The sequence below is a fragment of the Choloepus didactylus genome, chromosome 20 (assembly GCF_015220235.1).
Source record: "Choloepus didactylus isolate mChoDid1 chromosome 20, mChoDid1.pri, whole genome shotgun sequence".
Lineage (NCBI taxonomy): Eukaryota > Metazoa > Chordata > Mammalia > Pilosa > Megalonychidae > Choloepus > Choloepus didactylus.
In genome coordinates, this window is record NC_051326.1 from 25,819,824 (window position 1) to 26,108,181 (window position 288,358).

The 288,358-nt window shown below is 42.2% G+C and overlaps 1 pseudogene; it reads left to right on the plus strand.

Moving 5' to 3' along the window:
• The first annotated feature begins 11,794 nt into the window (after positions 1 to 11,794).
• On the plus strand, positions 11,795 to 193,770 carry LOC119516437 (annotated as a pseudogene).
• The last annotated feature ends 94,588 nt before the right edge of the window (positions 193,771 to 288,358 follow it).

A 288,358-nucleotide genomic window follows, 5' to 3' on the forward strand; every position in this document is an offset into this window, starting at 1 on the left:
TCAGTAGACAGGCACACCACACTCAAAGCAAGGCAAAGATGTTCTAGAAAAGGAGAGGCTCCAATCCACTTTTCTAGAACTCAGGTGAGGGGGCAAGTGCCACACAGATAGTATCATTTGAGAGGGCCGACCTGTTTCAAACATCTTTATACACATTTATTAAGTGCCTACTTGGGTACCAGGCAGGGTGAATCATATTGTGGAAAAAAGAACAGGGAGGCCCCTGCTTTTAAATTGCTTACAAACCCCTTCACCTGGCCCGAATCCCTTTAAGTCAGAAAAAAGAATGCATTACTGTGTTAGTTTCCTAGTGCTTCTATAACAACTTACCACAAATTACATGGCTTAAAACAACAAATTTATTCTCACAGGGTTCTGGAGGCCAGAAGTCTGAAATCAAGGTATCAGCAGGGTCATGCTCTCTCTGATGATTCTAGCAAAGGATCCTTCCTAGCCTCTTCCTGGTTTCTGGTGGTTCCAGCAATCCTTGGAGTTCCTTCATACTACGTAATATTCTAGGAACTGGAAACACAGAAGCAAACAAAACAGACAAAAATTCCTGCCCTCATGGCACATACTAGTGGGTGGTGATAGACAATGAAACATAAACAAGTAAAAGATTTATACTACGTCAGTGATTAAGTGCAAAAGAGAAATATATAATGAAGTAAATGGATAGAGTGGAAGGTGCAAAAAAATTAAATAGAATCCTCAGGGCAGGCTTTACCAATATCATGATCTTTAAGCATAGACCTTAAGAGGAAAAGGAGCCAGCTACAGACTGTCTAGAGGAATGAGCATTCCAAGCAGAGAGAACAGCAACATAAATAAATTCCCTGAGACACGATCCTATATGTAAAGGACTTGTGTTGAAAACAAGTCACTCTTCAGGTCAAGAGCCTATAATGGCTTCCTATTCTCTTTAAAGACAACAAATCTAAATTATTGAACTCAACCTCCCTCTTCTCCCAGAACTATTCAGCCTCACTCCCTGAGCTCCCTGCCACAGTTCCGCTGACCCAACTGACCAGGCTTTCTAATAGCTCCTATACAAAGCTCATTTCTTCTCTTGGTCACTATGAGGTCCAACCCAATGCCAGTCATAAAGCACAATCATATAAATATAGACTTGGGCTCAGATGTAAAGAGTGAAGTCTGGGTCATCAAGAAAGCCTCCTATAAGAGGAATCTTATCTCAAAAATTGATGTGGGGTCCAGTTTCTCTCTCATTTACTCCATCTACTCTCCTAGACCATTCACCACATGCCAATGCTGCCTCTTGCTCTCTGACTTCAAGCTGGGCTTACCTGGTTCTACAGCCACCCACCATTAGCACATTGGTTCTTTGGCTGGGATCGATCTGGCTCTCCATTTCTCCCCCTCAGTGATAATACATTTTCTCCAGTGCCTCCTTCTAATCCTAGCTCACTTGGACTGTATTTCCATTCCTATGGCCTATTTCAATCTCTCTTGCTTTTTACAATTAATTCTACCTGTGTAAACTTGGGCAGGCCACTTCCTGTCTCTGGACCCCACATTCTTTATTGATTAGAATGAGAGATTGGACTTGAAAATGTTCAAGGTCTCTTTTAATTCTGGTATTCTGAAATTCCATGTTGAATTCCTACCCTCACAGCTTTGATCGTACTGCTCGTTGACAATGATTCCTCAATCCATCTTTATGAAGCTCCTACTCTGCACCAGGAGCCATGTCAGGTCCTAGAGATCTAAAGATGAACAAGACGCAGTCCTTGCTCTAAGACAGCTCATCAAGTCAATCAACCACCAACACAACACAGTGTAATAAGCCTTATTAAAGGGGTCGGGACCCTGGTCATGGAAAGGAAGGAGCAGGGAGCATCTAGAAAACATTCTCTGGTGATGCATGAGCTGCCTGTTGAAGACTATGTAGGAGAAAACTAAGTAAGGGATTGTAGAGTAGAAGTTGCAGTCTGTGCAGGCAAGCATGAGAGAACATGGACTATTTAAGGACTCTTCAGTAGAAGAGAGAGGTTGAGACCTGAGGTAGATACAGGTGGCCAGCTAGATGCAAACTTCGAGAGGTACAGAAGGGCTAGATAATAAAAGTCCTTGAATGTCACTTTAAAGAATTTAGTTATTAACTTAAATGGAATGGGAGTCTTTAAGGGATTTTAAATATGGGAATGACACAAACACATTTACTTTCCAGAAAGACTACTTCAACAGCAGCAGGGAGATGAAGGAATCTAAGGAGAGTAAGGAGGGAAGCAAAGAGAGGAGATGATTTTTGCAATTATCCAGGTAAAAGTGACAAAAGCTTGAACAGAGACAGGGGCTGGGGAATCAGACAGCAGTATCCACTTCTAGAGATGTTTGACAGAAAGACTCAATAGGACATGGTGATAAGTAGCTTTGGGGTGAGGTAGGAGAAATAAGGTTTCCAGCTTGAGTGACTAAATAAATGGTAACTGCTCTTAGCAGAGACAGGGATTATTACAGAACAATGAGAAAGTTTGAGTGGAAGGGGTTGAGTTCAGATTTGCCCATGGTAAATGTCAGGTATATTTCTCTGCCTGTAAGTCCTATCTTTTTCTTCTTCTCTCCTCCACTTTTTTTTTTTTTTTCCAGCATTTCACTTGTTTTCAGTTCCATATGTAACCTTCTTGCATCTTGTTGGAGAGCTCACCATCTGGTTAAGCCCCAAACCCCCCACATCCCAGTATCCTTCGATGCCCAGCACAGTGCTCAGCTCTATGCAAATACTTTACAAGTCCCTGCCTTGTTGTCAAGGCCCCAGGAAGGACTGGTGTCAGAAGCCTCAGGAGATAATGTAGGCCAGAGAGAAAAGACTCCCCTCTCTCTCCTGCACTTCAACATGTCCCCAAGCATGGAGGGCAGAGTTGAGTTGCACGTTTCATGTTCACTCTTTTATGTTGCCATTTTGAAATGTGATGTTCAAAAGCTCACAGGCAGTAGTAGGCAATCAATCCAAAAGGAAATGTGTGAGGGTCGATGGAGCAAGGAGAACATGTGTCTGAAGGGCTGGGTGCCCCCCCCCCTTATGATTTTTCTTGTACCACACAGAAAAATCTTTCTAATAACAAAGAAAAACCTCATGAAGATAAATGGGATAATGAACTCCAATCTCTTTCCTTTACAAATGGGAGTGGAACTGTGTGAATGTGGCGGTCTGGGCCAGAGCTTGTGAATATGCCTGGACCACCTGTGATTTAACAGAGAAAATAGACTGATGCAATTTACCTCTCCAGAACTTACAAGGTGGAGGAAAGGGAGAAAGAAGGAGGTCACAGACTTGAGGGAAAGGGAGGGGCACAAAGAAAAGTTTAAGAGAAAGAAGAAGACACCTGGGCAAAGAGGAAAAGTAGAAAAGTGTTTTGATCTACCAGATACCCTCCCAGCAGTATAACATTTATTGAATACCTATTATGTGCCAAGACCACCTGAGTAGTTTCGCTTAATCCTTTCAACTACTCTGAGGTAGTTTTTTAAAAAATGATCTTTATTATCATTATTATTCTAAAGGCATCCTTAACCATTTTCTCCCTCTAAGAGTGTCCAGCTGGTTTAATTGCCTCACCCAACTTGAAGCCCGTAGCCCCACTGACCTTGGCCTTGGGCTTAATAATAATGCGCTTAGAGCACAGTGGGAGGTATGGGGGAGATGTCCACATGGGGTAACCCATCTGAGAACTGAGAAGTCTCAGGCTAAGTTCAGACTAGAATCACTCACACTGAAAAGCTATTAGTGGAGGCTCCAGCTGCCAAGAAAGGACCATCCACCCAGCACCCTAAGGGAAAGGACAGCCAGCCACTGGGTGCAGATAACAGGCTCCTGGGAGGCTCTGGGAGGCTCATAGAGGTCCCCGGCTGTCCAAGTCCTGCTGGGAACTTGAAGATTGAATCTTCTAAGCTGCCTCAGCCTGGTGATGGCCACTCAGCCCTTTGACTCTAGGGACTTACTACTTCCCTTTTTCCTCTCCTCTTTACTCTCAAAAGCCTGGGAAAGTCTAGAAGGAAGGCTTACTCTCCCCACCACTTCTCCAAGACATTGGTCTGTACTCACTAATCCCATCTCTGTTACCTCCTCTACAAAACCCTCCTTTTTGCTTCTTGTTTGCTCTCAACTGGGCTTTGCTATTTGTCTTTGCTTTGGAATGTTTCAAAGGTGAGAATGATTGAGCCAAGGCATCAATAGATAGAGGCTAGAATACCAGAATTCCTCTCACAGGCCTAAAGTCTACATATTACAAACCAGGAAGGGCTTCTCAGGGCTGATATTGGATCATAAACTGTTTATTCCCACAAAGTCATACTGCTGCTGCTGCTACTTCCTACATCCTGTGAAGACCCCAGCCAAGCCTGGAGGAAACTTCCCATCAGAGGTGACTTAGTGGGGTGTGTTTATCCCCTGTTCACCAGACCAATGCTTCTGAAGACTCTGGCTACCCATGTGACTGCTCACCAGGAGCAAGTAACTGAAACAACTCCAGCACATTTCTGAGCACCAGCTGAGAGACCAGGCAAATCAAAGGCTGGTTTTCCACTGTCAATTTTCAGGGCACCATCATCCATCAGCAAACCCCACCTTGGGCTTTCTGGAATTTCTTTCTCACACTGCTGATGGCCTATGAAACCCAGGGACCCTACTAAGCCTAAAGCTGCTTTCCCTTTTTCTTCAAAGCAAGGGGGGATTAAACCTCCTAATCTTCTAGTGAAGAACAAAAAGGGAAAAACCAAACAAAACAGAACACTCGGCTTTATTTTACAACATTCTTAATGATCATATCTTACTATATTAGCTTTCTCTTAAAGAAAAGGAAACGAAGGCTCAGCAAGGCTAAGTGACTTTCCTGCAAATGTAAAGCCACCAAAAGGACTACAGGAACTCTTTTTGACCCCCACCCGAACAGCTTAAATCTTAGTTGTAAATTTTGAGGGTTTTGAAAGGTGTTTATAGGGGAGTTTTGAATTGTTATATACTTATCCATATACCTGAAACTGATCTTTCTTCAGAACAGTGCCACAAGTCAGCAGGAAAACAATCCCTTTTGTCAGCCAAAGCATGGTCTGAATGTGGGAGAAAGAGAGAGAGAAAGGCCCCAATTCCCACTTAAGCCCCTTGGATGGAGTTGGCTTATCTGGAACATAAGGTACATACAGAGCTCCTGCCCCAGAAGAATGACCGGTACATTTACCACCACCAAGAAAAGGGATGGGGTTGTAAGGAGGGGCACAGAGATGAACTTCTCAGCACAGTAGTAGATCAACAGCTCAATAGCAGGTATGGGGCGTTAGAGGCATGACGAGTGGTAAATCGCCAATTGTAATAACACCATTTATTGCATCAAAATAAGGTCCTAGTGCTTTGCATCATTCTTTGTAATGCCTCTCTGACAGTTTTTTTTTTTTTTTTTTAATTTCTGATTTTTAAATGAGGAGAAACTGAGGCTCTGAGAAATGATGTGACTTGCCTGAGGTTACAGCACCAGGAACAGATGGAGCCCAGAAGCAAGTCCTGATCTGGCTGATTCCAAAATCCACGTTCTTTCCATGTCAACCATTTCTCTCACAATGAGGGTACATAAAAATCCAGGCACACCTAGCTGTGGGCTAGGAGACAAGCAAAGCCACAGGCTGAGCCTGGCTTGGCTTTCTGGAGCATACGTTTAACTCAAAGTTTTGAGAACAACGGCCCAAATCAAAACATTATCTTTGATGTTAAAAATATACAGTATGGAGTATAATACAAAATACACACAAAATTTCTAAGATAAAATTCATGGCTTCAAAGAAATTTCACACTGACAGCTATCTGCCTTAGGCAATACTCCCAAACCTCTGGGGGTCTGGGAGTACGTGTTCATGCCTGTGCTGCTTGGGCTCCTTCCATGGAAAAATGGAATATATGCTGCCCTCCATTAGGACATCAGAGCAGGGGCTTTGGACACATACCAGCCTAGGTTTGGATTCTGTCTCATTTATCAGCCATAAGACCTTGAACTATATACAGTTATTTATTTTCAACCTTAGGCAAGTTATTTAGCCTCTCTGGGACTCATTTTCTTCACCTATAAAATAAGAAAAAAGTACACCTATTCCTTGGAGTTTCTGTAAGGATTGAAAAAGTGTTTATAATGATGCCTCACATATACTAAGCACTACATAAGCATTCTTCTTATCATTGTCTACTCTGAACCTGTCTCCTTATTTACAAAATTGGAAAACTAAAATATATATAAACTTTCAAGCCATCACAAGCATTAAATGAGATACTACAAACAAAGCACTTTCTGAAGTGCCTGACAAATAGTCAGTCCTCTACAAATGGTGGTTATTCCAATTATAATAATCATATTTGCACTACTATTGCATTCTACAGCCATTCCTAGGGAAAGTTCAAGATAAAACCCTAATCTGTTAATGTCAGTTTGATGGATTTCAACTTCCTTGATAGTCCACTCACTTTCTAAATAGATATCTACTGAATACAGAACCCTGGGCTCTTTGAACCATAGGTCTGAATCTGTTTGGCATGACTGAAATTCTCATTAGTGATGTCGTTTCCTCTCCAATGCAAAGGAGAAATATCCAGTAAGACATACACTCAGTCCTGACCTCCTTCCTTCTTCAAGGGCCTCCTCAGTCTCCATCCTCCTCAGGAAGCCTTACAGGATGACTCCCACTCCTTCCCTCTCCCTCATCACATGGAAAACTTTTTAAAGCAGCATATAATCAGGTCAGGTGCATTCCCTTTGAGTCTGCCCTCCAATTAGATTGTGACTTCCCTACCGAAGGAACAGAATTCTCACATATGGTGTGCAATTTGAGCCTGACAAAAGTGCAAAGTAGGGGCTGAAATTCCCAAACTGAGCTTTTTCCAATTGATCAGCCCAATGGAGAGGCCTTTCTTAATTGGGGGCACCTTTTTGACTTTATTTCTGGCTGAAAGGGGCACCATTTTTAATTTATACCAAATATCTTACATATTAGTGGTGATTGGGAAAAGAAAGGGTAACCTCTTTTCCTTTTTCCAAAGTATGGACAGTGTTGAGGACACCAGTGGTGTTTAATAAGTATTTGAAGATAGATTTTCATCAATTCTGAGTCTGGGTTTTGAGTTCCTTTAGCACCAGGAGAAATAAAAATCCAGAGGACCCTGGCCCCATGGATGCCATTAGGCAGAGGTAGGGTGAGTGGAGTCAGGTCAGATCCAACCCCTGCCCTCCACACGCCACCAGCCTGTATCACAATAGGCCAGAATGTCACGAGATATCAGGGGAAGAGCAGAATCTGAGTCTTCAGACTGCGAAGCTGGTAAACCTCCTTTGGGATGATTACCATGAATGATGATTTATTATGTTACTGAATGTCTGGGACTTCACCACCTCTTGGTGGGAATGAGGTCATGTCCTATTAGCAATAGTTTCCCAATGGTCATGGTGATTGGATCCTGACTGCAGGGCACCCACCTGGATCTCAGTGCCCCCCTAAAGTCTCCCCTATTGTTTCCGAGACTCCTTAAGGGCACCATCCATATGCATATGAGCAAGATTTCCCTCTCGATCCACTCAGGCCTCCTGGAAGGGACTGCTCCAGAGCCCCACCCTGAGGAAGGTGTCCCATGCCCCTGCTGCTGGAGGGAGATCCTGCTCTGCCAGGGTTCCCAGACTGTCTCTCCATCCATGATGTCCACAGCGAGCACTCAGGGTGGTGAAGCTGCACAAGGTCTGAGGGGACCAGGAGGTGCAAGAGGAGAATTCTTCACCCCCAAACCCCAGGCTCCTAAGCTTAACTATTTGGATCCAGATGGGCAAACTCCAGCTTCTTCGGCTTTGGAATCTAACTGCTCCTTCCCTTGCTAGAAATAAGTCGGTAGGCATGGTAGAAGGGAAATGCCACCTGTCACTGCCATTCTGCTCACCATAGCCACAATAACCTTAAAAGATGGAAACAGAAAAAACCTCCTGGGATCCATAAAAGGAAAAAAATATGTGATTTTGTAAAAAGCCTTGACAATGTATGCAAATGGGAGACGCCCGGAATCGTCATCTCACCACTTACACAAAGAGCAAATGAACTGGGGCTCAGCTAGGACATTTGGCTGCATTTAATTTGTTTAGCCTTTTACACCACAGAAAGCACATTCACATATATTATCTCAATTGGTTCTTAAAAGAACCTTGTGTTGAGTGTAGGTGTTTTCGTCCTATCCACATTGCTCAGAGCATAGAAAAGAGTAGTAAATGGAGGAGAGTTAAGCTTCAGGAGCATAGGAGAGTTCTCAGATGGGAGCTGGAAGTGTCTGAAGCTTATGCTGAATTATTAGCAAGGGAACAAAGCTTTTGGCCCCTGGGCCTGGCACATGTAAGCATGTGTGGGTTTGTGTATGTGAGTGTGCATCTGCATGTTCACACTGGGGATGAGGTGCAGAGGCATTGAAGGCTGGCTGGAAGTCTCTCTTGGAGGGCCAGGCTGGAAATGGGAAAGGCAAATTGCAAAGAATCCAGGGCTGAGAGTGGTTTCATTGTCTTGTATCATAACAAGGCCCTCAAAAGCTCCTGGGCACTGTGCCACCCATCCGCTGGCCAGAGGACAAGCAATCCTGGCATGGTTTACCTACCTCCTGGTGAAGGTGCCAGGAACTGTTTCTTCACTGACCATCTTCCCAGTTTCTGTCCAAGAAAGAGGCCAGATGGAGGGGGTCAGTGGAGGTCAGCCATTCCCTTGGCCATCCCCCAGGTTGTCAGTCCTAAATGATCAGCACAGAGAAAGCAGTTTAGCTAAGGTGAGACCATATGAATAATTAGCAGTGGAACAAAGCTTTTGGCCCTGGGGCCTGGCACATGTAAGCACATGTGGGTTTGTGTGTGTGAGTGTGCATTTGCATGTTCACATTGGGAATGAGGTTGTAAGTATGGGCAGGAGCTCCCAGGGAAGGAGCAGTGGGCTCTCCCCCTTACTTTGGGGGCGGGAGGGGCTGGCTGCATATAAAAGTGGGGAGAAGGAACCAGGCTAGAAGGAGGGCTGAAGAGGGCATCTCTGATAACAATGCCAGGAGAAAGAATGACACTCTCCTCATCAGCCAAGTAGCCCACCATCTCCTGAGACTCATCAGAATCAGGTATCTTCCTGGGATATATTCCTAAAATGGTGCAGAAATTTTGATGGTTCAAAGCTCAGTTCAGCCATCATGTTAGTTTTCTACTGTGCACAATAAACTACCATAAACTTAGTGACTTAAAATAATGCACAGTTTATTAGTTCCCAGTTTCCAGGGATCATGAGTCCAGGAACAATTTAGCCAGGTTCTCTGCTCAGCATCTTCACAAGATTGCAGTCAAGGCATCAGCTACAGTCTCATCTGAGCCTCAGAGTCCTCTGGCAAACTCACTGGTTCTTGGCAGAATATATTTCCTTGTGGTTGTAGAACTGAGACCCTCAGCTCCTAGAGGTCACCGGCAATCCCCTGCCATGTATCCCTCTCCACAGTATGGCAGGGCCATGCAGGAGAGCCCGTCTCCCTCCGCTCTGCTAAGGCAGTCTTACATAAGGTGACCTAATCATGGGAGTGACATACCCATCACCTTTGTCGTATTCTATTGATTAGAAGCAGTCACAGTTCACCTGCACGCAAGAGTGGATATACAAGGTGTGACTCATTAGAATTTCCTAAGTGTGTCTGCCACAGCCATTTACTAACCATTTTGTCTTTGGGCAAATCAGTCTTTCTGGTCCTCATTTTCCTTATCTGTAAAAGGATGACTTACAATTATACCTACCCCATAAGGTAGTTATGACAGTTCAAAAAATTAATATTCATAAAGCACATAGAACAATGCCTGGTCTGTAGTGCATATTATATTTGCTTATTAAATTAAACAAATTAGTTAATTAAAAAATATCTGTCATGTAGCAGGCACCCAATAAAAGGAGTGATTGTCTGAGGTCATGCACATGGTTAGTGCTAAAGGCCAGCCCAGGAACCAGCTGCCCTGGCCACCACCCAAACTCTTTCTCTCTGTGCTGCTACTTCCCTTTTGAAATGGAGAGGTGGATGTTTATGCTCAGAGTGGAGGAATCTGTAATTCCTGGGATGAGAAAGGTTCAGGATCTTTCTGGTCAGTTGTCAGAATTCATTTCCTGTTTCCTTCCCAGGTCCTTGGAGGCCGGAGAGACCTTCACGCTCAAGGCCTCAGAGCACTGACCTCTCTCCCTGCCCCACCTCAACCTTGCAGCAGCCGCTGTTACCACTCCCTGCACCCCTAGGTCCCTATTCCATCTGAGGAAGATGGGGTGTCGGGCCCCAGAAGCCAGGTCCCCTCCTCTCAGCCCTTTCAGCCCTTTCCAGCAGAAGCCTGAGACAGCACTGCTTTCCCCCTTTCTAATCTAACGTATGCATAGCTTTTCTCATATTTGCAAAACATTAAAAAAAAACTTAAAACTAAGAGGTTGTTTTCCATTTCCAAGGTGGGCTCCGCTTGCTGCCACGCACACACACGCATCTATTTGAACAAGTTTGATTCAGTGTAGCTGACACAAAAACCACTTAGTTGTTTCTCCTACATCATCCTAAGTTAATACTCCTGACAGGCTGCAGGAGGCTTTTCAGCGATTTTTCTATTTCAGCTTTTTTCCCTCTGCCTCCCGCCACCTCCCCTCCTCCCCCTTTTCCCTCGCTCCCTTCGCCTGCTGTAAAATTTGCTTTCGACTCAAAAGCTGACCAAACCTTTGCAATTTGTATCCATCACATCTTAAGACCAAATTGAAAGGCGAGCAGCAGCTCTAAATGGGAATGGGGCAGCCCAGCCTTGCAAGGGATGGATTCTATTTGTGCTTGGTGTGGGGGAATTTAACTGTTCGGGAAAGATAAGAGAGGTGCTTGCTTGAGTCCCTTCATCAAGGAGCTCTTACTTGGAGGGATGCCGCAGCCCTCGGCAGGCGCTATAGCTTACCTGTTTCAGCTTCCTGTCTAAGCTAGTCTGTCCTTTTGTGTCACGCAGTGGGTAGTGGGTGAGTAATTTCCAAAGCCTCAGGCCCTGTATCTTAGATGTGGATCTTTGGGCACCAAACGGAAAAGGCCGTGCTAAACAAATACAAATACGTATTCTAGTTCTTTCTCTCTCTCTCTCTCTCTCTCTCTCTCTCTCTCTCTCTCTCTCTCTCTGTCTCACACACACACACACACACACACACACACACACACACGCCTATGGAGGCCCACGGACACTTCTGCCTCTCACTAGCCCTCGTCCTCACCCCTTTCATCCACCACCCCTGCCCTTTGTCATGTTCCACTGCATCCAGTTGCCCTGGGGGATCATTTCCACCCGGATAGGGGTGGAGGGGGGTGGGGGCGTGGCAGGTCGGCCACTGAATCCAGCTTCATCGCTAAAGCGTTGCCTCTTCCCTCGGAAAAGCGGCTATAGCTGTACCGCCGCCCCGTCCTCCATCTGCCCCCACTTCATTCAGCCCCGCAGAAGCCTGACCTTTTTTACCTCTGAACCCGCAGCCCCGCAGCCTGGGCGGCTGTGCCGTGTCCCGTGTCCCGTGTCCCGGGGCCGGGCGGCCAGCAGGGGGCGAGCGGGCCGCGCGCTGGCGGCAGGAGCCCGGGGACAGGCGGAGGGGGCGGGCGCGGGAGCGGCCGCGGCTAACCTTGTGCGAGGAGACGGTTATTTAAGGCCCCACGTTCTTCGCCGCCGGCATCGTATTTCCTGAGAAGGAGCCCTAAGACCCAGGGCCGGCCTGGAAGAAGCGCTGAGCTGCTCGAGAACCATTAAAGGGGAAGCACGAAATGAGCAAGATCCGTCTCCGGGACGCTGCTGCAGGCCACAGGTGCGCCGCGGCGCCGGCGCTGCGGAGGCGGAAGGAGCCCTGCGACAATGGCGCCCTCTCAGAAAGACGTGAGGCACGACGCGCGGCTACCGTTCTTTAAACATGGCCTGAGTGCGTGATCTCCTTCACCCGCCACAGATATCACAGGCATTGTTATCTCCTCCGTTTTGAAGATGACAATAGAGTCTCAGGAGGTTAAATAATCTGCCAAAAGTCACATGACCGCGAAAGGCTTTGCATCCAGGCAGGCCTGGCTGGGCCCGGAACCCCTGTTCCTAAGCGTGCACCCTGCTGCCTCTTCAGGGGTGCTGTTTCCACGCCTCCTCCTGACCCAGGGGTCCTCTTGCCCTCAGCTAGCTGACTACACGCCCTGCTGGTTCAGAGCACACACGCAAGGTTGTTACCCCTCCAGGGGTATTCTCATTCTCACAGGGTGCTCTGGAGGCCTGCAAAAGGTTCAAGACCCAAATATTTAATGAAGCATGAGAGAAACATGCAACGAGAGTGAAAAAAGTGTCTTAGCACTAGCTCGGCCATTGCTGGACTGTGTGAGCCAGGGTAAGTCATTTGATCCCTCTGTGCCTCCATTGTCTCATCTCAAAAATGAAGGAGGTCAGACTAAATCATGAGTTTTAACTCCAGGTCCATGAATATTCTACATCTGTATGCAAAGATTGGTGTGTCTCATACATGCACATTTATCAGGGGAAATAGTAATTTCCATCAGATTCTCAAAGGAGTTTGTGATCAAAGAAAGTGGCAGAATGACTGTATTACATGGCCTCTAAGTCCCTTCTGGCTCCGGCTTTCTGAAAGATGAGGGGCTCTCTAATGAAGGAACTTCAGGACCATGGCAGAATAGATATCTGGGGACGGGAAAGGGCTTCCCAGAGGCCCCCAAACCATGACTTTTATTGAGTGTTCAACTACACAGCCTGAGTGGTGGCCCAGCTGTGAACAGGGCCATGGCCTCAGGTAATCTCTAGCATCTCCAGAGTCACCCTGCTTCTGGCTCGACGACAGGTATTCTGACACACTTTTCTGTTGTTCAAATAAAAAGGGAAAGGATTGCTCACAGAGAACTCTGGTGAACGGAGGCACCCCGACAGCCTCTGGGAGCCATACTCCACTGGTCATGTCAGCAGAATGCCACTTTAATCATTTATCAGTCTCATCTGAGCCAAGCCAAGGCCTTGTGTAGCTAGATCTCTAAAAATATTTGCAGCGTCTTCTGTGTGTCAGAAAATTAGTCCGTGCCTTTCTGGGGAACCTCATACTGTGTAGAGTAAGAAGGAGGTAAATCCTACTCTTCTTTATCCCAGTTGGCACTAGTTGCCAATTAATCTGTTCCAAGATTAGATCAAGTTAAAATAACGATCGTGTTTATCCCTGATGAGAAAGAAGAAGCAAGCAGATAGTCATAAATCAATGCCCAAAGCAGTTGAGGGGTGTAAGGGGTGGGCATGGAAGGAGAGGACGGTTCTGTCCACTTTGCGTTGTGGCAACTGGAATGTAATGGGTTGGTCACAAACGTAAAGAGTCTCAGATGGATTTGGCCCTGGTTGGAAGAACTGCATCATTCTCCCCCAGGCTGCATCCCTAGTCACTCTCAAAAGTCCATTGTCTGAGAACTGCAGTAAGACAGCCCACCTCCCAGCACCCCACCTCCTCTTGCCTCCAGCCTTGTCAGGCTCTTTGTCCAATGCTGCATGTAACATGTGCAATGTCTCCTCCGCACCTCCTCTCATAACCTCACAGAACACATTCCCTCTGTGTCTCTGCAGGGCTAGGGTCCAGGACCCAGATACAGAGTAGAATCTTGGGATCTTCTGGGACACAAGGCAGCTCTGCCAGTCAGTCTGGGGCAATGCTGGAGCAAGATGAATGGCTTGGTGCTATTTCAGTTTCATTAACATTAAGCTAATAGAATACCATTTCATAATGACTTGACTGTCTCTCTTACATTGCAAATATCAGTGGACTATGAAGTTTGCTCAAGTTTCCCTAAAATGTGTGTTTGGATCATCTGGGATTTAAAATTGAAATTCTTAATAGGGCTCCAAATCAGCCAGTGTCCACCGGTCCGGGAATCCCAACTGGAAGTGCCGTAAAAACCTCCACTGTCAGCTGAGGTTGAAAACAGAAGAATCAGGGACCTGTAGACGCACTCTGAGGCTCCAGAGTCCACTCGGGGAGAGAAGGGGTTGGTAAGATATGGTAATAAGAGAAGGGTATGGTAAAAGGAGATACAGAATGTTCCATACTGGGAAGACACTGACAGGGTCAATGGGCAATGACCAGAAGACAGGATGGGGAGCCTGTGATGGGAATTCAGAGCTGTGATAGGCGAAGTTGAAGATGCAGGTAGGTGATCACCATCAGAGGGGTCTGGCTAGAGATAGCAGGATCCCTGGGGCTTAGAACCAGAAATCCCAATGATTGATGAAGATTGGGGAAAGCATGATAGGGACACAGCCCTGAGGTAATTTACCAGGTAAAGGCTCCAGCCCAGTTGTAGAGCTAGTATATTCCAGTGGAGGCTTGGTCTTAGAAATAAGACTGAAAACCAATTATCTGAACCAGGGCAGAAGGTCAGAGCAATGCTTGCGGCAAGATTAACCTGACGCTGAATTTTCTGAGTTTAATGCTAAGGACAGGATTGCCCTGAACCAAGATTGGGCATTAAAATATAGGTAGGGTTCAAATGGCTTCTTAGATGGTCCTGTGGCCCCATCTCTGGGGAGAGGAGAGGGGTAGGGGCAAAAGCATTGTCTCAGAAAAAAAGAAAAAGAAATAAACAAAATGTGTCTTCCCACATGAAGACAGAATTCAATGTAGTGCTATTGTGGCCCATTCTGACTCTCCCATGCCTAGAGCTGAACTGTCAAGAAAGCTTGATTGCTTTCCCAAAGGTGTCCACCCTCGTGGTGCTCCACCATGTGAAGGGTTTCCAGGAGGCACAGGCTTTCTCTTTCCAAAGAGAGATATAACAAATATAAAAGCCTCCAGAGAGGCTGCAGATAAAAGTAGGGGAGCCCTCATTCTACCCCTACTGATGCCAGACATGGCCTGGGTGACCCAGGAGGCACCTGCCATAGAGGGTCAAAGAGTTGTGGACTGGGGGTGGGCGTGATACCTCTCTGGCTTCTCAGGGAGCCACTGGCATCCTAATCCATAGTGGGCCAATATGGTGATAACTTTTGAAGGAAAGTATTTACAAAGACAATTTGGTTCTGATTACAGGAGTGAGGGATGAGTGAATGAGCACCTCCTCTCCAACCCCTCTAGACCTGAACTGTTCCAATGTCCCTTGACAAAGACCCAAGAACCTTTGTCCTCACCTGGCAGCTAAGCTGCTCTGGCATCAAACATGGTAGAAAGAACATGGACTTTAGAATCAGACCAGGGTTTGAATGTTGACTTTTCCACCAACTAGCTCTAAAACCCTGGAATAATTACTCAACTTCTCTGAGCTTCAGTTTATTAATCTATTCAATGGGGATATTAAAAACCTATTTAGTAGAATTTTAATAAGTTTCGCTAAATAGGTTTCCTAAGCCTAAAGACCCATTCTCATTTTGGAACTCTTGCTCAATAGTCAAAAACTTGCTTTAATCATGTGACTTTCATGGAGCCTTCCCAAATGCCCCTGGCCAGAATTCAGTTAACCCCTTCCTTTTCTACTCTCCTGATCCATTTTAAAATCCTACTGTAGTCCTTATCTAAGTTTGTCTTATCTCAGCCATCTGTTGATGAACCTTTCTCCCAAACAGGAATGGTGCCTTATTTATCTTTTTATTCTGCCCCCTCCTCCAAGAACAGAGCCTATCAGAGGATATAATAAATGTTTGTGCAGAGGATATAATAAATGTTTGAGATCAGTGTACAAGTCTCCTGACAGGTAGTAGAGCCTTGGAACTGGATAGAGAGGAAATTTTGCAAGACCCAGGGGCTGGAGGGGCAGGAAACTTGATGGGCCTCAGCATCCTAACTGAGCCTGAGAGCCTTTGAAAGTCCACTTGCCTTTTCTAGGAAATAAGGACAAATGAGGCTGCATGCTAGGTTGAACTTGGATGAACAATAAAGTAGGTTCATTATCAGGAGGCTGCACTCTCCTTTCTCAGCCCATTTTCCTGCTTCTGGGGTCCCCATGCCCAGGCAGTTTCCCAAGCAGTGTCTCAAGTGCTACACTTGCCATCTGCTCTGATCCTACAACCTATTGAAACTTTATCTATCATGAGTTGCATCTCCTCAGAGCTTTGTTTTATATGGGAGTAAATCTGACAAATGAAGCCAGTCAAGTGCCACCATCTTTTATGTAATATCCCTGCTTAGCGGGTATGCAAGGAAGGCCTTGGAGGGAACTTAGCCCCTTCCCATGATTCCCTTCCTCTCTAAGATCTCCTCAAGGAATCACAGTAACTGCTCTGGGGGAACAAAAAGGGGCAGTCCCTCTGTGTGGATGGCAGAGTCCTCCCCTACACGCATGCCATCCCCCCTTGTCCAGTTTGGGGCTTTGCCCTTCCTGTCAGTGACACAGTCTGTTCTGCATCCCAGTGCCCCAGCAAGAAGCCGGAACAGAACATGGTGCTCTTAGACAGAAATACACTCCCCCACTGGGGTGCTGGCCCTCTCCCATGGTTTGGGCAGATCTGCCATTTCAACTGCCATTTGTCTTATGTCTCTTCTAGAGGAAAAGGAAGTTGGTCATGAATACCACCCAAGTTTCCTCAGACAGTAATACCCTGAATATTGCTCCTAAGTAAAAAGGGTGTGTTTGCTATGAAAACTGCATTTCAAGACAAGTGCCTTAACCACTGCCTCCCCATCTTTCTAAGCAGATTGCTGCCTCTAAACTTCTGCTATATGGACATTCTAGAGCCTGCCCTCCAATTTCTGTAACTAAATGGCTACTTCCAGGACTCTGACCCAAGGGAGTGAGTAGAGTGGAGATTTTCCATCTGAGACAGGCTCACAGGAGGGAGAGACTGGGTGGGAGAAGAGGGGGAGTAGGTGCTAGAGAGAGATGAAATATACAAAGGAGTTGAAAATTTGACAAACAACTGCTTTCATAGCCTGCCTGGACTGGCCTTGGCCTGAGTATCTTCTCTGCGGCACTACCACTCAGGGCTGGCCAATGTGCAGCAGAGTCAGTAGGGTGCTCCTGGAGGGTCAGTCCTCAGCCTCTCTTCCACTCCACCCCCACCCTACTCACTGCCCCACCCCACCCCCATCCCACCCCCAGCAGCTCATTTGCTTTCAGCCATCTCTCATTTCCCCATGTTGGTTTAGTCTCAGGCCCAGACCCTGTTCAATATTTGTCTCCCTGGCTCCTCTATTTGCTCTCATTTCCATATGTTTAACATACATATTAGCTGCCTCCTGACGTGTCACATAGCTGTCACTGGCTCTCTCAGCCTCAGTCTGGATCCCAGGGCCACTGGGTACACCAGTTTCCGCGGCCTCACTCTCATCCCACCAGGATGGTGTTGGTGAACTGCAGCCTAGAACTGAATGAATTGTGCCTGCCCTTCATTTCCACATCCCACCCTCCCCCCAACACACACACATCACACACATCCGGAACCCAAACCTGGTCCCAGGGCCTCCAAGCTCTCCCCCGCACTTCTCCTCCTTCTCTCAAGTTGCCCTTTCTTTCTTAAGGCAGCATAATATTGATTGACACCCTAGAACTGTAATGTTTTCCTTAATGAGATGCCTGAGTAAGAATACAATTAGAAGTTCTAAAACTGGACTCTGAGGCCCTTTTCTGCCATCATCTCCTGCTAAACTCATTTTATGCTCCTCATGTCATCTCATCTCAGTCAAGCTGCCTTCCTCCTGGGATCCAAAATCATAGATTCTTTGAAATGGACCTCAGAGGTCATCTAGTCCAACCACTGAGCTCTGGCTCGAATGCTCCTCCAGTTATCCATCCAGCATTCCCCACACTGTGTGCCAGGCCCTGGGCCGTGGTGGGGGCACAGGGCTAACAGAGGAGTAGTTTGTACCTAGAAGGAGCTCATATCTAGTGTGGGAGAGACAGACACACACTAACTATAATACAATATGACAAGTTAAAAACAGAGGTGTGAAGGGGCTACCAGAGATGGACCCTAACTCTGCCAAGGTCATCAGCAAGGGCTTCCTGCAATCCTTTAATAATGGATGATTTCAAGTTAAAAGAACTTGCTATCTCCCTAGTCTCATTCTTTTTCCTTCTGAGTCTTGAAACACATCCTTCTCTCTGTGAATATGGCAATCTAAAACCTTAGTAAAAAGCCTCATAAGCCTCAAATGAACCAGTTTTCTCTGCCGCAGTGTCCCCATCTGTAGAAAGAAGAGGATCAAGCTCAGAGATATCTAGAACCCTCAAATCCCGTTGGTTCCACAGCAGGTTGGCTCTCCAACAGGTTTCTCTTCTTCATCCTTACTGCCACTTTCTAAAGATGACTCTTGTCGCCTACCCCTTGCTTTTCAATAGGCTCTGGTTGTTTTCTTCTTCATTGAGCCCACTTCTGTGCTTCTGCCAGTTATCTTCTATAAAATCCTGCTGATCATATCATCCTGGCTCCCTGTTGCCTCTGGGACAAAATCCACATTATTTAGCTTGAGTCCAGGTTCTTTTATAATCTAGCTTCTTCCTGCCCTCTGCCACCATGAACCGTTTTTGTCATAATGAACCTTTTACAATTTCCCAGATGTGACATGCCATTGTGAAACTCTGTACCTTTGCAAATGACTTTCCCTCAAAATCTAGTAAAAATTCTAGGTAGGTTAAGTTGATTTCTACATCCCCCCTCCCATTCTTCTGAAGCATTTTGTTCATATTTCCATAATGACTATGGTGGCCACCCTCTTAAGTCAGTCCCCAGTGACACTCACATCCTGGTATTCATGTCCCCGTATAATCTTGTCTCACACTGAATAGGGATGATCTGTGTAGCCAACAGGATGTGGATGTGGTGATGTGTGACTTTTGGGGCCAGGTGATAAAAGATTTCACAACTTCTACCTTGCCCCCTCTTTGATCACTTGCTCTGGGGGAAGTCAGTGGTCATTTCAGGAGACCTCTGAACAACCTGTGGGGAGACCCATGAGAGTAGAGACTGAGGCCTCCTGCCAGCATCCCAGGTCAGCTTGCCAGGCATGTGAGTGAGCCATCCTCCCAGGTGAATCCCCCAGCCCCAGTCACCCCTTGTCTGCAAACTGATGAAGGACACTGAGCCAGAACCACCCAGTTAAGCAGCTCCAATTCCTGATACACAGAAACTATAAGAAGTAACAAATATGTAGTGTCACTTGAAGCCACTAAGTGCCCTATTGCATTAAGATGTATCTTTTACAGGCTTCTCTCTCCTGTAAATACCTTTGAGAACTGGGCCATATGCCATTAATCTCTGGATTTAGAGTGCCTAGCAAGCTGCATAATGCAAAAAAAAAGTGGGTTATAAATAACACTTTTCTACTTTATTATTTAATTAGTAATTAATTTTTTTTTAAAATCCTAAAGATCCAGTCTATGTTTCTCCTTGTTTTACTACTTGATTACTTCAACCTTCAGGGTCAGTCTGTCCCCTACCTCCACCTCCACACCACTTTGAAGTTTGCAAAATACCTTTTTTATGCCAGTTCATGCATACAATGACTTTCTGAGTTTGGCAGAGTAGATATTATTAAGCACATTTTACTTATAACTAAAAACGGAAACATAAACAGGTTAAGTTGTTTGCCCCACCTAGTAAATGATAGAATCCTGGTTTTCCTGACTGGGAGCCCAGTTCTGTCTCCAGTAGGTGAGCTGGATGCTGCAGGTGCTTCCCCTAATAGCCCATTACTGGGAGCTTTTAAAGGAGCCCAATGCCTCTGCTCTGTAATAAGGGTGCAGGTGATCGGCCATCCATGCTTGTCTGGGCTTCCTACCTGGCCATCCTCCTCTTCTTCCCAGAGGCCCAGCTACTCTGTGCTAAGATGAGCCTGAGTCTGGGGCCTGGGCTGTGACTTGGTGTCGTTGCTCCTCATTAGCACCAGCTAATGCTACTGAAGCCCAGTAAGCCTGCACATACTGTGCAGTTCTGCAAGGGTCACAGCTACAATTGCTTGAGGGAGATTATCTGCAAAATGGCCTCTCTCTTAGTCATCAAGAAATAGTTATTGATGTTATCTTAAAAAACAATTTTGGAACCAAGATTTAGAAGAAAGACAAGGGCCAGTAAATGCCTGCATGACTCCTTCCGAGGGAAACCAGGAAGGATTGCCAGAAAAGCTAATCCCTTATATTATTGTTAGCATGTGGTGTTGAAAGGCTGCTTGTCTGAATGTCAGAAGACCTTGTTTCCACATCTCATTTCCATTCACTTAGTAGCAGTATGATGCTCAATGTGTCACTCCCCCGATTGGGTAATTGTGTCTCCATCTACAGAAGGGCAGCCATCCTACTTTCCATGTTAACATCATTAACATGCCAAGATTAGTAAGTGGATGAGTAAAAATAATACCTGTTATATACCAAGCACATAATATATGCCACACACACTATCCTAGACACTTTGCATCATTTAACTTACTCAAGTTTCACACCAATGCTATGAAATAAGCATTTCCCTACTTAAATGATCACTTACTCTGTGCTCACCATGCAGTAAGTCAGCTCTTTTCACTACACCATATGTCAAGTAAGATAATGTCTCCTAATGTGCTTTAAACATAAAATTCTTATAGAAAATAAAATCATTTAAAAACAAAACATCTCATTATTAGGTGGAAATGTTCAGGTTTGAATAAATGGTCCAGCTCTACAAGCCATTCACCATGCTTCTTCTCTTATAACATCCCAGGGCAAAGAGTAGACCTTGGAGCTCCAGAGGGAGAACGCTCTCATTTCTGTGCTTCCACTGTGAGGGTGAGGGAAGGGCAGTCCCTCATACCCTCCATAGACCAGGAAAAACGTACGTGAACTGCCGGTCTGTAACTTAACCTGAAACTTATGCTGTCCACAGAATAACCAAGATTCATAGCCTCTCTGGGAAGCTATGTATGGCTCTTTTTTATATTCCTCCTTGAAACTATTGCATATGAGTTTTTCAAAGCAAAATTGATTTAAATTGATCATATTTAAATTTTCCTTTATTGTAAAGGTTTCACAATGCTTCTTAGGATAACTGCAGACTCTATGTGTGTTCCAAAAAGGACCTGAGAATCCTGTTTTGAGCATACATACAAGTCCTCGTAGGTCATAAAGGTTGTTCTTTCCAATTCTAAAATTCTATATTCTGTCAACTCCCAGTTCTCCTCTTGTGAACTTTGTGACTAGCACAGAGGCCCAAGACATAGTTAATGCTCAGGAAAAAGCCCAGAATTCAACCTTTCACCTACCTGAAATTTTTCTTCCAACCGTTTGTACCTGATTTGTTTGTCCAGGGCACCAAAGAGACCGAGCTGTCTTCCTAAACTTGCTGCCGCTCATCTATTTAAATTTGAGCCCATCAGTGAGCCCTCTCTGAGCCTCAATTTTTTCTTGATGATCACTGCCATATGGTCTTCTCACAGTTGTGTGATGATTCTACTGAAGAGGCCGCAGAGTGGGGCAAAGCCATCGTTGGCTCTTGTGATCACTGTGCTAAGAGAGGCACTCAGGAATAGACTCTTCTCCATTCCCTCAAAAGCTAAGTCCAGGGGAGAAACTCAGTTGACCACCCTAGTTTTCTCTGCCTCATCCACAATCCTCAAACCCACCCTTCACCTGACTAACTCATGCTCTTCACATCCAGGTCCTACTATAGATGTCACTTCCTCTGGGAAATCTTCCTTGGTCACACACAGCCTGGTTAGGTACCCTTCTTAAGAGGTTGCATGGCATCCTACCATCACCATCACACTGTTGTGTAATTGTCTATTTATCAATCTCTTCTACCAATCTCTAAGCTCTGTGAGGGCCACGATTTGATCTGCCTCACTCATCATTCTATGCTCAGAGCCTGGCAGAGTGGCTGGCACCAAGCAGGTATAGAAAACGCATAAAATAGACCCGCCTGTCTTGCCACCTTCCCTGGGCAGTTAGGAGGTGAGTCTTTCAGCAAACCACTTCATGTTTCTTGGCCTCAATTTCTCCCTCTGTAAAAAGAATGGTTTGAGCTACACGTTCTCTGCAATTCTTTCCAGCATGATAATCTATAATTCAGTGATTCTAAATAAGGTAATGCATTTGAAAGAACATGAAAAAAAGCTCTTTACTAACATAAGGATTATGTTTAAGGTATTATTGTTATTCCACATGGTTTTTCCTTGCTGTGCATTCTGGCAGCTCACCACGCAAAATAAACGCATCCTTTCTCCTACAGCTGAAAGTCGGGACTTGCCCATGGCTGCCCCCCAAGTCAGTAGCAACATCGCAGCCAGACACCTATGGGTCTGTCCCCTTCTCTTCTCTTCCTTAGAAAAGCTTTGGGAAATTTGTGATAATTCCTTCCTTCCTGACATCTGAATGTTTCCTGAATCGAGTGGATGAGATCTTGTCTTTTCAGACAATTGGTGATGACCTTACTGGATTTTCTAATCTGGCTTGTTGGTTTTACGAATCTTTTTCTTTGTGCAGCAGCAATACAAAAAGAAAGAATCAAAAATCAGTAATGCAAAAAACACAAAAAATACTAAAGGAGAAGGCAAATCAGACAGTCAGTGGACCTAGAGTTAAATTAGAATACAACGGTTTAATGCTCCCGAAGACCAGACTATTGTTTCTTATCAGATTTCCCCTTGAATGAGCAATTGTGAAGCCAGCCTGTCCAGAGGAATGAGTTGTCATTCCACAAGATGAGCAAACACCATTGATTTTAATGTGTATGAGAGAAACAAACAACACTGAGCTCTCTCTCCACACGCCCTGCCGGACACTCTTCAGCAGCGAATACCGATGCCCCATTTTGTTAAGTCTCCAGGCAAAAGCGTTAAGCCAGTGGCAGGGAATGGTCCAGCACTAGATGGAGGGACACTCTTCTGGACAGATGTACTCCAGATAGACAGAACCTCTGTGTTGTAGGGAAAATGCTGAGTTATAGAACATGGGCTGTCAAAATTGAGATCCAAGAGTGGAAAGGACAAGAGCAGGGGGATCCCAGTCCTCTGTGGGGATTTGGAAAGGAAGTCAACACTCCAAATCCTGGTAGTCTTCAAACAGCTACCAGCTGGGAGATCAGCAGTGGTGAGGGCAGGCACAGGGGACCATAAATGGGGTCAGCAGCAATGGCAGGATGTGCTACAGTGGCTTTGCAATGAATGTCTGGCCTCAAATGTTATCCTATCAATTTCACCCTCTCACCCTGTGAGAACTCTAAGAATCACCTTGAAGAGAGGTGGCTTCCAGGATTTTGCCCTTTGTAATCTGTTATCAGAAATAAGAGGCACAGTGGTTTGACTTCATTATTGACAACACATATGGCTGACATACCGCAGCACTTGTATAACCCTTCATGGTTCTGACAGGTTTCTCGTCTACAACTGCAGTCTACAAGGGGATGGCAGTGACAGCCTCAAGAAATTTGAGGAAGAAGGAATATGATTGTCCCCTGAGGGTTAAACCTTGTAAAATCCACACACAATGCAAGTGATTAGGCAACTGTGAAAATAAATGCAGAGATTATCTCTAATTGTGTGGCTAAAGTATTCAGAAACACCCAAAACTCCAGTCAAGACAATCTGGGAGCCATCTCAGGAAGATAAAATTGGAGTGAGATTGTAATTTGGTAAGCAGAAACCTAATCAATTTTATTGTGCCTTCCTAGGAGAAAGACCCCTTCAAAAGCTGCCCTGTCAAGCTAGCATGAGTGTCTGTCCATCTCACAGCAAATGCCTCCTGTGGATGCCTCAGGCTATCAAAGCTAGTAAACATTTGAGTCAGAGAATTATTTTTTCTGGTTCTGATTCCATGATCCTCAAACATCCTTCTGAGATATATTTTTTTTCCCTGTATAGTTTACTTGCAGAGAAAAGAAAAAAAAAAGGTGTTGGAGAGGCCGGTGTAACCTATACCCAGTCCGTCTTGTAGTAGCATTTATCTTTTTCCATGAATTCTCTTTCTATGTATGCCTCCATATGCCTTTCTACATAAGTGAATCAGTTTCCCTGAGTTCAGTTGACAGGATAGCACTGATGAGAATATTATGCTGAGGTCTAGGCCCCAGAAAGCAGTGAATTAGCCAAGAGAAATGGTAGTCTGAGTCTGGGCAACACAGACCACACTCCCAAGAAAGGCTAAGTTTTGGGTAATCTGTTCTTTCAGAAAGGCAGCATTCAGTTGGTCAAGCCTCACAATTGCCTGACATAGATTTTGTTGTTACCTGTACTAATTATCAATGAGGAAGCAAAGCTCAGAATGGCCCAAGTCCCAGAGCATGTGGTGCTCTGACTTGACACAACCCTGAAACTCCCTTGGTGTCCCTTGGTACAGACAGGCTCTCACATCTTAAAAAGAGCTGCAGATGATTCCTATAGATCCCTACTAGTCTAAAAAGCCTGGGCCAATGCTCCCCACAATCCTATTCAAAAGGGGTGACCAGATTGGGGGAACCTCTTCAGTTACAGTTTCTTTGTAAAGACAAAAGCCAAAAGGAATTTTTAAAGCAGACCTGCTGGCTGTTGTTCCATATCCCGGCTGCTCTGGCCTCAGATTCTCTCCCAAGACCCTTGGCAATTAGGCTCCTCTTGCTGAGGGTTGGGAGGAATGGCCAAGAAGAGATCCATCTGCTCTGGTTCCTGGACTATGGAAGAAGATCATCAAGAAAAGATAACCCATGGCTACCAGACCCTTTAAGGTCTGTTTTTCTTCTTCTGCTTCTACTGGCTTTCTCTGGTCATGGCTGAGAGACATCTGCTGGTGAATCTCCCAGAGAGATACAACCTCAAGTTTGCATAATTCCACAATTCCTATAGCTCATCTCTTGGATAGGTAACCCACCAGTGTCATACCAAAGTCTAGGCTATCCAAGAGTAAGGGACGTCTTAACAGTATGGACATTGGAGTTTACGTGGCAGATGAGATTCAGAGTAGTGCCTTCTCCTTCTTTGGTCAGTATCCCTACCAGACTCCAAATCTGCTCTTGTACCAGACCAGGACCCTTGTTACCATCTCCAAATATCTTTCTCTCTCCAGAAGAGTCTCTAAAGTCCTTCTCTTCTCCCTTTTCTGCAACCTTTTCCTCTCTATCACCTCCTTTCCTTTCACTCCCTTTTAGGCATGTTTCTCCTTTTAAAAATCTGCCACCAGCATTAAATGTCTATCACTACCTCCCATTTCTTAAAGCCCCAGGAAGGTCCCAAACTCAACTAGTATCCCTACTCCCTCTGTTTCTCCTTTCCTCTCCTTCTGGCCTTAGCGTTCACTTCACCACCTCTTGAAGCATTTGTGCTTGTCCTCCAGGATAGTGTCTTCCTGATTGATTGATTTATTTATGTATGAAAAGTGAGGTTCCAATTATGGCACATCCACACAGTGGAATGCTATGTAACTATTTAAAATGATGGGGTAGAAGAAAATTTAATAAGGTGGAAACATGTTTACAACAATATATTCAGTAAAAAATGAGGCTACAAAACTGTATATAGAACGTTTGCATTTTTCAAAAAAATCATATGCGTTTATATGTACATGACTGAAAGCATATTTGCCTAAATGTTCATAGTGGTCATCTGTACATCTGGGTAATGGGATTGCAAATGGCATCGTCTTCTTTGTGCTTTCCTGTATTTTCTAATTTGTTTTACAATGAGGAAGTATCATTTTTGTAACAAGAAATAAAAAAGTAATATGTGGCTTCTTTTCTTGAAGATACTAGTAAAATGCCTTTTCCATCCCATCTCTCTTTCTGTATCTTCTTTTTATCCATATTGGCATATGTGCTTGTTATTCTCAGCAAATCAGCCAATTGAAATAAGACTTACTTTATGTAAGCAGACTGTGGCTGTTGTTAGTCCAAAAAATGGTGTCAATGCTAAGTAACAGTTTCTTGAATTGTACTAAAGGTATTGTCTTCTCCAGGCCAGCTTTCTCTACACTTAGGTCTTCTCAGCTGTTCCAGAAGGCCCTGTAGGCAGTGTTGCCAACAATATTCTTACATATGGCTAGAATCTTCTTTGCCTTAGAGAGGCATTTTTGAATAGTGGTGGATGGTGTGATTTTTTTTTTCCTAGATTGACAACTTTCAAGTTTCAGTTTCACTTACTGACAATGACTATGGACTTTCCAAACCTTTGTTTCCCATCTGGAAATTGATAGTAATGATAACATCCACTTATGGGATTGTGTTGAAGACTAATATCATCAAGTCCTTAGCACAGTGTTTGGCCTACAACAAGTAGGAATTTTATTAACTCCTGAACAACCTTATCCATTGGAGGGAAAACGCTTTGAATTGTTTTAGTCTTTTGTGCTTCTTTTTGAATAAAGGACTTAAAAGCAGTTTTGGACAGATAAGAGAGAAAAAAAGGGGAATGAGTTGAGGCAGAGGTTTCTGCTTCTGTTGCTTCCACCTCAGAAATAATTAAGGACACAGGCACGGCACATGAGCAGTTTAAATTTGTTCAAAAGGGATCTTCCCTAAAAGGTGACCCTTGACCCTTGAGTTTAGCTTTCTCCTGAACAGGATACCACATTCCAATAATGACCTCCACATCCTATGATTGTGGGGTTGATTTTCCAAACCTAATACATGATGTTACGTTTTCCTTTGTTACGTTTCATCATTTAGGATGTTTTTCCAAACCTAATACATGATGTTATGTTTTCCTTTGTTACGTTTCATCATTTAGGATCTGTTCCATTCTCTCAGCTTGTCAAGAACTTTTAGGGCTTTGATTCTGTCATCCAGCATATTTGTTAACCATCCCAAATTCATGCCATCCACAAATTTGATGGCTTCTCTCTTCATAAAAGCCATTGCTTAGAATTTTGACTAGCACCAAGCTGAAGTCAGAACCCTGGGGAAGGTCACTTAGAAACCTCACCCAGTTTATCATCTATCCAAATCTTTGGCTCCTTCAGTAAGTTACTATCTGCCTAAGGATCCTTATATCCCTTATTAGTACAGCTTAGTTACAAGTTATTCCTCATCCACTAATCTAAAATATTCATTACAAAAAAAGAGAAAGAAAATATAGATAAGTCTGACATTTCATGTTCTTAGAGCATTCATTCAAAGTCAGGGTTCTCTGCTTCCTTTTCTGAATATTCTCAAAGTTTCATTTTTTTTATAATCCATTGTGGATTTTTGTTTTAGTTCTTATTTCCCTTTGGGAAATTGACCTAGCACTGGCCTTGTGTTCTTCTGGCCTGACATTGTCTCTATGGACAATTTTCCTATTCTCTAAGTTTCTTCAAAGATCACAACAGCAGCCTACAGAATGAAAGTTGAATGACTATTGAGGGTGAGGTGCTAAGTCCAAGAGACTTAAATATGCCTAGGTCACTTAGACATTTTATCATAATTTATTTATCTACAATGAGTTTACCCATCAAGGACTGAGAGAAGTAAATACATAAATTGAATAGAGAAAATAGAAGAAAATGTTGGAGAATAAATCTCTTACTTAGGCTGATTTCTTAACTGAAACCCCAAGGGCACTAAAACCAGAAGGAAAAACAACTGATGGATATGACCTCACAAAATTAATTTGGGAAAACTCAGAAGGGCCATCCCAGCTCCACACCCCCTATAAGATTGACTGAGCCTTCAATATCTCACTGTGCCCAGTCCTCTGCCCCTCACTCCCTTATAGGTGTGGTTCCAGAGAGCACTCCCCAATAAATCCAGTGAATGCCAAATTCCATCTCCAAGTCTATTTTCAGATAATCTGACCCAACACAGTTGATATCAAGAAGCACACTCAAAAATGAGATTTTGGAGCTGTATCACTCTCTACAGAGTCAACTGTAAATGAATCTTCCATCACTAGCCGTCAGTGGAGTCCTGATAGCCCCTAGAATGTGGTAGTGGCACAGTTAATAAAATTTTCACTGGTGGTGAACTGGGATGAGACACCAATGGAAGGGAAAGCACTGGCAGATGCAATATCTCAGGCATTTGAGAGGTGCGGGAAAGTAGGAGATTTCAAGACTATGGAATTGAATGGCTTTTGCTGAGTGTTACTGATACACTAGAGAAAGACAATGAAAAGGTTGCAGGTGATTAATCAACAATTTAAGGTGAAGTGTTAAAGTCAGACAGCCTCCTTACTAGTGTATGAAGAGGCTCCCCATCTCTTGCAGCAGGAGGACTGAAAAAGTACAGGATCAAATCAAGAGTTTAATTATACGGGTAGCAAAGCATCAGGGAAATTTGAATTCTCAACTCCAGGAAATCTGCTCTACCAAGGTCTGGGATGTGATTGGGAAGGAAGGAGAAGGAACCTGAGTATTGAGACATTGTCAGCTGATGGATTTTCTGGCTTAAATAGTGTATCCATTCAAGCATGGCCACTTCTCTGCCTATGTTCCAAGGAAGGTCTGAAGAGTACTCATCAAAGGAAAAAGGAATGCACAAGTGAGAGGGGCACCAAAATCCTTGAAAAATTCAATGGTGGCTGTTCTCTTCAGGCTAGGGTTTAGAAGAGAAGAGGCTATGATGGAACTGAATTCCCTGGTAGCAAGGGAGATGGCAGAGTCCCAGAATAATAGAGGCCGGGGGAGGCATTTAACTATCAAAAGCAAGGAAGATATTTCTCTGAGCTTCTTCCAGGCAAACATCTCTCCTTGGCTCTGGTTACTGGACTTTCCTCATAGCAGGGCCCCAAATGCCAGTCCTCACTCCTGCCTCAAAAGAAGAAAGCAAAGCTGCTTCCTGCCCCCAGAGGAGACAACAACTAATCTGGACTTGCCAAAGGAGAAAAAGTACAATAGGAAGCAACTGAACATATTGATGAAGTACAAAATGAAATAGAATTAATGAACAAGCCAGTGAGGGGATTTTGAAAGTGGAACAGAAACATAACAAACTCTACCAGCCATTTTTTCAGAAGAGGTCAGAATTTATCACAAAATCCCAAATTTGGGGATAGTAATTTGGGAATAATAACACTTGTCAATCATCTTGCAAGGGAGGATGAAGAGGTGCTGCATTATTTGACCAGAGTTGAAGTGACAGAATTTGAAGATATTAAATCAAGTTAAAGAATAGATTTATATTTTGAAGAAAATCCTTACTTCAAAAATAAAGTTCTCTCCAAAGATTTTCATCTGAATAAGAAGGTGAACCATCCTCAAAGTCAACTGGAATCAAATGCAAGTCTGGAAAAGACTTGATGAAAAGTTCAAGTCAAATATGGAATAAAGCCAGCAGGAAAAGACAGCATGAAAAAACAAAAAGCTTCTTTACCTGGTGTACTGACCATTCTGATGCAGGTACAGATGAGTTAGGAGAGGTCATCAAAGATGATATTTGGCCAAGTCCATTACAGTACTGTTTGATTCCTGATATGGATGATGAAGAAGGGGAAGAAGAAGGATTAGAAGATATTGATGAAGAAATGGATGAGTACAAAGGGGAAGAAAATGAAGATAACGATGAGGGAACGGAGAGGAGGATGAAGGAGAGAAGATGACTAAGAACACTGATGGATTCCAGCCTTCCCTTTTTAATTTTCTCTGGTCCCTAGGAGCAAGTTGTAGTCTTTATTTTTGTTCCACTTTTGCTCATTCATCCTGTTTGTTTGTTTGTTTGTTTGTTTTGCTGCTGCACTTTTTTAATGCAATTTTATTGGGATATATTCACATACCATAAAATCATCCAAAGTGTACAATCAGTTGTTCCCAGTATCATCATATAATTGTGCACTCATCACCACAATCAATTTTATGAACATTTTCATTATTCCAGGAAATAAAAATAAGAATAAAAATAAAAATAAAAGTAAAAAAGAACACCCAAAACATCCTTTTTCCCCCCAATTATTCATTTACTTTTTGTTGCCCTTTTTTCTACTCACCTGTCCATACACTGGATAAAGGGATTGTGTGCCACAATGTTTTCACAATCACACAGTCAACCCATATAAGCTATATAGTTATACAATCATCTTCAAGAATCAAGGATACGGGATTGCAGTTCAACAGTTTCAGGTATTTCTTTCTAGTTATTCTAATACACTAAAAACTAAAAAGAAATATCTATGTAACACATAAGAATAACCTCCAGAATGACCTCTTGACTCCTTTTGACCTCTCTTCCCCCCTTTTGATCAAGAAGGCTATGCTAGTTTGGATATATTATGTCCCCCCAAAAGCCATATTCTTTAATGCAATCTTGTGGGGGCAGACATATTAGTGTTGATTAGGTTGGAATCCTTTGATTATTTCCATGGAGATGTGACTCAATCAACTGTGGGTGACCTGTTTGTCTAAATTATTTCCATGGAGATATGGACCCTGCCCATTCAGGGTGGGTCTTGATTTAATCACTGGAGTACTGTAAAGGAGCTGACAAACAGAAGGACCTCAGAGCAGCTGAGAAGATATTTTGGAGATGGCCATCAAAAGCAGAATTTTGCTGAAACTTTGGAGATGCTAGCCTAGAGTTTGCTCCAGAGAAGCTAAGAGAGGACAAATGCCCCAAGAGCAACATTTTGAAGAATGTGGAGGACCTGCAAAAGGAGCTGGAACACAACCTGGGATCAGCAGATGCCAGCCACGTGACTTCCCAGCTAACAGAGGTTTTCCAGAAGCCATTGGCCTTCCTTTGGTAATGGTATACTTGTGTTGATGCCTTAATTTGGACATTTTCATGGCCTTCAGACAGTAAATTTGTAATCAAATTAACCCCTTTTATAAAAGGGGTATTTCTGGTATTTTGCATAATGGCAGCATTAGCAAACTGGAACAAAGGCTTTCTCAATCCCACGATGCTAGGTCCAGGCTCATCCCCGGGAGTCAGGTCCCACGTTGCCAGAGAGGTTTACATCCCTGGGAGTCATATCCCATGTGGGGGGGTGGGGTGGGGTGGGCAGTGAGTTTATCTGCTGAGTGGGCTTAGAGAGAAAGGGGCCACATCTGAACAATGAAAGAGGTTCTCTGGGGGTGACCTTTAGGCACAATTATAAGTAGGCTTAGCCTCTTTTTTGCAGTAACAAGCTTCATAAGGGCAAGCCCCAAGCAAGGGATTGGCCTACTACAATGATAATCCTCAATGCTTGTGAGAATATCAGGAATTCCCCAGATGGGGAAGTTTAATATTTCAAAATTTTCCCCAGTCCCTCAAGGAGACTTTGCAAATACTTTTTATTCTCTGCCCACATTACTCTGGGATGTTATTGGGGTTTCGTGCTAACTTGTACAAACCAAATCTCATCCCTATCCAAGGTTCCCTGCGATTATGGTGTTTGAGTAAACTGACCATACAAGTTACATTGTATAGCATTCTACAGAAAATACAGATTTTCCATCAAATAAACATCCCTTTCTTTGGTATCACACAGAAATTGAAGTTTTAAAATACAGTCAATATCATCCTTTTCTCTTTAGTCTGGTTTACCTTAGTCCTAACCAAGTCCATTTTGTTCATATCTCTAATTAAAGTCTGATCTCTTTTTCAACTTCTTTAACGTTTGCTGTATGGGATAATGCTGACATTCATAGCTGCCAAAATCTGGCTCTGAGCCTCAGGTGTCACACAGATACCCAAAGTTCCAGGGACCGACCAGGTTATACAAAAATAGCTCATCATTTCACAATTTAGAAATAACCATTGCAAGTTGTGAGTAGATGTGATTTATGTTTAAGAGATTACAATCTAGGAACCTTTACAATAAGCCTTCCTCTGAGAACCTGTGCTTTCAGATTCAATTCTCAGAGTTAGTCCATATTAGTGAGGTGTTACAATATTTGTCTTTTCAATTCTGGCTTATTTCACTCAATATACTGTCCTCAATGTCCATTCATCTCACAACTTCACTCCTTCTTGTAGTACAATACATTGAGATTGGTTGATATCTCCTCTGGTCTGGGAGCACTACATTGAATACTGAATGTACACCGATACTACTCAATGACACTACTCAATGTAATGTCTACTATCTACCATTTTGTCTTTTGGATTTTATATGTCATATCTTATACTCTCTCTCTCTCTCTCTCTCTCTCTCTCTCTCTCTCTCTCTCTCTCTCTCTCTCTCAACTCTTGATAGTCTTCATGTCTACTGTCTTCTCCAAACCTCTCCCTCCTGTATTTTCCTATCTGCCTGTAGTGCTCCCTTTAGTATTTCTTGTAGAGCAGGTCTCTTCAAATCTGCTGTTGTATATACTCATTGTGTTTTTCATCTCTTCTATTGTACTTTTCATTCCCATAAGTTCTGCCACTTGTTTTTTCGAACTTTCATGTTCTTCCTTATGTTTGCCCAATGTCTTCTTTACATCCTTCATCTCTTTTGTCATATCTTCCCTCAACTCATTGATTTGATTTTTTAATTGATTTACCATATTTGTTTGAATATCTTTACTTAGTTGTTTCAATTCCTGTATCTCATTTGAAGTGTAAGTTTGTTCCTTTGACTGGGCCATATCTTTGTTTTTTCTAGTGTGATTCATAATTTTTTGTTGTCTAGTTTCCTTGACTACCCCAATCAGATTTTCCCAGACCAGATGGTCCCAGGTCTCAGGAAGAGGGTGTAATCACTATCAGGTTTCCCTGAGGATGAGACATAGCAAGTTGTCAGACTTTCCTGTGAGGCCTGTAGACACTATGCTTTTCACATCCTGCCCAGCAGGTGGTGCTTGTCAGCCCACAACTCACTGTTGTAAAGAGGTGTGTTGCCTTTAATTCTCAGTAGACCCTGTCCCTGCCAGGGGCTGAGAGTGTCAGAAACCAAGATTAAGCTGTTTCTGTATTTTTGTTTTTTGTTGTTGTTTGTTTGTTTGTTTTTATCTTCATTTTATTGTGATATATTCACATACCACGCAGTCATACAAAACAAATCGTACATTCAGTTGTTCACAGTACCATTACATAGTTGTACATTCATCACCTAAATCAATCCCTGACACCTTCTTTAGCACACACACAAAAATAACAAGAATAATAATTAAAGTGAAAAAGAGCAATTGAAGTAAAAAAGAACACTGGGTACCTTTGTCTGTTTGTTTGTTTGTTTCCTTCCCCTATTTTTCTACTCATCCATCCATAAACCAGACAAAGTGGAGTGTGGTCCTTATGGCTTTCCCAATCCCATTGTCACCCCTCATAAGCCACATTTTATACAATTGTCTTCGAGATTCATGGGTTCTGGATTGTAGTTTGATAGTTTCAGGTATCCACCACCAGCTACCCCAATTCTTTAGAACCTAAAAAGGGTTGTCTAAATTGTGCATAAGACTGCCCACCAGAGTAACCTCTTGGCTCCTTTTGGAATCTCTCTGCCTCTGAAGCTTATTTCATTTCCTTTCACATCCCCCTTGTTTGTTTGTTTTTACCCCAGGCCCTAGGGTCTGAGTTCTCTGGGGGGGGGGGAAGCCACTTGAACTGGGCCCCACCTCCCACTTTTCTTCAGGAAGATAAACCCTTTAGGGATATATCTCCTACACTTGGCTTCTTCCTTTGATTCTCTATCTTAACTCCACCCTTGCCTGGGTCAACACTGACAATTGAAAATGCCTGTTGCTTTCTCTAATGAACTACTTAGAATGAGAGAGAGAGAAAAAAAAAGAAACAAGAAAGAAATCCCCTCTTCAGAAGTCAGTCCCCAGACCCCAGCTGGCAGTGAAGAACAGGAGTTAGTGCCCAGTACCATGTGCCCCTTTTCTTGGGACACAGCCCTTTTCCAGTATTCTGAATTCAGCCAATTCCAAAAGCCTCTGTTTTTATTTATTTATGTATTCTTTTTTCCATCAGCCCTGCCTCCTTTCTGCTGGGAGAAACTTCTGGGTTCCTTTCCTGCTTGCTCCAGGTTTATCTTGCTTGTAGCTTGTATTCAGTAGTCCAAATTTGTTAATTAAAATAGCAATTGCAGATTGGTTGACCTACAGTCCCTTCCTCCTAGTAGACTGCTTCTTTTACCCATAAGGAATTCTTCCAACTCAGCCTACCATGCCAGTGGGGGAGGGATGCTAGCCCCGCAGTTTGGGGAGCTTCACTTACAGTTCTTATGCTGCAGTCTCAGCTATTCCACCCATTCCAGACTGGTGTACAACATTTGTCCAGGCACAGATGTCCCCCAACAGTTGTTCCAGACTATTTACTAGTTGTTCCTGGCTATACGCTAGTTGTTCCAGAGGACTAACTAAATTCCACACCTCCCTATTCCACCATTTTGTCCACCCTCTCATCTTGTTTTTGAGGTTTCTTTTCTCTTCTTTACACCATTATTCTGGGGGAAGTACCTTCAACAGAATACAATGGGAAAAGGATCTTATGGTGGTTTGGAGCTGTATGTACCCTAGAAAAACATATTATTAAATTTAATCCATTCCTGTGGGTATAAACCCATTGTAAAAAGGACATTTTGATGTGGTTACCACAATTAAAGTGTTACCCCATTCAATCAGGATGGATCTTAATCCTAGTACTGCCTTCCTTTAAAAGCAGAATGAAATTCAGAAAATGAGAGAAAGTCACAGGAAAGCAAGAAGCTGAAGGTCAACAGAACCCAGAAGAGAAGGGAGAAGCCAGAAGAGGCTGCCATTGGCATTGTCATATGATGGTGGAGCCCAGGACCAAGGGTCACCAGCAGCCAGCCCCAGAATACCAGTCTTTGGGAAGAAAGCATTACTTTGATGATGCCTTGATTTGGAATTTTCCTAGCTTCAAAAGTGAACTAATAAATTCCCATTGTTTAGGCTGACCCATTGCATGGTATTTGCATGAGTAGCTGAGGAATCCAAAGCAAATCTCTACCCATCTCTGTGCTAAATTCATCTTTATCTCTTCCTGCCTCAAGAAGAAACTTTGTGGAATCAACACACCATCTTTCTCTGTGGGAAAAAAGAAAACTCTTCTGCTCCCTTCGCTCTTCTCAAAGTTGGAGAATGCTAGGCTCCTGTTTAGAAGTACATAGAATTCTAGCTTTTTCCCTCCTTTCTTTGTGTATTTGGCTCAGAGATTACATAGTATCTCTATATGAATATGGGCAGTTAGCATTTATGTATATGTCTACTTTCTCTTATTTAAAAAAAGAAGAAAACCTTTTTTTTTTAATTAAAAGAGGCTATAGAAGGTCAGCAAAGGGTGTGTTTGTGATGTTTGGGTGGATTAAGCGGGCAGTTTTACAACATGGCTTCTCCTTTGGCATATTTAATTATGATGCCTAATAGACATCCTTGTAGTTAAAGATGGCACTTTTTTTAATTAATTTTTTTTTATTATTAAATTCAGTTTTATTGAAGTACATTCGCACACCATACAATCATCCATGGTATACAATCCACTGTCCAAAGTATGATAACATAGTTATGCGTTCATCACCACAATCTATCTCTGAACATTTTCCTTACATCAGAAAGAACCAGAACAAGAATAAAAAATAAAAGTGAAAAAAGAACACCCAAATCATCCCCCCATCCCACCCATTTGTCCTTTAGTTTTTATCTCCATTTTTCTACTTATCCATACACTAGATAAAGGGGGTGTGATCCACAAGGACTTCACAATCACACTCACCCCTTGTAATCTACATTATTATATAATTGTCTTCAGGAGTCCAGACTGCTGGGTTGGAGTTTGGTAGTTTCAGGTATTTACTTCTAGCTATTCCAATACATTAAAACCTAAGAGGTGTTATCTATATAGTGCATAAGAATGTCCACCAGAGTGACCTCTCGACTCCATTTGGAATCTCTCAGCCACTGAAACTATTTCATCTCATTTTGCATCCCCCTTTTGGTCAAGAAGATACTCTCAGTAAAGATGGCACTTTTAAAATCAAATTCTCTCCTAGTGATGACTTGAGCCCTGCCACTCTATGGGAGAATCAGCAGAACCTGGAGGGATCTTATTTGTAATTGACATTCTGCATTGTAATTTTGTTTCTGTTTATTTTTTTTTTTACTGGAAAGGAAAGATGATGCTCATGTTAAAAGTGTACAAGTTGCTTTGTTACAATAAAACTAAAAGTGTACACACACACACAAAACAAGATAGATTCAATGTCATAATGGTTGACAAAGTCAGCGTAGCAGCCAGTTGAAGGCCAGATCTTCAGAGCATGACAAAAATTAAGGGACCTGCCACATTAGTGAAGTTTTTAGGAGTCCAGTGGTCTGGAGCATGCCAGAACATTCCCTTCAAAATAAAGTGCAAATTATTATGTGTCACATATCCCAACAATAAAATAAGAAACAAGCACAATGCTTAATAGGCCTCTTCTGGTGCTGAAGGAAGCATACTGCACATTGGGAATACTGTGCCAGTCCATTTCATGGCTGAAATAGAAAGCTGCCAGCCTCAAATGGGTCCCAGAGTGAGAAACGGCTCTGCAGCAGGCCAGCTAATGTACAAACAGACCTGGCAGCCTGGCAGACCCTATGGTGCTAGAAGTATATATGGAGAGAAAAGACACCATATGGCCATGTAGACATTATAGTAAGTACTAATAGGAGAATGAAAATGTAATCCTCTTGGATTATGGAGCAGGCCATGCCACGTGCAGCAGAGAACAACACACCACCTGAAATACAGTTACTGTCATGCTAAAGGGCACTGGCAGAAACTGAAGTCCAATGATAGGACTTTAAGTGGCTATGTGACTAGATCCATGTGCTGAGTTCTATCGGGGCCACCAATTAACAACTTTAGATAAGCCTGGCAACAGTAATTGTGAGACAGAAGTAACTCCAGAATCAGACACAAGCAGAGCCAAAGGAAACACATAGGCTGCATGAGTAGGTGGCCCAAACCTCTGTTTTCCACCACTGTCAAATTGGCATCTCTGTTTCAACTTACGCTTACGGTACCTCTTTTTTTAACTCACACCTGGACAATGACCAGCTGATAGAGGAGAAAAAAGATTGAACCTGGTCATGAATGAGTTGGTTAGTATGTTGGTGGAAGCTGAAATTGGACTTTTCCAACACTCCAGCCCTGTTCACAGTGGCGCTGAAAGATAGCAGTGATGATAAAATCTCTCAATGGTCAGAGTTTCGGGTGGTATACCAGATTATCTGACTTGTATGGAAATAGGAATGACCTGTGGTAAGACTGTATATAGCCTCATAGGCAGTAGTGAATAGCTTGGCCTGTTCAAGGGTCTGGAAGAAAACAGATTGAAACAGCAAGACAAGAAAGTACAGGGAAGAGGTGTGTGAATTGACCAATGGGAGGGCGACAAAGTGCGGAGATCTTTATATGACATGTTAATTCCAATTAGACAACATCCATCCCCAAAGAGGCACTAAATAACCATTTAGACAGAACAACTAAGCTAGTTGCTATCAGCCAGACTTGGTCATCATTACCCCAACTTGCACAATGGATCATAAATGGAGTAGCCTTGGTGGCAGGGATGGAGGATATGCATGGGCTCAGCAGTATGGGCTCCCATTTACCAAGGCCAACCTATCTCTTGAAGCTACCAATATCCAATCTGCCGACAACAGAGAATAATGCTGAACCTCCAATATAGCATCATTCCCAAAGGAGATCAACCTGCTGCTTGGTGGAAAATGGATTACTTTGAACTCCTTCCACCCTGGAAGGGGCAGTGATTCAACTTGATGGCATTAACACTGTTGCAAATATGGGCTTGCCTTTCCTGCCCAAGTTCCTCAATCAGAATTACTACCTGAAGGCTCACTGGGTGTTTGATCTACCAACATGAGATCCTGCATAACATCTCATCATATCAGGGGTTTCACTTTACAGCAAAGGAGGAAGGCATGGGGCACCTGACCAGGGGATTCACTCCTTCTGTCATTTACCATACTCCTGAAAATTGCTAACCTGATAGACAACAGAAAGAACTTTTGAGACACAGATGGGGTACCAACTTGCATATGATACTCTGCAAGAATTGAGACATATCATACATGACACTATAGTCTGCCTATATGAATGACAAATATGCCATTGGTCCAGACAATATGGGTTAAGAAACAAAGCATGACATTTGGAGTGGCACAGCTTACCATAACCCCCAGTGATCCTTCCTTTGTGCATTCCAGTGTGAATGTTTTCACTGGGGTCAGATCAAGAATTCCTTCAGGATTTATGTTATGGTTTCCTAATGGCTACTTTGGACTTGTACCATGAGAACAGCAGACATGGAAAGTAATCACCAACCTAGCAGCATTGTCAAGAGGAGGTAAGATAACTCTTCATACAATGTGGGCAGGGAAAAATATATTTGCAAATCAGAATATCCATTAGAGTTTCTCTTGGCACTTTGCCTCCCAGTTTTGACAGTGAATAGACATGTACAGCAGCTACAACCCAGTAAGAGTTTGGCAGTCAGAGGCTTAGAACCCTCAAGGGTGAGTGCATTTATCACTCCACTAGATAAACTACATGGACCAGCAGTTGAGGTAGCTGAGGTTGAGGAAAATCTAAACTAGATATAAAATAGGGAGACAGTAAGTTTCCTCAGGAAATGAGAACAGTCAGAATCCTGGAGAACCTGTTTCCAGACCAAAGGAACTTACTCTAAGAAGTCAGAGGAGCCAAGAAGTACAATAGGTGAACACAGACATTGCCGTGTGCCACCCAGACCCTCCCTCCAGGGCCCAGGCACCTACTCTCCTGGCTGCTCGAATGTTGGTTGCTTAAGTCTCAGAGATAAGTCACTCTCCAGGAATTGGCCTCAGCCAAAAGTTTAAGGTTTCTGTCCCTTCCTAGGGCAGCACACATCCAATAACTGGAAGACTGGGAAGATTTCTTGCCTTACTTTGAGACAACTCTTATGGGCTGCCTCAAATCCAGAGCTTCTGGTGACACTGGCCAAGGCCTTTGTTGCAGCAGAATCACAGTTCAAATTCTCCCTCTGTGCAGTCCTTTTTTTCTCCCTCTTTTAGAGGTGTAGCAGACACCATTCTCCAATAATCCTCCTATGTACAAATATCCACCTCAGAATCAGTTTCCAGGGAACTTGACCTAAGAGAGTGTTCTTCATTTTATAGTGACATCAATCTATCCACTTCTATGATTTTCTCCTCCTGTGCTCAGCTGCTTACCCATGGACATAGAGAAGGGAGATTATTTCTTTCAAAATCAAGATTTTGTCAGTTGAAGTATGCAGGTGAAGTAAGGAACAATTGTTTTGAAGTTACAGTGTTTGCAAATAAATTAGTTTAAATGGTGTAATAAGAAATCTAAGCTGAATAAAGTGAAAAGTGAAGACAGGAAGAGACTAACAGGTAGAAATGGGGTTCAATGGATTGAAAGTCTTGAGGTCAAAATACTGATGCAGTGGAAGTATTTGGACAACTGAGATAGAAGGATAGCAGGTCTTATGACAAAAGTGGACCTAAAAATTGATGATTTTGGAGTTGGTGCCCTTTCTGGTGATTATGAGATCCAACATTTGACCACAGGAATGAGTGCAGTAGCTGAGCTGAAATGGAGAAGGTCATTTGACATGAGAAATTCAAGGAACCAAGAGGCCAGGTGTTTAAGGTGTGGCCCACATGGATGTTGACTTGGTCTAGGACAAGGAAATAGAAGTGGAAGATGGTGAGCCAAGTGCTAAGTCGGGACAAATAAGGATGCAGACAAGGAGCTCCTCAAATGATTACTAGAAGAGGAAGAAAGAGATATGGTCATTTGGCTTAAACTTTAAAGGCCTAAGGGCTTTTGCAAAAGGAAGAGAGAAATGGTCTGGAAGTGACAATGATAGAGAGAACAATTACCGTTCCTCCCAACTGTGAGATTCAAAGGGTATGAGAAACAAGATCCCTGTTTGAGAGAAGCATCCATGTTTTTGACAGGATGGGAGGTAAGGAGGACTGAAATACAGAGGTTAACATTACTTGTCCAGAATCATACAGACATAAATGATAGAATCAGGACTTCAGGTAGTCTGACCACAGAGCTTACGCTCTTAATCTCTAAACCAACGTGTTTCACTATAGGTTGCCACAGAAGGAGATGTGAAACAAACTGTATACCTTACGTCTTGAGTTCTTGTTCGTGTTCCATCAATTAAATGTTTGGTAGTCAAATAAGTTTGAAAAATGTTGACATAAGCGAATGTGTCATAGAATTAGTAAAAATCACCACATACATAGACAATGGAGTTCATGGCATTATAGAGTGGATGGAAAAATGATACACAAAATACTTCTCATACATGTGCAGGTCCTAACCACAGAAACTTTATTTATGGGTTTATCTTTGCCAACCTCAGGCCTCCTTTTGCATTCTAGATCTTTGCTCTCAATTGGCCTAGAACCCTCAGACTGCTTACCTGAGGTCACCCACCGTAGTTCCCATTACAATGAGGCCGCCTCTCTGCAGCGCCCCAAACACTGAACCTTTCTTGTCTCCATTCCATCAACACTTAACTAGTCAAAGTCTCATACTCTCAAGGCATTGCCAGTTGACTAGCTTGCTAAAACTACAATTGCTCAATTCTATATGCTTATCTATTTAATAACAGCTGTTTTTTTATTAGGTGGGCAAGAAAATATACGATGTATAATAAATACAACATTTGTGAGCTACTTCTGAGTTAAGAATCTTTAACATGTACAAAATAGAGTATTTTAGATTTGAGGAAATAAGATAAGGATTTAATGAATTTGATCTTTAGTTTTCTTTAATATAAATTGAGAATATTATTGTTGATAGTTGTTAGCTTTGCTTCAGTATTAAAATTTATCATGTATGTGCCAAAAATGATATGGATGTGACATTATTAACTAATTGACACTAAGTGATATTATTAACTAAATGACATTATTAACTAATATATATATATATATATATATATATAATATATATGCAGGGTAACATAAATGACCTAATGTGTCATCTCACCCAGAGAAACTTGAAAAGAGGTCACCTGTCACCTGGTGACTAAAAATATAATTCGTCAGAGCAATGAATGTGTGATAGTAGGATTTCAGAACAGTAGAGGATTTATGTTTGAGCAAGTCAGATATGTAATGTTGCTTTGAAATCTTACCAAGGAGATATTAATCAACCATCTCTGTCTGCATTTGAGTTCCACACTGCCTACTGCCTCCCTGCATTTACTCTGTCCCATAAGATGACAAAAGGAGCTGCTTAGGGCTACAGAAATTAGATTCTATCTGGACTTACCTTGGTTGTTTGTCAGGGCCAGATTCTGTAATGGGGTAAAGCAGAAGTTCTCAGCATTTCTCAATCCACACCATTCCTTTGATCAGCAGAAGTCTGAAATAGCACATGTTATCATACCTCCTGCATAGCCAGCTGCAGCCTTCACATACCATCTCACCAAGGAGCCTGCAGCTGCAGGGAAAGGGGCTGTGTGGTATGGTGTAGGGATTGATGGGTTGTTAATGCAGTGAGACAGTTACATTGTCTCATCCTGACAATGCTGCCATTTAACATTCTCATGGCCCGACACCATGACCCAACCACACAGTTAATGAGGCTTGGCGCACTCCAGCTCATTTTCATTCTTGGAAGATTAGTTAACTGTAATATCTACGAGCATAAATGCTCAGCAGACCCATGGTAGATGTAGAACAGTGCACAGGGGCTCTTCCAGATTAAGTGGTGCCATTAGAGTCCCTGATCTTCTGAAGAGATATCGATGCTAATCATGGGAATAAGATGGGAGTGGAGAGATGAATATTTCCCAGCTCTTCTTCATATAGAAGTTCCCAAAAGTGACCTGAAAGCACATTTTGTCAGCTCTCTTTGCTTTATGAATAAAAAACGTGAAGCCCAGAGGAGGGTATGACTTAGCTGTGAAACTAGATAAGACTTCAACTCAAGCCTTCTAGACTCCTCAATCACTGCCTCTTCCCAAACTGGAAAGTCCCTTACCTGGAGCCTGTTCCCAAATGAGGATGATACCTTGACTCTACCCAGGCTTTAAAACCAGATAGACTTTGGAGTCATCCTTGATTCTTTCCCTGCTGTACCCTCCAAAGACACTTGGGCACTGATGTCTCCTGAATTGGGCCCCACCAGCCCTTCCCTTGCTTTCCCAGCTTTGCCTTGGTTGGTTGCTCATAGCTTCACTCCTTGATCATGGCAACGGCTTCCCAACTGGTTTCTCTTCCCCCAGAATTTGCTCTGCCAGGTGCTGTACATGCCTCTCCTAGATTCAGTTTCTGAAAACCTCTTCCAGCCTTCCTCTGCTCAACTACTACAGTTCTCCATGGCCTAAACGTTCTTTTAGGTTAACATTCAAGGCCTGCTCTACCTTTCTTATCTTATTTTCATCTGTTTCCTACATGGATCCAATCAAGATGGGCTCCTCGACACACACACACACACACACACACACACACACACACACACACACACGCCCTCCAAAAATTCTACTTGAGTTCTCACTACCACACTTTCGCTTAAGTGGATCTTCTTCCTTCCATTTAGGTCTTCTCTATTCCTTTTTTCTCAGGCAAATACTAGGCTCTTTCGATCACAATCAAGTTTCCCTCCTGCCCTGAACGTTTCCTGAATACTGCAGCTGCCCCATCTTTTACTCCTCTGATCTCCTGTAGCATTTATTGTTTCTACTGTTCACTTTAGCAATTATTATAACTTACCTGCATTGTTCTATGTAGTTGTGCAACTGTACCCTGTGTCTTCTTAAACAATTTGGAAATTGTCTAAGAACAGAGATAACATCTTCTCTTTGGTCCCCCATAATGTGTAGTAGAAGGCTGGGCCACAATGGGTTACTAATACATTCCCATTCAACTGAATTGCAAGCAAATTTAGGACCATTTTGTCTCTCAGACCAGCATTTATTGACACCTTCTCCATGTGTCCTTTAAAAGATAAAATAAAAGATTTACCATAAAGAATTGTCTCAGACAGTGTAGGGGCTGGCAAGTCCAAATTTGTCTGGGCAGGCAAAAGCTGGAAATTCCAGTAAGAGTGATGCTGAAGCCTTGAATCCAAATTTCTTAGAGAAAGATGGCAGACTGGAAGTTCAGAGAGGAGTGCACGGTGTAGTCTTTAAGCAGAATTCCTTCCTCCAGGAACACTCAGTCCTTTCCATGTAAGGCCTCTAGCTGATAGGATGAATCCCACCCACATTATCCAGGGTCATCTCCTTTGCTTAAAGTCAATTAATAGTAGACATTAATCCCATCTATAAAATATCTTACAATAACATCTAGACCAGTGTTTGACCAAACAACTGGACACCATAGCCTAGCCAAGTTGACATAAAATTAAACATCACAGTAACACTGACTCTACAGAAAATTATCCTATAACTCCTAAAGTCAATTATAGGCCCTGACTCCCTATTAACCATGAAACAATGTAAGGCCCACTTATTTCAATGTGAGGTGTAATCAAAATCCAAAGAAGAATCAAGACAATTTCCTAGAGTTTATTATAATGAGATGTGACATATACAGGGAAAACACAGAGGAAAAAAAAAAAAGGTGTAGTCTAGGATATTCAGTAATCTCAAAACAACTAGAGCTCAGCCCTGTGCTAAATTACTCAACATTTCTTAGCCTTGATTTCCTTATCTGGAAGATTTAATAATATGTTCCTTTTAACAGAATGGAAAATTATATGTATTAGCATATGTGAAAGTACTTAGTACAATATTTGGAATATAGTAAGTGTTCATTAAATGTTTGTTTAGTTTCCTTTCTTATATTTAGTAGTGTAGCAGGAAGCACTGAGGAATTATCTCCATGCAGAGTTGTGGCTGCCCCGTGTTGTGCAGTAGGATAAGGGTGATGGATAGGTACCTGAGTCTTTATAGAGGGACGGCAGAAAGTTCAGCAGCCTGGAAATGTTTTAATTGATTATACCTCAGAGTGGGCCCTTTTGAAAATGCTCTTTCCTCATCTTTATGCCTCACCCATCTGACTCCCCTCTGTTTTTTGGAATCATGTTGACCATCCTTCACTCCCTGACAACCCAACTACCTGATGGTTTCCCAGGTCCTCTCCCTGTCAATGTGCCATAGAGTTTGGGGAGGGGCTGAGAGAGAAGACAGGAGGGCAGGCATCCAGGCAGAACACATGAATTTCATTCCCCACCCTGTGCCCCTTTGAAGGCAGAACACCATGCCCACACTGAAAGGACCTTGAAAAGAATGCCCTGTTAATTCACGGCTTATTCATAGAGCTGTCCCTAGGGAGAAAAAATTATAATGGATAGAGGCAGTTTAGAAATTCCAGGAAAAAACAAGAGGATAAAATGTGTTACTTTTTTACCTTGAGGCAGCAAAGTATTTTCCCAGGGACATCTGGGCCTCTAGTGATAGCCCACTTTGGGTGAACTTTAGAAAATGGCTTTTCTTCCTCAACTCTGTGACAAGGCAGAAATAGCACAGCCTACATCTAGACCTTTCACTGCCATTGCCCCTGGCACCTTACAGATTTCAGTCTTTCTGTGAGGAAGATGGCATTGCAGACTTGATAGTTGGTAGATGATAAGATTGGGGGTCCTCCAAGAAAGGGACATTATAAGCAAGGATTGACTGCACAAGTTAAATTAGGGAGATCTGGGGGCTTGGGCATGGGTTGAGGGGATTGTTGGCCCATCCTTTTCCAGACAAGACTTGTGGGAGAATCATAGCAGAGCAGACTCCTATGGGGGAAGGAGTAGTCAGTCCTTACATCAAATCTAGCCTTACTTTGCTGAATCAGGAGGTCAAAAAATAGTCACTGCCCCAGCACTCTGTAAAGCAAGAGCCTCTTGATGTAGCCTTTTCCTGCTTTCACAACCATAATGTAAGGCTATGAGGTTATAGAAGGAAATGTTCTTCTCTTCTTTGCCCCTACCAAAGCTACTTAGGATAAATTGTCTTGCAAGAAAAGGTGGTTTGACTTCCCCCTCAGATGTAACTACATTGCTACACCTAGTCTGTGGGAGATAAAAGGAGACAGATTTCAGCAACTTTTAAGCAAAAACCCTACCAACTGTAGTTGCTTAATAATGGAGCTAACTGTCCAATGAGGCAGTAAGGTCTCCACACCATCAATAGGGGTGTCCAAGAAGATTCTAGGAGGTTCAGAGTGAGAGCATTCCAATTGGGTGGGAGATTGGGCAAGATGGTCTCCAGGCTTAAGCATCTTCTGACTCTAACCTTCTAAGGGAAGGCCAACTGCCTAAAGAGCAGGTAATACAAGTAATACAAACCTATTCTACTCAGTTCTATGAAACTGCCCTGGGAGGTCTCGCATGCAGGAGGCATAAGGCTTAATACTGAAAGCTTTGTGCTACATCTCCCTCTACTTTTCCTAACACCTTCTCTGATCCACCTAGTGAGTTCCAGACAAGTTCCTATTTCCTTCCTTTCCCAGAAGGGATTTTTCAACGCTAATGACCCCTCTGGGGGAGGCTTTTCCCTTGGACTCCCTTTTGCAGTGACTTGGAATCCAGCATCTAAACAGAAACAGTGCAGAGGTGACCAATTGTGCTGACATTGCCCTCCTGACTCTCATTTCATTCATGGAGTCTGATGAACCTTTGGAGGGATACCCAGTGATTCTCCCAGAGACCCCAGCCTCAAGAACCATGGACCTATAGCCCACAGAGACATCAGAGAGTAGTGGTTTTGGAGTCAGAAAGGTGTGGGCTTGAATCTTGGCATCACCACTTTTACTAATTACCAGCTCTGGTGTGGCCTTGGGAAACTTATTCCACTCTCTGAGCCCCATTTTTCTCAACTGGAAAAATATAGATGATAATAACCACTTCATCAGGATTTTTGTGAATTTGTTACATATATTAAATGCTTAGCACATCCTACATGTGTAATAAAAAGTGGCTATTATTATACATGGCATTCTGCCCACTAGCAGCATCTGCATCCACATGCTCTGTCTCCCTGCCTGTTACCATAGATCAGTACCCCCATCTAAAGCCAGTCTCTGCACTTGTACAGTAGCTTCCATTCCCTTCTTACATATTCAAGGACATTGCTTCAGCAATTCTGCACCCTCCCTCTCTTGCATCATCGAGTTTTCATTTTCTACTGAAACAGTTCCATCAGCATACAAAAATATTGCTATTTCTCTCATCTTAAACAAAACAAAACAAAACAACTTGTAATCCTCACTTCCCAACCAGCTATTTCTTTGCTCTCCTTTGTAGCAAAATCCTTGAAAGAGTTAATCTATATTCTCTGTTTTCAATTCCCCCTTTACCATTGTCTCCTAAACTCACTCCAATCAATCCTTTGGGCTCACCAGTCCATTGAAACTGCTCTTATCAAGGTTGCCAGTGACCTCTGCATTGCTAAATCAATTCTCTGTCCTTATCTTAATTTACCCTTCAGTAGGATCTGACCCAATTGATAACGTCCTTCACATTTATACATTTTTTTTACTTGGCTTTCAGGACATCACCTCTCCTGATTTTCCTACTGCCTCACTGGCCACACCTTCTCAGACTCCATTACTGGTCTCCTTTCTTTACCTCTCCCTGTTAATGATGGAGGATGAGGGCACTCAGACCTTGGACCTCCTCACCTTTTTATCTGTTTCCATCTCTTGTGACCTACAATCATATGGCTTTAAATAGCACCTATATTCCAACAATTCCCAAGTTTAAATTTCAATTTCAGACCTTTCTCTTAAACTCCAGACTAACATATCTGATCTCAACTTGGATGTCTAATAGATATGTGAAAATTATCATGCCCAATACGAAACCCCTTAGATTACCTCCCAGAGTCTTCTTCAGATCAGAAAAATGACAACTCTTTAGGGTACTGTTCTAGTTTGCTAATGCTGCTGGAATGCAAAACACCAGAAATGGATTGGCTTTTATAAAAGGGGTTTTATTTGGTTACACAGTTACAGTCTTAAGGCCATAAAGTGTCCAAGGTAACACATCAGCAACAGGGTACCTTCACTGGAGGATGGCCAATGGTGTCCGGAAAACCTCTGTTAGCTGGGAAGGCATGTGGCTGGCGTCTGCTCCAAAGTTCTGGTTTCAAAACGGCTTTCTCCCAAGAACGTTCCTCTCTAGGCTGCAGTTTCTCAAAAATGTCACTCTTGGTTGCGCTTGGGGTATTTGTCCTCTCTTAGCTTCTCCAGAGCAAGAGTCTGCTTTCAACGGCTGTCTTCAAAATGTCTCTCATTTGCAGCTCCTGTGCTTTCTTCAAAGTGTCTCTCTTGGCTGTAGTGCCTTTTCAAAATATCACTCACAGCTGCAATGAGTTCCTTCTGCTTGTCAGCTCATTTATTTGGCTCCACTGATCAAGGCCCACCCTGAATGTGTGGGGCTACACCTGCATGGAAGTATCTCATCACATTTATCACCTACAGTTGGGTAGGGCACATTTCCATGCAAACAACCTAATCCAAACTTTCCAACTCAATCCCCACTAATATGTCTGCCCCACAAGATTGCTTCAAAGAATATGGCTTTTTCTGGGGGACATAATACATTCAAACCAGCACAGGTACTGAGGACAAAAACTCTGACATCATCCTTAACTCTACTCTCTCACATCCCATATCCAAACCATCAAGAAATACTGTATTTCCACGTTTAAAAAAATTCCTAGAATCTGGCCACTTTTCACCATTTTCACAGCTACTGCCCCTGTCTGGTCCACCACAACCTGTCAGAGATGACATAGCCTCCTATCTGGTCTCCTTGCTTCCAACATTATCCTCCTTCATCTACTCTCAACACAGTAACAAAATAAATCTCTAAAAACCAAATTAGGTCATGTTACTCCTCAGCTCAATTCTGTCCTACTAAGTGTAATCTCAAAGTCCCACAATATTCTGCAGAGTCACACAGGATCTGGATCCCCATTACTACTCTTACCTCATTTCCTATTATTCTTGCTCACTCACTCCATTCTGATCGCATTGGCCTCCTTGATGCTTCTCGAGTGCCCCAAGTGCATTTCTGCATCAGAGCCTTTGCATTGGTTCTTCCCTCTGTCTGGAACACTCTTCCTGCAGATGGGGGTATATCTAACTCCCTCAGTTCCTTTCATTCGTTTCTCAAGTATCTCTTCTCAGTGAGACCCTCCCTGACCAACCTATTTAAAATTGCAACACCTTACCCTCATGAAGCACTTCCAATTTCCCTACCTCATGTTTACCTTTTTATTTTTCTATCACACTTACATCTATCAACATACTATATAATTTGCATATTTTTATGTATAGTGTTTAATGTATATTGCTCCCAACACCTTAATGTAAACACCATCAGAGCAGGGATCTTTGTTTTACTTGCTGATATATTACAAGGACTTAAAACAGTGCCTGGCACAGAGCAAGCACAGAGTAAATCCTTGTTGAATGCAAGAATTGATTATTACATAACAATTTCACTTCCCCTCACAGTAACACTTTTAGACATAAACCTAGCACATAGAAATAAAGGTAAGAGTCCATTTCCTCAAAGATCATCACACGCAGCAATGATAAATCTGACAATAATTCTGTTGTGTGACCAGGCAGGTCCAATGGGGGCCACTGCACCAGCCTATATGTTAGAAGGGGTCTGGGCCATCCTGCTGGTGAGGATGGCTTCTCCATCTATCAATCAACCAAGCAACTGCCCTAGTCACCATGAGAAGACAGGAGAAGTTAACACAAGGTCCCTGCCCAAAAGGCAACACTTACCCACATAAAACAATGAGAAGACAATACTAGGCGTTATATCATGAAGTGCTGAATTGAGTGTTATTGACTCTAAGTACAATTAGAGTTCAGAGAGGGGAGAAATCAATGTGTACCACAGCCACGCACAGAGCTTTGGTCCATCACTCCTCAAGTTTCTTGAGGGCAGGGGCTATATCACCTTTTTATTTTCTTTCTATTTCTTTTTTTCTCTTTCTTCCTTACTTGCTTCTTTCTTGCCTCTTTTCTTTATCTTTCCTTCCAAGGGCCCAGCACAATGCTCTGCCCACAACAGATATATAGCAACTATTTTCTTTATATTTTCCCTAACTTCTTTCAAAAAGGATTTGAAGAGGCTTATAAGGATATAAAATAAATAAATAAGCATGCTTTAAAAGAAGGTGACAAGGAAAAAGCAAAACAAAGGCAGAGGCATAAAATGGAACTAGGAACAAGGAAAATACGATGTTAAAATACAAGTCATAAAGGACCATGCATTTACAATAGATGAACCACAGATTTGGCTCTAAGCTTTTGAACAGACTATTTGAGAAGGAAAATCTGATTAATTATGCAATTCACACTGTCCCTGTGACAAAAACAGACCAATTGTTCAGGAAATATAAAACTATTCTAGATACTTAAGCCTTCCTGGTACTTTTGCTTAGGGACCTCATAGAACAGACAGGTTATAATGCACTGAACAATATCCTCAATGAGCTTCTTAGCACAGACTCAACCATAAGCTTCACAGGGCTGTTTGCTCCACAAATATTTTTAACTGTCTGGGAGTATTCCTATTTAGTTAATCTTGAGGGTTATAGGATAACTTGTCCCATTTGACTCTGGTCTGAAGCTATAAATTTTACAAGGTAAAGGGAGTAGGAGAAATTTAAAATGGGAACTGTTCGAAGAACTTCATAGAGTGCAAAAAAATGCAGCACACACATACACATGCACACACACTTTTATCAAGCTGGCAAGAATCTTAACATCTCTTACACATGCTACATTTTAGTGACATCCGTACTTCATTAATTCTTCTTGGATTTTAAGCCCATCAAGAGCAGTTACAAAATGACATTTTGTGGATCTTTGTATCTCTCACAATGCCCACTACCATGTCTTTCTCTAAATGAATATTTTTTCATTCAAGAAATATTTATTGAATCCCTACTAGGTGCTAGGCTCTTTTCTAGCAATGAACACAAACAAAAATCCTTACTTTCAGTGGAATTTTAAAAAACAGAGTAGGGTAAGAGGGATTTGCAGTACATGTGTGTATGTGTGTGTATAGGTGCAGGTTGTAGTATTAACTAGGATAGTCAAGTTAAAGCTCATTGAAAAGGTGAGGTGGAGAGACTTAAGCAGAGTTAAATGAGATAAGGGAGTTAGTCAAGCAGATATTTGGGGAAAAAACACCTTAGGCAGAGGAAACAACTAAGGCTCTAAGACAGGAGTCATCATTATAGTATATTACATAATACACACACACACACACACACACACACACACACACACACACACACAGAAAATCATTTAACTTGCCCTAACCCCAAGTAATTGTAGATTAGGAGTGGTTTTAGGGATAACAGTTTAAATAGAGGCACAATGCATACAGAAAGACCAGTGTGAAATCACAGAAACTCCTACAGTTTCAGTAATACCAATTAAGATTGGTTTAAAATGTAGAATTGTACATTTTCAAGAATAATAATATTGACTATGATGTCCTAGCTTGGAAGGAAAATGTATTAACCAGAATAGGCTAGATAAAGATGCAGTAGCAATCAATCTCTGAAATCTCAGGGGCTTAATGAAAAAACAAGTATTTTTTCTTCAAGCAAAAGAGATACTTCCATCTCTCTAGGCATTTCCCTCCAAACAGTGGCTCAGGGATCCAGGCTGTTTCCAACTAACAGCTCTGCCACCTTAATAGAGAGCTTCTATGATGAGCAGAGGAGAACAAGAAAGAGTGTATGGGAAACTCACACTGTTCTTTTATCCTTTGGCCAAGAAGTGACTCATTTCATTTATGCTTAAACTCATTGGCCGGAACTAGTCACATGCCCCAATCTAACTGCAAGAGAATCTGAGAAATAGTCTTCTTGTGTGCTCAGAATAATGAAAATGAAAGGGACTTAGTAAATATAATATTGTCTCTAATACTGAAAACGAATAGTTAGGCTGCGTTTGTGTTTAGGGCACTGCCAGGCAGATTAAGCTTGTTTCAGGTCCCATTCTGAAATGACTATATCATGACTGCAATTCTTAGGGGAGTAAATCTAGTCAAGATAATAATCAATAACAATGCCTGGAAGGCTTTATTTGGTACTTGGTATCTTGCAGAGTTAATAAAATGATGATTAGAGAATAGTGCAACTCATGCTCTGCAATGAGAACTGTGTATATGCTACCCTACCATTTATTTAATAAAATTACATAAAACAAACTATGTCTATTCTACAGAGGATTTCTGTATGTTTTGATGTTGGAGATACTCTGAAGAGAATTTTCCATTTTTCCTCCCTAAGAAATCACTGAAAATTTTTATCAATATGTACCTGAAAGAAAACCTCTACCCTCTCCGATGTACATTGGAGAAAACATTTTCTCCAATTTCTTCTGATGTTTCTGTGATCTACCTGTTGCTGTCTTAACATTGGTCTGGGTCTGTAAATTTAATTCCTTTCATCAGATTCCTTTTGGCTAATTTTAGACATTTCTCAGTCTTTGTCTTTTTATCACTCATGTTTGGGTATTAAATAATAGAGTAAAATTATATATTTGGAACAAGTTATACAAAGATGCTTTCCAAGTTCTTCATTTTATTTTGTTTGCTTATTACCCAATAATGACTTCATATTCTGCTTGTCTTGTTTTCTAGCTTTCATATTTGTGAGCCTTCTGCCTGTTTCTTCTGGATTATACTCCTGCATAATTCACTCAATGCCATGCTTCAGGGGTAGAAAGAATCTTACAAGTTTAGGAAAGATAAATTCCAGATTGGGGAGCAGACTCACCACTGCATAAAAGCATGGTTTTGGCTTCTGGTGTAGTCCAAGATCTCTCTCTGCTTCTGTTTTTTAAATGCTCTGGGTACAGGCCTGGAATTGTAACTTTATGTTACAATGCATCACATTCAAGACTTTGTTTTAGAAGAATCTGACTGAAAATACTGAAAGAGCTGTGTTATTTCCAGCAGAACATTGTCCAGGCTACAGCTGCCAGAGGATGGGCCTGCCTGGTTGAAAACCCACTGGCTAGGAATGAGACAAGAAGAAAAATAAGCAGCAACACAATTTGGTTCATCTATGATGAGAATATAAGGTAATTTTGAAAGTAATTTAAATTCCATTCATTCCTTATAATCGTACTATGAAGGTTGATTTTTCTTTGAGTTCATTTTGATCATTACATTTTACTAGAAAGTCATTCAGTTCATTGCAATTCTCTAATTAAATAACAGAGCTGAAATTGTATCATTCTGAGTTTCAAGATATATCCTTGGGATTTCATGCTATACATTGCATGAGTTTGTACTTAATCCCACTTTTTGTTGTTGTTTATTTTACTTGCCAAATATTTATGAGATGTTTTAAGTGGCTCTTGGATTTTTACTTCCAATTCTTTTCATTTTCTAATTCATTACTTTATGTTGTATCATTATCATTTCCAATTTCTTACAGTTTTTCTATTGAATTTTTTCTTATTTTTCTAATTTCTTAATTCCTGAATTCTTAAGTTGTTTTTTTTCTTCTTTGTTTAATAAAAGCAATTGTAATATTTTTTTAAAAATCTTATTTTAGTGACACATATACAACATAAAATTTCTCATTTTAAACTCTTTCAAGTATCCAATTCAATAGTATTATTTACATTCATGAAGTTGTGCTACCATCACCATTATTACCAAAACTTTCCTGTCTCCCCAAAGAGAAACTCTGCACCCATTAAGCATTAACTGCCCACTCTACCGTCCTCTGCCCCCCACTCCAGCCCTGGTAACCTCTAATCTAATTCTGTCTCTATGAATTTGCTTATTCTAGGTATTTCATAAAAGTGAAATCCTACAATAACTGTCTGTTTACATCTGGCTTATTTCACTCAACATGAGGTCTGATATGATGTAGCATGTATCAGAACTTCGTTCCTTTTTATTGCCTTATAATAGTCCATTGTGTGTATGCACCACATTTTGTTTATCCATTCATCAGTTGATGGACGCTTGGACTGCCTCCACCTCTGGCCACTGTGAATAAAGCTGCTGTAAACATTACAAGTATGTGTTTGAGTCCCTGCTTTCAGTTCTTTGGGGTATATATCTAGCAGTGTGTTTGCCTGGTCATATGGTAATTCCGTTCTTAACTTTCGGAGGAAACACCAAACTGTTTTGCACATCGGCTTCACCATTTTATATTCAACCAACAATACATGGGGGTTCCTATTTCTCTGCAACTTCATCAACATTTATTGTCCACTCCCCCCGCCCCACTTTTTTTTTAACAATAGCCGTTCTAGTGCATACAAAATAGTGTCTCATTGTGTTTTGGACTTGCATTTCCCAAATGGTTAATGATATTGAGCATTTTTTCATGTGCTTATTGGCTATTTATATATCTTCTTTGGAGAAATCCCTATTTGAGTTTTTTGGCCAGTTTTTAATTGGGTTGTTTGTCTTTTTTTGTTGTTGAATTGAAGGATTTCTTTATATATTCTGGATATTAAACCCTTATCAGATACATGGTTTCCAAATATATTCTCACATATTGTAGGTTGTCTTTTCACTTTCTTCACAATGTTCCTTGTAGCACAATTTTTTTTTTATTCAGTTTTACTGAAATATATTCACATACCACACAATCATCCATGGTATACAATCACCTGTTCACAGTACGATCATATAGTTATGCATTCATCACCACAATCTATTTCTGAACATTTTCCTTACATCAGAAAGAATCAGAATAAGAATAAAAAATAAAAGTAAGAAAAGAACACCCAAACCATCCCCCCAACCCACCCTATTTGTCATTTAGTTTTTATCCCCATTTTTCTACTCATCCAACCATACGCTAGATAAAAGGAGTGTGATCCACACGGTTTTCACAATCACAGTCACCACTTGTAATCTACATTATTATATAGTCGTCTTCAGGAGTCCAGACTACTGGGTTGGAGTTTGGTAGTTTCAGGTATTTACTTCTAGTTATTCCAATACATCAAAACCTAAGAGGTGTTATCTATATAGTGCATAAGAATGTCCACCAGAGTGACCCCTCGACTCTATTTGAAATCTCTCAGCCACTGAAACTATTTCATCTCATTTTGCATCCCCCTTTTGGTCAAGAAGATGTCCTCAATCCCACGATACCAGGTCCAGATTCATCCCCAGGAGTCATAGCCTGCATTGCCAGGGAGATTTACACCCCTGGGAGTCGGGTCCCACGTAGCGGGGAGGGCAGTGAGTTCACCTGCCGAGGTGACTCAGTTAGAGAGAGAGAGGGCCACATCTGAGCAACAAAGAGGTATTCAGGGGGAGACTCTTAGGCACAATTATATGCAGCACAATTTTTTTAAAAAGTTTTATGGAGACCAATATCTATTTTTTGTTGTTGTTGCTTGTGCTTTGGTGTAAAGTCTAAGTATCCATTGCCTAATACAAGGTCCTGAAGATACTTTTCTGTTTTCTTCTAAGAGTTTTATAGTTTTAGCTGTTATATTTGGGTCATTGATCCATTTTGTGCTAATTTTTATTTGTGGTGTGAAATAGCAGTTCACTCTGATTCTTTTGAAAACGGATAAGTTTTCCCAGCACTATTTGTTGAGTAGACTATTCTTTCCCCATTGACTTGGAACCCTTGTCAAAAATCAAATGGCCAAATATATGGCTTTATGAACTCTCAATTCGATTCCATTGGTCTATATGCAATTGAGATTTGGACTTATGTTTACTATCTGGCAATTAAAGAATATGACTAAAAAATATTTACTTTTCGGAATTTATTGCGGGTTTCTTTGCTACAGGGGGTAATTTTTTCTAACTATATCATGGTTATTTGAAAAATAACATGAACTCTCTTTGGTTACATATTTTGCTAAACATCTTTAAAATCAACCTTCCTTGTTATATCATTCATCTATATTCTCATTTATTTGAATCAATTTGATCTTTAAAAGACTAAGGAGTGCTGTGTTAAAGTCTCCTCTTCTGTAGTATGCTAGTATTCATGTATTTCAAAATCATTTTTGATACTATGATATTTACAATAAATGTTGGTGACCACTGTATCTTTATAGTGAAGAACGACCTCATTAACCTGTTAATTGCTTTTTGAATTCTCCTTTTTCTGGTATTAATAACACCTTTTCTCATTTCTATTTATTTGATATATCATTAAGCATACTTTTACTTTATAATTTTATATGTAATTTTCTTTTAGTTATATCTTATAAATGACACATAGTTGGAGTCTAGGATTTTGTGTTTTGTGATGTTTTAACCCAATCTAAGAACACTCGTCTTTTAATGTGGACATTTAATCCACTCATATTTATGTTCTTGTTAAAGAAAGTTTTATTTTAAAATACTTTTAGAATTACAGAAAAGTTAGAAGATATTGCAAAGATTCCCATTTACCCTATGCCCAGGTTCCCTATTATTAACAATTTGTCACAACTAATGAAACAATATTGAGACATTACTATTAACTGAAGTCCGTAGTTTATTCAGTTTTTGCCAAATGTCCTTTTTCTGTTCGAGGATCCCATCCAGGATATCACATTACATTTAGTCCTCATGTCTCCTTGGGTTCCTCTGGACTGTGGCAGTTTCTCAGAGTTTCCTTGTTTTTGATGACCTTGGTAGTTTTTAGGAGTACCGGTCATGCATTTTGTAGAACATCCCCTGACTGGGATTTGTCTGATGTTTTCCTCAGACTGGAATTATGGAGTCTGGGGTGGAATATTACAGAGGTAAAGTGCCATTCTGATCATATCAATGGTACTTCCTACCTACATGACTTACAATGGTTGATGTTGACCTTGATCACCTGGTTGGAATAGTGTTTGTCAGGTTTTCCACTGTCACCTACTCTTTTATCCCCCTTTCCGCAATATACTCTTTGGAAAGAAGTCACTAAATGAAGCCAACACTCAAGAAGTGGAGAATTGTACTCTACCTCCTTGAAGATGGAGTATTTACATAAATTTTTTTTGGAAGTCCTTTGGAAAGGAGATTTGTCTATTCTCTCCCATTTGTTTATTTATTCAATCGTTTATTTATATCAGCATGGAGTCATGGATATTTATTTATACTTTCTGTTATAATCTAATATTTCTTTATCTTGTTGCTATAATTTTTCCAGATTTGTCTATTTAGAGTTCTTTCATTTGGCTTTTGTGTCCCTTTGACCTACCCCCATCACTATTTTGATTGTTTGTTTAGCACTTCCTTGTTCCCTGGCACTACAAGATGTTCCAAGCTCATCTTACATAATTCCTACTCCAGTCCTAAATATAGCAATTTCTCCAAGTATCCCTGGTTTCTGTTATTGGAGCTCTGGGTACTGGCTGCACTCGTTGCTAATGGAGTGTCATTATTTTTAGACCCTCTCATCTGACAGAGCAAGGATGTCTATGTCATTTATTTATTTTTAACTTCTTAAATTTTGAAATAATTTTGGACCCACAGAAAGATGCAAAAATAGTGCACAGAGTCTCTTGAACTCTTTGCCCAGCTTTCTCCAATGTGACAACTTCAATAACTATAGTAAAATCAAACCTAGAAAATTGGCATTATGATGCTATTAGTTACACTATAGACCTTTTCAGTTTTTTATAAATTTTCATATGCACTCATTTGTGTGTGTGTGTGCAAATTGATCCCATGTATAGATTTGTGAAACTGCCTCTACAATTAGGATACAGAACTATTCCTTCACCACAAAGGAACTCCCTCCTGGTACCCATTACAGTCACACACACTTCTATCCCGTTCTTATCCACTGGCAACCACTAGTCTGTTCTTTATCTTTATAGCTCAGCCATTTTGAGTATGTCATATAAATACAATAATACAGTGTATAGCCTTTTGAGATTGACTTTTTTCACTAAGCATAATGCACTCAAGATCCATCGCATTTATCAATAGCTTTCGTCTTTTTATTGCTGAGAAGCATTCCATGATATGGGTGTATTAGAGTTTGTTTAACCCCTTTGTACACTTAAAGACATTTTGGTGTTTTTTTCCCAGTTTTTGGCTATTATGACTAAAGCTGCTATGAACATTCATGTACAAGTTTTTGTGTAAATGTATGTTTTCATTTATTTGTGATAAATGCTCAGGAGCTATATGGTAAGTGCGTATTTGGTTTTATATAAAACTGCTGAATTATTTTTCAAAGTAGCTATACCACTTTACATTCTTACCAGCAATTCCCACCAGATGTATCTTCTCTGCATCCTTACCAGCATTTGATATTATCCTTTTATTATTTTTTTCTTAATTTTAGCCATTCTAACAGGTGTGCAGTGATATCACATTGTGGTTTTAGTTTGTATTTCTTCAGTGATGAATGATGTTGAACATCTTCTCATGTGCTTATTTGGCATCTTTGGTCTTCATGTTTTTTTGTCTTATTTTATTCTATTGGAGTTTATAGTTGAGTTTTGAGAGTTCTTTATCAGATGTGTGGTTTGGTGGTATTTTCTCCTCATCTGTAGCTTGTGTTTTCATCTTCTTAACATGGTATTTCACAGAGCAAAAGTTCTAATTTGATGACGTTCAATTTATCATTTTTTATGGATCGTTCTTTTGATATAATGTCTGAGAAGTACTCACCTAGTCCTAGGTCTTGAAAATATCTTCCTATGTTTTTTCTAATAGTTTTATGATTTTATGCTTTATATGATTGTTCACATTCATTTTTAAGGCTGATGTATTTTATCTATCTTCTGTTATCTTGCTTTATGCTTTATTGTATATACTCCCTTTCGTTTCCTCTGATCTGTCTTTGTTATATTGACAATGAATTTTCCCCCTTGTTTCCCCACTCCTATGATTTGGCAAATATACATCTTACATTTAACATATAAAATTATCATGTTTAAAACTTTTCAAATGTATTTTTCTTAATTATCAATATTAATATTGAAACTAGATCTGTTAACTTTATTCTATATGAAATGAGTCTGCTCTTAATTTTTCTTTCCGTACAAAATTGTTTTTATATTGCATATCTTATTTTGTAAAAATAGAGTTACTGGTATGTATATTATGCTTTATATCTGTAGCAATATGCTTAATTAGATATTTCTATACTAATTAGATAATTCAATATTAATGGTTTTATTGCTCATTGACATTCTATTTTAAAACAACTATCATTTTTAATCATTTTATTCATTTCCATTAATTTTTATTCATTATTTTGCTCTATATTGTGAGTAATTTTAATTCAGAAAAGGTAATTTGGCAGTAACATTTCTTAACCACATCTAAAAGTAACTTTTTGTGCCTCTCACATATAAATGCTAAGTCTTCAGGATATTGAATTCCTAGATCTCAATTTTTTCTTCTGTTTTGTTCTTGGTTTTAATATTCTGTAGACATTCTATGATTTTTTGATATTTGGCAATGTGGAAGAAAAATTGAGGATATGGGAAGAGTGTCAGATAAGAATTCTTAAATAAATAAGAGACTAAAGTACCACGAAAGAAAAGGAAGTAAAGAGTTTCAAGTAGGAAAACCAAATCAATAATTAAATGTTGCCCCAAAGGTCAAGTAGGTAGATCACTTAGAAGAGTTCCTGGGTTTGCAATTAGAAAATAATTATAACCTTTGAAATAGCGATTTCAGGGAAATGGTGGAGGTAGAAGCCTATTTCTCAGAAATCAGAAGGACCTTATAAATCACCTAGTTTAAGGTCTTCACTTTGATGTCCAGAAAGTAAGAGAAGTGACTTGTTCAAGGTCATAGGACTAGTTAATGATACCAGTAATAGACACCATGTGTCTTGAGTCCTGTTCTTTTTATCTACGACAAGAAGTGACGGAATAAAACCCATGGAATAGAGAGAACGAGCTGGCTGAGGGAAGGAAGCTGTGACAAAGAGCAGTTGAGAGGGGTGAATCCAATAGATTGGATCTTTGAGGTAAACAGATGAGGCAAAACTGAGAGAGAAAGAGAAGGATCTGGGTAGCTGAGGAGCATGTCTTTTAGACTTTAATTCAGAGGTAAAAACAACAACAAAAACAAAAACATCCCACCCCTCAAAGGGCCTAGCAAAATTGGAAAGAGTCTCACTCCTCTAGGCTTAAATTGGAGGCTGACACAATTGCTTTACTAGGATTCAAAGGCAAGAAAGAACATGAAAATAGGCTGTATCTAGAAAAGACCATTTAATATGTTAAATGTGTCTTTACCTGTGAAAGCACTGGTGCCACTGAAAGGTTTCAAGCAGAGCTGAGCTGACTGTGTTATATTTATTATCTTCATTATGCTCATTCCATCCTTCCAATACATGTGGCATATATCCTGAAAACTCTTCTCCCAGCAGTCAAAGCCAATCTGTAGAGAGAGGTTAGGTGCACTGCTTAGTTATGATGTTGGGAGAGGCGATTTCAGGATATTTTCTACTGCCTGGGTCTAAATGGCAGCATTTGATTTGAAGGAAAGGGAGTTATACCAATGAAATCAGAATGAAAATAGGGCCAAAACATAGAGAAACAGGCTTCCATAAGCTGTATATTTTTTTTTTTTTTTTTTTTGATGCAATGAAAGGCAGAGCTGAACTCACTTCCAGCTAAAGTAGGTAACTTATCTTGGGTGCTTGGCAATGTCTGTTTCACCATTCCCTTTGATATTTTATTGTTTAATTTTCCTATTTTATATCATACTTAATTTTATGCTCTGTCTTAAATCCCACTGAAGGGGGAAAAGCCATAATGTCCCCCCAACCCCCTACCCCTATGATGACACCAATAAAAGTGAAAACAGGAAAATATATCAGGCCCAAGGAGTGTAACTATCATCATTGCAGGTCTTTGACAGTGACAGATCTGGTGCTGTCCCACAAGTCACAGAGGGGCTGAGGTCAGTGATCTTTTCTGCCAGCTCCCCAGCAGCTCCATTCTTGAGCTGCCCCTAAGCAAGCTAGTGAGCAAACTGGGACTGCCATCCATTAGCATTTTTCAGTCTCTTGTAGTGTACTGTGATTTATCCCTGTCATTTAGACCCAAGCAGTGGTCTTTAGCTTATTTCTGAGATCCTATTACATTTTTTATTCATAGAGAAGTAAGATTTAGGTATTGAAGATCAATAGCAGCCTCCATCATGCTTACATTATTAATAAGAAAGATGTTGTATGAAGACAGACTAGTGTATTGGATTTGCTCAGCAGCGGGGCTCATTTCAAGCAGGTAAGAGACTTTGCTTCCATTTCACTCTCTCTGTTCTCCTTTCTTCCAGTCCTTGTACATTATTGACCCCTTCTGTGAGTGTGGTCGGTCTCTGGCTCTAGCATGTCATTTAACACTTTGGTTTGGTCCAGCCAGATTTCAAAGGGGAGAAGTGTAACTATTGGGAGAGGTCCTGAGAATCAAAAGGCCTGTGCTTTCTTTGGTGCCTGGGTACCGGCTATGGTAAAGACTGTCTAGAGTCAGTCAACATCACCAACATTAACAAGAATGGTAACACTAGTTAAGTGCTCTTCCGTTTACAAAGCTCTTTTCTCATACACTCTTGAGGTTTGGGAGAGGAAAGCTCCAATTGCTTTCTAGTACCAGTAACTAGTAGTTTGATATCTATGCTTCTTTCATATCCTAAGTTAACTTAATTCACTAATGACTTCAGTGTTCTGCCCAACCTAAGGCAAGATTCTGTTATCTCTCATCCTAACACACTTCCCAGAGGAAGTAGAGAAGGATCTCAGAAGCTGAGAGCAGTCTGTGCTCCTTGGACAGGAAGGGCCAGGGAGTATTTTGACTTCTGTGCTCCCAAATTTGTTGTTAAACAGCAGGACTGACTCTGCTGTCATCCCATAATGGCCTGGTCTTATAGATGAGTGAAATCCTTGAGGGTTGTCTGCACTAAGAGTTAGAAGCTGCAAATGGGACCAGGCCAAGCCAATGGACAACTTTCTCATTCCTCCTGTTAAATTGATACACATGGCATTTGACCACATCCTTCTTGACACTGACTCTAGTGGCTTCTGAAATCCTCTCTCCCCTGGACGGACCTCCTTTCACATTCTCTAATCAACTTTTCTTAGTCTTGCTTTCTCATGCATTTTCTTCTGCTGCCCTTCCTTACCACTGGGCTTGCCACAGTTCCACTGTTGGCCTTTTTATTAATCCACATGCTCTTGCTCAGCAACCTCATCCTTTTCATGGTTTCATCTACCCCTATAAGTTGTTGACTCCCAGATCATTATTTCTAACTCTGATCACTCTTCAGGGCTCTAGACTGAAGAGGTGACTCTTTCAATGTCACCGTCTTTAAATCCCACAGGCATATCAAACTGAACATGTTTAGAGAACTCAAGTTTTTTCCCCCACAGCTACTCCTCCCCATGTGTCCAAGTGATCGGCAGCACTCTGGCAACTGAGTCAGAAACAGAAAATCAGTGAACACTCTCTTCCCTTATTCCCATTATCAGTCTTCACCTTCCTTTTGTCTGTCATATTTGCACAGCCACTAACCCAGGTCAGGGCTCAGCCTTCTCTTGCCTGGACTGCTGTAAGAGTATTGTAGCTTGCCTTCCTACTTCCTACCAAGCCTTCTACAGCAATCAGACTAGAACACAAATATGATCATGGTAATGCTCTAATTAGAACCCTTAAGTGGCTTCCTCCTTTCAAGAGAAACTCAAACTCTCCAATATAGTACTCCAGGCAGGCTTCTCCTGAATTTCCACAGATTTCCCCCTCAGCCTTCTCTCTCAACATCGCAACATACCCTAAGCTCCAACCATACCAACAAGCTTGCAATTCCCCAGCTATGCCTTGCTGTTTTGTGCCCTGTAACCTTTACTTTTACAGACCCTCTGCTGGCCATGTCCTCCCACTGACCATCACTATCCCTCCTTGTCTACCTAGAGAATACCGCCTCACCTCAAAGTCAGCCAATAGTTATTCCTTTCTTGAATTATTTCCTGACTCTACCACCTCCTCCCCTCCCCATGGCATACCGTAGGTAGACTTTTGTCATAGGAAATGCAACATTTTACTACACGTTTTTCTCTATAAGAATCACATCTTAATTTTTTTGCATCCCTTAAAAGAATGATGCTAATAATAATCAAATTTTTATATCCCATGTACTGTTGTAACCACTTTACTTATATTAATTCTATTCATCCTCACAACAACCCTATATGGTAGGTACTAGTATCAACCTGATTATACAGATGAAAAAATTAAGGCACAAGTGTTAAAGTAACTTGGCTCAAGGTCACACAAACAGCATGGCAAAAGACATGCTTTGGACCCACTGGTCTGACTCCAGAGCCTGTGAACTTAACCACTATATTATACAGCCAATGCCTAGTATATAATGAACACCTAATGAGCATTTACTACATGAATTAATAAGATTAGATGCTTGGAAAAGAGTGAGTTGAATGCCAAAATCTGGGCTGGACAATTGTAATAAGCAAAGCCCGTGGACGTATTTGAGACCTAAATCAGTTGTGATTGGCAGGAGAGCAAGGCTCAAGTCCTAGGACAAGCCCACAGGAGACCAGATGGCCTCATGGAGTCCAGAGCCTATTATTACAAAAGCTTCTTTGAAGATCTGGGGCCAGCCTCTGATGGGCTGGGGGACAGAGTCACCTGACCATGTGTTGAGCAGAGTGGCAAACTGCCTGAAAGCAAAAGCCTGCTCCCTGCCTCTGCAGGATTCCAGGGAGGAAAAGCCCAAGCTCTAACAACTGAGATAAGGGTCTCCCTCTGGACTATAAACCCATGAGGGCAAGAAGGCTTTCTTATGTCATTTTGAACCTTCTGAGCCTAGCAGATGAAACATAGTAGAAACTCATTAAATGTCTGTCAATTAAATTGAATAAAAAACAAACTCAGAATAGAGTTGAAGACCTTCCTATCCATTTGATGCTTCCTCCACAAAACCTTTCACAATGATAGGCATGCAGATATTCAAGAAATTATAGTTTTAAATAACTTTAACATCCTTTTGTTAATTATCTTCCTCTTCTGCCATACTTGTAGGGAAGTTTCCATTTCTCTTAATATTACTTTCTCTCTCTCTGCAACAATGAACTCAGAGTCCAAAAAGCAGCAAGAATTCAGTAGTTTGTGACTGCCAAAGGCCAACTTGAGTAAGACCTTCCAGTCCTGACACAACCTAATTCGATCTACCGGACTGCTCTTTTCTCTAAGGTGGATATTGACAATAACATAATGGAGGAAACACAATTTCAGAAATTCTTAATAGTAATGAGATAACAATTCTCATATTGCATTGTCTATATTTTTTTTGTATCCCAACTTGTCTTACTTCCAAAGTTATTTTCTCCAGAATTCTCTCACACTTGGATACTGCAATCTCTGTTCCTTGGTCAGTCTCAAGGATTTATTAAGCTATTCTGTTCTCAGCATTGAGCTAAATTGGATAGAAGATACCTTGAACATGAGCTTCATTCACAACCTCACTTGAAGGTATTATTATTATCCCATGTTACAAAGATGAGAAAATTGGCTTACAAGGGTAAGTAACAGATCTAAGATCAAACAGCTAGCAATAGGAGATTTGGTACTCCAGCACAGGTTTTGCTGACTCTGAGTCCTGTGCTCTTAATGACTACTCTGCTGTAATAGCAATAGGAATTCAAAGTAGAAAGAGAGAGAGGGTGGTTGGCATTCGAATCATCAGGGAAGACTCCATGGAGGGAGTGGGGTCATCAGCTGGATCCTGAAGATCTTTGGGTTGAGATTGGTGGGCAAGCAGGAGCAGAGCATCTCGGGGGGAGGCAGTAACATGAGCAAAAGCACAAAGGCAGGAATATATGCAGTATCTATAGGATATAATACAGGAACAATAAACAAAGTTGGGCTCTGTGGAAGGGGTAATGCCCACTGATGCTGCTGCTTTCTGTGGTTGGTTGAGCTAGTGCAGCTCTCACCTTTGTGCATGCCCAAGTCTGGATAGATTACACCCTGGAACTTTCCCCACTTCTTCCACACTCTCTCTCCTGCTCCTAAATGTCAAGCAATGGGTAGCCCAAACACATTTCTCAAAGACTAATTAGCATCAACAATAGTTCAAGCTAATCGCCATAATAATGGAGAAACAAGACTTTGACTGGGAGAATTATAAATGGGAATAATTGAATGTGATTGAGTCTGAAGCAGCCTCTATTTAGGAAAGCTGGAGGGGGAACAAGTCGACTCATCCTCTGTTCCTTTCATTTCTCCTAACTCAGTTCTCTGCTCTCCTGGCCCCCCATCAGGCAGCATGAATACAAGAAGCATCAGTCTTATCAAATCAGATTCTGTCCACAATGCAGGCAGTGACCTGTCCCAGAGAATTACTGTTATTAGGCTTAATTATATAATAATAGTTGCACAATGGCCTGGACCCCATCCTCTTCTCTGACAACCCCTACACACCCACATTGGCTATATTAGAATGGGGCTGCATTTTCTCTATATCCTTTTTTCTTTTTTCCTTTCCAAAATTGCACTCCCTTTTTATTCCTCTCTTATTGTTCTTGATTTCCCACCTTCCCTCTTCTTCACCTTCCCTCTCTCCAAACTCCTTTTCTTTTCATCCCCCTCTTTCTCTATCCCCTTCTTTTAGTTTCTCTCTCCTCCTTCCCCAATCTCTTCCCTCTCTTTTGCAATTTTTACCTAAAAACCAGGTTTCAGGAGAGCCACATGCTTCTGGGCCAGTCTCCTGGTCCAAATGTTTTTCTTTTTCTGTTTTTTTTTTCAAGAGGGTTTTCTTTTCTCCAGCTTCCTTTTTGCATTTGTGCAGTAGAAAAATGTCATCATGATGTCCTCATCTGTGGGTCTTTCTTTCCTTTTAGCACTGCTTTAGTGGCTGTTTTACTACTTTTATTCTAACTGGCATCCCCAAGTCTTCTTGAGTTGATCATTCGTTCATTCTTTCAATATTTACTGAATACCCACAATAAACCAGGCACATATAAGCATGAAAGTAGAAAAGCATGAGGCTAAAACAGATCTATCCTACTTGTGAACTTACTCTGTTTTTGCTGTGTTTACTTCTTTTCCAATTGCATTATTCAGGTGAAGGATCTGACACCTTCGTGGGTTTGAGGAATTGAGGTCTTCTTTCTCACCTTTGTCAGTACCTAGATGAAAATTTGTCAGTAAGCTGGGCTATGATGTTTTTCCCCTTCTGAAATTCTCTTACTGTTCACATTCTTTCGAGCTTCAGTTCTGCCAACCACATCTGTTCCATCGCACCTACATTGCACCAACCAGTTCCTGGAAAGCAGGGACCAAAATCCCAACACTGGCCTGAGGGCCACAGCGAAGGACCGAGTTCTGAGAATTTGATAGGGTGAGACTTCCTTGTGCCTAGTGCAAGTGAACTAAATGAGAATGGAGTTTTGTTTTCATTTTAATTGTTTCTCATACTGAAGAAAAGCCCTTAAATGTATAGTCGTAATTATACAGGCACAAATGGCATAATTTGTAGTGCAGGCTATGCCAGTTTACAGCAACAACAAACATAACATGGATTATAATCTGGCCCCATCTTTGGATCCATACCCAGACATCTTCTGAGGACCTGAGGAGAATTTCATCAAGAGTTGAGGGTAGCAATTGATGGGGCAGAAAGGGGTCAAAAAGAAATAGAAAAAAATCAGAAAGCAGAGACCATGCTCACTTTTGGGTAGAGGGTGTCAAGTTCTGTTAAGTAACAAAAAGAAAAAAGGAATAGAAAGAAAGAGGGGCAAAAGTCAGCCAGTATGAGGGTTAACCTATGAGACTGTGTTGGCACTTCATTAAGATGAGTAAATGTTTGGGTTTGGAGCTTTCCTAGCAGAAAGAATGATTTATTTCCCCTTTCATTTATATAAGCAACCCAGGGGTCAGCAAGATTTTTGGAATTCATATTACATACAGTTCCAGATATTTCTGCAATAATCTTCAAGCACCATACCTCTGCTAGCATATATTTGTAAGAGGTGGAGGGAATTGTGAAAAAGCATAAGACTTAGAATCCAAAGACCTGGCTTCATGTCATTTCCACATAGTAGCTGTGTGACCTAGGGCAAGCCACTTAACTTCTCTGTACCTCAAGATTCATTCTGTAAAATGACGCTTGTAATAATGGAGATTAAAATAATATATGCTATGATATTTATATCTATATTTTGCCTCACAACGCAGAATTATTGTGGTGATCACATAATAAAACATATGATAAAATGTTCTGTAAAGTTAAATATTATTTTGTATTCCCTACAGAGCTTGCGCTCCAGGTGCTGGGCACATATTAAGTGCAGAACAAATATGTGTTGATATCTGTTTCTCTCACTTAATGCCGAGGAGAATGATTATGGGCTAAGTAACTATTTCTAGTCATATGAAGGTCATACCACGCAGGGATTGATGGAAAGGTCTCTATCCCCCTGAAATGTGGCCCCACGAAAACCAGCATAAAGTACAACCTGAGGGATTATGGCTAGGCATACCTCTGCCTGTAGTGATCCCAAATGTCACCTGTTTCATTTAGCTCATTTCCTCTCTTTACATCCAGAGAAGCATGACACCCTGTGCTTTTGAACCCCACGTCTCAGTTTGCCTTGAATTCTTTGAAGCACACACCTTACTGTGTCATGTTTATATTCTCATGTGTATTGTGAAATGCAAGCTCTAAAAAAGCAGAGACAGAGTCCTGTTCATTTGGGGATTGACTCTATACCTTGCCAGGGGTCTGTCACTGCACTGGAGCCTAGTTCGTAAATTGCATTGAGTTACATAAAGGTCATTTTGGTAATAAAGTTTGCTAAGCAAGCTAAGAAGAGAGGTTGAGACTCCAACTCCTTTCCTAGAGGAGTGATTTGTCATTCAATGCGGATGTAGGTCAGGCTCAGTGGAGATCGAGTGACTGTCCTACAACTCCACAGTTCACGTATTACCGCCTCTGGAAAGCTGGAGAGCTGGTTACACCTTCTTCAGTGCCCTCTCTGCTTTCTGTCCTGCCTTCCAACTTAGGACCATCCCACTCGACTGCTTACACACCCAGCATCCCTGCTACTCCCAGACTGTAGCAGCCTGAGGGGCAGGGAAGGGAATTTTCCACCCCAAAGACCATCCAGTCTGCTGCTTCCAGGTGGGGCTCCCACCTCCACAGTCCAGGCGGATGTCTATTTTCAAGGCTCAGAGGCTATATGAAAGTGGCTGAAAAGATCCTCATGTTTCCAGATACCTCCCCAGAGTTACTTGACAGGCCACTTTCCATGACCCATCCTTTTAGAAAAAGCATTGCCCCTCCATTTATAGCAGAAGGGAAGGGAGTAGAAGGCAGAAAAGGTAACAGGGAGGGAATAATGAATTACTGAGCTCCTATTATATGCCAGGCACTCTTCATGACATCTCATTGATTTCTCAAAATAGACCGGAGGTGGCTGGTGCTAATACCATTTTCAGATGGGAAAACTGAGGTCCAGAGCCTTCCTGGGGCTGGCAAGTAATCAGATTGGGACAGGAGGATATCAGAGTGTCATCCCTGCTGACCCACGGGAGACCTGAAAGTATGAGAGGGTGGGATCCTGAAAGCATTAGTCCCTGCCCCCCAGGCAGAGTTAGGGGGCCTGGGAATTGGAGGGCAGCGTACAGGAAGCACTGCAGCAGGGGTGGGGTATCCAGGCCCAGAGCTGGCCAGAGCACCCCAGCAGAGCAAAAACGTTTTAGCCAGTGGGCAACCCACCCAACATTCACCCTGAAGCATTGTCTGGTAAGAACCCATGTTCAGCTCTAATTGTCTCTCAGAATTTTAAATTGTTGATATATATATATTTTTTCCCCTCCACTAGGAATAAAGTGAGTTCCTGATGGGAATGAAATAGAGAATTGAGGAATGTTAAGTACTTAAAAATACACTATTTTTATGCCACGAATTATACTTTGTTAGTAAGATTCTTCTGTCGTTATGTGATTTTGGAGAAGGTTGTGTTCTTTTATTACACGTATTTCCCCACCCCCACCCCCCGTTCTTCAGGGAGCTTGTAGTACTAAAACTATGTTGTATAATAGATAGTATAATCACCATAGATTAAATGCGCCTCTGCCGATTTGTGTTTTATGCTAATTCCATTGTGTGGTGGCAGCTGCTTGGGAAGTAAGCTACAGATTGGCAGGGAAAGTGGGTTTCCAGCTTAGTGAAGCACCCACAGTTACAGGTTCTGTGCCACAAGTGTTCCTTTACCCTAGAAGGGTACCGGGAGTTTGGAAGAGGGCAGAGAGGGGTGGGATGGGGAAAGATGTGCCATCATCTGCATTGGAAAAGAGTCACATTGATTCCCAAGACAATAGTCAAAGAGATCTTTTCTCATACCTATCAGAAAATGAGGTCATGGAAGGATGTAGGTCTAATCAAGTCCAGACCCATGTCTATGAGAGCAGCTACCCTGGCATGTGACTCTATCACTACCCCTTCCAGCTACCCTAAAGCAATTGGCAGGGAAACCTTAAAGTCAATAGGGGCTTGTGAGTTTGTTTAAGGGACTGTAAAAAATCCCTAAGGGCCAAGACCCTCTGTATTATACCATCCTGGATATTGACGAACTCCTGAAGTCAAGAGAGTAGGGTCAGCTAGGGAGAAACAAGGTCGGCAGGACAGAGAAAGGTGTACTGCAAACCCAACCTGGGAAGGAGAAATGGGCTGAGACTAGAGGCTGAACCAGCCAGGCACCCAGGTGATGCTCAGCATGGTGGGCCACAGGAGACCAAGGAGACATGAGTGGAAAGGATATTCTGGAGGGCAAAAAGGCATTTTTGTTTGTTTGAATTGGACATCTACTATATACCAGACATTGTCTAGGCAAATATTGTCCTATTTAATCCTCTCCTTTTTCACAGGATGTTCAAGTTATTATCATGTTTCATGTGTAGAGAAACTGAGTCTTGGGGAGATTAAATAACTAGGGCACAGTTACACAATTATTAATCAGCAGTGCCAAAAGCAGGTCTGCAGAGTCCAGTGGGAAGTTGAGTTAGGTAGAAAGGGAAAGATGTAGGAAGGCTTTTAGCCAAGCCATCATGAGCCGTGGAGTTTGGTGAGCGTGGGGACAGTGTGATGAAGACAGCTCCCTCCCTGATGCTGCAGGAGCGTGTTTGCTGGTACAGAGAAATATCCATGTTACACTGAAGGGGAAAATGAGCATGGAGGAGAAGCAGCAGCTAAAATTCAATGTGGTATATGCTTTTATTTTTTAATGCATATGTAGTTAACAATTATGTATACTTGCTCCTAGAAAGGTAGACAACAAAATAAACATTATGGGCAGTTATTTTCTTCTTTTTGCATATCAATTTATCTAATTTATCTGCAGTGAGTATGTATTGTTGTCTACCAAAGTAAAAAATTAAAAATAATTTTGGCCCACTTGGCAAGGCTGTGTGTACAGTGCCTGCACTTACGCCCGCCTGCTGCTCACAGCTCTCTCCTGCCCAGGAACTGAGGGTGGAGGCACAAGTGGGAGGGGGCGCAGAGAAGTTCCCCTGAACAGGCAAACATCCCCACTCCATTCAATGCCTGCTGCTTCCACTGGTTGTCTGCTACATTTTGGGGGCGTCCCTCCTTCCCTTCCCTTCTCAGGCTTTGATGCCACATTGAGACCAGGGACAGCTGCCTTAAAGGGCAGGCCAGAGAGAAGCAACAGGCTGCCAGGCAATTGAAATGCAAGAAAGAGCAGCAGCCGCCTTTGTATCAGAGCCCCACAAAAGCAATTCTCTGCAGTTGATATAAAAAGGTGTCAGTTCTGGTTTAAGTACTGTATTACCAGCAAAGATTTATCTGCCTCAAAGACGGGTCTCACGCCACCGAGGGAGTAAACAGCTCTTCTGCTTATCTATTTCACAGAGCACAATATTTCTCCGGTTGTCTCTGCCTCCAAAAGGACTTTTTCTTTGTCTTCCCCAGTTCATCTCTAGCAATTTGCAGATAAAAATTGCTCATGCCCAATGATTATCAGAGCTGCCCCCATCCTATCCCCTTCCTCAGCCAATCCTTATGGCAAAGCCATAAAATGTAGTGGAGCCCACCTTGAGAATTTCTTTGGTTGAGATTTTTTTGTTTCTTTGTTTAATTTCATGAGATTGGGGTGGGAGGAGGGATGGGAAACAGCTGAGGAGAAGGAGGTGGGGACAAAGAGGAGACCATGAATGCAAAAGAATGGGAGTTCCATAGAGGCACTGAAGAAGATCACTGGGAGGGTCCTGAGAGATCCTGTGGGCATCCTATCCACCCCCCCATCCCCCCACCCCCCGCCTCTTAGAGGAAGCTGAGTTCCACTGAGGTTCAGTTCAAGCCAGTAAACAGCAATGAGCACCTAAGGGCAAGGCAGGTGCCAGAGAAGAATTCAACCTAGCTTCCTTTCCTCAAGGGCCTCTTGGGAGAGAGACTTGAACATGAGGATGATGATAGAAAATATTCCAGATTCCAGTAGAGCTCATAGGAGGAAATGGCCAGCTGGGACCATGAACCAGGGAGGGTGTTAGTGAAGTCTTTCATACCCCATGCCAGGCAGGGTTAAAGGTCCCTGTTCTAGTATCTATAGCACTTTACATCTCCCTAAACTCTATTTGCTCTTTTTTAAAAAAGAGTTTAAAGGAATATTTATGTATCTGTCTTGTCCACTCAACTCTGAGTTTAATGAAGTTAGCCTAGTAAGATCTATGTTACCCACAAAACATAGCACAGTGCCTGGAACATAGCACACACCAAATACAATGGTTGGATGGATGGCTGGATGGGTGGATGAGTGAATGAGTGGATAAAGAAATGTTCTAAGGTATGCATCTGTATTCCCCATTAGATTATGAGTTCTTGTCAAAGAGTAACCTGGTATTTTGTTTATATCTGTACACCCCACAGGACCCATCACAACACTTTGCTCATAGTAGTTCAAAAATGTTGGTTGAATAATATTCTAAATGTGCCTAAAATGGGCAACATGATGTAGTAGAAATGACCTGAGCCCTAGGGTGAGATCCAGGTTTCAAACCTGCTTTGGCCTTTAATAGTTATGTGACATTAAGAAAGTCATGTAACCTTTCTGAACGTCAATTCTCTCACCAGCAAATGTGCACAATATTGATACTCCATTAGATACTTACAAAAATTAAATGGGAAAATAATGTGTAGCACCTGGCACTGTATCTTATATGTTACATCATCAGCAAGTAATAAGAAGACCACCTCCTGCTCCTTCCCTGGGGCTGCCATAGGACTATTGGAGCTAAGAAACAAGGGCTGGAAACCTCCAACTAAACCACTGCGATAGTAGTTGGAGCCAGGAATGTTAAGCTCTTTCTCAGTAGCCAGAGAGGGAGGTTAGGGTAAGACAACCATAGAAACTAGGCTCTTTCATTAACTGCCCTTTTTCTGCCAACAGCATATCCCACTCCATTGTAGGTGGCAGTTCAGCCAGATTCCTGCCCGGTCTCTGGGGTGGCTGCACAAAGAGAACAAAGGTAGTGAGAGGGGCTTTTAAACTCAGTGCAAGTGGGAATATCAAATTCTGATGTTGAAGAAGCTGGAGGATATAGAGGTACAAGGAAAATCCATTTACCTTTAAAAGATGGTAAGAGATTAGCTGGTTTAAGGAGGAAAATACCTTTACAATGGGACTGACAATGACAACTGGCAGGAGGGTAAATTTACATGATGGTTTGCCACTTTGAGGATCCTGACTTCAGGATGGAGATATGGGGACATTTGTCATCCACCAGCCATGATACTGTCTGTCCAAGACAGTGACACCCACTCAAAGTCATGACACTCATAAACGCCAATGCTGGGGTTGTAGGAGGCTTCTCTGGATCCCCTCTGTGGCTTAGCAAATCACTTAGCTTCTCTGAACCTCAGTTTCTCTTTCTGTGAAATGAAGGTGCTGAGAATATCTCTTCTTCAATCTCCTGCAGGTATTGTGAGGATCAGAGTCTGTAAAACACAAGAGGTTAAATGTTGCTGATGTGTTCGTATGCGTGTGCTTGTATAGCATATCTACTCACTGATGCTTGAAACTTTAACAGGGAACAACGTGTTTCATTCCACAAGTGGCAACAGATTAAATTGGCCTGTATTCCTGGGAGATGTAATAGAAGGATTTACATCCATGCTCAGGTGTAAATGACAATGATCAGATCCTTTTCTGAAAGCACTGTGCTGGCTGAGACAGGCTGAGATGGGCTGAGCGCTTATAGAGGGGCAGAAGAGTTTCAGGAAAGATAAAGAATACAGAACTGGCAGTTGTGGGAAGGGCATCTGGAGACAAAATACCCCTGCTTCACTTCTAGACTTGTTTTACTCCAACCTGAGTGACTGTCAGATTTTCCAATCCACACTACCCAAACACAGTGTACTGAAAGAGTTGGGGAGGGGATTGGGGGTACTGTAAATCCTCAAGGGCCCACCATGGGCACAACTGGTCTTCAGGGATAGGGGTTCCAATGGTTCTTTTCTCTATAAGCTGTAATGGCTGCTACAGTGTGCTTTAGTGGTACAAAAAGTGCTGTCATGGTAGCCATGGCTGTCTGGCTGAGGGACCATGCACAAATTGAAGACAGCCACCCAAGACCAGAGGGCAGGCCTCCCAAGTGCCTCTAGCCCAACCCACAGGAACTCTGAACAATAAGAATTAAAAAAGAATGAAAGTGGGTGTGCCAGTTTGGATGTATTATGTCCCCCAAAATGCCATGTTCTTTGATGCCATCTTGTGTGGCAGACATATTAGTGTTGATAAGATTGTAATTCTTTGATTGTTTCCATGGAGATGTGACCCACCCAACTGTAAGGGATAACTGACTAGATAATTTCTATGGAGGTGTGGCCCTGCCCATTCAGCTTGGGCCTTGATTAGTTTACTAGGGCACTATATAAGCTTAGATAGAAGAAGCAAACTTGCTACAGCAAGAGGTACACTTTGAAGAATGCACAGGAACTGAGAGAGGATCTGCAGCTTACAGAGCAACAGTTTGGAGACAGCCTTTCAAAGCAGACTTTTGCTCCGGAGAAGCTGAGAGGACAAACGCCCCAAGAGCAACTAAGAGTGACATTTTTGAGGAGCTGCAGCCTAGAGAGGAACATCCTGGGAGAAGCCATTTTGAAACCAGAACTCTGGAGCAGACACCAGCCATGTGCCTTCCCAGCTAACAGAGGTTTTCCGGACACCATTGGCCATCCTCCAGTGAAGGTACCCGATTATTGATGACTTACTTTGGACACTTTATGGCCTTAAGACTGTAACTTTGTAACCAAATAAACCCACTTTATAAAAGCTGATCCATTTCTGGTATTTTGCAAAAAGGCAGCATTAGCAAACCAGAACAGTGGGCCACTCCCCATGTTGTCTGCTGCACCGTTGAGTGACTCTGTTGCTGCCTCACATTCCTATTTATTCCTGCCAGGAGCAAAAGTTCCCCTTCCAGTTATTGGTCAGCCTCATGGTTGTAATGAGCCACACAGAGATGCACACCTGGGGCTGGAGTTGGGGGGAGGGGGTCACCTTTCCTAGAAACTTAGGAATGATCAGCCTGACATCTACACAGAGCCATATCTTAAGTACTCAAGTTGTGTCATTGAAGTTGCTTAGAAAAATCCCCACTTATTCTCATAGATTCTCTTATTGCTAAGATATTCTGTGGCTTATATCAAATAACTACAGCATTTGGTAGGATTTTCTTAAGAATTCTGACCTCAGAGAATATTGACAAGAGTGACCTTTGGTGGGAGGGTGAAAATGGCTTTGTTAGATGTCCATCTCCATCTTCAGGCCTCTCTCTCACTTATAATCTTCCTTCCAAATATTATCTTGCCCAGGAGTACTTCCTGAGACAGGTTTTAGAAAAGATAGACATCTTCCCTGGGCCCGGTGATCAGAACAGAATTTGAAGCACCAGGAGAGAATTTGTGTGCATAAGTTGGGAATGGAGAGAGAACTGAATCTGCAACAGTTGAGCCATTACATAATCATGTTTATCTATATGAAACCAATGTGTTCATTCTTTGATTCAACATATACCTATTAAGACCTATTATGTGCTGACACTACCATGCACTGGGGATAAAGAGGTTACGTAGTGCATTCCCTGCCCTCAAAGAGTCATGGTTCACAGTATGAACTGTAAATAATGAAAGGGAGCTGTGCTAGAAATATGTCCAGAGTAGAGTAGAGACACAAAGGACATTGTACAAGTCCTGATACCCACATCCCCCACAAGTTAAGTCTCTGACAAAATGTAGGCAGAAAACAAAAGATTCTGAGTTTAGAGAACAGCATAAGAAAAGAAGCACAGAGACATAGTACTGTGTGTTGAGATCAGGAAATGGAAGTGGCTTGTGTGATTGGAAAAGGGAAGGAGAAAGGTAGAAGACATGGATTGGAATAGGGCTGTATGGAGTACGAATAACAGGAATGGACCATTGGGAAGAGCTGTTGTTTAAGGGCATGTCATGACTGGCAGTCCTGTTGGTTGACTAACCAACAGTCATCTCTCTCCTTCATTTCTTGTTCACTAACATTATAGAACTGCCATGTGCTGCAGGTGAGGCCAAGGAAATCATGGTCTCCTTATTCCCCTTCCAGTAAGTAGTTTTGACAATTCTATTCAATGAAACATGAGATATCCTTGAAGTCTACTAGAACAGATTTTCTTGGCTCTTTAAAAAAGATGTTCCAAGAGAAGCATTCTCTTTTCCTGCCCCTTGGTATTGTATCTTCACACCACACTTGGAATTACTGTGGTTATCTTGGGACCCAAATAGGAAGCAGTCCAAGAAATCAAGTAAAAACACCGAGGATGGAAAAATGAACAAACGGGAAGAACCTAATCCCTTGATGACATTGTAGAGAAATGGAACCAAACCTAGAACTACCCTCCTTACACACTTACTGGTATGTGAGATAACACATTTTCATTGTTATTTAAGCTAATTTTAGTTCAGCCTTCCATTACCTGCCACCCAAACATCCTATCTGATATACAAAGAGAGGTAAAAGGAGTGGCAAGTCCAGCTGGACATGTTGAGTTTGAGGTTCCTTCATTGGGAATGGATAAAAACACATAGTGAGCAGTTAGCACAGATCTGGAATTCAAGATAGATACAGATATGAAGGCATCAGAATAGAAGTGATAATTGAAACCATGGGTGGTGAAAATGGTGATACAATCAACATATTGCACTGAATGCCAATAAGAGTACAGAACAACAGTGCCTAATGCTACAGAGAGGTTGAGAGGAACTGTTGGGTGACCACTATTTGGTGCCCGTTTATCTTCTGGAGAGCAGCTTTCATGGAGTAGCTCAGGGCATAGACATCACATTGCAATCATTAAGGAATGGGTATGTAGAGCAAAATGGTGGCAAAGAGGGTGTTCTAGTTTGCTAATGCTGCGGAATGCAAAACACCAGAGATGGATTGGCTTTTATAAAAAGGGGGTTTATTTGGCTACACAGTTACAGTCTTAAGGCCATAAAGTGTCCAAGGGAACACATCAGTAATCGGGTACCTTCACTGGAGGATGGCCAATGGCATCCCGAAAACCTCTGTTAGCTGGGAAGGCATGTGGCTGGTGTCTGCTCCAAAGTTCTGGTTTCAAAATGGCTTTCTCCCAGAACGTTCCTCTCTAGCAAGCTTGCTCCTCTTCAAAACGTCACTCACAGCTGCACTGAGCTCCTTCTCTTTGAGTCAGCTCATTTATATGGCTCCACTGATCAAGGCCCACCCTGAATGGGTAGGGCCATGTGTCCGTGGGAATATCTCATCAGAGTCATCACCCACAGCTGGGTGAGGCACATTCCAAGCAAATCTAATCAGCACCAAAACGTCTGCCCCGCAAGACTACATCAAAGATAATGGCGTTTGGGGGACACAATACATTCAAACTGGCACAGAGGGTATGCCATGTTTTCAAAAGTCTATTGGTAAAGTAAAGGAGGGAAGTAAAATAGTAGCTTAAGAGAACAGCACTTCTGAGGAAAGGGCATTTAAGGATGAAGTGTGCATGTAGACAGGCAAAGGTGTTACTGGAGACACTGACAGTAAAGGGGAAGGGAGCTACTGTGCAGTGGTATATGGCTGGGGCAGAAGAGGAGAACAGTTACTCCCCAGAGCTGGAGTGAAAGAAGAGTAGTCAATCAGCATAAAGAATGATGTTGAGGTGGAGAGAAGAGTTCACACTGCCCAGCCCTTCAGAGTTTAGAAAGTGTGTTTGCATACATTATCACATTCAATCTTCACCCAAACCCTGCAAACTGTTGATATCATAATCTCCATTTCAGATATGAGACTCTTCCAGTTTGGAAAGGTCATACAACCAGATAAAAGGTGCTTGGGTGGTACCTATCTCTGCCCAACTCCAAATCCTTACATGGATTGGAACCGTAGATTCCTTCCTGGGAGTAGACAGTGGTTCCAACCCTGGCTGCCCATTAGAGTCCCTGTGCAGATTTAAAACACAGAGAGTGCTAGACTCTATCCCTTGATGTTTTGATTCTCTTGGCTTAGGTTAGGATCCAAAAATCTATATTATTAAAAGCCCTTGCATTTGGGATAAACTGGTCAAGAGAATTAATGAATCAATGAGCATGGATTCCTAGGAGACTGATTAGCCTGCCTCTAAACCTTAGCATATGAATTGCTCAGAATTATCTGTTTAAGAGATAGAAGGAAGCCAAAAGAAAGGAAAGAAGGAGAGAGGGGACGAGGCCGAAATATTTGTCCTTTATTTCATCCATCCCCACTATTCCATTGAATCAGGACCCCATATATCCTCACACAGGGGTCTTACCTCTAATAATGGACTGTATTCCAGTCCAAAATCTGAATGGTCTTGTTCTCAGAGACAGATGCTGTTCCCCCTCCATTCCTCATTCTATTAGCTGCTTCTCAGATAATTCTTAGGAATAATTTTGTATGCATCACCATTTAAGTTCCTTTAATTTCCTCAGACCAAAACTGTAGAGGGTAGATTGGATGGTAGACATTCTAAAGCAAGGGTACCAGGCGTCTGGAGACCCACATGGAGACCAGGCATCTGGAAAATGCTGCCAAATTCTTCCTGGAACATGGGTGTGAGCCTGGAAATGAAAGGAGTCCCCAAGTGTTCAGTCATAAAGCTCAAACCTTTTACTTCAAGGGAAACAAATAAGGCCACCCTCAACCAAGAGCACCACTGCAAGTTCCTGGAAACCCAGGACTGTAATGATACTATATACTGTGTGTGTGTGTGTGTGTGTGCATAAGCTGGCATATGTGGTAGGGTAAATGTCATGAGCAGACTTATGGCTGGACTGATCAAACAGTGTATGACTCAAAGGGAGAAGATACCCCTGCTTCTAAGAACTCAAGAAGTTGTAAGCTGTACCATATCCCAGCAAGCTGAAAGCTGAGTCACAGTGGACAAAGTGAAAAAAAAGCCCTTATTATTATTATCATTATGTTCTTCACTTTCTTGCTTTCATTTACCATGGAAGGGCGAATATAGCAGTTATATTTAAGGCTTCTCAGTTGTCATTGTCTTCTGTCTCAGAATAAAAAAAAAAGAAAAAGAAAAAATGTCCCTCTTCTTTGCTGTCTTTCAGCTCAAAAGGTGTGATGAGCCATGGGTTGTCCCTTTCCCAATTCATATATCTGCCCAGTCCCATATAATTTACATACCTGTACAATGCGTTTTATGAGGTATGTAAAATCCAGATGGGAATTATCTCCTTCCCTTCTATGGGCTGCCTCTTTTTGGGGGACAGATAACAGAGACCTATTTCATTTTGCTGCTTGCTATGGGATGCTCTGCCATAAATTGAAAAAAGAAGCTCTTTTTGAAAAATGCTTTCTTTGACCCCATTGTCACTGGGAAACCAGAGAGAGAGAAGTACCATTCTCTGTAGAATCTCAGTTTAAAGCAGAGCAAGTGGGAGGGCGAAGTAAGTTCTTTTTTCCTCTTCTATTCCTCCTTTTCTCTCCCTCTACATTTGTTCAGGGGAGGGGAAGGAGTGGAGTGGAGGTCTCCCCCACCAGAGGAGTGGCTGCCAAGCAGACCAGAAGAGCACAAGGAAGTGCACTCCTGGTTTTCCTGAGTGGCCCCACCTCCACCCCAGGCAGAGGTGTGCAGACCTCCATAGGAAAGCTTCCATTCGGCCCCAAGCTGTTGCATCAAGCAAGCTGGGCACATTAACAAATATGCGCCACCGATATTTCATTATCGGCCTCATTTGCAGCCCCAGTCCACGCCTGGGTGAGCTTAGAAATTAAACTGTACTTTCATCTCTAAAGAATGTTGTCCCTGCTAGTGCTGAAGGGGAGAGATTGCCAGGCCTATGGGCTATCCGGTGATGAGGAAGAGAGCAGTGAGGCTGGGATGCAGAGCACCTCTGCTGGGGCTGGTGGGGAGGTCTGCTTGTCATCTTCCAGGAGCTCATGTGAGGAGTTTGTGGGCACCTGCATAATGTGACTGGAGCGGAAAGTAAAACTGTGGTATCCCTGCTGGTGCTTTGAATTTCTTCTTATAAGATAAATTTCCTTGTACACCTCTTTGCCCTCTCTAGGCATCTACTGTTAAAATCCAAAAACCCCATCATGTCTTCCACCTACCTAGTTGGTTATACATATTGCCTCTAGCAACATAGTACAGGTGAATTTGCCAAAGCTTCCCCTTCTAAAGGAAGTAACCCAAAACTGTTCAAGGACACTGTATATTTGAGGGAAAAGAGAAGGAGCATAAACAAACAAAAAAGCAATATAGAAAAAGCCCTGAGATAACACTACAGTTTTGCTGGGTCTGATAGAGCATCACTTTTGCACCCGGTGGACGGTTACAGCGTCAGGAGAATGCTAAGGGCAGGGCTATGGGGTGAAGAGCCAGCTGCCCTTCAGGAACTGCCAGTGCCAGAGAGGGCTGGGAAGTGTGCAAAGGGGCATGACCTGAGAGTTCTTTTCAAAAATGTAAGTCTGATCATGTCACTCCTCTGCTCAAAATCTCCCGATGTTTTCCAGGGACTTAGAATCTGTGGCTTGGTTCCTGCGTTATCTCCTGGCCCTCATCTTCTACCTTCTTCTCCTCATTCATTGCCTCCAGCTTCACTGGCCACTTGGGTATTATTAGAACACTCCGTGCAAGAGTCTATCTCAGGGAATGTGCCAGAGAGGATGCTCCAAGTTTTCCACATAGTTTCCATTTCTGAAGTACACAGGAAGAAGATGTTGCCTAGCCTTCCTTATGTTAGATTGAGGGTCATGTATCTGTTCTTGGCCAACAGGAAATAAGAAGAACTGATGTAAATCCCTGGTAAGTTGGACCCTTATAAACATTCCACCTGACCCTCCAGCTCTCCCTACCCGTACTATAGTGTCCTCAGGAAAAACAGGTCACAAATGAAGGAGATAGAGCCTTGAGTCACTGCTTGAGAGAGATCTGCCAAGGAAAGATGTTTAATCTGCATAAGACTCTGATACGAGCAAGAAATAAGCTTTTGTTGTGTTGAGTCTATCTCATGCCAAACACATCAGTGCTAATCCTGGGCGTCTATGGTGGCTTCTGGCAACAAGAGTTCACACCACAAAATTTCATGGACCTCATGAGTACCCAGGGTCCTGCTAATAAATTTCAGCCATCTGACAATCTGTGAATAGAATCAGGCACAATGCCTGCGGAAATACGTTTTGAGAGTCCTCATTCATTCCTTATTCAACACTGAGGTAGCCTCCCTGGGGGACCCTTAGATATGCAGAGGTACAAGGGGTCTGCTTTCCAGGAACTTTGCTAGAGAGGTAAGGCTTAAGCATATGAAACTCTAAGAGGAAAAAAAAAAAACAAAATTCATGTGATATATTCTAGAACATACAGTGAATTCTATAGGTGGTTGAGAAAAGTAGAGTTCTGTTTTGCCCGAGGGATCAGGGAGGGATATGTAAGAGAGTGATACCCGGAGTTGAACTTTAAAAATGGGTAAGATTTAGAAAGGCAAAGAGATATCTAGCATTTGCTTGTGAGACGGTATATTTTGCTTAACTTTGCCCACTTCACAGATGAGAAAGAGGATGCCAAGTAACTGAAATTATGTGTATTACCTGGAATTCTGGGGATTTGTCCATCTTGTTTTGTACAGAATTGGTCCTCTCTTTCTTTTTCCCCGGAGAAGCATTTCTCACACTGAAATCACACATTTTTTCTGTTCCAGTGCTAACCTTATAGCTGAGAACAGGATAAGACTCCTCTTTCTCCAGTTCCTGGTGATGACAGTAATAGAATTTTCAGTGATTTGCTAGCTTCCTTGGATTGAAGAGTGGAGACTACAGAATGACTGATCCTAAAAGATGACCTGCTGTGGCCTGGGCAAGGTTCTGGGGTCATCTCTCTACTTCTCATATGTCAGAAATCAGGATGGAAAGGATGGACCTTGATTGTTTGACTGATGATTGAGAGCACAGAGATCAGAAATTCATTGTCTCTGAGGCCAGCTCTCTCCCTTACCCAAAAAAGTCTTGGAGGTACAAGTGGACAATAGGAAAAACATTAATCCTTTATTGTGGGAATGTAATGGAAGGCTAAAGCTGACTTATATCACATTAAGGTAAAAACCCCTCAAGGGGCATCTATATTTAAGATATCCATCCCTGCTTTTATTGATGAACAGTTCTGTAACAGGCTGTTTTAAGAAAGGAAAGAATGTAGTTAATCATCGTTTCCATTTGATCAGGTTTTGTAATGAGATTTTGGTTATGGACTCTGTATTTCTATGTATGTTAGTAAGATAAATAGAGAGTTAGTCAAATAGATAGGTATTGTCAGATGATGAAGAAGATGATAGATGATAGATGGATAGATAGATAGATAGATAGATAAATAGATAGATAGATAGAAGATAGTTGACTCCTAACCATATGTATGCATTCAACATTCCAACTCCATTTAATAGAAGCCAGTCTGTGCTTTCTGAGCAATTATACATGCAAACACAAACCTCTGCAGTGAATGCCGGAAGGACATCCTGTCCCACCTGAATACAGATAAGGTGTGGAGACCAAAGGAGCCCCAGTCGCCTGTGTCCACAGAGGATAGCCACTGTCAGACTATCAGTTGCAGTTCTCCTTGCCAAAGATCTGAGTGTGCTTAGAGGCCACAACTGCTGGAAGCCGGGATCTCATGAAACGCTTCCTTACCCACAGAGTCTTAAAAGGCAAGCCTCGATGGCCTGCAGCCCTGGAGGAGGCTGTGATTCCACATGGTTATTGATGGATGCCAGGTCTCCCTGCTGACACTTATCCTGGCTGCCTCAGATCTCCTAGCTAGTCTCTACTAGCCTGAAGGGAAACAGCTCAGTTTCTGGGCTCTGAAAATCTGTGCAGGCTGATGAAAACCCAAGGCGTCTGAAAGCTGGCTGGTGGTGTGCCTCTCACCCTCTCATCTCCAGGAGCTGAAAAAGATCATGAGGGAGGAAAACAAGGAGAAGGGCAGGCAAGGAAAAGCTCTCAAGTCAGGTGAAGAATTTGGCCAGTGGCTAGCAGAGAGAAGAGAATGTTTTAGAAGAAAGGGAATTTATTCATGGACACCTGTCAGAGACTGTCATTCCTCTGGCTGAACTATAGTCTGAATTTTACTAGGACATAAATCAGTTCTTCCTGGACTTAATAACTCTTCTTTATAGGCTTCTTCCCACTCATAAATAAACCTCATTCCATATGTATATACTGAAAAAGGCCCACTTGATATGCAGCCTTGTTCATCGGGCCAACCGCAGTTTTACAAAGGGGCTCCTCCATGTCACTTGCCCCAGGGAGAACCCTCCTTTCCCTGGAGGCAATGTCAGCCTCAAAGAGGACCCCTTCCTAAAATCTCCTCTCTGGGCGTCTGGGGTGAGTCGGTCTGGCAAAGAACCGTAGGTGACTTTGAGGATGGGTCTAATGCGGCGGGACCGGAGGCCCAGATGCAGAAGGGATTTATGCCTCTCCTTGCTGGGAGAAAGTCAGGCTTGGGCACCTTGTGCCTGGCCAGTTTTGCTGGCAGATTTATGAGGTTGCACATTCCAAGAGGACGGACCAGCTCACTGCAGCCAGAGCCCAGGGGTGCTCTGTAACTCCTGTACAGATTTGGGGAGTCAAACTGGGAGAGTCACTTACCCGTTCAGTTCTTCTCACTATCCACAGAGCTGTGATCCTCAGCATTCTGACTCCTAAAGCCCCATATTAGTTGGTGCTTTGGACACCAGTGCCATTCTCCTCTAATTTGGCAAGATAGCAAAATCTGTTTTTAAAACTATGAATTACAATATCCTCAGGGTTTTGTATATTCCCAGAAAGGCCTCCATAGATATTCAAATCCTAATTTTAAAAATGTAGTTGGAAAGGACATTAATCATCTTGTCCAATATCCTACCCAAGGAAATAAACACCTCCCCAGCAACCCGAGCAGGTAAGCAGTTGGTTCTTACCATTCCTCCTAGCATGAGCATTATAAAGGGATTCAGTTGCATTTCTACTGCAATTCTGAAAACATGAAATAAATTACAATTCACTTTGTCTTAACAATATTTTAAAATATTATTGTTGTGGAAATTCACACTTTTAAGAGAAAATACATCAGTAAAGTATTTAATGAACATGGATACGCCTTGAATTATGCTAGGTTCAGCAGATAATTACAAACATAAAACAAGTGACAACAATAAAACACATTCTATAACCTGCTTGGAAAAGAACACTGAACCTGAAAGTCAAAGATCTGTATTCATAAGCAAAAAAAAAAAGGAAAATAACCAGTGTTAGCAAGAGTATGGAGAAATCGGAACTCTCATATTTTGCTGGTGGGAATGTAAGACTGGTAAACAGTTTGGCAGTTCCTCAAAAAGTTAAAGAATTACCCCATGACCCAGCAATTCCACTCCTATGAGTATACCTGAAAGATTTGAAAACAGTTACCTACACAATTATATGGACATGCATGTTCATAGCAGCATTATTCGCAACATCCAAAGGTGAAAACAACCCAAATGTCCATCAACAGGTGAATGGATAAACAAATTGTATTGGATGCCTCCATGGAATACTATTCAGCCATAAAAAGGAATTAACTACTCATACATGCTACAATGTGGATGAAGGTCAAAAATATAAGTGAAAAAAGCCAGACACAAAAAATCTCATATTACATGATTCCATTTATATGAAATATCCAGGAAGTATATTAGTGGTTGCCAAATGTTGGGGGAAGGGGAGTATGGGGAGTAACTGCTTAATGGCTACAAAGTTTCCTTTTGGGGTGATGAGCATGTTTTTGAACTAGATAGAGATAGTGGTTGCCCAACATTGTGAATGTACTAAATGCCACTGAATTGTTCATTTAAAAACAGTTAGTTTAAATTATGTGAATTTCACCTCAGTAAAATAATTTTTTAAAAGATATTTGGTCAAATCCCATCTCTAAGATTAATATTCCATGTGTCTTTGGACAAACTTCTTCACATCTCTGGACTTAAGTTTTCCCATCTCCGTGTGACCCAGGTACAGCTGGTCTGCCTTGCAGCCAGTCAGCACAGTGATATATCCACAACCACCATAAGACAGAAATCCCCAAGGAACTGAAGAATACTTTAGCTTTTTTGGGTTATAAGATCACTTGAAACTGTGTAAGAATTTCCCTCTCCTACCAACCAACAAAATGACTCTTTAAAAAGAAAAATACTGTTGTGCACCGCCCCCCCCCCCCCCACAAATCACTAGCAGAAACCAAACAAGGGAAAGACATATTACTTATTTCAATACATTAAAGAAAAAAGGAAAGAAAGCTTGCAGCCAAGAAATGAAATGCACATTTCCATTGCTCAGTGAAGAGGTGAAATAGTATGCCTACTAACCCCCGCTTTCAAACCCCATGGCAGCTGTATTGGCAGATCAACAAAATCCTGAGAATTCTTACTAATGTTTCCAAATCTGGAAAGAAAAAAGCAGAGTGGGTAGCCTTCTTTATCCTCTTTTGACTGCTAAGTCAGAATGGAGGAAATTGGGAAATTGCACAGCAGAGTAACTTTCTGATGATCAAGTCTCCAGGGCTTCACAATAAAATGATCTGAAGCCCAAGGATGTCCATCCTGGGAAGAACTTTAACCTGAATGAAGGAATGGACCCTGGTAAAGGGCAATTAACCAAATCCCAGAAGAGAAAGCAAAAGCAGGTATTCCAAGGAGGAATCCTTGCTTCTGCAGTTGAGCTCCTCCCCTGCCTCCCCATCTCATCCCTCACACCTCTGTGCCTCCTCATTTTCTTGGACTCCATGAAAGTGGACATAAAATAAAATAGGTAATTCTCAAACTTGTAGTGTAAAGTATAGGCAGAAGGAAATCAAGAAGTGTCCATTCTACATCAAGTAGTAACATGTATGAATAGAGATGCTCAAGTATGAGCAAGAAGGGGAATGGAAAACATATGACAATTACAATAGCAACAAAGTGCAAAAAAAAAAATGGACAAAGATCTACCAGGAAAAAAACTGAAGAAAGCAACAGAAGAAAATTGTTCGTGAGACTACAATAGCACAATATAGTGTAATGCCATAGAACAGGGACTGGCAAACTACAACTCAAGGGCCAAATCTGGCCCACCACATTTTTTTTTTTTTTTTTTTTTTGTAAATAAAGCTTTATTGGAATCCAGCCACACCCATTTGTTGATGTGTTCTCTGAGGCGGCTTTCACATTCCAATGACAGAATTGAGTAGCTGCAACAGAGATGGTCTGCAAAGGCTAAAATATTTATGTCCTGACCCTTTAAAAAAAAAAAGTTTTCCACCCCCTGTTATAGAATACCAAATAAGAAATTGTCAGTAAAACAAGAATTCATGGATATGGTAACAAAACAACAAAATGATAGAGAAATAGAGATTGAAGCCCTAAGGAAAAGAAACAAAATAGGGACCAAAACATCATTTTGTAACCAATAAATAAATTTGACAAAAGCAAGAAACACAACAGATACCGCTGGAAGTATCTGAGATAATCGTTGCTACTGCAGATGAAAAAAAAATCAATTAAAATTTAAAAAGAGAGACAGAGATTAAACGGGCAAATGTTTCTCAAAAATAATGTTTTTCATAATCTTCCTTTTTAAACTTAAAGGAATCTTTCAGACAAGAACAAAAACTTTCCCTTGTGGTGTCAACATATTTATTTGAAGTTCAATTATCCTTACAGTGTAACATCAGATTCTTTTTCTTCTAAGTTCAAGAAAAATTTGTTTTAAAATAAGATCTATCATGTAACTCCATTTCCTAAAAGAATACTCCACTTCTCTCCCTTCTTTCTGCATATTTGCCCAGAAAGATGTCCAGAATAATGTCCATTTAATTATAATTGATTTGTGGGTGATTTTTTTACTGTCATCTTTGTGTTTTCCTATATTATCTGCTTTTTAAAAATTCATTTTTTATGAAAACAGTAATTTTCCTTAAAAAATAAAGAAGACTCAAGACAAATATGCTGAGATATTAACTTTTGGGTGGTGGCATATGGATGATTGCCACCTTGTTCCTTGTCATTTTGCTTAATTTTTAATGTCCGTAATTTTTAAACAGTACTTTAAATAATATTTTCTATTGTTTTGCTTTTTGAAATTACCTACAGTACCTAGCATAAGGAAGGCAATAATCTATGCTCATTAAAATTCTAATCCATATTTTTTTTTTCTGAAATTTCCCAGGGAATATTCACTGGTCTCAATGGCAGTAGAGTTTAAATCATTCTTGACACAGAGTTACTTGAAAATTTATTTTGTACTTTATCAATTACAGTAGAAATATAGCTGAATCCTTCTGTAACCATAACAAAAGATAAAAACAATTAAAATATTTAGTGAATTCTCTTTAAAATGCCCAAGAAAGTTTTACATTTTGTGACAAACTAAAATATCCAAGTTGTCTCCAACCATTTTTCACCCTAGTCCTCACCGTGGAACATCAGCTGTCCCCAAACGTGTTCCTAAAATTTCTCGAAACCTCTAACCAAACTAACTCTTGCTGTTCTGGATTCTCTCATCCCTTTTTGCAACCTTTCTGGAGTTGTGATTCCTTTTTTCTCTCTCTCTTTCTCAATCACCACTTTGATTTTCTAATGAAAGCTGGTTTGAATTTTCTCTCTACCCATTACCCAGATCACAATAGGACAGGCCTGGTGGGCAGAAGAAAAAGGAGAACTGAGAACGCTCAGAAATAAGGGCAGAGGGTCTGCACAGGCTTTTCCAGCTTAAATTTTTGTTATGGCTATGGTCTCTCTCAAGGACATTGCAATGTACTGAAATTATTAAGAAGCAATACAGAAAATATAGAATTAAGTGTTCAAATGTGTATGCTACTTGTTCAGTGAAGAGAGTGACTGATCTATCGAGTGGACTAGAATACTTGGGAAGGCTGCATGCAGAAGCAGAGGTTTTCTCTGGACCCACAATGAAGGTAAAACTTAATAAAATGGGGGCACAGTGGGGATGAAGGGTCTTGGCAATGAAACAAACAGCATTAGCAAAGTGCAGAAGTGGACACGGGCATGTCAGACTCTGGATTCAGGGATCAGAATCACATGACTGGCAAGGGAAACAGACCAGGTGTGTTGAAAAGGTCCAGCAAGAAAAAAAAGCAAGCTCTCATGTACATCATTATATTGGGTACCTCGATCTTAGTAAGCTTTCAGAAATATATACTAATTGATAAGGTCCCAGCCACATGCAGCTGTGTGCAGTTTTCTCAAGGGGATCATCCTTTTCCCTTCTTCTCCTGCCTTAACATGTCCACCCCTCGCTGCTGTATCAGCCCCTCCTTCCCTTCTTTCACTTCACCAAGTTAGGGAGATAGATGGAGTAGAGCGGGTATTGCAGCCGGGGCTAAAGAGAATGAGCAGAAAGAGAAAGCCATATAAAAAAAGGAGAAGAAAAGGCAGGGAAGAAATCAGCTCTTCTCTTTTCTTCAGACTTTCCCCACAGCTCGGAGCTTCCAGGTACTGACAAGAGACCCCAGCGTTGCCAAGCAGGGCTGTTTGGAGGTACAGCCATCCATTCTGAAGCCTGGTTGCTCTCCTGGGCTCCAGACTCATCTATCCAACTGCCTACTTGGCAGCTTCTCTTGAATGTGTCATAGGATTATATGTCAAGCTTAGTATGGACCAATGAGCACATCCTCTTTCTCATCACCTGCCCCTGCTCTTGTATATGTTTTCTCATCACCATCCTTTCGGTCACTGAAGTTGGTCTCCTCCCTCTCCCTCAAGCCCCATATCCAGGCAGCTGCCAGGTATGGCAATTCCACCTTCAGAGCATCTCTTGATTCTGTACCATCCTTTTTACTCCCACTGTCATTGCCCATTTCTGTCCCTTGTCACTTCTATGGCAGCTGCCTTTTAACTGTTCTCGCTGCCTTCATCCTTATCTCTGCCTCCTTCACCTCTCCTTTGCTGCATGGCTAAGAATGGTTTTCTAATGCTGCAAATCTGATCATCTCATGTCTCAGCTTTGAAAACTCAGATAGGTCCCCATTGCCTGCAGCAAAATGTCTAGATTCCTAGTATGTTTTATAAGGTCCTCTGAATTCTGATTCCATCTTTGTTTCTGGCCTCATCTCTTGGTCCTTCCTCCCATGTTCCCTGTTTAACATCTAACTTAGTGCTTCATCTATTTCCTCAGCCTTGAATCATGGTGCTCCTGTGGCCACAATGTGCCCTACCCACTCTTCCACATCTCCTACCCAAATATTTTTCCTTCCAGGTCCCGATCAAATGTCATATCCTTCTCCTTAAAATCATGTTGGATCCCCAAGCCGGAATGTGCCTGGCACACAGTACACAACAATGCATTTTCATGAAGGAAGGAATGATTCAATTAAGCAATGAACAAATAGATTAATAAAAGATGGAATTCCTACTGGTCTTTGAAGTCTTCTCTTGTATTCCAAGCCATTTCTTCTTGGACAGGCTGAGCTTCCCCAGATCCTGTCTGTTCTGATCGATCCACAACATCGTATGAATGAAGCACTAGTTAAATATAGGATTTGACTAGCTTTTGTTCCAGGCACTTCAGCACAGGGCATGAAAGATCAGCTGTAAATTGGGCTTTGGTGCTGTGCTCTGAGACTTCAGTTTTACATTCCAGGTACAAGGAAATACTAGCAAGTTCAAAGGCAGACCAAACCTGAATGCAATATTTAGAAAGCTGCTCTAAGACTATGCTCATGGACCAAAATGTGTAATGTACGTGTCAATTCTCCTGGCTCTCTGTAGTGGGCTGGTGCTGGGAGATGGGTTTCAGCATGGCATGAAATTTGTGGATTCTTCTGCTTTCTGTTCCTTCCCATCTGACCTGAACTGCAGGCTTGGAGGGATTTGAGAGGCTCTGACCTAAGTCTCCCTCCCCAAATTCCCACACCTAAAGAGTTTTATTCCTTCCTCGTATCACACACAATGAAGTAGCACATACCCCGAGGGTGACAATTATGTCATTACTGCCTTACCCTGAAATAACTCTTTAAATGAGGTGACTGAGATCCACAGCCCCAGGGAGATAATTAGAATAGAACGCTTGGATTTAGACAGAGAGAATATGAGCAGAGTACAGTGGACTCCTCCGTAAGACATCCTGGGAGCAACTTAAGTAGGTGGCAGGAAGGCCTTAGGGTGTGAGGGTTAAAAGGATCGAGAGGGGACCAGAAAAGGAAGGTAAGAAATTGTCACAGAGACCAAAATGGCTCACATCTGTAAAATGTTTCTACAGTTTGTAAAGTAATGTCAAATATGTTATCTCCTTTGATCCTCACAACCACCATTATGGGTTAGAGAGGAAGGGTATACTTTTTCTCCATTTTATAAATGAAACTGAGGTTCGGTAAGGTTTGATGACTTACTCAGGATCACACAGCTAGTCAGGGGCTAATCTAGGATTTTAAACCAGTCTTCTGACTTCTAGTTGAGTGCACTCACTACCACACCACACTGCCTCTGAATGTATCTTTTCATTAGCAAACTTCTTTGTAATTCTAGCACCCAACTTGCCTTTTTACCAAAAAGAGTTAGCAAGTCTGGTGACATAGAGAGTCCTATTTCCTGGTCCACCTCTTGTCCCTGAATTGCCAAGGTCTCAACCATGCTCAAGATAAGATTAATCTTACTATTCCTTATAGACTTCTGGCAACCAGGGCAAAAAAAAAAAAAAAGTATGTCCTGGTATCTACGTGCAGCCAGCAGCCCACGCCAGAGTCGGCCCCCGGGTGGTTACTAAAATGGCTGCCGAAGGCTTCTGCCTGCATCTCCCACAGCCACATAGAGCCATTCAAAATGATAATTTGGCATGTGATAGTAACTCAGACTAAACAGGTCCATCACTCACAGAGGGATTGTTGGCAGCCTCTGGGGTTCCTGTTTTCCTTTTGCCAGAGCCAGCATTTCTTCTCCAATCCCTCCCTCATTCTCCACACAATTTATTTCTCCAGAGCCCCCTTCATGAACATCAGCACCACTTACTTTACTTGGAGAGTCAATCACTATTGCCAACTGAAAGGGAAGGTTTCTTGGGCAGGATTTAAAGAGAGACTTATGCTCGGGGTCTGAGGGGGGTGAGAGCAGGAGAGAAAAGGTGTGGCACTCTAGTGACAGAGAAGACTGGGGTTGGACCCTTAGATGGGATAGGCACAGGGAAGGGAAGGGGATGAAGTTGGATGAGGAGGAAGAGAGAACAGAGTGCAGGGCTAATCCAGCCCCCTCCTCACTGCACCAAGCAGCTGCCTGTACTTGTGTTTAAGCATCTAGAAGACTTTAAATCGAGTCCTATTGCTCAGGAGTGGGAACTACTTAAAGCCACTCCCAAGGATGCCAAAAACAAAGAATTCTGAGATGTTTCTCTTTTTTAAATGTACAAATAAATCATTTTTATATGGTCATTTGTGAATAAGTTGTCAAAATGATGTCCTATCACTCCCCCTAAAATTTTCATATGTATTTCTTACAAAGACACTCTTTCAGAACTGCAAAACAAACTTCAAAATCAGAAAATTAATACTGATGCAACTACTACCATCTAGTCCTTAGACCCCATTCCTATTTCTCCAACTGTTCCAACAACATCCTTTACAGCAAAAGGGTCCAGTTAAGAATCTGAGATGATTCTTAATAACAGCAATCAAAAATGCCAAATATTGGCATTCAGGGAGTGTAATTAATGGTATCCCTTTCCTCCACATGAATTCAGAACTGTATAAGTTAAGGTTCTCTAGGGAAACAGAACCAACAGGAGATATCTGTAAATATAAGATTTTATAAAAGTATCTCATGCAACTGTGGGGATGCATGAGTCCAAATTCAATAGGGAAAGATGCAAGAGTCCAAATTCCATAGGGCAGGATGCATGAGTCCAAATTCCATAGGGCAGGCAGCAAACTGGCAACTCCAATGAAGGTATTCGATGAACTCCTCAGGAGTCGCTAACTAGCCAAAGAAGAAGTGAAGGTTCTCCCTCTTCTCCCTTAAAAGACTTCAATTGATTGGATTAAATCCAGCTGATTGAATTCTACTATGGAAGACACAGCCTTCATTGATGTAATCAGCCACAGATGCAGTCAATGACTGACGAATTAATAAGCCAGCCTTCTGGTTTATTAACCAGCCACAAATGTCCTTGTAGTAACTGTTAGGCCAGTGCTTGCTTGACCAGACACCTGGGCACCATTACTTGGCCAAGTTGACACATGAATCTAACTATCACAAGAATCAAATGAGAGAGAGGTGCAGGAGTCTGATGAGGACAGATTAAAACAATTTCCAGTAGGGGTGAAACTGAAGCCTGTATCTTCAGCATATTTGATCGGTTGGCTTGATATCACTCAACCCTTGTTGGTAACCCACCACAGACAGCGCTGGAAATCAGGCCTGTCCCTATAAAATATACTGACAGGAGCCAGAAAATAGGTGTTCTCTACAGGCAGGCTGGCTGGAGAGAGAAGGGGAGAGGAAGGAGGAGATCCACACATGCTCTATCCTTCTTCCAAATTCACCTCTCAGGGAGATTGGAGTAGGGGGACAGAGAAGCCAGAAAGTTTCCCCTAATGGAAGCTTCTCCACCTGGACTAAGTCAAGTAGAGAATAAGCATCCTGTTCCCAAACATCTAACAATCATGTAGTCCCTTGGGGATTATAATATACTTCATTAGGTTTGGGAAAGGGGTCATTATAGCAACCCCTAAGTAATCTATAATTATGATTTTCATACTCACTTTACCAGTGAGAAAAATGATGTTCAAAATGATAAGTGATATGATCACTGTCATCCAGTAAGTGCATAGTAAAGTTGGAACCCAAGTCAGGTTTCTGATAAGCTTATGAAACCAGAATTAAAAAATATATAACAAAGCAGATCAGTTAAGACAATTTCAGCAGAGCCATCAATAACTACAGGAAGAATGAACAGGCAGATTTATGGAGCTAGTGCAGGGCAGTTGAAGCCCACCAAGCACTCTCATTTAACAAGCACTTACTGAACCCAGTCCTGGGCTGGGCACTGGAGATAGAACAGTGAACAAGACCAACATTATCCCTGCCTTGTAGAGTTAGGGTGGAGCAGTGAAGTGTCTCCAATTCAAGTAGACCCTTCAGGGAAGAAGATAGCTGCACAAATACTGTATACTTAGCCTGGGACCCAAAGGAACACTGCTAAGTTCACATCCCAAGAAGTGACTCAAGTTCATACCTGGAAGACTACAGAGTAGGTTCTACCAGCATCTATCATTTCTGTGATATTTTAGGGTCTTTCTTTTTACTGGTGGAGCCTCTTCCCTCCACCATGTTTTTCTAAAGAGCCAGCAGTTCCTGTCTAAATGTGTTGATACTAGGTCTTGTTATAAATGCCTTCCTGTGTCTATCCTATGGATATCAGATCATTCAGACAGCGAGGTAAGGTTTAGCACATGCTCAGTGCAGAGGGTTGTTTGAAACAGGAATTTTGTGTCTTTTCGAAAGTAATCTTCATTACTGTCCTAAAGATCTCCTGACTTGACTAAATCTACCTCAGATTTGATAATGATAATCTGTGGCTCCAGTTATCATGGTATTTGTTGGAGATTGAATCGTGTCCCCCTGAAAAAGACATGTTCAGGTCCAAACTCCTGGACTGTGGGGTGAACCCCTTTGTAAATAGGACCCTTGAAGATGTTGTTAGTTAGCCCAAACTAAATGAGGGTGGGCCTTAATCCAATCATTATTTTATTTTCAATCTTTCAACAGCTTTATTTAGGTATAATTGATATCAAATAAACTGTACATGTTTAAGGAAACAACTTGCTAAGTTTTGACATATAACACACCAAAACACCATAACCACAATCAAGATAATGAACATAATCATAAACCCCCATATTTCCCTCGTGCCTCTTTTCCTCCTTCTTGATCCTCCTCACTTCTACTATCCTATCCCCAAAAAACTCATGATCTGCTCTATGTCACTATAGATTAGGTTGTATCATCTATAATTGTATATAGATGGAATTACACATTATGTGCTCTTTTTGTCTGCTTTTTCACTCAGCATAATTATTTTTTGAGAGTCATGCATGTTAATGTGTGTATCAATAGTTTATTAGTTTTTATATCTAAGTAGTATTCAACTGTACTGCTATCCCACAGTTGGATTATCCTACAGGTGGATTTAGATAGCAGCCAGTTTCTATTGCAAATAGAGCTGCTGTGAACAGTTGTGTATAAGTCTTTGTATGGACATATGCTTTAATTTTTCATGAGTAAATACCCAGGAATGGAATGACTGGATCATATGGATTGTGTATATTTAAATTTTAAAATTTTTTTGAAAACCCAGAAGCAATTTATGAGCATTCCAGTCAGTGTTCCTCACCTATACTTTGTAAGTTCAGTCTTTTAAATTTTAGCCATTCTAATAGACATGTAGTGGCCTTTCACTGTGAATTTAAGTTAAATTTCCCTAATGATTAATATTGCTGAAAAACTTGAGTGCTTTTTTTAATTATTTATATATAATATTTATATATTTATTTGTAAGCTGTCTGTTCAAATTTTTTTAATTTGGTTTTTTTTTTCTTACTGAATTTGTAGAGCACTTTATATATTCTTAATACAAGTCCTTTATCAGATCTATGCTTTACAAATATTTTCTCATAGTCTGTGGCTTTTCTTTTCATTCTTCTAACACAGCCTTAAAAAGAGCAGAAGTTTTTAATTTTAATGAAGTCCAATTTATCAATTTGTTCTTTTATAGATCAGGTTTTTAGTGTCATATCTAAGAAATCTTTGTATGACCCAAAATCACAAAGATTTTCTTCTAGGTTTTATTCTAGATTTTTTCCTAGATTTTCTTCTAGAAGTTTAACAGTTTTAGTTTCTACATTTAGGTATATACTTCATTTTGAGGTAATATTGTTGTACGGAAAGAGGTGTCATTCAAAGGTTTTTTTCTTGCTTATGGGTATTCGATTATCCTAGCACTATTTATTGAAATGGCTATTTTTTATCCACAGAATTGCATTTGCACCTTTGTCAAAACCTAGAGATCCATATGGGTGGTAGGTCTGTTTCTGTTCTCTCTATTCTGTCCAATTGAACTATTTGTCTATCTTTACACAGACACTGTGTTGATTACTACAGCTTTATACTAGATCTTAAGTCAAGTAGTGTTAGCCCTTCAACTTTTTCAATATAGTTTTGACTATTACAGATATTTTTCATTTCCCTATGAATTTTAGAATCAGCTTTTCAATTTCTGTCTTAAATCTTGCTAATATTTTGACTGTGATTACACTGAATTTATAAATCTATGTGGGCAGTACTGACATCTTAACAACATTGCTCTGCTAATCCATGAATGTGAAATGTCTCTCAATTTATTTAGGACATATTTAATTTCTCTCAGCATTATTTTATAGTTTTAAATGTACAGATTTTGCACATCCTTGTGAGTTTTATCCTTCATTATTTTATGTCTTTAATGGTATAGTAAATGGTATTTCTAAAACTTCAATTTCTGATCATTTATTGCTGATATACAGAAATACAATTGATATTTGTACATAACCCTTATATAGCGCAACTTGCTAAACTCACTTATTAGTTCTAGTAGATTTTTTTATATTCCGTAAGATTTTCTATGTACACATCATGTTGACAAAGACACTCAGATTGTCTGCATATGAACAGAGTTTTATCTCTTCCTTTCCAACTGGGATGCCTTTACTTCTTTTTCTTGCTTTATTGGACTGGCTAGAGCCTCTAGTACAATGTTGAATAGAAGTAGTAAGAGTGAACATTCCTGTGCTTTGAGGACATTAAATATAATGTTCACAATAGGTAATTTTATAAATGTTCTTTATCAGATAGAGGAAGTTGCCTTCCATTCTTAGTTTGCTGAATGAATCAAGAATGGATGTTGGATTTTGACAAATTCTTTTTCGTAGCATAATCATAATAGCTCAAAATGAGTGATAAAGAGCAAAATCTTAAAAGGAGCCAAAGAAAAAGCACATTATATGCAGAAGAATAATGATAAGGATGACAACTGATGTTCCATCAGAAACAATGCAAACAGGAAGACAGTAGAACAACATATTTAAAGTACTGAAAGGATAAAACTGCTAACCCAACATTCTATATAAAGCAAAGATAGCTTTCAGAAATTAAGGCCAAAAAGTACTTCTTCAGATATACAAAATCTGAAAGCACCGAAGCAAACCTGATACTGTGATGGGATTGCAGCAGCAAACTGGCACTACAAGATATATAAAAAAGAAAACAATACTAGATGGAAGTGTGTATCAACACCAAGAAATAAGAACCAAAAATGGTAACTATGTGGGTAAATATATGTGGTTTTCTTTTTATTTTAAATTCTTTAAAAACATAATTCATTGTTTAAAGAAAAATAGAAACAATGTAGGGTATATATGAGTACATGTAGAAGGAAAATGTCTGACAACAATGGAACAAAGACCAGGAGGGGAGAAATGGACATATTCAGCTGTAAGGTTCTTGTATACACGTTTAGTATGTACATAAAGTGATGTAATATAACTTGAAGGTAGTCTGTGATCAGTTAAAGGTGTATATTCTATAAGCCCTAAAGCAATCATTAAAATAATAGAATGAAGAGTTATAGCTAATAAGTCAACAAAGGAGATAAAGTGAAATAATAAAAAATTAGTCAATACAAAATAATATAGTAAAAGAACAGATGGGACAAATAGGGGAAAAAAATGGAAAGACGGTAAATTTGAATCTAATCATATTAATAATTACATGAATTGCATGTTCATTCAGGGCAGGACTCAGAATATGATTCTCATTTTCCCCATGGCATCCAGCACAGGTTATACACATGGGCCTGCTGAATAGTGTTTTCTTATTTGGGCTTCAAACCAAAAAATCGTCACCCTATTTTACAGAAGAGATTGAAATGTGACGAAGTTAAGTTATTCACCCAAGTTCACACAGAAAGCTCTAGCTGTTTATGACTAGAACTCCCTCTCCAGGTTCCAAGTCTGGGCTTTTTCTATGTACTGCACACTCCTTGTTGGGAGCAGCAGAAGTTCGGGGCGGGGATGGGGGTGGGGAGAGGAGAAAAAATCACAATTGGGTCCGAGGCAGACAACCCAGGATGAGCAGCAGTCTCTTTTGGTAATCTTAATTCTGCCTCCTTGCTCCCAGGAGAGAACAGTGCTTTACTCATATTCATCCCTTTAGTCTTGCACTTTTTGTGCTCAGGGTGCTACATCTACTTATGCAGGTTCACTACACAGGGCTCCTGGATAAGCTGCAATCCTACCTCGCTCCGTTTACAAAGCTAGGGCAATGTCTACCTGGAAATTTGGGGCATCCTCTCAATTTGTCCAAAAGTTTCCTCTGGGTTAGCAGTAACCCTGCCTGTTCCCCTGGCCCATTACTGGACTGCAAATTTCTTGGAAGTAGGAGCTGATTAAGTCTCCTTTGTACCCTCACAGAGGATTCTCACACAGAGCCTGGCCCATGGTCTGTGATCCTTATCGAATGAGAAGCTCTGTTCCAGCTAGGTAAAGGACTGAAGAAGTCTGTTTGTTCTCTTCTCTACCTCAGTGTGCCTGTGTGAGCTGCTGCTGCCACACGCCTGTGGCTGCTCTGCCTCCAGGAGTCTGGCTATTTCAATCACCCACTGACTTTCCCTTCCCCTTTCCTGTCTCCTCCTTGCAGGGGGTGGGGTGCCTCTGGTTCCAAGATCTCCCATATTGAATGCCAATCAGTGTTCCACCAGACGTGACTTCCCATATCCTTGACTTTATCTTAATAAATAATCCAACATATTTAGCAGAAATCATTGCATCTTTGTTTAGGGATTAGGACTCAAGATATATTTAAACTGCGCTGAGCACTGGTAATCCTGAAAGGGCTGAAGCAATTCTGATACCATGATGGGGCTGCAGCAGTTAGTGCATTTGCTCAGCTGCAGATGTTATTAAAACAGCTGTCTGTGTTCAGCACAGAGAAGATAAGTGAAGATCAGTATGCTTGTGAACATGTGTACAGAGGCGTACTCTGGTGTGCATAGGTGTGTGCAAACACACATACCTACACACTACAAATGCATGAACTCACATAATTATGCCTGCAAGCCTGTGCAAACTCATATGAGTGCACACATGGACAGGCTTATGTGAAACTTGTACCTTCATGCACATGAAAGCCAATTTACCCATGAGTGTAATTTTGCAAGTAAATGTAAAGAAGTGTTTATGTACACATGGACATGCACTCGTGCAGCCACTTCACCACATTTTAGTGGTACAAATATGCAAACAAACAGCTGCTCTGTAGCCCTCTGGTACAGAGTGCGATGATGAGGATGAACATCCCCAGGCTCCAAATATGTGGCTTGCAAGCATGTTTGGGCCTTTAGTAGCTATTTCTTCCATATTTATGCACAGCAGTTTCTTTCTCCTAGATGTTTTAGCAAAGCTTTCCTTGGCTGCCTTATGCTGCCAGGAATTATTTGGAAATCCTACTAGAGCTTGATCAGTTCAGCTCCCCTTTACCCTAAGAGCTAAGATACCACTAACAGTGTCAAAGCATCTCAGCTACCTTCCCACAGCCTGCCATGAGGTCACTGCCCCAACCACTAGTGGCCTTGTTGCTTCTTTCGTTGATTCATTCATTCTCTCAACAAGGTTTCTTGGGTTCCCGCTAGGTATGCAGGCCTGGGCAATGAACTGAATAGGCTATAAGTACATACAAGGCATATGTTTGTCTTTCAGGGTCTTATGGGAATACAAGGCATATATAATAAAATAAGTTATATAATAGTACAAGATAGTTATATAATGGTATACTAATGGTAAGAGCCCCAGTGAGCACGTGTTGGTGGCCCCTGAGACCACCTCCATGTTTGAAGAGTCACTAAGAAGCACTCATAGGATTTAGCATCTAGTGGCATTCATGGCCAACATTTATTACAGTCACATAGTAAGGATACTCTATTGGATCATGAGGTAAAAAGACACTGGCAAAGACTGCAAGAAGCCATATGCAAGCATCTCATGCTTTCTCCATCCCATGAGGGGTCATATAGACTGCATTCTTTCCACAGGCATGAAAATGTGGCAACATGCATGTGATTTTGCTGTCCATGGAAGCCCATCAGAGCCTCAGTGCCCAAGGATTTCATTAGGGCTGGTCACCGAGGCACTCTTTGCCTAGTATGTACCAAAACTACAGACTCCCAGCATAACCATACTGTTTGTACAAAGTCTAAGCCCAGTGAGCCGTCCTCATTATTTAGGGAAAGTTTCAAATCAGATGCCAGCCAAGGGCCAAACTCGCAAGCAGTTCTTTCGAAGGATAACAGTTTCCAGCCTGTTCTGTTAACTGTTTTTTGCACAGAGTGGTAAGGAAAAGTGAGCATTCTAGGAAGAGAAGTATGAATGTGAGCTGGGAAGCTTCATGGAGCAGGGGGATCTTGAGTTGGGTTTGAAGGATGGTTGGGATTTGAGCAGTCAGAGGAGACTGGAGGTGGGGGAGAACACAAAAGCTCTGTGTACAAGGAGAACAAGCAAGGTCACTGGGTTGGGGGAGGGGAGAATAGTCACATTCAACAAACATTAATAGAGTATCACTATAAGCTAGAAACTCTGCTAGATGCTAGGGATATAGGATGGTGAAAAATACACAGATCTGATCCTTAAAGGGCTATAACCTAATGAGGGAAATAGACAAGTAGCCCCGAAGTTTCAATAATGGGATCAGAGAAAAGAACCCAGCTGTGTCTTAGGAGGTCCTTGAACTCTCAAGTCCAGCTGAGACCTGAAGGATGAGTGAGGAGTTTGCCAGATGAAGATGGAAGGCAGGGAGAATAGTGTTCCAAGGTTACATGTGCAAAGGCCTAGAGGAGAGAAAAAGCATTGTGAGTCCAACAACCTATCCCAAATTATTGTCCCAGGGCAAGCTGGAGCTTGGGCCATGGATTTGTTTGTTTGATTGTTTGGTTTAATTTGTTTTGGTTTTTGCTACGATAAGATCCCAGTCAGCAGGGCCAGGTTCACATTCAGTCATGTAGCTGCTGATATTGTTTAATGTCCATCAAATATGTAACCATTTTATAAGGAGGACATTGGAATTCAAAGATGTTAAGGGACTTTTTCATGGTTATCCTTGATTCTTCCCTTGTCTGTCATCTAATAATTAGTAAGTCCTGTTGTCTGTACTTTTAAACATGTCCCCAATCAGACCATTTCTTACCAACTGCAGCACTGTAAGTGGAGTCCAAGTCACTATCATCTCTCTCCTAACTGGTTTCCCTGCAGCAGCCAGTGTGTTCCCTTTAAAATGTAAACCAGATTATACTTCTCACTTGTCTAAGACCTTACAAATGATTACCATTGCATTTGGCATAATGTTCAAACTGCTTACCATGGCTCAAAGCCCCAGCAATCTGGTTCCTTCCTACCCCTCCACCCTAAAGTATTATCACTCTCCTTGCCATTCATTGCGCTACACCCTCCCTCCCTGAAAGACATCAGGTTCATCTGCCCCAGTGCCTTTATACCTGCTGTTCCCTCTGCCAGGAAATTTCTTTTCTCAGGCCAACAGGTAGCTGGTTCCTTCTCATCATACAGGTCTCTGCTGTGAAGCTCCTCCTCAGAGAGAACTTTCCCATGCCCAGCCTTCCTACCTGAAATGTGCTTTACCCCCACTCCAATTACTCATGATTCAGTGTTTTCTTTGTATCACTACTTATCACTGTCTAGACTTTTTTTTTCTCCTTTTGCTTATGATTTTGCTCTGCGTTTGTCTTCCATGTGACATCAATTCCCAGGTGGCAAGAGCCTTGCCTAGCTTGTTCATCCAGAACTTAGAATTATGCCTGGCACGTGCTCAACAGATATTTGCTGAATGAATGAAATGTTGCTCGGCTAATAAGTGGCCAAATCAGGGCATTAATAGAGAGTCCTGGACTCTGTCTTCTCTCCATTTTGGGACACAAAACATTCAAATCACTCCAGCAGGAGAACGAGGAGGAAAGACCTTGGGTGTATGTTGCAGTGAGGGAACCTGGGCACCCAATGGATGGCAGGACAGGGCCCTGTCTACGGAGACCTCTGGTATGCCCACCAGGTCAGTCCTCTGCAGACAGAGACAGGATGTCCAAATGGCCAAGCTGAGCAACGAGCCTTAAGGAAGGAGATGGGTGCTAAGTGGAGTCCTGTAAATGGTCAGAAAGATCATCCAGAATGACAGGGCATTCTTATTGATGGAGAGGAAATGGTATTGAGGGAATCAGAGGCAGCTCATGTCAGGTATGGCAGCCGGGCACTAGCGCTAGCCTGGGCTTCCCTAAGCCTTCCCTGGGAGAATTTTAAGAGTGAGGCAGGTCTAACCCTGGAGGAACTGGAGCACCCACCAGAGGCAATTCAGAAACTGTCTGCAGAGGTTGCAGTTGGTGACATTGCGGGCATGGCTAAAGTTGAGATGTTTGAGCTGGGGCATGCGGGCAGGCTCTGACAAGCATAGGTGGACTTGACATGGAGCTGCTCCTTTCACCCCGGGAATAAGGTGTGTGTGTTTGTGGGGGCGGTCTCCTGGGCTAGGACAGCAGGATCCTGCCTGCGGTCCTCAAGTGGCCACAGCTGAAGCTCTTCAGAGTCAGAGTAGCAGGAGCAGGGAGCCAGGAGGCCATTAGACCAGGGAGCCAGGCACAAGCTTTGCCCCATTCACACTTTTGCCAGGGGTCAGCCCTGAATGCCCTTCTCTGGAACCAGGGGCTAAAATAGGGCTTCAGAAGCTGTTCTCTTTAGAGGGGAGAGAACTATGCTGATGTCCTTCCCACCACATCCAGTCAAGATGGCCTCACTGAGGCAGTGAGCTCAGAAACTACAGCAACTTAAAATCCACTGGACTCCACGTCTGCTCATAGGATGAGCTAAGATGAGGTTCTTCATTCTGAGGGCAAATGATAGTCACTCTGGCTCCAGAGGGTTAAATGGTGGGGAGAGGAAAAGGGGATGAGGCTCCAGGACCTACGACTGCAGCTCCTTCCCCACACGCAGGAAAATATGATGGAAGAACCCTGCTCCTTGGGGACCCCGGTGGGTCCATGTGCACCCCACCCACTGACAGGGAGGAGCACTGCTCTGTTTGCATGGATGCAACTCCCCAACAGATGGTGAATCAGACCTCGATATCTCTGTGTGTGCTTTGTTCATTTTACTTCTTGGTAATGAATTTACAAATCCTTTAAGTACAGAAAACAGAGCCTTCCCGCGAGCTGAACAGATGGGAGAGAAAGCTTTCTAAAGGCTTTTCAAAGTGGCCTTTTTTTTTTTCCCCTTCCCCTCCTGGCTTAATATCTCCTCTGCTTCCACAAATGCCTTATTAGCTGGGGGTGAGGAAGAATCTGCCCTGCCGTCCTTTCTCTGGCTCCCTAGAAAATACTGGCCAGGCCTGCCCCTGCCAGGACCCCATTAGCGAGATGGCACTGGACCCTGGCCAGAAACCTTGTCTGAGTAGACATCGTAGATCCTGGAGTTAGACAAGGGCCTTGGAGGGAAGAAGGGAAGGGGAACGTCTTGCAAAGCAGACACTGACTTCTCTGGCAGGGAAAGACATACAGATTTCCTCCTGAGCAGCAAGCAACTATAACCTTCTGGTTTATAGTTACAAATCTGTAGTAGATTACGTTAATGGCCTCCATCTTTTACCCTTCCCTGTAGCCCTTTGCCATATTGCATTGCAGTGTGCTCCCACTCAGATGGGGTCACAACCCCTCCCTTTGAAGCTGGACTCAGCCATGTGACTTGCTCTTGCCAATGGGATATTCGCAGACCTGATGGCAGACTTTAAATGGCCTTGCACATTGTGTTTGTTCTCTTGCTCCGTGGGAAAGACATGCCTGGACTAGCTAGCTGGTCGAGGAAGAAAATGGGATATCCCCTTGCTAACTGTAGTCATATAAGATTCTAAAACACATCATGGGGCCAAAACAGGAAAATCAGGTATGCATGGTCAAGAGCCTAGAGGACAGGCTTCCCCCCACTTTCAGCTGTCTTCTGGCACAGAGCACTTCACCTAGAAAAACAATAGTTACACAAAGGGCTACAAATTACCAAATTTATACTAAATGAAAGGGTAATCATTATACTACCTTCATGGGGTTGTTTTAAAGACTTAATGAGATAACATATTTAAAGCATTTAGCCCAGTCCTTGGCCCATAGCAAGCACTAAATAAATACAATTATTGCAGTATCTACATCTGTTAATTTAAATCATTAAAACAATCCTTAAGTTAAATATTATTATCTCTATTATTATCTCATTTTACATCTTCAAGGATGTTGAAGCACAGAATAGTTAAGTGACTTGACCAGAATTCTACAGCTGGGAAAGGAAAAGAACTAGGATTGAAACTCACATCTGGTTTTGGAACATGCAAACAATTAGAGCACAATACAAAACAAGATGCAAGATAATTACATGTTCCGATTTAGAGCGCACACACTAAATGCTGAAAATACCATAAAGGAAAACAACTTATATTGGTGTGAGCAGGGTTTCTCAAACTTGGCACTACTGATATTTGGGACCAGATAATTCTATTTTTGTTGGGGCGAGGGTGTTGTCCTGTATATTATAGGATGTTGAGCAGTATCCCTGGCCTCCACCCACTAGATGCCAGTAGCACTCCTACCCACACCTAGTTGTGACAATGAAAATATGTCTCCAGATGTTGCCAAAAGTTCCCTGAGGGGTAAAATTGCCCCCAGTAGAGGACCACTGGTCTGGACTTACTGAGGGAGGCTTCGAGTAGAAGGCAGCTGCAAGATGACCTGCTAAGAGATTACATAGCCGTTCCTAGGTTGTGAATTTCAAGGACCAATAAAAATTTTTAAATTAAAAGTAAATTAGTAGAGACCATTTTAGAGTAAAAGACAGTATTTATAGAAAAGCATAGCTGGCAATCTCACACCAAAATTCTAAGTAAGAAAACATAGTTTTAAAAGTTTCAAATAGAGAAAATTTATGGAATACAATTTGGTTGTATTTGCATTTTATGCATTTACTTTCTTGATAAAATTTATCAATTGTGTATCAATATTTACCAGTACAAGGGGACATGGTGTTCAAAAGTCCAATTTATTCCGGTACTTTTATTTTAGTTTTACAAAGATCTCCTTACATGGTCTTTATTATTGTTTTATTTTTATTTTTATTTTACCTCAATGAATGGGCTGGAACCAAAAGGAGAACAGGCACTTGCCATCAGTTTTCGGGGTCTGCTGCAGTCTTCAGTTTCTCATTCAGCACCTCATAGTTCTGACTTCCTTTAGTGTGGACAAAAGATGTATGTTGATTGTACAGAGTCCAGTTTCTTTTTCTTTAACCTATCCTGTGAGATCCACTTTTGGATGATCTTCTCTCCCCCAAATCTACCCTCCTCACAAACACCCCCTCCCATTGCTTGGCCTAAAGGATTGGGGCCAACAGAGATCAGTGCCTCTGTAATCTTAGAACCCCGGATATTCTGCAACTCCCTTCCAACAATTCCTACTTACAAGATGTTGCTTCTGCCCCACCATATACATCCAAGTGGTTTTTCTGCAACAGCACGGTTCTCTATCCATATTCAAGGAAAAAGCACTGGCTGGAGGCTTTAAAGATCTGCGTCCGGCACCACTAGCCTGAGCCTCCCTGGCCCTCATCTGTAAAATGGGGACATGTGTGAAAAAGCATTCGACAAAATCCAACATTCCTTTTTGATAAAAACACTTCAAAAGGTAGGAATTGAAGGAAACTTCCTCAATATGATAAAGAGCATATATGAAAAACCCACAGCCAGCATAGTACTCAATGGTGAGAGATGGAAAGCCTTCCCTCTAAGATCAGGAATGAGACAAGGATGCCCACTGTCACCACTGTTATTCAACATTGTGCTAAAAGTGCTAGCCAGGGCAATCAGGCAAGAAAAAGAAATAAAAGGCATCCAAATTGGAAAGGAAGGAGTAAAACTATCATTATTTGCAGATGATATGATCTTATATCTGGAAAACCCTGAGAAATCAACGACACAGTTACTGGAGCTAATAAACAAATTTAGCAAAGTAGTGGTGTTCTAGTTTTCTAATGCTGCCAGAACGCAAAACACCAGAGATGGATTGGCTTTTATAAAAGCAGGTTTATTTGATTACACAGTTACAGTCTTAAGGCCATAAAGTGTCCAAGGTAACACATCAGCATTCTGGTACCTTCACTGGAGGATGGCCAGTGGTGTCCGGAAAACCTCTGTTAGCTGGGCAGGCATTTGGCTGGCATCTGCTCCAAAGTTCTGGTTTCAAAATGGCTTTCTCCCAGGATGTTCCTGTCTGGGCTGCAATTCCTCAAAGATGTCACTCTTAGTTGCACTCGGAGTGTTTGTCCTCTCTTAGCTTCTCCAGAGCAAGAGTCTGCTTTCAATGGCCATCTTTAAAATGTCTCTCATCTGCAGCTACTGTGCTTTCTTCAATGTGTCCCTCTTGGCTGTAGCAGCTTGCTCCTTCTGTCTGATCTTATATAGTGCTCCAGTAATTTAATTCAGACCCACCCTGAATGGGCAGGCCAACACCTCCATGGAAATTATCCAATCAGAGTCATCACCCACAGTTGGATGGGGCACATCTCCATGGAACCACTCAAAGAGTTACAATCTAATTAACACTGATAGGTCTGCCCACACAAGATTACATCAAAGATAATGACGTTTTGGGGGGACATAATACATTCAAACTGGCACAAGCAGGAGAGATGCTCAAGAAAAGATACTATTTTCAATAGCAACTAAAAATTCAAGTACCTAGGAATAAACTTAACCAAAGATGTAAAAGACCTATACAAAGAAAACTACATGTTTCTACTGAAAGAAATAGAAGGGGACCTCAAAAGATGGAAAAATATTCCATGTTCATGGATAGGAAGGCTAAATGTCATTAAGATGTCAATTCTACCCAAACTCACCTACAGATTCAATGCAATCCCAATCAAAATTCCAACAACCTACTTTGCAGACTTGGAAAAGCTAGTTATCAAATTTATTTGGAAAGGGAAGATGCCTCGAATTGCTAAAAACTCTAAAAAAGTAAAACGAAGTGGAGGACTTACACTCCCTGACTTTGAAGCTTATTATAAAGCCACAGTAGTCAAAACAGCATGGTACTGGCACAAAGATAGATATATTGATCAATGGAATTGAATTGAGAATTCAGAGATAGACCCCCAGAACTATGGCTGACTGATCTTTGATAAGGCCCTCAAACCCAATGAACTGGGACATAACAGTCTTTTCAACAAATGGGGCTGGGACAGTTGGATATCCATATCCAAAAGAACGAAAGAGGACCCTTACCTCACACCCTACACAAAAATTAACTCAAAGTGGATCAAAGACTTCAATATAAAAGACAGTACCATAAAACTCCTAGAAGATAATGTAGGGAGACATCTTCAAGACCCTGTATTAGGTCACTTCCTAGACCTTATACCCAAAGCACAAGCAACAAAGGAAAAAAATAGATAAATGGGAACTCCTCAAGCTTAGAAGTTTCTGCACCTCAAAGGAATTTGTCAAAAAGATGAAGAGGCATCCAACTCAATGGGAAAAAATTTTGGAAACGATGTATCTGGCAAAAGACTGATATCTTGCATATATAAAGAAATCCTACAACTCAATGACAATAGTACAGACAGCCCAATTATAAAATGGGCAAAAGATATGAAGAGAGTTCTCTGAAGGGGAAATACAAATGACCAAGAAACACATGAAGAAATGTTCAGCTTCACTAGCTATTAGAGAGTTGCAAATTAAGACTACAACGAGATACCATCTCACACCAATTAGAATGGCTGCCATTAAACAAACAGGAAACTACAAATGCTGGAGAGGATATGGAGAAATTGGAACTCTTATTCATTGTTGGTGAGACTGTTCAGCCACTCTGGAAGACAGTCTGGCAGTTCCTTAGAAAGCTAGATATAGCGTTACCCTTCTATCCAGCAATTGCACTTCTCGGTATATACCCAGAAGATCTGAAAGTAGTGACGCAAACAGATATCTGCACCCCAATGTTCATAGCAGCATTATTCACAATTGCCAAGAGATGGAAACAACCCAAATGTCCTTCAACAGATGAGTAGATAAATAAAATGTGGTATATACACACAATGGAACACTATGCAGCAGTAAGAAGGAAAAATGTCATGAAACATATGACAACTTGAATGAAACTTGAAGACATAATGCTAAGCAAAATAAGCCAGGCACAAAAAGAGAAATATTATATGCTAACACTAATGTGAACATTGTTGGGGAGAATGCATGGGGTGTTGGACTTCCCCACCTCGATGGTTGCTGATGTGCTCACAGACATTGGGACTGGTAGTTTGATGGGCTGAGCCCTCAATCACAGGACTTGCCCTTGGGAAGACTGTTGCTGCAAAGGAGAGGCTAGGCCTGCTTATAATTGTGCCTAAGAGTCTCCTCCTGAATGCCTCTTTGTTGCTCAGATGTGGCCCTCTCTCTCTAGCTAAGCCAACTTGAAAGGTGAAATCACTGCCCCTCCCCCCCCAACATGGGATCTGACACTCAGGGGTGTAAATACCCCTGACAACGTGGAATATGACTCCCAGGGAGGAATCTAGACCCAGCATTGTGGGATGAAGAACATCTTGACCAGAAGAGGGATGTGAAATGAAATGAAATAAGTTTCAGTGGCTGAGAGGTTCCAAAAGGAGCCAGGAGGTCACTCTGGTGGGCACTCTTATGCATAAAATAGTAACCCTTTTTAGGTTCTAATGAATTGGAATAGCTAGCAGTGAATACTTGAAACTATCAAACGACAACCCAGAACCCTTGAATCTTGAAGACGATTGCATAAAAATGTAGCTTATGAGGGGTGACAATATGATTGGGAAAGCCATATGGACCACACTCCCCTTTGTCCAGTATATGGATGAATGAGTAGAAAAAAGGGGGCAAAACAAAAACAACAAAAAACAAAACAAAACAAAAAAACACCCAGTGATCTTTTTTACTTTAATTGTTCTTTTTCACTTTAATTTTTATCCTCATTATTTTTGTGTGTGTGGTAATGAAAATGTTCAAAAATTGATTTTGGTGATGGATGCACAACTACATGGTGGTACTGTGAACAATTGACTGTATGCTTTGTATGACTGTATGGTATGTGAATATATCTCAATAAAATTGAATTAGGAAAAAAAAAATGGGGCATGTGAAAACCAAGCAAACCCTTTCCCAAACTTAGGGATCCTTTGTTAGGCCCTAGGAATAGAAAATGAGAGGAAATTCTCTTCTACTGCTTTTTCCAAACTGCTCCCTCTTTTGCTTCTTAAATAACCTCCTACCCTTGCTGAGTCCACTGTGGATTTCTTGTTAGAACTCCAGCCTAATAAAAGCCTCCATGGCCAGCAATTGATTTTCTAAAAACGTAATATGCATGCAAACTCAACAAGTAGAACCCACAACAATTGAATTCTCCTCTGCCCAAAATCAATTGTAAAAGTGTGCGTAAAAGTACAATAGCACTAAACGCCACATAATTAGGTGATTGTGCTAAGTGAGCATCTGATTTAGGAAGTGGCTCAGCGGTACAGGGCTGCATAACACAATCTGATCAGGCGGAAGGAAGAAATGTGCTGGTTTCCAGGTGAGCTGACAGCGCCGGAGGTAGAGTAGGGGCACAGTGCCAGTCTGGAGGCGCTGGGGGACAAGCTGGGGCTCACAAGTGAGGAGACATCCCCCTTACTCAAGAACCCTTCCTTCTTCAACCTCTTCCCCACTGCAAGGAAAACGGAAGTTAAAGCCTAGAGGACAGGGAGAGAGCAAGAGAGAGAATGCATAAATAAAAAGAGGCCAGGCAGGGCAGAAGGGCTGGAGGGATGGATGCAGAGTGCCAGGAGTAGTTACAGCTGAAGAGAGAATGAGCTCCAAGGGAGGAAATGGGATGGGAGACAAAGTTGGCTGAGACCTGTCTTGTCTACAGAACCGACCTTGGCTCTCGCATAGCAGAGCCTTGGGGAGTCAGAACCTGTCCCACATCTTCATTTACAGGGCAGGAGATAGGCCTAGAGGAGACGGGACGGGCGTTGGTCACGTGGTTGGTCTCTGAAGGAGCTGTGGTGCCACCTCCGTGGGGAAGATTGTACCTGGGAAAGACCTTCACATCCCAAGACATTTCCACACCACATTTACCACTTTCCAAAATCTTCCCATTACATTTGCCTTTTAATTTGACTTTTGGATTAGATCTGGCTCTCTATTTTCAAAAGAAAATATTCCCAAGAATAGTACCTCTTAATGCTTTAGTAGTGCAGGCACAGGGAAAGAAGTGGGATGGAGTTTTCCTAGAGGAAACAATGCATTCCTCAAATATGAACTTAGCACCTCCCGAGGGGAAGACGGTAAGGTGCCAGGCATATCTAAGTGAAAATAAGTCACACCCTCTGGAACTCCCAGTCTGATGGAGGAAAGAGTTACAGCTCCGATGTCAAGCACTGAGGGAAGGATGCAAGAGGAGAAGGAAGTTGTGGAGACAGACACAGGGTCCACTGCTTAGAGGAGGAGGAGCTCTGAGCTGGGTCTTGAAGGAAAGGTAAGATTTAGTGAAGTGAAGAAGTAAAGAGGAAGAACATCTACAATGCAACTAGTTTGGAATGGCTGGAATAGACCTTAACATCTAGGGAAGTTGCAAGAATTGAGGCAAGAGAGGTAGAAATGGGCCATGACTCAACCTGACTTGATAACTAAATTTGGGGGATTAGGAAGGAGATCTTCCCTAGGCTAGGATTGTTTCTGGGTTTCTCTTTTCCTGGGATTTCTTAAAATTTCAAAACTATCCCTGCTTTTTAGCCTTGGGTCAGTCATTTATCAGAGCCTCAAGGTTGTCTTTCTCTCATGGTTAGGATCATCTCTGGCTAATCCATGTGAAGGTGGATGGTGAGTTGCTACACTCAATAATTTTGAGGTTCTATGGATGAGGATGATAAAGGTAGCAGTGACGGTGATTGTACCCTCACTCTAACTCCTGGAATACTGACTGTCCCAACAGTGCATTCCATGTTTGACCAGCAGTGGACTGCAGGAGACTGTGGAATCACACAGACATGGGTTTGTAGCTCAACTCCACAATTACCAGCTCTGTGACCTCTGGCAAATTACTTTAACCTCTCTATGCCTCAATTTCCTCATCTCTGGAAAAGGGATTCTAATTACTTGTATTTTATTGTAGTTGTAGAGATTAAATGAAATAAAGCATGTAAAGCATTTAGACCATGCTCTGGATTGAGTCATATCCCCTACAAAGACATGCCCAAGTCTGAACCCCCATTCCTGTGAATGCAAATTCATTTGTAAATAGGATCTTTGAAGATCCCATTAAGATGAGGACAAACTGAATCAGGGTAACCTTTAACCCAATATGACTGGAATCCTTATAAGCAAAAGAATTATCGACATGGAAGTAAGAGCAAGAAGGAGACAGATGGCCATGTGAACAGAAGTAGGGATTGAGTGATGGATTGCCAGCAAGCAAGAAAATATACCATGTAAACAGAAATTGGGACACATGTTGGACTGGGACTCCTGGGAAAGGCCTCGTAGGAGAGGTGGCCTTGGAGTAGCTGAGGTCTGAAATGTGAGAAAGATTTTGGCAGGCAGAGAGTGGGAAGGAGGGGCTCACAGGAAAGTGGCAACCCACACTGAGCAGGATGTACTGCCCTAGGCCACGTATGTTCCCTGCATCCCAGGTAAATGTAGACCTTCAGGGCTGGGGACTGAATCTTCCTTTTTTGCATGTTTCTGATGGTCCCACACATGCTGCACATAGTTGGTGTTCAGGGTAAATATGCCATGATGATGAGACTAAGGGTTTGAATGGTCAGCAAGCTCCCAGGGAACCAGGGAAGAAGTCCTGTGCTCCGAGAAGGCGCCTGTGCTGGTTTGAATGTATTATGTCCCCCAGAAAAAGCCATATTCTTTGATGCAGTCTTGTGGGGCAGACATTTTGGTGCTGATTAGATTTGCATGGAAATGCACCCCACCCAACTGTAGGTGATAACTCTGATGAGATATTTCCATGGAGGCATGGCCCCACCCATTCAGGGTGGGCCTTGATCATTGGAGCCATATAAATGAGCTGAAGGGCAGAGGGAACTCAGTGCAGCTGAGAGTGAACTTTTGAAGAGGAGCTACAGCCAAGAGGGACACTTTGAAGAAAGCAGAGGAGCTGCAGATGACAGTTTGAAGGTGGCTGTTGAAAGCAGACTCTTGCTCCGGAGAAGCTGAGAGAGGACAAATATCCCAAGTGCAACTAAGAGTGACATTTTTGAGAAACTGCAGCCTAGAGAGGAACATCCTGGGAGAAAGCCATTTTGAAACCAGAACTTTGGAGCAGACTCCAGCCACGTGCCTTCCCAGATAACAGAGGTTTTCTGGACACCACTGGCCATCCTCCAGTGAAGGTACCCGATTGCTGATGTGTTACCTTGGACACTTTATGACCTTAAGACTGTAACTGTGTAACCAAGTAAACACCCTTTTATAAAAGCCAATCCATCTCTGGTGTTTTGCATTCCAGCAGCATTAGCAAACTAGAACAGCCCCTAATAATTCCATCTGGCCTTAGAGGCAGGCAAGTTGGTGGAGCATTCGGATCCAGTTTGAACCTTGATTTCCTCACTCATTAGGGGTGGACTCCATTTCTTTATCCAAAATGTCGGGATAATAAAAGCACCTCACCCCATGGGATACCGGGAAGATGAATTGAGATAATGTATGCCAAGTTCTTAGCACAGAGCCTGGCACAGAGACACACTAAATAAATATAACCCTAAAATATAAAACAAAAAAATAATAAGCTTAAAATGTCTCAGGTCTACTTTGAGATTGGCACTAGAAGTTTAGCCTTAGGCTTTGATTGATCGTCCTGGTTTCGGCCTGACTTCTAGGGAGAGGACTGCCCCAGCCCCTAGGGGAGATTTCCTTCCAGCTTTGTGGGGGTTGCTGATAGAGGAGGAGACTCTCCCCAAAGCAGGCCTGAAGCAGTAAGCAGATAACTAGGGAACCTGTCAGAGTGGGATTTGGAAGGGGAAAAAGCCCAAGTAGAAAAGCCCAGGAATAATAAGCCCTTAGTCCCAAAAGGCACTTGACTGTTGAAAGGAAATTTTACAAATATTATTTGATCTGTACTTCAAACAATTGTCAAAAGTTTTATTTACAATGAGGAAACTGAGGTCCATGGATAGCCAGTGGCTTTCCTTAATAAGAAGTGGTCAATGAAGGACTGGAATCCCAAATTTCTGACTCCTAGTACGGGTCTCACCTTGCCTGTAATCTGGTTCCTGAAGGCGCAGCAAAAGAGAGAGGAGAGCACGGGGCATGGGTAGCACTTTGTCACTGCTGCTATTGGTGGCACGGTAAGGATAGCTGATGGGATCTGGATGACCAGATCAGAGCCCGCTGGGGAGCACTGTCCACACATCTACATGCCCAGTGTGTCAACCCAGGCAGAGTACACCCAGTGCTCTCCAAACCCAAGTCCCCTGGCTCTGGGCAGTCTTGCCTGGGGAGAGACAGATGAATTTGAAAATCTCTGGCAGTTAATTGGCTTCTGATCAAATCATTCTTGCATTTATGAGGAAGTTATTGCTGTGTCTTTAGCCCAAAGTGATATTGGCCATCACTGCTAGGGTCCAGGCAGAATCCTTTTTCAGGAAGGTGACTGTCAAAGATCAATGTGACTTGGCCTCCTTTTTGCCCTCCTCCTTGCTGTAGGTAAGGTGACCATATAATTCATCATCCAAATGAAAACACTTTTAAGAGTGAAAGAGGGTGCTAACTGGATGCTATGCCAGGCCAACAGGCCTAAAATGTCGGAGAACTATACAGGCAAACCAGGACATATGGTCACCTAACTAAGGATCCCTCATAGTTAACCCCTATTCTTCCCAGCACCCTAGTTGAGACTACTGTCTTGATGGAGGAGGCCCTCTTTGACCCCGTGCAATCGCAGAGGAGCAATCAGAAGTAGAAGACAAGCTCTTGAGGGCAAATGGCTCCATGTCTGCAATAAATGTCCTCTCAGAAAGGAAAGAACCAAGAAGGCCAATATCAGAGACAGTGCTAGAAAGGGGAAGCAGGGAAGAATGATGCTTTTGAACAGAGTGAGAGTCCACAAAACACAGAAAACTCAAAAGAATACCTCTCCCCTCTTCTCCAAATATACAAATTCTGCCCACCCTTCAAAACTCAATTCACATTACTCTTCCTCTGCGATGCCCCACCCCTCCCTGCCCCCAAACACTCAGGCACCAGGTTCTCCCTCCACAGAACTCTGTAGTGTTCACTCTTTGGACCACAGTGGCTTATGATTTTCCTTGCAGTATGCCTTAGCCAGTCGTATAGTCATTTATTCTTGAATACTAAAAGATAAACACATTTTAACCTCTCTACTAGGAGGGCAGTGCTATCTTATACTTTCTCTCTCTCTCTCTCTCTCCATATATATATTTATATAAAATATATATGTCTACTAAATATATATGTAGATAAATATATATAATTATTAATATATAATATTAAATATTGTGATAAATATATACACACACATAAATAACATAATTGGAAGAATAGATGTTTAGATGGAGAAATGAACCCTCTGAATATGAATTTATCTCAAAATTACCTAGAGGACGTGTCCCCAGAGCACAAGATGTTATTTACTTAGTAGTGAGTGATGGAATTTTCAACATATGGAATTTATAAATGGGAGAGGGGCTGATACCTGTACTTTCCACATCTGGACCTTTGGTTTTATGACCTGGCATTTGAAGATACACCCAGATGGCTTGATGGAGGTATTCTGACGGGTAAAGGTCATTTATCAAATGGGCAGGGTTACTAGAGATGGATTACTCAAACTTTTTCCTAATATGATTAAAGGAACAGTGACCTTGGCTATTGCATATTAGCACCCATTTCTGAAGTTTTTCTTTATTGATTTCTGTTGGGCTTAGGCTCCTTTGCCAATCAACTGCTTGGACACAGAAGACTGAAATCAGAGACCTATTAACATTCCCTTTCCACTTTTTAAGATTCTGGGGATCCTTTTCTGAGGATGTCCTGTCGATTTAGACAGAGAGGAGTTTTCTTTTTCAAGTTCCCTGCTTTCTCCCAGCATCCATTCACAATAAGTAATGCCTATGTTTTCATTCCCATCTTGAAAGCTTTCTTCCAAAATTGTTACTAATTAGAAATTATATACACCCCAAAGTATATGCATGTGCATTGTCACTCAGCATATTTTTTGATGAGCACCTGATGCACCCTCTGCTCTTTAAATGTCCCCATCACTCTAGCTCTCTGCACTGATTACAACAGACACCATGTCCCTTGAATCCTCTGTCTGAACAGCTCCTGTAATCAATGTCTGCCAAAGCCCGTTTACTTTGGCTCCATCCATCTTCCCCATTGGGTTGTTTGTCACTGGTAGGTGGTGTGCTGGAGAAAATCACGATTGAACTGCCTTCATCCACTTCTCCAGTGAGGGGAGAGCTGGGTCATGAGTGCAGAATCCCAGAGCTTTCTGTGAACTGTGTGAAGAACCTCAGGAAGCCACAGAAACCCTAAGATAACACCCTGACACACACAATCTCATCAGAAACTCCAACAGAATTTTCGAAACTCTACTTAGTTATCTCCATGAATCAAGTGGCTGGCAGGGAGGTGCCCATAAATTCTGATGCCTGTGACCCTCACCTCAGCCCTTGTCTTTTTTGGTGTGACTTCTCTTCATTTGAAAGAACAGCTTTGATCAGTAGTAAGCAAAAGCCAAGGAAGTGTGCACAGAGTTTGGTGAAAAGGAGAATGTCTGACAGAGAATGTTGAAACAGTTAAATCTATTGTTGTACTTCCAATTTACAAATTGAAATCGCCTGCTCACGGTGTGCTTGGCTCCCTTCCTGCCTCCCCCTTCAACCTGATTGAGAATTCCAAGCAATTGGCTAAGTGCTTCTGGGGATGCATAAAGTAAAAGCTCCCTGATCTGCAAACCAATCCTTATAACTTCATCCCTACTGAAGCAAGAGATGAAGCTGCCCCGACACATCTGTTTTATCACAGATCCCCAGCATATCCTAGGAAAATAGAAGAAGCAATGGCAAGACTAACCACAAACGTTCTTATCATATTTCTGTAAATTGGCTCAGGGCTGAAAGACTTTGTCCCATCTACTCAGATAGTGTTGAGGGTATAGCTGGGTTTGTATGTAGAATTAATTATGAGGTTGTCCATTTCTTGAGCAAACATTTACTGTTTCTACTCTTTGCCAAGCACTGGATTAGGCACTGAGGAGGTTCTTGAAGAGTTCACAGTGTAGTAGGTGAAGAGAAAGTCATGTAAAGATGAATATTGTACAGTGATAATATTATGATAGAAATATTATCCAACTGCTGTAGTAATATAGGGAGGGTGGGACCATATCTATCTAGAAAGGAGAGAAAAGATGAGGAATTAAAGAAAGCTCCATAGGTGAGCAGTTTTGAAGGACAGAATTTAGGGTAGGGGGATGATCATTATGAAATTGGAAGGAAAAACTGGCTTGAAATGGATCAACACATTCTACTTTCACCTACACATCCTTAGCACACATAGTTACAGCTGAGTGAGGTGGTGCCTCACCTATACAGATGGTGATTCTTCCAACCACCAACTGGGGCCAAGGCAGTCTTGTGCCCTTCCTGATAGTGTCATTTTACCAGCTATTCACACTCTACCTCCAGCTCCTCGAGGATACTGGAAACACTATTTGTCTTCAGTGAGTAAGGGTGGGGCAACCTGAGGACACTGAGTAGATGCAGAGCCCAGCTTTGGGTTTGAAGTCTTTTCAGGATCCCACATCCTTCCTCAGAGTGCCTCAGTGTGAGAACTACCTTCAGCTTCCTCAGTGTCATGATTTCTAATTGTTATCTTTCCCTAAATGAATGGTCTCTTAATACTCTTCACATCTTTTCAGATCAGAGACAGTTAATAAATGTTAAAGTCCCTAGTGCAATCTGGCATATATATTACAGTCTGGCATATAGTAGAGACTCAATAGCTGTTTGTTAAAATTGTTTATTATAATCATGTGTTCGCAACCTATAGGAAATAAAGGGTGCATTTCACTGGAGACTGTCACCTTCTGTCTTCAGCAAGAGCCCTCTCCCCAAACACATGCAAAAAAAATTACCCTATTTACATTTAGAACTTTCCAGACATTAGAACTGTAAAAGACAAATCAGAGCTGACTGTGCAGATACAGCATTTTATTAGAGAAACTGAAGTTTTCCTGCTGCAAAGGAAGCCAGAATGGGGGTAGCTTTGGAGTTCTAAGTATGGCAAAAAGATTTTTATAGACTTAAAAAGAGAATTAGCTTGAGTCTGATAGATTGGACCAGGGTTTGCCCATCTTATAGAGGTGGGTTTGGGGAAGGCGAGCTTTATTTTGTATTGGGTCAAAGGTAATGAACTAGGGGCTTGATCGGCTATCCGGGTCAACTGCCTTGGTGGGGATTTCAAATTTCAAGAGATAAAGAGGAGACCCCAGAAGCAAGAAGTTGAAAGGAACTGAACCTGGAAGACAGACACCAGAAAACATGGCCATGCGCCTTGCCATGTGACAGAGGAGAACAGGATCCCAGGTAGCAGGTCTTCAGGAAGACAGCATGGCCTTGCTGATGCCTTGATTTGGACATTCCCATTGCCTCAAAACTAAGAATCTAGGGCTGTGATAAACCCATTCATAATGCGGACAGTATGAGACCAAAGTGACAGGAGTCTGAAGACCTGGTTCCAATCCCAGTTCACCAGTTATATGGCCCGTTTGAGCTCTGGGGTTATTAGAAGGAATAAATGAGATTAAGGATCGAGAATTATACCTCCTCCCAGAGTCTCACTCCTCACTTTCTGCATTTCTACCATGAGAGGGGCCGGTCTCCCGAGCTCTCCAGTGCTCCCGCTCAGAACCGACTCTTGTGCTAATCTTGTCTTCAAACCAACCCCTAGATTTGAGTATGGGAGACCCTTTTCATATGGCAATTGCCCAGGTTGCCTGATGGATCTGAGATGACTAAATGGATCTATATCCAAGAACTTCTATTTAGGCTTCCAAGAAAGAAAAATATGAAAATTGAGAGAATTCTCTTGTTCTTAGAATATACTAGGACCTCTGGAAGACACAGCTGTACGCTACTGCTTGATTTACTGAATAAGGTGGCATTTTCTTCCCTGGAAGATACACCTTCTTATTTCCAACAGGGAAAATGCATGGAATATTGTTCTGAATTTTAGTAGAATTTTATCTGTGAGCTCCTAGAGAACAAAAGGGTCAGATTTTTTTTTTTTTATCTGTGTTGCTTCACATATTGAATTGAACATAATTTGTTCTGACAAAATTGTATAGAGAAAGCCCTGGGAACCCCTCAGAACCAAAAACAAACAAACAAAAAAAAAACCCATACCCTCTGGAGTTTCTTCTTTATCTTTTTTTGTTATTTAATGTGTTTTAAGTTTATTTCAGATTGACTATATTAAAAAATTACAAATATAAAAATTGTGAATGAAAAATAATCCCTAAGATAATTAAAATAAACTTGCATGCATGGTAAGCTATAAATTCACCATATTTGATTATTCTGAGCATTAAATATTTATATAACATTTTTACAAATTAGGCTTATTAACAACCTAACATTGCTTTACATGTATCATTGAAAATAATGTTTAAGAAGAATGAAATTCCCAAGGTCATAAAAAACTTTTTAAAAGTTCTATATGTATTCCACCTTCCAATTTAATAAGATGCACAGACATCAAGGATATCTAAATAAACATAAAATTTCACAGAGGTTAAATGCTAATATCCTTCAAAAATATCCTAAGTGATTAGGTAAAGCTTCCTCTTTTTAGGTTTATAATGAAAATATTATAGCATTTCTAGCTATTTTAATAGGGACAATATTTTTAAAAATTCACCTAAAATATTCTTGATTCCCCTGAAAATCATGTTCTCCCAAGAAGCTGAGAGTTGAGAATGAATTGTCCTGCCATGGGCCAGTTGTGGAAAACAGCAAAGTGATTCTACCTTATGGACACAGTTTACGCCTGGGATTGGATGGAGGCCACAGCCGACTCTCAGATGTGCAGGGCTAGCCTGATCCAGTATGGGCAAGTCAGCTTGGGGACCGCTAGTTCTGGAATGTGTGGAAAGACCAAGCCAAGAGCCTCACAGTCTTGGACTTCAGCAAGAAATGCTAGTACGGTGGCCAGTGACATCTCTGCTGAGTTTAGGGATGAGCCAGAGGTCTGTCCTTGGACCACCTGGTCTGTCCTAATGAGGGCATGTATACTTTCCTGACACAGAGGACTGGGCCAGATCATACAGTGGGCATGAGAATAAGTGGCTCTCAAGGAAAGAGATAGTTTGAATGGAATAAATTAGGTGAGACACCCTTCAGCCTGTTTTCTGACCATCTACTGAATGGGAATGAGGAAATCTGCAAGTAGGGGAGGATTTTGCTGAAATGGCAAAATGAGCCATTGCCCATCCTTGATTCTTGACCCTTAATCTGATGGTGATCTCAAAACACCTGCCCAAGGTAGCATTACTTATCTATCCTGTCTTTCATTTTATAATCTCAGAGTTTTCCATCTCCAAATACTCACATCCTAATTTATCTTCCTTATGTATAAAACATCTGATTAATCATATTAAAAAATCTTTCATGAGATTACTTTTATGATGAAAACCCTCTCAAACTGGTACAGAGGAAACTAGAATAATCATATAACTTTGCTCAATTATATGTGTATAGATTTGAAACCTAAAAGAATTGGCTAATCTTCTAGGAAAATGTAAATTACCAAAATTGATTGATCACAGAGGAGATAGACAACTTGAACAAATAAAATACCAAAGAAAAATTTGATTTAAAAAAAAAGTCAAAACCGCTTGCAAGGAAAGAAAGAAAAATAAAAGCCAAAGAGTGTCACAGGATAATGCTAACATGTAACATATGTTTCCAATGCTATTTTAAACTACTCCAGAACATAGGAAGGAAAGCTCACTTCCAAATTATATTTATAATGTTAGCATAGTATTGATAATAAAACCTGACAAAGAAAGCACAAAATAGACCTGCACACCAATTTCACTGATGACTAGCAATGCATACATCAGTTAGTATAAAGAATTAGCAGAAGATTAAAAAAATAGTTATCCATGACAAAGTGGTGTTTATTGCAAGAATGCAAGGACAGTTTGACTCTACTAGTATAATGGGAAATCTTATTAGATCAAAGGATACCCTTCACAAATGCTTAAAAGGCTTTTGATAAGATTCAGTATCTTTTCTTGATCTAAAAAACAGTTTTATACAGATGCATTTCCTCAATATGATAAAATTTCATGTACTTAAACCAAATGCCAGTACCATGCTTAACAGAAAGAAAAGGTATTAGAAGCATTTCTACTAATGTCAGTAACTAAATAATGATGTTCAGTATTGATACCATCACTTAGTATTGTTTTAAGGTATTATTCAGTGCAACATAGAAAAATAGAAATAGAAAAAGATAGATTTTGCATTATTTGTAGATTATATGATTGCATAACTTAAAAAAAATCTGTTAGATAAAATAATTCAATGAGGTGTCTGGAGGAAAGTAACATAAAAATTCTATAGTCTTCTCATAGAATTAGAAACAGTAGCAGATGAAGAGATTTTATTTATAAGTCCCCCAAAAGAGAACTTACTGAGTAATCAATTTAGTAAGTGATCTATATAAAGAAAATAAAAACTTTAAAACACTACTTATGTGACAAAAGGAGACATGAACAAATGGAAAGACATGCCTGTTCTCTGTTCTCAGTACAATGAATTCTCCCTAAATTATTCTGTAAATTTTCAGTTGTCCCCCCAAATTTTAGACAAGCTATAGTTTATAAAGTTAGTAAATTACCAAGAAAAAGGATAATTCCAAACATAAAAAAAGAATATAAGAGGGGACTAACTCTATCAAATATTAAAACCTAGCAAGGCTTTGTTGGGTTATAGTTTAAGGTAAGGTAGGAGCATGTTGGAAGCAACGTAGTTATTCTAGGTTATTTGTTTTTCTTATTCCTTTGTTTGGTTATGGTTTGTTAATTTTCTTGGGGTATGGTAGGAATATGTTGGAAGCAATGTAGTTATTTTAGGGTATCTGTTTTTTCTTATTCCTTTGTTTGGCTTTGTTTGAAATGTTTTTTTTTATTGTTTGTTTTTTAATTTTTTGATAAAGTTAAAAAAAAAACCTAGCAAAGATACAATATTTAACACAGTATAGTACTCAGGCAAGAATAGACAGGCATATCAATGAAACAGAGAATCCAGAAATAGACCTAAATATGCATAAAAATATATTGTGTGATAAATGCAGTTTTGTTTTTATCAGGGGGCTGTCCAATAAAAAATTAAAGTGCAAATCTCTACCTAACACCATAAAGATTAACTCCTTAGATATAAAATATGGAACCGTAAATGTACCAGAAGAAACTAAAGGAAATTTTTTTTTAATAATCTCAATTTTGGAAGCCATTAAAGATTTGACTACAATGTAACTTATCAAGATACATTTTGCTACATAACTTTCAAATTTTTTTTCAGCAACAAAATTTCTGTAAAAATCAAAAGAAAAATAATAAACACAGAAAACACTTGTGATATTTATCCAAACAAATATATAAAGAAATTTTATAAATCAATTAGAAAAAGACCAAAAATTCAATATAAAAATGGGCAATGATCATGAACATTTCAATTTATAGAAAAAGAATCACTTACAGCTCCTAAACATATAAAAAGACTGTATCCTCACTCCTAAAAAGAGCAGTGCAATGAATAAACCATATTTTATATGTCATAATGGTAACAAAATATTTGGTAACACTATTTGGCAAGATTATGAAAAACCAGCTATTTTCATGCATTGAAAGTCATTGTGTAACTTAGTACAATATTTTGAAGAACAATTTTATTATTTTATCAAAGTTAAAATCTGAATATCCTTTGAACCAGTGACTCTGTTTCTAAGTGTATTCTACATATTAATAATCCAATATGGAAAATTAATGTGCACGTTGGATTATTCATTACAGCAGCTTTTGTTATAGGAAAAGATTGGAAAAAACTTAAATGTCCATCAGAAGGGCACTGATTAAATTAATTGTGGTACTTACAATGAAATAATATGCCACCATTAAAAAAGAATGAGGCAGTTTTATATGTACTTATATGGAAAAAAAACAAACTCAAGGTACACTGATAATTTTAAAAAGTGAGGGGCAGAGCAATGTGTTTGGTCAACTACCATTTACCTTAAAAAATGGAAGAAGAATTGCTCTAAGACACGCAAGAAACAAAAAAGGGGCTACTGTTAGAGAGGAGAATTGGGCAACTGGGAGATGGGGTACACTTGAGACTGTTTCCCAACACCTTTTCCTACTTTTTGAATGATGTACCATGTACATGTATTCTTTATTCTCAGTAATAAATGCCCATAGATTTCCCATTTCCCAGAGTGACACGCATTTGTGTGACACTGTGCTGTCCATGCCAGAATTGGCCTTTCAATTCCTCTCCATGGGCTCCCCACCACCACCCCACCACCCCCCGTCAGAGGAGTCTATTCACTGCTTCTTACCACACCTTGTCTTTTCCCCATCCTGCACCCTGTACTTTCTGCCAACCTCAAGCATCTCCCCTCCCACTCACACATCCTCAGCCCCTGCCAGGTCTTCAACCGCAGAGGCAGTCACATGCTCTCCTCAGGGTTCTCCCTGCCTGTGACCCTCAGGGTCCCTTCCTCCTCTGGCTCCATAGCCCCTCCCAGGCTTGGTTCCCGGTGCTTGCCTCACCTCTCCAGCTAGAACATAAATCCCCTGAGAGAACAGGCCAGTCTTACACGTAACTCTACAGTGCCTTGAAAGAAGAAGGTGCTCAGTAAAAGAGGAGTGATGAATTGGCTTCTGCTCTCCTCCCTGATGCGCTCACTCATTCAACAGCCTTTGGGGGCCTGGTGGGAACACAAACTTTACAGGGAACTGAAAAGCCACTCTCACATATTGACCAGAGAACCAGCCAGATGGGGCTCAATGACCTTCAAACCTGCCCAATACTCTGCTCCACTGGCCAGCTCCCTGGGTCTGTCTCACCCATGCCCCCTCAGCCATAAACCCCACGAGCCTGGTAATCCCAGGCTCTGTATCCTACAAGATTTTCTCCCGAATTTCTTCGGCAGCCCAAACACACCATACTCCCAGCCTTCAGGGATTCAGAGGGGACAGAGGAGAAAAGAATATATGTCCCGCAATACAATGACCCCTGACAGGTTAGTTTAAAAAACAAAATGCAAATCTAACTGGATCAGAGAGTGTGAAGATCTCAGGGTTTGGAGGCTGGGGGCCCAGGCCTGGCAGAGTCAGATTGGGGGATGCCTTTTCCTTTCTTTATTGCTCCTCTCCACCCACAAACAGGGCTATATAAAAACAAGCAAGAATCATACAACAGATCAAGTAAGAAAGTACTGATGAAATAACAGAGGAATGAGGGTGGGAGTCACGATGCCAAGAGAGACCCTGAGTGCTCATCCAGCCAATGCTCAGCAGACCCAAGGGAGTCAAAAGTGGAGGCTCTGGACTGTCCTCTCTCACAAGCCCCCCACCTTTCCTAGGTTGGGGGGTTAAATTATTCATTTGGGGGTGGATTTTTCCCCCTTTTCTGTCTCTGCCCCTCTTTTGATCTCTCTTGGTGCAATGCCGCTGTTAACAAAAAATACAGCATGTTTGAGACAAAGTGTGTGCAATTCCTCCTCCAGAAAGGAGGCCTTTGAAGAAAAAGGCAAGTGATCAGAATAAAGAGAGGGAGCCAGGGAGGGAGGGGGCAGGAGGAAGGCAAGGAGGAAGGAGGGAGTCTGGGCTAGAAGGGAAGGCTTTGATCCGCATAGGCTTTTGCTTTTTGTGGTTGCTTTATGTCGTTGTTGGGGTGAGGGGAGTCTTCTACAAGAGTATGGAGTGGAGTGGTTTGGAAGGGAGGTGACGCTGCAAGTCACTTAGGCTACAGAATGAGATGCCAGTCACCTCTCCCACCCATCCCTCAAGAGGTGTTATCTGGAACACTGTTGGTAAGGGATTAGTGAAAGGGACCTCTTCCCATCCAGCATGTCCCAAAACACACCCACTCACCCACACACATTCACACATTCACGCCCACACACACACTGACTCTACTGCATGTATGTTCACACGTATGCATTCACACATATATACTCCCACACACACTCTCTCCACGTTCATATACAAACATAGACACTAACACACAGGGAGTCAGCCCTGACAAGAATGCTTTTGCGGATATGATCAATAACAGCGTCTATCATGCTCCTTCTCTGTGGTCTCTGGCATATCTTTCCCCCAGCCTCAAACAACCCCTCAAACAGCCCCTGCCCCAGCAGCTCCAGTTCCCCACATGCCTGAAGCCTCTGTTTTGGGTCAACTTCCTTCCCACTGCCCTAGCTCTGGAACATCTCTACTCTTCTCACAACATGCCAGCCCTCAGCTGCCTAAACTAATCCCTGTAAGCCAAAGCAGTAATGGCCAACAACAGTTTACCATGTGGTGAATCTCGGTGAGATCTCAGCTTTAATGCAAGACAAGGCCTTATCCCCCAGGACTGCAGCTGCAGTGGAGGAGTTTTAGGCCTCAGCGCAGGCGGTGGGGAGATTGCTGTAGCAAGAGGCTGTGAGTAAGTTTTTCTCCTGCAAACCATACCAAGTATCCCACAGAACGTAGCCTCAGCCATTGAGCACCCCCCTTAGAGTTTCCCGACCCTTGGAAGAGAGACCCTAAACATCCAGGCTAGGCAGGTGTCTCAGCCATGTGAGCTGGGTCCACCAGAGGTGGCTGCTGGGCTGGATGAATGGGAGGGGGGGCTCCCATAGATAGGAAGGCTCCTGCCTCCAGAGGCCACAGGCGTCAGAAAGGCCCTCCCTCCACCCCCCACCCTTCCTCGGAACAAGCATTTCTTAAGATGATATGTGTTCCAGGGGAAAGCCAGACACATAGTCTACTGTACTTCTCCCACTGGACCTAGACTATGTTGGATAAGTAGTATAAGCAATTAAGGACTTGTGTGACACTGAAAAATACTATTCCATCCCCTTGCTGAACCCTTTTGGTCTGGTCCTAACTTAAACCAACAGGGGTCTGTGTTCCAATTCAGTTCATGCATTTATTATTCTGTGTTGTCACTGCTGAAGTTTTCATAGGGTGGTGGATTGTCATTGTCTTTGTTATGTTCTAGGTGCCCCATTCTCCTCTGCTCCCCTCCTGCACCTATAGCCTATGAAAGTCACATTTGCTCTTTCCTCCCCTTCATTAGGAAGAGGACTCAGCTCTTATCCCAGGTAGTGTCTAAGGTAGGAAATAGAGTGGATCAGAGTAAAAGCTTCAGAATCACATAGACCTCAGCTTTCATCACAGCCAGGCCTTTTCCTAGCCCTGGGCAAGCTACTTCACTGTTCTGACTCTTGGTTTCATTTGCTATCAAGTGGAGTATATGACTCCCAAATTTATAACCCCAGTATAGAACTTCCCTCTGATCTGGAGACTGGTATATCAATGCTACTTAACATCTCTACTTGGATGTCTGGCAAGGATCTAAAACTTTGCTGGTCAAAAAGCAAACTTCCGATGTTCCACCCTAAACACGTTCCTCTCTTGGTCTCTGTGCTGGTTTGAATGTATTATGTCCCCCAGAAAAAGCCATATTCTTTGATGCAATCTTGTGGGGCAGACATATTAGTGTGGATTAAGTGGGAACGTTTGGATTAGGTTGTTTCCATGGAAATGCACCCTACCTAACTGTAGGTGATAACTCTGATGAGATATTTCCATGGAGGCATAGCCCTACCCATTCAGGGTGGGCCTTGATCAGTGGAGCCATAAAAATGAGCTAACAAACAGAAGGAACTCAGTGCAGCTGAGAGTGACATTTTGAAGAGGAGCTACAGCCAAGAGAGACACTTTGAAGAATGCCCAGGAGCTGAAAGAGGAGCTGCAGATGAGAGACAGTTTGAGGACAGCCATGGAAAGCAGACTCTTGCTCTGGAGAAGCTAAGAGAGGACAAATGCCCAAAGGGCAACTGAGAGACATTTTTGAGGAACTACAGCCTAGAGAGGAGCGTCCTGGGAGAAAGCCATTTTGAAATCAGAACTTTGGAGCAGATGCCAGCCACATGCCTTCCCAGCTAACAGAGGTTTTCCGGACACCATTGGCCATCCTCCTAGTGAAGGTACCCGATTGCTGATGTGTTACCTTGGACACTTATGGCCTTAAGACTATAACTGTGTAACCAAATAAACCCCCTTTCTAAAAGCGGATCCATTTCTGGTGTTTTGCATTCCAACAGCATTAGCAAACCAGAACAGTCTCCGTATCTCAATGAATGCCATTTTCCTCCTTCCACTTGCTCAAGCCAACTCTCTTAGAGTTGTCCCATACTCCATAATCCAATCTCCCAGGTACCTTCAAAATACATCCAGAAAACCACCCCATTCCCCCACCTGAATCTCCACTGCCTTGCTCCAAGCCATCTGCATCTGCCCACCCAAATGGTCTCCAAGCTTCCAATGCTGCCCTGCATTGCGGCCACGGCAAAGGGTTTAGAGTGATTCCATGAAAATGTAAGTGGTTTATGTCACTCAAAATTCTGAAAAAAGTCTGCGTCTCAGAGTAAAATCCAAAACCTTCACAATAACCTAGAAGCCTGCTTCCTCACTCCCTTCTGACCTGATCTACTGCTTTCTCAACTCATCCTCTCCACTCCAACCATACCACCTCCTCATGGTTCTTTGAACTTACCAGGCCCTCTCCAGCTTCAAGGCTGTATCTTCTGTCTCTAAAGTCTTTGCCCCAGACGTGCTCATGGCTTGCTCCCTCACCTCCTTCAAGACTGTGTGAACGTCACCTTCTCAGTGAGTCTCCTCTTGACCCTTCCTGGGCTCCCTTTCTGTCTTCCCTATGGCATCTTTCTACATGGTCCTTATTGCCATCTGACATATCTTTTTTTTTTCACTGGTTTATTTTGTTTATTGTCTGTCTCCCCTCGCTTGAATTGATCTCCATGAAGGCATAGTTTTTGTTTACTAACATATCCCCAAAGCTTAGAACAATGCCTGACATATAGGTAACACATAATAAACCTTTGTTGAATAAATAAAATGAGTGAGTGATATTTATTAAACACTCACTGTATGTCAGTCACTATTTAATCACTTCCCATGTGTTCACTCATTCAGTTGTCAACCTGTCTCTGTTTGGTAGGTACTTTTATAATCCTCATGATAATAATAGCTGGAGACTGCTGTGACTGCTGGGAAGAATAAATAAGATAATGTATGCAAAATGCAAGGCTCATAGTAAACACTCAATAAATGGTGACAGTTGCTATTATTTTCTACATCAACCAAATAATCTACACCCATTTCCTGAGCACTACCCTCATGGCTAGCCCTGTGCTCAGCATAAGGGGACTGACAGCTGGGCTGGATGGGGAAGAAGAAAGGGCTGGGCTGAAAAGGACCCGGAATTAGCCAGAGCAGAGGCCACTGCCTGGGTGAGAAGCACAGCCCACTACCTGCTAAGGTTGGTCGACAGGACAAGGGCCTGGGCTAACTCCCCAGCGTGCTGGGCAAACCCACTGGCATGGCCATATTAGGATAAGGAAGAAGATCAGTTTCAAGGTGGGGTAGATCTGTATTTCAATTGCATGCCTACCCTATTCCCATCATTCAGAGCCTTTCCCTTTCTGTGTGACCCCAGAGGACAAGTGACTTCCCTTGTCTTGCCTCTGTTTCCTCTTATGTAAAATGAAGGTGATTTCAGTAAACATTCTAAAAGCCTCCTCCAGCTCTGAACTGCTGTCTTCCTTCTTCCTTTGGTCAGATGCACCCGAAAATGCAAAATACCCCAAGGGGCTGCCTGCCCAGCGGGTGGGATTAGAGAGGCGTGTGAAGTGAACCTGTGCTCTTTATCTCCTCTGCATCTCTGCTACTGCCAGGGGTGAGCTGGTGCTTCCCAGGAGGCTGCTCACTAGCCAGTTTAGACTTGGACTCCCAAAGTGCTGACTCCAGAGAGTCTCTCTCTGCTCATTTTCTATGCATTGAACTTCAAACGCCGGAGAGGCACTCAGGCAGGAAGACAGGAGGGATTTGGCCATTATATTTCCTCTCACTCCTTTTTCCCTTCATCTCCCTCAAGACAGGATTACGGGCTGCACCCATTAATTCTTGTCTGGAAGCAACAAACCAGCCTTTTTCCTTCGTGGAGTTTTATAACCTGCCTCCTCTCTTTGTTGCAGTGGAGAGGACTAGTCACCATTCCTTCCGTTCAAGGAGAGTGAAGGTGTGGGCTCGGAGTCAATGGACTAAGGAGTCAACTAGTTAATTTCCCCCGGCCTTCTCCCCAAGGACAGTCATACATGAGCAGGAAAGGAAAGTGCGAATTTTCTAATGCCCCAAGAGACCCCACAGGGAAGGAATGTGTGCCTGGCACTTAGGATCCTCCTAGGAGATGACACCTGGAAATCTTCTCCCCCTAATCTGCTCCCAAAGGAATGACTGATTAATTCATCTGCCATTTGTTAAGTGTCTCCCCAGTTCCAGGCATTGTGCTAGGACCAGAATAAATGGCACAGCCTGAGGGAGAAGCCGAGTGAGGAAGGGCAGTGAAATTAGTGCCTTTAAGTGCTCTGAGAGTAGAAAGTACAGAGGAACATCAGACTCTGAGTTGAGTGTCAAGGAAGACTCTCCACTAGAAGTGACACTTGAGTTGGCTTTTGAAAGTTAAGGAGGAATTATGGGGGAGGGTGAAAAAGAGGGAACAAAATATGCACAGATTAGGAGAGGTAAAAGCACAAGGTAAATTTCTCCAATCACATGTACTCCATATGGCTAAAAAGAATGGTTCATTTGGGGAAAAAGCAAGAGGTTATTAAAGAGAGTAGTGAGACTCTGTACACAATGCTAAGTTTAGAGTTTCTCCTGGAGTGACTGGGAAGTGACTGAATGATAGCATACAAGGGTATGACATGCTCAGCTTTGTGTTTTAAAAAGGCAACTCCTATTACAATGGGGGGGGGCAGGTATACAACTGTGGTTGGGAAGTTGTACAAAACTGAAGACTAGAGAAAAATCTATTAAGAGAGCATTACAGTCATCATCCAAAGGAGAAATGACCAGAAGTTGAGCTAACTCAGCAGCAGAGTGAAGGAAACAGGCTAGAACCATATTTAGAAGGTGGAATTGCCAGGTCTTGGAGCCTGATTCAATGATAGGGGTAAGAGGAAGGAAGGAGGGAACAGAGGGAGACAAACAAGGAGGGAAGAAAGATCTTGGATTGCTCATTTTAGTGACTGGGTGGTCGATAGTGACATTTGCTGATTAAAACACACAGCACGAGGAGCAGATTTGCAGGGGAGGATGACAAGCCCATCTTCAGCACAGTTGAGTTTGAGGTGCCGGTGAGCCTGGAAAAGGAGGAACTGAGGAAGCAGTCGGGAGGTGGGGCTGCAGCACAGCGGAGAGGCCTGGCTGGGGCAGAATGAGGAGGCCCTCATCTACAGAAGACACCCAAGACCAAGGGTGCGGATGCAATTTCCCTTGGAACTTACAGAGAGTTGTAATAGTGTGTCCTCAAATTCATGTCCACCCAAACCTCAGAATGTGAACTTATTTGGAAATAGGATCTTTGCAGGTGTAATTAGTAAAGATGGGGTCATACTGAAATTGGGTGCATGCTAAATCTAATCACTAATGTCATAAGAAGGGAATAGATACATAGAGACCCACAGGGAGACACACCTGTGACCAGGGAGGTGGAGGCTGGAGTAATGCAGCTACAAGCCAAGGAACACCAAGGGTGACCGGCTGCCACCAGAAGGTAGAAGAGAGACATGGGACAGATTCTCTCTCAGAGCCTCAAGGAGAAACCAACCCTGCTGACACCTTGATTTCTGACTTCTGTCCCCTTGAATTGTAAGAGTATAAATTTCTGTCATTTTAAGCTGCCCAGTTTGAGGTAATTAGGTACAGCAGCCCTGGGAAACTAAGATGGTGGGAAAGAGAAGTGGGTTAAGGTCTAACTCCAGGAAACACCAACAATGAAGGGGAAAAAGAATCCTCACAAAGGAGAGTTAAACATTTTGATACAAAGAGGGGAGCTCACTCATGGCTTTGGGGATGTCTCTGTGCAGGTGCCCTGTTTGTGGATGCTCTGGGGAGGGGGCACTGCATCAGGTGGGTCCTTCCTGAGCCCTTGCTTCTGCATCCCTCAACCCCCTCACAGTACAGCCGACGCAAGCTTAGTGCCACCGCAGGGCCCCAGGACCAACTGTGGTGGAGCATCCATTCATCCTCACTCCCAGGAGGAGGTGATGTTCCAGGGCTGAGAAATGAGCCCTTCCTCATAGTGGGCAGAACCCCCTACTCAAGCTTCTGTATCAATCCCTGGACCAAGTTCCTGTTCTGATCAAGTGCCTTGATGCATAGGTCCTTAGGACTCCAATTAGCCTTTGTGCACTGCCCTATCCCAGACCTGGGTTCTGGTCTGAAACCCACTCACTGGCTGGATCCCCACACCCCACTAGCAGCTCCGGAGGGTGTCTGAGACCAACTGCCTGAAGGTTGGATATTTGAGTTTCATCCCTCCTGGAGGCATGTCCTAAGCTTCATCATTTGGTGAAGATGCCCCAGGGCAATTGTATTAGTTAGGATTCTCTAGGGAAACAGAATCAACAAGAAATTTCTGTAAATAAAAGATTTTATAAAAGTGTCTCACACAACTGTGGGGATGCACAAGTCCAAATTCCGTAGGGCAGGCAGTGAACTGGCAACTCTGATGAAGATGTCTGATGAACTCCTCAGGCAGCAAACTAGCAACTCTGATGAACTCATCAGGAAACACTTCGCTGGTTGGCCGAAGAAGAAGTGGAGGTCCTCTGTATCGCTTAAAAGTCTTCAACTGATTGGATTAAATCCAGCTGATTGCATTCTCTCATTGTGAAAGCCATGCCCTTTGTTTATGTAATCAGTCACAGTTGCAGCCAATTGACTGATGATTTCATAAACCAGCCTTCTGGTTTATTAACCAGCCACAAATGTCCTTGCAGTAACCATTAGGCCAGTGCTTGCTTGACCAGACACCTGGGTACCATCACTTGGCCAAGTTGACACATGAACCTAACCAGCACAGCAATCTTTAGCTTAGCCAGTGACTAGAAGGCAACTTTATCAATGAACCTGTTGTCAATTGAGTCATCTCCTCCCAAGAGAGAAAACCTAGGGGCCAGACGCCAGATCTCTTTTTCTGCCTGTGCCGATTGTAATTAACCTGTATCATCTGCAGCCCTGGAACCCCAGTATCCCGGATATATTATACATCCACCTTCCTCTCATGTAAGCAACCTTTGCTTCTCTCCATTCATTACTGGACAGTTCCCATAGCACTGCCCTGAAACACAGAAGTCACTAGACAACAGCTCTTTGATGACAGATGGGAGCTCAGTGATCTTGCTGAGGGACAGGCAAGTTGGAGACAGGGTTGTAAAATCTGTGTTCCCTACCCCAAGTTTCTTCCATGATTCCTCCCCTCTGCCGATCCACTTAAAAGAACAAAAGAAAGGAAAAAAATCTATTATTTCTTCTCTCTTTCTGTATCATACCTTCTCTTAGATTCTTTGTTGTCATTAAGTGATGAGCTGGCCCATAGTTTAAAGTGCTATCCAGTCCAGGGATGTGGCTGTTTAAATGGGGATCCACGGCTCAGTCCTTGCTCTCGAGAAAGTTATGGTCCGATTGGCAGGAGGGGCTCTAGTCACCCAGCCAGTAAGCAGCAGAGCCAGTGCTTGTTTCTAAAGTCTATCCTCTCAGCCATCTTGCTGAAGGACCTCTCAAGGAAAGGAAAACAAAACCCTTACTGTGAGTACCAGGCCCTGCACCAGCAATCTGAACCGCTATCATTTCATTTAATCTTCACAATAAGTCTACAAATGAAGCATTAAACCGCCCATTTTACAAGGGAGGAAAGAGCACCAGATGTGACGTGGAGGCAAGGTGGGGTTTGGGTGTGGAATAATACACGGTACCCTTTGGTGCAGAGTGCTGCAGAGCTGGCTTTGTAGCTTGGGAAAATGACCCTCCCCTTTTGTCCTCTGCTTTCTCACCTGAATACCAGAAGGCCAGTGTAAATGGCCTCCGAAGTTGTTTCCAGCTCTGAATTTTTCTCACTCTCAGCAATGCAGAGGCCTATGGAAAGCCACCCTCAGCCACAGGGGTATTTCCAGGGTGTCCAAAATATTCCTCTTAGACCACGATTCTCCACATATAGAAGCAACCTGGACTCGGCTTACCTTTGGCTGCCCCACCATCTGGCTACAATGTGTCAGACCCTGTAGCAGGCACTGGGACTTTAAGGCAGGGTCCTGTAGAACTTTCAACATTATTCTCAAGTGGTACAGACTGTAAGTATCCTATGAGATCCGCTTGGTTTGGGTGCTCAGAGAAGGCTTGGAGGAGGAGGTGAGTTGGAAGTGGGCCTAGAAGGCAGAGCATGTTTCAAATAGCAGAGGAAACAAGAGGCCGCCTGGAGGAGGATATGTCTTCCAGGCTGGTTCTCTGTGGTCTGGGGGTGCAGGGAGTTTTGTGCTTCTTCCCAAGAGCAAACATATTGGCCATCCCTCTTTCAAGATAGCACAGTCACTTATTCTCAGAAAGCCAGAGATTCTCTTGTTTTACTAAACTACCAAAGGGAGGCAGATGGCCCACTGCAATGGTTTTCATCCTGTTTGTTTGTTCCCTTGTTTGTTTGTTTGTTTAAGCAGGGGGGGCTTTTGAACTCTGGTATGTAGAAATGGATCTGCTAAGCATGAACATGGTGTATTGAAAGCCCCAGGTACTGCCAGCTCTGTCCTCCCAGCACTGAGAGAGAGCTCTGAAGGTGCTCCAGGGCTTGGAGGAGAAATGTTTGAAAGCGACAGATCAGCTAGGAGGCTTTTATTGTAAATAACAACAAAACAAAACTAAATCATATACCTCAACTCATTTTAAACCACAAGAAATTTTATAATCCGGCATAGTAAGAAATCCAAAGGCAGGTGACTCCAGCGATTCCAGCAGCTCTACTACCTTGGCAAACACCAGGTTGTTGTTTTTTTGTTTTTTGGTTTCATTTCGTTTTTCATTCTCTCATATTCAGGATGTTCAATATGTGGGCAATTTCCTGAGGCTGCCTCCCCTCTTGTCACAAGATGGTTGCCAGGCTTCCAGGTGTCACTTACAGAGGCAGAGATGGAACCAGCTCTTTCCCGTAATTCTTTGTAAAAATTAGGAAACCTTTCTCAGAGGCTCTCCAGACTTCTGCCTCTCCATGCCTAGGAATGCTTCAAACACACAGGCTGGAACTAACTGAAACCCACCCCCACCATCTGCACCTGGAACGGGAATGGGGCTGTTCTCTCAGGACATATATGGCTGAATACGGAGGGGCGGGTGCCTGAACAATCAAGATTCTATTAGAAAGGCAACCAGCAGGGTGGGCTAAAGAGGAAGGAGCTGCCCAGGGACCTGGGAGATTCAGGCTCTCACCTGGCTGTGTTATTAATTGGTATTTATCCATCTGGACTCTCCACCAACCACTTGCCGTTTTTCTTTTATCCTGGCAGCCTTGGGCTACAATCCTAATTTAGGTCTAAGTGCTTTTCCTCCTTGGTGGTGTGACTGAGTGAGCTCTAGATGGAGTGAGAGGATATGCTGCTATCCGGGGCCAGCAAGGACAGTGCCAGGTTCATGTAACTTGGTGTCCCCGTGAGAGTTCATCTCATCATCTGGGTGCCCAAGGTAGTCAGGCCGGAGGGGTGAGGTGAAGGGGACCCCAATAATTGGAATTTCCCGCATGTGGATATTACACATGCTGTATCACAGCATTTCCACTTTCTACCTGTGTGACCTTGAACATGTTACTCACTATCTCCAGTGCCTCAATTTCCTTATACATAAAATGAGGATTATGATAGGGGCCTATGAGGATTATCTGGGTTCCGACATGGGAAACACTTAGCACAAGTAAGTTCTCAAGAAAAGGGAGCTCAGCCCCATCCTTATCAGCAGCATCATCATCAACATCATTATCATCTCATCATCATTTGTCATAATTGTTCAGAATATATCAACATGGCATAATGTTGCTGAAGAGCACTGCCCCCGAGGTGAGGGGTAGAAGAGTTTCAGCTCCCAGTGCCCTGAGGCTGCTGAACTGCTGGGGATGGATGGAATGGACTCATGTTCCCACTCTCCTCCAACCAGAGGCTCCAAGGAGGAGGGGAGAAGCAGCAGCCCTGGTGCAAGATAAACCGGGTAATTCTTTGGAGGCTTGCACTTTGTGGGATCAGCGATAGCCATGGAAAACAGAAGCAGATAACAGATGGGTAATTAGCATCATTACATTAATCATGCTAACCGCCCCCAACACCCACCACTGCCCTCCTCCAAACACCCACACAGAGTTGCTCCCTCAAGATCCCCCTCCTTAAATGCTTCCAATCTGCCTTGTGCACCCTTCAGTGGCTATGCCCTACCCTGCCCTGATTCTGTGGCTCAAGGCTGCCTTTGAGGGTATTTGTATTGCCTGTTTGTTAACAACTGTTCTGGTTTGCTAATGCTGCTGGAATGCAAAACACCAGAGACGGATCAGCTTTTATAAAGGGGGTTTATTTGGGTACACAGTTATAGTCTGAAGGCCAGAAAGTGTCCAAGGTAACACATCAGCAATTGGGTACCTTCACTGGAGGATGGCCAGTGCTGTCCAGATAACCTCTGTTAGCTGGGAAGGCACACGGCTGGCATCTGCTCCAAAGTTCTGGTTTCAAAATGGCTTTCTCCCAGGACGTTCCTCTCTAGGCTGCAGTTCCTCAAAAATGTCACTCTTAGTTGCACTTGGGATATTTGTCCTCTCTCAGCTTCTCCAGAGCAAGAGTCTGCTTTCAATGGCCGTTTTCATACTGTCTCTCATCTGAAGCTCCTGTGCTTTCTTTAAAGCGTCCCTCTTGGCTGTAGCTCCTCTTCAAAACATCGCTCTCAGCTACACACTGAGTTCCCTCTGCCCGTTAGCTCATTTATATGGCTCGACTGATCAAGGCCCACCATGAATGGGTGAGGCCACGCCTCCATGGAAATATCTCTTCAGAGTTATCACCTACAGTTGGGTGGGGCACATTTCCATGCAAATCTAATCAGTACCAAAACAACTGACCCACAAGACTGCATCAAAGAATATGGCTTTTTCTGGGGGACATAATACATTCAAACCGGCACAACAATGCTAGGGGAGAAGCAGGCATGGTTACAGGACTCGTCTCAAGCTCCTGGACCTGCCCAGAAAGTAGGAAAGAGAAGGGTGAGAATTGATTCTTTGTCTCCTTCACAAGAAAGCATCAGGCAGTCTATGTGGTACCATCTGGTCAGGATTCCAGGGTGGGAAAGCCAGGTAAATCTCTGTGCTGCCCCTGCGATGGCTTTGAGTGGGAAAGTCAACCGCGTGCATAGTTTGGTGCATTTAGCATATGGTTTGGGGGCCATTTCCAATGTTTGATCACCAAACACCCTGCCTGACTAATTTACCTCTGTTTTCTGAAATACAACTCTGCCAGTGTTCTCTCTCTCTCCCTCTCTTTTATCTATATTCTCTTCCTCTCCATTTCCACACACATTTGTATTCTTCAATCTTCTTCTCTTCTCCACATGCACATTTTGCTCTTCTTCTCTGTCTCCAGTCCTTCCTCTCTCTCATGCTCCCACCTACAGACCTCCCAGAGACACCTTCTCTTGCAGTGCACAGGGCCTCCTTCCCCAGTGATGGTCCTTCCCTGATCTGCACCAGCCCCAGCTCCCAGCTCAGCTGGACCCTGCCTTCACTCCCTTCTTTAGCTCCCTTTCCAGTTCAGGCCTGCTGCCCACCCAGAGGACTGCCTTCTCTAAATCAATTCCACCAACATTTGGTAACTCATTGATTTTTACAGAGTGCAAAGTGAGAGGAATGATTGATAAGTGGTGGTTATGCCGGGAGTTGATGTCAGCAAAGCTCAGCTCAGAGCCCAGAGGCCTCCCTTGACAGGACATCATCGGGGCCAAACAGAGATGAGAATATGCACTTGTGCGTTTGGGCCAGAGGTCTGGTGAAGAAGAAGTGGGAAGGGGGGAACTAGAGGACATTGGTTTCTGATTGTGTGAAAGCAGGAACTCTAGCACAAAGGGCATCTGCTCCAGTGCCTGTGGACAGCTGCTCACGGAGGACCACCCCAGGAGATGGAACCAGCAGGAACCAGCAGGGTGGAATAAAGAGGACGTAAGTGATAATGGGGCAGGACAGCATCAGCAATGATGGCAGTGGGTGGGTGAGGAGAGTGCAGGACTGGGAGGAGAGCTGGCCCAGGTGTAAGATAGAGGTCAACACCACCAGGCAAAAAAAAAAAAAGAGGGAGGAGGGAGTACAAGAAGGCTGGGCTGAATTCTCCAGTCCAAGGTTGGCAGCTTGAACCTATGAGTTTCTTATTTTTACCAATTAAGCCTCAAATAAGTTTAGTTGTCAGCAAAACTGTCAAATCAGTCAAGTTTGCATTTAGCAACCTCACACCACTCTCCTGCAGCCTCAGCCCCTGCTTTAAGGTAAGTGTTGGCCCATCTCAGTTGTGCTGAGGGGAGTCTGGGTAACTATGGGTCCTCCTGGGTGCCCGACATGTTCACAGAGGCAGGAATCCCACCATGGCCCTCTGCCCAGAGAACGTCATAGTCTAGATGGAAGCCCATGGGTCCTGCCTTCTACTTCTGCCACTGTCCTCTGGTCAAATGATGGAGGGCAGTGTCTCACCACAGAGGAATGCCAGGGGCAACTTTGCCTTCTTTTCTTGTCTGCTTCAGGGAGTGGCCTTCACTCAACTCCACCTATAGAGGATCCCAAATCCTGCAAGGGGAAAGAGCTATTTTCCGTCACTTGTAGGAAGGGGACCTCAGGAATATAAGGCCCTGGATCTGAATGGGAAATGGCACCTAGAGGTAAACCATAAATGCTGAGAAAAGCCACATCCAATTGTAAGAGCAGGTAGCCAGTCCCCTCATGGGAGGCATAACTAGAAAACAGTTTTATTTTTCTAATAAATGCTCCCCAACTGTGTTCTTTCAAGCCCCCTCTTTCCCACTGGGTAGCAGCTTCCCTAATGACATCTTGGCCCAATTCCAAGCCTTTCAGCCACTTTCATTTATTAAACGAGTTTCATCCTGGTCCTTAAGACTCAGTCCTGTTCACTTGTAAACTTCAGTATCAAACCCAGATCAAAGCTCTCCTCCTGTGGCTATAACAGCCTAGCATTGTATGTGTGTGTGTGTGTGTGTGTGTGTGTGTGTGTGTGTTGCGGATGGAGAGGGTAGGGTTGCCAGATTTAGCAAATAAAAATGTAGGACACTCAGTTAAAATTGAATTTCAGAAAAACAAATATTTGTAGGATAAGTATGCCCCATACAATATTTAGGATATACTTATCCTTTAAAAATTCATTTGTCTGAAATTCAGCTTTAACTAGGGGTCCTGTATTGTATCTGGCAACCCTTGGGAGGGGGGGTGAGGCATAGTTTGGCTCTAGGGCACCTCCTCATCTCCTTCTCAGCAGCAGAATATCCACAGGGTTTACCTGAGGTGCTGGAACTGCTACCCTCGCAGCTACCACCCTCCCTCCCGGGAATATAAGGGGAGGGCCTGGAGAAAGGAAGTGACTTTTGGGGAAGGGAAGGAGAATGCTTTCTTTTCTCAAAGCTAAAGAGGGAAAGCTCTGAAAGACTCACTCATAAAGACTGGGGACTCTGCAAGAAGGGCAGATGGGCCTTTTGTTTCCAGTTTGTGGCCTGCCTGTGCCACAGACTTACTGAGCTGCTCCTTTGCAGTCTGAACAGACAGAGACAAAATTGGAGAGAGATGAAGAGCCTGCACTTCCTCCAGGTGATAGGCGTGAGGGATGCTCTGTGATACTCCACCCCGGGTAGGTGGGGACAGGGGTGGGGACTCTGGCAACAGAGTGTGTGGCAGAAGTTGTAGAAATGGTTGAACCAGAGCTGGATTTCCCATGTAGGGGTATTGGGCAGGGCAGCATCTCCCAAAGAACCTTCACATGCACTCCCTGGGAGAGCTGGCTTTGTGATGCCCAACACAGAGGGCAGCAAAGCCAGTCCAGGATACCCAGAAGGGACGGCCGCTGCTAGAAAGAGGTCTGCCACCTGAGTAGGTGACTAGATAAGGATGTGTCTCTACTGCAGCTACCCCATCCCACTAGACATCTTGTTGAAGTCAATTTAACCTCAGTCCAATGCCAGGAGAGGGAAGAGGTAAGATTCAGTGGAGAAGGACTTGGACGGGGGTCAGATGCTCTGGGCTGTGGCCATCATTGACTGTTTGATCTGGAATGAGCAACTCTCCCTCCTGGTCCTCGATCTCATCTCCTGTTAGATGGGGGGCTGGCCCAGGTTGTCTCATCCAGCCTTTAGTGTGTGTTACTCCCATTGCAGAGATGCTCTGGGAGAGGATAATAAGAGAAGAGAAGAAAGCCAAGGAGGACCATTTCCATGAAAAAATGGAAACTTAAGGGTTAGGGGTGATATCTTCCCTTCCCAGTAACCACTCTTCTCTGCTAGGAGGCCACCACTGCCCTTCCCTCAAACTTCCCTTCTCCTAACTCTTGTGTGGCTAAGAAAGGAGGGCAGAGAGGAGTTAGCACCATGCAGAGCTGAGGACTTGACCCACCTGCCTCTTCCAAGGCTAGAACCCTGAAGGGGAAGGGGACAGAGCACAGGGCACCATGCAACACCCAGGAAACGGCTGCAGAGCACACCTCATCATGATATGATTGAGCAGCTACTGTGTGGTAGGGTTTTTAGTTATATACTTTGTAATAGGCAAACTATTTACAGTCTCTCAGCTAATTCTCATATAATCCTTTAAGATGCTATCGTTCCCATTTCATAGGCAAGGAAACTGAGATTTGCTTAATTCAAGTACTTAAATATCATTTTAGTTCTAAGACACATTTTTTCACTGTTTAATACTTTTCCTCCCCCTTCCACCCTCAAGTGAAAAAAAAATGGTGTTATTCAAAAAATGGCACGTGTTTCAATGAATGACAAGTTAGCCTTGTGGGAAGCCATCTGATATTTCACAACAAGGACTCTGACTGTCATGTTTCAAAAACAGTGCTCTTTCCATATCACCATATTGCCTTGTCTTTGCCTCCCTGTCTTAAAGAGGGCAAAGATGAAGATGGTGTCACTCTCTTGGGCTCAGGGCCCTTCCCAGGTCAGCATTCAGCCACCAGCCCTAGAACTTCTCCATCTGTTGCTTAAGACCAGGGTCTGTTCTGATTGATTAGTCTCCATGCTGTATCAGTTGTTCAATATTTTCAATATAATCCTTGGCCTGCCCTTCTGCACTGTCTCGCCAGCGGACTAATGTATAAAATGAGTTACTTATTTTATTGTACACACAGAACTGCACTGGCCCTTTAGAAGAAACAGGGAAGAAGAACAAATATGGGCCCCACTCTTAGGAAGCTCAGCATCTTGTTGGGGAGGATTGGAGTATGTTCGTAAGGTAAATGTAAAGCAATATGTTATAGAATACAGTTCTGAACTCTAGGGTTTGCATAGGAAGCTGATCTGTGATGAAGTGCCTCAATGTGAAAGGAAGACTCCATAGCTCATTTCTATTTCTTATAAAAACCAAAACAAAACAAAACAAAAAAAAAAAAAAAAAAAGAAAGAAAAAAAAGAAAAGAAACAGAACAAACAAAAAAAATTCCAGAAAACAAAAACCTTTTTACAGAGGGCATACAAGACACTAGGTGCTTTCATATAGCTCATCTCACTTAACCACCAAGATCAACTCAGCACTGATTAAGTATCGAGTAACAAGGAAAAATGAGAGAGATTGTCCAAGGTATGGCTTCTGCTGTCAAGGACTCCACAACCACAGAGATTCAGAACTGTACGGGTCTCGGAGGGGTGGGAAAGGCCTTGTTCTAGAACCGTACAGACTTGAGCTAGAACCTTGGTTTTGCCCTCACTTACAATATGAGTTTGGACAAGTCACTTAACTTCTCTGAGCCCCAGTCACCTCATCAATTAAAAATAAAACCCTGATTTCCACCTTGGAGGATGTTTGAGGATTCAATGAGATCAGGTATGTTAATATGTCCAGCACAATCCTGGGCATACACTGTGGCTCCATCATAGACTGTTTTTTTTCTTTTCTCTATTTCTTTCCTTCTTTCCTCTGTTTCTTTCCTTGTTTTCTTCCTTCCTTCCTTCTTTTCTTACAGGCATTTCTTTCATTTGATGGGACTTGTATTTTGTCCATGTGACAAATATTTTCTTCCTTAACAGCCCTTCACTGTGTACGTGTACGTTTTTCTTTAAACACACTTTCTTTTTTTAAGAATAGTTTTAGATTTAGAGAAAAATTGTGATGATCACACAGAATTCCCACACATGATTTCCCTTATTATTAACATCTTATATTATTAGTATAGTATATTTGTCACAACTATTGAATCAATAGTAATATATTGTTATTAACTAAAGTCCATAGTTTATTTGTATTTCCTTAGTTTTTACCTGTCCTTTTTCTGTTCCAAGATCCCATCCAGGATCCTTTATTACATGTAGTCATCTTGTCTCCTTAGGGGCCTCTTGACTGTGACAGTTTCTCAGAGTTTCCTTGCTTTTGATAGCTGTGACAGTTTTTAGAAATACTGGGATATTTTGTAGGATATCCCTCAGTTGGGATTTATTTGATGTTTTTCTTATGATTAAAATTGAGATATGCTTTCTAGGAAGAAGATCATAGAAGAAAAATGCCTTTCTCATCACATCATATCAAGGGTACAAACTATCAACTTATCATTGATAATGTTAACCTTGATCACTGGCTGACTTAGTTTGTCAGAATTTAACACTATAAAATTACTCTTCTTCCCCCTTTCTCATTATCTGTTTTTTTTTTTAAGTATCATCCGCAAAATAATCCCCACTGCAGTAGATAAGACTTACCCAAAAATTGAATCATAAGGAATAAATTTGGAAGTCTAAAGTAAATAATAGAAAGAAGTAAATTCAAGGCGGATAAGATCAATAGAGCTACTGGAAGAGGAAAGCCTTGATCTGGGGTCTTCAAGGTGAAGGATCTAGTGTTTGGACTGGAGGCGAGGCATGGGGAAAGCATTCCAGGTGTAGGAAATGACCTGGCAAAGGCATGGAGTGTGGATACACATGCACACAACTGGCACTATCTGCTGTGGGTGGATGGTCTAAGAATGCCCAGGCTCTGTGGAGGCACCGCATGCTTCAGAACAAGATGGTACAGAATCCTCTTAAATACTCTTGTGATTTCACTAGTAAGTACAGGAACAAAGGAGGCTGTAGAGCTGAGCCCTTCTCCACACCTACACTAGAGATTCTATCCCATACCCTCAGCCCATACCCCAGCACCACTATGATGGCAACAGGTGGCTCAGCGTGCAAAGATCTTGTGGTAGCAAAGATAGGTGAAGAGGTCAAGTCTTCACATACGCAGCCACATGGCTCCCCTGCATGTATATGTTTACACAGTTACCCAGGTTTTGGTCAAAGTCCAATATGCCCCCCACGGGTTTACAGACATGTTCCTGTGTTTGCGCCATACATATTATCATAGGTGCAAGCAGCCCTATACTGACAGGCACGCAGGTACCCATAAGCACATGCAGACAGCCCTTGGGTATGCTGCACGAGCCGCAGTCTATTAACACTGATAAGCCAACCCTGAAGATCCCGTGAGTTAGTGCAGGGCTCCTGGCACCCCACCCCTCCCTGCCAGCTGGAGCTGGCAAGCCTATTCATCTTTGTTTCTTGCATCTTTACCTCCATCAGCTGCTTCACCACCCCTGGATGAGCGAAGCTTGTGGACTGGACTACAGTGCAAGCTTTCTCAAGGGAAGTTGCAGAAGAGAAAGTCGGTAAATACTTAATCTCTGACTGGCTGAAAGTGCTGATAACCAGTTTATGGGGAGAAAAATATTCAGCTTGTAGTCTCTGGGAACTGAGTTTCTATTTCATTTCCAACTGTGTGGGAGGGGCCACAGGGATTGCCAAAGGGCGGAAGATTTTGGTTTTAAAAAAGGAAAAATAAGTGTTACTCTTTCCTTCGGCTTCTCCTACAGATAGGCAAAGGCTTGCAGTCTCTAAGAAGAGGGGTACAGCGTGGCCCCACAGAAGGTCCCAAGTTGTATGCCAGGGTGTAGAGAAGTGAGTGAAGCTTGTACCAGAGGCTCCCCACTGTGAGCTAGGATGGACATAGCCAGGCACTGCCAGGTTTGGAGTCACAGAGGCTAAGGTCAAATACTGGCTCTACCACTTTGAGATCTTGGGCTTTTTAAATAATCTCTCTGAAACTCAGTGTTTTTTTTAATTCCAAAAGTTGTAGGTTTATAAAAGATATCATGCATGAAATACAGAGTTCCCATATATTCCCCTCAAAGAAACAGTTTTCCCTATTATTAACAGTTTTCATTAGTGTGGTACTGTGCTGGTTTGTGTATATTGTGTTCCCCAGAAAAAGCCATATTCTTTAATGCAATCTTGTAGGGGGAGACACGTTAGTGTGGATTAGGTTGGAACCTACTGGTTCAGTATTTCCATGGAGATGTGGCCCTGCCCATTCAGCGTGGGCCTTATATAAGCTCAGACATAAGGAGCTCACTGCGGTAGCTGAGACAGACATTTTGAAGATGGTCGTTGGAAGCTGAGGCAGACATTTTGGAGAACGCCATTTTGAAATGCTACTTGAGAGCAAGCAGATGCCAGCCACGTGCCTTCCCAGCTAACAGAGGTCTTCCGGATGCTATTGGCCATCCTCCAGTGAAGGTACCCAATTGCTGATGACTTACTTGGACACTTTATGGCCTTAAGACTGTAACTTTGTAACCAAATAAACCCCCTTTTATAAAAGCCAATCCATTTCTGGTGTTTTGCATTCCAGCAGCATTAGCAAACTGGAACAGCTACTTTTTTGTTACAATTATGAAAAGAATTATCATAAATCATATTATTACATATAGTCCATTGTTTACATTGGGATTTTAGTGTTTATGTTTTACAGTAATGTGGTGTTGTTTTTTAATTTTTTATTCTAGCTATAGATTTTTTATATACAAGCTAAAATTTCCCCCTTTTAACCACATTCAAATATATAATTCAGTGATATTAATTACATTGACAATGTTCTGTTACCATCATCACCACCCATTACCAAAATATTTCCATCACCACGAACAGAAATTCCGTACCAATTAAGAATTAACTCCCCATTCTCTACCCCAACCCCAGGCCCTGGTAACCTGTATTCTAGTTTATGACTCTATGAATTTGCTTATTCTAATTATTTCACATCAGTAAGATCATACAATATTTATCATTTTGTGTCTGGCTTATTTCACTTAACATGATGTCTTCATGTGTCATGCATGTCATTGCATGTATCAGAATGTCACCCCTTTCCAGAGCTGACTAATGTTCGATTGCCTGTATATACCGCATTTGGTATATCCATTCATCTGTTGATGGACACTTTGGTGGCTTCCATGATTTGGCCAATTGTGAATAAAGCCACTATGAACACTGGTGTGCAAATTTCTGTTTGAGTCCCTGCTTTCAATCCTTTTGGGTATATATACCTAGAAGTGAGATTTCCAGGTCATATGATTATTTAATATTTTACTTTCTAAAGAAACACCAAAGTGTTTTCAACAAAGACTGCACCATTTTACATTCCCATGAACAATGAACAAGTGTTCCTATTTCTCCATATCCTCTCTAACACTTATTATTTCCATTTATTTTAATAGCAGCCATTCTAGTGGGTGTGAAGTGGTATCTTATTATGTTTTTTTCTTAATTAAATTCAGTTTTATTGAAATACATTCACACACCATACAATCATCCATGATATACAATCCACTGTCCACAGTAGGATAACATAGTTATGCGTTCATCACCACAATCCATCTCTGAACATTTCCCCTACATGAGAAAGAACCAGAACAAGAATAAAAAATAAAAGTGAAAAAAGAACACCCAAATCATCCCCCCATCCCACCCCATTTGTCCTTTAGTTTTTATCCCCATTTTTCTACTCATCCATACACTAGATAACGGGGGTGTGATCCACAAGGTCTTCACAATCACACTGTCACCCCTTGTAATCTACATTATTATATAATTGTCTTCAGGAGTCCAGACTGCTGGGTTGGAGTTTGGTAGTTTCAGGTATTTACTTCTAGCTATTCCAATACATTAAAGCCTAAGAGGTGTTATCTATATAGTGCATAAGAATGTCCACCAGAGTGACCTCTCTACTCCATTTGGAATCTCTCAGCCACTGAAACTATTTCGTCTCATTTTGCATCCCCCTTTTGGTCATCTTATTATGGTTTTGATTTGCATTTCTCTAGTGGCTAATGAAGTTGAGCATCTTTTATTATGCTTTTTGGCCACTTGTAGGTCTTCTTGGAGAGCCATCTATTCAAGTCTTTTGCCCATTTTATAATTGGGTTGTTTGTCTTTTTATTGTTGAGCTGTAGGATTTCTTGATATATTCTGGATATTCAGCCCTTATAAGTAATGTGGTTTCCAAATATTTTTTCCTATCCCGTAGGTGCATTTTAGCTTCATGATGAAGTCCTTAGATGCACAAAAGTTTATAACTTTGATGAATTCTTATTTATCTATTTTTATCTTTTCTTGCTTATACTTTGGTGTAAAGTCTAAGAAATCATTGGCTAATATAAGGTCCTGCAGATTCATCCCTATATTTTCTACTAGGAGTTTTATAGGTTAGTTCTTATATTTAGGTCTTTGATTAATTTTGAGTTGATTTTTATATATGGTGTAAAGTAGGGGTCTTTGGCATATGATATCCAGTTTTTGCAGCACCATTTGTAGAAGAAATTGTTCTTTCCCAATTCACGAGACTTGGCACCCTTGTCATAAAATGATTGGCCATAGGTTATGAGGGTTTATTTCTGAGCTCTCAATTTGATTCCATTGGTCTACGTGTCTGTCCTAGTGCTATTACCATGCTGTTTTGATTACTGTAGACTTGTAATAAGTTTTAAAATTGGGAAATGTGAGTCCTCCAGCTTTTTTCTTCTTTTTCAAGATGGGTTCCCTACCCAGCCCCCTGAATACAGTGGCTCTCTTCACTACATCTTTACAGTAGAAGAGAACACCAGGGAGGGAGTGGCCCAAGCCTGAGTGAACAGGCAGACTGTGGACAGAGGACTAGTTGGTTCATGCCAAGAGGGCATGTAGGGGATGGTTCTACATGAGCAGGAATCCCAGCAGTCAGGGAACAGCAGGTACAAACAGAAAACAAGGGCATTTTTTTCAATTTTATTCCCTCTCCTCTATGAAAATGGGAGGAGCTCACAATCAATGTCTGCCCTAAAAGCACGATTATTTCTGTGTTAAAGGTATGGGAAATGATATCCTGAAAGGTAAGTGACTTGTCTAAGACTTCACACTGGCAGAGCCAGTACTGAAAGGCTGTTCTTCCTGTTACCCCACACTGCACCTCCTAAGGATCTACTTGCTAGACTGGGCTCCTCCAGTCTGTCCCATGCTATTGGCCATATTGGTCCAAGGCCCTCTGTCCAGGACTTCTGCTTGCCCTGTCTCTTCCCCTGACCATAGCACTTCTATGCACACCACACTGTCAAGAGGTAACATTTTAAACAGTGATGATGAACCACCTAAACAAGTGGTACAGATAGTAAGTGCTATAGGTTTTTAAAATTAACCCAGAAAGCCCTGGCCACACATGAAAAGGGCAGAAAGACACTCTGAGTACCTCAAAGAAGGAGAAGCAGTGAAGACAAATTCCTGAGCTGTGGTGACCCTTCCCCACCCATCATCTCAGTGCTGCAAGAGCTCCCAAATCCATGGCCAGCTTGTCTGAGAGAAGGCCATTGGCAGGAGAGCACTGCTGAGATAGGGACCTTCCTATATCAATATGCAAGGAAGGGACTAACATTCCTAGTGGACAAGGTCTATAAGAAGAGTTCATCTGACTTTGGACTGGAGCATATACTTAATGGTAGAAAAGCAAGGGAAGGACAGAGAATGAAATCAGTCAACCGGGGAAATGAAGCCAAGGCAAGTGTGCACGAAGTGATTAGCCTTTATTCTGATCCTCTCTCTGCACAGGAGGCTTACAGAGCCAATGGGGATCCCAGGTGACCCAAGCTGCCAGTGGGAATCTCCCTCTCTGCTCTGAGTGCCCTGGAATTCAGGTGTTCAGAGTCAAAATTCACAGCTGAGAACAGAGATCAAGTATGACTCAAAATTCAGAGGCCAATATCAGAAACTGAGCTAAAGTTAGGGGTAGAAGAACCAAGAAGAGAAAAATGGAAAGTGTCAGGTCATGTGAGCAAGGGAGAGGGTTGGTCTGGGAAACTACTTAAGGCAGACAATTTTTCATTAGGCAGGACTGTTCCAAACATCACAGCCTCGATTCCTACATAGTGATAGCCAAAACCCCTCACAAATTTCCAAAACTGTTTCCAAGAGGACAGTAGTGCCTCCATTGAGGATTCACAATAATCCATGGGAGTTGTCATAACACAATTACCACCTCCACCACAAGGAGGTCAGCACCACTGTCAAAGTCAGAGCTCTGGGGCTGGCATTCCTGCAAGCAAGCCCAGGGTTTGGGGAAGGGGTGGTATCCACTAATTGAAAGTTGGTGCTGGCTGTCTCTCCATATGCTCACCTATTTCAAACTTTCCAGCCTTCCCCCTCCCTCCTTACCTTGAACACATAAACTCTTGCAGATAGAAACGCCCTTCTGTCCTTTCCTTGGACTGAGATTCTTCAGCACAGCCGCTGCTCTCCATGGAAGGGGCACCTTCCTAGTTCTTTAGGAGGAGGAGCTTGAGGTCCAGTATTCCTCCCCATCCCTGCCTTGGAGATGCTAATCATTTCACAGGTGAGAAATTCCCTCTGAGCTCTGTGTAAACAGACTTCTGATTAAACTGGAGAAGTTAGATGAACACCAATACAAAGATTTTCATGTTTTTATTATAAATAACCCAAACATTTGCTCCCATTTCCAGTTTAAATGGGTAAACCATAATATTGATAGTCTGCAACAGATACAAAATGAATTGAGCTTCCCTACCAGCTAGCTGAACCACTTTTAATGGGGAATATATCGAAGCTATAAATTCCTGCAGACAGGATTGCTATGCAATAGCATAATATATCTTCTATTCAATCTTTTATACATTATGTTTTGTCCTGCATTCCAGTGGATATATTTATGGATCTGGCGCTTTTCAGTGAAGAAGCACCAAGTACCACCTCTTTCCCCTCTTTTAACATTTGGATGGCCTTGGCAGAGAAAAATCACTTGTATTATAAAAGAGCTGGAATGTGGCACCTTTGTCGTCATGGGTAAGTCTCCTATGTGGAAATGAGATCCCTTTTTGGGACCTTATTACCCATTGGGAGGCAGAGGTGACAGAGAAAATGATATATAAATGTGAGAGCCAGTCCCAGTCCACGGCCCTCTCTCCTGCCACAACAGTTGGTGAACTCTGGCTCCGGGCATATTTTTATTTGTTTGTTTGTTTTGATAACTTGATAACCAACTTTTAATATTCTGGATGCATTTATGCATAGGGTTGCTTTTTTATTATCTTATTAAAGAAATTGTAAGTTTACAGAAGAAATCATACGGAAAGAGTTCCCGTACACCTCACTCACACACAATTGTCCTTGTTATTAGCACTTTGCATTAGTGTGGTACTTGATGAAACAATATTATTATAATCATACTATTAGAATCATACTATTAACTGTAGTCCATAGTTTACATTAGGGTTCTCTGTTAATATTCTACAGTTCTATGGTATTTTTTTTTAATTCCTGTACTGGGTAAATACATACAACCTAAAATTTCCCACATACGCAACTCCATGGTGTTAATTACATTCACAGTGTTGTGTTACCATCACCACCATACTCTGTACCAATTAGGCGTTAACTCCCCATTCCCTACCCCCGCCCCAACCTGCACTCTAGCTTCTGACTCTATGAATTTGCTTCTTCTAATTATTTCATATAACTGAGATCATACAATATTTGTCCTTTTGTGTCTGGCTTATTTCATTCAATGGACGTCTTTGAGGTCCCTCTACATTGTGGCATGTGTCAGAACTTCATTAGGTAGAACAGGCAAACCCTCTGTTACTATGACTCCCTTTCATTATTGCTGCTGTTGATGTTTCTGTTCCCATCAAACCAATCAAGGCTTACAGGAGTCCCTGAAACTAAGTCACTCCATCACCACCACCACCACTGCTCTCCCTCCAAACCCAGGGGGCTGGATGGGGTCAAAATGGGTCCAACACATAGTCAGAGGGAAAAGAGCTCAACTTAGGCCAGCAGCTTTGGGATGGCTTAACCTGCCATTTCCTGGCTGTGCAACATGAGCTTTATTCAAAACCTCAGCTTCTTAATCCATAAACTAAGGATAATAGTCTTTCCAGCAGTGCGTTGGTAAATAGTTAACCATCTTATTACGTTTATTACCTTTGCCTTTAATATAATTTATTTAATGGTGAGCTTATATAATTTTATTTTTAATAATGGCTCGTTTATCAACTGGCTCACAGGATTTTGGGAAATTTAACAATCAGCCCTTGTATGCTGGTACAAGCCACTTCCAGCACACCACTGAGTCCCACAGAGCATTGTTATGAAGATTAAGCCACTGAAGTCTAACAAATATTTTACCAAAGACTGGCACATTGTACTCTGTTAATTAACGACAGATTTCAACATTAATAATAATGAGAATAAGAATGAGGAGAAGGCGGAGGAGAAAAGTAGCAAGAGAAGGAGATTGGTACAGAGCAGTGAATCCTTCGGACCATCTTTTGCACAGAGTAGGGGAAGATTTAGAGCAAAGAAATGCCAATGGGAGCAGATCCCTTAGCCTTCTTGAGTCAGAGCCTCCCAAGGCAGCTTCATTACTTGGTTTCCACTGTGTGGGAAATTCTCTGAACATCATATACAGCTGTACTCAAATACATACATGCCAAAGCTAAATAGAAGTGATTTTTGAATTACTCATCCTTACCTGATCCACTACTCCCATCTCTCCACATACAACAACAAAAGTTGCCTGCGAGCACTTCTGCACAACCAGCTCTAATTTTACAGAGGTAAACCCTGAGTGATGAAAGGTGTAGCAAGGCTGGATGACAAGGATAAATGAATGGAGCTTTTCTCCTTGGTAAAGTGTGGATAATAACCCACAAAGGGTTGTTGTGAGGATTAATTCAGATAATCCATGTAAAGTGATTAGCCCAGTTAATGTTCACCACCACTGTTGTTGTTCTTATTAGGCTTGAGGAAATCTAATCTAATGGTGGAGGGGTTTGGGAACTGTTCAGAAACAGTGAGTAAGTGTCTGACTAGCTTTCATCTTCTCTATATTGTGAACCTAAGACACTCCATTTTCCTCCATTTCTGAACTTTCCATTTTCTTCACTGTACTTATCAGTAGAAATAAGAAGTCCCTGATGTAGGGATATAGAAAACCATGGGTTTCCAACATGCATTCATGAAGGAGACAGTCCAAGGCTGGACACCCTACCCTAGAAGTTGACCAATTCTAGAAGCTTCAAGCTCACTGCCTAATCAGAGATGATCATTATCTGCTAATGCTTCTCCTCCTCCTCCTTCTACAGAGATTGAAAAAAAGAACATGGGATCAGGAGTCAGAAGCCCTGGGTCCGAAACAGCTTGACTGCTCACTAACCAGATGAGCCAGAGAAATGACTTTAGCAGCCTGAGCCCCAGCATCCTCAATGGTAAAATGGGAATAGTAATTCCTAACTCAGAGGGAGACCATGAAGGGGAATTTAAAATGCTTTGTAAACTGAACAATGCTCTCCCTGGCTTAGTGGTTATTGTTTTCAGTGTGGTGTTGTGTGACTTACAAAGCATTTCACATCCATTATCTCATTCAAAGTTACAGGCCCTAAAGTAAGAACAGAAAATGGCAGTTCTGAAGTGGATGAGTAGACTTTCTGCGCTGGGAAGAAAGCTTCAGTCTGAGATGAAACAGGAAATACTTTGGAAAATCAGGTGAAAACTGATTGTCAGACTCGAGTTTAGACTTCATAGTACAGGTAATGGGATATTTACTGTTTTTGGGCAGAGGGATGACATATTATTTAATTTGCTGGATCTTGTCAAGTTGACTTGTTCTTCTGTCTCCATTACCTCAGAGCCAATTCTTGGCGCTTAACTTCCAGCATTGTTCTCTTGTCCACTCAAATGTAACAGGATATTGGAAGGGACTTTTCCTATACCCCAGAATTAACAACCAGAACACAAAGCTGGCAGCAAAATGGCACTGAGAATGCCATACTCTAAAGAGTGTTTCCAATAGTTTCAGACAGATCTCAAGCCTACCCACATCTTAATGCAAGGGGGATGAGCACTAAAGTGACACCAATCAGCCCCAGGAACCTCCCTGGCGAGTCTATATAAGATAACCGTGGGTGGGAAGGAGACTATCTTTGGAGTTCTAAATTCTCAGTTTAGAGTTCTCCCTGTCAATAAGGGACCTTTGGTAGAGGTCAAAAGGGTCTATAAGAAGAAGCACCTTCTATCAGGCAGCACAGAACTGTGTTTTTTAAGCAAAACCCCAGGGGCTAGCTTGCCTACATTCAAATCCCAGTTCTGCTACTTCACTAGCTGTGTAACTTTGACCAAGTGGCTTCAACTTTCTATGCCTCATTTCTCTCATCTGTAAAATTGAGAAATAGTAGCTACTTCATATAATTATCATGAAGACTACATATAGTACTTTAGAACAGAGCACAGAACATAGTAAGGGCGATATAAATGCTTGGTATTGCTGTAATTGCATTCTCTGAATGGTTGTTGATTTCTGAAGGGTATTTGTGATCTGCTCTATTCCTACCTGAGCAGAAAAACAGATGTTTTCAGAAAGAGAGCAGAGCAGAGTGAAGGCTACAGTGGATTAGCCCATACCCCAACATCTGGCATGCCAAATAAGTGGCAATTTCCACAAGTCAAGTGACACTCCAAAAGATAATCACGCTTGTCTGCCTTGCACTGTCCAATACAACAGGGTGACCCACTAGGTAAGGGGACCCAGCAGGAGGCCATGGGGTGGACACCAGTAGAAGGAACTGAGGTGGAAGCCAGAGGAGACTCTCAGAATCCCCAAGAAGAGAGCAGTATGAGAGCCCCATGAGAGAGCAGTATGCAGACAATTCCAGAAGGAGGACATTGATTGCCAGGCAACCATAAGCAACAGCAGGCACAATTAAGTAAGAAAATGCTGCCTCATGAAACCTCAATCCTGGAGGAGATGAAAGAGAAGAAGCAGGAAAGGAGAAAGGAAAAAACAAAGTGGGTGCCCCACCCTTAAACTCCACCTAGTCAAGTCCTGCAGGCACCTCAAACCACAGGAAGAGCCTGGTTTGAGGATAAGGAAGAGATGAGGTTTATCTTGTATATGAAACTAAAATTCAATGGCAACCACTGTGGTTTACTTTGATTCTATTTTTATTGCTTCGTTTTAATTTGTAATAGATTCACATGGTACAGAATTCAAAAAGTACAAACCATGGGGCAGGTTGGATGGATATGAAGGATCTCTCTTTGGGTGTGGTGAACTCCAGCCTGCTTGGGATGGGGAGGGCCCTGGTGTGTCTCGGATTTCCTGAAGTTGTGTTTCCAGGTGGGGCCTTTCCCATTTTAGGACTGTTGGCTTAACTTCATCCTTTCAGCCCCAGTGTCATGCCCTGACATTGGTCTGTTCAAGCAAGAGCTTTGTGCTGACAGCAGAACCTTCAGGCCACCTTCATTAGCAGGTCAAGGTAGAGAGAGGCCAAGACTGACAAAGTATAGTGGGAACCCTTCGGCCAGGGAGATGGTGGCCCTGTTTTGGAGGAAGTCTTCCCTTCTTGAACTCATTTCCTATAACAGCCTTTCAAAACAGGGACCCCCACACATACACACTTCCGCAAGAACAATCTGCTCAGGAAGCCCTCCTTCAGATCTGGCCCCTAGACCTAGTGTCCACTGCTCAGAGGTGACAGCCCAGTGGTCAGGTAGAAGTTGGGTGTGGCTTATGAGGTGCAGCTGAAACCGACCCCAGTGGGTCAGTGCAACCCAGCTATCCTCAAATGAAATGTGTGTCCAAGGGTGTGCACGTTTAATTTTGGCAGAGATTGTAGAAATTCCTGATCAGTGATGATCAGGAATCCACCTTACACAAAACTTCCCCAATACATTGTGCCACAAAACATTTTGATTTTTGTCAGTCTTGTAGATAAACATTATATCTCAGTATAGCTTTAATTTGATTTTGTCTTCTCGTGTGTGAGGTTCACCATATTTTCATGTTTAGGGATTCTTGGGGATTGAGTCATATGCCCCACAAAAGACACGTTCAAGTCCAAACCCCAAGCCCTGGAGGTGCAAACTCATTTGTAAATAGGACATTTGAAAATGATATTATTAGTTAAGATGTGGTCAAAGGGAACAAGGGTGGGCTTAATCCAATATGGCTGAAGTTCCTTTAAGCCAAGGAAGTGGGACACAGAAGTAGAAGTCAGCAGTCAGCGGAAACCAGGAGAGAGAGAGATCGCCAAGGGATGGAGGATTGTTGGGATGTTGAAGACTCCAGGAGAAATCCAGAGCCTTCACGTGGGACTTCCAGCCTCCAAAACAATAAGACGATAGATTCCTGTTGCTTCCATCACCCCATTGTGTGGTACTTGTCATAGCAGCCCTGTCAAACCCAGACAGGGGTCATTTGCATTTCCTTTTCTGTGAACTCTTCATATTGTTTCCTCGTGTATGGTTTTGATTATCAGGCTTTGTTTTCTTATTGACTTTTAGGCACACATTACATATGTAATGTGTTATAAATATTTTCTTCTTTGTCATTTCATTTTTCATGTTATTTATTTTATTTTTCCCTGGGGAAAATTGTTATATTTGTAAAGCCAAATTTTCCAGTTTTTTCTTTGGCTTGAGTTTTGTGTAAAACATTAAAAGATGTTTCCTACACAGAGATTATTAACAACACCAATAGAAGAATTGGTGAATTCTTCTCGTATCTTCAGTTTTTAATTCTTTGGTTCACTAGAATTTATTTTGGGAGTGAGGTGTGATATAGAAATCAGATTTTATTGTTTTCTGGATAACTGCTTAGTTGTTCCAACCATGTCTATTGAAGAATTCATTTTATACCATTTATTTGAAATGTACCTATAACAAAAAAAGAAAGGAGGTATAGCAGGGTGGTTAATTACATGAACTCTGGAGTCTGACTTCAAGGGTTCAAATATCAGATCCGTAAATTTTCTGTGTATCGGCTGTTATTATCCTTATTATTTTTATACATTATTTGCCCAGCTAGTGCTGGACTTTCTACTCTAGTCCATTGATCTTTCTAGTCATATGTCCATACCACACTCCTTTAATTATTATAGCTTTGCAATAGTTTTGATATTTCTATTTTATTATTTTAGTTATTATAATCAGTGTCTTTCTTCCATTATGTACTCTAACTGATTATTTGGATATATGAAGCCTTCTAACATTTATTCAGCCTCCTTACCAACTTCTCTTATTGTTTGTAATTAAGTTGATTCACTTTGCCTTTCCAGGTATATATTCATACAATCTGCAATTAGTAATAATTTTACCTCCTCCTCTCCAAAATACCACTTATTTCTTTCTCTTATTTAATTACATTGGCAAGTACACCCAGTAGTAGGCATTCTTGTCTTGTAAATAACTGTAATGTAAATGTTTTGCAGTGTTACACCATTATGCATAATCCTGGCTTTGGGATAGATAGAGATCTATTCTATCAAGTTAAGGAAATATCTGCCTATTTCTACTATAGTATCAGGAATGAAGGTTGAATTATCCCAAATGCCCTTTACATACTATATTTAAAATAGTATTTATATTTTGGTCCATAAATATCATGAGTTATAGTCATTATTGCATTCAACAACTAGCAATATTGCCTACTATATTCTTTTCAATCTTCAATCAAATTATGGGAGAAATTCAAGTGGAAACACAAGCTTGGCCACTGCCCACAAACTGCTTATGTTCTAGTAAGGAAGATGGTCAATAAGCAAATAAACAGAAAGATGTGTAATATTATGTCAGGTGCTGATGAGTGCTATTATGCTAATAAATTAATTAGTAGTGTATTTTACTTGTATTTCTGGATAGACTATGTTTTTATACTTGAAAATGGCTGAAAACTTTTAAGGAAATGATTTAAAAAAAAAATAAAGATCTGTTCCTCAGACAGTTCAACATACTGCTTACACAGATTTTTTTCATGGCATTGCATTGGACATGCTGAAAAAATCAGAAGGAGAAAGTGGTTGACTGTTTCAAAAAATTCAATTTGTTCATTCTTCCCTGTATCCAGCCTCCCCTACTGACTCTTGCCCATGGTTCTTGTTTTGGCAAACATATCAGTCCAAATGTTATGCGACCAGAGACTGTGAACAGTGTTTATTAATTGGGAATTGCAGGGTCTTCTGCTCTTTGGAACAGAAGAGTAGTACCATGTGAAGACTCTGGCCAGTCTCCTAGCAGGTGGCAGGACCATGTGGGACAGATACAAGCCACATCTCAGAGGGTCCTAAACCAGCCAGCCTGCCAGCCCCCTGACATGTAAGTGAAGCCATCCTAGATCATCCAGTCTGAGCCATCCTAGTGAAGCAACCTAGTAAAGCCATCCTAGATCATCCTAGATCATCCTAGTGGAGCTATCCTAGTGAAGCCATCCTAGATCATCCAGTCCAAGCCATCCTAATGAAGCCAACCTAGTGAAGCCATCTTAGGTCATCCTAGATCATCCTCAATCATCCTAGTGAAGCCATCCTAGATCATCCTAGATCATCCTAGATCATCCTAGTGAAGCCATCCTAGATCATCCAATCCAAGCCATGCCACCAACTGACCACAGAGAGCAGCCAAGCTAGCCTAGAACAGAACTCCCTGGTTTTCCCACAAAATTGTGAGGAATGACAGATGTTGTTGTTTTAAGTCACAATGTTTTTGAGTGGTTTGTTATGCAGCAAAAGGTAGCTGATACAATATCTGCTTTCTTATTCAATATGAGCACTTTGAAGGTCAAGATCATGCCTTGTTCAGTGAACCTAGGATCTAGTATAGCACTGGGTACATTGTGTCTGTCTGATTAATATTTTTAAAATGAAAACCCTGGGTCTCAGAAAGAGAGATTCTGACTGCACCCTACCCTACACCCCATCAGTGAACATGCTTCCTCCAGCGATGCTCTTTCTCTGTGATAGCACTTACTACATTTTTGGTGGCTGCTTTGAAAGCAGGGACCTCCCTTGTGTGTACTCACTGCCGTGGTATTCAGCACCTCACACTGCAATGTGATTGGTCCTTAGCAAATATGTGTTGAATAAATGAACCAATGCAGCTTGGCATTTGCAGAATCCAATAATGTGCCCTGGTGGCGAGAAAGGATATTTTTCACCTCTCTCTGCACACACAGCCCTGTGGTTTGATCATGGCATTACCAGTAGGCATGCTTTCCCCAAAGGAGAAATGCTGTGGGTAGAACAAAGAAGTGGATGGTGGGGACTGAAGGGACATTCTTAGAAGTCAGGCATAGCTGGTCATTTTAGCCTCCTTTAGTTGCTCAAGCAAATTACCATGCAATGGACTGGCTTGAACAATGGGAATGTATAAGCTCATGGTTTTGAGGCCAGGAGAAAGTCCAAATCAAGGCGATGCTGGCCTCCTGAACTCTGGTGTTCAGGGGCTGGCTGCCAGTGACCTTGGGACCTGAGCTCCTCTGTCACATGACAAGGCATGTAGTGGCCTCTCCTGGCCTCTTCCTTCTCTTCCAGGTTCTGTTGAACTTCAGCTCTTGTTTCCCATGGTGTTCTCTCTCTCTGTCTGAATTTTACTCTACTCATAAAGAGCGCCAATAATAGGATTAAGACCCATCCTGACTGAGGTGGGCCACTCCTTAACTGAAGTAAGCTCATCAAAAGGTCCTACTTACAATGGGGTCACACCCACAGGAATGGATTAAGATTCTGTTTTTCAGGGGTGCATATCTCCAAACTACCACACTGGCTGTCCTCCACTGAATCTACACAGGTGCTTGCATGCCCAGTGCCCATCCTCTCCAATGGTCACGAATCTAGAAAGCCTCCTAGCAGAGGAAGAAACAGTGGCTTAAGAGTCAAGAGACTGGAGGTCTAGACCCTGCTCTGCTGTGTGACCCATTTCAACTGACCTAACTTCTCTGGGCTGCAGGGTCCTGTATATCAGCTCAAAGGAACATAGTAAATAATATGAAACTGCTTTGAGAAAATAAAAGCCAAAGAGATCACCTTCTACTCATAAACAGTCTGCGTTCCAAATGTTCATGTTTCAGAGGCTGTTTCGAAGTGGGTATTACATTTTCCCATAGAAACTATATTGAAAATGATGGTTAGGTTCCCTGGCTCCCACTCAAAAGCCTATTTAAATCATAATGTAACTGAAATAACATATACTTGTGAAGAAAAACAGCAAGAAAAGTACTGCTGCGATACTAGTAATTAAAACAGAAAAAAATAATACCATAGAATAAGGAGCAGTGTTTCTGATTCATCTGGAATGCTGGTGCTTAAAGAAAAGTGGATTTAATTAGAAAAGGAGGAGGTGGTGGAAAGAGGTTTTGTGGTTCTCTAAAGACATCTTTTGGTCACAGCTTCAGCCTGAGTGTAGAGTTGGCAGCACTGTTAACTCAAAACGTAGAGTTGTCTATTCTTAGAGTGGCATCCTAAGCCTTTTTTATCCTTATTTTGAGCCACAAGTGAAATGAGGGCAGGCAGAGAAGATTTATTTGATCAAGAGCCAAAAGAGAAGAAAGAAGGCATAAGAAGATTGCTAAGGGTGGGAGCAGCAAAGCAACATTTTTGTTGCTTGCTATGCCCCATACTAGGTAGTTTTCCTATGCTCTCTCATTTAGTCCCCCAAACAACCTGCAAGTAGCCATTTCCTCATTTTATAAATGAAAACACTAAGGCTGGCCAGGTGAAGTGACTTTGCCAACAGGTTCAGTGACAGAGCCAGGATTTGCTGTTAGGACTGTTTATCTCTTAAAGCCCATTTCCTTTATGCTCTACTTTGCCTTGAGTGTGGATGACAGAGGGAAAAGGAAGGTCTTTTTATCAGAAGATGGTGAGTGGACCACGTGAGGCCACCTGCCAAGTGTCAGGGTCGCAGGCTCCCAGCACACGTGGTTGTCATTCGGAACAAGGCGTTGAGGCAGCTGCAGCCTGGGGGTCAGGAAGAACAAGGGCACAAATAACATCTGAACATCTGGGACATCGAAAGTCAGGGCTTGTAAGTCCACAAAAATTCTGTACAAATGTAAGACAATTATTAATCAAATGTATACGGTCCCTACCCTTAAGAAATTTAGCTTAAAAATCAATGATCCACAGTGAGATTAAATTCAAAAGAGGCCAGTAAGAGAATGATCTCAAAACAAAGCACAAAACCCTAAAGGAGAGAGGTTAATAAATAAATAAAGCAAAATTAATAACAGAAGAATAAGTGCTGAGTGGAAAACACACCTTGCAAGGAAGACACTTTCTCCTCGGGTAAACAACTGGGAAGAGAGCACAGGGAGGAAAAGAAACTTTGCAAGTTATCATTTTCTTTCATGTTGATCAACCCAGGGGTTCTTGCTCATAAAATTAAAAGAAATAAAATTAAACTGTAACTGGCTCCCCCAGCTCCTCGGAAGTGCCCACATGGTGTGGAGGGGGCTGCGGGAAGGAAAGCACATTTAGTTCCTTTCCTCATAGTGCTTCCCTTTTATGTCTGTCGGTTTGACAACTGGGTTATATGATCAGCAAGGACAACATCTCCCAGATACCAAGCCTCCTGGTGTCTGTTTCCTCAGGACCACCTCCCATTGAGCCCAGGGGAGCTTCCAAGTTGAGAGAGCTCTCACTTCCTTCCCATGCTGCATCCTTTATGCTCAGCCCAGTGAGCATGCGTATTGCCCGCTTGCTCTGTGTTAATGGCACAAAAGTGTCATGGGGGATGCAGATGTCCTGGGCATGGTGCCTACCCTCAAGGAACCTATGACCCAGTTGCAGAGAAGAGCTGACATGGGGAACAACCAGAGGGCAATTTTAAGACACATTCTATGCATTTTCCACTGAACTCTGCAACCTGCCTCATTCCTCTTCCTCTCTTCTTCCCAAACTTCCTTGAATTTTCACTGAAAGCTTATATTAAACTCTGCACTTTGGGTTTCCCATCCAGAGAAACGAATCGATATAAAAAGCAGAGATGACAATCAAACCTAACTCAACTTTGTTGTAAGTTAACTTTGTAAGTCAACCATTCATTTATTTTTAAAATGTGATTTATAAAACGTGTAACATATTGCAAATATTAGCTATTATCATTAGTGGGTCAAAGGGGATTTCAAAAGTGGAACAGAAATTGAACAATTAGGCTATTCCTGACATTTGTCCTTAATACCAAGTTAAGTGTACTCTTTGAGGGAGAAACTTCAGGCTTAACAACCAGAAAATTAGTACAGGCCCACACCAGTTTGGCTTCACTCCTCCCTCTTAAACAGTAGTGGCTCTGGAACACAATGCATGCTTTCCTCTCCTTCTCCTCCTCCTCCCCTTCTCCCCTCCCCCCACTTTCTCTTTCTTCTTCTCCTTCCTGTCATTCTCCTGCTCTTCATCCTTCTCTACCTCTCTCTATTTCTCTCCCTGGGTGATCAACTGGAAAATACTGACTAGATAAAGAGGAGGAAACCTGGTCTTACAAGAGCAAAGAGTAAATGATTATTTGAGGCCCACTAATTGCCAGGCACTGAGGGAAGCACATCACAAGCATGATCTAATTGAGTTCTCATTACCACCCTGCACATCGGACATTGTTTTCCCAGTGTATTGAGGAAGAAACCAAGTCTTTGAAAATTCCATCAAACTGCCCTGCATCACACAGCTGGTAAGCAGCAGAGATGAGACCTAAACAAAATCTGTTTGCTTCCCAAGCCCTTGATGTTTTCAAACCCCATACTCCATCCTACGTGCCCCTGCTTTGTTCAGCAAGTCCGAACTCTATAAATAAGAATTTCTGCCTATTCCACTTTGCCTTCTCTTTCCACACTTTCTGGGAACCCTGTTTTATTCCCAAGCTCAGAATCTCTTACCAACATATACAGGAGCATCAGGTACTCCAAGCAGAAAGAAACAGAGTTTAGACTCCTGTGGCCCTGGGGGTGACTGGCAGAGAGTAGTCCCTCTCTCTCTCTCCCATCTGCCAATCTAGCATGGCTTCCCCAGCCTTTCTGTGCATCAGAGAGCAGTCAAGACTGTGGGTCAACCCTTGGCCATCTTCTCTTCAACCTGTGCCCCACCTTTCCTCCAGAACAGCTCGGTGAGAACCACTGATTCACTTACGTTGGGTCACCAAAGAATTGGGTCTAGGTATTCAAAAGGGGCTTCTCTCCACACCCAACCTTTGAAAACGCCATTCCCTAGTCAGAAGACACTGTCCCAATTCTGTCATTGATTTTCTCTGTGATCTTGAGCCCATCACTTAGATTATTCACACATTCATTTCCTCATCTGTAGAATGGGGAAAAATAAATGCCTGCCTCACAGATCTCACAGACATCCAGTGAGTATCAAATAAGATAATGCACATGAAAGCACTTGGAAAGGTATAAAAATGTTAGTCAAATATGACATATGACAAATTCTTCATCCTTAAGAATATATGTGATTGGGTTGAATCTCTGCCTGTTAGAGACAGCACAATTACAATGGAAATTGGGATCTGATTGACTGGGGCGGGAACTGCAGTCATCATGAGGAGAACATGGAGATGAGGTTTTGGTTCCACCCCACCAGGAACTGCCTGTGTGATCTTAAACAAGTCCCCCTAACTCCTCTGAGGCTTTGTCTCCTCAGGCATAAGATGAGGATAATAATCCCCACCTCATCTTCCCAGCAAGGTGATTTTAAAGATTGAATAAGACTTCAGGTAAATTAGAATGCTATGCAAACAGAAAATATGGCTAAATTTAAAAGAATAGTATATTAAATAAACTGGATATGAACTGACTGGGACAGGGCAAAGGTGTTAGGGGAGAAATTGAAGGTCAGGAAGATTCAGCTAAGAGGAGCCATAGTTTAGTCAAAAGGTTAGTCTGACCAGAAAGTCAGAGAGTGTTAGAAAGATTCTGAAAATGGAGAATTACCCAGGTAAGTAGGAGTGGACCAACCAAGAGAGAACATGTAAATTCAGAGAAGCATCTGCAAGTGAAGATTGTGTGATTTTTAGGAATTCCGATATCTGGGAGTGGACTGGAGCCAAGTTAAATTTATTCAGGAGTAAAACCTGAGAAAAACATGCATAAAGTATCATATTTCTTAAGTGAACACAGAAATTGTGGGAACAAGTTACAGCTTACACCATGGATAGAGACAGGAAACCTTGGAGTGAGACAGAAACTAAACGTCTGATAATTTCTTTTACCTCAGTCAAACTGAATTGAGCAATGAGGCTCTGTACTTTTAATTTGGTCACCTATATGTCTAGTTCAGCCCTTGATTGCTCTACACATTCTTGTCACATGGTTTTTACACCCAGCTGCTTGAACGTGCAACACTTGGAAAATATTAGTGGGGAGAAAGTAGCAGGAACTTTGCAATGTGTTGTGCATATACTAAGCATCTATTAAATGCTCAAACTGCAGAACAACTCAGAAAATGAAAGTAAGTCCTGTACATAAGGATGCTAAAGCTTAGAGGTTAATGCCTTGATGAAATATTTGAACTCATTGATTAGGACCTACGGGGATTAACAAAGACCTGAAAAATGGTAGTGTCTCATGATAGAAGTTTATTTCTCTCTTAAGTAAGAGAAATCCAGAGGTGAGCAATTGGGAGTAGCATGGAAGATCTACTGTCACCAGGGAGCTGGCTCCTTCCAGCTCTCTACTCCACTATCTCTAAGCATGATCCTCATCTTAATGGTTCAAAAAGATTCCTGGAGCTCCAGCCATCACCTCCATGATCCAAGTGGCAGAATAGAGAAAAAGAAGAGAGACACTCCCCCTCCTTTTAGAGACTCCTTGAAAGTCGCACAATAGATAACTACCTACATCTCATTGGGTGGAACTTAGTCACGTGGCCTTACTTAATCACAAGAGATTCTGGGAAATGTAGTGTTTATCTGGGAAGAAATGTGTCCAATTAAATATTGGGGCTCTGTACAAAGGGAAGTATGAATATTTGGAGGCAACTAGGAGTTTCTGCAATATCACAGCTTACTAATTCCAAAGCCTATGTTCATTGTCAGTAGCAGAAAACCCCTAAAAAGCATCTGTTTGTGGATTCCCCAGACCCATTTGGACACATGTGGTGTCAGCTCAATCTAGTCCTGCTGCTAAATGAGAAAATAGCAGTAGTATATTCTGATTGCCATTACTATTGCTATTATTTAGGAGATAACTGGGCTCAATTGAACAAAGAGTGCAGTGAACGTTAAGGAGACCAGGAAGTTTTCTGGTGGCTGCTCAACCAAAAGATGACTATCATGTATTGTCATGGAAATTATGGACATAAATGTTTCCAATAAAAATGTAATTTGGATGGAGAAATATCAAGACTGGAAAATGAATGACTGAAATCTGAGTTTAATTTTGTTCTATCTACTGGCCTTCGATCTTGCTGCACTGAACATTTCCAAAAGGAAACAGAGCAGAGACAAATTTTATAGCTTTGTGAAAACAGCCCTAGATTTTTTTTCGACTATAAATGATCATGAAGAAATACCACTACAGCAAAAATGCACCTTACAATCACATCTAGAGCTTGCAATCTGGAAATCAGAGTGAGTACACCAAATACCCATTGTGCTCTGTTTATAGAAAGGCTCTCTGCTTCATTTACAGAGATGGGCTGGTGTTCTGCCCCAGCCCATCCCCTACAACATCTGGTGACATCTTAATAAGCTTGTCCTGGACCAGTTCTCCCTTCCAGAGCCAGACTAGATTAGCTCTTCTGGGCTGGAGATAAGAAGCCAGGAAACTGGAGAGGTTCCATCCCTGGATCTGCCCAAACTGAGTCACCCTGGGCATGTCCTTTCCCTCATCTGAGCCACAAGTTCCTCATGTAAAATATGAGCTAGTAGCCCTGTAATCAGAGGTCCCTTCAGTTCCAAATTCCTGATTTTGTGAACACAGAAGAGGTCATAGTGGGGTGGAGGAAAGCAGTAAGTGACCAAATCATTCTAGACCCTTTTAAAATTCCCATAATAAATAAGTGGATTAGTTTGAGAAGCATCTTCCAAGCCACTCAGTCCCACAGGGGCAGCCGGGCACCAGCCATTGTCTGAGCCGCCTGCCCTGGAGCCCTGGGCAGGAACCCTTGTGCCGTTTCAGAGATGCCCAGGAACAGCGTGGGGTTGCAGCTTATTAAAAGATCAGACTCAACTCAGGAGACTGAGTTCAAGTCCCAGCTCAGCAGCTCCCAGTCTGTGGGTCCTGCTCGGGTTCCCTACCCTGTCTATTTCATACTGTCCTCGTCTACAAAGGGGTAATAATCACAGCACTTATTCATGGGCTTGTTTTAGAGTGAATGACATAATGCACTTAAAGATCCTAGCCTAGTGCTTGGCTTGCACTAAACATTCAAGAAATATTAAGTATTATTAGAAGCTTTATGTAAAACACTTAAAGACAGAACAAATCCTTCCCCTTGGGAATCTGGAATTTGTGAGACTGTTTTCAGCCTTCTATGATGTAATTCTTAGGACAATGGAGATGTATTAAAATGTTCTAACCTAAACTTCACAGGGAAGAGTCCACAGTCCCAACAAATACTTCAAAGCCCATAACAGAAGCTCTGTGTGTGTGTGTGTGTGTGTGTGTGTGTGTGTGTGTGTGTAAAATTCAATGAATGGGTAAGGAAAAGGAATCCTGTTTTGTAAAATAAAATAAATAAATGTACAGTTGAATGGATGCATTAATTGATTAAAATAAAGTAAAATAAAACATAAAAGAAGCATCTTTCAGGCCACCATGTGCCTCTATTCATCCCTTGTCTCTCTGGGACTTTCCTTTCCCTATACTTGCAGCCACTTCCAGGAAATACCAGCTACCTGCAAATGTTACCTGGACAGATAAAGCTCATGTTAATCATTGGAAGTGACACTGCTGAAAATCTGGTGATTTTCATCTGGAGCTTTCAGCATGATAATTTATATTCCACACAGCATATCCAAAGAGCTTGTTATGCAAACACAGGCCAGTGATTTGACAAATCTCCTGGAAACAGAATTAATGTCTGTATCCAGTGCAAAGATGTAACTTATTTTAATATTTTAAAGAGATAACGTAGATCTATCTATCTCTATATATTCAGGGAGTGAGCTATATTCACACATAGAGATATGTATATTTAAATAGTGCTGAGCTAAAGGGCTGGGGCTGGTGTGTTGCTGCATTAAAAGGTCCAAAGTGCCACAGTGGAGCTGGCATTGCTGATTGCTACCAGCATCCTTCACTTGGTGTGTTTCTTTGTCTATTCCTGGTGATAGTATAAATATTATTCTTTTGTGAAACATGCTTTATTTATGGTGCCAGAGCAAAGAATGGATTTCATGGTAATTGAGGGGTTTTTTTTTTGTTTTTTGTTTTTTTTTTTTTTTTGATGGAGAATAAATTAAGCTCTGCCTAACTAGAGAAAAAGTTTTAATTGGGTGGAAGACTCCAATAGGCATTTCCTACACATCATATTTTCTATTCTTAAAGAGAAAGTTTTTGTTAAAGATATCACCTCTAGCTGTTTATAAAGGATTGACTTTGAAGGTCTGGAGGTTACTACCGCCCTGATTCCATGTCAAAGTGTGAAACCACACAGATTTGGGAGAGCAGTTTTAGAGAGATACATTTTAAAGGTCTCCCTTGAAAAGGGGTTGTGGTCTAGTTTTAAGGGGTGGGGGTGGGGGAGGGAGGTCCTGGACTGGGTCTTAACAAAGCTGTGACTTTGATTTTGGAAGGAGGCCTTAATGCATTGTCCTTTTCCAAAAGGAAATAGAGAAGAGAGTGCTTTCTAACCAAATTCTCGCAGCAACTTGTCCCCTCATTCCACTTCACTCTAATTCCCTCCCACTTCACTTCAAAACTCTGATTTAAGGAATTAAAACCACTCCACCCAACTCCCCTGACTCCTGTGAGTCTGACTCATTCTCCCTCCCCAGCCTGTACCCGCCGTGGGGAAACCTAACCAAACCTGCCACATCTGTTGTTGATGTTTAGCTAAGGGGCCTAAGCAAGAAATCAATGTTCCACAGCCCAGGGGATCCGTTTTGCCGTTTTCTCCGTTAATGCCATGTCAGGAGATGTCATCAGGAAGCCAGGCTACTTAGGAGCATGTCAGTTCACATTTGGAAAGGCCGGGCAGCACTCAGACAGGTGGGGCTGAAGAATAGGTGGGGAAGAGGGTCCCGCGTGAAGGGGCCACCTCAGGATGGAAGATGGGCCTCCGAAGCCATAGTCTGGTGACATGAGAACCAGGCCCAAATGGGGCTGGCCTTCCCCCCAGTGGGAGTGGGGCAGTGGGTACCCACAGCAGAGGCCCCAATCTGTGCCAGGGGCCAGCCAATATGCTGTGTCAGATCCATTATGCCACGTTAGGTTTCGGGGAACAGGAAAATCTCTGGGGAAAGAATGAAGGCTTTTACTGACCCTGTGGGGCCCTATGGTGAGCAATGAGCCTCAGAGAGCAGTGCCTCTCCAGTTTCCCCTCCCTGCCCTGTAGAACCACCCCCAGGTTCACTCCATGCTCCCTTTGTGTCTGCTGTCTGATCTCTGAGACTTCACACCCCCCAGGTAACCCCTTTCTACATCTACCCCAACCAGCTACAGGGGAAATGAGCTCTTGACCCTCTGAGGGAAAATGAGTTAGTCCAGGATCCTTTAAAGATTAAACCTTCTATGGAAACTGGCTGCCTGCTGGAGCAGAATTTAAAACTTGGACCCACAGAACTGAATTCAGAGCTATAATGAAAGATTTTCCCAAAGAAGACAAGCAAATATTTACAGAAAAACTTGGAACTCCTTGGTGCCTATGATCTAGGGCTACCTGACCTCTATCAGCTTGTGCACGTGTTGGTCAGAACCTCAGATGGAGATTCTGGATGGTGACCCAGAAAGGGACCTACAAGATCCCTCTTTCTACAACTAACCTGAGAGTCAAATAGGCCCAAGAAAGAGGGCAAAGCTTCTGTAAGTTTACACATCAGAGCCAAAAAAATCTCAAAAGTTTCCTCCACAAATTATGATAGGACAGCTTTAGCCCTCATATTAAACAAATAACCTCAACTTGTCCTATCTGCAAAGAACAAAAATTGTGATACAAATATAAGAGTGGCGCAAGGAGAGAAAGCCAGCTCTTTTATAGAAACTAGTGAATTTTGTATTTCTGTGTTTCTGTGTTTTTATCACTGACTCACGGCTGAAAAATTTTTGATTGGTGCTATAAGCTCTCTATTTGTGTCTGTAGGTTTATCTGATGTACATTTTCCTACTTTCAGATGGTAATACCAAATTGACATATAAAAATCCTTAAAATAGCTCTATTCAAATTGCTTAAAGATAAATAAGTGCTTAAATATAAATTAATACTCTTTAAGTCCCAGAAATTAAGGAAACCCAACTAATACTTCCAAAGTAAAAGGAATATTTGTAGATCTAAATCCAAATGTTTTTAAAATATGTACACATAATCTAGGTAAACCTTTGGCAAAAAGGATTAATTTAATATTGTTAGGAAAACAGTGATGCCTTCTTAGTTATCAATGTTAAGTAAAATACAAGCATACAATTTTACCCTATTGGGTGTGTTATTCCTAAATCAATATAGATTTATTGATCAAATAAGCTAGCATTATATCTGCTACATGCTTAAAATGATGAAAAATGTAAATTTGTGCATATCCAAATTGAGTTATTATTCTGAAAAACTTTAGTTCAAGACTTACTGTGTTTTGTAGGATATCATCTTGAAGACAATTTCCAAGATCTTTTTGGAAACTTAAGTATGTTAAGGTATGCAGACTGAGTTTTTGTAAAGGAAAAAGAGGAATTTTGTCCTATGGTAAATTGACTGGGTGTTACAGAAAGAAAAATTGGAAAGTATAGGACAAAGCCTAAAAAGATCTAGAAAGTTGTAAAAGGTTTGTGGAAATGAATTTTGTCATGATCAATGCTAACTAAGATTCCATAGGCTTATTTATAAGATGCTTTTTAAGAGCTTTCTTGTCAAACAGTATATTCATGTAAAACTGGAATTTGGTTTTCTCTTTGTTAAAATGATTACATTTTCTTGGATTATTGGTCTGCTCTTAGTCAGAGGTTATGAAAGGTTTTTCTTTGCCATCTGAGTAATCTGCCCAGAAGGCAAAGGTTCTGTGTCATATCAGAGTAATATCCTCATTTATATTTATAATGACCATATAACCCTTTATTGTTAGGAGAACAAATCTTCTTACTTTTAAAAGAACAGGTTTTTTTGTTTTTGGTTTTGGTTTTGGTTTTCTTACAATCATGTTACTGCCTATAGTTACTTTTAAAACTTTTTCTTGTCACTTTGGTTAAGTAGGTTTATCAGTGACCTGCTTTCCTATTCAGCCAAGTGTTCAACCCTCCTGACAACTTTTGACATTTTTCCTTCTCAAAATCAAATCTGAGAGGATAACTTCTTTTGTTTCAAACTATCTTTGAGATTTTCCAGAGGACCACTGGAAAATCACAAATGATTTGTTCTTTCACCTTATAAAAAGAGAGGTGTCGAAACAGGTTATTTGATATATTACTATGAGTTACATAGAAAGTGTTGTCAAATTAAAAGGAATTTTTTAACCATCTATTGGTTAAATTTGTATAGGTAAAATGTTATTCTTACAAATATTTAGAGATGACATGAAATTCTTAAATATTTGTCAAAGTTCTCACTGTCCATGATATATCTTGATAATGATTTGCATGATATTAGACAATGCTATTGTTAGTAATTTTAGTTATTTTATTTAATTATTTTATTTTAGTTATTTTTTTAAATGTTACATGCCACAAAAACAACCAGATTTCCTTTGTCAATTACATTGTTGTACTCTGATGATTCTCTGAAAATGCTTGCAGTCAGCTACAGGTCAGAGCTTCCTCTTCAGCAAAAAAAAAAAAAAAAGGAGGGGGGGTCTGACTTTAAACAAGAAGCAAGGTGAGTATTTAAATCATGTTCCATTTGTCAATTAACATAACCCTGGTAAAACTGTAAGATAGGGTAGGGTTAAAATCTCGGCCAACAGGGCCCTTTTGGGCATCTTTAAATGTACTTTATACAACTACCCCCAAAGCAAGTCACATGAAGTCTTTGGTTTCCCAGTACATGTAAAAAGCTATATTTACACTATACTGTAGTCTACTAAGTGTGAGATAGCAATATGTTAAAAAAAAAAAAAGGACATACCTTAATTTAAAACTTATTTATTGCAGGGGAAATTTTAGATTGTATATATGTTACTAGGATGAAAATTTTTAAAAAGCAACATAGGACTGTATAACACAAACAATGAACCCTATATAAACTATGGACTATTGTTAATGGTACAATTATAAAAATTTTCTTCCATGAATTGTAACAAATGTACCACAGTAATGCAAGGAGTTCATAATAGGCTGGTATATGGGAACTCTCTATTTTATGCATGATTCTTCTGTAAACCTGTAACTTCTTTAATATAAAAAAGAAAAATAGGAAGAAGCATTACACTTCATAAAATTAAAAAAAGAGAGAGAGAGAAAATACTATATTGTGAGAAAATGCTAACCATCATATGAGCCTTCAGTGAGTCATAATCTTTTTGCTGGTGGAGAGTCTTGCCTCAATATTTATGGTTGCTAACTGATCAGGGTGGTGGTAGCTGAAGGTTGGAGGGGCTGTGGTAATTTCTTGAAATAAGACAACAGTAAAGTTTGCTGTGTCCATTGACCCTTTCATTAAAGATTTCTCTGTAGTGTGCAATGCTGTTTGATAGCATTTTACCCACAGTAAGCTCTTTTTTTCAAAATTGGAGTCAATCCTCTCAAATCCTATTGCTGCTTTATCAACTAAGTTTATCTAACATTCTAAATCTTTTGTTGTCATTTCAGCGATATTCACAGTATCTTCACCAGAAGGAGAATCCATCTGAAGAAACCACTTCCTTTGCTCGTCCAGAAGAAGCAACTGCTCATTCTTTAAAGTTCGGTTACATATTCAGGCTCCACTTTTAATTCTAGTTCTCTTACTATTTCCACCACATCTGTAGTTACTACCACCACAAGTCTTGAACCCCTAAAACGTCATCCATGAGGGTTGGAAACTCTCAATGTTGATATTTTGGCCTCCTCCCATGAATCACGAATGTTCTTAAGGGTGAATGGTGAATCATTCCCATAAGGTTTTTTTTTGTTTTGTTTTGTTTTGTTTTGTTTTGTTTTGTTTTGTTTTGTTTTATCTTCGTTTTATTGAGATATATTCACATACCACGCAGTCATACAAAAGAAATCGTACTTTCGATTGTTTACAGTACCATTACATAGTGGTACATTCATCACCCAAATCAATCCCTGACACCTTCATTAGCACACACACAAAAATAACAAGAATAATAATTAGAGTGAAAAAGAGCAATTGAAGTAAAAAAGAACACTGGGTACCTTTGTCTGTTTGTTTCCTTCCCCTATTTTTCTACTCATCCATCCATAAACTAGACAAAGTGGAGTGTGGTCCTTATGGCTTTCCCAATCCCATTGTCACCCCTCATAAGCTACATTTTTATACAACTGTCTTCGAGATTCATGGGTTCTGGGTTGTAGTTTGATAGTTTCAGGTATCCACCACCAGCTACCCCAATTCTTTGGAACCTAAAAAGGGTTGTCTAAAGTGTGCGTAAGAGTGCCCACCAGAGTAACCTCTCGGCTCCTTTTGGAATCTCTCTGCCACTGAAGCTTATTTCATTTCCTTTCACATCCCCCTTTTGGTCAAGAAGATGTTCTCCGTCCCAAGATGCCGGGTCTACATTCCTCCCCGGGAGTCATATTCCACGTTGCCAGAGAGATTCACTCCCCTGGGTGTCTGATCCCACGTAGGGGGGAGGGCAGTGATTTCACCTTTCAAGTTGGCTTAGCCAGAGAGACAGGGGCCACATCTGACCAACAAAGAGGCATTCGGGAGGAGGCTCTTAGGCACAACCATAGGGAGGCCTAGCCTCTCCTTTGCAGCAACCGTCTTCCCAAGGGTAAAACCTATGGTAGAGGGCTCAACCCATCAAACCACCAGTCCCCTATGTCTGTGGTCATGTTAGTAACCATGGAGGTGGGGTAGGCCAATACCCCTGCATTCTCCACAGGCTCCTCAAGGGGGCACTACATCTTTTTTTTTCCTTCTTTTTCTTTTTTTTTTTTAACTTTCCCTTCTTTTTTAAATCAACTGTATGAAAAAAAAAGTTAAAAAGAAAACAAACATACAATAAAAGAACATTTCAAAGAGACCATAACAAGGGAGTAAGAAAAAGACAACTAACCTAAGATAACTGCTTAACTTCCAACATGTTCCTACTTTACCCCAAGAAAGTTACCTAATATAGCAACATTTCTGTGAACTTGTTCCTACTACATCCATCAGAAATCAACAGACCACAGTCACTCCTGGGCATCCCCAGAACGTTAAATAGCTTATATGTTCTTCCTGGATTATTGTTCCCCCTTCCTTAATTGCTCTCTATTGCTAGTTCCCCTACATTCTACATTATAAACCATTTGTTTTACATTTTTCAAAGTTCACATTAGTGGTAGCATATAATATTTCTCTTTTTGTGCCTGGCTTATTTCACTCAGCATTATGTCTTCAAGGTTCATCCATGTTGTCATATGTTTCACGAGATCGTTCCTTCTTACTGCCGTGTAGTATTCCATCGTGTGTATATACCACATTTTATTTATCCACTCATCTGTTGAAGGACATTTGGGTTGTTTCCATCTCTTGGCAATTGTGAATAATGCTGCTATGAACATTGGCGTGCAGATATCTGTTCGTGTCACTGCTTTCCGATCTTCCGGGTACATACCGAGAAGTGCAATCGCTGGATCGAATGGTAACTCTATATCTAGTTTTCTAAGGAACTGCCAGACTGACTTCCAGAGTGGCTGAACCATTATACAGTCCCACCAACAATGAATAAGAGTTCCAATTTCTCCACATCCCCTCCAGCATTTGTAGTTTCCTATTTGTTTAATGGCAGCCATTCTAATCGGTGTTAGATGGTATCTCATTGTGGTCTTAATTTGCATCTCTCTAATAGCTAGTGAAGCTGAACATTTTTACATGTGTTTCTTGGCCATTTGTATTTCCTCTTCAGAGAACTGTCTTTTCATATCTTTTGCCCATTTTATAATTGGACTGTCTGTACTATTGTCATTGAGTTGTAGGATTTCTTTATATATGCAAGATATCAGTCTTTTGTCAGATACATGGTTTCCAAAAATTTTTTTCCCATTGAGTTGGCTGCCTCTTTACCTTTTTGAGAAATTCCTTTGAGGTGCAGAAACTTTTAAGCTTGAGGAGTTCCCATTTATCTATTTTCTCTTTTGTTGCTTGTGCTTTGGGTGTAAAGTCTAGGAAGTGGCCGCCTAATACAAGGTCTTGAAGATGTTTTCCTACATTATCTTCTAGGAGTTTTATGGTACTTTCTTTTATATTGAGATCTTTGGTCCATTTTGAGTTAATTTTTGTGTAGGGTGTGAGGTAGGGGTCCTCTTTCATTCTTTTGGATATGGATATCCAACTCTCCCAGCCCCATTTGTTGAAAAGACCATTATGACTCATTTCAGTGACTTTGGGGGCCTTATCAAAGATCAGTCGGCCATAGGTCTGAGGGTCTATCTCTGAATTCTCAATTCGATTCCATTGATCTATATGTCTATCTTTGTGCCAGTACCATGCTGTTTTGGCAACTGTGGCTTTATAATAAGCTTCAAAGTCAGGGAGTGTAAGTCCTCCCACTTCGTTTTTCTTTTTTAGAGTGTCTTTAGCAATTCGAGGCATCTTCCCTTTCCAAATAAATTTGATAACTAGCTTTTCCAAGTCTGCAAAGTAGGTTGTTGGAATTTTGATTGGGATTGCATTGAATCTGTAGATGAGTTTGGGTAGAATTGACATCTTAATGACATTTAGTCTTCCTATCCATGAACATGGAATATTTTTCCATCTTTTAAGGTCCCCTTCTATTTCTTTTAGTAGAGTTATGTAGTTTTCTTTGTATAGGTCTTTTACATCTTTGGTTAAGTTTATTCCTAGGTACTTGATTTTTTTAGTTGCTATTGAAAATGGTATCTTTTTCTTGAGTGTCTCTTCAGTTTGTTCATTTCTAGCATATAGAAACGTTACTGACTTATGTGCATTAACCTTGTATCCCACTACTTTGCTAAATTTGTTTATTAGCTCTAGTAGCTGTATCGTCGATTTCTCAGGGTTTTCTAGATATAAGATCATATCATCTGCAAACAATGACAGTTTTACTTCTTCTTTTCCAATTTGGATGCCTTTTATTTCTTTGTCTTGCCGGATTGCCCTGGCTAGCACTTCCAGCACAATGTTGAATAACAGTGGTGACAGCGGGCATCCTTGTCTTGTTCCTGATCTTAGAGGGAAGGCTTTCAGTCTCTCACCATTGAGTACTATGCTGGCTGTGGGTTTTTCATATATGCTCTTTATCATGTTGAGGAAGTTTCCTTCAAATCCTACCTTTTGAAGTGTTTTTATCAAAAACGGATGTTGGATTTTGTCAAATGCTTTTTCAGCATCTATTGAGATGATCAATTGATTTTTCCCTTTTGACTTGTTAATGTGTTGTAATACATTGATTGATTTTCTTATGTTGAACCATCCTTGCATGCCTGGAATAAACCCCACTTGGTCATGGCATATGATTTTTTTAATGTGTCTTTGGATTCGATTTGCAAGTATTTTCTTGAGGATTTTTGCATCTATATTCATTAGGGAGATTGGCCAGTAGTTTTCCTTTTTTGTAGCATCTTTGCCTGGTTTTGGTATTAGATTGATGTTAGCTTCATAAAATGAGTTAGGTAGTGTTCCATTTTCTTCAATGTTTTGAAAGAGTTTGAGTAAGATTGGTGTCAGTTCTTTCTGGAAAGTTTGGTAGAATTCCCCTGTGAAGCCATCTGGCCCTGGGCATTTATCTGTGGGAAAATTTTTGATGACTGATTGGATCTCTTTGCTTGTGATGGGTTGGTTGAGGTCTTCTATTTCTTCTCTGGTCAGTCTAGGTTGTTCATATGTTTCCAGGAAATTGTCCATTTCCTCTACATTATCCAGTTTGTTGCCATACAGTTGTTCATAATATCCTCTTATAATTTTTTTAATTTCTTCAGGATCTGCAGTTATGTCACCTCTTTCATTCATTGTTTTGTTTATATGGGTCTTCTCTCTTTTTGATTTTGTCAGTCTAGCTAGGGGCTTGTCAATCTTGTTGATCTTCTCAAAGAACCAACTTTTGGTGATATTTATCCTCTCTATTGTTTTTTTGTTCTCTATGTCATTTATTTCGGCTTTAATCCTTGTTATTTCTTTTCTTGTACTTGGTTTAGGATTGGTTTGCTGTTCATTTTCTAGCTTCTTCAGTTGATCCATTAGTTCTTTGATTTTGGCTCTTTCTTCCTTTTTAATATATGCGTTTAGTGCTATAAATTTCCCCCTTAGCACTGCTTTTGCTGCATCCCATAGGTTTTGGTATGTTGTGTTCTCATTTTTATTCGTCTCTATATATTTAGCAATTTCTCTTGCTATTTCTTCTTTAACCCACTGATTGTTTAGGAGTGTGTTGTTTAACCTCCAGGTATTTGTGAATTTTCTAAGTCTCTGATGGTTATTGACTTCTAATTGTATTCCATTCTGGTCAGAGAATGTGCTTTGAATAATTTCAATCTTTTTAAATTTATTGAGGCTTGTTTTATGTCCCAGCATATGATCTATTCTGGAGAAAGTTCCGTGAGCACTAGAAAAGTATGTGTATCCTGGTGATTTGGGATGTAATGTCCTGTATATGTCTGTTAAATCTAATTCATTTATCAGATTGTTTAGGTTTTCAATTTCCTTATTGGTCTTCTGTCTGGTTGATCTATCTATAGGAGAGAGTGATGTGTTGAAGTCTCCCACAATTATTGTGGAAACATCAATTGCTTCCTTTAGTTTTGCCAGTGTTTCTCTCATGTATTTTGTGGCACCTTGATTGGGTGCATAGACATTTACGATTGTTATTTCTTCTTGCTGAATTGCCCCTTTTATTAGTATGTAGTGGCCTTCTTTGTCTCTCAAAACATCCCTGCATTTGAAGTCTATTTTATCTGAGATTAATATTGCTACACCTGCTTTCTTTTGGCTGTAGCTTGCATGAAATATTTTTTTCCATCCTTTCACTTTCAGTTTCTTTGTGTCCCTGTGTCTAAGATGAGTCTCTTGTATGCAACATATTGATGGTTCATTTTTTTTGATCCATTCTGCGAATCTATATCTTTTAATTGGGGAGTTTAATCCATTTACATTCAACGTTATAACCGTGAAGGCATTTCTTGAATCAGCCGTCTTATCCTTTGGTTTATGTTTGTCATATTTTTCCCCTGTCTCTATTAATATCCTTTATTGTACCCATACCGAATCTCTTTAGTGCTGAACCTTTCTCCAAGTCTCTCTGTCCTTTCTTTGCTTCTCTGTCTGTAGGGCTCCCTTTAGTATCTCCAGTAGGGCAGGTCTCTTGTTAGCAAATTCTCTCAGCATTTGTTTGTCTGTGAAAAATTTAAGCTCTCCCTCAAATTTGAAGGAGAGCTTTGCTGGATAAAGTATTCTTGGCTGGAAATTTTTCTCACTCAGAATTTTAAATATATCGTGCCACTGCCTTCTCGCCTCCATGGTGGCTGCTGAGTAGTCACTACTTAGTCTTATGCTGTTTCCTTTGTATGTGGTGAATTGCTTTTCTCTTGCTGCTTTCAGAACTTGCTCCTTCTCTTCTGTGTTTGACAGTGTGATCAGTATATATCTCGGAGTGGGTTTATTTGGATTTATTCTCTTTGGGGTTCGCTGAGCATTTATGATTTGTGTATTTATGTTGTTTAGAAGATTTGGGAAGTTTTCCCCAACAATTTCTTTGAATACTCTTCCTAGACCTTTACCCTTTTCTTCCCCTTCTGGGACACCAATGAGTCTTATATTTGGACGTTTCATATTATCTATCATATCCCTGAGGTCCATTTTGATTTTTTCAATTTTTTTCCCCATTCTTTCTTTTATGCTTTCATTTTCCATTCTGTCATCTTCGAGGTCACTGATTCGTTGTTCAGCTTCCTCTAGTCTTGTACTACGAGTGTCCAGAATCTTTTTAATTTGGTCAACAGTTTCTTTAATTTCCATAAGATCATCCATTTTTTTATTTAGTCTTGCAATGTCTTCTTTATGCTCTTCTAGGGTCTTCTTGATTTCCTTTGTCTCCCGTACTATGGTCTCATTGTTCATCTTTAGTTCTTTGAGTAGCTACTCTAGGTGCTGTGTCTCTTCTGATCTTTTCATTTGGGTGCTTGGGCTTGAGTTATCCATGTCGTCTGGTTTTTTCATATGCTTTATAATTTTCTGTTGTTTTTGGCCTCATGGCATTTGCTGAACTTGATAGGGTTCTTTTAGGATTTGTAGACCAATTGAAGTCCTTATCTCTAATTTATCATATCTACAGCTTCGTGGAGTACACTTTCTCTAACTAACCAGCAGGTGGCGTCCACGAGCCACCTGTTCTCCACAAGCCAATTCTCCCCTGCTTAGCCTTTTTGGTGAGTGGGGGAGTGAGTCTTGTGGGGTCCAATTGGTGTACCAAGCTTGCGTGTGTAGTTGGTGTTGCCTGCCCTGTGTATGGGGCGTGTTTCTGGGCAGTCAGGGAGGGGGGGTGGCTCTAACAATCAAATCTCCCTGGTGATCCTAGAGTTTTAAAGCTGCTGCAATAGTCTAATCCTTCAGTTCAGTCCTGCCACAGTTTGTCTCTGCCACTGACCCACAAGTCCTTGGTATTGGCGTATGGCTCCTGAGACTTGCAAGTGGGCCCCTCTTCCAGGCCGTGCACCCCAGGTCCTCTGTTGAGGGATGACTGTGCTATGTCACAGGTGAGTGCCATCCCCCCAGGGCAGTTCTGGGTTGCTGGGCTGTGTAGGGAGGCTCCCAGTCTGCTGAAATGATGGCTGAATGGGGCTTTGTTAATACACACTGCTCTACCTTCCCAACTCTGGGACAATCAGCTGAGGTTGCAGGGAAGGCTAATGTCCACGCCCAGTTTTGTGGTGTGTGCCTGTTATTTGAAGCACTTCTGTCACACTGGGTTGTCTGGGGCAGTTCTGGGCTATGGGGCTGGCGATGGGCAGGAGTGTTTCCTGTCCACCAGGATGATGGCTGTGAGTGGACACCCCCCTTTTCTTGGGAAGTTGTGGTGTTTAGTGAATTTTCTCAGCCACTGGATTATTGCGTTTTGTCTCAGAGCTCTCCTAGTTCTGCTCTTGACTTGACCTGCCCAAATTGCAAATCTTTGAAGCTTTCTGTATTGGGCTTCTTAGAGTAATTGTTTTAGAAAAAGAAAAAAGGATTAAAAAAAAAAAAAAAAAAAAAGGGCCCTCCTCAGAGATCTAATGGGTTATTGAAATGCTAAGAGACAAAGCAATTAGGGCCATTAAGGAAAGGTCCACAGGGCAGAGAGATCAGCTTTTCTTTGGGATTTGCATATGCGCCTCAGGGCCTGAGCTCGGGCCTGAGCTCTGCCCTTCCCCTTTCTATGTTCACCAGAACTCCAAAAATCTTCCGCTTTTATTTTGGAGTTTTTCGTGTTGTTTTTTTTCTATGCCTGTCTCCTCTCTGCTGGGCTGGCTGCTCTCAGATTCTCTGGTGTCTGGTCTCCGTCTATCTATGGTTGGAGTTTGAATCAGTAGAATGAGTTTCTGATAAGGGCTGCCACTGCAGTTCTTCCTTCTCCTTCCCAGAGCTGACAGCCCCTCCTCCCACGGGACTGAGCCTGGCAGGGAGGGGCGCGGGTCCCCTGGCCGCAAAAACTTACAGATTTCACTGATCTCAGCAGTTCCACGTTTTCATGAGTGTTGTATGAAGTATGCCCAAAGTCAGATTGCTCTGTGGTGTCCAGTCCACGCAGTTCCTGGCTTTCTACCTACTTTCCTGGAGGAGTAACTAAAACATACAGCTCACCAGTCTGCCATCTTGCCCCGCCTCCTCCCATAAGGTTTTTAATTTACTTTACCCAGATCCATCAGAGGACTCTCTGTCTATGACAGCTAGGGCCTTATGAAATGTTATTTCTTAAATGATAAGACTTGTAAGTTAAAATTACTCCTTGATCCAGGGGCTTCAGAATGGATTTTGTGCAAGTAGGCATGAAAAGAACACTCATCTTGTACAACTCCATCAGAGCTCTTGGGTGAGAAGAAATATTTTGAAAGAAATCTTTTATGGGCAGCAGGTCTCAACAGTGGACTTAATATATTCAATAAACCTTGTTGTAATAGAGGATGTTCTATTATCCAGGTTTTGTTGCTCCATTTATAGAGCACAGGCAGAGAAGATTTAGCATAATTCTTAAGGGCCCTAAGACTTACAGAATGGCAGATGAACATTGGCTTCAACTTAAAGTCACCAGCTTCTTTGGCCTCTAACAAGAGAGTCATCCTTTCCTTTGAAGCTTTGAGGCATTGACTTCTCCTGTATATCTATGAAAGTCCTACATGTCATTACCTTCCAACAGAAGGCTATTTCATCTACATAGTTATTTACTATAGCCATCTTCATCAATTAGCTTAGTTGGATCTCTGGATAACTTGCTGCAGCTTCTACTTCAGCATTTGCTGTTTCACGTTGTACTTTTATATTATGGAGATGTTTTCTTTCCTTAAACCTCATCAACCAAACTTTGCTGCTGGAAAAATGGCACCAACAGGCTTGTTCAATGTAGGGTTGCCACAAAACAATTTGTTTAAAAACACAATATCTACAAAGTGCAATAAAATGAAGTGTAATAAAATAATAACTGTATGTCTATTTTCTGGATGTATAGAGGCTTTTCCTTGTCACAAGGCTATTGCCTTTACAGTGGCTAAAAAATGATTAGACTTTGTTTTCCTCACCTGGGGAATTCCTGCTATTCTCAAGTGATCTAAGCTCCCAATTTTACTGGAACTGTAATCAAGGTACTTTGCAAGGTCTCACCTATCAACCAAGAGTTTCACTGTCCCTACCATCTTCAATTTTCAGGAACGGTAGAAAAAACAAATGATATCTTAAAACTTAAATTAGCAAAATTGTTTGAATCCCTCTTTCCACCTTTGCCTGGAGTCCTTACCTTAGTTTTGATGGCCATAAGATCTAGCTTATTGGGAAAATACTGGCTAACCCCATATGAAATCATAACAGGATGACCCATGGAGTTTATTATTTCTCCTACTTTACCAGACTCCAACCTACTACAATGTGAAATTGCTAATTATTGTAAGGGACTAATTGCATATTCCCAGTTCTGCTATGCACAAGATCTAGGCTGCCTTTTCCAACATTCCTCTACAGCAGACTCTACATGACCTTCAATCTTTAGACTTGATATTCTGGAAGAGACATCAACAAAAGACTGCTTTTGAACCTAGATGCAAGGACCTTATCAAGTCTTACTTCCACCACCATTGCAATAAAACTATAGGGAATTGAATCCTGGGTCCATGTTTCACAACTAAAATGTGCTCCAAGCCCTTGAGAGGTTACTCCCATTTAGGATCTTAAGCAGAAATTGACAAGAGGATTCCAGAAGCAGATGGCATCTGATATAGATGGCTTCTGCCCAAGACATTGGAAAAAGTAGATGATGCCCAAGATCAAGACATGCCTGAATTTCCTTGTCTTTTTCTCTCTTTTCCTTTTCACTATCTATCTAAACATCCCTGTATTCATCCTGTACCCCTTACAATGCCCAGTCTCCATCCCCAATAATACCCCGCCTTCACCATGATTTTCCTTGATCCCATCTTTACCCTATTTCTGCCCTATGTACTCCTACCTTGAACACAATTACTTTGTCCTTCTAGCACACTATATAGCAAATACTACTAGAGTGATTGCTGGGTCTGTGCACATCCCACACTTAGTCCTCAAACAGGTATTCCTCTAATAACTAATAACCGTTCCCTTTACCCTTTTAGACTTGGCCCTGACAGGGAATATCAGGTATACCGAATCAGATAGATCTCCTTTTCAGAATGACTCTTACAAGCCCCCAAGACTGGGATTTCTATGTGGCTTCTCTAATCCAAGGAATGTGGTGTTTTTGCTGGAAGCCAAAGAGATAGCCACTGTGTAGATCATATTAAATGTTCAGTTTCTGTATGGCAAGTCTCCTTTTATTTCATGAGCCAGGAGCACACTGTAGGGGCCAGTCTCCCTTTAGAGGAACTATTTTTCTCCAAGCACCCCAAGGTTTCAATAATACAAAAACTTATTCTACTCAAGGTACACATTTCTGGTGGGCTGAAAGGTCAAGCAAAGGAAATTTTTGGTTAGATGGGACTAAGATATCAGATAACAATGAAGATGATAATGGTTATGATTCTCCTTTTATATTTTATACCTTTTTGGTTTTCATGCCAATATCTCATTCCTTAAAGGCAATAGATACCCTAATTAAGCTCTTGTGGACATTATTTTGTATGTGGATCCAAGACATACAAAGTGCCACATTTAAATTGGGTTACTTCCTGTTAAATAGCTTAAGTTTTTCTCCAAATGGCTCTTCATGATAAGCTTCCAAAAGAAACTCATGAAGAGTCAATGACCAAACTAGAGACAGCTCTAAATTGATCATGGAAAAACCCATAACCCACACTAAACTCACAGGATTTCCTGTTCTTGGTATTGTTGCCCTTGCCATTGGGGCAGGTGTCTCCTGCACAGAAAGATAATACTACAGATAATAGTAGAAAAGGTAGTGTTCCAGTTTGCTAATGCTCCCATTATGCAAAATACAATGGATTGGCTTTTGTAAAGGGGGTTTATTTTGGTTACAAATTTACAGTCCTAAGGCCATAAAAGTGTCCAAATTAAGGCATCAACAATAGGATGAAGAATGGCCAATGTGTCCAGAGCACCTCTGTCAGCTGGGAAGGCACGTGGCTGGTGTCTGCTGGTCCTTTGCTCCTGGGTTGTGTTTCAGTGCCTCTCTCTCAGCTCCTGTGCATACCTGCTTCCTAAAGTGTTTCTTTCTAAGCATCTGGGGTCCTCTCTTAGATTCTCCAGGACAAATTCTGGGCTTAGCTTAGCATCTCCAAGTGTCCTTCTGTGCATATCTCCAAGCATCCCTAAACATCAGCTTTCAATGGCCATCTCCAAAATGTCTCTCTCAGCTTCTCTTGGGGCATTTTGTCCTCTCTGCTCTCTGTGTGAGCTCCCTTTAAAGGAACCCAGTGATCTAATTAAGACCCACCCTTAGTGGGCAGTGTCCACACCTCCTTGAAAATAATTCAATCAGAGCTTCCTCCCTAATCAACAGACTAATCAGTCTGCCCCCACAAGATGACATTAAAGAATATGGCTTTTGGGGGGTCAAAATATATCCACAGGTAGCTGTAGGGTTAGAGAAATCTATCTCCCACCTAACACAGACCATCAACTCACTAGCTGAGAAAATATTGGAACTTTACAAAATGACTCTACAAAATTGGTGAGCAGTAGACTGTATTTTGGCTTCCCAAGGAAGTTTATGTGCACACATGGTGCCATGTATTTATAAATGACAGTTAAGAAGATATTCAAGGCAGCGAACCCAGATAGCCAATCAAGCCTCTGATTTGACCCAGTATAAAATAAAGTTCACCTACCCTAAACCTGCCCTAAAAGATGGGCAAATTCTCATCTAATCAGTAAGAGTCAAGCCCATTTCCTTTTCATGTCTCTAAAAACCATTTTCCAACCTGCAAACTCCAAAGCTACTTCCATTATTGCAAGTGATCTGGCTTCCTTTGTTGCAGCAAAATGCTGAAGTCTGCAAACTCAGCTTGCAAATTCCTACTTGTCTTTTGACACAAGATAGAGGTTGAACTCCAAATTGGACAAACAAGGTGCATTACCAAGGGGAAGGGCCAAGAAGGTGGGTAAAAGCCAGAACTAAATATATCTTAGCTAGAGGGAAGAAAAGAGATTTTTCTCAAAGCAACAACAACAAAAAGCCCTTTCAGGTTGAAGGGATAAAGGTGGGGCTTGCCATGCAAGAGGACTTTCTAATAGAGAGTGTTTATCTTGACAGTTGTATCCTCCTAACATATATTTACTTTCTAATTACCCAGAACTGTGTAATTAACCTGTCACTAGATAGTGCTTACCACACTAATGAATGGCTAAGGATTCTGAGTATTAAACATCAGCCCAGTGGAGGTAAGGTGATCCTCATTGTATGATTCAGTTGACTTGGTTCTCTTGCATGACTTTACCTTCCTCACTCCTTCATTTCCTGTACTGGAGTGTTGGCCCAGAGGGAATTCCTTTTTAATGTGAAGGTGTCTTAGGACTCCAGCTTGTACTGAAGAGAGATGACTTGAGTGGGGCTAGTCTCAAGATGAGGTGGGTGATGGCATCATATTTCTGGATGAACAGAACTCTTGCCTCAGGGCTCTGATCCATGACTGAGAACAATAGAAAGAAGCACTGGGTTAAGCAGGGGAGGGCCTGGTGGGAGCAAGAATTATGATTCTCCTTGGGGTATAGGAGCGCTGAGAAAAGAAATGGAAGCCAAAGTCCAGTCACAGAGACTGTGACCAGGTGGCAAGTTGCAGAAAAAAATTGTGACTTGGTGGGTGTTCTAGTTTGCTAAAGCTGCTGGAATGCAAATGGATTAGCTTTTATAAAAGGGGGGTTATTTGGTTACACAGTTATAGTCTTAAGGCCATAAAGTGTCCATCAACAAAGGGTACCTTCATTGGAGGAAGGCCATTTGCATCCAGAAACCTCTGTTAGCTGGGAAGGCATATGGCTGGCGTCTCCTTGCTCCTAGGTTGTGTTTCAAAATGGCGTTCTCCAAAATGTCTGCATCAGCTTCTGATGTCCGTCTTCAAAATGTCTGTCTCAGCTCCAGCTAGCTGTGAGCTCCTTCTATCTGAGCTTATATAGTGCTCCAGTTAACTAAACAAGGCCCACTCTGAATGGGCGGGGCCACACATCCGTGGAAATTATCCAATCAGAGTTATCACCTACAGTTGGGTGGGTCACATCTCCGTGGACACTGAACCAATAGGTTCCAACCCAATCCACACTAATACGTCTCCCCCACAAGAATGCATTAAAGAATATGGCATTTTCTGGGGGGTATAATATACACAAACTGGCACAGTGGGATAAAAGTCATCTTGGGAACTCTCCAGTCAGTGTCTATTCCAGCAAGGCTGTATTCCCCAAAGACTGATGGGCTGGAGTTTGCAGACATACTTCCTGTCTGGTCCAGATTGCCTCAGAGATCAAGTGGGACTGAGTCTAGAAATGGGGAGCAGGAGCAACTACCACTGAGTATAGCCTGAGGCAAAGAAAGGGTGCAGACAGGACTGACATGGTCAAGATACATCTAGACTTTTGATTGGTCACTGTCTTGAATTAAGAGACAGAAGACCTTGATTCCAGTTCTGGTACCACCACTACCTACTCATTATGATTTCTGACAAAAGATTTAACTCCTCTGAACATCTGTTTCCTCATCTGTCAAGTGGTGATAGTTATGCCTATTATGCCCAACTCAATTGTAAGGGTGAAATTAGAAAAATAAGGGCTGGTACATTTTATGCCATAAAGCACTACATAAGGAAAACCACTATCATCACCCTCAACATTTGCCATAAGTGCTGTTTTGTTATTAATATTCCTAAATATTTTTATCTTCTCAATATATCCACAAGAGAAGAACTAAACTTTGAATTTATTTGTATCTTACTCAAATTGTATAGGTGCTCAATATATTCAACTGAATTCCACAATTTATTACTAACTTTGACTCATCAAGTTGTGTGTGTGCATGTGTTTTAAGGTTCTAGAAATAAAACAGGAGAAAACAGTGTGATGTGTGGAGACCTATACTACTGTAAAGCTTTAGGGACACTTGTCTTAGTTTTCTTCTCTCAGGGACTGGTATCTCCAGTCTGTAGGGCTATACCCTTGATAGTGAAAGGGGTTCCTGCTTCTCAACTCAGTAAGAAAGATCTCTCCAAGAAGACCATCCTGACAGGGGTCTCTGCCTTCCTTTCCAGGAGGAAGCTTGGCAAGAACATGGGTCACAGTGGAAGGGCCCAAGGATGAAGCAGGTGCCCTGACCATCCAATCAGCTAATCCAGGACCCTCTCTGAGTTTCCTTTAGAGACCCTGTACCATATTATCTCTCCTTTTCAACACTGCAAGTAGCCTTTCAGGTTTTGTACATGAAAACACAATCCACATTATTTGATTTCTGGTCAATATCTACATGGACATTTGATTCTCCACCAAAAGCCTGAGCCCAGACACATGAGTGCCCACATCCCACAGCTGCTCCTGACCTAAAGGGATCCACTCCTTCCCTGGAAGGCACCCCACAATCCATACCCTATCCCATCTGCACTACCCTATAAACATGGGCCAGGCCATGACAGAGGAGCTTAACTCTGGAAGAGGATGACTTTTCTTTTTCTTCCTTCTACTTTGCTCTTCTCCCTGTTTTTCCTTTCCCTCTAGAGTCAGGAAGACCTGGTTCTAAAACCAGCATCCATCATTTATAAGCTGGGTCAGTCCCTTACCCCTCTGAACTTCATCTGCAGAGTAAGGTGATATCACTCACTCCTTGTGTTTGCAGCAGGGAAGGACAAGGCATGTATGAAAGTGCCCAGAACAGGGCTTGGCACATAGTAGGTGTTCAATAAATGTCACTGGCCCTCCTTCCTCCGTCCTCCTCCTTTCCCTCAACTTCATTCTCTACTCTTACTTCTCTTTCTACGTTTTTCAAAAACCAAGTTTCTCTTTAAGCAACAAACCCAACACTTCCCATTCCCTCAGATGATGTCTGTGTAATATGACAAAAGGCCAATGCCACAGATTCATGTCCCTAATGTACCCAAGGGGGAGCCAAGACTAAAGACAGCTCAGGCTCCAGCCTCTTTGCTTCTCTTCTGAAAAATCTCTCCCCCTGAGGGAGCAGCCAAAGGATTTGGAGATGCATTAGGAAGGTGAAAGAGAAGCCATGCAGAAGTCCCTAAAGAGATCAGCCCATAAAAATAATGGTGCACAGAGCATCTCAGAGATCAGAGGAAAAACCTTGAACAAAGGGAGGGAGCAGTGACTGTCTGCTGCCTCTGGGGACTCACTGCCAGCTGGCAAGGGCTGCTCACGTGGTTCCTGAGACTCCTGCAGCTGCTTGGTTCCTGGGTAGGGTGTGCAGAGCCCTAAGACACCAGGAAAGAGGTGCCTGTGGGCCACGGGGACTGGTCGGAGGCCTGCCCGCCTCTCAGCTGTGGTCAGGTCAGCCTTGGGGGCCCTGCACCCTCCCTTCAGCCGATTCCTCTGTTCTGTGTCCTCACCCGGTGTGCATGTCACTTAATTTCCTCCCAACTAGTCAAAGCTCCAGCGCTGCCTCCACGTCACCGCCAGCCCACGTCAGCCCCACACACTGGCCAGCTTCCACGGGCAGCCAGGTTCCCGTCTTCAGACTCTTCCCGTCTGTCTCTTCTGTTTCCTACCATCAAAATCCTTCTCTCCTAAATCCAAATCCCTTTCAACCAGGTGTCGCATCTGAAAGAGGCCTGATAAATTAATCCTCACTAAAATGTCCTGGCTGAAACTGACAGCAGCTTTATATACTTTTTAATGCATTTTAGACCCTCCCCAGGGTGTTTGCATTTTATCAGGGGATTCCTTAAGGCGCAGTGGAATGCTCCTCAAAAGATGGAAATGATGCTGCCTTGCAGGCAATCAGGAAAGGTGGGAGGAAAGCCTGAGGGCCAGTGGGGCTTTCCACGAATCACATCACTGCACTGGTTATCTACCCCTTTCTGAGCTTTCCTCAAACATTTAGTGAGAGCTTCTTCTCTGGTGGGCACAATGCTGAGCCCTGGAAGATTGGGAAGAGGGGCAGCTGTGAAACATTAGTGGTTTTTAATTTAATATGCATCTAAGTTTATATGGTATACCAGAGGGGTTGACAACAGACGGCTTTATTTCAGAAAGATGGAATAAAAGCCAATTTCCACGACCCTCCGTGTGGGGTCATTACAGTCACTAATACTTTGCCCCACACCTGAGCCCAGTTTCAATTGGCATCCAACTTCTGACAGGCACTAGTGATTCCCAATCTCATGGGGCATGGTGGGAAAGAAGCAGCTGACGGTGTCATCGCTGGGGTGTGGAGGCAGGAGAGTCAAGGTCCCAGACTCCTGGATCGCATTTGAGTGACTGTTCATGGGGAGCAAAGGAGAAGCTAGTGGGCAGATCACGGCTGGCAGAGCTGACAACAGGGCACACGTGACCCGCTGCACTCATCATCAAATCAAAATCTCTCTCAGGGCATTGCCCTTTTGGCTTCCATCAGCAGCAGCATTTCCTTTGACTAAGAACAACATGCTACTCCCAGCCACCTGTCTACATGGGTTTCAAGTGTCTGCTATTTTCCAGGATAGCCTTCCTTTCAAACAGGATGTCTTTTGTCTCCGCGACATGATCGAGTACCTCTGGATAGTCAGATGAGATGATAATATGTCCTAATTGTTGGTTCAGAAAATAAGGTCAGTGAAATTCTCTAGCCATGGGGTTGACTTGTCACTTGGGCAGGATGCAGGATTTCTAAGGAATGGCCCAGAGGCATGAGAAAATGTCCATTTTCCACCAACATTTCTGCCCTCAACAACACTTCCTGGAAGACACAAACCCTAGGAACTGAATCTGGCCACACTGGTGGAGGATAAAGCCAACAAGCTTAAGGACACCTCTATTCTAAGACCTGAATAGATCCTCTCTACTCCACCAAGCATCACCCCCAGCCCCTTCCCCACAACCTCCCTGCTACCCCCTTCCACCCATCTACTGGCCCTGCTGCCACTTCTGCTTCTCCAATATCTCATGCTATGGAAACCCCTCCCTGCCATACTGCCTCTCTGCCTGCAGCCTCCTAGCTTCTTGCCCAAGCTCATTAGATTCAACCCAAGTCCACATTCTCTGCTGCACCTTCCCTCCCCATTTCCCCAGCAGGGGGATTGGAGGTGACCTTTAAATGTCACTTGCAAATGCCAGCTGATGTTAAGTGGCTGCAAACCACAGCACAGGCTTGGGTTTCCCAAAAGACAGTGGGTGGCAGAGCTCAGGCAAAGTAGTGGAGAGGCTAGCTTCTAGGGCCAGGGCTGTGCTGGGTGCAGGGACATGAGACTAAGCTCAGCCAGAAACCCTGGGTTTCCATTGCCAGACTCTCAGCTGCATGGGAAGGGTGATATCTGCATTATTAAATGTTAGAGCTGTAGGACTTCTTAGATATCATTACCTTTCATGGTTCCTGGGAAGAATTCTAAGTCTCAAAAAAGAAGGTCAATATATAATTTTGAGAATCTAATATCTCTAGGCATGTAGCTGAATCAATGAATGAATGAATAATGACAGATTATTTAAGTGAATTCCTACAATAATCCTGTAAAGTAGGGACTATCTCCACATTTAAGATAAAGATACAGATGCTCAGTGACACTGAGTGAGTTTTCTGAGGTCACACAGCTAATAAGAAGTGAAGCCAAGATGCAAATCTAGGTTTGTCTGACTCCAGAACAATTTCAGTGGTTCAGCGTGCACCCTACACCCCCTTCCTTCCCATTTTGGTCTCTAGGGACAAGTCTGGAGCTTTAAAATGCCCACGCCCCCTGATGTTTTCACTGAGTCTCTGGTTTAATCTAACAACTGTTTCTTTATCAATTATCAACCTCTTTTTCTACTGCCTGAGGGTTTCATTTCTCTTTTCTCAGCTCAGAGATATTTGTCAGAACAAACTGCCCACAGGACAAGTAGGAGGGAACTTTCTCTCAAGAGACATCCCATGACTAGGCTAGAATCACCAAGGACTGTGGAGGTTATTGCTGTTTGCTGCTTGCTCTCCAAGGCCCAGCATGAGGGCTTGCAGCAGACAATGGAGGGAAACACTGAGGGGTCACCGAAAGCTCCTGGCCAGAGAAGCAGTACCCCTGGGCCCAAATTCTGGTGTTACCTTAACTGAAAACTATTCAGTGTCCTTTCCTAAGTTTCATGTTCTCTCAGTGAGGAACACCCTGGGCTCGTGAGTTTGCAGTCATGGGTGAGCCAAACAGAACCACACCCTCAGTTTTCCCCTGAGCATCTCAAAAATGGGTATAAGAGAATCCTGGAACAGCACAAGGAGAAGTCTTAACATATTTGTCTCCAAATTAGGGCAGAGTCATTACATAGAGAAGAGTGTCCAGGGCCTGATCCCACTTTCTTGCCCCCTTAGGAGGCTGGAAGGGCATCTAAGAGAAAGGAATGACTTTGAAGGGTAAACAACAAAATTGGTTGCTTAAGGCACATCTTACCTCAGCAATAGTTGTCACACTTGACTACTTTTAGGTATCATGAAGCTGCTAAGGTTCATAGTACCCTTAGGTCCTAACTTACAAGGAATCAATAAAACAGGAGTCATACAGGATTCAGCAACTTATCACACTGACCAGGATCTCTTCATTCATTCATTCATTCATTTGTTCCTTCATGAGCTCACTAAATCATTCATTCATTAGTCAATACCCACTGAACCCTTAATGGGAGAATGAGAAAATGAAGACGACTCTGTTCTTAACCTGAAGAAATTTATAGTCATCCTCCCAAAGAAAATAATGCAAATGCCAGATTTCCTCCAGTCCTGGCCAGTCTGCATGCGAAGCAGTTGCTGGCCTCAGGGGCTCATGGACTCTGCTGGAAGACTTCTGTCTACTGGATCTGTGCATTTACTACTGTCTTGGTTCACTTTTGGCCTTTGCCCACCAACTTCATTTTTCCTTAAATAATATCAAGATGTTTTACAAAAGATGTTCTCCAAACCCATGTACACCTACACCCTCCCTACTACTAGAAGATCTTTTGAATTGTTGAGAAAGTAATAAAAATAATGAGGGAGAAAAACTTTTGTTGAATAAAACTTAGAGGTTTGAATTGAGTGTTTGAGTAAACAACTAAGACAACTCTGATCTCTCAGCTTATTAAGAGCCTCCAGGGATGAGCTTGCAGAAGGCTGCCTCATTAGAGTAAGTCTCTTAGGATTCCCAGGCCCCTATAATCCAGCCAGTGGCAAAAAAAAAAAAAAAAAATTTGAACAGGCAAGAAAAGTAGCATCATCTCCCAGGAAATCTTAAACATGCTTACCGTTTTCTGGTTCCATAAAATGAGAAAATTGACACTCACCCTTATTTTATTTGAAGTTGTTAGCAAAGCACCAATAATAATTGGCTGTACAGCTCTTCTTGTTGGCTGGTGGATGACATCCTGTATTTATATTCCATTCCTTCAGTGAGGCAGGTAGAGAAGCTGGAAGGGGACTGGTCTACTTGCTCCAGAATGTATCTCTATTTTTAAGAAAGCATGCATGCACGGGGCACTGAAAAAGAAAGGAAAGTATGTTAGTTGCCAGGGCTGCTGTGACAAAGTACCAAAGGCTCGTTGGCTTAAAACAGGTTTGGATGGTAGAAGTCCACATCAAGGTGCCAGCAGAACCGTGCTTTCTCTGCAGTGTCCTGGTGGAGGCTTGACAACAATCCGGGACTCAACCTTTGCCTCAGTCCCATGGCCGTCTCTCTTCCTGACTGTCTCCTCCTCCTGACCGTGTCTGAATTTCCTCTGCTTGTAAGGACTCAAGTCATAGTGGACTAAGGCCCGGCCTGATTCAGTTTGGTCTCAACTTAACTAATACCATTTTCAAAGATCCTATTTACCAATGAGTTCACAGCCATAGGATGGGGTTAGGACTTGAACATGTCTTGGGGAACATGATTCAATCTATAATAGAAAGAATGATTCTGGAAAAAAAAAAAAAGATAACCAAAAGATTTTCACGTGATAAAGTAGTCTTCCTCAGAAAGGTAGGGGCATGACGGGGCAGAATGGCAGGGTTAAAGCTGCAGCTTGGGAGTGGGTGAATTGGAGATAATCCATATTGTGAATAAAAAAGGTTTTTAGAAAACCTTGAGTTCAAATGAGGTAGGGGGTATAATTTTTCATTGAGGTGTTTAAATTGCTAATCCCAGAGCTGTGAAAGGTAGAAGTTTGGTTTAGGAAGATTCTGTGGAAAGAATCCAAGAAGGACACTAACTAACATCAGATCTCTAAAACCCAGCTGTGGGCTGAGGGCTCAATCAGAAAATACTGTGCTTCCTCAGTTATTAAGGGAGATGAATGTAATCATTCTAGTTACTAGAGCTTAAAAGTAAAAATTGGAAAAGAGGGCAGGATGCACTTTTTTTTTGGGAGAGGGGCAAGGGTTCTGTCCAGTATCCAATAAAATGGTGATTTTATTCCAACTTTTCCAGGGTAACTCCATTCCCGTCCTTAGTCCAGCAGCTATTGGGTTGGGACAATGCCATTCCCCAACTCCAGCTGTGAAGCACATGTCCTTGGCCCTGCCAATCAGCTCATCCCAGATGGGTATGGGGTAGGCCCATGAATTACCAAGTGACTCAGAATGATTCTCTGGACATCAGCGGGAGCCACTAAGGAAATGTTTTGCTCTTTCTCAATGAAAGGAGATAAGGTCTGGAGCCACTGTGGTCATCTTTCAACAACAGGGAAGAGCTTTCCTGAGAACAAATGCAGAACTAAGGAGAGCTAAGAGATGGAGAGAAAGTGAATCACGGCAACACTGTTCGGGGTCCTGCATCAAGCTGCATCTGATAGCAGACTTAAAACTTGACTTTTCAGTTTTGTTTAAGCCAGTTTTGTTTGGATTTTCCAACATCTTAAACCAAATAAGACCCAGCTCACACAAAAATTAAATAGATCTGCCGTAAAAGTTAAGATTCAGTTGGGTCCCTTACCAATAATAAGGAACTATTTATCCATTACTTATCTATTGTTTATCATACATGAATCCCTTGTAATTTAGTAAAATGAATTGTGCTTCTGAGCATGCAGTGGAGCTGGTTGGACTGGAGAGGACCAAGTAAGGGAATGGAAAATTATTGCAAAGTTTTAGTGCCTTTTCAGTTTGAACCCTAAAGTCTCACTGTGGCAGTGTTAGATCCCAGAAGAAGAAACTAATATGCAGAAGGAGTTTCTGATCCAGGCGCCCCGAAATTTATCTCACAGAAAACAGGTGCCCCATAAACTAAAGAATGAAGGCTGTTCAAGGCTGTTCAAGGCCGTTCCAGCCACAGTGGTGCCTCACAGGGGGTAAGGCAAAGTCAGATATGTCCATACGATGAACAACCAAAAAGGCCTGCTCTCCCTAGTTAGATAACGCAGCTGCTTTCCTGAAAAGAATACTGTCTCAGAACTCTAGTAACCAATCAGCCCAAAACTAGATAGGCACTTACCCAATCAAGGGACAGAGCAACACAGCAGGCACCCTTCCCAACGTGGTGCTGCTCTCAGAGAGCTGGAGCGCATCTTTCTTTCTTTCTTTTCACTGGCTCCCACCTGCTTTCTTCCTCTAATAAATCTTAAACTTTATACTTAAACTTTGACTCGCTGCATTGTGTGGATTCCTCAACGACTCCAACCTAACAGGCAGCAGTGACTATCTCTCAAATAAACAGATCTTCACCTGAGAGGTAACCATGAGCCACCTTTTCAACTGGCTGTCTTGGCAATGAGTACAATAGTATGTCACTGGAATTTTCACAGGAAGAAAAATGAATTGTACTGTAAAGAATACTGAACTACAAGTTAGTCAGCTTTGGTTTCCATCTCAATCTCCACTAAATGTGTGACTGCACAAATAAAAAAAAAAAAAGTCCTCCTTTTCCAGGGCTGCTGTAACCAATCCCACAAACTGGAAGCTTACACAACAGGAATTTATTGGCTCCTGGATTTGGAGGCTGGAAGCCCATCATCCAAGTCTTGGCAGGGCTGGTTTCTCCCTGAGTGTGCTACATCCCAGCAATCCTCCATCACACGGCGAGCTCTCTGTCCTCATGTGCTCGTCTCTGATTTCCTCTGATTCTGGCTTCTGCGGACTTCTGGCTTCTAACTGCTTCTGAGTTTCCTTCACACATAATCCCTCATTCAGTTTGTCCACACCTTAACTAATAATGTCTTCAAAGGTCTTATTTTCAAATAGGTTCACACCCACAGGGATACAGGTTTAAGACCTGATCAGGCCTTTATGCGGGACATGATTCAGTCCCCAGTACCAATCCTCTCTGGGCCTCACTTTCTTGCTCTCTGTAAGCAGGGATGGCACCGTCCCTCTCTTCCTCCCAGGGCTAATGTAAAGATGGTGTGGTGAGAGCACCATGGAAGGCCTGCAGTGCTGCTTAGCTAGGCAGCATTATTAGGAAAACTAGAGATCTCTTCCTGAAGACACCCATACCAGCATTAGCTTCTCTTTTAGGTAACAAAACAAACAAACAAATGAATTCGTGGCATAATCAGCTAAATTGGAAATGCTGGCATTATTCAGAACAAGTTATCTATCCAGAGAAGCTGAGAGGCCTCAGATGCAGAAAATCATATTTCCCCAGGCGTAGGATTAATTAAAACTATCAAGTGTTCCCAGCTTCTTGAAATTAACTTTGAACGTATTTGGTGCGAAGGGATAAAGAGAAGCTATGGGATGGGGCAGAAGGAGGGGGGGGGCGCCCAGGAGTGGGGTACTGGGAGAGAAAAATGTGCCAGAGCTGTGTGCTTACTTTATTCTTTCATAGGAGTAAAAAGAGAATAAAATGAAATTTGGAAGTTCCTTTAAACTAAGCAGTGAAAAGGATCAGGAAAGGTAGGTATAGCTTTGCATATACCCACCCACCCCGCGACCCCACCCTGCAGCCCCTGGTGCATCTTGGGCTCTTTTTCTTTTGTTTCTCTGAGCATGGGGTCAGTACACACAAGGACAGGGGCAAGGTCACGTGGTATGGAGGTGGGTGGGGAAGGAGAGCTTCTGTTCTACTTTGCTAATGCTGCAGAATGCAAAACACCAGAGATGGATAGGCTTTTATAAAACAGGGGTTTATTTCACTACACAGTTACAGTCTTAAGGCCACAAAGCGTCCAAGGTAACACCTCACCAATCGGATACCTTCACCGGAGGATGGCCAATGGCGTCCGGAAAACCTCTGCTAGCTAGGAAGGCAGCTGGCATCTGCTCCAAAGCTCTGGCCTCAAAATGGCTTTCTCCCAGGACGTTCCTCTCTAGCAAGCTTGCTCCTCTTCAAAACATCACTCACAGCTGCACTCCGTTCCCTCTCTTTGAGTCAGCTCATTTATATAGCTCCACTGATCAAGGCCCACCCTGAATGGGCGGGGCCACGCCTCCATGGGAACATCCCATCAAAATCATTACCCACAGCTGGGTGGGGCACATTCCAAGCAAATCTAACCAACACCAAAACCTCTGCCCCACAAGACCACAAAGATAATGGCATTTGGGGGACACAATACATTCAAACCGGCACAGCTTCCAAAGGAGGGACAGCTCATATTCCTCTTCTCTTTCTTCCCTTCTGGGCTTCATCTTCATTTAGTCTCTTTCTTTCCCTCCCTGACAAGTTAACCCACAGGTGGCCCTTTTCTGAGTTATTGGAAAGATGGCCATATTATGAGCAGAAGCAGCCTGGAAGTGCAGCAGGAGTCCTGAGTTCTCATCCTGCCTCCAGCTTTTATTAGCTGTGTGACCTTGGCTAAGTCACCTGCTTATTCCTGAGACTATTTTCCTATCTGTAAGAAGGGAATGAAGGGAGGGTGGTGGGGGGGTTGGGTGAGGCATTTCTTTGTCAAGAAGTACAAGTGAGGTATTGGAAGTGAATCGCATAACACATCAAGGATTGTCATAGAATGCCAAAGGCCCAACAAATTCTTCCACATTTCACATTTAACTGAACCACATTCAGCCAGTGTACAGGGCGCTGGTGATGCTGGAACACAAGAACTTCTTGGACCCCAGACCAACAATGATGTCCTTCCTATTAGGAATCTGTTTCACATGACACGGAAATTCATTTTCCTTGCCCTTGCTGTCACTCTGATGCAAACTTTCAAAATCATCTCCAGTTTCCTTTAAACCTCATATTAGCAAGTTTGAGATCCTCTACCAAACCCCACTCACCAGCTGCCGATCTCTCAGCTGCCCTGGATCTCAAACAGAAGCCCTCTGGGTCCCTAGAAATTCACCTGTCACCCTCTCCTCTGGGTCTGTATCTCCAAACCTCAGGCATGACTTGTGTACTCCACTTTCTGGAACAAAGATACCTGCGTCTTCCCTGTGTCCTGAATTCCTACTAACCTTGTGTGATGGTTAGGTTCATGTGTCAACTTGGCCAGGTGCTGGTACACAGGGGTCAAGCAAGCACTGGCCTAACCATTGCTGCAAGCACATTTGTGGCTGGTTAATAAACCAGAAGGTTGGTTTGCTAAGTCAGCAGTCACTTGGCTGCAGCTATGACTGATTACATCAATGAAGGGCGTGTCTTCCACAATGAGAGAATTCAATCAGCTGAATTTAATCCAATCAGTTGAAGACTTTTAAGCAAGACAGATAGAGGATCTTCACTTCTGCTTTAGCTAGCCAGCGAAGCATTTCCTGAGAAGTTCATCGGAGTTGCCAGTTCTCAACTTCGCCAATTTGTCAGCTTTGGTTTCCATCTCAATCTCTACTAAAATGTGTGACTGCACAAATAAAAAAAAAGTCCTAGTTTTCCAAGGCTGCTGTAATCAATCCCACAGACTGGAAGATTACACAACAGGAATTTATTGGCTCCTGGATTTGGAGGCTGGAAGCCCATCATCCAGGTCTTGGCAGAGCTGGTTTCCTCACTTTGAAAATGATACATACACCTTCATTGAAGTTGTCAGTCTGCTGCCTGCCCTACAGAATTTGGACTCGTACATCCCCACAGTTGCGTGAGACACTTTTATAGAATCTTTTATTTGGATATCTCTTTTTGATTCTGTTTCCCTAGAGAACCCTGACTAATACACTTTGCCTGCCCTATTAGATGTCTACCCAACACTCCCATCCTGTTCCTAACAGAAGTCAGATTTTGGTCACATTTCCCACTCTCCTCCCTCCAGCCACACACTTTAGGAGAGAACAGCCCTGTCACATTCTCAGGTACCAGGATTTGGTCTTGATTGGTCTAAGCTAATCATGGTGGTCCTACTGTCCTTGCCAATGACTGAGTTATTTAAGGACATACAAATTCTAACCAGTGAGAGATGAGGGGGCATCTGGTGAGACCTTCTGAAAAGAGTTTCCTCACTTTGAAAATGATACATAAAGAAAGCAGCCCTTCTCTGCCCCTTGAAGTCTTCAGGCATGAATATGATACCTTAACAAAGAGCAGCTAGCCAAAGACAAGCTCTTGTGCTGAGAATGCAAGAACAGATGATAAAATGAATCTGAGTCATTGATGCCACTGAGCTACTAAATTATTAACCAGCCTGTGACCCACCCTACCTCAGGACTGCTTGTTACATGAGATAATTTCATTATTGTTTAATCCATTTGTGTTGAAATATGCTCTTACTTGCAGCCTCAAGCACCCTAATGGATCCACTAACCCACAATTTCTCATGGTGAATTTCCTCTCAGAATCCCTGGTTGTATTTTCATCATTCTGGGGGTAGAGTTTGCTAACCCTGCATCAGGCTTGCTGCTGTTAGAAGTGCTAATGCCACTGAAAAGAGCTGTGTACAGGGCCCAGATCTCAACAACATCCCACAGATTGCCACATCCAATGCAAATTTAATCTCTCTTCCTTTCCTCATTAAGCCACATCACCTCTTGCTTGAACGATTTCATCAACATTTCTAATGCCCCCATTTATGTTGGTTGTTTCCATTGCCATGAGAGTAAAACTAAAATCCAAACCTCACCATGGTCCATCTCCTGCTTAACAGTTCACCACTGTATACAGGATAAATTTCAAGCTTCTTTGCATGATAAAAAGGATCATCATAACTGGTTCCCTGTCTCATTTCCTGTCTCAACTCCCAAAAAAACTGTGCCTTGCCATTTATGCTCAAATAATGCCAAGCTTGACCTTTTGCTGCCCCATGTCTCTGTACTCTTTCCCATACAGATTCCAGTGCCTGGAATGCTACTTGTTCCTTCTGTGCCTAGCTAATTCCAATGATACTTCAAGATTCAGCTCAGGCCCCATTTCCTCCTAAAAGATTCTCCTGAATCTCAAGGATATTCTAAATCCAATCTTCTGGGCTTTCTTAGTACCCTGTGCTTAACTAGAACACAGCATTTGCCATGTTATATTGAACATTTCTGTTTGAATTCGTCTTCTTTACTAGACTCCAAGCTCCTTAAACAGGACAGGAATTGTTACTCATTCATTTTTGCACATTTAGAACATGGTATAGTACATAGAACATGGTAAGTTCTCAATAAATATAGGTTAAACTGAAATTTTGAAGTTTGCATATGCCAAGTACACACAAATACTTAATACGAAGAAAAACACAACAAAACATTACCCCTGAGAAATGCTCAGGAGAAAGATACATTGCTCATCATCCCCATTTGTGCCTATAGAGATTATTGGCTGGAAAGGGAGCCTAGCCTAAAAATTTGACATGGGACAAGTTAGAGGAAAAACTGCTATTTCAAAGCTTATACTATGTCCTTTTGTGGGATGGGATAGACGACTCTTGTGTTTAGAAAGATACCTTAATTGTTCGGTTAATAAATGACAAAGCCCAGACCAGACTAGGCAGAAAGAGGGTAAAACAAAGATAACTAACTGGCTCTGCTTAGTAAATTGGGAGAGGTTTATGTTTTGGACTGTCAGCCTTGCCAGGGAAGCACCTGCCCTGAGAAAGAATGGGGGCAGGCCCTTAAGAAATAGCACTAGGTTGTGAAGAAGAGTATTCTGCAGTGGAAATTGCCAAAGGGCTTTAAGAAGAGGGGTGTGTAAGAATTCAGTTTGGGGATGTTTCCTACTCTGGGCTCATCTACAGTTGGTCTCTGTCAACTCCAAGACTTCAGTAAGTCTCAGGCCACAACTGCTCCTACCAGTGCCATCCTCTTGGGCCACGAAGGAAGGACGCTGGTGACCAGTCATGGCACTGCCTGAGAGGACGAAACAGCCACATGGGGCAGGACCCAAGTAAGGACTGCGAATCCAGCAGGAGCAGAAATCCAGGGTACAACTTGACCAGGGAAACTTAATCTCCATTGCCCTAAAATATATACTCACCCCAACCAGAAAGAAATACTGGGTTTGATGCAAAATATCCAACAGTACATGGGACGGGAAGCTTAAGTCATTTTATTTAATTAAGGAAATGATTGGAGGCCTTGGGAATTCTTGGATTGCATCTTTAAATATACTTATATGTATATTATATATGAACACATTTATAATGCCACCAAGTAATTAATATACTTTTCAACCATAAATGAAATGATAAATCTTTAGCGAGGGAATATAACTATATAAAAACACACAAAAAAGCACTTTCTTTCATGACTTATAAGTAATGTACTTGGACCCTCTCCCCTCACTTAGCAATTTTTTTCTTTTCCTTTTATTTCTTTCTTTTTTGTTTTTACTATTGTCAGCTTTTTTAAGCCACTTAATTCTCAGTGATAATTCCTTGCTGGTACTGCTGGCATCTCACTCCTTCAGAGAGTCACAAGGTTTCACATTGTCTTGCTAGGTTTCTTCCTTGGTCTGTGATTTTCCTTTCTAGAATAGCATTAAAATTATGGTGTCCGGCCACCTGTCTTCTCCCCTGCCTTTACCTGCCCAGCTCCCCGTGGCCCTGCAGGTCCAGCCGATGTCCTCTGCCTCCAGCCCTCATCCTGCCGCCTCCTGCAGGAGACAGCAACCCCTTGTAATTCAAGTCAGTGGCCCCCTATGGTACCGAGGCTGTGTCATCAGGGCCCCCTCCCTATCCTGATGCCCTGGAATTTGTTTTATCACCTGTAGACCCCCATGTGCCACGTGCTGCAAATCCTCTGCTCCCAAAACTCCTCAATGCACATTCTTCCCCACCCTCCACTACGCATGGCTAGATTTCTGCCTCTCTTTCTCTAGTCAGCATTTTACTTTCCATTATAGCCTGTGACAAGCCCAGACCCCCAGCTTGCTTGCCTGGAACCTCAGTGCCCCTGATTCTCATGAGCCCCCTCTCCTGGAGTGATTTGTTGCTTCCTATATTCTCTGCCAATGGCTGGATTTATGCCATTGCAGGACATCCCATTTGATAGCTTGGACTCTCCTCCCCATTCCTGCTCAGTACAACAGATCCCAGAGAATCGAGCCAGAGCTTGGCAGATGGACGATGGCAGTCGTTTTGCCTCCCCCCGCCCAGCTCCCCATCACAGCTCCAGGCTCAGCAGCCAGCCCCTCCTCCTGTTCCCCCTGACCCCAGCTGACACCCCCAGCAAGGAGGGGTGCTTCCCAGATGCTTCCTCTGGAGTTGTGTGGTGAGAGCCCGCTGCCTCTGCTGATTCCATCAACATTCTCAGGCTGATGCTGAGAAGATAATTTAGCAAACACAGTTTAGCAACTTAGCATTTTTTCTGGCCTGACTTTCTTTTACACCCAAAGACTGCTATTCAAAAGCAAAGTTTAGCACATATATATATGCATATATACATATGTATACATGTGTTAAATAGATTTCTTCTCCAGCCATATCCAAATATTATCCAAGCATTAAGGCTCAAATCTTGAGTAGGCTCCCTTCTAAAGACTTCCCTGACCATTTAAAACTCCATTGATCTCTTCATTCCTTGTAACTATTGGTAACATAATTTAAACTTCAATTTCACCAAAAACCCTCTCGCATTTTTCTCAGATCTTTTATGTGTGTGTTTGCGTGTGTGCCTGTTTCCAACCAAGGCCATAAGCTGTATGAATACAATGGTTATACTTTACTTTCTGTTTCCCCCTCACAGTATAATATTCTTTATGTGATTATTGGCAAATAAGGAAGGGCTTTGTCCCCAAAGAATTGGACGTGATCTTTTTCTCATGGGCAGACATTAAAATGTCCAGGTAGGAGTGATATCGAGTGGAAAAGGGTCAGTGAATGGTCTTATAGAAGGTGGTCAAGGAGTGTCATCACTCTTTGCTAACTTTTGCTCTGAGTCTCATTCAATACAGCCCAAAGACCAAGACATCTTTCCAGCCCAAGATGAGGGATGATTCTATGCCAAAAGCACATCACTTCCAAGCCCCCAGTTCAAGGCCCCAACACACCATTACATCATCTCCACTGCAAATCAGACAAGGATCAGTGCCAACGTGCCTCTTGTTGGGTAGAAAACAGATGGCTGGACTAGAGAAAGCTGACGGAGGGAAGAAACTGCAGAACAAGTATCAATCAACCCAGGCGGCTTCGCAGCTCTGGGGCAGGGCTCTCTGGTATCATTTTAGAGGCTTTCCAAATTAAGGATGAGCTGTGGAGCTCATCAGCCACCCTAAGTCCCTGTTAATGTGGCAGGTGGCATCTGAAAGCCCCCCTCCTAACATGAGTTTCCAGTTTTACTCAAGAGGGGCCTATCCGTGCCAGCCAAAGTGCTGAGCTGTGAACAGAAAGAGAACTAGAAAGAGGACGAGGAGGAATTTAAAGGGACAACATCCCCTGAAACAACACCCTCCCAGCCTTCCAGGTGTGCCTCCAAGCCCAGCACTTCTCTTGGGGAGTGTAACTAGTGGTTTGGTGCCCATTTTGTCTCCTGACTAGATGCAAACTCTTTGAGGACAAGGGCCTCATGCTACAGCTTTGGTGATTTCTGTAACACTTAACATGGTTCTAGAAACATTTACAAATATTTCGTTGAAATGTGGCCAGCTTGATCCATTGAGTTTTATTTGGAATCCTAAGTGTGCCATATTCTGGCACATTTTGTGTGACCCTCATCCTTGTCTGTTTCTAATACTTTCTATTGTTTTTCCTACATCTAAAAATTCCTAAAGGGAGGCAACCAGGGCTTCTATTTCACTCTGGATCCTCTGTCTCCTTAGTAGCTAACCTAGGACTGAGCAAATTACAGGCTCCCAATTCATGCTCACTGACCTGAATTGATGTTTAGGGTGGAAAGGAGACATGGGTTATGTTTCTCTGAGACCATGGGCCCTTTCTTATTTTATAGCCCATCAGGTCAAAAACATTTGCTCGACTGCTGATCTGTGCTACCACCGCGTGAGGCACACCAGTCTCCCAACTGACTCAGCACCCCTCCAGAGGAATGGCTTATCTTTCTGCTCCCCGTTTTGTGATCAGAAGAAATCGATGGCCCTAAATTAAACTCAGATAGTCATTTTACCCAAGGTACGGATTTCTGATTCTTAAGCTGCCCACTTCTGAAATCCTCACATACCAATCAATTTTATGTTTTCAAACTAGAGGAGAACTATAACACATCCAGCGCAGTGTTTGACACAAGGTGTATGCTTAATTTGTGGTTGCTATTTTATTATAAGAATTTTTATTATAAAAATGTAAACGTTTTTTATTTATCTTATTATAAGATTTGTATTTCCTTGGGGACTTTAGCTTGGGTTCCTGAGGCTGAAAAGGGAAGGAACAGAAAATAAAGTTGCCTTTTAAAAAGTAAAAAAGATGAAACAGGACTATGAGCTCACAGATTTCATTCTAAGTATTTGGATTATAGACCAAGAGAGTGAAACTTCTGATCACAGGTTGAACTGAGTTTATTGCTTTTTAGGTCATTCTGGCTTATTCACCCTCTATTGTTGCTACCTTTTGCAAAGTATAGTGATAGAAATTTGTGGGCAGCAAGGAAAGATGTGACAAGCACGAGTGATAAATCCGAAGAGAAGCATGTGGGGATAGGATCCCAGAGCAACAGCCTTAAGGCAAAACTTCAGGGACAACCCTGGGAACTGGAGCAGACAAGGGCCTGGCAATCCCAAGCTCAGTGAGGCCAGATCAGGAACAAGCCAAAGGCAACCAAGGGAAGGAAGGTTGAACTCCAATTCTGCCAACCAGATCCAAGTAGAGACGTGGTTCCGAAACAAGGATTCTGTGTACTCCAAGTTATTTCACCTTCTAACCTGAGGTAGAAACCATGGCCTGGAAATGGCAGGTGTGGTCCCACAGGTGCATTCAGGAAAGTTATGGGAATGTTGAGAGTGTTGAAAGATCTGTTGTAGATGTGCTCTGCCCCCACCTGAGTCAAAGGAAGGGGACTGGTGGGGGCAGAGGTCCAAATGAATAGGGTCCTTGTTGCTCCCAGCATCAGACAAGCTTTCCTTTAGAGAGGCCGGGGAAGGATCTGGAGACCCAGAGAGGCTGACTTCTAAGTTCTTCTCTCTACATCACGTGTCTGCACTGACTTTTCATTTCTATGTCAGTTCTCCCTGAAAGCCTGTGGGTGGTAGACTTTGTTGGAAGGGGAAGATGTATGATGTATAAATAATACACATGAAATAGGTTTTGCAAGGTTTTTTGAATGGCAGGTCCATAGAGGAGTATTAAAGCAAAGACAAGGAGATCAAGGATAGATATTCACCAGACTGAATGAGTCAATGATCTCAAAGTCTGTGATTTTGTGAGGCTATCTCACTGCTTAACTAAGGACAATACATTCACCAGAAATTCTGAACAGACCAGGGTTCAGGAATTTAGCAGGGAGAAAAATCAAAGCCATCCAAATGCATCGGGAAAGAAAGAGGTGCTCTTAATGTTTTATTGGGCCTGTGTTCTCTGCCTCCACCTGACAGGCTTGCCTTTGAATTAATTAAAAAGTCAAATCTGACTGTCATCCCAGTAGCTGGTGGAGAAGCCAACCATTCATAAAACACCCTGCTTTTGCATAATAATTTTATGCTTTGCAAAGTGCTTGATCATCCCTTGGCTCATTTGAACCTCATGACAACTCTGAGAAGTAGGCAAGGCAAGAATTCCAGGAGAGGCTGCAGAAGGTAGCAGTTAAGATGCAGTTCCAGAGCCAAACCTCCTGAATTCAAAGCCCAATACTTCCTCTTCCCAGCTGGGCATCCTTGGGCAATTTATTAACTGCTCCGTGCCTCTATCTCCTCCTCTATACACTGAGGATAATAATAGGACATGTCTCATTGGTTTGTTGTGAGAAATAAATGAGTCCATATGTATAAAACAGTTATAATTAAGCTGGGTAGATAGGAAGAGCAGGAAAAAGATTAACCATCAGTATTGTTAGTCCTACCCAGGATTATCATGAACTAGGTAGTTGCTTAAAATGGAATTCGATCCCTATCTACCTCAGAGACCTTCCAAGAGACACAGGAAAATACGACGGGAAGCTATAAAAGTCTACATAGGGCGGGGCAAGATGGCAGACTGGTGAGCTGTATGTTTTAGTTACTCCTCCAGGAAAGTAGGTAGAAAGCCAGGAACTGCGTGGACTGGACACCACAGAGCAATCTGACTTTGGGCATACTTCATACAACACTCATGAAAACGTGGAACTGCTGAGATCAGTGAAATCTGTAAGTTTTTGCGGCCAGGGGACCCGCGCCCCTCCCTGCCAGGCTCAGTCCCGTGGGAGGAGGGGCTGTCAGCTCTGGGAAGGAGAAGGAAGAACTGCAGTGGCAGCCCTTATCAGAAACTCATTCTACTGATCCAAACTCCAACCATAGATAGACTGAGACCAGACACCAGAGAATCTGAGAGCAGCCAGCCCAGCAGAGAGGAGACAGGCATAGAGAAAAAAAACAACACGAAAAACTGCAAAATAAAAGCACAGGATTTTTGGAGTTCTGGTGAACATAGAAAGGGGAAGGGCAGAGCTCAGGCCCTGAGGCGCATATGCAAATCCCGCAGAAAAGCTGATCTCTCTGCCCTGTGGACCTTTCCTTAATGGTCCTGGTTGCTTTGTCTCTTAGCATTTCAATAACTCATTAGATCTCTCAGGAGGGCCCTTTTTTTTTTAATCCTTTTTTCTTTTTCTAAAACAATTACTCTAAGAAGCCCAATACAGAAAGCTTCAAAGACTTGCTATTTGGGCAAGTCAAGTCAAGAGCAGAACTAAGAGAGCTCTGAGACAAAACGCAATAATCCAGTGGCTGAGAAAATTCACTAAACACCACAACTTCCCAAGAAAAGGGGGGTGTCCGCTCACAGCCATCATCCTGGTGGACAGGAAACACTCCTGCCCATCGCCAGCCCCATAACCCAGAGCTGCCCCAGACAACCCAGTGTGACGGAAGTGCTTCAAATAACAGGCACACACCACAAAACTGAGCGTGGACATTAGCCTTCCCTACAACCTCAGCTGATTGTCCCAGAGTTGGGAAGGTAGAGCAGTGTGAATTAACAAAGCCCCATTCAGCCATCATTTCAGCAGACTGGGAGCCTCCCTACACAGCCCAGCAACCCAGAACCGCCCTGGGGGGACGGCACTCACCTGTGACATAGCACAGTCATCCCTCAACAGAGGACCTGGGGTGCACGGCCTGGAAGAGGGGCCCACTTGCAAGTCTCAGGAGCCATACGCCAATACCAAGGACTTGTGGGTCAGTGGCAGAGACAAACTGTGGCAGGACTGAACTGAAGGATTAGACTATTGCAGCAGCTTTAAAACTCTAGGATCACCAGGGAGATTTGATTGTTAGAGCCACCCCCCATCCCTGACTGCCCAGAAACACGCCCCATATACAGGGCAGGCAACACCAACTACACACGCAAGCTTGGTACACCAATTGGACCCCACAAGACTCACTCTCCCACTCACCAGAAAGGCTAAACAGGGGAGAACTGGCTTGTGGAGAACAGGTGGCTCGTGGATGCCACCTGCTGGTTAGTTAGAGAAAGTGTACTCCACGAAGCTGTAGATCTGATAAATCAGAGATAAGGACTTCAATTGGTCTACACATCCTAAAAGAACCCTATCAAGTTCAGCAAATGCCACGAGGCCAAAAACAACAGAAAATTATAAAGCATATGAAAAAACCAGACGATATGGATAACCCAAGCCCAAGGATCCAAATCAAAAGACCAGAAGAGACACAGCACCTAGAGCAGCTACTCAAAGAACTAAAGATGAACAATGAGACCCTAGTACAGGATACAAAGGAAATCAAGAAGACCCTAGAAGAGCATAAAGAAGACATTGCAAGACTAAACAAAAAAATGGATGATCTTATGGAAATTAAAGAAACTGTTGACCAAATTAAAAAGATTCTGGACACTCATAGTACAAGACTAGAGGAAGTTGAACAATGAATCAGTGACCTGGAAGATGACAGAATGGAAAATGAAAGCATAAAAGAAAGAATGGGGAAAAAAATTGAAAAAATCGAAATGGACCTCAGGGATATGATAGATAATATGAAACGTCTGAATATAAGACTCATTGGTGTCCCAGAAGGGGAAGAAAAGGATAAAGATCTAGGAAGAGTATTCAAGGAAATTGTTGGGGAAAACTTCCCAAATCTTCTAAACAACATAAATACACAAATCATAAATGCTCAGCGAACCCCAAAGAGAATAAATCCAAATAAACCCACTCCGAGACATATACTGATCACACTGTCAAACACAGAAGAGAAGGAGCAAGTTCTGAAAGCAGCAAGAGAAAAGCAATTCACCACATACAAAGGAAACAGCATAAGACTAAGTAGTGACTACTCAGCAGCCACCATGGAGGCAAGAAGGCAGTGGCATGATATATTTAAAATTCTGAGTGAGAAAAATTTCCAGCCAAGAATACTTTATCCAGCAAAGCTCTCCTTCAAATTTGAGGGAGAGCTTAAATTTTTCACACACAAACAAATGCTGAGAGAATTTGCTAACAAGAGACCTGCCCTACTGGAGATACTAAAGGGAGCCCTACAGACAGAGAAACAAAGAAAGGACAGAGAGACTTGGAGAAAGGTTCAGTACTAAAGAGATTCTGTATGGGTACAATAAAGGATATTAATAGACAGAGGGGAAAAATATGACAAACATAAACCAAAGGATAAGATGGCTGATTCAAGAAATGCCTTCACGGTTATAACGTTGAATGTAAATGGATTAAACTCCCCAATGAAAAGACATAGATTCGCAGAATGGATCAAAAAAAATGAACCATCAATATGTTGCATACAAGAGACTCATCTTAGACACAGGGACACAAAGAAACTGAAAGTGAAAGGATGGAAAAAAATATTTCATGCAAGCTATAGCCAAAAGAAAGCAGGTGTAGCAATATTAATCTCAGATAAAATAGACTTTAAATGCAGGGATGTTTTGAGAGACAAAGAAGGCCACTACATACTAATAAAAGGGGCAATTCAGCAAGAAGAAATAACAATCGTAAATGTCTATGCACCCAATCAAGGTGCCACAAAATACATGAGAGAAACACTGGCAAAACTAAAAGAAGCAATTGATGTTTCCACAATAATTGTGGGAGACTTCAACACATCACTCTCTCCTATAGATAGATCAACCAGACAGAAGACCAATAAGGAAATTGAAAACCTAAACAATCTGATAAATGAATTAGATTTAACAGACATATACAGGACATTACATCCCAAATCACCAGGATACACATACTTTTCTAGTGCTCACGGAACTTTCTCCAGAATAGATCATATGCTGGGACATAAAACAAGCCTCAATAAATTTAAAAAGATTGACATTATTCAAAGCACATTCTCTGACCACAATGGAATACAATTAGAAGTCAACAACCATCGGAGACTTAGAAAATTCACAAATACATGGAGGTTAAACAACACACTGCTAAACAATCAGTGGGTTAAAGAAGAAATAGCAAGAGAAATTGCTAAATATATAGAGACGAATGAAAATGAGAACACAACATACCAAAACCTATGGGATGCAGCAAAAGCAGTGCTAAGGGGGAAATTTATAGCACTAAACGCATATATTAAAAAGGAAGAAAGAGCCAAAATCAAAGAACTAATGGATCAACTGAAGAAGCTAGAAAATGAAGAACAAACCAATCCTAAACCAAGTACAAGAAAAGAAATAACAAGGATTAAAGCAGAAATAAATGACATAGAGAACAAAAAAACAATAGAGAGGATAAATATCACCAAAAGTTGGTTCTTTGAGAAGATCAACAAGACTGACAAGCCCCTAGCTAGACTGACAAAATCAAAAAGAGAGAAGACCCATATAAACAAAATAATGAATGAAAAAGGTGACATAACTGCAGATCCTGAAGAAATTTAAAAAATTATAAGAGGATACTATGAACAACTGTATGGCAACAAACTGCATAATGTAGAGGAAATGGACAACTTCCCGGAAACATATGAACAACCTAGACTGACCAGAGAAGAAATAGAAGACCTCAACCAACCCATCACAAGCAAAGAGATCCAATCAGTCATCAAAAATCTTCCCACAAATAAATGCCCAGGGCCAGATGGCTTCACAGGGGAATTCTACCAAACTTTCCAGAAAGAACTGACACCAATCTTACTCAAACTCTTTCAAAACATTGAAGAAAAGGGAACACTACCTAACTCATTTTATGAAGCTAGCATCAGTCTAATACCAAAACCAGGCAAAGATGCTACAAAAAAGGAAAACTACCGGCCAATCTCCCTAATGAATATAGATGCAAAAATCCTCAACAAAATACTTGCAAATCGAATCCAAAGACACATTAAAAAAATCATACACCATGACCAAGTGGGGTTTATTCCAGGCATGCAAGGATGGTTCAACATGAGAAAATCAATCAATGTATTACAGCACATTAACAAGTCAAAAGGGAAAAATCAATTGATCATCTCAATAGATGCTGAAAAAGCATTTGAAAAAATCCAACATCCGTTTTTGATAAAAACACTCCAAAAGGTAGGAATTGAAGGAAACTTCCTCAACATGATAAAGAGCATATATGAAAAACCCACAGCCAGCATAGTACTCAATGGTGAGAGACTGAAAGCCTTCCCTCTAAGATCAGGAACAAGACAAGGATGCCCGCTATCACCACTGTTATTCAACATTGTGCTGGAAGTGCTAGCCAGGGCAATCCGGCAAGACAAAGAAATAAAAGGCATCCAAATTGGAAAAGAAGAAGTAAAACTGTCATTGTTTGCAGATGATATGATCTTATATCTAGAAAACCCTGAGAAATCAACGATACAGCTACTAGAGCTAATAAACAAATTTAGCAAAGTAGCGGGATACAAGATTAATGCACATAAGTCAGTAATGTTTCTATATGCTAGAAATGAACAAACTGAAGAGACACTCAAGAAAAAGATACCATTTTCAATAGCAACTAAAAAAATCAAGTACCTAGGAATAAACTTAACCAAAGATGTAAAAGACCTATACAAAGAAAACTACATAACTCTACTAAAAGAAATAGAAGGGGACCTTAAAAGTTGGAAAAATATTCCATGTTCCTGGATAGGAAGGCTAAATGTCATTAAGATGTCAATTCTACCCAAACTCATCTACAGATTCAATGCAATCCCAATCAAAATTCCAACAACCTTCTTTGCAGACTTGGAAAAGCTAGTTATCAAATTTATTTGGAAAGGGAAGATGCCTCGAATTGCTAAAGACACTCTAAAAAAGAAAAACGAAGTGGGAGGACTTACACTCCCTGACTTTGAAGCTTATTATAAAGCCACAGTTGCCAAAACAGCATGGTACTGGCACAAAGACAGACATATAGATCAATGGAATCGAATTGAGAATTCAGAGATAGACCCTCAGATCTATGGCCGACTGATCTTTGATAAGGCCCCCAAAGTCACTGAACTGAGTCATAGTGGTCTTTTCAACAAATGGGGCTGGGAGAGTTGGATATCCGTATCCAAAAGAATGAAAGAGGACCCCTACCTCACCCCCTACACAAAAATTAACTCAAAATGGACCAAAGATCTCAATATAAAAGAAAGTACCATAAAACTCCTAGAAGATAATGTAGGAAAACATCTTCAAGACCTTGTATTAGGCGGCCACTTCCTAGACTTTACACCCAAAGCACAAGCAACAAAAGAGAAAATAGATAAATGGGAACTCCTCAAGCTTAGAAGTTTCTGCACCTCAGAGGAATTTCTCAAAAAGGTAAAGAGGCAGCCAACTCAATGGGAAAAAATTTTTGGAAACCATGTATCTGACAAAAGACTGATATCTTGCATATATAAAGAAATCCTACAACTCAATGACAATAGTACAGACAGCCCAATTATAAAATGGGCAAAAGATATGAAAAGACAGTTCTCTGAAGAGGAAATACAAATGGCCAAGAAACACATGAAAAAATGTTCAGCTTCACTAGCTATTAGAGAGATGTAAATTAAGACCGCAATGAGATACCATCTAACACCGGTTAGAATGGCTGCCATTAAACAAACAGGAAACTACAAATGCTGGAGGGGATGTGGAGAAATTGGAACTCTTATTCATTGTTGGTGGGACTGTATAATGGTTCAGCCACTCTGGAAGTCAGTCTGGCAGTTCCTTAGAAAACTGGATATAGAGTTACCATTCGATCCAGCGATTGCACTTCTCGGTATATACCCGGAAGATCAGAAAGCAGTGACACGAACAGATATCTGCACGCCAATGTTCATAGCAGCATTATTCACAATTGCCAAGAGATGGAAACAACCCAAATGTCCTTCAACAGATGAGTGGATAAATAAAATGTGGTATATACACACTATGGAATACTACACGGCAGTAAGAAGGAACGATCTCATGAAACATATGACAACATGGATGAACCTTGAAGACATAATGCTGAGCAAAATAAGCCAGGCACAAAAAGAGAAATATTATATGCTACCACTAATGTGAACTTTGAAAAATGTAAAACAAATGGTTTATAATGTAGAATGTAGGGGAACTAACAGTAGAGAGCAATTAAGGAAGGAGGAACAATAATCCAAGAAGAACAGATAAGCTATTTAACGTTCTGGGGATGCCCAGAAATGACTATGGTCTGTTAATTTCTGATGGATATAGTAGGAGCAAGTTCACAGAAATGTTGCTATATTAGGTAACTTTCTTGGGGTAAAGTAGGAACATGTTGGAAGTTAAGCAGTTATCTTAGGTTAGTTGTCTTTTTCTTACTCCCTTGTTATGGTCTCTTTGAAATGTTCTTTTATTGTATGTTTGTTTTCTTTTTAACTGTTTTTTTCATACAGTTGATTTAAAAAAGAAGGGAAAGTTAAAAAAAAATAAAAGAAAAACAAGGAAAAAAAAAAAAGATGTAGTGCCCCCTTGAGGAGCCTGTGGAGAATGCAGGGGTATTCGCCTACCCCACCTCCATGGTTGCTAACATGACCACAGACATAGGGGACTGGTGGTTTGATGGGCTGAGCCCTCTACCACAGGTTTTACCCTTGGGAAGACGGTTGCTGCAAAGGAGAGGCTAGGCCTCCCTATGGTTGTGCCTAAGAGCCTCCTCCCGAATGCCTCTTTGTTGCTCAGATGTGGCCCTCTCTCTCTGGCTAAGCCAACTTGAAAGGTGAAATCACTGCCCTCCCCCCTACGTGGGATCAGACACCCAGGGGAGTGAATCTCCCTGGCAACGTGGAATATGACTCCCGGGGAGGAATGTAGACCTGGCATCGTGGGACGGAGAACATCTTCTTCACCAAAAGGGGGATGTGAAAGAAAATGAAATAAGCTTCAGTGGCAGAGAGAATCCAAAAGGAGCTGAGAGGTCACTCTGGTGGGCACTCTTATGCACGCTTTAGACAACCCTTTTTAGGTTCTAAAGAATTGGGGTAGCTGGTGGTGGATACCTGAAACTATCAAACTACAACCCAGAACCCATGAATCTCAAAGACAGTTGTATAAAAATGTAGCTTATGAGGGGTGACAATGGGATTGGGAAAGCCATAAGGACCACACTCCACTTTGTCTAGTTTATGGATGGATGAGTAGAAAAATAGGGGAAGGAAACAAACAGACAAAGGTACCCAGTGTTCTTTTTTACTTCAATTGCTCTTTTTCACTCAAATTATTATTCTTGTTATTTTTGTGGGTGTGCTAATGAAGGTGTCAGGGATTGATTTAGGTGATGAATGTACAACTATGTAATGGTACTGTAAACAATCGAAAGTACGATTTGCTTTGTATGACTGCGTGGTATGTGAATATATCTCAATAAAATGAAGATTAAAAAAAAAAAAAAAAGTCCACATAACACAAAGAATATGACTCCTTTTGCACCCTCCCAAGAAAGATTGAATCTGGTATCATCACCCTTGCCAAGTTCTACTCTCAGGCATTCGGCAAAGGAAAAGCACAGACTGAACAAAAGAGAAAGGAAGACTTTTGCCTGTGTGTCACCCAAAAGCTTCTGCATTCTCCAAATCCCACGCAGACCAGCCTCGCCTCCAGGGAGGGAGACAGACCTGGGCTCACAGATAACACTTGCCTGGAGGAAGTGGGGTGTCCCCACAGCCCCCAACAGATGCACCAGAGCCCAGGAAACACTCTGAGAAATAGACCCATCAGCCAGTCCTCGCCAACAGCTGAAAACTTTCTCCAGCCCTCGAGTGTGTCACAACCTGTCGAGGATCAGTTGGATGTTTACAGCTCAGGATTGGGAGCAGGGCTGATGTGAAACACGGCAGCTGCACACGTGCGTGGAAGCCTTTCTCCAAGGCACGAGCGAGGGCTCCAGGAGAGTGAGCCGGGGAGGGCAGCTGCTCGCACGACCCTCTGGGTTTTGTCAAAAGTCCCCACCACTATTTATTTATTTATTTGTTTGTTTGTTTGTTTGTTTATTAGGAAAACACACTGAAAGAGAAACAGCGCTCACATTGGCAATGTCAAATTTTAGCCCAACTGTCAAGCAAGCCCAGAGAGAATATTCTGGGATGGCAGGGAACTGAATTCTTGAATACAATGAGGCAGAGGAGCACGTGACCTCCCATCGGGTGGCTCAGCTTGGGGCTGTGGGACCAAGGCCTCCTCCCTCCTCTCTCTAGCACCTGTGCTGGTGTCTGTCTACTATGCTAAGACTCTGTGTAATATTTCATTTGAAAATGTGGCTTTTCAGCTAAAATATATATATATGTAAATAGAAGTGTGAACCCCTGATATAATCCAGGTCCTCTGCTGTGAGAACAAGAAAAGAGGCAGAGGTCTACCCCAGACGGCACGGCCACTCCTAGCACACGCTCTCCCCAACCCCACCAGGAAGCTGTTCTTGGGACCCCTGGCTCTTGTGACTTTGCCACCAAATATTTGTGGAGCTACCACACCGTGTCAAGTGATAGAGATACTGAAAAGACTTAGACCCTTCCTTAAAAGGCCTGCAGTGGAGCTGAGAAGGGGCAAGATTCGTGGCAGGAACCGACACTGGAGCAGCACACACTGCCTGCAGAGGAAGTAGGATAGGAGGAAGAAGACATGAGTGTGGGGGTGGCGAGTGAAGGCTTCCCGGGGGTAGTGGAGGGGAAAGGGAGAAGACCCTGAAAGACAGGAAATAACTGGGGAAGCAAAAAATAGAGAGGAACTCATGCCTGTAGGTAGTGTTTGTGAAGGAGCATACAGCGTATATGGACAGCAAGCATTTTGGGAAGCAATGGGCGGATGCCCCACAAGCAGAGGATTCCTGTGAAGGAGAAATGGGGTGCAGGTGGGGCTGGGGGGCAGGGATGGGAAGAATCTTTTTCAGAATCTATTCAAAGATTTGTGTGGCCAAAGGGAACCCAAAATCAAGACTGCTATGACTTGCACGAGCGGCAGAGGCCAGTTTGTGTTGTTCCCAAACTCTTCACCAAAGTCTGCCTGGGGCAGAGAAAAGAGGGGAATGGGGGAAAGGGAGAGGCAAAGAGCAAAGACCAAGCATGAGGGTTTGCTGCAAGAGTCTCACTGATCTCACGGTTCTGCCCACTGCCTTTCCACCTCTACCCCACGCCCCAGATACGCACAGGCAGAGGCTGGATCCCATAGCAAAACAGCAGATGAAACCAGAGACCGAAGTAGAAGAGATGAGAGCATGGGCTCAGCAATTCACTTGGAGTGGCCACAAGGAGAACCCGGATGAATGGGCAGAGGAAGAGGGGGTCCCACAAGGAAGAGGTCCCACAAGGTATGGAAGGGAATACACCCCCATCTTGCCATGCACCCCAAGAGGGAGTGGCCAGTTGAGTCAACTCATGAGAAGAAAACAATCCAGCCAAACCATCAGTCAACTGTCAAACCCATCAGTAAATTCCCTCAACTTTTCACTTTTGAGGTATTAGGATGATGGAGCCTGAGACATGTTCGGGAAGTGGCAGGAACATGGAAAGAAACCCACAAAGATGGTATCACTGCTCCTGCCCACAGCATTTACCCAGACTGGCAGTCATCCGTGCCAACACAGACTTCCACCCTCCCTCACCCCACTCCCACCCCTTGTCCAACGAACAGGCCACACCAGGACACACAAAATGTACGAGCATGCCCCAGGGCCGTCCCCAAGCCTGATGTCCGGGTCTGACACAGTGCTCAGTGATGCGGGCAGAGTTGTCAGATAAAACATAGGATACCCAGTTAAATTTGAATTTCAGAGAAAAACAAAAAATTTTTAGTATAAGTATATCCAAATATTGCATGGGGCATACTTATACTAAAAAATTATTCGTTGCTTCTCTGAAATTCTCATTTAATTGGGTGTCCTGTATTTTTGCTTGCTAAATCCAGCAATCCTCGGAGGAGGTAAGGTGTGGAGCAGGAAGTAAGTGGAGGGCAAGGAGAAATAGGCGGCAGTAGCTCCATTCGTGGGGGAAAAAGATGAAGAAAAGAGTCACTTGGCTAAACACTTCAGTTAGCCGCTGGAATGAGAAGGTGGGTGAGCCATGTGACAGCTGGAGGGGTCATCTCCACGCACACCTCTTTCCAACATGATGCAGCAGGACACATTTCTTGGGGCGGGGACCACAAAAAAATGATAATAATGCAGTGGCCCCACCAACCTATGCTTAACACGTATGTTTTGCTTTAATACTCAAAATAATTCCACAAAAATGCTATTAAAAAATAATTCCATAAAAATGTTCACAAAGGTTAAGTGATTTCCTTTAAATGTCATAGAACTTTGAATGACAGATCCAGGCCTGACTTAGACCCCAAATCGCCCTCCTCTCCACCACCCCATGGCCGGACCCTCCAGGAGAGACCAGCTTCCTCAACACTGAGCAGCTGGGCTTTCTGCGATAATGGAAATGTGCCCGTCTCCACTCTCCCTTAGCCCGAAGAGCTACCGAGCACTTGAAATGGGTGTGGCTGGTGCAAGGGAAGAACTGACGTTTCCATTTAATTTCCATTTCATTTAATATTAAATAATTTTAATTTAAAAAGCCGCATGTAGCTAATGGCTCCGGAATTGGAAAGCACAGAGCTAAGTTCTTCCCTGGATAGGGGAGCCTGCCGCCACTGCCCGGAGTCGATGCTGCTGGGCACCAGCACCCTCTTGGCTTGCCCTCAAGGCCTGGGTGTGGCACTTCCTGGATGGGGCAATGGTTCAGAGTCACCAAGTGCTCAGAGTTATATGGACCCTTGGAAACTCTCCTTAACCAACCTCCTCATTTTACGGGAGTCAGAGGGCAGGAAAGAACAAGGGAGCCAGAGGCCCCAGTACTGTCTCAGTGATGAGTTAGTACTGGGGGTGAGGGCTCCTCAGCCCCCAGCCAAGGCTGGGCACCCTCAAAGTCCCCACCGGGCCTGGCGCCCCACCTCTGAACTCCCAGCCTGGTAAGAAAGGATGTGGGGGGAGCTGCATTCTGGAGACCAGGAGGGATGAGGCTATTTGATTTATGCAGGGATTTTGAAAGACAAAGGAAAAAAGGAAAAGACAACATTAGCACAAAACCTTGCTGAGCCATGCTTCACTCTCCCCATTACCTTGGAATTATAATTACATCAGCCCTTAATATCTACACACCCAAGTAATTATAGCTAGCTTAGGGCTTCCCACTGCAATCTGATATTAACATTTTATCACCCACTCTCTTGCAAGGGTGGGTGGCGCAGCATGAAGACACAACCGCGCATTGGAGACGCCTGCGGTGGTCCCCAGAAAGCCAGCATCCTGGGTGACCTCCTTCAGGGACAACCAGCCTGTCAACCCCCTCCTCACCTAGGACCACACATAGTTCTGTTCAGGTTGAGCCTCCAGCAGAGGGGCGAGGGGGCTGGAATCCAGCACGCACTCACTTGCTGAGCTCTGCACACAGCACAGGTCCGCTGGGGTGCCTTTCTCCCTGCCCCCACCGCAGTCTGTGAGGTCCAAGTGCAGCCAGGTTCCCAGGTGAAAAGCTTGCTGGGAGGCAGACTTGCTTGCTCTGAAAGCAACTGTGGGGTGAAGGGAAGGCCTGCGTGACAGTCCTGCTTCTGGCCATGGCACACTGTGTGGCCTTGCACCAGGTTCTTACTGAGGTTCAGTTTCTTTAGCCATAAAATGGGACTGCGGATCCCTGTTCTGTCATCTGCTCAGGGATTCTATAAAAATCAAATGAGGCTGCGGTTTTCTATTCCCTATATCCCACATGAATGTCAAGCTTTATTAGTGATTTGGCTGGCTCTCACCTCTGGGGGTTTTCTGGGAGGCATTTCCGGTTGGCCCCGGGCTGCTGGACCGAGCTGCTCATCTCCCCGGCCCAGCCAGCCTTGCCGGGGTGTCCACAGGTTGTCACGCAGCTCCTCAGCACTCTGCACACCTGCAAATCCTTTGGGTCCTGTGAAACTCCCACGAACTACTGCTTTAGGGGAAAATATACATTTATATGCTAATTCTTTAGACTTCTGAAAGCATTTGTGCATACATTGTCTCATTCGAACTTCACAGCCACTCCGTGATTTGTAGGGAAAGCACTATTCCCACTTTTCACAAAGGGAAACAAATTCGGAGGAGTGGGATGACTCCTTGAATTGTGCAAATTCTAGTTTACACATTCAGGAAGAGACCGCTAGGAGTGGGACGGTCTGTCCCCAAGCACTGGTGTTCATGAAGTCTTGGGTTTAGTAGACACTCAGGCATCAAAGACTTGTTGAATCAAGAAAAATTGAATGAGTGGGTAAATGAACATCCCAAACCATCTGTAAACAGCACCAAATCTGGAGTTCAGATAGCAAGAAAGACTGGCCTACATCAAGACCCATTTAAGAAGTCATGTCTAGCCTGTGTTTCCAAATCCTGCTCAGCCTCTTTTACGACCTGTCAGCCAAAGAAGCAGAAATAGAGAAGGGATCTGAGAGGTTACGTTTGTCTCAAAGTTGGTTAACTCAGGATCAGAGAAGCAAAGGATGGCCCAGTTTGAATAGCAGGTTTGTGGGCAAACTCAGATGCAACACCATTTTCCAAGTCTCCAGAGCAAATGTGGGGGGTACTACCCTGTGCAGCCTTGGCATGGGCCTCTGAAGATTTCTCAGTCCTGAATATCTCTGAGAAGGATGGGAAACGCTCAGGCCATAAAAAGTACTACAGATCCCTAAACAGATCATATTAAAATCTACTGACAGGACCTCAGTTGGGAAGTGAAGGTGGGGAAAAAAAAAATCCCAAGTCAGAGTGTGTACAAAATTTCCCTAGAGGACTTAGTGCAGAGATAGTTGTAATTAACTATGCATTTCATTTAAGCTTAGCAGGAGAGTTATTGTACATTAAACAAATACCAGTTGGTTATTAAGAACATATTTACTTCTGACTTAACAACTACAGCAGGTTATAGATACAGATTTCCATTAAACCACAGTTTGGTACATTTGTTTGGAGTAATCAATTGTTCTTTACTCAAGATATAATAATTGCCCTATTGAATCTGGAAAGGCCTATGCCTTGATAATTTATGGCAAACAAATCTCCCCATTTAGTTGCTCTGCTCTTTTCTTTCAAGGGAAAGAGAAGAAGAGGGAGCAGGAAAGACATAAATTCTAGAACAAAGATCTTTAACTCAAGGGCAAAGTTGGCCTGGCGGAGATTCACTGCAGTCTTTGTAGGTGGGAGATCTGGACACTGGGTCAGACAAGGTACCCTGGGGACATGGGGTTATTCCTGATTAGGGCTGCCAGATAAAACACAGAATGCCCAGTTACACTTGAATTTCAGGTACACAATGAACAATTGTTTAGTGTAAGCATGTTCCTGATGGACCACGAACTTACTAAGCAGTATGTAGGAAGTCATTATGGACACCATCCTCAGCCCAGGCTCAGGTTCTCCATCCGTGAGATGCTTCAGGTGAATGAGGTGAGTTGGGCTGACAGCAACGTCATGCCCCAGATACAGAGAGGAGCCCCCCATCAAGATCCCCTAAACAGATGCCTTCCCTGGCAGTGACCTCCACAGCTTGTTCTCCTCACTCTCTGTCCTGCTCAGTCTCCCTTGTGGGTCACAGATCACATGATCACAGAGCCATGAGGTCATCCTCCACTTAACAAATGAGGAAACTGAGGCAAAGTGACCTGAGCAGTGTCCCAGAGCCAATTAGTGGAGAAGCTTGGTTTTATGTTCATCATTCATCATCATCCTTATTATTTATTATGGCTAGCTAGTATTTATTGAGTCTTAATTATGTGTCAGGCCCTGGCTCAGGAAATCCTCACAATAATCCTACGAGAGAAATATTTCATAGCTGGGGTCACAGTCTCAAATCAGAGCCCATGAGTTCTCGCCATGACGCACCATTCCTCCTCCCTCTTTCATGATGCCTCTTCCTCTCTCTCTTCACCTCTTCTATCCTCATCCATAAATAAATGTACAGTGTCAAACACTGATTAAAAGCCCCATACTGAGCCAGACACTCTGATGCACAGGTAGAAAATAAGACAAAATAAGAAAGAATAAGAGAGGCAGCACGGTGTGGTTGTTAAGGGCATCAACCGTGGAGCCCAAGGCCTGATCTGAATTCTAACACAGTCACTCACAAGTGGTGTATCATGGGCAAATCATGTCCCCTTTCCATACCTTCCTTTCTTCATCTATAAACTGGGGATAATAATCGTATGTGGAGCAGCACCTGGTGGTAAGCAGTATATAAGTATCGACTATTGCTACTATTATGACAAGGTGTCTGCAATCTGAGAATTGACCAGCTAGCAGAGATCAGCAGAGTCCAGAGAGCAAAGAGCTAGCTCATGGTTTGTGGATCATAATCACCTTCCTTCCTCTACTTCTCCTGAAGCCGGGGAAAATGGTCCAAGTCAGTGAGAAATAATCCCATACATTGCCTATTAAATCTCAAATACCATGTTAATCAAACTTGAGGCCAATAAAAATGGCAATCAAATTCTAGGGACTTTAGAAGAGTTTCACTTTTAAATATTCTCTTACATTCCTATAAATCATGTACAAGTATTCAAGATTCCAACATTTATAAATCCAGTCAGTCTTTCCCAACAAACTATTTTCTTTTTCATTAGAAAATATGGTAGGCACACTTGTAATCATACAACTACATACATGAACACCATCGCACATTAAGATGTAAAATGACATTTACTTAACTAGTTATATTTGACTTTGTTACAAAAGGATTGAAAGGAGGCTTGCAAAAATACATAAAGTAGAAAGTAATTTATTGGCCATCACAGAGAAAATTTAAATTTTCAAAAATTTAATTAAAAATAAGTAGGAAATCTTAGACCAGTAGTCAGAGAAAAAAACTTTTAAAAACAAAATAAAAGTATCAAAGAGGTACCTTAAAAAAAAGGCTCCATGACCAGAGCTTTTCACCACAAATTCTATTATTAGTCTTTTAAAGATTAGATAATCTCCATGTTATAAAAATTGATCCAGAGCACAGGCAAGGATGGAAAGCTAACCAACTCATTTTATGATGTTGGCTTAAACCTTACACGAAAGCTGAAAAAGTTGAAACAAAATAGAAAACTACAAAATAATTTCACTTCTAAATATAGATGCTAAAAGCCTAAGAAAAATACTAGCACATGGAATGCAATAGTACATTAAATTGATCAACTGTTGCTAAGAATGGCTCATCCCAGAAAGGTCAGGACAGTTTATATTAGTAAGTCTATTAATATAAAATATCAGATAAATAGGTTCAATCAGAAAAGCTTAGGATAATCTTTGTAGCTCCCAGAAAGTTATCCAATAACATTCTTGGTAAAAAAAAAAACATTCAGAAAAAAAAATAGAAATGAAAGGAATTTCCTTAATATGATAAAGGCTATTCAGCTTGAACTAATCGTCTTATAGCATACCTGCACAAAGTGAAAGTAACAGCTATCTGTTGCCACAATAATGCTGTGTAACAAGTCACCCCAAAACTTAGTGGCTTAAAACAACAAGAGTGTATTTAGCTCATGCATCTGCAGGCCCGCTGAGTGGTTTCTCTGGTCTTGTCTGGTCTCACGTTCATGAAAGGGGTTGGCTGGCTGTTGGCTGATCCACACTGGTTCTCAACCAGATGATGGTACTTACTCAGCTCTGCTCCATGGGTCACATCCTCCAAGAGGGTACCCCAGGTGTATTGTTGTCTTGGAGGTGGAAGAATGCAACAGCGAGCAAGTCCACTTTTAAAGCCTCTGTATGTTTATGTTTCTTATACCAGTGGCTAAGTCACATGGCCAAGCCCAGAGTCAGAACAGGAGGGCACTACAGAGAGACGCAAAGGGCATAGTTACAGGGAGGGTGAAGAATTGGGGCCATTTGTCAATCCACAACACCCAGTTTCGCAGAATATCAGATCTACTGGATATGAATAGATTTTACATAAAAATAGATTTTTTACATTAAAAAAGTTCCATGATCAAATAAGTTTAGGATGTGCTGGGTATCATTAAATTACTTATATGAGTTTCCTTACTACAGTACTTCTCAAGCTTTCATGATTGTATCATGAGAGTTTCTAAGTGCAGGTCATAGTATGAACATAGAACTCCTATGTTTTTCACAGAACATCTGAAGGGTTGAATGCTTAGAGGACACCCTTTGGGAAACATAGACAATAAACATTTTTTAGAATAGCTTTCACTACAGCAAAAATTATATATATATACTCATAAATAATCCCAATAATAAATGTACAGTATTTATATAAAGAAAACAAAATTTCACTGAAAGATATTAAACAAAGATTTAATTAAGACACACCATCTTCCTAGAAGAAATAAATCAATATTATAAAAAAGGCAATGCTTTCCAAATTGATTTATAGATTCAAAAACCCCAATGAAAATCTCAATGAGATGATAACACCCAACTGTTGGCAGTGGAAACAGACTTTTTCATGTACTGCTGGTGGGAGTTTAAATTGGTGCAATCTTTTTTAAAAAGCAATTTGGAGCCACGTGCCTTCCCAGCTAACAGAGGTTTTCCGGACACTATTTGCCATCCTCCGGTGAAGGCATTGTAAATCCCAAATTGTCTGAATGTAGAGATCATGAGTCCATGATTCCTCAGGAAAATTCATCTCCCATTAAGACTTGACCACTCAAATGGAGTATGCTCTAACCACAAGTTCTGCAAGTTACTCAAGTTACTAAAATGCAAATGCATAAAAAGTAATGAGAAACTTCTTCTTCAGCTGCTCAGTGAAGCTTTTCCTGGGGAGCTCGTCGAAGTTGCCAGTTCGTTTCCTGAGGAGTTCGTCAAAGTTGCCGGTTCGTTTCCCGAGGAGGTCGTCAGACATCTTCCTTGGAGTTGACAGCCTGTTGACGGCTCTGCAGAATTTGGACTCGTGCGCTCCCGCAGTTGCTTACTCCTCCAGGAAAGTAGGTAGAAAGCCAGGAACTGCATGGACTGGACACCACAGAGCAATCTGACTTTGGGAATACTTCATACAACACTCATGAAAACATGGAACTGCTGAGATCAGGGAAATCTCCATCATTTCAGCAGACTGGGAGCGTCCCTACACAGCCCAGCAGCCCAGAACTGCCATGGGGGGACGGCACTCACCTGTGACATAGCACAGTCATCCCTCAACAGAGGACCCGGGGTGCACAGCCTGGAAGAGGGGCCCACTTGCAAGTCTCAGGAGCCATATGCCAATACCAAGGACTTCTGAGTCAGTGGCAGAGACAAACTGTGGCGGGACTGAACTGAAGGATTAGACTATTGCAGCAGCTTTAAAACTCTAGGATCACCAGGAAGATTTGATTGTTAGAGCCACCCCCCCCTCCCTGACTGCCCAGAAACACGCCCCATATACAGGGCAGGCAACACCAACTACACACACAAGCTTGGTACACCAATTGGACCCCACAAGACTCACTCCCCCACTCACCAAAAAGGCTAAGCAGGAGAGAACTGGCTTGTGGAGAACAGGTGGCTCGTGGATGCCACCTGCTGGTTAGTTAGAGAAAGTGTACTCCACGAAGCTGTAGATCTGATAAATCAGAGATAAGGACTTCAATTGGTCTACAAATCCTAAAAGAACCCTATCAAGTTCAGCAAATGCCACGAGGCCAAAAACAACAGAAAATTATAAAGCATATGAAAAAACCAGACGATATGGATAACCCAAGCCCAAGCACCCAAATCAAAAGACCAGAAGAGACACAGCACCTAGAGCAGCTACTCAAAGAACTAAAGATGAACAATGAGACCCTAGTACGGGAGATAAAGGAAATCAAGAAGACCCTAGAAGAGCATAAAGAAGACATTGCAAGACTAAATAAAAAAATGGATGATCTTATGGAAATTAAAGAAACTGTTGACCAAATTAAAAAGATTCTGGACACCCATAGTACAAGACTAGAGGAAGTTGAACAACGAATCAGTGACCTCGAAGATGACAGAATGGAAAATGAAAGCATAAAAGAAAGAATGGGGAAAAAAATTGAAAAAATCAAAATGGACCTCAGGGATATGATAGATAATATGAAACGTTCAAATATAAGACTCATTGGTGTCCCAGAAGGGGAAGAAAAGGGTAAAGGTCTAGGAAGAGTATTCAAAGAAATTGTTGGGGAAAACTTCCCAAATCTTCTAAACAACATAAATACACAAATCATAAATGCTCAGCGAACTCCAAATAGAATAAATCCAAATAAACCCACTCCGAGACATATACTGATCACACTATCAAACACAGAAGAGAAGGAGCAAGTTCTGAAAGCAGCAAGAGAAAAGCAATTCACCACATACAAAGGAAACAGCATAAGACAAAGTAGTGACTACTCAGCAGCCACCATGGAGGCGAGAAGGCAGTGGCACGATATATTTAAAATTCTGAGTGAGAAAAATTTCCAGCCAAGAATACTTTATCCAGCAAAGCTCTCCTTCAAATTTGAGGGAGAGCTTAAATTTTTCACAGACAAACAAATGCTGAGAGAATTTGCTAACAAGAGACCTGCCCTACTGGAGATATTCAAGGGAGCCCTACAGACAGAGAAACAAAGAAAGGACAGAGAGACTTGGAGAAAGGTTCAGTACTAAAGAGATTCGGTATGGGTACAATAAAGGATATTAATAGACAGAGGGGAAAAATATGACAAACATAAACCAAAGGATAAGATGGCTGATTCAAGAAATGCCTTCACGGTTATAACGTTGAATGTAAATGGATTAAACTCCCCAATTAAAAGATATAGATTCGCAGAATGGATCAAAAAAAACGAACCATCAATATGTTGCATACAAGAGACTCATGTTATACACAGGGACACAAAGAAACTGAAAGTGAAAGGATGGAAAAAAATATTTCATGCAAGCTACAGCCAAAAGAAAGCAGGTGTAGCAATATTAATCTCAGATACAATAGACTTCAAATGCAGGGATGTTTTGAGAGACAAAGAAGGCCACTACATACTAATAAAAGGGGCAATTCAGCAAGAAGAAGTAACAATCGTAAATGTCTATGCACCCAACCAAGGTGCCACAAAATACATGAGAGAAACACTGGCAAAACTAAAGGAAGCAATTGATGTTTCCACAATAATTGTGGGAGACTTCAACACATCACTCTCTCCTATAGATAGATCAACCAGACACAAGACCAATAAGGAAATTGAAAACCTAAACAATCTGATAAATGAATTAGATTTAATAGACATATACAGGACATTACATCCCAAATCACCAGGATACACATACTTTTCTAGTGCTCATGGAACTTTCTCCAGAATAGATCATATGCTGGGACATAAAACAAGCCTCAATAAATTTAAAAAGATTGAAATTATTCAAAGCACATTCTCTGACCACAATGGAATACAATTAGAAGTCAATAACCATCAGAGACTTAGAAAATTCACAAATACCTGGAGGTTAAACAACACACTCCTAAACAATCAGTGGGTTAAAGAAGAAATAGCAAGAGAAATTGCTAAATATATAGAGACGAATGAAAATGAGAACACAACATACCAAAACCTATGGGATGCAGCAAAAGCAGTGCTGAGGGGGAAATTTATAGCACTAAACGCATATATTAAAAAGGAAGAAAGAGCCAAAATCAAAGAACTAATGGATCAACTGAAGAAGCTAGAAAATGAACAGCAAACCAATCCTAAACCAAGTAGAAGAAAAGAAATCACAAGGATTAAAGCAGAAATAAATGACATAGAGAACAAAAAAACAATAGAGAGGATAAATATCACCAAAAGTTGGTTCTTTGAGAAGATCAACAAGATTGACAAGCCCCTAGCTAGACTGACAAAATCAAAAAGAGAGAAGACCCATATAAACAAAATAATGAATGAAAAAGGTGACATAACTGCAGATCCTGAAGAAATTAAAAAAATTATAAGAGGATATTATGAACAACTGTATGGCAACAAACTGGACAATGTAGAAGAAATGGACAATTTCCTGGAAACATATGAACAACCTAGACTGACCAGAGAAGAAATAGAAGACCTCAACCAACCCATCACAAGCAAAGAGATCCAATCAGTCATCAAAAATCTTCCCACAAATAAATGCCCAGGGCCAGATGGCTTCACAGGGGAATTCTACCAAACTTTCCAGAAAGAACTGACACCAATCTTACTCAAACTCTTTCAAAACATTGAAGAAAAGGGAACACTACCTAACTCATTTTATGAAGCTAACATCAATCTAATACCAAAACCAGGCAAAGATGCTACAAAAAAGGAAAACTACCGGCCAATCTCCCTAATGAATATAGATGCAAAAATCCTCAACAAAATACTTGCAAATCGAATCCAAAGACACATTAAAAAAATCATACACCATGACCAAGTGGGGTTCATTCCAGGCATGCAAGGATGGTTCAACATAAGAAAAACAATCAGTGTATTACAACACATTAAAAACTCGAAAGGGAAAAATCAATTGATCATCTCAATAGATGCTGAAAAAGCATTTGACAAAATCCAAATCCCTTTTTGATAAAAACACTTCAAAAGGTAGGAATTGAAGGAAACTTCCTCAACATGATAAAGAGCATATATGAAAAACCCACAGCCAGCATAGTACTCAATGGTGAGAGACTGAAAGCCTTCCCTCTAAGATCAGGAACAAGACAAGGATGCCCGCTGTCACCACTGTTACTCAACATTGTGCTGGAAGTGCTAGCCAGGGCAATCCGGCAAGACAAAGAAATAAAGGGCATCCAAATTGGAAAAGAAGAAGTAAAACTGTCATTGTTTGCAGATGATATGATCTTATATCTAGAAAACCCTGAGAAATCGACAATACAGCTACTAGAGCTAATAAACAAATTTAGCAAAGTAGCGGGATACAAGGTTAACGCACATAAGTCAGTAATGTTTCTATATGCTAGAAATGAACAAACTGAAGAGACACTCAAGAAAAAGATACCATTTTCAATAGCAACTAAAAATATCAAGTACCTAGGAATAAACTTAACCAAAGATGTAAAAGACCTATACAAAGAAAACTACATAACTCTACTAAAAGAAATAGAAGAGGACCTTAAAAGATGGAAAAATATTCCATGTTCATGGATAGGAAGGCTAAATGTCATTAAGATGTCAATTCTACCCAAACTCATCTACAGATTCAATGCGATCCCAATCAAAATTCCAACAACCTACTTTGCAGACTTGGAAAAGTTAGTCATCAAATTTATTTGGAAAGGGAAGATGCCTCGAATTGCTAAAGACACTCTAAAAAAGAAAAACGAACTGGGAGGACTTACACTCCCTGACTTTGAAGCTTATTATAAAGCCACAGTTGCCAAAACAGCATGGTACTGGCACAAAGATAGACATATAGATCAATGGAATCGAATTGAGAATTCGGAGATAGACTCTCAGATCTATGGCCGACTGATCTTTGATAAGGCCCCCAAAGTCACTGAACTGAGTCATAATGGTCTTTTCAACAAATGGGGCTGGGAGAGTTGGATATCCATATCCAAAAGAATGAAAGAGGACCCCTACCTCACCCCCTACACAAAAATTAACTCAAAATGGACCAAAGATCTCAATATAAAAGAAAGTACCATAAAACTCCTAGAAGATAATGTAGGAAAACATCTTCAAGACCTTGTATTAGGCGGCCACTTCCTAGACTTTACACCCAAAGCACAAGCAACAAAAGAGAAAATAGATAAATGGGAACTCCTCAAGCTTAGAAGTTTCTGCACCTCAAAGGAATTTCTCAAAAAGGTAAAGAGGCAGCCAACTCAATGGGAAAAAATTTTTGGAAACCATGTATCTGACAAAAGACTGATATCCTGCATATATAAAGAAATCCTACAACTCAATGACAATAGTACAGTCGGCCCAATTATAAAATGGGCAAAAGATATGAAAAGACAGTTCTCTGAAGAGGAAATACAAATGGCCAAGAAACACATGAAAAAATGTTCAGCTTCACTAGCTATTAGAGAGATGCAAATTAAGACCACAACAAGATACCATCTAACACCGGTTAGAATGGCTGCCATTAAACAAACAGGAAACTACAAATGCTGGAGGGGATGTGGAGAAATTGGAACTCTTATTCACTGTTGGTGGGACTGTATAATGGTTCAGCCACTCTGGAAGTCAGTCTGGCAGTTCCTTAGAAAACTAGATATAGAGTTACCATTCGATCCAGCGATTGCACTTCTCGGTATATACCCAGAAGATCGGAAAGCAGTGACACGAACAGATATCTGCACGCCAATGTTCATAGCAGCATTATTCACAATTGCCAAGAGATGGAAACAACTCAAATGTCCTTCAACAGATGAGTGGATAAATAAAATGTGGTATATACACACGATGGAATACTACGCGGCAGTAAGAAGGAACGATCTCGTGAAACATATGACAACATGGATGAACCTTGAAGACATAATGCTGAGCGAAATAAGCCAGGCACAAAAAGAGAAATATTATATGCTACCACTAATGTGAACTTTGAAAAATGTAAAACAAATGGCTTATAATGTAGAATGTAGGGGAACTAGCAATAGAGAGCAATTAAGGAAGGGGGAACAATAATCCAAGAAGAACAGATAAGCTATTTAACGTTCTGGGGATGCCCAGGAATGACTATGGTCTGTTAATTTCTGATGGATATAGTAGGAGCAAGTTCACAGAAATGTTGCTATATTAGGTAACTTTCTTGGGGTAAAGTAGGAACATGTTGGAAGTTAAGCAGTTATCTTAGGTTACTTGTCTTTTTCTTACTCCCTTGTTATGGTTTCTTTGAAATGTTCTTTTATTGTATGTTTGTTTTCTTTTTAACTTTTTTTTCATACAGTTGATTTAAAAAAGAAGGGAAAGTTAAAAAAAAAAAAAAAAAAAAAAAAAGCAATTTGGAGCCTTAAAATTGCTCTTACCTGTTGACCCAGATCTAGAAATATGCCCTAAGGAAATAATCAAATGTGAATAAAAAAATGTATTTACATGGATTTTCATTACAACATTGTTTAAAAGAAACAAAAAATTGGTAATTACCTAAATGTTCAATGATAGAAGAATTACTAAACAGATTTCAAGTTTTATATCCCTCCCCTCTCCTCCCCTCCCATCCTCTCTTCTCCTCTTCCCTTCCTTTGACTGATGGGCACAGGGTCTAGTTTTGGTAACTGGAGAAGCTAAGAGGGCTGGATTGGTCCACGGTACATTCATCCAACTGATTTGATAAAGTCCAAGATTTACCTTGTTTTCTTTTCTTTAAAACCTAGTTCTTTTAAGTAATTATGTTCTTAATTTGTTATTACATTGTATCCGTTATTGTGAATTTCCAGCTCTAGCTGTTTGTTATAACTTATCCCAAATCTTGGAATAAGATCATTGGGTCCAAGAGACCCAGGATGTATTTATTCAACAAATATTTTACATGGCAGGTGCTATTCTAAGTCCTGGAGATCGAAGCATGGAAAGGCTTGTTCTCTATCGTTAGGCTATCAGGTGGACCATCAGGTGATTTAATACTACTCAGTCCAAGGCTTCCTATTGCTGTTTAGGTTAGGCGCTTTGTTCCATAGAGATGGGGATGCTTTCTGTGTAAGTGGAACATTCTGTGCTCATCTGGAGCTTCTTTGATTTACAGGTCAGAAACCAGAGGCGCAATGAAGGGGACTTTGTTCAGGGTCCAAAAACGACTGCAAAGCTCAGGAAGGCCCCTGATTCACCCACCCACCCAGCTCGCCTGAAGGCACTATTTTTTTTTTTTTTCATCTGGAAGGGACGTTCAGTTATAGTGTCCCAGGCACTCTCACAAGGCCATCAGCTCTGACAATCACACTGACAGTTAGTGAGTGGAAAAGTGGGATGATCTTGTTCCAGGTTAAAGCTCATCTGCATCCTCCTGCTGGCTCTGAAGTTCAGCCAAAGCAGGGGGTCCCTATGGAAGAATCTCTCATTTCCAAGTTCCTCTTAACCTCTCTTTTCAAATGAATTGAAGCGCTCTCTAGGCGGTGACCCTGCCCCAGCCAGAGGGTAGGAAGCTCAGAAAAGAATAGTCTTCTCATACGTCTTCATGCCAACTTGAGCAGGTCATGCAGAAAGGCTCAGAGTTCAAGACAGAGAAGAACCTGCTTCGTGCTTTGAACAGTGACATCCAAAAGTGGTTCATCATTAAAGGACTTGAGTACCACTGTGATACAGAGAGGAAAGGGGGGGAGGGAAAGAAGGAAGGAAGGAAGGAAGGAGGGAGGGAGGGAGGGAGGGAAGGAGGGAGGGAGATTGACCACATCAGCTTTGGAAAAGACCTGGTAATTTAAAAGTGTCTGCATCATCTCCATCAGTCCCTCCCTGGGAGTTTCCTAAATGGCCACGGAGTAAGAGGGTGAAACGTAGTTGCTCTGGTCAGCCCACAGCCTCTCCAGGGGTTGCAGAGAGCTATGTCCCAGTGCCTCCCCATCAGCTGGAGCCCTCACTGCCTCATGTCACTTCTCCTTGTTTTGTGCCCTGACATTTAGAATCTGGCCAAACTCAGGCTTATTGATACTTTGTAGGTCGCTTAGATCCTGGTATTTTTAAATTCAATAATAGAAATAGCTCATCCTTCCCTCACAGGAGCTTCTCACATTGTTATCCCTGTACTTTTGTGGATGGCACCATGATGTGGTGTAGAAGAAGGAGAATATAATATGGGATCAGGTCCAAATCCTGGGTCTATTATATGATGTGTTGGCTATAAAATCTCCCCTTATTCAGCTCTTTGAATGTTGAGCATGTTCATTATAAAATGGGTATATTGGTAATATCTGCCTCAAAGGGTTTCTGTAGGAATTATAAATAAATGGCACATTGCCAAAGAGCTCCTATGCAGGTCAAAGGTGAAAACTTGTGGCCCCCTAAGCCAGATCCAGTCCCCTGTTGTTTTTTTTTTTTTTGGCCTGCAAATTTGAAACAATTTGCATGCCTTACTTCATATTGTATTCTTCCAATAAAATAATATAAATTCCAAATGGATAAAATTGCTAAATTTTTTTATTAAAAAAATCATGAAAGAGCTAGAAGAGAATATAAGTGAATATTTATGTTTTCATGTAGAAAAGTCACTGCTAAGTATAAAAGTAAAAGAAGAAACTATAAAGAAAAAAAATTATAAACTTGACTAGATAAACATGTATATAATATCTACAAAGAAAAATAAGAGGAAACAGCAAAATAAAAAGGAAAAAAGAAAGAAGAAAGCACTATTCTAGACCCTGTGGATAAAGTGATGACAAAGCACATGGGATGTCTACCTCCATGGAGCTTACAATCCAGTGGGGAAGACAGATATTAAAATAACAACCACCCCCAAGTAAATATTTATAAATAATGATAAGGCCCTCTGAAGCCAAAGGATGGAGAGTTGCGGTCGCAGTTGACTCTTCTGGGGCGGGGGGTGGCGGCCGGTTGCTAAATCCTAGGCTCTCGGGATTGCTCGGAGGGTACCGGCGGCGGGGGCTCTTTCCCGGAGGCGAGGGCGAGGCAGGGGACTGGGCCCGGTCCCCGGCGGTGGCGTGCAAGGTGTGGAGGGCGGCGAGAAGAAACAGGCGGGACACGTTTCTTTGAGGGTGAGGAAGCCAAGAGAGTTTATTAGGGGAGAGTACAAGCTTATATCGGGCGGTTTAGAGGGCGGGGTAGCTGTAGGGGTTAAAGGCTTGGATTGGTTCTGAGAGGGCGCGGAGGATGTTTGAAAAGGGGCGGGAGTTGCTCCAGTAACGAAGAGGGTGGAGGGTGCAGGTAAGTCACGGGGGGGGGGGGTTTTCTCCGGCAAGCCCTCCCCAACGGTTGTACTTTGGGGTGAGGAAATGGGGCCTGCATTCGGCTCCACTTTCTCAGGCCCGGGGGGCCATGGAGGGCGCTACCACCCGTGCCCCACTACCTTTCCTAGGGGCTGATCAGTTCCCCTGGCCCAGGCCCGCCAAGTCGGAACTCGATAACAGTGTCCCGCAGAGAGTTACAATGGAGAGATCTAAAGTTAGATGTGACAGACAAGGAAGGCCTCACTAGGAGTATGATTTGAGCTGAGAGCTGAAAGATAAGCAGGAGTGAGTGTGACAGCAGGTGAGGAGATAAAGGATCCATGCAGAGGGAATAGTCTCTGTAGCATGTGTCAGAATCACCAAGGACGGAACGTGAGGCAGGGAATTCAAACAGGACAGTTGCAAGAGGAGCATTTAGACAAGTAAGCAGGGTTAAGAATTTTGCCTTTTTAGTTGTAATTAGAGAGTTAGTCTTTGAATGTTCCTATAAATCAATAAGACAAGTACTAATACTCCAATAAGCAAATGGGCAAAGGGCATAAGCCAATAATTCACAAAAAGGAAATATAAATGAATTTGTAGAGATAAAAAGTAGATAAGTGGTTGAGGCAACAGGAAGTAGACACAAGGGATCTTTTGGGGGTGATGGGAATATTCTAAAATTGGAATGTGGTGATGATTGCACAACTCTGCAAATTTAGTTTATGGAGTTTAGTATGGATGTTTAACACGGATGCATTTTATGATGTGTAAACTATATTTCAATAAAGTTATTTTTTAAATAGCCATTCAACCTCTCTAGTAATCCAAGTGCAATTAAAACCAGCACATGTTTTACCTTTCAAATTTGCAACCAATTTAAGGAATAAAAACACCCAGTGCTGTTGAAAATGTTGGGAAATGGGCATTTGTTTAAAATGCTGATAAAATTTGACAACCAGCATTAAAGCTTTGTCACATGCCTTGGAATTTTATAGAAGGGTATACTCATGAATGTGTAAAAAGATTTATGTATGGAAATGTTTATCATAGAACTAGGTACAATGATGAAAATTTTTGAACAAGTTAAATATTGAACAGATTGACAACTGTAAAATATGCAACGATGCAATTCTCTACAACTATCTAAGATTATGCCATAGAATAATGCAAAATTACATGAAGAAGTGGTGATAAATTAAGTAAAAATATGGGGTTATAAAACAGCATAGTAAGATTTCAGTGTGGAAAAATCACACTTGCTTATATAGAAGCAGACTTGAAGGACAGCCATCTGTATCAGTCAACTATTACCAGAAAATGCTGGTTAACAGACCACTCCATGGCATGCAAAACAAGCACTTATTTTTTGGCTCCCAGGTGTGTGCAGTTGCTGGGATGCCACCCCTTCAAGTGCAAGGCTGCGGGCCTGCTGGGAGGCTCGGCCCCACGCGTCTCTCCTGCTCCTGTGTATCCAGGGCTTTCCATCTCCAGGCAGTGGCAGAAGCAAAAGAGAGGCCGCCCAACTGCACAGGCGCCTCAGCCTCCGCTGGCCTCACTGTGCTCACATTCCACTGACCAAAGCCAAGGCCAACGTCCAGGGGCAGGGAGGGACCGTCTGCCTGGGGGAGAGTCATGGAAACATCACAGGGACACTAATGCACTCTACACAGCACCAAAATTTGAACATGATTGACTCGGAGTGGTGGCACTAGGATTTTTCTGTTTACTGATGGATACTGAATTATTCAGCGTCCTTTGAGGCTATTTCTTGTTCACGGTACATGTAGCTGTGGGTCACCGGCCCCTCTGCTTCACATTCTTCTACCCTCTGGGACCCCAGCGAAGAGACTCTCCCATCTGAGGCCATTCTTGTGGCTGTGGAAAAAGAACAATGGCAGAAATCAGAATGGTTCTTAAAGCTTTGCTTCGAGTCACATTTCATCTGCCACGAAAGCTCTCAGGGCCAAGCCTGCCGTTATCAGTGGGGGAAGAAGTCATCCCCCAAAGGAAGAGGAGCTGCAGCTCCCCGTGGCAATGCTGGGGATGAAAGGTGAGGAGTGCAAAGGGCAGTGCAATCTCCCATCTTTATTAGCATTACCAACTGTTCCACAATGAATATACAATGTCTTCATTTTTATTTATTCAATATTTCTGTATAATTTATTTTTGCTTGTAGCTGGATACAAACAGAAAATTTACTTTAAAAAAAAACTTTATTACCATTTGTTAAGGTTTTCTTTTTATCAGACATGCATTTACCAATCATTGCATGTATACCTTAGAAACGCAAACAGCCATCTTGCTTCCTCCCCTCCGTTTATCATTCCTTCACCAGAACCAATCACTTGCAATATTTTTAGATGATTCTTTCAGTATTTACTTCCATTCATCTAAATTCTACTCGTGTGTAGCTACTTCACGAACTTTATCAATTTTAGAATCCCTCTTGACTTCTGCTATGAAAGATGAGGCTCAACCTTGCTTTCATCTCCTCAAACCCACCAGACATTGCCATCCAGTCCCCACATCATACCAATAGAGACATATTATAATTTTGGTTGGCATATTGAACAGGATATACATTATTATTATTATTGTTATTATTATTATTTGGACACTATGAATGACTGAGCCTTAGGATATACTATGATCTAGTATATCCTAATATGATATATTAGGATACTGGGATATCCTTTTCAGCACTTTTTGTTTTATCTGGATTTTTGTTTTTGATTTATTTTCACATTTTCATTTGTTTAGCTTCAGGTGTTTGTCATATTACATCCCTCTGCCTAAGAAAACTCTCCTTCCAAAATTTTTGGACCTATGAAGTATTCTGTCAGTTCCATTTTCTTGGAAAAGTCTCACCAGGGCCTTCTGACCTGCTCCAGGCGAGGTCACTTACCCTATGCATCTTGTGAGCTCGTGTCACCATCATCCTGGGATTTCCTTTGCCTCCCTCCTGTGTAGGGCTTCCCATTTCCTGGATCTCACATCTTTCTCTTTCTTAGTTTACACTCTGGCTTTGGTGGCACACAGCCTCCAATAGTTCCCAAGAAAGGGTGCCTTGCTGTCTTGAGACAGTCAATGTCAGAAATGTCTTTATTCTATCCACAAACTTAACTGAGAATTTGACAGGGCATCGATAGCATCCCAGGTTGCAAATCATTTTGCATCAAATATTAGACCCTAGCATCCAGTGTTGCTGTTGAGAAGTAAAAAAATTCTGATTTCTTTTCCTTTGTTTGTGATCTACTATTTGCCTTCCTGGAAACTTGTAAAATCTTTTTTTAGTCCAAGTGTTCTAAACTTTCCTTAAGGTGCACCATGGGGTTGGTTTATTATCATTCATTGTTTGAGCACTCATTGGCCCTCCAATCTGGAAACTCATCTTTTTCAAGTATGGGAAACTTCCTTAAATTATTTCTTTGATGATTTTATCCCTTCTATTTCCTCTGTTCTCTCTTTGTAGAACTATTATTCAGATATTGGTCCTTTTAGCATGAGTCCTCTAATTTTCTATTTCTCTACTCCTATTTTCCATCCTTTTTACTTTGGGCTCTACTTTCTATGAGGTTACCTCAACTTTATCTCCCAACTCTTCTATCAAGTTTCTATTTTCTACCATCATATTTTTAAATTCTAAAAGAACTTATTCTCTGAATGTTCCTTTTAAAAACATCATTTTTAAAATATATATTTTTATTTATATTCTCTTATTTCTCTAATGATATTAATGATGGTTTTAATTTTATTTTTGAGCTTCCTGCTTAGTCTCTGTTCCACAGAGTTGCCTTTTTGTATTTCTTTATTCTGGTCTTTATTTTCCTGGCTGGAGGCTTTCCTCATATGTCTGATTAATCTTAGTTGCCTACTCATCCTTAAGATTGGACATCTAAAGAGCTGGCTGGAAGCATGAGCACGTGAATGTGCCTTGTTAACTGGGCCTTGTCACAGTAGAGTAATATGGCTGGCCTGTTTTCTTGGGTAACTCACAATAATTAACTTTATATTTTTCTTCTTAAGTTGATTAGATGCCTAAAAGGCTTTTTCTATTCTCTTCCTTGAAAGATAAAGGTAGCATTGCCAGTTTACCGGGAGCTGATTGGGGAAGCAGGCTGGCAGGTGGGGGGTGGGGGGGCATGGGTCTCAGCATTCAGGAGGTGTAAGTTGACTTCAGCAACCTGTTTTCAGCTTACCTGTGCTTGGGATCCCCAAATCCAAGACTCTCTGTTTTATCTTCTCCAGTAATTAAACCTCTGGCCTTCAGAAGGGGTGGGGGAGTCACTTGGCTAGACAGAATAGGAAAAGAGGATTTGAGATCTAAATGCTTATAAAAGAAACTTTAAACTAGTCTTCCTGATATTTGTTCCTCCAAAAGCAGACATGTTGTCCACTAGTTTTTGCTTTCATTATTAAAAAAAAAAAATTCTTTATGAGGAAGTTTGCTTGGTGACACCAAAACTAGAACACAGGGAGGCAGAAGTATTGAACTTCTAATGGAATTAGGTTAGGTTAGTCTCAGGTATCTAACTGCTCTTGGGGATAAGTGGTCCAGCCAATGGGACTCTAATATTCAAAGCCCATGTCTTGCCTGGACAGAGCTTAGATGGGCACTACATGTGTTGTCTGCTGTTTTTCTTTTCTTATGTTCCCATTTATCACAGTCCTTTTTAACCTACTGCCTTTCTCTCAACATGTTAATACTTTCCATCAAGTTACAGACAAGTCTGAGTAACCTGACAGGCTTTTTGCATACCATTACTGTAATCCTTCGTGAGCTGATGCTCTGTGTAACACAAAGAAGACAAACTAATTCCTAAGGTTTTTCATGAAAACACTTCATTTTGGAGCTAATTGCAGCACCGTCTTCTCTTAGCCCATATATCCACAAACACAGTTAAATAGAAATCCAGAAATCCAATCCAGAAGACTTTAAAAATAAGTCATATACCGAGGAGAAAAGCAATAATTCCAGCCCCTCTGGAAGAGAGAAAAATTCCCTATACATGAAATATCACAAACATGAAACATAAATTCAAATCACTCACTATTCACTCACTCGTTTAATGAAAAGCTGTTGAGCTGACATTATATGAAAAGTACTGCACTGGTCCCACAATAATAGGCCATAAAGAGAAAACCCAAAGAAGAACGAAATAAAATCTCTGATTTCAAGTACCTTATAACTTAGTAGTTGAAATAAAAACAAGTGCTGAACCATCTAAAAGGTAAGTATAGGCTGATGTGAATAAACCTAGTTCGAATAACCCAAAGGAAGGCAAGAAAGGGGAAACAGAGGAAGGAAAAATAGAAGGAACAAGTTGAAAATAAATAAGAAAATGATAACCCTAAATCTAGGTCTATCAATAATTACATTAAGTAGAAGTGATTTATACCCATAAATTGAAAGGCAGATATTGCCAAGATGGATTTTTAAATGTCTCAATTACATACTATGTACAAAGGAACTCATTTCAAATACAATTAAATTGGAAGGTCAAAAGTAAAACATGGAAAAAGATATACCATAAAAATACTAATCAAAGGAAAGCTGCATCCCACGTATTTTAACAGCAGATAACCATTTCTGATGATATTTTTTTATTCAGTTTTATTGAGATATATGCACATACCATACAGTCAGCCATGGTATACAATCAACTGCTCACAGTACCATCGTATAGTTGTGCTCTAATGATTTTTTAGCATCAAAAGAAGTAGACCTCAGAACAGAGACTATTACAAAGGATAAAGAGAGACATAACATAATGTAAAAAGGGTCAATTCCCCAAGAAGACCTAACAATCCTAAATGTGCATGCACCTAACAATAGAGCTTCAAATTTCACAAAACAAAAAAATGACAGAACTAAAAGGGAAAATAAACAAATTCACCATTACACTTGGAGACCTTTTCCTCTCTTAGTAACAAATAGAATCAGTAGCAGAAAATCACCAAGAATATAGAAGAATTAAACAAACTATCAGCCAAATGAATCTAATTAATATTCATAAACATTCAACCAGACAACAGCAGAAAACACATTATTTTCAAGTGCATGTGACACATTCACCAAGATAGAACATATACTGGATCATAAACAAACATCAGCAAATTAAAATAATGGAAATCACACAAAGTTTATTTTCTGACCATAATGAAAATAAATTAGAAATCAATAACAGAAAGTTAACAGAAAATTCACCAATCACTTGAGTATTCAACAACACCCTTCTAAATAATTCATAGGTCAAGGAAGAAGTCTCAATGGACATTAGAGAATAGTTTGATCTGAAGGAAAATAAAAAATATAACCTGTGAAAATATGTGGGATGCAGCGAAAATAGTGCTTAGAAGGAAATTTATATCATTGCATGCTAATGCTAGAAAAGAATAAAGGTCTCAGATCAATAGTCTAAGCTTTTATTTTAAGAAAAACAAGAAAAAACAATCCCAAAGCATGCAGGAGGAAGGAAACAACAAAGATCATAAGTCAATGAAATAAAAAAAGAAAATATATAAAAATCAATGAAACAAAAGACTGGTACTTTGAAAATGCCATGAGAAATCTCCAGCAAGACTGAAAAAGAAAAGTAAAAGAGAAAGCACATATATTTCTAACATCAGGAATGAAAGAGGATATCACTTCAGACCTCGCAGACATCAAAAGGATAATAAAGGGATACTATGCATAACTCGGTGCACATCAATTAGACAACTGAGACGAAATGGACAAATTTCTCAAGAACCACACACAATGAAAATACACCCAGTATTAATAGTTTACTGAATAAATTCTATTTATTAATAAATAGTTACAATGAATAATTAGAATAAATTCTAACTATTTATTAATGGTTTAATATTAATAATGGAATAGTTTTATAACTATTAAAGAAATTAAATATGTTAACAAGATTACAGAATACATCAACACATAAAATTCTATTATATTCCCATATACTAGCAATATACAATTTTGAAACCAAAACAAAGCCACTTAGAGTAGTTCCCCCCAAAATGAAATACTCAAGTACAAATCTACTATATTATACACAAAGTCTATATGCTGAAAGTGACAAAATGCTGATGAAACAAATCAAAGAAACCTTAATTAAATGAAGAGACATATGGTGTTCATGGATCAGAAGACTCAACATTGTAAATATATCAATTCTCCCCAAATTGATCAATAGGTTTAATGCAATTCCTACAAAAATCCTAGAAAAGATGTTTGTAGATGTAAACAAGGTTATTCTAACATTTCTATGGAAAAGCAAAGGATCTAGAATAGCCTAAAAAAAAAGAGAAAGAATACAGTTAGACTACTTACTATGTAGCTACAGTATGCAAGACACTGTGGTATTGGTGAAGGGATAGATACATGGCTCAATGGAACTGAATAGAAAGTCCAGAGTTAGGCCCACCCAAAAATACCCAATTGCTTTTTGACAAATATGCAAAAGTTATTCAATGGAGAAAGTATAGTCTTTCTACAACTGATATTGGAACAATTGGATATCCTTCTGCAAAAAGGAAACACAGAAGAAAGCAATAACAGCAATTTTTAAAAACCCTCAGCCTAAATCTCACACCATAAACAAAAATTAACTCAGAATATATCATAAATATTAATGTAAAACATAAAACTATATAGCTTTTGAAGAAAACATAGAAGAAATTCTTTGTATACTGGGGGTGGTCAAAGAATTCTTAGACACTAGAAGCATGATTCACAAAATAAAGAATTTTAAGTTTTACCACACCAAAATTAAAACTCTTTGAAAGACACTGTTAAGGGAATGAAAAGACAAGCTACAGACTGGGAAAAAATATTTGAAAATCACATATCCAACAAAGAACTAGTATGCAAAATATATAAGGAACTCTTAAAACTCAAGATGAGTAAACAAAAACCCAGTTAAAAAATGGGCAAAAGACTTGAACAAATACTCTACCAAACAGATGGTAAACAAGAGTATGAAAAATTGTTCAACAACATCAGCCGATAGGAAATGCAAGTTAAGGCATGATAAGATACCACAACATGCCTCTTAGAACGTTAAAAAAACAAAAGAAAAAGAAAAACTACAGAACTTCTGAGTGCTAGTTAGGACACAGAACAACTAGAATTCTCATTCATTGCTGGGGGAAATTTAAAATGGTGCAGGCTTTCTGGAAATCAGTTTGACAGTTTCTCATAAAATGAAAAATGTATCTACCATATGACTCAGCAATCCCACCTCTGGGTATTTCACCCTAGATAAATGAAAATTTATGTTCATATAAGAACATGTCCATGCATGTTTATAGAAACTCTATTCATAATCACCCAAAAAAAAATACAACTGTTTTTCAATGGATGAATGGATAAACAAACTGGAAACATCTACACAATGGTGTACTTCTACTCAACAAGAAAAAAGAACAAACTACTTATATGTGTATCAGCTTGGATGAATCTCAAAGGCATTGCACTGAGAGAAACCAGCCTCAAAAGCTTACATACTCTTCAATTCCATCAGACAGCATTGTTGAAAAGACAAAATTATAGTGTAGTAGAACATTTCAGAGGAAATGGCATGACTATCAAGGGATTGTCCAAGGGAGTTTTGGGGGTGATGGAACTGTTTTCTACCTGATTGTGGTGATGGATGTTTACACATATATATGCATGTGTTAAAATTCATAGAAACTGTGGAGTGAAAAAGATAGCAGCATAGAGAGGAGTGAAAGTTAGTTAGTCCCCCCAGAGCAACTAATAAACAACAAGGAACAGCTAGTAAATTATCTGGAATTACTGCTGAGGGACGACTGTGACTGTCCACACATCATGCATCAACCTGAACTGGGAGGAATGCCTGAGATTACAGCATGGAATCTGTGAGTAGAAACTGTGGACCCAAGCTGGGAGCCCCTTCCCCCATGGCAGCCTGAACAGCAAAGCCTCACTGTGGTAGAGAACAGCACTCTGAACAGGTGAATATACTTCAGTCCAGCTCCAACTGGGGTTTTAATTGGCAAACATGGACTGCTCAATGCAAGCTGCAAATCCCCAACAAGCAGACAGAGGCTTTTAGTGATGACTCACCTTAAAGAGCCAGGGGACATATCTATATCAGGAGGGGGGGCCCAGGAGACTGGGTGCTGTCTCTGGCCAATGGGTGAAACTAGGGGTCATGAACTGACCCTGAAAGGGGACTTTCTGTCCCTTTTTCTTTCTCTCAACCTGAGTGGCTCAGTGGAGAAAATCTCAGCCATTTTCAGCTAACAGTGCTCTGCAGTGGAGAAAGCCTCAGTCATTTTCAGTTTGCAGTGCTCTGACCCAGACAAGGGTGAAGATAGCAGAGTCAGAGAAACAAAGAACCTATTAAAATACAAATGAAATCTCCTAGGGGGAGTGACTTCCCTAAGAGGAAAGACATGGTGCCCAGCTTTACTACCTGCCTTTCATTCAGAACCAGACCTCAGAGCATGGGGGAAAACAGCTACGGGACACACCTCCTTACATCAGTCAGGAGCTACAGGCTGACAGGCACCACCCGCTGGGCAGGTCAGGAAAAGCACAGTGGTTTGAGGCCTCACAGGGTGTGTCAATCTTCTAAGACACACCCTCAGGGAAATTGGATACTGAGTATTTCCTCCTTTGGGACCTGAGCCCGTTCTGGTCTAGGAAAACCTGATGGGGTAATCAAGGAAACCAGATTCCTAGACAACAGAAAACTACAACCTACACTAAGAAAAATGAAGTTATGGCCCAGTCAAAGGAACAAACTCACACTTCAACTGAGATACGGAAATTGAAACAACTAAATCAGCTAAATCAATTCAAAAAGTTTAGGGAAGATATGGCAAAAGAGATGAAGGCTATAAAGAAAACACTGGACATACATAAGGTAGAAATCAAATGTTCAAAAAACAACTAGTAGAATCTATGGAAATGAAAGGCACAACACAAGAGATGAAAAACACAGTGGAGACATATAACAGAGATCTCAAGAGGCAGAAGAAAGCACTCAGGAACTGAAGAACAAGACACCTGAAAACCTACACACAAAAGAACAGATAAGGAAAAGAATGGAAAAATAAAAGCAACATCTCAGGGAATTGAATGAAACATGAAATGCATGAACGTATGTGTCATGGGTGTCCCAGAAGGAGAAGATAAGGGAAACAGGGCAGAAGCAGTAATAGAGGAAATAATCAATGAAAATTTCCCATCTCTTATGAAAGACATAAAATTTCAGATCCAAGAAGTGCAGCATACCCCAAACAGAATAGATCTGATTAGGTCTATGCCAAGACACATAATAATCAGATTATCAAGCATCAAAGATAAACAGAGAATCCTGAAAGCAGCAAGAGAAAAGTGATCCATCACATACAAAGGAAGCTTGATAAGAATATATGTGGATTTCTCAGTAGAAGCCAAGGAGGCAAGAAGGAAGTGGTGTGATATATTTAAGATTCTGAAAGAGAAAAACCGCCAACCAAGAATCCTATATCCAGCAAAACTGTCCTTCAAATATGAGGGAGAGTTTAATATATTCTCTGACAAACAGACATTGAGAGAGTTTGTGAACAAGAAACCTGCTCTACAGGAAATACTAAAGGGAACACTACAGAAAGACAGGAGTGAGAGTTTTGGAACACAGTTTTGCGTGATGGTAGCACAGCAATGTAAGTACACTGAACAAAGATGAGTAAGAATCTGGTTGAAAGAGGAAGGTTAGGAGCATGTGGGACACCAGAAGGAAAGAGGAAAGATAAAGACTGGGACTGTAGAACTCAGTGAAACCTAGAGTGCTCAACAGTTGTGATAAAATGTACAAATATGTTTTTTCATGAGAGAGAACAAATGAATGTCAACCTTGCAAGGTGTTAAAAATAGGGAGGTATTGGGGGAGAAATACAATCATTGCAACTAGAGACTATAATTAACAGAAACATTGTATTATGCTTCCTTTAATGTAAGAAAGGCAATATACCAATGCTAAATGCATGTAAGAGGGGGACATAAGGGAGCAGTATGGGACTCTTGATAATGTTGTCTGACTCTTTATTCTACTTTAGTTTAATGCTATCTTTCCTTTTGGTGCTTCCTAGCAGTCAAGTTTGTTTTGTTTGTTTGTTTTGTTTTGTTTTGTTTTTGTTTTTGTTTTTTCTCTTTCTTCTTTTTCTTTTGTCTCTCTACCTTCTTTGACTCTTCCTCCTGCTTTATGGAAGAAATGGAGATGTCCTTATATAGATCGTGGTGAGGGTGGTGAATACATAAATATGTAATGTTTACTTAGAACAGAATGTATGGTGTGTGAACAAAACCATCTTAAAAAAATAGGTTGATGAAGAAACTTTGAGGACACCATATTGAGTGAAATAAGTCAGGTACATAAGAACAAATATTGCAGGGTCTTACTGATACAAACTAATTATAATATGTAAACTCATAGACATGAAATATAAGTTACCAGGATATAGAACAAAGCTAAAGAATGGGGATCAGTTGCTTATTATGGGCAGAATGTTCAACTAGGGTGAACTTAAATGTTTGGAAATGAACAGAGGTGATGGTAGCATGTTTTTGAGAATAACTAACAGTGATGAATGGTGTGTGAAGGTGGTGGAAAGGGGAAGCTCAGAGTCACGTGTGTCACCAAAAGGAAAGTTGGAGGTTAAGAGATGGGAATGTATAAAACAGTGAACCTTGTAGTGGGCAATGTCTGTGATTAACTGTACAAATATTAGAAATCTCTTTCATGAACCAGAACAAATGTATGATACTATAAATAGAAGTTAATAATAGAGGGGCATATAGGGAAAAAATATACCTAATGCAAACTATATACCACAGTCAGTAGTATTTTTATGTTCTATCATCAACAGTAACAAATGTATTATACCAATACTATGAGTCAACAATGGAGAGGGGCTGGTTAGGGGTATGGGAGGATTTGAGGTTCCTTTTTTTGTCTTCATTTCTTTTCTGGAGTCATGAAAATGTTCTAAAAATTGAAAAAAAAAATGTAGTGATAGATGCACAGCTGTATGATGGTACAGGGGCAAATGACTGTACACTTTGGATCTTTGGATAATTGTATGGTATGTGAACAATCTCAATTAAAAAAATATAAAAAAATTCATAGAAAGTGTATAGCCTCCAAATTCTAATTTTACTGTATGATAATTTAAAAGAATAAAATTAAACAAAAACAAAATGAAAAAAATGGTAAACAAAAGGTAAATGGGAAGGAGGGCATAATAAGCTCCTACTTTTCTGATTCCAAGTCCGATGCAGAACCATGCCGTCAGGAAGGCCCTCAGACTCTTGATCCAGCTTGCGAATGGATCTGGTTTACTCCAGCTCATCAAACAAGTCTGGTCTCCCTTCTCACTACACAGCTGGGAAAGCTTTCTCTTCTTACCCCTCATCCCCTGTGCCCTGCAGGTTGCAGGAAGCAAGCATTTTAAAACCAGGCAGAGCAAGAGGGGAGGCAGGAGCCCATTCAGGCCCCCTCCTTGACGCCCCACGCAGACGCCCAGCTGGACCTGCTAAGGAAAGCAGGAAAGGGTGGGTGGCTTTTAGGACTGTTATTAGAGGAGGCAGAGAGCAACTGGCAGTCCAATCAGACTCATCCGTGAGTGCGTCTGTGGCTATTTTTGCCCTGTGAATAGAGTCAGGCAGGGAGTGGGCCAAGCTGGGCTTGTGGCCATGTGCGTTCATAGGGACATGTGAACATGTGCGTGTGAGAGAGGAGAGCGAGAGGCTTTCCAAGGGAAACTGGGTGGGCGGCTGCCACTGACGGGGTATATGCAGACAAATACAAAACATCAAGCAAGCAATTACTGCGCTCAGAAGCATGGGTTTCTCTGCCTGCGTCAGCAGCGCTGTCTCTGCTCTCCGCCCCAGCCCCTCAGCCCTGCTGCCAAGGAGCCAGTTGTTGCACTGGGCTGGAGAGAACACAGCTCAGGCCGGGCCACTTTAGGCTTTGTTGGGGGGCAACGACTCTCCCAGACGCAGTGAGGGTGCACTACCCAGAAACCCTACATGTGGTTGTACACATCCAGTTGGCAAATAAAGTCATAAAGGGAAGCTGGATTCAGACTCCAGGTTTCTGACACAGACACCGTCCTGCCCAGTCACCACACCTCCCCTGCACACCCTCACTGCTGCCCTCCTCTGCTCAAAGCCTCTGACCACTGGAAAGCCCCCCACCCTGCCCCTGTCAATGTACTGAGAGTGCTGACAAAGGGGTTAACTCTGGCCCTGGCTGGGACATTGCAGGGTTACGGACTGAATCACGGATGTGAACCCATTGTAAATAAGATCTCTGAAGATGTTAGTCAAGGTGAGGCCAGCCTGAATCAGGGTGCGCCTCCATCCCACATGGCTGGAGGCCTTATAAGCCTAGGAAATCTGGACAGGTGGCAGGAGACAGGAAGAGATCGACGGGGACAGAGACAGCCATGGCATGTGATGGAGGCAGAGACGGAGCCATGGATGGCTGGCAGCCGTGCCAGAGCACTGCAGGCTTCGGAGAAAGCATGGCCTGCCGACAACTTGATTTTGGACTCCTAGCCTCCAAAACTGTGAGACCATAACTCCTAGTTGTTTGTACCACCCAGTCTGTAGTCCTTTGCTGCAGTGGCCCTGGCAAACTGAGGAGCCAAGGATGGCCTGCAGCCTTTGGCCAATTCCAGGAGTTCTTAACCAGGGTGAATATCAGGACTGAGGAGTGTTTACAAAAATACAGATTCTCTGGGGTTGAAGCCCTGGGATCTGCATTTTCAATGCCCCAGAAGTTTTCTGATGTACAAGCAAGCTAGGAAGCCAAAATCTATTGGATGGGATGTAGGCAAGGAGACAGGAGATCGTAGGTCTAGGCCCAGTTAGAGCCCAGCTCTCACCTGCCGGGCTTGTTTGTCTCATCTGTTAAATGGGGATAATAACACCGGGGTCTAGGGCTGGCTTTGAATGTGTCCTGTGACTGTAAGTCAAGGTTTATAGTTTGACCTAGATTAGGGCATTGCTGGAATATTCCACTGGCTCTGGCAGTGGGCACTTTCAGGCAGGCGTACAGCTCTTCTCCAAGCCAAGTAGAGATAACACAGTTTTATCTTCATCAAGAACACAGTCCTTGATTCCTGAGATAAGCTTAAGAGACAAAAGAGTCTGGGGAGAGTCTCAATCAGGTCCCATAGGCATGCTCTATCCTGGTCCACGACAACATGAGATACCCTGGCACAGAGCTGTACTCAGGCCGGCCTGAGCCCCTCTGTCCAGACCACAGGGTCAGTAAACTTGCATTTGTTTGAATTTCCCCATCCACAGTCAGTGTCTTCATTCTGCCCCTGAGAAGCTGAGCCCTTCACCAACAGGGTTGCCAGGAGGGTCACATAAGGCCCTTGGTGGGAAGGAACTCGAAGCAGGCAAACATAAGGGATTATTATCTTCCCTGCACAAAACCACCTGTCCTCTAGGATGCTGGGCCCTTCCCACACTAGAAATTAAGAGGCTGAAGGAAAAGTTATACCTGGGTGTGGTGTAGTTATACCTATAATGGTGCAAACTACATCATCCGTAACCTTTTTTCACAACGGGTTGGTTTCAAACAGCTGCAATTTATGGATGTTCTTCCAAGAGGAATTAGTCAATATATTTGTTTTCCCTTTGAAATATAGCCACAGGAGCGTGTCAGGCATGAGGTTTATTAAGCCTTGCCAATTTTCTGCTGCTTCTCAGCACTATAGATTTTGCTTGTGGAGTGGGCTGGTTCCACCCCAACATAGAAAAAACCATTTAAAGTACTGAAAAGCCTTGCAGCTCTCGAAACACAGAGCACTATAGGAGCCCCAGAAGCAGCCTCGGAAACGAGCCTCCTTGTTCCTGAAGTCGTGGCTGCCAGGGGAGTTAGAGGAACGTTATATGACTCAGGGAGGGGGAAGTGGATCACATCATTCCCCAGCCTTTTTCTCACTGGTGGGCTTGTGGGCTGCAGCCAACCACCAGGCCTGGGGCAGGGAAGAATTCTTCTTCTGTACTGGCTTAATTCAGCAGCTGGTGGTGGCAAGTACCCCATCCTAAGCGGTATGGAAGGTGATGGGGTCAGCTGGAGCAAGGATGGTCTGGCCACACCAGTTGGCCCCCCCAAGTCAGAAAACAGTACAGTCCACACAGCCCCTTTCCCCTCCCACCCCAACATAAGGCATTAGCTTCCAGAGGGACCTGAGGGTAGGTGCAGGTCCAAAGAACACAACTGGGGAGAAAGGTATAGTCAACCCCTTCACAAGGTATGAAAGTAACCCTTCAGAGTGGTGGGCCTCAAACCTCAGTGTGCATGCTAGTTACCTGGTGCTCTTATAAAATGCAGATTCTCAGGCACCACCAGCTCCCTTAGGGTGATTCAGTAGGTCTGGGGTAGGGTCCGGGACTCTGTGCTTTGTACTAGAGCCTTCCACAGATTGACTTGGACCCACCCACAACCCCACCTTAATTTGTCACTGCTTAAATGAAAAAATTTTCCTAGACCTGAGCAGTATGTTGTTTCTTTAGGGGTGAAGCAATGAAAGACATAAATAATATAAAAAATATCATAAACTATCAAATTTTAAGTGTTAACAGTATGGGAGATGTGCCCTTCAATTTGGCTCCACTGAACATGCGTGACTTAACCTGTAAATAAAATCAGCATTGTCATTTATCAACCGCCTACAATGAGCCCAATGCTTGACAGCTGTTATCTCATTCAACCCAGCCGGGGGCCCTGCAAAGTAGTTCTGCTAGTGGAGAGGGAAAACAACTCGACTGAGGTCAGGCAGCTAGTAAGGGGCAGAGCTGGGACCTGAATGCAGATCTGTCCGATTTCTTGCCATGCCCCTGCCTCCAAGCAGAAACTCCCCCAGTTCTTCCCAAAGACGTGTTTTCAGGCAAGAAGTTCTGCTTTCTTTTTTCCTTTGCTCTCCTTTGCTAGGATCTGATGGCTTTCATCTCAGGAAGCCACTTATTGCAGCCTATTGGCTATTTTGGTACCTGGAGCCCAACTACTTCGGTTCAAAGCTCAGCTCTGCTACTTACTATTTGTGTGACAAATCACTTAACCTCTTCCTTTGCAAACATGCTTTTGGATGTTTGAAGAACTCCCCTGTCCCTCAGGCTGTGCCCTCCACTCCAGTCCTTTCAGGCAAGGACCACACAGCCCATTTGCTTTCCACAGGCTTGGTTTACTGAATATAGGGAAGTGGGGCAAACTCAAAGTTCTGCTGATGAAATCAGTGATCAGGAGAATCAAATGCCCTGGTATTTACCTGGTCCCACAGCCTGGGACTTGGACGCTCCCACAAGAATTGTAAAACAAAGTCTATGTGTGTTTAAATCCTATGCATATTGACTTTGCCAAGAAAACTGACTCTGAAAGGTATTGGGTCCACCTAGAGCAAGGCTTGCAGCTCTGGGAGCCAGGGTGGTGTTGACTTATGTTAATAGAGTCAGTGCAAAAGCTTCTTCAGGATGGCCTGGACACTGCTGCAAGGAGGGAGGGAGGTCCAGAGTGGAAGCTTGCAACAGGCTGGCTTGAATTTCTCCTCAGCCTTTCTACCATGTGCTTGCCTAGTACCCAGCCTCTTCTTCTCGACAGTTGCCATGATTGCAACCAAGTAAAAATGAGTGGATTACTGCCTTACTATTTCTCCCCTGCTAGAACACAAATTCCAAAAGGACACGGAACCATCATTTTTGCTCATCACTGTACTCTAAGTGCCTAGCAGAGTTCCTAGCATATAGTAGATATTCGGTAAATACTAAAAATGAATTAACAGATTCATAGCTGAGCCAGTTAATTAATGGCAGGGTCAGTGGATGCAGGCAGATGCCCAAGGCAATGATCAGTGTTATTTCTTTGTAGAGGAGGCTCCTGTTGTCACCTGCTGACAGAGCTCAGATGCCGATTTGAGTCCTGGACCTATACCCCCTTCTTGGCACAGGGCTCAACTGAGTCTCCTTCCTCTCGCAGAGTCTAGCATTATCTCAATGCAAAATGAGAAATCCACAAGAGAATATATCCAATAGGTCAAAGCTCAGACAGATGTTAGGAGGACACCATGTAAGGATGGAATACTGTGTAGAGTGATGGAGCTAAAAAATCACCAAGACAGGCCCTTGATAAAATTAGGAAGAACCCTGTTTCATATCCCCAGTCTCCTCCTTGTGCTCTTCACCTGATCCTCTCCACCGCTCGGCCTCCACCACTCCCCTCTCCACCACAGGTACCCAGGGTTCTCAAACGCTCCATCCAATTCATCCTTCCTGCTCAAAAAAATCTGTTCTCAGATTAAAGGCTTAGCCCACAACTGGAATTCATATTTTAAAAGATATCATGTCTTCTGCTTCTTACCAACATAGAGTTAAAGGGTCTAAATTTACCTTCACTCCTGAAGCAACCAGAAAAATAGACAGAATATGCAAAACAATGGTTCTCAGACACTGGACATCTGGTAGCACAGGACACTGATCCCTGAGAGAGGGGAAGGAAACACGGTGAGCCCCTCTGATTGCTCACCTTGCAGCCTGGAGAAAGTAGAAGAATGCGGGTGACTGACCTTGTACCTCGACTTACCAGGCCTGGGCCAGGGGACCTGATATCACCCCCTGGGGAGGGTAGTAGGTACGGGCGTTAGTGCCCTCTGCAGCCCCCCCGAGCCTGGGGAGCGAGGTCAAGGCAGCTCCCTTTTCCTCACCCAAAATGTCATGGGCAGGGGAGGCTTGCCGGAGGAAACCGCCTTTCTCCCAACCGCCCTTTCCCCACTTCCTTATCTTACCCGCACACTCCCCTGTGCCAAGGCAACTCCTGCCACCGCCAGCGCGCATGCACCGTGGCCAGAACAACTCCCGCCCGCTGCAACGGCTCCTGCGTCCTCTCAGAACCAATCCTAGCCCCTCTCCCTTCAATATTGCCATTTAAGGCTGCTTCACCTCCTTTCCAGCCCTGCCCTTCTTACCAGCCTATATAACCTGTGATCACCCCTGAATAAATCTCTCTTTGGCGCATACTCCTACTGGATGAAGAGTGTCTTGTCCTTATCGCCGCCCTCCACACCTTGCACGCCTCCCGCCGAGGACCCGGCCAAGTCCTCCGCCTCGCCCTCGCCTCCGGGAAAGAGCCCCCGCCGCCGGTACCCTTTAAGCAGCCCCGAGAGCTGAGGGCTCAGCTACCGGCCGCCACTCCCCCCAGAAGCAGTATCCGCGACCGCAACTGGTGCCCCGTGTGAGGAAGCGTCTCCACACAACAGTTCGGCAGGTCGCCCGCTCGCCCGGACGCCTCTCCAGCTTCCCGTTTCCTCGCCTGCAAGGTAAGGGCCGCCTCTCCTTCGCCGCTTCCGGAGCCGTGGGAGGTTCACTGCTCCGAAGCCGCTCCTCCCTTCCCCCACGCTCTCTTCGTCCGGTGGGAGTGTGCGCCAAGGAGAGCTCTCTTCGTCCTCTTGTATGCGCACTTCTATAACCCCCGTTCCTCCTAACGCTCTCCCTCTTCCCCTCCATTACTTTGCTGTAGTTCTTTGTATCTTTGTTTCCTCATTTGGCGCCGTGTGCCTCTTTGCAACCGCCCCCCCCCGACTACTCCCGTTGCCAAAGGGCACTGCTTTCCGCTCTCGCCGTCTCCTTCGGCCTTGCGGCCACAGTTTATCTCATTCTCTCTGCTCGGTAAACAACCCCCCCTCCTCCCCCCTCAGCTATGGGTAATCGTCTGTCTACGTGCCAGGCACCTCAAGTTCGTGCTCTAGCGGGTCTCCTAGACACGCATCGCTGTAAAGTGTCTGTTCGGCAACTGCAAGTATACTGGGACCTCCTGCTGCCCTTTAACCCATGGCTCACCACTTGCCATCTTTGGGACCCTGTTACTTATGATCGTCTTATTGATCAAGTCACTAACGCCATGGAACATGAGAGCAAGCGCTTCCCTCCCGGCTTGCTCCCCACCTTGATAACCATCCGCTCCTGCCTTCAAGGCTCCCTCCCCACTGATCAAGGCCCCGTTAAATCCAAGGAGGCCCTATCAACCCAGCCAACAGATTCAGATAGCGATACTAATTCAAATCATGACTCGGACACGGAGTCCTTAGTCGAGCAGATTAACAACGCGCTCGAGGTGACTCCCAAAAAGCAAAATAACACTGAGCCACGCCAAGATGGCGAACTTCCTCCTTCTTTTTCCATCGAGGGGAGGAAATGCTCCGGCGATGATATCAGCCCTAAGCTGGGCCGGAAACCGCGTACGCTTTACCCCGCCCTTCCACAGGGCGGAGCTAGTCCGTCATCTTGTGCCTTGAACCCCGCCCTTTCACAGGGCGGAGCTGATCCACCATCTTGTGTCTTAGCCACGCCCACCGCGCCGCCATCTTGCGACGCTTGGGGCCTCCCACTCCCGCCTCCCCCTTCGGCGGGCTCCCCCTCGGAGCCGCTACCGGCAGCTCCTCCCACCCTGCTGACTAACAACCCCTGGCTGCCTTCTACACCTCAAGGCAACCCTTGGGGCAACGCTCCCCCTACCCCCACTCCCGCGCCAAGCCCTCTGCAAGCGCGTCCTCCTTTCTCTCGTGCTTTTCGCTGCTTTCCTCTTAACCTTACCCCCACCCCACAGAAACCGTATGACTGGTATCCCATTGACTCAGATACTATCAAGCAGCTTCGCAGGGCCGTCAAGGAGGACGGGTTAGGTAGCCCATACGCTTCCCAAATACTGCAGGATCTCGGCATGGACTTTTGCATCCCCCAAGACTGGGCCTCGCTTGCCCGTTCCATTCTTAACCCCGGTCAGTTTGTTGACTGGCGTGCTCACTTCCAGGCAGAAGCAGCTAAGCAAAGTGAGCAAGACGCAGCCCTTGGAGTCTATCATCCCCCCGAAGCCTATATGGGCACTGGAGCATTTCTAAATGCGTCTGCCTATATTAATGCGCCTACCGCCTTTTGGCCTATCCTTTGGGGAATCGCCTTATGAGCATTTGCCAACTGCTCTGCCTGTCGGCCTAATAAATTCACCAAGCTCTTCCAGGAGCCGAGTAAGCCTTTCGCCACCTTTGTCTCCAGAGTCGAAGAAACCTGCGCTCAAAAGGTAAGTGATCCCCAGGCCCAATATTACATGTGCCCATCCTCAAATCCTGGAAAATCGCACTACAATTCCCCCAACGAGTACTACTGTGCATACTGGGGGTGTGAAACACTAACCACTAATTGGAAGCCTCCTGTTCCTGATCATTACCTTACCCTAAAGTGGGCCCCTACAGGGTGCAAACTCCCTACTGTTAACTGGCTCGGCCAAGAAAGTAAGGGATCCTGCACACATCTTAATCTTACAGTGCAGCTCCCCACTAATCCCTCCTGGTTACTCAGTCAAACTTGGGGCTTCAGAATCTATGAGAAAGGAGCCGACCGCGGATCACTTATTCTTATAAAAAAGGAGGCTGTAAGCCAACCATACCAAAATACTGCTTTAAAAACACCCTCTGGCATAGGTCCCAATAAAGTCATTAACCCCCTTTTTCCACAGCCCTCCAGCCGCACTTCAAGTACAAGCAGCGCATCCGGAGGCCGCACCTCAGCTGCAAACAACGCATCGCCAACCCCACCACCCCAGCTTCCTCTGCCCCCTTCTCGTTATTCCTCTCCCCTCCTCAGCCTCATCCAAGCCGCCTTTACCTCAGTGAACTCCTCCAACCCCAATTTTACCTCATCCTGCTGGCTCTGCCTCTCCACCTCTTCCTCACTATACGAGCCCGTTGCCTCCAACCTCTCCTTTTCAGAAAACACAGAAAACAGCCCCTTGAAATGCAATTGGAATACCTCTGCCGTCCCCCTGACCCTTCATTCAGTCTCCTATACGGGAAAGTGCGTCCGCCCTCGCTCCATTAACTCTTCCAACCTCACTGCCTGTGCCAGCTACTCATCTCCCAGCAGCTCGGCAAAATTTCTCATTCCTCATAACTCCTCCCAATGGCTCTGCTCCTCTACAGGACTTACCCCCTGTCTCAGCACAAATATCATCAGTGAATATAAAGAAACTTGCCTCCTAATTGTCCTTATCCCTAGGGTCTTATACCACAGTGAAGAAGACTTCTTCCTCCGTCTAGAAAAAACTGCAGCTCCTGCCCTTCTGCAAAAGCGAGAGCCCATCACCGCCCTCACAATTGCCTCCCTCCTAGGTCTTGCCGGCACTGGCACCGGAATCGCTGCACTAGCCAGTCAAGGCTCCGCCCTAACTCACCTCAGGGCGGCTGTTGACGAAGACATTCATCACTTACAAAACGCTATTTACCATCTAAAAAATTCTGTCAATTCCCTCTCTGAGGTAGTGCTCCAAAACCGCCGAGGTCTTGACCTTCTCCTCCTCAAAGAAGGAGGCCTCTGCGCCGCCCTAGGAGAAGAGTGCTGTGTATATGCCAATTCCACAGGTCTCGTCAAGGACAGCCTGAAAAGGGTCCGAGAGGGACTGGAAAAGCGTAAAAGAGATCGTGAAGCCACCAGTTACTGGTCCAGTTTTTTCACTCCCATCCTCCCATACATCCTTCCTTTTCTTGGCCCCCTATTAATAATTATTCTAGCTCTCATCTTAGGACCCTGCCTCATCCGCAAAATTGTCCAGCTTGTAAGAAAACAAACGGATGCCATTTTTTCCTCGTTCGTGCAAATCCAGTATCAGCGACTCGCCACCTCTGACGCCCCCCACTCCAAGATGACAGCCAACCCTCCGCGACCTCAACGCCACCGGTCGACTCGCCAACCGCGAGGCCCTTCTCAATCACCTGAACATCGTTCTCGCCTCGAGTTCCAGCTTCTCTGAACCCCTGAACTTTAAACCCCTCACCTTCGCCCAGCCCGCTGCAGCGAAGCCATTGTCAAGCGCCCGGGCACCACACCAACACTGAGCTCCAGCCTCGCTGAGCCACCGTCAACCCCTTTTTCCCTTCCCTGACCTCCCCCTTCCCTCACCCTTAGCAGGCCTCTCCGGTAAAGCCTCTTCCTCTAATTAGAAAAGAAAGGGGAATTGCGGGTGACTGAGCTTGTACCTCGACTTACCAGGCCTGGGCCAGGGGACCTGATATCACCCCCTGGGGAGGGTAGTAGGTACAGGCGTTAGTGCCCTCTGCAGCCCCCCCGAGCCTGGGGAGCGAGGTCAAGGCAGCTCCCTTTTCCTCACCCAAAATGTCACGGGCAGGGGAGGCTTGCCGGAGGAAACCGCCTTTCTCCCAACCGCCCTTTCCCCACTTCCTTATCTTACCCGCACACTCCCCTGTGCCAAGGCAACTCCTGCCACCGCCAGCGCGCATGCACCGTGGCCAGAACAACTCCCGCCCGCTGCAACGGCTCCTGCGTCCTCTCAGAACCAATCCTAGCCCCTCTCCCTTCAATATTGCCATTTAAGGCTGCTTCACCTCCTTTCCAGCCCTGCCCTTCTTACCAGCCTATATAACCTGTGATCACCCCTGAATAAATCTCTCTTTGGCGCATACTCCTACTGGATGAAGAGTGTCTTGTCCTTATCGCCGCCCTCCACACCTTGCACGCCTCCCGCCGAGGACCCGGCCAAGTCCTCCGCCTCGCCCTCGCCTCCGGGAAAGAGCCCCCGCCGCCGGTACCCTTTAAGCAGCCCCGAGAGCTGAGGGCTCAGCTACCGGCCGCCACTCCCCCCAGAAGCAGTATCCGCGACCGCAGAAGAAGCCTACTTGTCTCCCTGAGAAGAGACAAAGCTTGGATTGTGGAGGGACCAAAGTGTTGTAGGAGCCTTTAATATGACTCCCTGTGATCCCCACCCCCTGGTGCTCACACCTTTGGATAGTCCCCTCCCATGCTGTCCCAAGGTTAGTCTGTGTGACTCGCAGGTCATGGCAGGTGACCATAGCAGGTTATAAAGACCGAAGCTTCCACCCTGGGGTTTCTCTCAATCTCTCTCTCTCTTTCTTTCTTTCTCTGTCTCTCATCAGTTGCTCTTGGGGAAGCTAGAAGCCATGTCATGGGAACAGCCATGTATATTTACCCACATAAATTATTATATGTGAGTGAGATATAAAATATTTTCATCCTTACTTCATAAATCTCTTTAAAAGATAACTGACTGTTTAAAGCAAATATAATACTGTATCACAGGTTTTGTATGATACGTAAAAGTAAAGGTAGGCCAACAAGAGTACAAAGGCCAGATGGGGGAAATTGAGTATACTGTTGTAAAGTGAAATGGTATAATATTAACTGAAATTTAACTATGGAATATCAAAAGCGTATTCTATAACACTAATGTAATCACTAAAAAGGAGGAATATAGTTAATAAGCCAGCAAAGAAGATAAAGTGGAATAAAAATCAATCCAAGAGAAGGCATAAAAAGGAAAAGATAGAACAAAGAACATATGAGACAAATAGAAAACAAGTTTCAAGATAGTAGATTTAAACCCAGCCATATCATTAATCACATTAAATGTAAATGGTTCAAATATACCAGGTAAGAAGCAGATTACCAGATTCCATAAACAAGCAAGACCAACTATATGCTGCCTATAAGAAATCCATTTTTTAAGTGTAAGGACACAAAGAGTTCAAGTTCTACTTTTGAAAAGCTTAGAAAAACATACCATGCTAATATTTATCAAAAGAAAGCTGGAGTAGACTGGCTATATCAATAATAAAGTAGATTTCAGAGAACAGAGTATTACCAGGAATACAGCCAGTCAGTTCATATCGATAAAGAGATCAATTCATGAGGAAGACATAACTATCATAAGGTTTGTGTACTTAATAACAAAGCTTCAAAATATATGAAGCAAAAACCAATGGAACTACAAGAAGAAATATGCAAACCCTCAATTATAGTCAGAGACTTCGAAACAATGAATTGAGTGGAGGCAGAGGCCCATGTAGGGCCCATCTGATCCCAGCTGGGAGATCAGGGGGTCTGAGGTAAGTGAATCAAGGAGCTGAAAATCAATAAGCAATTGCTGGACAAAGGGGCAGAGGAAGACCACAGGAGAGAGCTGTGGAATGACAAAGCAATGGCTTTCTCTCATGGCCATGACGGCTTCAACTTCCAGAAGTCCCTCAGGGCAAAGAGAACCCACAGGATGCAGTCCTTCTGGAGACAAATGTTACTCCCCTACTGTCAGGACCTCCAACCCCGTGCCTACAGCTTCAGGGATGGAAACTTTTTTTTTTTTCTTTTACAGCTTAATTGTGGTAAAGCCATACAATAAACTACATAAATTTAAAGTATACAATATGGTACACTTTTTCTGTGCTTGAAAATCACTATCACCAAAATGGAGATAATAATCATATCCATCACTCCCAAAAGTTTCCTCATCCCCCCTTCATAATCTCTTCTTCCCACCCATCCTCCACCACCACTCCCTGCCTCCAATTAGAGGCACTCGTTTTGGTCATGATAAATTAGTTTGCACTTTCTAAAATTTTATATAAACAGAATTATACAGTATGTACCCTTTTTTTGTCTGGCTTCTTTCACTCAGTATAACTTCTTTTTGAAATCCATTCGTGTTATTTTGTGTATCAATAATTCATTTACTTTTACCTCTGAGTAGCATTCCATGGTATGGATGTAACCAATTTATTTATCAACTCATTTATTTATGGACATTTTGGGTTATTTCCAATTTTAGGCTTTAACAAATAAAGCTGCTGTGCAAATGCTAGTACAAGTCCTTGCACAAGGACGCATGCTTTCAATTCTCTTGGGTATATTCCAAGGAGTGGAATGATAGCCATGTAGCAAGTGTATCTCTGACTCTCTAAGAAATTGCCAAACTGTTTTCCAAAGTGGCTATACTCATTACATCCCACCAGCAGTTCATGAGTGTTCCAGTTAATTCACATCTTTGCCAACACCTGATCTGGCCGGTCTGTTTGAGTCATTCTGGTGGGCGGGTAGTGGTATCTCATTGTGCTCTGATTCATCATTTCCCTAACAACTAAAGATGTTGAGCATCTTTTCATGTGCTTACTTGTCATCCATATGTCTTCTTTCATGGAATGCCTTTCAATTCTTTGGCCCATTTTATCATTAGAGTCTTTGGGTTATTTTTGATTCAAAAAGCAGGAAAAGGGAAAAAAGAGGACTATTTTTGATAGGATAGCCAAAGAAGTCTCTCTAGGTAACTGACACTTAAGCAGAAACCTGAAGCTTTCTTACCATAAATGTTTTATCATAAGTATATCTGAGAGAAGAGCCTCCCTAGAGGGATACAGGAGGTAAGGCAGCAGGGTGCTTGGTGTGCTGGGGACTAGGAAGGGGTCCCCAGTGGGACTGGAGCAAAGTAAGCAAAGAGAGAGAGAGGGAATAAATGAGAAATTTGTATAAGAAAATCTACTTCAAAGCTCATTAAAATGAGACCCTGAATCTGAAAGGAACTAGCATAAAGAGAATAGTTCAATTTAAAAAATCAGTTGAATCTGAATATTTACTCCTTGTACTACATTTGCCCCATACCCTTTTTGAGTCTGTTCTCTAGATTCTAGCTGGAAGCAACTCTACCGTTTTAGAGATTTTATTCCCTAATTTCTTGCCACCCTAGGAATCGGCAGATTCCTCCTCCTCCCATCCAGGCCCAGCAAAACGATTTAGGGCAGGATCATTTAATCTAGAATTATTTAAACTGCTTGCTGGACTTCATTTACCATTATGATGGGACATAAAAGTTTAAGGGCTTTTGCCAAAAAAAAAAAAAAAAAAAAAAAATCTATGATCCAGCTCTACACAAGTTCTAATAAATCTGCAAAGAGGGAATTTATCATTTCTCAATAAATGTATCTCTTCTGCACTGTCTTCTGAAAACTTGGAAATCTCATCTATAAATCTCAACCTTAGGCTTGCTTTTTCTCTCTCCAGGGGGTGGTACTCAAGACTTTCATACAGATACCTCCAGTGCCCTCTGTCTTGTTCCCAGTTTCTCTCTCATCATTCCTCTCCCATCTTTTCCTTCCCACTCCCACAGCTTCCTCTTCTGCTTCATCCTAGAGAGCCCCGGAGTGTTCTGGAAGGCTGCAGAAGGTCAGAAAAGCCTCCCCAGGCCTCAGTTTCCTCACCTGTGAAATGAAGAGGTTGGATCCAGGACCTGGAAGCTTCCTTCTTGTGCAAGGGATCTCTAGTGATGCCCAGACTGTACCAACTGCTGCTGTCTTTGGAGGCTTGTTGGTTGCGGTAAGGGGAGAGGAGGGAAAGGTAGGATAAAGACATGAGGAAGGGACTTTCATGTGGACAACTAGAGGCCAGCCACGCCTTCAGGCATCCGTCATAGCAAGAAAAGCTCCAGCATGAGGTGGGCAGGGAAAGCCAAAATGCAGACCTTGTTACATGCCACAACATGGAGGCACCTTGAAAACATGATGCTAAGTGAAAAGATGCCAGATGCAAACTGCCACACCTTGTATGATTCCTTTTATATTAAAAGTCCAGAATAGGCAGATCAATCAATACAGAAGGTAGATTTTTGCTTTGCCAGGGGATCTTGGGAGGGAGAAATTGGGACTGACCGCTTATAGGTAGCGGGTTTCTTTTTGGATGGGAATGTTCTGGAATTAGGTAGCGGTGATGATTGCACAACATAGTAAATACACTAAAAACCACTGAATTGTACACTATAAAATGGTGGTTTTTATTTATGTGAATTATATCTCAATTTAAAAATATATAGCTCTTTAAAAAATGCAGGCCTTGGCAAGGTGTCGGAATCAGCTGAGGACCAGGGTGCTCAGCCAGCTCAGGCAAGGGTGAGAGTCCAATCTACCTACCTGCAGTAGAAAAGCAAGCTTCTGCTAGACCCAGGAGATTTCTTCTCTTCAAGCAAGACTCCTGCCTGGGATGGAGAACCTGGGAAGCAGATTACTGCAGGGCTTAGTCAGGGTTCTCAGGTCCTCAGCCCAGGAGGCCCAAGTCTGTATCCTAGATGCAGTGCTTCTCAAGATGCGATTCCAGGATCATCTGTGCCAGAACTAACTGGAGGTCTTGTTAGAAAAGCACATCCCCAGGCCCATCCCAGACCTACTGGATTAGATTTTTATTCTTAACAAGCTCTCTGGGTAATTCTTTTGCAAACTAAAGTTTGAAAAACATTTTATGCTAGAGTGCATTTCAAACTTTGAAGTGCTACAAATCACCTGGAGAGCTTACTAAAATGTAGATTCTGATTTAGTAAGTCTGGGGTGGGGCCTGAGATTCTGCATTTCTACTAAATTCTCAGGTGATGCTCCTCCTACTCATCCATGGACCCCACTTTCATTGGAAAGGGTTCAAAAGTGTTTCTCAAACTTGGCTGCATATTGCAATCATCTGAGAAAACTTTGCAAGCTACTGATGTCCAGGTCTCACGCTCTCAGATTCTGAATTGGTCTGTGGTGCAGCCTAGGCACCTGGATTTTTAATAATTTCCTGCAAGTGATTCTAATTTTCAGCTAAGATTGCAAACCACTAATTGAGAAGGTGACTGAAGTGCAGGGAGCTGAAGTTCCAAGCAGAGTGTCCTAGTGGATTACAGAGTGGAAATCCAGGATTCCATTTCTACCGAAAGGAATAAGGCAGAGGGTCAGGTCTGCTTCCACTCATGAGCTAGACAAACAGGAGGTGCTTGTGGCTCACCCCTGGTATGTCAGAGGGTGTGTGCAGCTAGTAGAATTCTTTCTCCAAGCCCCAGCACACGGGGGAAGCAGGGAGCTCTTGACAGCTCTCCTGCCTCATTCCTACTTGGATCAGAGCCTGGGCCTAAAAGACAGGTCCCTCAGCAGATCCAAATCAGGGAAGCTGCATGGGCAGAGGCAGGGACTCCATACTTCCTACCTTAGCCAGAAGGTCCCAATTACCACCACCACCTTAAAACCAAGGAACTATATTTTCAGAAAGAGATTTAAGGGTAGCTTCACCCTTGGTTACTCCTCTCTGTCCCCAGAACCAATGGCAATTGTTCTTGATTGGAAAAGTTTGGATAAAAAGGCATCTCCACATCCATCCAGGCTTGCACGGGGAAATCCAAGCATCTGAGGGAAAAGCTTGCACACCAAGAAGGAGGAAATATGTAGAGGGCGGGGAACTGCAAGGGCTGTTTGCTGGAAAGTCAGAGACAGATGTCAAAAGCAACACACAGGCACATTGGCAAGATTGTGCCTGAGCTGCGTGGAGCAGAAACACAGGGCATATTTCAGCAGAAAATAAAAATGTGTCTGTAATTAATGATCCTCCAGGAACACACGGCCCTTATTAATGTAGCAATTTGGAGAAGCATAATTCACTCGCCGTCAGGCTTGAATTGGCAAAGAGGTTTTCAGATGGAGGAGGGTTGAGGAATGGAGAGCAGAGAGCGGAGGAGGAGAAATCGCTGATGATGGGGACCCAAGAGTCCCAAAGACAGGGCTCTGGGAGAGACCACGACTGGTCTAGGGAGGCATATTGATCTGCTGGGACACTGAGGAAGAGGTCACTGCATTCCTGCCATCACTAAGTGCCCCACCTCTGCAGGATAGCTCAGAGATGTGTAGAGCCGGATTGCCTGGGTTCATATCCAGGCTCCTCCCCTTTGCTGGGTGACTTTGGCCAAGTTGCTTGATGTCTCTGTGCCTCTGTTTGAGCATCTTTGCAAGGAGCATAATTATAGTGGGTTTAAAGTGCTTAGCACAATGCCTCAGGCCTAGTAAGTGCTAAATATATAGTAGTTTTAATTATTGTTGGCAGGTGTCATCTTTGTATAAACAGGCATAATAGGAGCATGGGGTATAAGGAAGACTTCTATAGAAATGACTTGCTAACTTCTCTGCCCAGTCGGCTATGTGAGAAAGAGGCAAGAGAAAAGCAGAAAAAGCATGTGCTCCACTTAGCAGACAAATGAGATCCAATGACATAAAAACAATTAGAGAAACCAAGTTACTTTCATGCCCTAAGCCGCTGACCAGCAAGCAGTGTAAGGCGGAACCTGTTAAACTAAAAGAACATTTGACAGTGAAGTGGGTTCTAATCCTGACTGTTCTTTACTAGCTGTGCCAGTTTGAATGTATTGTGAACCCCAAATGCCATTATCTTTGATGTAGTCTTGTGGGGCAGACATTTTGGTGCTGATTAGATTTGCTTGGAATGTGCCCCACCCAGTTGTGGGTGATGACTCTGATGAGATATTCCCATGGAGGCATGGCCCCACCCATTCAGGGTGGGCCTTGACCAGTGGAGCCATATAAATGAGCTGTCTCAAAGAGAAGGAACTCAGTGCAGCTGTGAGTGACATCTTGAAGAGGAGCAAGCTTGCTAGAGAGGAACGTCCTGGGAGAAAGCCATTTTGAAACCAGAACTTTGGAGCAGACACAAGCCACTTGCCTTCCCAGCTAACAGAGGTTTTCCGGACACCATTGGCCATCCTCCAGTGAAGGTACCCGATGACTGATGTGTTACCTTGGACACTTTATGGCTTTAAGACTGTAACTGTGTAGCCAAATAAACCGCCTTTTTATAAAAGCCAATCCATCTCTGGTGTTTTGCATTCCACAGCATTAGCAAACCAAACAGATTTTGGTACCAGAGAAGTGGGGTGCTTTTGCTGCTGAGTCTGCAAATACCAAACATGCTGGAACGGCTTTTCAAATGGACAAGGGGAAGATTCCGGAAGAATTGTGAGGAGCTTGATAGAAAAGGCCAAAACTGCTTTAAAGAGACTGTTTATGGAAATATGGACTCTAAAGATACTTCTGATGAGGACTTGAGCAGAAATGATGAATGTGTTGTTGCAAACTGGAAGAAAGGTGATCCTTGTTTTAAAGTGGTAGGAATTTGGCAAAATTGAGTCCCGGTGTCAGATGGAAGGAAGAATCTGAAAGTGACAACCTGGAATACTTAGCTGAGGAGATCTCCAGACTACATGTGGAGGATGTACCCTGGCTTCTTCTTGCAGCTTGTAGTAAAATGCAAGCGGAGAGAGAGAAACTTAGAACTGAACTCTTGGGTTCAAAGAAACCAGAAGCTGATGGCTTGGAAAATTATGGGCTTCCAGAGGGTGGAATCCCAGAAGCTACAGCCCAACATGAGGATGTAACCAAACATGGAACCCAGCCGCCATTTCAGTGCAAGCCAAGATTGGAGATGGAATTATCCAGAAAGGATTTGTGGAAAGTCCTATTGTCTGATGGCTTTGACTCCTGCATGCTTCATGTGAAGCCAACAGAATTTTTGGGAGACCTTTACAGACAGAGCATTGCCAGTCTGGACTGGAGAAGACAGGCAAGAAACAAACTGAAGGAAAAATTTCTTCAAAGACAGAGCCATGGAGGTTGAGGTCTGAAGTCAAGAGGTCTTGGGCTGGGAGAGCGGAGTGGCCCACATGGATGGAAAGGGTGAGTTTGACCTGGAGGTCGAGGGCGAGCCTTCTGCCTCAGTGCTTAGGAAATGTCTTGCCACCCCAAGCCCCAAAGAGGGTGGAGCACATTCCCAGGGAATTGGGGAGAGCCTGGCTGCCACCACACTGTTCTGAAGGGGTTGAGTGTGTGCCCCAGAGAAGGAAGGGAATCCAGGAGCTTCCCTGATGTTTGAGGAGGGTGGGGCCGAGAAGGTGGTCTCCCCAATGTGTGGATATGTTGGAGCACTCAACCAAGGGTTTGGAGAGGAAAGGGCTGCCACAAAGGCCCTTAGGAAGGGTTAGACTCCTGCTCTCTCAAGCCCCAAGGATGCAACGTTGTTCCATAAATGACTCTCAGACTTTGAAATCTAATGGAGTTTGTCTTGCAGGTTTTAGGAACTGTTTTGGTCCTGTTAACCCTGTTTTCCTCACTCTTTCTCCTTATGGCAATGGGAATGTTTATCCTATGAATGTCCGTCCTTTGTATATTGGAAGCATATAACTTGTTCTAAGTCCACAGATCCAAAGCTAAAGGAGAATTATGCCTTAGGACCCACCACGCCTGTAATTGATTTTGATAGGATCTTGCACTTAACTTTTGTTACTGAAATGATTTAAGTTTTTGTGATATTGTGATGGAATGAATGTATTTTGTATTTGGAAAGAATATATTTTTCTGGGGTCCAGGGGGTGGAATGTGTCAGTTTGAATGTATTGTGGACCCCAAATGCCATTATCTTTGATGTAGTCTTGTGGGGCAGACGTTTTGGTGCTGATTAGATTTGCTTGGAATGTGCCCCACCCAGTTGTGGGTGACGACTCTGATGAGATATTCCCATGGAGGCATGGCCCCACCCATTCAGGGTGGGCCTTGATCAGTGGAGCCATATAAATGAGCTGTCTCAAACTGAAGGAACTCAGTGCAGCTGTGAGTGACATTTTGAAGAGGAGCAAGCTTGCTAGAGAGGAATGTCCTGGGAGAAAGCCATTTTGAAACCAGAACTTTGGAGCAGATGCCAGCCACGTGCTTCCCAGCTAACAGAGGTTTTCTGGACACCATTGGCCATCTTCCAGTGAAGGTACCCAATTACTGATATGTTACCTTGGACACTTTATGGCCTTAAGACTGTAACTGTGTAGCCAAATAAACCCCCTTTTTATAAAAGCCAATCCATCTCTGGTGTTTTGCATTCCACAGCATTAGCAAACTAGAACACTAGCTATCTGGCCTTGGGCTAACTGCAATTTAGACCAGCATTTCCTCATCTCAAAAATAAATCAGCATTTAGTTTCTCTAAGGGCCCCTTGAGGCTAACTTTTTGCTTTGTGTGTGGTTTTGTTTTGTTTTAATTCTATGAGTCCAGTGTTGGTTAAAAAGGGAGAATAGCACACAGGCTAGGTATTTGAGGGACTAGACCAGGGAAAGTTGAGGCTGTACATCAACAATTCATATGTCCTTCTGCCTGGAACCAAAGTAGGACAAAGAGACACTTGCCTTTGATGTCCAGGCCCAGCCATGTTATCTGGGGTGAGCTGGGAGGAGAACAGCAGGTCCACAATACTGGGCTATACCTCTGCCCTCCCAGAAAGTCCTAGAGAAAGAAGCCACAATTCCCATGAATCCTGCCTTTCCCAATCTCTATTCAGAGGCACATGTGGTAATTCAGACCTGTTCTCCATCGATTTTAATTTGTTTCTTCTGTATCTTCAGAGAATCCTACTGGCTCCTTGCCTTCAGCCTATCAGGACTCTGAAGTCTATCCTATCCTAAAAAAAAATAAACAGAGAAACTTTCCTTGGCTTTGCTTCTCCTCCCATTGCTTCTGCCCTATCTTTTCAGTGCAGGCAAGCATCTTGAAAAATAACTGACATTGACTGTCTCCATTCCTCGTTTCCCAATAACTTCTAAAGCCATCACTCTGGCTTCAGTCAATATCATTCCATGGAATCCACTGCAACCAAATCCATCATCAACTTCCCTATTGCCGAATACAAGGAGTCTTTTCCATTACATATGTAATCTTAAGTCACCTGGGTTTAAAAAGGTTGACCACTCCCATCCTTTTTAGTGCTTACTTCCTTTGGTTTGCATGGTACAAGTCTCTCCTGGCCTTTCTCTAATTCATTGATTGTTCCTCTTGGTCATGTGTCCCAGATCCTCCCCTGCCCCACAACTTGATTGCTTGTACTGCCTAGGATGCAGCACCTGTCCATCTTTTCTTCTTATTTTACACCCTTTCCATAAAATATATCATTCATTCCCATGGTTTGAACTAACATCCAGACACTTATGGTTCCCAAGGCCATATTTTCAGCAAAGACCACTTTCTTAAGCTATAAAACCCACAAAAGATGAAGGTAAGCAATAAGCCCACATACTCCATGCCTTTGTATGAATGTTGCATAGATAACACAAATCCAACATATCCCCAAAAAGTAATTTTCTCATAATTACCACCCTACTACCTCCACACTCAACCTTCTCTTCTTCCTAACAATCCCTTTATTGATAGATTACCCGAATAGCCACAGCATCTCCCAAGAATAAGACCAGTGAATTATAACCATCCCCTCCATCTACCTTATCCCCAACAGTCTCCAGGTCCTGCTGATTTTACCTCCCAAATAGCTCATTTGTCAATTCTCTCCCCAAACCATATCCATGTCACTGCCTTAGTTCAAGCAAATCTCACATAGGTGTCAATAGTCTCCTAACTGGCCTTTCTCTCAATTCCTCTGATCTATCCACCTGTCACAGAAGTGATAGATCTGTAGATCTGATTGTCTTCTTTCATGCTCTAAGATCTTCAGTGACTTTCCTCACCTGTAAAACGAATTCCAATGTCTTGTTCTGGCATGTCAGACTTTTCTTTTTGGGAGCCACTTCCCCCTTTTAAATGGCTCCATTCCACTTGCCAAATGACTTTAAATTCTCCAAACACTCTTGGCAACTGCATGTCTCTAAACCTTTCTGGCATGCTCTTACTCTGCTAGGATGTGGTTATGGGACCTGTTCATCGCCTCCTTTTCTTTCACTCTTCCCTAGATTTGAATGATTTATGTGATCTCATCAGTCAAACTCCTATCCTTCACCCTCCTTCCCTGCCTTGATTTCTTCCAGATCATATCCTAACAAGACATTAGCTCTCAGAAAATTTCAGAGATTATTTTAGGGGAAATTATTAACAAGTAGTTTATGGAGGTATTGTTCCTAAGTGTTTCTTGTCCTTAAAATCATATTTATCATGACACAGTTGTATTTATTTCTGTTACATAGAGGAAAACTAATTATGCTATAACTAAATCACATATAATTAATGAACTTCTTTTTATAGGTAAAAACAAAACATCAAAGTTGTACTATATCATTTTTTAGTTTTTTGGTTGCTCATATTTTAAAAAAGGCAAGCTATGGAGGCTTTGCTACACAATCTTGGTGGCAGCTACCAGAGCTGCCTACTTAGCAGGGATCTTAAATTCATGCCCTTAGAAGAGCATATTATTGTAAATAAATATGGAAGGATGGGGCTTTAGATATGCTGGGGAAACATGCTTGTTGAAAGGAGGCACCTGCTACTCGACTCCAGACATGTGTTGCCATACAGGAAGACAGGCCCTGTGTTGTCAAATTTTCCAAGATTTCAACAGAATTTAGATGTTTGGCTTTCTTTTGTTTTTATGTTTCTTAAGGTGAAAGATTATAACATTTAGTTGAGACCTTTCCTCTTTTGTAATATAGCCAGTTAAACCTATAGATTTTCCTCTAAGCGCTGCTCTAGCTGCAACCCATAAATACTGATATGTCATGTTTTATTCTCAGTCAGTTCAAAATATTTTCTAATTTCCATGGGGATTCGCCTTTGATCCATAAATTCTTTAGAAGTATCTTAATTTAACAGTATGTGTTGAATTACCAAATTTCTTTTTGTGGTTGATTATGGACAGAGAATGTACTTCAAATGATTTCAACCTTTTAAAATTTATTGAGACTTACTTAAGACCTGGCATATGGTCTTTCCTGGAAGGTATAAAATCCACAAAGGATAAAGGTAAACTATAAGCCCATGGACTCCCATGCCTTTGTATGAATGTGTGTTATTCTCTTTTGGGGTGGCATTTTCTATAAATACCAGTTAGGTCACATTAATTGAGAGAGTTGCTCAAGTCTATATCCTGACTGATTTTCTGTTTAGTTCTTACGTCAATTATTGTGAATGTGATATTTAAATCTCCAACTATAATGGTTGAATTGCCTACTTCTTTTGGTTCTGTCACTTGTAGCTTAATATATTTTGGGCTCTTTTGTTAGGTGCATACACATTTTAACTGTTATATCTTATTATTATAACATGTCCCTCTTTTTCTCTAATCATATTTCTTGTCTTAAAGTCTATTTTGTCTGATACTAATATAGCCACTCCAGCTCTCTTTTGGTTACTGTTTGCATGCTATATCATTTTCTCTCCTGTTACTTTCAAAGTAATTGTGTCCTTGAATCTAAAATGCATCTCTTGTGGATAGCATATAGTTAGATCTTGATTTTTACCTAGTCGGTCAATCTTTACCTTTTGATTGGTATGTTTATCCATCCAGATTGAATGTAATTATTATATTTGGATTTCCATCTGCCATTTTGCTTTTTGTTTTCTGAATATCTCCTACGTCTTTTTGTTCCTGTATTCCCCCTTTAAGTCCTTTTTTGTGTGTTAAATATTTTTGTTCTACTTTAATTCCTCTGCTGACTTTTATATTTTTAACAATATATTTTCAGTTATTTTCTTAATGGTTGCTCTATAGATTGCAATATATACATCTTAACTTATCATGATGAACTTCAAGTTAATACTGACTTGATTCTGGTAAAACATAACTTTTCTCCAGTGAGTTCCACTTCCTCCTCCTCCTCTCAGCTGTTATTTTCAGGTCTATTTATCATCTATCTATATATCATCTATCTATATCTATCATCCAACTATCTGTGTACTATAAACCCAAAATACATGTTATAGTCATTGCTTTATACAATCTTATGCCTTTTAAGGAAATTACCAGATCAAAAGTAGAAGAAATATATTTATATAGCCTTTTATATTTACCCATACACCTATGGTTTCTGGTGCTCTTCATTTCTTCCTGTGGATTTCAGTTATCATCTAGTGTCATTTCCTTTCAGTCTGAAGGACTTCTTTTAGTATTTCTTTAGTATTTTTCGTTTAGTGTTTCCCATAAGACAAGTCTACCACTCTCAGTGTTCATTTATCTGGAAATGTTTTTATTTCACCTTCATTTTGGAAGTGTGATTTTGCTGGGTACAGGACTATTGACAGTATTTTCCCTGCGCTTTGAACAAGCCCTTACATTGCCTTCCAGCCCATATGGTCGCTGCTGCGAAGTCGGCTGTTAATTATGTTGCTGTTCCCGGATGTAACAGCCGTTTTTCTCTTTTGGCTTGCAGCTGTTTGACCGTGATGATGAGTATGATGTATATTTCTTTTGGCCTATCCTACTTAGGGTTCATTAAATTTCTTAGATCAGTAGATTAAATGCTTTTATCATATTTTGGGAATTTTTGCCTGTTTTTTCTCCAAATATTTTTTTCTGTCCTTATATTTTCCTCTCCTCTCCTTGTATCTTGGTCTGCTTTATGCTGTCCTACAAGTCTCTGAGACTCTACTCTCTGTTATTCTATTTTCCCCTTTCGCACTCTGCTCCTGCCCCGTTACAGAAATGCTGACTGGCTCCCTCTGCATTGCCTTGTCCTCTCTGCACCCTGGTAACTTGCACCAAGCTTGTGCCGGTTTGAATGTATTATGTCCCCCAAATGCCATTATCTTTGATGTAGTCTTGTGTGGACAGACCTATCAGTGTTAATTAGATTGTAATTCTTTGAGTGTTTCCATGGAGATGCACCCCACCCACCTATGGGTGATGACTCTGATTAGATAATTTCCATGGAGGTGTTGGCCCCCCCATTCAGGGTGGATCTGAATTAAATTACTGGAGCACTATATAAGATCAGACAGAAGGAGAGAGCTTGCTACAGCCAAGAGGGACACTTTGAAGAATGCACAGAAGCTACAGATGACAGACAGTTTGAAGACAGCCACTGAAAGTAGGGAATGGCACCTAGTAAGTGAACCCCTTTTCTGGACACGACCCCACCTTCCCCATTACCTAGCAGGGAGGGCAGTGGTTTCTCCTCTGTCAACCTGGTGCTGGCCTCTCAGGGGATCTTATTTATAGAAATTGAATAAATAATTTCAGGGTTCTGTGGGGTCTTTGAAACTTTTACTACAAGGTTAACAGCACTAATCATTACTTTGGACTCTTTCTGGAGAGAGAAAGCCAAGAAGCTTGAAGGCTGTTCTTTTCTCTTTTATCTTTCTTCCTGCTCTCTTTCCCTTTAGTTTGTTTTCTCCCTCCATTTTTCTCTTTTCTCTTTTTTTCTGTCTTCCTGTGCATATTTCTTTGTCAAGGATAGAGATCTTTTAGATGCCTTATTCTTTTTCTTAGTTCTGACCCTTTTCCCTACCATCTCATTCACGGATGGTTAATTACATGATTGCTGAGGTAAGAAAATAATGACAAAATAATACCGATATCAATATTAATCCCTCACATTTTTATAATGTCTTTTATACATCTTGTTTGAGCCTCACAACAACCTGTGTCATGGTTAGTATTTTCCTGTTTCACAAATGGGAAACTGAAGACAAAGAAGTAAAGGAACTCTTCTCCTCCCCTTTCCTCTTTCCCATCCCTTCCCTCCTGAAAAATTCAGTCCCAATGAAAAAATCCATCGCTGGGGTTGAGTAAGGTGTCTACAAAAGTAGACTCTCGTTCCAGAGAAGCTAAGAGAGGACAAATGCCCCAAGAGCAACTGAGAGTGACATTTTGAAGAGGAGCTGCAGCCTAGAGAGGAATGTCCTGGGAGAAAGCTATTTTGAAGCCAGAACTTGGAGCAGACGCCAGCCACGTGCCTTCCCAGCTAACAGAAGTTTTCTGGATACCACTGGCCATCCTCCAGTGAAGGTACCCAATTGTTGATGCCTTACCTTGGATACCTTATGGCCTTAAGGCTGTAACTGTGTAACCAAATAAATCCCCTTTTATAAAGCCGATCCATCTCTGGTGTTTTGCATTCTGGCAGCATTAGCAAACCAGAACAGGGCTGCAGGTGGCAGAAGCCTGACCAGGGATCCAGGGAGCTCCAAGCTGACTCAGAAGCCCCAGCCTCCCGATGTTAGGATACTGCAGCACACAGGTTGAAAGAGGGGAGCAAGACCAGAAAAGAGGGCTTCATGTGACTTAAGCCATTATCCCATTGTCTCAATGCCTAATAACCACAGCCCAACAGGGAAAGTCAGCAAGGAAGGGCCGATAATCTCAATGGACTAACACCCACACTCAGAGAGATTGAATGATAAGGTCAAGATTGCCTGATGCTGAGGATTAAATCATTTCTCCCAAAAAGGCCCTTCCAGGTCCCAACCCCTGGTTCTGCAGATATGAACCCATTTGTAAGTAGGAGTTTTGAAGATGTTATTTATAGTTACGGTGCCCAAACGGAATGAGGGTGGGCCTGAATCCAGTGTGGCTGGAGTCCTTATGAGCAAAGGAAATTGGACATGGAGAGAGAAGACATAGGGAGCCGCCAAAAGCTGGAAGTCAACAGAACCCAGAAGAGAAAGGAGAAGACACCACCATGTACATCACCATGGGACAGAAAAGCCAAGAACCAAAAGTGCCAGCAGCCACCCTCAGAATGTCAGTCTTGGAGGAAACTTGGAGCAGACGCCAGCCACGTGCCTTCCCAGCTAACAGAAGTTTTCCGGGTACCACTGGCCATCCTCCAGTGAAGGTACCCAATTGTTGCTGACACCTCAACTTTTGACTTCTCCTAGCCACAAAACTATGAGCCAATAAATTCCCATTGTTTACGCCAACTCATTGTATGGTATTTGTTTTAGCAGATGGGACATTAAAATGCATGACAAAGGCAGGACTACTAACCAGGAAATGAACTCCCAGGCCTCCCCAACTATCTGTATCATTCAGGCTTCATTCCTAATAACATTTAATATTCCCAGAGATCCCCAGCTTTTCTCTAATACTTTCATTTTGAATTCTTGAGTTTTTGTCTTTACAATCTAAAACAAGCAATAAAAGCATATTTCAAATCATGTAAATGAGGAACCACTCATAAATGAGTTCTGGTTCATCATTTTGTTGTCCAAGTTTAAATGTGTTTTAAATGTGTGTTAATAATCACAAATAAGAAATACAACTCTAATCATTTTGGACTAATGAGAAAAGAGTAAATTATATTTAGTTACCAAACAGAGACCAAATAGTGTAACTCAGAAAAATGGGCACCAAGGCAGCCAGTACCATTGCAAGGAACAATTTATTTTCATTTAAAAATAAAAAGTCAACATAAAACTAATTTTATTTATTTAAGCTGTATTAGTTTTGTGGTTTTGTTTGTATTTAATTTATAAATTTGATTTGCTTTTATGGTGATATAAGAAATATAAGTATAAGAGTTTATGACTATTTTTGTTTGTGAATATGCAAGTAATGATATAATTAAACATTTCCAGTCAACAATGTAGAGGGAGAGTAGAAAAGTTTTTTTTTTTTTCTTTTAAAAGGCTTCCATATATTACTAAAATTTGAGAGGGAAAATGTATTATCTTATTGCTCATCCCCACAGCCCAACGAGAAAAGTAAGCAGGGAAGGTCTGATTGTCTCAACTGACTAAAAACGGCAGTCAGAGGTTGAATGACAAGTCCATGATCCCAGGACAAGAGCAGCGTATTGACCCAGCTGGAGCTCCCAGGCCTCCCCACCTCCCTGCATCATACAGACTTCACTCTAGGCAAGCGTCATGTCATCATAGAACCTGAGAATGAAGAATTGTAGGACCATCTGGTTCTGTCCCCATCCAGTGTAGGAATCTCCTCTACCATCTCTCTGACAGGTGGTCCACAAGCCTTTACTTAGAAAGCAACAGAGGCAGGGAACTCCCCAACTCACCATGAAGCCTTTTCCACTTAGCAGTGTGCTGTAACCAAAAAAAAAGTATAGAAATTGTAGTCACATGCACTGAGTCTGAGTTACAATTCTGCCATTAGCAATGGATAAGTATAGATAATATACCAGCATTCTTCCAGTTTAATCCTTACAGCAAGCCTATTACTATCTACTGAGTTAATTAATTTGGTACTATTATTACCTATGTTTTACTGATGAGGTAATGGAGGCACAGAGAGGTAAAGTAATTTGCCCAAGTTCATGTAATTAACTAGGTGGTGGAACTGGAAGCAAACCCAGGAAGTTTGATTCAGGAGTTGATAATTATGGCACGCTAAAAACATGCCCCTCAGATCCTCTGCTGTGGGGATCCTAACAGTGGATGGCCCTGCAGCTGAGCTCTGAATCCACCACCCAGACAATGACTGAGGGAGGCAAATATACTAAGGTTGACCCATTCTTGGGAGACACAGGACACCCCTGTGAGAGAACTTTAGCTCAAGTTCCCCCATTGGTCCAGCTAAAACTATCTTAGAACTATTCTACAGTCTGAAACAGTTATTACCCAACAGACCTTCCTCCCCTCTCTCCTTTACAGGGGAAAGAACTTGCATTAGGCCAAAAAAAAATGCCCCCTCCCATTGGCCTCCCAAGAACCTGTTAATATGTTACCAGACATTGCAAAAGAGATTTTGCAGAGGCGAGTATGTTAAAAACCTTAAGATGAGATTTATTCTGGATTATATAGGTGGGCTCAGTACAATCACCAAGTTGCTTATAAGGGAAAAAGGGAGGCAGGAGAGTCAGAGGAAGAGATATGAAGCAGAAGTCAGAGTGATACAATTGATGGCTCTGAAGATGGAAGAAGGCCACAAGCCAAGGAATCCATGCAGCCTCCAGAAGCTGCCAAAGGCAAGGGACACATTCTCTCTTAGAGCCTCTAGAAGGAACATAGCCCTGCTTACACCTTGATTTTAGCCCAGTGAGACTTCTGACCTCAAAATTGCATGCTAATAAATTTGCCTTATTTTAAGCCATTAAGGTTGTGGTAATTTGTTACTGTAGCAGTAAGAAACTAATGCAGACTGATGTCATAGTCTGATGGCCCTTCCTGTCTCCTCTGGCTTCTTTCCCTTTTTCCTTCACAAGTGTTTCCCTCAGTAAATCTATTGCACATATAATGCTATCTTGGCATCTGCTTTTAGAAAGATCCAAACTAAAGCAAGTAGTACTGAGAGTGAAGACAGTAAAATGGAGATTTTGGACTGGCTCACTTGCTTTTCCCCATCCTAAGTGGAAAATGATGTTAGAATACCCTTAGCAAAAGGTTGTGGCCCAACTGCTAATGATTTCACTGATGCTGACCTGGGAAAACATCTCAATGGAGGGGAACACTATTGCGAGTCAGAGAACCTTCTGGGAGAGGGGAATACCATTGCACATGCAATCATACAGGCATTTGAAAATATTTTTGAAAATGCCTGCACATATAAAGTTGGTTGGTTACTGATCATTTGTATTGAGGCCCTGCAAAATGATAATGAGAAAAAAAGTCAGTTAAAGGCTAATGCACAAGCTTACCAAGAGGGCCTCTAATAGTCTCTATTATATGAGCAGACGCAGCTGAACAGCAGGCTCCAGCAATGTTTAAATGCTCATACAAAGCAGGTCTGTTATATTAAGATCAGAGCCCTGGTTGGGAGAAGCTGGGACCCTAAACCTTGGGAAAGGGGCATTTGGATAGATGTCCCTGAGGATATTTAGCTCTGCAGGCTCCCTTGGACATCCAGAGCTTACAGAGGGGACCCCCACTCTTCCATAATAAAAGCAAGCACATGCATTATGATGGAGGATGCTGCGGAGAACTTTACCCCACAAGATAGCAGGTGTCCCCACAGGAGCTACCCCCGAATCCTCTCCTGGCTGCTAGGCTGATAACTATGATTAATCTCAAGATAATAATCTGGCTACAGACATGCTAAGCCTAATAAGTGAAGGAAAACACTATGTTTTAAAGGTGTTCCAAGAACTAGCTAGCAGGTACCAGCAGGAGCCATGGAAGTATAAATAGAATTGGATTTTGAGGGTGTTTGATCAAGGGGGGCCAGAACATAAGACTGGATGAGGAAGAATTCATTGATTGGGGGTGCTTTCTTGGGATATGGATTTAACACCCTGGCATATACCCTTGCTGCCAGGGAAGCTCTTAGAAGCCTGGGAAAAGAGAGAGCTGATGCTAGTGAAGTAGGAATGCCCAAGGCATATAGAGGCTGGCGGAAGTGGGCAGGCTGAAATGGATATATTGTATAAGGACAGGAGACTCACTAGATGATTGTGATCCATGGACAGGCCCCAAGGACACACCATCCTCCAAGGGAATGAGGAATGCAGTGGTAAGAGAACACCAGCATCACTAAGTTCAGAGCTGGTGCTTCTCAGGTCAGAGCTGACAGCAGAAGGGGTGCACAAAGAGCTTCTCTAGTCAATGTCTGCAGGGATAACGGGTCCCAGGGTAATGGAGGCCTGATGTTGGGCTTAACTGCCAGTAGCCAGAAACCACAATTACCGTAAGGGCCAGCAAGGTGAACGGGCATCATGGGTGTGTGACCCTCAGGAAACTGCAGAGATGGTTGGTAGAGCATGGTGCCCTGGAAGCAAGAGCACCAGTGAGGATGCTGTTTAACATCAGTAACTACAATAAGAGGCAACAAAGAAGGGAGAGGAGGTTGAGGGTGGTCACCCTGATAAGAAGTGCCAACTCATCCTCAGTTCCCAAACCTGTGCAAACGTTTAGCCCTAGAACTCAATGACTGAGGAGGAAAGGATCCTGCAATTATCCACTGTGATAACTTCCTCACTCCATCCCCAATGGAACCTATGACCATTTGCCTGGGTAACGGTATGCTGGGGAAAGTGGAATGCATAGATGTTGAGGACTATGGGCACAGGTTCTGAGTTAACATTGATACTCAAAGACTCAAAGCGTTAATGTGCTCCTCACATTGTAGTGGGAATTCATGGGGGGTGGGTCATAAATGGAGTCCCAGATCAAGTCTAGACTCACATAAGTTCGCTGAGTCCATGGTCCCAGCCAGCACTCCTTTCCCCAGTCCACAAGTGTGGTCATTGGAATTGATATACTTGGCAATTGGAGTACCCTCCATATGGGTCCTTGCCTATGAGGTAAAAGCTATCATAGTGGGGAAGGCCAAGTGGAAACCTCTGAAACTGCCCCACCACCAGAGTAAATTGAGAACAATATTGCCTCCTGGAAAAAATGACAGAGATTATTGCCATCATCAAAGACCTGAAGAATGTATGGGTAGTGGTATCTATCATATCTCCATTTAATAAGCCAGTCAGGCCTCTGCAGGAACTGGATGGATCCTGGAGAATAACTGCAATCTTATTTGAGCTTAACCAAAGAGTAGCCTTAATATTAGCTGCTTTGCTTGACATAGTAGCTTTTGTCGGAGCTTATTAATAAGGCTTCAGGTGCATAGTATGTGGCCTTTGATATCACAGATGTGTTCTTTTCCTTTCTTACTAGAAAAAGGAATAGAAAATTTTGTGTCCACATGCAATGGAAAATAATATTTATTTACAGTTTTGCCTCAAGACTGTGTTAACTCTCCCACCCTCTGCCATAATGTTAATATAATTTAATATAATATTAGTTATTTTTAATTAATAAATTAATATAATGATATAATCCAAAGAGATCTAGACTTCCTGGACACCCCACAGAATATTACACTTATCCATTACATCAGTGACATTATGCTGATTGGATGGGATGAGCAAAAGCTAGTCTGCTACAGGTCCTGGTAAGACACATGTGCTCCACGAAGTGGGAGATAGACCTGTTGAAGATTTAGAGGTCTAGCATTTCATTAAAGTTTTGGGGGCTCCAATGTTCAGAGTGTGTCAGAATATCCCCTCCAACGTAAAAGGCAAGCCACAAGAAGGAAATGCAGAGCCTAGTAGTCTTCCTGGGTTCTGGAGGCAACACATTCTACCTCTGGGAAAACTGTTACAATCAGCATGCAGGGTGATATGGAAGACTGCCATCTTGAAGTGGACCCAGTGCAGGAAAACGCTCTCTGGCAGTTCCAAGCTATAGTTCAAGGAGCCCTGCCACTTGGACCACACAATCTGGCATCCTATGGTGTTGGCGGTACTGATGGTGGGAAGCCCCAGTGGAAGAACCACATCACATACCCATGGGATTCTGGAATGAGGCTGAAGCATCCACATCAGAGAACTGTACATCTTTTGAGAAACAGCTCCTGGCATGATACTGGGCATACGCTTGACCATGGTGCATGAAGTGACATGTTTCCTCCAGAATTGCCCATTGTAAGCTAGTTTCTGTTGGACCTGCCAAGCCATAAATTAAGACATGTCCAGATGCAATGATTGTATGATGGAAATGATACATCTGGGATCAGGATCAGAGGTCACAAGTAAACTGTAAGCAGGTATCTCAGAACCCCATGTCAATAACCAATACCTGTAGCCATAGGGGATACAATATGAACAGAGGAAGGAGGAAGAAAAAGCCTAAGCTTGATTTATGGATAGGTTAGCTTGGCACATGGGTGGCCAAAAATGAGGAATGGATGCATTACAGCCTCGTTCATAAAAGACAGTGAAGAAGGAAAATTTTCGTAGTAAGCCGAGCTGATATCAGTGCACCTGGTCATCTCCTTTGTGTGGAAGAAGTAGCTCCAGGAGAATATATACAAATTACTGGAAAGTGTCCAATGACCTGGTCATCTGTCAAGGGGCCTGGAAGAGAAAAGGCAGGGAGTTCAGAAACAAGGAAGTCTCAGGTAGAGAGTGGATAAACATTGGACGTAGGCATTGTGTGAATATTTTGCATTACAACTTAATACCCACTAGAAAGGGTCCACTACAGAAGAGATGGTGACCAAACAAACAAACAAACAAAATGACTGAGTCATCTTACATTTGCCAGCCTTCATCCCTGGCCACTTTGGAACTGGCACAATGGGCACATGAACAGAGTAGCCACAGTGGCAGAAAAGGGGTTACATATGGGTCCAACAACTTGTACTCCTGGTTATTGAGGTTGTTATCACTATTGATTTTGCAGGCTTTGAGTGTGTGACCTGTCCAGTGCTGAATCCCTGATACAGCACTGTTCCTCAATGGGACAACCAGCCTAGTTGTGACAAGTTAGCTACACTGGGCCCCTTCCATTTGAAAAGGCCAGCAGTTCATTCTCACAGTAATAGATGCGTATTCTTGGAATTTGTTTGCCTTTGCTACTCACAGTGTCTCACCCAGAACCACTATCCAGAGGCTTATGGAATATGTGATTCACAGGATTAGAATCCCATGCAGCGTAACATCCAACTGGGAAACCCACTTCACAGCAAAGTGGGAGAGTACACCTATAACCATCCCAAAACAGCTGTCCTCATAGAATGCTAGACTGGCCTTCTAAAGGCACAGCTAAAGTGCTAGCTAAGAAGCAACATCTGAAAGAAGGGGGTGTCATACTTCAGGATATAGTATATGCATCGAATCAAGGGCCTCTATATGCACTGTGTCCCAATAGGAAGAATAAATGGATTTAGGAACCAAGAGCTGAAAGCAAGAGTAGTCCCAGTGACCCCCTGAGGAATTTTGTGCTTCCTGCCCCCCTCAACTCTGATCTTTGCAGGGCTGAAGGTTCTGAAACACAAAGGGGACACATGATTGCCAGGGAACATAGCAAGGGACCCATTGAACTAGCAGTTATGGTTTCCACCAGGAGCCTTTGGTCTCCTTGTGTACCAGCAGGTGAGAAGAGGAGTCACCACACTAGTAGGGTTAATTGCCCCTGATCAGTAGGGATGCTTTTATACAATGGCAATAATGAGGAGTATGTGATTCACGTGGGAACCTCCTGGTACTTCTTTGCTCCTTTGTAATGGTGAATGCACTTGAGTCACACCAGCAGCTAAGTCCCCAATATCTGTTGAGTTTGTAACTGAGGATGAGGATAATTTAGAATGGATAGTGGGATGAGGGAAAGGATAAGTACCAGTTGTTGCCTTGAAATCAACTGCAATAATGAGGGTTTTAGTTTGTCTCACTAACCTCCATCTTTTAAGTTTCTCCATGGAAGAGCTTCTCCCCAAACCCATACGAAGTAGACCCAGGTGGCACATGGGGTAGACTACAATAGTCCTGATAATGCACCATCCAGACATCTTGCTGCAGGGAGAGTAATTGAGCAGCCCCAGCTGCTCTGTTCTAAGTCCAAGGCCGTGCTTCCCATGGACCTAAAACCAAGATCTTATCCAACTGTTATACTGTGTAATTGTTAGGAAGTGACATATTTTTCTCAGAACTTTAGTTTTCTTGTCTGAAATGGAAATGATAATGTCTGCCTTAGGTCATCATGATGTGGGATAACAGAGAATGTTATGCGGGTATGAACAACTATATAAAGATACGGTCATTTTTATGCTGAATTTAAAATCTCCTCCTGTTAACCTCCACTCATTGGTCTTTGCTCAATCTTCTAGCTCTAAACAGAACAAGTCTAACCCCTCTCCTGTAGGTCAGCCTCTCAGATACTTGAAAATAGCTGTGTTCCCCAACCACAAGGCCCCAGTCTTAGGCTAACACTCTGTTTCTTCAAGCTCTTCCTCCCACAATCAAATCACTCTCCATTCTATCTGTTCCAATTGCCACTGTCCTTTTGAAAAAAATGGCACTCATAGCAATTCCCCAGGCAGATGCAGAAAGCAGAGGACCTAGTTGCCCCCTGGAGCTGGTGGATCTTCATCTATACTGAAGCCAAGGTCTATATTTGTTTTCCTTAGCAACCTCACACTATTGCCACCTTTAATTTTGTAATTATTAATATAAAGACCCTTGATCTTTTCCTAAAAGCCTCGGCCCTGGCAGGTGACTCCCATTCTATACTAGTGATATTGATCTTTTAAGGATAAATTTTTAACAGAATTTTGGAATCTGAATTTTCAGTATCTGCTCTTCATGTTTTTCCCAGCATGCTTTCCTTTTGGGGACTGTCCTTCCCTCACTCCATGTGACTTGAGAGATTGCTCTGGCAAACACCAATGAAGTGCTTCCCAGCAGCCTTTGCCCACTCTATTCTTTGTAAAGACCTGCAGTTCACTCATATATCAATCGGCCTGTGCTTGAGAGGAGTCAGGCCCTTTACCAGCCCCAAGAGATGCAGCATGATTGGCCTATGCCTTTTACGGCAATCCATGGGCAATGGGTGGTTAGGCAATGAGCAAATGGTGCAATCCCGACCAAGGAAGTAGGAGAGAACGTCTGCTCGGAGAGTTATGGGAAGAGTCCTCCCAAGTGACATTTTTTTTTTAAGAAGGAGGGGTTGAGAGAGAAAGAGAGAAAGAGAGAAAGAGATGGAAGAGAAAGTATCCAATACTTCCTTTGCAGTTTCAGATGGCGGTTGTCTGTACATCACACATGGGCCTGCCTCGAACCAAGTGGAGAAAGGAGGGGGAGCAGAGAGGAAACCCAAGAGGATAAACCAAAATACTGAGGTGGCAGCATGCGTCTCTGCTAATGTCATTGAGCCACTGAATTAACCAACTCTGGAGCCACAGAGCCTGGCAATTATTATTAATGTGAAATTCAAATTTCCTTATTGTTTAAGCTGATTTAGGTCCCCCAGAGTTTCCCTGGTGCTTCTTTCTGAGGCTCAGTTGTTTGTTACTTCCTTTGATTCTATGAGCTTCCCAGTATCTTACTATAAATCCCTTTTAGCTTAAGTTACAGGTGCTGCTTAAAACTCAAATCCTGACTGAGGGAATGTTCATAAGGGAGGGAGACGAGATAAAGAAGCAAACATGTACTCGGAGAGGAAGGACAGCCATGTACATGTCACTTAGATTAAAAACAAACAGCTATTTATGTATACAGAAGGACATTAATTGCTGAAATTGAACTAGTGAAAGAGTCATAATTAGCTTCTGAGACAGGAAGAAACCAAGGTGTCACCTAACGAGGTCTGAATAGGCCTCTCACGAACCACGAGGCTGGGAGCGGACATGGGGTGGTGGAGCTCAGGGACACCCTAGGAGGAAGGCAGATGGGGACCCAGGTGCCCTGGACTTCTGGTTTGTCCAAGTGAACTCTGGTCCAACAGGTATAAAGCTGTCACCTGAGGAGAGCAAGGGGCCAAGGCAGAATGATGGAAGAAACTTTCCACATCTTCTCTTCTGTTTCTCGTAACTTACCCCCGTCGTGTGCTTTTTGCTCTTCAGTTGGCAATGGCCACCAATTTGCCCAAGAACACTTAGCCTTTTGCTTCTCAGGGCAAGGTTCCTGGATTGCACCAGCCTGAGAATCAGCTGAGGTGCTTCCCAGGCCCAACTGAGACTTACTGAATTGGATCTCTGTGATTTACCACGAAAGACACCACAGAACTCATGCAAAATCCAAATTAATTTGCACTTCTGCAGAAGCCCGTGAGAAAAGGGCAGTGCTTAACTCAAACTAATAAATCTCTAATTTTGAAATCTCAGGCACTGTGGTTTAGGAATGGAATATGTTTGAGATATGTATTGAGAAATACAAATATGTTTGAGATATGTATTGGAAATACAAATATGAGCTAGATAATTATATCACATAGATAATAACTGCTTCCATCTAAGTACGAGGACTGCCAAGTACAACTGATCCTCATTATTTTCAGGTTCCATATTTGCGAATCCACCTCATTGCTAAAATTTATTTGTAACCCCAAAGTTAATACTTGTGCCAGCTTTGTGATCATTCACCAACATGTACAGAGTGTGAAAAGTCTGAATCACCTGGTATGCATGCTCCCAGCTCAAATGGAACATGGTGACATTCTGCCTTCCCATTTCAGATCTCATACTGTAAACAAGTAGGGTTTTTTGCAATCTGTTTAGTGCCACATTTTTCATATTTTTAAGCTTTCTCTTTGGTTATTTTGCTGTTTAAAAGGGCCCTGAAGTGTAGTGCTGAAATGTTGTCTAGTATCCCAAAGGCTGTGAAGTACCTTAAAATCTGTGTGTTAGATAAGTTAGTTCAAGCATGAGTTATGGTGCTAGTAGCCATGAGCTCAATGTTAATGCATCAACAATATCTATTAAGTATCTTTGCACATAAAACAAGATTATGGATTGATTGGTTAAAGAAAATGTCATGACCAGAGGGTTGCAGAAACCTAACCCTGTGTTTCCCCTAGGAGCAATGGTTCAATATTCACTAATTCATATTCATGACTTTATAGAATATAATTACCACCAATAATGAGAATCAACCATACATTTCTTTCCACCCAGGCCAAGTTTGGATTCTTCCATTTTTCCAAACTGCTTTCTACTATATTTTATTAAAATGATTTGAACACATGCCTTTCTCCTCCACTAGGCCAAGGACTCACTTAAGGATAAAGGCTGTGACCCACTCATCTCTCCATCCCTGGAGACCAGCACAATGCCTGGCACATAGGGCTTTCTTTGTGCCAGACGCCATGCCGGTGCTTAACATATATCAACCCATTTCATCCTCATAACAATCCCCCGTACAGTTAGAGAAAATAAAGTTCAGAGACGTTGCATAACATGCTCAAGGCCATCCCACTGGTTAGGGTGGGGCCGGCTCCAGAGCCCATTCTCTGCACACTGTTCACCACTATACTCTACTCATATGAGGATTAGTTTTTCAGAAAGGAAGTTCCTTAAGAGCAAAAGACTCATATCCATGTTTTAATACAGTACATTGCTTTTACATTTTCATTATTGCCTTTTATATTGAAAAGTCATACACCCCACCACATTTTTTGGAAAGAATCCAGGCTTAAAGGAGCAGGACAGCATCGTGCTGAAGAGGGTAGGTTCTAGAAGAAGACTTCATGGATTTGGACCTCGTCTGTGATACTTTTCTGGGTATTTGGCTTCCTAATGCCTGCATTTCTTCATATGATTATTAAAATCAAATCAGTTAATATACACAAAGTATTTAGAACAGTGTCTGGCACTGAAGAACCAATAAATGATAGTTATCCCTGTTATATAAATAATAATAATCACAGAATCATAAATTTTTTGAGTTAAAAAGAACCACAGACAACATGGATTTCCAACAGAACCTGAGAGTGTTTACACTTTCTATATTCATTCCATGTACCTTAGTACTGTCTGTTTTCACACTACAGTTCACAGATGGTGGTCACTAGATTATGGCTGTGAGATCTAAACAGCCAGGTTGTGATAACAGCCATGAATAACAAGGAGTAGCATGGTCCTTCAATCAATTTTTAAATAAAAAATACAGCCTTGACTACATTGTAACTAAATATTACAACAAATGTATTAAAACTAACATTTCAAGAAATTAAAAGAAAAACATAATTTGATACTCTCTTCACTCATAGTTTGATACTCTGTTTATCACAACACAGCCTAACCTTTTATCAACAGTCTTCAAATTAATTTGCATAAGCATATTTTTCTTGAGAACCTATCATATTCAAGACATAATGCAGACACTAAAAAGGTCCCACAATTGCTGCCCTTAAGAATCTAATAATGAAACCTGTGGAGAAGGACAAGTGGAGGGTTGGAAAGGAGAAAAGCTAAGGCAAGAAGGCAGCAAGTGTAAGGCAGAATATAGTAAATGTTTTAAGAAACTTGTAAATCAAGCGTGTAGAGGGTTAAAGGGGAAAGAGAGAACATCTGGGGGAGGAGGGACTGATCAACTAAGTTTTTATAGAAAAGCTGCCATTTTAGTTGAGCCTTAAAGTATCCTTTGAATGGCAATAGGTGGAGATGGGGAAATGCATTCCAGATAGAGAGAACAAACTTTTCTGACTCTTCCAGAATCTACTAAATAGTCCTTGCACCAGTTTCCTGCTATCAGCTGTACTCTATTTTGGCCCAGCTGGGATTGCAGCTAATTAAAGGGACGGGATAATGTTCCTTCTTGCCCCACAGTTTTCTTGTTTTGTGTCCCAATCCACCTCTGTTCCATGACCTCTCTCTCTCTTTCTACCTCACCAACCCCACCTCTGTCTGTATCATCTCACCCAGATATCTCATGACTACCATTCTCTAATAAAATTGGAGAAAATTTCTCCTCCCTATTAACAAGAGACGGAGGCATTTCTCGCCCCAAATATATTTGCAATTACTTGAAATGCACATAAACTGTAAGTCTCTTTGAACAGAGAAATTTCTTCCTAGCAAACTGGTATCATTTTCCCCCAAAGTGCTGACAATATATAAAGTAATATATTTATTTTCTTCTGGCATCAAAATGCTAAGACTATCTTTACTTACTGTTAAAAAAAAAAATAGCATTATGCACCATGAAGGAAATGTTAAAAGCAATGTTAAAATATTAAAGATCAAAAAATCTCACTTATAATTCCACCTGTAATCCTAATACAGTCCCACCAACCTAACAAAACTGCTTGCATTTGATTCCCTCCATCTTTGTCCATATGCACTGATTTCACATAATCATTCATAAAATTTATGTCAAGATCTTCTATTCCTACAACCAAATCAAGCCCAAAGCATTTTTAAAATAACTCAATGCAACAAGATGACCCTGAGTGGCATCAGAATCTGAGATTAGGTTTTGAAACCTTGAAACTCAAAGGGAAGTGGCTGGACTGTCAGTGTCTCCCCATGTGTTACTCTGTAGCATGGGAAAACCCAGACTTTGGGAAGTGTGCTGCTGGATAATTTGAAGATTGATCGTAGTGGAGCTAAGAGCCTGTGGATGGGAGTGGGCTTCTCGTGGAGAGAGCAAGGTCAGTCATGGGGCTGGGAGGAAGGATTACACAAGCAGCCTTAGCCAGCTGCGAGGCTGGGGTGAGGTCCAGTAGCTACACTGGGGCAATTGCAAATGCTGCTCCTGGCCACAAGGGGGCAGGAGTGTCCCTGATGAGACACCTGCCCAGGGAGGTTTACTGGGATGCCCTGGGCTTCTGCAATGGCAGTAAGTTATTCTCTCTGTTATTTTCCCTTCTTTTACCCCCAAACTTTTAGTAAAGACATTCAAGTTTACAGCCTGGTCTTGGCTGTCTGTATTAATTTCCTAGGGTTGTCATAACAAATTTCCACAAACTGGTGGCTTAAAACAACACAAATGTATTTTCTCATGATTCCTGATGCCAGATCAAGGTGTTGGCAGATCTGTGCTCCCTCCAGAACTCTAGGGAAGAATCCTTCCTGTCCTCCTCCAGCTTCTGGTTGCTGCTAGCATTCCTTGGCTTGTGGCTGCATAAAAAATCTTCAATCCTTGCCTCCATCTTCACATGGACTCCTCTTGTATCACTTCTAAGAACACCTGTCATAAGATTTAAGGCCCACCCGGGTAAGCCAGGATGATTGCATCTCAAGATCTTTAACTTAATTACATTTGCAAAGACCTTGTGTCCAAATAAGGTCAAATTCACAGGTTCCAGGTTGACATGAATTTGAGCGAGGGGTGGGCTAGATACCATTCAACCCACTCTATAGCCAAAAAAACACATGAAGAAGTCAGAATCATAGAAATTCACAGAAATGCAATCCAAGATCACAGTGAGGCACCATTTTATAGTTATCTGGCAAAATACTTAAATGTCTGACAAAACTAGGTATAGTAAAGGACAGAGCCACAAGATTTCTCCTTCATTGCTGCAAAGACATAAATTGGTACAACCACACTAGATAACATTTTGGTAATATTTCCTAACTTTGATAATTTCTACATCCTATAATTCAGAAATTTCACTCCTAATTATATATGCAAAGAAATTTCTGAGCATGCACAACAGGAGATACATTCATTATATCACTGTTCATTATAGCAAAATAACTGGAAACTAACAAAGTGCTCATCAGTGGGAGAATGGGTGAACAAACTGTGGAACGGTCAAATGATTGAATAGTAGACAGCAGTTCAAGTGAATAAACCATATTAACTTACAATAACTTGGATAAATCTCATCGATTTAATATTAAGTGGAAAAAGCAATCTCCAAAGGTTACATAGATCTTAATATTCTTTCTATAGAGTTTACAGATAAAATTAAAATAGGCTTTTTAGCACTTGTTCTAGTTTGCTAATGCTGCTGGAATGCAAAACACCAGAGATGCATTGGCTTCTACAAAAGGGAGTTTATTTGGTTACACAGTTACAGTCTTAAGGCCATAAAGTGTCCAAGGTAACACATCAGCAATAGGGTACGTTCACTGGAGGATGGCCAGTGGTGTCCAGAAAACCTCTGTTAGCTGGTAAGACACATGGCTGGTGTCTGCTTCAAAGTTCTGGTTTCAAAATGGCTTTCTCCCAGGATGTTCCTCTCTAGGCTGCAGTTCCTCAAAAATGTCACTCTTAGTTGCTCTTGGGGTGTTTGTCCTCTCTTAGCTTCTCTGAAGCAAGAGTCTGCTTCCAATGGCCGTCTTCAAACTGTCTCTCATTTGCAGCTCCTCTCTCAGCTTCTGTGCATTCTTCAAAGTGTCCCTCTTGGCTGTAGCAAGCTCGCTCCTTCTGACTGAGCTTATATAGTGCTCCAGTAAGCTTATCAAGGCCCATGCTGAATGGGCAGGACCACACCTCTGTGGAAATTATCCAGTGAAAGATCTCACCCACAGTTTAGTGATCTCTTCTCCACGGAAACATCCAATCAAAAGTCTCCAACCCAATCAATACCAATACATTTCCTGCCCACATAAGACTGCATCAAAGATAATGGCGTTTGGGGGGACATAATACATAGAGTAGTACTACGATACAAAAAGGAAAGTAAGAAAGTAGTGAGTACAGGATTCAGGATAAGGTTTCCTCAGATGGGGGTAGCCTGAAAATGGGAATTTTCAGCTACCATAGAGGCAGGTTTAAGTTATTGTCAATGACTCGGCTTTTATTTGAGGTGGTGATTTTTGGAGTGTCTGTTACATTATCAAAAATGGCAAACTAAACAAATAAAAGTGGGCCATACATGTGCCAATGATGAAAGTGTGTGGTCTACTAAGGATATGCTTAATCCAACTTTGTGTACCAGAGGTCCATAGAAAGTTGTGTTTTTTTTAAAATCACATATTTTTATTGTAGAATATAACATATATACATAGAAGTGATATCTTAGAAAGCTTTTTTAAAAGGAAGAATAAGAAGCAAGTTGATGGAGAAATTGTCATATGTGAGGTCACTTATTGAGAATGAAGGAGAAATTGAAAAGGAAAACATAAATGGAATAAAATAAAATCAAAAGTAAAGAAAGAAAATAATAGCTGTGAGGGCACCTTCACTGTCATCCTTTGGATTACAGGTACAAGATGTTGGCACGATCCAGGACACCAGTGAGGCGTTTTTGCCTTTCTGATGAAGCCAGTTAACGTGAAAATGTTCTGTTCTATTATAAAGAGATATTGCTAAGTTGAACTCTGTTTCTAGGGCAGCTTCTACTTGAAGGCAGTTGCTAAATGTTTCTAGGGGGAACCAGCTGTGGGAAAACTATTAATTAGCCCCAGTCATTATACGCAGATTAAATTGGTTAACTCATATACGAAGTAGATAAGAAGAGTTGGAGTGATGTTCTCTTGATACACAAGAAAAGCATACAAGGTTTTTATTGTTCCCACTGGACTAGAAAGAGGTTTTCAGCTAAGAGAAAGCCGAAAGTAGCTCCTGACTAGAGAAATGAGACCAGATGTTCCTTAGTTCTAGAAGAAACAGAGGGACTATCTCTGAAGGAAAAAGGTAAACTGTCAGCTGAGACATAGGCTTTAAAGGAGTTTGGAGTCCCAGGCCCATAACACTGAACTCCAGGAACCGGTAGAATTTTTCCAACCAAAATAAAATGTATGGCAATTTCCAAAACATAAAATAAATTGTTATATAGGAGAATTACAGAAAGAGTCGGAGATCATATATAAATATTTCACATAATTTTCTCTTTCATTAAATAGAAAAGAATTCTAGACCATCTCAAACTTTTCCTCCACTAAAACTAAGAGGCATGACCTTGACCTAGACGTCCAAGGACATGGAAGTGGCCCTTTGAATAGAGTTTTAAAATGACTGAAATTAAAATAGGCTTTTAAGGACTACATATAAACTAGCTTAGCAAACAAGCGAGGTGTTTATCTGCAATCCTATTTTTAATCTTAAAAATTCATATGAATTTTGCATTCTGCTATGTATATAACCAATTTTGTTTCAATGGAAAAATATTTTAAATTACTTCCTATTAAGTAAAAGTCAATGCTTCAGATTTGACAAGCTTATCTTATGTCATGGCATCCCCTGGCTTATTACCATGCACTCTATTTTGAGAAGAACCACTATAATTATCCTTTTGCATTATTTGAATTTTGCCTGTTTTGACTCATATTTAATAAAATTATGTATTTCTGATCAACGGAAATTCAAAAAATAATTCTCAGAGAGGTCAAGCAAATTCAGGAACTTCATTTACTTGGTGTGTCCACTCATTTTCTCATCAGTAAAATGAGGATATTAATACCTTTCTGCGGGAAAGATGGTCTCAGTTTAACAGTTCACTAAACCCATTTCCTTGTCTTCCTGAGCATACAGCCAGGTTACATTTCCCAGCTCCCTTTGCGGTTAGGTGTGGTCACATGACCGAGTTCTGGCCAAAGAACGTGGGAAAAAGTGATGTATACCTCTTCCAGCCTGGCCAAAAGAAAAGGAAAGGAAAAAGCGAAAAACAAAAAACCGAGTTATCCTCCTTTCTCTCTCTTCCTTTTCCTGCAACTAGCCATCGACCCCAGGGCTGCCTTGCAGGCCCGATGTTAAGGTTCCGCCGTCCTCATCAGCCGAATCCCTGAATGACTGCGTGGAGAAGAGACTCCTAATGCCCGTCCTCAGAGACTGGACTTCTCGCTTGCAAGAAATGAAGGTGTATTATATTAAGCCAAGGAAATTTCAGGGCTCATTTATTACAGAAGATTAAGCATTACTTAAACTACATGATACCTTCCAGAAATGTAGTGAGGAGTAAGCTAGCTAATTCACATAAAGTAATTAGCACCCAGGGTATCACAGAATGTGCAAGCCTGTCACTCTCAGGGCATGTGACTGTGGGACAAGGCTACCACCGCCTGTCTTTTTCTACATTGCAGAGTAAGTTAACCACAAATAACAAAGTCATGAAAACAAGCTGTCACAAATTCGTCACCACCATGTTATCCACAAGAAAAAGCAGAAAGGAAATGAAGAGAAAAGAGGAGAATGTAACTGGAGTTGGAAGATGATATTCAAATGTATTTGCAAACCTGGTTTGGGCAGAAAGGGGTAGGAGGAAGGGAACTATTCTGTGCCAGTTGAAGGATTAAGCAATTTACATCTGTTGTCTCATTACTTCTTTACAAAAGTGCTGAAGGTAGATATCATCTCCATTTACAAATAAGAGCTGATGCGCTAAGAAGCAAGAGCTCACATTTAGGGACAGCAGAGCTGGGATTCAGACCCCAGTTGGTCTGATTGTAATGCCCTTGCTCTCTCTGATATAAGCATTTAAACTTTCAACACCTCTCATTCTCTGCTGAAGGTAGGCCCACCACTCTCCACATGGGACAGGGTGCTTGTGATGAAAGGAATCATTAAAGAAAGTGCTAAGTGCAATGCAAACACAGAGGCCATTTAAAATGAGCTCTTTGAAGTGAAAACGAGGCTCAAACAGAGCCCACTTTCAAGGGGGCCTGGTTTAAACCACCAAATGCTAGCAAAAAAAAAAAGGCATTGAAGGATGGGCCTTTGTGCTGGACTTGCAAAAAACTTCAGGTTCATGAATTCCAGAGCAGATTAAGGAGGAGAAAAGAGGGTTTTAGACTGCAGCCTCAGGAGCTTCCTGCCTCTCTCAGGCCCGGAGGTTGCCTTCTCCAACTGTGCAATTAAACTATTCTACCCAGCCTCACTCCTGGTTTTCAACCAATCTGCAATAATGAATTCAACATTAAAATGCGTTTGCTAATTGAGATGCCTGCTGGCCAGGTCATCCCCCTCCCCTGCCTGACAGCAAGCTCTCCCCACTGTGCCAAGGTGAAGTTGGGGAGCGGAGGTCCCTCCACCCCCACTGCCCCATCCAGCGGGGAATACTCCGTGAATAGGAAAGGGGCTGCCTGGGAGAGAATGCCTCAGAATACTGCCAGTCGGAAATTCCTACTCAGGGCACAAACTTTGATTTTCACTTTTAAGTAAAAAATCATGATATGTCCAGGCCATTTTATCTCTTTGGTCCTTGGCAGTTGTTAATGCAATGATAAGGGAACGAAATTTGCTACAGAGCCCGGAGGGCTGTTTATAAGCAGGTTAATTTAGGGAAGTTACTTACTACCATCCTCTGGGCATGGTCGTCTGGAAGTGAAACTAACAGCACTGCCCTCAGGGCTGTATAAAGAGTAGGGGAATGTAACAGGCGTGCATCACAACTTCTTACTCTATACCCAGGACCTGGTCAGTCGGAGCGTGGGGAGATGGTTGCACAGGGAAAGCATGAGCAGAGCAAAGGGTGGTAAATGTACAATGAATAAGGAAAGGGGTTGGGGGCGGAGCTGGGGTAAGGAGGCAAATGGCAGGAAATGACTAGGGAGTGAAAAAGGTGGAGGAAGTGCCTGGCTGGGGACTCCTTCTTGGGGCATGAGAAGTGAGGAAGAGAAGAAGGAAAAGGGAGGACAGCCGTCATCACCTCGGGGTCACCCTACTTTCTGTTCCTAGCCTCTCCGCCTTCTGCAGATTACAAATTCACAAATACAGCTCTCAAGGGATGCATGTGGAGATGGGCTGGAGAACACTTTGAACCCCATTTACAGCCTCAAGATTTTTCTTTTCTTTTTTTTCCTTTTTGGCAAAATGGGCCTGACAGGATCAGCCCCTGGCCAATCTTCCTTTGTCCTTTCCTGTGCAGGAAGAGGCCATCAACTCAGCTTAGGGAAGGTGCAGGGAGCTGTGGCCAGGGAGCTAGCTGCAGAGGCTGTAGCCCAGTCCATCAACCTTACAGCGCTGCCCTTGGGGCTGAGATTTAGGGAAGACAGAAAGAGAAAAGATCTAAGTGCATTTCCCCTAGGGTTGGGGACAGGGCCCAGATCACCTGCCTTAAGTAGAGGGAGCTTTCCCAACCCATTGAGCTTAGACTCTCAAAGTCCCCTAAGTTGAAAATGTGGGCCATAGAAGAGAATTTTATTTGGCTTCAGATCTAAGAAGGACAAGGCTCTGGGGCAACACTGGAATCCAATGTGGGAACCAGGAGTTAAGTGAGGGCATCCAGGTGTAGGCTGTTGCCATGGAAACTGCCTATGAGCTGAGCCAGGAAATTATACAGTGAAGGTGGGCCTGGGGGGTTTCACCTGGCACTGGGACAAGGGGCAGTGCCCAGGGGCACGTTGCAGCTGTCTCCTCCCTGCTGCTGGAAGAGGGTGAGTAGCAGGGGCTATCTTCCCAAAGTCGGGTTGCCCTCTGCGTGCCTCTATCTTAGGCTGTAGCCATCTGCCTCCAAACTTACCAAACTTGAAATGGGGAGTCAATTTCTTTAAAATTCATCTGCTCTAAGAAAGATAGTTCAGATACTATGAAGCATCAAAGAGGAAACAACGGTAGTGGGGAGGGGAGGTTGTGGGGGAACTGACTCTTGACTGCCTCATTCTCAAACCTACAGGAAAGTATCAAAGAATATTAGCTGCTCTTCGTGCACTCATTCAGCAGATATGCACTGAGTGACTCCTTCCTAACAGGTCCTCTACCATATATATGCTGTAAAAAAGAGAGACAAATTCCTGCCTTCAGAGATTTGGGAAAACAGATATCAAACCAGGAACTACAAAGGCTTGTACGTGGCATGCTCCAGCATATCAAAGCCGAGTAACGATGACATGTTACTAGAGGGAGGACATGAAGTGCTCTTATACATTTAGTTTAAATTCTCATTTCACAAATAAGGAAACCAGGAACTATAAAGGGGAATTTAGTTGGTAAAATTTAATGCTTACATGAAATGTTGAAGATGCTTCCAGGTATTATCATCTGGTGCATCTCAATTCTTGAGAACTAGGAAGGAGATGGACACTTTTGGGTCTGAGTCCCATCTTTTCCAAAAAGTCCTCACAAATGACTTCAGTTTTTAAAAAAAAATTTATTCCCTCCTCTGAATCTACATCTCTAGAGTGGCCTACTCAGCTCAAATACACCCAATTCTGGCTCTAGTGTTCTGCCTAGATACAGCTCTTATGTAATACGTTCTTTGACTCCCCACATACTGCTAACCTTAGGAGCTCTAGTTATTTAAACCCCAATCATAGTCTGATTTCCCTACAGATGAGGGAAACACTATTATCCTCAGAGAGGTTAAGCGTGAAGATTCCTAGATCATTGGCTTAGAGTTCTTCTTTGAGGGAATCTTGCTTTAACCTTGGACTCATTATTCCTCAGAAACTAGGCTCCAGCTTTTGCTTTCTAAAGTCATGTCTTGCCTCCTGTATCCAGAGCATCAATTTCTAGCTGATTCCCTTTGGCTGTTCCTTAGCCTGGAACTCAGGGACTAGATTTCCCTCTCCTGAACTCCAACCTCCTCTAACTTGGCTACCTGCTGCCTTCCGCCTGCCCACACCAGGGCTGACCACCACAGCCTGCACCTCTGCACCCTTGTTCAGATAAATGCCCCAACCTCAATCCCTATTTGGATTACTGATTAAGGAGCCTGCCATGTCTCTCCATATCTGTTAGTTTCAGACCCAAGTTTCAACTCATTTCCCCATGCAGATACCCCTCCCCTTACAGATCCCTGGTTTCACTTCCATAGCTGCCTCAGAGTCCTAGTTCTAGATTTTTTGCAACATGCCTTCTAGGACAAGACTGCATGATGGTCTTCTTTGTACTTACTGCAGGGTCCCATATGTTGTAGATTTGCAGTAGGTCTTTGAATAATCCCAATGTAGAAGGAGTCACATTGAGTGACTTGGCCAACTCTAAGTGCTATGACAACAGAACAGGGCCTAGACCCCCCAGGTCTCCTCTCCTGGCCCAGCCTGCTCTCAGCTCCAATTCAGGGCCAGGGCTGATACTTTCAACCCTTAGGGTTTCTCATCCCAGTTGCATAGGATTAATGGAGACACTGCCAGTGCTCTGGAAAAATAAAAAATAAATCACACTGCTCAGGGTTAACATTTTTCACCCAGGTTCCCATGTGCCCCACTCTCCACTCCTATTTTTCTTCTCCTCTCCTCCCCCTTCCACCCCAATACCTACAAGGAAAAGCTAATAACTAACAGGAAGGCTAATTCAAAGTCTGTGCAGCCCCATCATGTATCCTGGTCCGCCTTTAGCCCTATTATTTTCCTCTGTGTCTGGCTTTGACAAGACTGATGACATTTACGTTTTCCAAAAGCTTCAATAAAAGGCAGTTTAGCTGCAATCACCTCCATCTAATTTCCCCAGTCAAAATTTTTATTTTTATTTTTTTTACTTAAATCACACAACAGAACTGAGGCCTGAGCTGTTCTGACAACTTGTCACTGAATAGGGCTCAGCCCAAATGGGCTGTCTTGAAAACCAAGGACAAAAGAAAAGGGAGAAAAAGAAAAAAATGGGCTAAGTAGCCTGGAAATGAAGTGGAGTAGCTGAAGGAAGAGAAGAGATAGGCAGGAGAAAATCTGTTGAAGTTCTAGAACAGGTGGTTCAGTACTGTCTGGGACCTAGAGCAAACAGAAAATACATTTGTTTCTCTAGAGAGGAAATAACCAGATAAACATATGGCTCTGGGCCAGTCACCTCACTGCAAGGGGAGCCCTCAGCCCGGAGAGGGAATGCAGCCGGCCCTGGGCCACCCAGCCCCAGGCCGTAAGGGAAGGTCTGAACACCTTCCTTCCCCACCTTAACTCTGGATAAGAGGACCAGTGTTCCAGGGAAACGAAGGTCCAGGTATTTTGTCTGCAGATGCACAATGACTCAGACATAGAGGGAAAAAGCTAGATGAAAATAAAATAAGCATCTATTTTTTTAAATAAATGTATTTATTGAAGAATTATATACATACAGAAAAGCATGCAAATTATAAAAGTGCATCTTAGTAGACGGTCACAAGGGAAACTAACTCATGTAACCACCATACAGATCAAGGAAAAGAACATTTCAAGAAGTGTGCCGGTTTGAATGTATTGTGTCCCCCAAATGCCATTATCTTTGTGGTCTTGTGGGACAGACGTTTTGGTGCTGGTTAGATTTGCTTGGAATGTGCCCCACCCAGCTGTGGGTGGTGACTTTGGTGGGATACTCCCATGGAGGTGTGACCCCACCCATTCAGGGTGGGCCTTGATCAGTGGAGCCATATAAAACATGTTGACTCAAAGAGACTGAAAGGAGTGCAGCTGTGAGTGACGTTTTGAAGAAGAGCAAGCTTGCTAGAGAGGAACGTCCTGGGAGAAAGCCATTTTGAAACCAGAACTTTGGAGCAGACGCCAGCCACGTGCCTTCCCAGCTAACAGAGGTTTTCCGGACGCCATTTGCCATCCTCCAGGACACTTTATGGCCTTAAGACTATAACTGTATAGCCAAATAAACCCCCTTTTTATAAAAGCCAATCCATCTCTGGTGTTTTGCATTCCGCAGCATTAGCAAACTAAAACAAGAAGCTTGGCTCATGGTCCCTTTTAATCATTAACTGCCCAAAAGATATCATCATCTCAATTCCTAAAATGATGGCTTAGTTTTGCCTATTTTGGTATGTTATATAAATGGAATCATATATAGGATATACCTTTCTGTGTCTAATCCACGTTGTCAGATATGGCAATAGGCACTGATGTTTCATTGTTAAAGTAATTGCATTACATTGTGTAATTATACCACAATTTATATATCCATTCTACTATTGATAGAAATTTCAGTTATTACCAGTTTAAGACTTTTGTAAATAACACTACTATGTATATCCTTTATGTCTTGGTGCACATAAGTAATCATTTCTGTTTTGGTAAATACCTAGGAGCAGAATTGTTAGTTCATGGGGTGTGTGGTCAGCTTTAGTAGGTAATGCCAAGCAGTTTTCTAGCGTTTATACATTTATTCTCACCAGCTAAGTGTGAGAGCTCCAGTTGCTCTATGTCCTCACCAACACTTAGTGTTTCACGTTAGGTGGTTGGATGGGTGTATGTGGTTTAATTTGCATTTCTCTGATTATTAAAGGGTTGCAACTTCTCATGTTACTGGCCATTTGGATATCTTTTGTTAGGGCTTCTGCTTGTTTTTTTTCCTAATGAACTATCTGTCTTTTTCTTATTAATTTATAGGAGTTCTTTATGTAGTCTGGAGACAAGTTCCTTGTTGGGTTTATGTACCCAAGCAGAAGATTTGGCATGTCACTTATACAACTTTAGTGTCACCAATCTAATCTCCCCACTCTCTTTTTCACCCATTACCCAACTATATTTTAGGCCTGACATCACTCTGTTCTCTCAGGCTCCCCAAACACTTCTTACTCTTACTCACTGTTCTAGTTTGCTAATGCTGCCATTTTGCAAAACATAGGAAATGGATTGGCTTTTATAAAGGGGGTTTATTTGGTTACAGAATTACAGTCTTAAGGCCATAAATTGTCCAAGGTAAGGCATCAACAATAGGGTACCTTCACTGAAGGATGGCCAATGGCGTCAGAAAACCTCTGTTAGCTGGGAAGGCACGTGGCTGGCTTCTGCTTGCTCCCAGGTTGCATTTCAAAATGGCATTCTCTGAAATGTCAGTGTTAGCTTTTAATGACCGTCTTCAAAATGTGTCTCTCAGCTGCAGTGGCTCTGAAGTCCTTCTGTTTGTGAGTTCCTTTATAAGATTCCAGTGAACTAATCAAGGCCCATGCTGAATGGGCAGGGCCACACCTCCATGGAAACATTCAATCGGAGTTTACACCCTAACCAAAGGTGTCACTTACAGTTGGGTGGGTCACATCTCCAGGGAAACAACTAATCCAAAGATTCCAACCTAATCAACACTAATACGTCTGCCCCCACAAGATTGCATCAAAGAACATCGCATTTTCTGGGGGACATAATATATACAAACCGACACACTCATCTTCACATGGCATGGATGCAGGTAGCCAGAGCATCACATCCCAGAGGTACTAGGGCCGTCAGCAGACTGATACACACTCACCCAGACCTTGTGCTCTGGCCAGGATCGCACCCAGTCCCAACAGAGCCCCAAGGCTCACACATGACTGTGAGCTCAGTAACGACTGGGGGACAGACAGGAGGGGAGCCCTCTGGAGGGTGGGCAAAGTGCCCGGATCTTCTCTGAGGCATGGAGCCACTTGGGGGCTGGGTGTATTAGTGGGAAGGCCAAAACCTTAGATACCTGAGAAAAGATTGCCTTGATATAGACATGTGTTTCCTAAGGGAAAGGGCTGCTGCTGGCCTGGCTGGGACGTAGGACGCCAGGATATCGTCTCATCACCTCCTTGGGTGACCAGCTCTTCTCAGTTCACCTGGGATGCCTAGTTTTAGCACCAAAAGTTCCGCATCTCAGGAAGCCCTTCGGCAACTGGCAAAGTGGGACAAGTGGTCACCCATTGTTGCCTCTAAATAGCTGTGTGTTTTAGGGAAAACTGATTTCCTTCTCTGGGCTTCAGAATCTTCATCAATAAATCAAGTTGGGACTAAGACAGATGACCTTTACTGTCCATTCCATATCTGACATGATTTTTTTTGTTGTTGTTCTAAGAACCTTCAATAATTTATGGTCAAGAGGCAGATGCAAAAATTCCATGATGGAGGTGGCTGTATCCTTTTTGTAATAATAACGGCTACCAACTACTGATAATCCCAGAGTGCCAGGCACTGGGCTGTGTTCTATGTTCACAATCCCCATCAATCCTCATGACATCCATGTGATTTAAGCATAACTGTCACCATTTCATTTATATATAAGGAAACAGAGGCTCAGAGAGTTTGAGCAAAATGCCTAGTGTATCACGGCTAGTCAGTTGAAGACTAGCATCCAGCCCCAGTCTGCCTATTTCCAAAGCCCATGGGTTTAACTGCTGTGTGCTGACTCGCATTTAACTCCTCTGTGCTTTCATGTCATCACTGGTAAAACGATGCTCTCTCACCTATCTGTCTTATACCTGTACCATGACAAGGTGCTTTCATATGTATCATCTCATCTGATAAGTACCTGATAGGTTTGTCATGAGATCAAGTAAGAGCCTTGAAAAATTAAAAACTTTCTCTAAACCAAAGGAATTGCTATTAATAATGCCTGCAGAAAGCAGAAGCCTATCCATGAGGTTTGGACAAGTAGGATATGGCAGATCTGAACAAATGCTTCCTCTCTGTAAAAAAGCTTTACAAATTTGATGTTCCCTGTGTCTAAAGAAACCAAAAAAAAACTTATCTAGAAGGAGAAAAAAGATGGGTACAAAAAGGAAAGCAAAAGTCAGGGGACCCAACAACCAATTTCTAAGCATCTACTCCCATTAACCAAGAAAAGTTACTGGAAATATAAAGATTTTGACATTTATACTATGTCTCCCAGGCCGTTTTCACATATCAAGTGGTAGGAAAATCCATTTCAGACCAT